At 41.2% G+C, this 288,358-nt stretch overlaps 9 protein-coding genes, 4 long non-coding RNA genes and 2 pseudogenes across 16 annotated transcripts; 10 read left to right on the top strand and 5 right to left on the bottom strand.

Moving 5' to 3' along the window:
* The window catches only part of LOC125883942 (NACHT, LRR and PYD domains-containing protein 12-like), a 169,867-nt pseudogene extending 112,031 nt beyond the window's left edge, over positions 1–57,836 (bottom strand).
* LOC125883991 (uncharacterized) lies at positions 1,174–55,692 on the top strand. The gene is made up of 3 exons (XR_007448620.1): positions 1,174–1,293; positions 30,151–30,285; positions 55,616–55,692. It is a non-coding gene; the product is annotated as an uncharacterized LOC125883991 (long non-coding RNA).
* Positions 57,837–74,024: 16,188 nt separating the features above from the next.
* Positions 74,025–90,787, top strand: LOC125884273 (protein NLRC3-like). Its single transcript, XM_049569172.1, has 4 exons — positions 74,025–75,736; positions 84,034–84,207; positions 89,339–89,512; positions 89,773–90,787. The coding sequence occupies exons 1-4, from the start codon at positions 74,025–74,027 to the stop codon at positions 89,777–89,779; spliced, it is 2,067 nt and encodes a 688-aa protein (XP_049425129.1). The 3' UTR covers positions 89,780–90,787.
* A 698-nt stretch (positions 90,788–91,485) lies between these two features.
* On the bottom strand, positions 91,486–97,865 carry LOC125883959 (butyrophilin subfamily 1 member A1-like). Its single transcript, XM_049568642.1, has 6 exons — positions 97,842–97,865; positions 96,648–96,765; positions 96,138–96,479; positions 95,258–95,539; positions 95,038–95,160; positions 91,486–93,680 (listed from the first exon to the last, which is right to left on the bottom strand). Exons 2-6 carry the CDS (start codon positions 96,754–96,756, stop codon positions 93,133–93,135), a joined length of 1,404 nt encoding a protein of 467 aa, XP_049424599.1. The 5' UTR covers positions 96,757–96,765; positions 97,842–97,865; the 3' UTR covers positions 91,486–93,132.
* Positions 97,866–98,086: 221 nt separating this feature from the next.
* Positions 98,087–103,821, bottom strand: LOC125883992 (uncharacterized). The gene is made up of 4 exons (XR_007448621.1): positions 103,744–103,821; positions 102,954–103,035; positions 101,200–101,331; positions 98,087–100,513 (listed from the first exon to the last, which is right to left on the bottom strand). It is a non-coding gene; the product is annotated as an uncharacterized LOC125883992 (long non-coding RNA).
* Positions 103,822–113,942: 10,121 nt separating this feature from the next.
* LOC125883969 (uncharacterized) lies at positions 113,943–115,051 on the bottom strand. Of its 2 annotated transcripts, XM_049568657.1 has the most exons (3): positions 114,823–115,051; positions 114,601–114,714; positions 113,943–114,448 (listed from the first exon to the last, which is right to left on the bottom strand). In XM_049568657.1, exons 1-3 carry the CDS (start codon positions 115,049–115,051, stop codon positions 113,943–113,945), a joined length of 849 nt encoding a protein of 282 aa, XP_049424614.1. The 2 variants fall into 2 exon arrangements, with proteins under 2 accessions (XP_049424614.1, XP_049424613.1); XM_049568656.1 differs by having other exon boundaries at positions 114,601–115,051.
* Positions 115,052–118,238: 3,187 nt separating this feature from the next.
* Positions 118,239–128,961, top strand: LOC125883974 (low affinity immunoglobulin gamma Fc region receptor II-like). 2 transcript variants are annotated; one of them, XM_049568666.1, is made up of 8 exons: positions 118,239–118,243; positions 125,106–125,165; positions 125,551–125,817; positions 126,047–126,292; positions 126,578–126,706; positions 126,934–126,984; positions 127,777–127,816; positions 128,362–128,961. In XM_049568666.1, the coding sequence occupies exons 2-8, from the start codon at positions 125,108–125,110 to the stop codon at positions 128,387–128,389; spliced, it is 819 nt and encodes a 272-aa protein (XP_049424623.1). In that variant the 5' UTR covers positions 118,239–118,243; positions 125,106–125,107; the 3' UTR covers positions 128,390–128,961. The 2 variants fall into 2 exon arrangements, with proteins under 2 accessions (XP_049424623.1, XP_049424622.1); XM_049568665.1 differs by lacking the exon at positions 118,239–118,243 and adding an exon at positions 124,755–124,840.
* On the top strand, positions 119,961–121,989 carry LOC125884272 (uncharacterized). Its single transcript, XM_049569171.1, has 5 exons — positions 119,961–120,225; positions 120,326–120,590; positions 120,696–120,772; positions 120,901–120,942; positions 121,904–121,989. Exons 1-5 carry the CDS (start codon positions 119,961–119,963, stop codon positions 121,942–121,944), a joined length of 690 nt encoding a protein of 229 aa, XP_049425128.1. The 3' UTR covers positions 121,945–121,989.
* A 3,264-nt stretch (positions 128,962–132,225) lies between the features above and the next one.
* Positions 132,226–135,731, top strand: LOC125883965 (butyrophilin-like protein 10). The gene is made up of 6 exons (XM_049568649.1): positions 132,226–132,472; positions 133,018–133,117; positions 133,501–133,839; positions 134,190–134,471; positions 135,012–135,157; positions 135,334–135,731. Exons 1-6 carry the CDS (start codon positions 132,437–132,439, stop codon positions 135,457–135,459), a joined length of 1,029 nt encoding a protein of 342 aa, XP_049424606.1. The 5' UTR covers positions 132,226–132,436; the 3' UTR covers positions 135,460–135,731.
* A 3,119-nt stretch (positions 135,732–138,850) lies between these two features.
* On the top strand, positions 138,851–167,321 carry LOC125883973 (butyrophilin subfamily 1 member A1-like). 2 transcript variants are annotated; one of them, XM_049568664.1, is made up of 6 exons: positions 138,851–138,924; positions 144,619–144,770; positions 163,885–164,226; positions 165,593–165,862; positions 165,963–166,082; positions 166,381–167,321. In XM_049568664.1, exons 2-6 carry the CDS (start codon positions 144,698–144,700, stop codon positions 166,404–166,406), a joined length of 831 nt encoding a protein of 276 aa, XP_049424621.1. In that variant the 5' UTR covers positions 138,851–138,924; positions 144,619–144,697; the 3' UTR covers positions 166,407–167,321. The 2 variants fall into 2 exon arrangements, with proteins under 2 accessions (XP_049424621.1, XP_049424620.1); XM_049568663.1 differs by lacking the exons at positions 138,851–138,924; positions 144,619–144,770 and adding exons at positions 161,390–161,772; positions 162,064–162,181.
* LOC125883997 (uncharacterized) lies at positions 152,707–156,487 on the bottom strand. Its single transcript, XR_007448627.1, has 3 exons — positions 156,274–156,487; positions 156,032–156,106; positions 152,707–152,941 (listed from the first exon to the last, which is right to left on the bottom strand). It is a non-coding gene; the product is annotated as an uncharacterized LOC125883997 (long non-coding RNA).
* Positions 167,322–172,330: 5,009 nt separating the features above from the next.
* On the top strand, positions 172,331–174,754 carry LOC125883982 (low affinity immunoglobulin gamma Fc region receptor II-b-like). The gene is made up of 4 exons (XM_049568675.1): positions 172,331–172,558; positions 172,753–173,019; positions 173,154–173,399; positions 173,715–174,754. Exons 1-4 carry the CDS (start codon positions 172,531–172,533, stop codon positions 173,861–173,863), a joined length of 690 nt encoding a protein of 229 aa, XP_049424632.1. The 5' UTR covers positions 172,331–172,530; the 3' UTR covers positions 173,864–174,754.
* A 7,684-nt stretch (positions 174,755–182,438) lies between these two features.
* Positions 182,439–199,998, top strand: LOC125883949 (lamin-L(I)-like). The gene is made up of 20 exons (XM_049568612.1): positions 182,439–182,539; positions 186,462–186,564; positions 187,578–187,919; positions 190,161–190,454; positions 190,560–190,691; positions 190,995–191,134; positions 191,973–192,050; positions 192,397–192,471; positions 192,765–192,800; positions 193,173–193,286; positions 193,482–193,634; positions 194,036–194,119; positions 194,624–194,707; positions 196,552–196,662; positions 196,959–197,066; positions 197,564–197,683; positions 198,135–198,293; positions 198,822–198,929; positions 199,068–199,187; positions 199,840–199,998. The coding sequence occupies exons 2-20, from the start codon at positions 186,471–186,473 to the stop codon at positions 199,882–199,884; spliced, it is 2,397 nt and encodes a 798-aa protein (XP_049424569.1). The 5' UTR covers positions 182,439–182,539; positions 186,462–186,470; the 3' UTR covers positions 199,885–199,998.
* Positions 199,999–212,289: 12,291 nt separating this feature from the next.
* Positions 212,290–285,460, top strand: LOC125883951 (selection and upkeep of intraepithelial T-cells protein 5-like; annotated as a pseudogene).
* LOC125883998 (uncharacterized) lies at positions 228,504–233,305 on the top strand. The gene is made up of 3 exons (XR_007448628.1): positions 228,504–228,664; positions 229,531–229,617; positions 233,257–233,305. It is a non-coding gene; the product is annotated as an uncharacterized LOC125883998 (long non-coding RNA).
* Positions 285,461–288,358: the final 2,898 nt, after the last annotated feature.

The raw sequence follows: 288,358 nt of genomic DNA, 5'->3' as shown, positions 1-288,358 counted from the left end.
ATGTGCCTGGGATAAAGGAATGGTAGGCCAGATGCTGCAACCGGCCCCTGTAGACCGTGAGACTTGACCCTCACCTCTCCTCCACCTGCACGCTGAGCAACCTGTGAACTGGACAAGGAATGACCAGTGTGGGCTTGTGTGCTGAGTTATTTCTAACTTTACTCCTGTTTGTACTGCTTCTACACCCGCGGGTTGCTTGCAAACACACGATCACTATTGGCTGGTGTATTAGTAAACAAACAAATAACAGCAACCTCATCATTATTCAGTCTGGCATATTCTGCTGATCGTACTGTATCACAGTATGAAACTACTTCTGCAGCTGCAATCACTGCAGACAGGGGAGAGGCTCCCAGAGATTGTGTGTACGCTTGTAAAGGCAGCATTGGTGGGAAGATCATCGGCTGCCCTCTCCCACCCTGATGGACACTTAAACCTCCTGCTGAATAAACTCAGCAGAGACAAGAGACTGCTGATGAACCTAAAGACAGCTCCCACCCTGGCTTTGAACTGTTTTGACCTGTTGCCCTCAGGGAGATTACAGGTGCATCAGACAAAACTAGCCAGACTCTAAAAACAGTTTCTTTCCTAAAGCCATAACCACCCTGAACTCACATGCACTGACCTGACAGTCTACCTCCCAACCCCGGACTCTCTCTCTGTGCACACTTTATAATGTGCAATATCCCACTCCCACTTCTCTCAGGACTGTGCACAGCTATAAACACAACCAACTGAAACATCTACATGTTTTGCACTCACAGCATTTGAAACAGCTCAAGAACATCTGTGACAAATACAACAGACACATCATTTGAACATTTTATGAATAATGTGTATATTTGAAGAATTAAACTACTAATCTAATGTTAATCACATCTGGACTTACCGAGCCTTTCTGCAGTTCCTCACAGCTGGAATCAGTCTCTGTCGTCCGGCGTCTGTTGTGTTGTATTTCTCCACATCGAACTCATCCAGAACCTCCTCTGACATCTGCAGCATGTAGGCCAGAGCTGAGCAGTGGATCTCTGAGAGTCTCTTCCCTGATCTGTTCTCTGACTTCAGGAACTCTTGGATCTCCTGATGTACTGAGAGGTCGTTCATCTCCAGCAGACAGTGGAAGATGTTGATGCTTCTGTCAGGAGAGATATCGTACGTGTTCATCTTCTTCAGGTTGTTGATGGCTCTCTGGATGATTTCTGGACTGTTGTCTGTCCGACCCAAAAGGCCTCCTAACAGTCTCTGGTTGGACTCCAGAGAGAGGCCATGAAGGAAGCGGACAAACAGATCCAGGTGACCATTTTTACTTTGGAGGATTTCTCCATGGCTCTCTGTAAGAAGACATCCAGAGATCTGTAATTATCCTTGTCTGTCCCAAGGAAGTCCTCCAGTACCTTTGTGTTCCTGTTGGTGAAACAGTGGAACAGGTAGACTGCAGCCAGAAACTCCTGAACGCTCAGATGAACGAAGCAGTAGACTGTTTTCTGGAAGATCACAGATTCTCTTTTGAAGATCTCTGTACAAACTATTGAGTACACCGAGGCCTCTGTGACATCAAGACCACAGCGCTCCAGGTCTTCTTGGTAGAACATGATGTTTCCTTTCTCCAGATGTTCAAACGCCAGCCTCCCCAGCTTCAGAAGAACGTCCCTGTCAGCCTCCGTCAGCTCCTGTGGACTGGTCTCATGTCCTCATCATACTTGTGCTTCTTCCTCTTTGTCTGAACCAGCAGGAAGTGTGAGTACAGGTCAGTCAGGGTCTTGGGCAGCTCTCCTCTCTGCTCTGTAGTCAACATGTGATCCAGAACTGTAGCAGTGATCCAGCAGAAGACTGGGATTAGACACATGATGTGGAGGCTCCTGGATGTCTTCATGTGTGAGATGATTCTGCTGGACCGCTCTTCATCACTGACTCTCCTCCTGAAGTACTCCTCCTTCTGGGCGCCAGTGAAGCCTCGTACTTCTGTTACCCTGTCAACACATGCAGGAGGGATCTGATTGGCTGCTGCAGGTCGGGAAGTTATCCAGACCAGAGCCGAGGGAAGCAGCTTCCCCTCGATGAGGTTTGTCAACAGCACGTTGACTGATGACTTCTGTGTGACATCAGTCACAACCTCATTGTTGTGGAAATCCAGAGACAGTCTGCTTTCATCCAGGCCGTCAAAGATGAACAGAACTTTACAGACAGCGAGCTCCTCTGCTGTGACCTTCTGTAATGTTGGATGGAAAACACGGAGCAGAGTGAGAAGACTCAACTTCTCATCTCTGATCAAGTTCAGCTCCCTGAACGAAAGCAGAATCACCACACTGACATCTTGGTTTTCCAAACCCGCGGCCCAGTCCAGAGTGACCTTCTGCACTGTGAAGGTTTTTCCAACGCCAGCGACGTTGGTCAGAACCACTCTGATGTGTTTCTGTTGCTCAGGTAAGGCTTTAAAGATGTGCTGACACTTGAGTGGAGGTTCATGGAGGGGCTTCATCTTAGAAGCTCTCTCAAGCTGCTTCACCTCATGTTGGGTATTAACCTCTTCACTCTGTCCCTCTGTGATGTAGAGCTCAGTGTAGATCCTGTTGAGGAGGCTTTCACTTCCTGTTTCATCACTTCCTTCAGTCACACGTTCACATCTCCTCCTCACACTGATCTTATGTTCATCTAAAACCTCCTGCAGACCACTGTCTGCTGAAAGAGAAGGAAACATGTCAGACTAAAGAAATAAATCTGGACTCTGATTATTTTCATGACCAACATTAAAACAAGTAACACAAACAAATGAAGGTTTTATACATTAGTTTGATAAAATCTTTCATGTCTACACTTTACAACACAAATAAACCAAGAAGAATCCTGTTTTCAGACATGATGACATCAGCAGACAGATGTACAGTCTTACTTTGTACAGTGCTGCTCTGACTGGCTGTCTGCAGTCCAGCTCTTGTTCTGGATCTTTTTCCACACTGGGGACAGGAGGAGTCTCCTGATGAAGCAGACTGGTCCCAGTATGAGCTGATGCACTGTCTGCACAACCAGTGTCCACAGCTGGTAGAGACTGGATCCTTCAGGACGTCCTGACACAAACTACAGCAGGACAGCTGCTCCTCCACAGAAACATGACTCCTCTTCTTCCCTCTGTAGAGATGAACACATTATTTAGATCTCGTCCTGCAAACTGTGCTGAAAATTATTTGCTTTATTCACACACTCAGTCACAGGCAGTTCAAATATCTCATGGTGGAGCTTCATGAAAACCTCCTGAGTAATGTTGTGCTCCACTGTGAGACGACTTTCAAAAGGCAAAAAGCTCCCTCATGTTTTTCAACAGTCTCTTACTTTGTGTCTGAGGGTCCAGGTTCATTACTGAAGTTTAGAGGATAATCTTTGGACCAGTCACTCTTCATAGACAGACAGCTGGACACTGGAGACTCTGCTCTCTGTCTGTGGAAACAACAAATGTTTGACACATATTATTAGTGCTTGTAAAGACCAGGTTCAAACAGTGTCATCGTTGGCGCTGCCTGTGTTTTACCCACCAGCAACTACGTGTCTCCTTTATCTGAACACCCTTGTAAATATACAGGTAATTTAGTTTCCTTATTTCTTCTCTCAGTGCTGCTCTTATATACTGTGTTCTATTTAACTGCATATTTTATTGTTATATTCTATTTTCAGTAGATAGCCAAATTTAAAGGACTCTGATCCGGGCCAAATAACGTGATCAGGACCTCCCCGATGACTGAATAAAACACTACCTCATGTCATTATAACAACAGTGTTGTGGGGCAGAGTATCCGAGACTAAGAACAACAGAATCATCTTCAGGTCAGTTTACAGTAGAAACACTCTCTTACTTTGTGTCTGAGGGTCCAGCTTCATTACTGAAGTTTAGAGGATAATCTTTGGACCGGTCACTCTTCATAGACAGACAGCTGGACACTGGAGACTCTGATCTGTCCCCGTCTGCCTCCAAATCAGCCATCTTCCCAAATCTGAGAGAACTGTAACACACATACACAGTGTGATGAAGTCAGTAACTTCTTATTTATAGGACATGATTACATATTGGCTGGGTATTTTTATGACATACAGTAGGGGAGAGCGGGGTCAGTTGGGACACTTTTGTATTGACACTAAATAACCTTTGATTACTCACAGATAGGGATGGGAATCGAGAACCGGTTCCTGTTATGAACCGGTTCCAACTGGTTCAATTCATCGACATCATTAGCCTTTATACTTAACGATTCCCTTATTGATTCTTTTCATTACGCCGAATCTATGCTCGTCAGTCAGCAGCACGTTCAACAACAAAGAAGACGTAATGTCGGAGAGACAGAAGCTGTCAAAGCCATGGCTTCACTTCACGCTGTTGTTAGCCTCCCTGGAGCTGTTAGCAACTGTGGAGCCTCGGCGCGTCCCCGCTCCAGGTAGACTGTGGCCAGGACGCTGTTGTTGTTAGCCTCCCTGGAGCTGTTAGCCCGCTGTGGAGCCTCGGCGCGTCCCCGCTCCAGGTAGACGGTGGCCAGGACGCTGTTGTCGGATTTCATGGGAACACCAAGGATGGTAAGATGAGGGCAGTTGAGTTGACTTGCATGCCATTTGTTGTTATAATATGCTGGGCTAGTTGCGTTAGCTGCCTCACCTGAGTTAGCTGCACGAGCTGTGTGGTGATGACACACTCAGGCTGTGGGCAGGATTTATCTCTAGATCACCAGCTAGCAGTAACATTAATGACAACTCATTGTGGCTGTTGTTGTGACATAGATAACTGTATGCCAATGCTGGCTTATGACTGTGAAAGCTGCTGTTAGTTTTTTGTGTGGTTAGATGGCGTCTAAACATTTCTATGCGGAAGGAGGTGCGTCGTTAGGAGGCTCTGAGGGGAGAGGGACACGAGCTCAGAGGGGAGGGGTCATGGAGCACAGAGGGAGGGGGGTGTGTGTGTGTGTGGGGGGGGGGGGGGTTCAAATCTTTCTCATCGTCTTTCTAAACTACACCATGGCTTTAAGGTTCACAATAAAATGTTATGAAAGCAGATGTCTTGGGTTACAAACGACAGGAGATGATATCATTAATTCACAGGAGGAATCGATAAGGGAATCGATAAAGAATCAGATCAATAAGCAGAATCGATAATGGCATTGATATCAATAAAATCCCATCAATTCCCATCCCTATTCACAGACTCTCTGAACAGATGCAGACAGAGCTCAGGTGAAGCTACGTGCAGCAGAGCAGGAGGGCTACTTGCCCCACTAGCTGTCCCGGATGTTAGCGAGTGCTAGCACGTCTCTCTCACAGCAGCAGAACCGCAAAGTAAAAGAAATACAGTCCGAGTGAAGCGCTTGAGCCGCGGGCGGATACCCGGCCGTCACTGACAACTAAAGCCTCGACTGGTAACAAGTATGAGGGCCGTTGCGGTGAGCTAGCTCGATGCTAACTTCGGCTAGCGGTAGCGGTTAGCATCCGTCGTTAACACCCACTTCCCAGCTCACCGCAACGGCCCTCCTGCCCGTTGCAACAAAACGCTGCAGGCTCCCGTTGCTGGTGACAGCTGGGTATTGGCTTATGGCTCCAGCGCTTCACTCGGACTGTAATTCCTTTCCTTTACGGTCCTGACAAGCTAAACAAACCAAAAAAACCCACTGAGCTTCCTGTCTGTGACGGAAGCTGTCATCAGCAGAAAACCGAAAAGGCACCCATGTGGGGGGCTGGAAAATGACCAATCTTAAGAGAGCCGGGTCAGCCTTGATCTCCGTCCCAAAGTGTCAAAAGTCCTTGCTTCAAGCGAGCAGGGGCCTGCATCACGAAGCGAGATCAACCTTTCCTGGGTTACCCAGACCTATCCTGGGTTGACTAACCCTAACAATGGCAATCAGGATAATCGGTATCACGACGCTGGATATCAACTCGGTAACTCAACCCAGGGTTGCTTTATCAAGACCCGTGAACGCACACGCAGCGGACCAATCACAATCATGAGAGAAGCGTAGCGTCACGTAGCGTCACAGAGCGTCGCTGAGCGTCCTCACAGAGCGCCGTATGTGAGGGGAATAAGTATTTCTCATGAGGATCAGAGATTAATTCTACTAAAATATGAGGAGGAGAAAAACAACATTAGAGAAAAGGCCAACACCGTGGCAGCTGCAGGAGGAGGAAACATGCGTGGCAACACATAACGGGATGAATAATGTTTAGTTTTAGTTTAGATTAGTTTATTTGCACATAATGTTAAAAACAGACAGTATAACATTTACAAGATTAAAAAAGAAAAGTGCTGGAGAGGTTAGAAGCCACTAAAAGCTTATCAAAGAAATTCCCCTGTCAAAACATCAATGAAATCACATAATAGAGAAGAAAAGAAACGGGTGAGGAAAGAAGAAATAGAGGAGGAGAGAAGGAAAAATCAAGACAACACAAGGCAGCAAATAAAATGATGTGTAGGTTAAATGACTCATCACTGGTTCAAGTAGCTACAGTACCTGTACCTGTACACCTGACACTGATCACACCCATGAAATCAATGCTGCGCAGATGAATTGCGTGTATTACAATTATCGTCTAACATCATTGCGTCTGATAAACTGGTCTTCTTTGTCATAACGTTATATATGCTACAATAAAGCTTAAAGCTGACGCCACAATTAAATCATATCAACACCAAACTGATAGTCTGAATAAAATCATCCTGATATTGAGCTGTGTTAGAAATTAACAGCTGTGCAGAAATATACCTAGTGTCCTCTTTAAGAAACAGAAAGGAAAATCCTCAAACACCATGAAGTGTAGACATGATAGGCTACTTTCCACATTTCCAGCAGCAAAGCTGTCAGTTAGGCCCATTATCTTTAACAGGGATCATTTCCTCCAACAAAACAAAATGTTGGCACTAATTAATGGTGCTATTAAGTGTCCGCTAATGATCAGTTTCTTTCTTATGAAGGGGTGGGATGAAAGTTCCACTTCTTTCCACTCCTTTTTGAACAGTCTTTTCATTGTCTGTTGTTGTTGCTTTCTTTTCTTTTTTAATGTTCAAAATAAACTTTCAAATCAAAATCAATCAAATGAATTAAACTTCCCGTCATGACTGGGCTGCATTTCTGTCAGCCATCAACAGCTGATTGGCCAGTGGGTGGTGCTTTTTATAGGATCAGATTCAACCCTGAACTTACCCTGCTCCGGAGCAGGATAGCCGTTCAGAGTAAGTTACCATGGTGATCTACCCCGATAAGAACTGAACTGGCTTCGTGAGACCGAAAACCCAGGGTTAACTCTGAAGTTACCTCGCTAACACATTAATCCTGCTTCGTGATACAGGCCCCAGAGCTCCACCGCGAACGAGCACAGTGTTGTTGTGTGTGTCGCTGCTGTTTTTTACTCGCTCGCACCTGCCTCTGCTTCACTCTGTTGCTGAATATGTGCGCGAAGATCAAAGAAGTGCGCGCGGCAGTTGAAATCTGCGCGCATGACATGAAATAATTTACACGAGAGATCTGCGCGCGTGTAGATGTGTTATCCGCTCGCGCGACATATGACACAAATATAACGCCATAGTTTCTTTATTTTCTTATTACTACTCATGTTTCAAAACATGATATTTGCGCACATGATGCTGATGTTGAACAAATAAAGTTTTTTGAAAAAAAAAAAAAAAGTCTGACAGTTTCCTGACAGTTTCCTGACAGTTTCCAGCAGCCTTCAGTCTGTACAGGAAGTCACAGAAACACTCACATCCTGTCAGATATGATGATGATTTATTAAAATATAATCAGACTCATATATCAGTTTGTTCTCAGTCTCCAGTTGTTTTAATTCTGATAGATTGATTTATTAAAATCTAACCAAAACTCAGTGTAACAAAGAGCAGGGAGAGCTGACTGTACACTCAACATCTTCCTATCCAACAAAACTGCGCCACAATCCCTCGGCAGAGTCCCCCTTTTCTCTCTGTGTGTCTATAAAGTGCCGCTGCTCGTGGTCAGTGTTGCCAGATCTCGCGAGACAAATAAGCAACCGGGCCTGTGAAAACAAGCCCAAAACAAGCCATTTTTTTCTACGGAGCGCCCCTAGGTTCTGGTGAGAGAAAAATAAATAAACTGTGTGCACGGTTTTACAATCCGTGGGGACGGATTTTAAACTGTGGGTACAGATTGTCAATTTACATCCATGTGGACAGATGAGTAAACTGTGCGAGGAGGGTGTGTCTGCAGACCTGGAGACTGCAGATTCAGACCTGCAGATCTGGACCAGCAGTTCTAGACCCCTTGCATTTCGCGACAGCGCCCTCTATACTAGCGCCAAACATACTATTACAACTATTGAATATGACCGACGACGATCCGAGTGTGAGTATTGAATATGAATCATATTATTTGTTTAAACTATTTTGTTGACTTGAATTAGAGAGCGAACTTCATGTTTTACAGTGATACGTTTAAAATGATGTGACTGTCTTTACCAAGATAGTCTGAAAGGCACGTCAAATATGGGTTAAAGTAGTAGGTAATAGTTTAGCTTGTTAGCAATGAACTGTTTGACCTGCACATTTTGTTTCATGAAACCGAAGCGCGATGACGAATAATTTTAGCATGTGCTTTAAATTAAACATGAATAAATGATTAAAGCAATGATGTGGATGATATGAGAAAAACGTGTACAGGCTTACGTTTTCATACAAGCATGAAACTGTTCACATATTGGCAATTAGTGTACTTTATGCTAAAAGTTAATTTTGTATTCATGTATATCATGTAATACACCTACACACATTTTTCCTTTATTATTCATAATGTTATATATCACGTGTGTTTATATCACTACACTGATATTACTCTATAGCATATATTTAGAGATTTTGTGGACAGAAATTAAGCTCATCCATTTTTGTCTATTATTAGGTTTTGGCCTTGTTTACGTGTGTAAAACGGTTGAAAAATCTTAACTTTGAATAATTAGGGACTCTCTTTTTAAGGTGCACATAACAATCCAGAAAGGGGAAACCACAGTGAAGTGGAGGAGTTTTGTGGAGGATCGAAAGGCAGATGAGGAAGGAAGGGGCACTATTGTTAATATGTCGATATAATAATGTATTTGCTATGCTCCAGAATCTTCAGTATTTCAGTGTAGACTGTGATAGGCATTTAATTTTTTTTAAGAGTTTCTGTTTTCAATTTTGTGATATGTTTGATTTCTTTTTTTTCTCTGCAGATCTCCCTGATGTGTGATGTAACCACTGCACACAATAAAACATTTCAAACCATTCCAGTATTTCACAGCCTTTGTTTCAAATTCCCACAACAAAAGTGAGCACTGGACACCCAAGACCAGACATTTCCTATTATATGTTGTAGCGGGTTTGATCAATGCAGTGCAAGTTTTTGGCGTGCTAGTCAGAGCAGTCTGATGAATATTAAGAAATAAAGAACTAAAATAGTTGGATCATACCATACAGAACAACCAGCAAACAATAATGATGCAGAACAGCACCCAGGCATAAATCAACAATTAAATCTTGGTATTTTTATTCGGGTGTAATAAAATTTTAAAACTGTAAATTGTAGTAAAGCATTAAAAGTCCAACTTCTTTCAAACAGTGGTGTTTGGGTGAGATGCTGATTTAGTTGCAGTTATACAGCTGTCCAATAGGGGACAAAAAACAAGGGGTCTAGAACTGTGGGTCCAGAACTGCAGGTCTGAATCTGCAGTCTCCGGGTCTGCAGAGACATACTACTGGGCTGTGCGCAGTTTTGCAAAACTGTACCCACGGTACACAGTTTATTTATTTTTCTCCCCCCTGAGCTTTAGGATAATGACTACAAGAGGGAGTTAAACCACCTTTGAACATTATTTAACATTAGAAAACAGATGGGATATCAAATATAGACTGATGCACCAAGTACATTATACACACAGTAAACCTCTGATGATTAAAATTTGCACACACAAATGAATATCATCCTGAATTCACAAATTCTTTATTTATTATTGCTTTTTATGCACTCATCTAACTTTTTTCTTTTAGTTACAGGACTGATGTTTTCCTAACCTGCTCTGCCTCTGATTGGCTAATACTCGTTGCCATCAGGGTCAGAGCCAATTAGAAGCAGGATGCCGTCTCCTGTGTGTATGGGGGAAAGGAGGACAGAGGACAGGCAAGACAAACTATCCTGCGTTTAAATAACATATCAAAAATATCTGCTTGACAAGTTATTATGGAGCTGGGAACAAGCCCAAATAAGCAACTACGCTTTAGAGACAAGCCCAAAAAAAAAACGCGACCCGCGACTACCAATATTTGTAAGCGACTTTACAGAAAAACAAGCCCAAAGTCGCTTATAATAAGTGTGTGTATGATTTGTTTTCATAATTAGCGAATTAATTAAAATACGTGTTTTGCCAGATTGACCTTGGCCTTGTTATTATTTTTACCCGTGTGCTGGAGTTTCCCTTCAGACAGACACACAGTTGTTTGGAGCTCTGTCTGGATGAGCCTAAAGTTTAGGGAGTGTCCGTGCACTGATCTGATCTGAGGGCGGAAACCAAAACTCAGTGTAACAAAGAGCAGGAGAGCTGACTGTACACTCAACATCTTCCTATCCAACAAAACTGCGCCACAATCCCTCGGCAGAGTCCCCCTTTTCTCTCTGTGTGTCTATAAAGTGCCGCTGCTCGCGGTACTAGAGCTTTTCACTGTGACGCACATTCAAAGAGTTGACACAAGAGCGCGCCCGAAGCACCGGAGCGCGCAGATCCGTAGCTGCGCGCAGGCCTCGTGTTTAACAGGAAAAGCCTGGTTGTAAAAACAGCGTCAGATGATGGTGGTGGTAAAAGCAAGTGTGATGATGGAGCTGTGAAGATGTGGCACTGACCCAACCGACCCTACTCTCCCCTAGAACACACTAAACAATGAATAAACATCAACACTCACCGTGTCTCACACGACCTGTCTTCCTCTCACTGCTCTGTGCACTTTAAAATGGAGTCTGAACACACCACTGACTTTATACTTTCACTTTCGCTGTTCCTCTCTGTTGACACCTCCCCCCTTTGACTCATGTGAAGTTATTTATTGAGAGTAACACAGAGACTTAGAGTCGAGCTTTGGGACTCCTCAACAGTCTCTGTTATTAGGATTATTATTATTTTGGTGCATTAACGTCAGAAATCAACACAACAACAGCCAGGCTGCCTCTGTTCCCTTCTCTGTGACGCTGACTGTTTGCAGGGGGCGGGGCTGTGCTGCACACACACACACACACACACACACACACGCTCAGAACCAGGCTCAGGGAGTGGTTCGAGTGGGAGTCGTTACATTCTCTGTGTTCACCTCACAGTGGCAGGACTATCATACAGGTTGTAGACATGCACCAAGCAAGGCAAATATAAAAGAAGCAAAGGTCATGATGTCAGTGACAGCGTTCAATGAGCCAGACTTTGGGGTCAGTTCCACAGAGCCGGACCTGCAAATTAGGGGTGGTGGAAAATAATCTATACACCATAGTATGGCAGTATTCTGCGTGGCGATATTGTGTCTATACACAGATGCCAAGTATCCATCTTTTATTATGTGCATCATACATTTTTGCATAAACTCATTTTAATGCAACTTTTGGTGCTAGAATAATAAAGTCACTTGCTTTTTCGGGCCACTAGATGGTGCTGATGTTTTTTTCCTGGTGAGGTCAGCAGAGGTCACACAGGAATCAAACTGTCCCGTTACAGGGTTGAATTTAAACGATCTAAGTGACAAAGAAATTCCTAATAATGTTTGGGATTTCATGCCTAAGGTGGGAAAACATATTTTCTCAGAGGTTCAAATAGTCCTTCATCAGATGGAATGTTCAGAAACACAATTATTTGTGGTATTTTTTTCAGTAACCAGAGAACCCAGTGTGCACGAATTCAGAGAATCACCCAGTAGAGACAGAGCTGGCACCTTCATCTTGACCTGCTGCTGGGGGACAGACAGACAGACAGACAGGCAGGCAGGCAGGCAGGCAGGCAGGCAGTCTGACATGTAGCTTCCTCCTTAGTTTAATAAGCCCTGCACTGTTGCAGGAACCTGTTTGTACATTTTACTGAAGGATTGATGGGATTGTATAGTGATGCAGTTTGGCTGTCTGTATATGTGTGAATGTATTTGTACAGCATGATGTAGTTTGTCATAAGATCCCTGTAGTTCTGACTCACTATGCTGATGTTTATAGTATTTGCTTTTGTCTTGTTTCAGTGTTTTTACCAGTTTAAATCACCTGGTCCGTTTGTTTTGGAGAGGAAGAGACCTCTGTGGATAATATGGCTCACGGTAAAAACCTCATCAACAATGAACACTGAAGGAATTCTACCTGAGAGAAGTTTCAGCTGGTTGCAATCTGCAGTCATCATCGCTATAGACACATTTAAGTCTTTAACACTGAACCTTTAAGATTAAAACTCAAAGAAAAACTTCAAATGTCCTCACAAGTCTGTTGTGGTCTGGCTGTGTCACTGGACGAGGTGGCAGAAAATAAAACACAATGTGAATGGAAGTGAAGGAATAAAACCAGCAAACAAACTGAGCCTGACAAACTCAAATTGATCATCAAAGAGTAAATGAATGTAGTCAGTGAACATTATTCCTCACTATGATAAGAACACCACTAAACTTGTAGCCACACGTGGCAGCAGCTGTCTGGAGGACGGTGTTTTTAGTTTAACATGAGCAAATCCTTTGTTCCTTTTTTCTATGTGTGCTCACAATGTCCAAAAAAGCACAGAAGCAGAACATGTGAAGAGCGTCTGCACACTGCTCCCATTAACATATAGGTCTATTTCATAACATCAAGTGACGTTTCAAGTGTCAAACTCTTGAGACAAAGAATACACACACCTTCAAATACCTCGAGGCCAGCTCACCTGACTGCTCACCTGGTCCTGGTCTGGTGGGGAGTTATGAAGCACATGCACCCTCAGGTGTGGGGAGTCTGCTTCCTGGCGCCAGTAAGCCTGGAACAAACATTCAAATATTCAGTAATGCATTCATACAAGTCAAGTTTAGGAACTATCATCATTCATTTTTAGGCAACTGCATTTCAAATGTTGCCTCAAACTCACCTTTATCCACAACCTTGGTAAATTAATTCAGTATGAGAGTTACAATTCAAACATATGCAGTTTAATTATTTGGTGTGCTGCCTCTGATGGCCTTTGAACATGTAGGCTACAGTAGCTACAGGAAGTAGGAGGGACAGCACTTGTTATTAGCATTTAGCTCCACTAGATGGCGCCACAGAGCCATGAAACTGCAGCAGCATCTCAGACGGAGTTTTTCAACAGGTTGATAAACTGAACTACATCAACAGGGATCTTTATAACTATGTGACTACTGAATAAAAGATAGAAGTGACACCATCCAACCTGTTGTTCCTCATCAGTCTGTGAAGATACAGAAATGTTTCCAGTAATGGCCGTCTAGAAAAAACCCTCAACAAATAATACTTATAATTATCATAAATGTCTTTCATTATTTGTCTCTCTGTCACAATGTTCACATTCTGACCAACAACAGGAAGTCGCCATCTTAAATACCCATGACGCCGGCACAAGTCATGTGACATCATTAAATAAAAGTAAAGAATACATTAATATTACATGTATTCATCAATAACAGTGAGTTCATCAGAGATTACTAAAGAGACTGACACTAGAACCATCTGTGTGCACAGTTTTAGGAACTGTTTTACATGTTTTGCATTTTCTAATTGCATTTTTAACATCATTTTGGTTGCAGGTCTAATGGTACATGTATGTATTTGTCCAAAACTCTTTAGTTTTCTATCTTCTTTGGTTTTGTGTGCGGCAATAAAGCGTCATGTGATCCAAGTAATTACTGTTGAATTAGCCTAATACACTCCAATAAGGTCCACGTCTTAGCATGTGTGGAACGTAAGTAACAGAGACCAGAGAAAGTTCACAGGACAGAGAGTGGTGGATGGTGCAGACCGTGTTCATTTGAAGTTAGGTCAAGTTATTTCTCTGGAAACACAAACATTTTATTAGGGATGCATGATAATATGGGCACATCATCAGTACTGCTCCATATTGGCTTTAAAATGAACTATTTGAATCGGCCAACATGCTTTTTTATTTTGCACGATGAATGAATATCACATACGTTGAAGAGTACTGTATTTCATGTCTCCATCTGCTGGTGGGCCGTCACTATAAGAGCATGCATGTATAATATGATGTTAATTCCACCACAGAAGAGACTTGATGATCACTAAAATTAGCTGCTGAAGAGTGGATCGCTATCGGTTATCGGTTAAATGAGTTGTTACATATCGGCATATCCCATATCGGCAAAAAAATCCAATATGGTGCATCCCTATCTTGAATGCATATACAAGGCTTCAGCCCTGCTAAAATATTCATCTTGTTTTACAGTTTTGATGCCTCCTCATGGGCGATAGCCGCGGCCAGAGGCATTATGTTTTTGGGTTGTCCTTCCATACGTCTGTCTGTACCAGCGTGTGTCCGTGATTGTCCGTGAAATGATGATTTTTATATATCTCCAAAAGGTCAAAGGTCATGCCAGTGTAATGCAATCTGGGCAGTGAAGAAAACTCTCCCAGCAATCCGGGCTACCCTGCGTGACATCATCAGTCAGTCAAACCCGCACCGGAGGATGGAGGCAAGAGCTATCAGTGCAGTCATTGATGAGAAGTTTGTGCCACAATAGGACGTATTGTATCTATAGATGCATTATTAGTGTTGGGGCAGGAAGTGCGTTTGGCTTTAAACATGGGAACATCAGTGTCAGTAACAGGGCCTGTGTTCTTTGAATCCATTTAACCTGAATCTAAGATCCACTTTCAGGCCAAAACATTGATCCCACTGTTGGGCACAGAAGACAGCCCTTTAGACAGGAGGGATAATTCTATTTGGATGCAGCGTCTCCCCGTCTGCATTTCTTCGTCCTCTTCTGTCTGCTTTCCTGTGCTTGTATAAAGAGGGATTGCTCAGTGGGATTTCAGAGTCCAGTGTGAAGTCACTCTCCACAGAGGAGTCGTTGTGGCTGACCTGTTCTCTTCGATAGTGAGGCGTGTGTCGGTGCGCATTCCTGGTCCTTGGCGCACCCGTGCATAATAGTGTAGTTTCAGATGTCTGGGATGAACACACACGTTTCTTGAACTCCCAATGGTAAATCTCACTTCTGAAGTAATCCTCCATGTCGCGTTTGTCCTTTTTCGGTTTGATGCTGAGTAGCTTCTCTTCGTATTTGCACACAGTGTCCTTTATGGAGCGCTCAGTGGAAGGAAGAGTGGACGTGTGTGCTTGCTTCCATCGACACCTGATCGATAATGAGTAACATTAAATGGAGGAAGTCTTTATTGAAAAGCTCTCCTCATCATTTAATAAAGTTCTCATCTGATCTCCCTGTTGTTGTCTGATGCATAAACCCCGAGGGATTTCCTTGTCTCTCCAGTATTGGCTCAAAGTTGAGCCATGCATAAAGAGGCGTGTCTCTTTGCAGTCTCTCCAACGTTGCTTCTGCGTCTTGGGAAGCCTCAGCGCCTTCCATACGGACAGCAGGGAACAAAATCCTTTTGGCATCTTCACAGGAGACTCAGACGTCGCTGCGCAGTTATCTGTCAGTGTTGATCTCTTGAAAAGAGCTCGTGGTAAAGCGTGAGAAAAAAGGAATACTTGGCACATCTGTTTCCAAACAGGTGCGTAGGAGAGGGACGAGAAGAATACAACTTGTAGAAAAGGTGACTAGACCTTCATCAGGCAAACAGTTGTGTAACAAAGAGAAGCCATCTTAAGTAGGAGTGGCTGTGAGTTTGACATTAGTCACATGACCCACGTGCAGTGGAAAGGCGAAATACCAAACAGCAATTAGTGTAACAATCAACATTATACATAGAAAAAGAGGAATAAAGAAGTCAAATTAAAAACTGCTCAGTACAATCTTAAACACAGCCCAACAAGTTGACATTAGATAGGTACGTTCTTGAGAATAAATGCTTATGTCCTTACTGTTAACTTGCATTCTCTAAAAACATACATATCCAAATCTGGAAGGTACATTAAAAATGAAGCTATAGGGGTTGTTTACATCAAGAATAAGCATCAACACACAAATAGGAAACTTGATAATAAATGCAACAAGGCCTCCACAATGTCACAGAGTAAAGATGACGTCAGACAATAGTCACATTACACTCCGCCCTACCAAGGCTGTATCCTATAAACTAAGTGGGTTCTGATCAAAACATCTGACTTCAGTGCTGTTAACCCTTTGTTGAACAGAGAGCGCCATCTAGTGGGCTCAGAAGATAAAGACAAAGCTTCATGAGGCTTCATTTGCTCATCACTACTTGTCGCCTACTTTACTTGAGTATTTCCATTTTCTGATACTTTATAGGCCACTTTTTACTCCACTACATCTCAGAGGGAAATACTGCACTTTTTACTCCACTATATTTATTTGATAACTTCAGTTACTTTGTAGATTATTAATACAAAATACCATCAACTAATAAATGATATTATTATAGATTAAACTACGCAACAGTTTATAAAGTCATTAAAATGAGCTCCATCTTTACCAGCTGCAACATTAAAGTGATGAACACATGAATGCATGAATAATTATAATCCATAATATAAATGGAGCATTCTGCATAATGAGCACTTTAACTTTTGGTACTTTAAGTGTATTTTGATGCTGATACTTTTTGTACTTTCACTCTAGTAACATTTTGAATAAAGAACCAGTAATGGAGTATTTTTAAAGTAAAGATCTGAACACTTTCACCACTGGAAATAAGTAACAGTGTTCTGATGTCAAAATTTGGGTTCACCATCATGAAACCAAAATATTCTAATCATAGTGTAAACTGATATTGATTTCTTGAGGTGGCTTAAAAACATTTTGTCTCCGACCAGTCCACGTTGCATCCTTAGCTGTTGTGTCAGTACTCCTGCTGATTCTCCAAACTGGGAACGTGCCAACCGCCATCTACTCAAGGTAATACACTGACTGTGGAGAAGTAACTGATACAAACCCCACTTCCAAAAATCTGAACTATTCCTTTAACTGTCAAACTGTCACAGAACAATTAGGAGTCGGTGGAGAACTATTTGAAATAGAGTCAGTCTGTGAAGCTTTAAAAGGTTCATTTCATGGTCACATTTACTCACTGTGTAATTGTTTGGATGAAAGCTGCCTTCAGACTGTACAACAGAAACACTGACCTTTAGGTGAGCTCACTTAAACCTTATTAACTTGGCTCTTTATCATTGACACGGCCAGATGACCTGCAGCAGCTGACTGACTGTGAGCAGGTCTTCAGAGTCCTCTGGATTGAATCAACTGAAACATGTGGAATAATAAAACATTGTTATTCATCATTTCTCTTCATGACACAACAAAGAAGCATTTCACTTACAATTTCATGCAGGTGGAGGCTCTGACATTTTATTACAGCCCCCACTCACTGATTTATTGTGTCAACACACTGGTTTCTGCTGCAGTCAGTTACAGAATATAATGATTCATATGAAATAACCTGAACATACAGAAGAATAAAGAAGACGTTTACAGAAATATAATCTGACTCTGGCGAGAATGATTAAGCGTACATGCAGACTTGTGCACTCTGACATCAACCTCTGAGATACAGGAGAACAAGAAAATGAACATCAGTTCTCCATCTTTCCACTAGGGATGTCCACGATGCAAAAATTCAATAGTCCATGCTGATACCAGTAAAATTAGCTACATGATTCTCGAACGGTTAAAAAAAATATTTGCACATAAAATAACATTTCTATCAACAGATTGATATTCTTTTTCTCTTTTCATCTTTACCTATTTTTTGTTGTAAAAACATTGATCAACATCCGCAATGATCTCAATAAACTATTTAAATATTTACTATTTAAATCATCTGACAGCGTTTGAGCCGACCACAAGAATGTGTGGAATTTCGATTTCATTAATTGTTTGTTCTGTTTTTTAATGTCCATGGTCCAGTTGTGGAAAAATCAAACGTCCCAGTACAATAAATCAAACGCACCCCAACCGCTGTGTTTTGGAAGTAGACACGCATGCGCAGTCACGTCCCGCTGAGAGTGAAATCCCTGACTGTTAGCTCACATGCAGCATGAAGCTGTTCTCTGTGTTGTTGAAATTAAACAAAATAACACGGAACATATCTGCTTATTAGGCTACTGATTTTGATTGGGATATTTCTGATGAACTGAATGACATTTAACGGAGTGTTGCCCGTCTTGAAGGCTGGGCTCATAGGAGACCACCGGACTCTCTCCCAGGGGAGGGGCTGGGGGAGAGAGGGAGATGTCAGGAGTCCAGGCAAGGCTCCGCACGGAGCACGGACGGTTCAGAAGCAACTCAGAATGAGTTGAAAGCAATTTATAAACAGACAAAGTGGAGTTTTAAACTGCGTATATTGCTAACAGATCTATTCTCTGGCCTAAAGTGCAGCCGTGACTGGTTCTGAATGTGGGCTTTAGCAGGCAGCCGTTCACTCCTCGTCCTCGTCACCCCCTCACTCTGAATGTAGGCATGGACTGCAGCGCTATATGGCGTATGCTGCCCCATCAGTTCGGAAGAGTCATAGCACTGATTCTTACGCTGGTATCGGTTCTTCCGGTTTTCAAAAAATGAGTATTGCCAGTTTTTTTCATCATGGTATTGAAGGTATCGCGAGTATCAGTTCTCATGACATAACTACTTTCCGCAGTGTGGCAGTCTCACAGAGTCACAGCGCTGTGTCAGCACCAGAGAAAGGTCTGGGATCATCCATTACATTTGTGATATATGGGAGGAAAACACTCCGGATTGCTTTTGTTTTTTTAAACCAATCACAGTCGTCCTGGGCAGACCTAAGCCCAGGATGCAGCGACGATGGTGTTCTTGTAAAATAGTGCCAGGGTGAACTTGTTCTGGTGGAACAATTGTACGTGAGGAGGAAAGCTCTGTCATTAAAATGGCCCCACAAAAATAAAAACATTAATACAGTACAGGAATATTTTGCGTAGCAATATTGTCACATACACAGATGCCAAGTATCAATTTTTTTAATTATATAAATTATTAATACATAAACAGACTGAAAACCTTATCTTATTAGATCATTCTGGTGTTGACAGTTTGTCTTTGGGGACATAATTTGCAGTTGAAAAAACATTTAAAATGGCAATAATATTATATCTTGATCATATCATAACGTGGGGCCTCCGATCCTTATTAACAGTCGTCACTGTGTGATTCAACTTTCAGAATCAGAAATACAATATTGATCCCCAAGGAGAAATTGTGATTCGTTGCAGCCGCTCTGATGTAAAGACTAAAGAATTATAAGTAAAAATAGGAGTATGAAACAGAAGTATGTGAATATAAAGTAATACAATTCAATAAAGAGAAATAACAATGTTTAACACTAGTGCTTAAGATAGTAAGAATAAAATATCTTCAGTCTGTGAGTGTGTAAAATATACAGATATGGTCACTGTGCTACATTACACTGTATAAACTAATGTTACATTCAGAAATATAAAATACGTATTGTGCTATAATGGTTACTACAATATATACATCCATAGAATAAAGACAAGAATAAGAATAAGAGCTGTGGAGGTGAAGCCTGGCAATAATCAGCTCTGGAGGAGCTCAGCGGTTAAAACCACAGATGATTTGCTGTATGTGGCTCCAGCAGATCGTCATGACAACAGTAGTCACGGTGACTGGAGTATGCTGCTACCAGAGTTACAAGATGTGACATATCAACTCTGACTGGCCGAGACAGAAAACAGTTGTTAGAAAGTACAGCCGTTGTTTGATTTGTTGTAGATTTTTAAAACAATTCCCTGAAACAACAAAGCAGACACGCCTTATTGCATGATCCAAAACTTTGACACAACTCAACATCTTCAGTGTGTAAGTTGTTAGCTCGCAGGTTGTTGTTGTTTCCTGTAGTGAGGGGGATGTGGAAACGCTAACACGCAGACAGTTAAAGGTAGGGAGAATGACGGCTGTAATCAGCGGCCCCATGGCAGGCTTGTAGTCAGGCTTTCTGGATGTAGACTGTGGCTAACAGTGTGGAGGCAGGCTCAGACTGGTAATCTGGCAATTCTGGCAAATGCCAAATGGACTGGACCACCAGCAAAGTGGGGAAAAACACTGTGGTGAAAAAATGGACGTGCTGGCCTCGGTCAACCTGCTGTTGGAACAGCTCATCTGATTAGAGGTTACATGGCCCCAAAATTGTCAGAAGGCTACCTATTCTGAAAGGCAGGTGCAGTGGTACGCACTGTTGTCATCTCCCCCACCCTTTCAAGTGGTTCTGTCCATGTGGTGTCAGAGGTCAAGGAGAAAGAAACAAATGAAATAAAGACAGAAAGAGCAGAGTTGAATCTAAAATACAAATTAAATGGATAAAGGAGAAAACTGCAAGCGGTGGAAATTGCCAGGGCGAATTTTGTTCCCAGTCCGACCCCATGTCGTCATTAAGAGTAAAAATCTGCAGTCAGATTCAGGTGACGTCCAGGTGGAGGGTGGAGGAGGTGGCTGAGTGCAGAGCAGGAGGAGTTTCAGTGTAGGAGGACAGAGCAGTCACTGACACACTGATGATGATACTGTCAGATCCAGAGGAACACACAGGGATGATGGTGGACTTCACATTGTGTCTGACAGTGGAGCTGATCTCAGAGCAGTTCAGGCTGCAGCACTGAGAGTCATCTCCACCTGTGATTCCTGTCAGTCACTGCTGGATGAAGCTCTCCTCTCCACTCTACCTCCCAGTAACATGGTCCAGTCAGAGTCTCCCTCTGGATCATCAGGACACAGCTGATCCTCTCAACACATCCACCGTCCTGTTTATCAAACTGCAGTTTACTTCCATCTGATGAGAGAAGAAGACAAGAGAAGTTATAAAGCAGCTGTCAGTCAGTGATGCAGCACATCCAGTATAAAGACCAGTAGGACTTCCTGTTCAGAGCAGAGTGGAGCGGCTGTGTAGCGTAGTCGGCTTCCTTCCAGCTCTCATGTTAACGTGTTGGAGTGACTCTGCAGATTTCACTCAAGTACACAGTGTAAATAAACTGCTGAGAGTCCTGAACGCATCATGGCTGCACAAACAGAGGGATTCACTTTAATGATGGATTTACTGAGTCTGTTAGAACAAATGACTGATGGACAGATATATCATGTTAAATGTTCTACATGTTCATTCAACATCCTTCATTGTAACACTCTAGGCTATATAAAACACACACACACACACACACACACACACACACACACACACACACACAGAAACAGGAAAGCATAACAGGTCCCCTGTTATCAAGGTCAGATTTGATGGTGTGACAGTTTGATGAAGGAGGACAGCTGTCTCTATACATGTTGTGATGCTGTCAGCTGTAATCCAGCTTCACTTCCTGTAGACATGAACACAACAACAGTCGTCTTCACATCAACTTAAACACATGATCTCAACAAGCTTCTTTCTGATCTGATTGGCTGACTGTTCTCTCTCTTCATTTTGTCATCACAACTTTGAGCCACTGAGAAGGTCTGAGGTTTACAGGAAGTACTGGATCTTTGCTCTGATACTAACTGTGTTTAATATAATACTGCTGAAACCAACATGGACCCACTCCAACCCTCTACTGACCTCAGAGTCTCCAGTTTACTGTGTGGACTCTCCTTCAGATCACACAGCAGCTTCACATCTGAATCCTGCAGCTTGTTGCCACTCAGGTGCAGCTCTTTCCAGACTGGAGGGGTTGGACTTCAGAGCTGAGGCCAGAGAAACACAGCTGATCGCTGACAAACTGCAGCTCCACAGTCTGAATGAAGAATAAATGATGTAGATAAAAATCATTAATAAAACAATCAGATGTGTTCAGGTGTTAAATGTGTAGCTTAACATTACTATGTCGATCAATGAGCTTTGCCCTAAACTGAGTAGAGTGACTTTGTTATTGTGTTATTTTGGATCATCGTAATATCAGCCCTCTACAGATAATCCAGTCATTTTTTTGCTGAAATCAAAGTCATGTCATGCAGGATTGTTGGTTACCATTTGTAAACATGTTCAACAGCTCAGGTGAAGGTAAAAGCCAACCCCAGATTCATTCTTGTTTGGCATTTCTTCTTGCTAAATTTGCATTTCTTTCAGTGTTGTATCTCTTTGATTCCTGCTGCTTACAGTCTGGCATCTGGTCCCCACCTTTTTATAAAGCCCTGAGCTCACCTGAGCGCTGTGGGGGTACACGCCCAGAAACTTCCCAAACACAGAAAATAAGAAGAAAGTAAGAAAACACAGGCAGAGGCAGAGTCTCTGCAGATAAATACACCAGCACACACTGAGAGTGGCTCATAAGTGATGATTGAGAGGGATTATTTCTGTATGAGTCTATACACTGTTTTAAGGAAGATCCTGCAGAGTTTATCTTTAAGGTTTTAGCTTCACATTGCTCTGCCACAGTCAATGGATTAAACCACTGAACAAGACAAATAGACTTCATTGTGGATCAGTATAATATCAGCCTGATGTCTGCAGTTTAGTGTCAGCACAACTTTCACATCATAATAATCTCAGCACAGGAGTAAAAAATGGTGTCTGACCTCAGAGTCTCCAGTTTACAGTGTGGACTCTCCAGAAAATCACACAGCTGCTTCACTCCTGAATCTTGCAGCGTGTTGAGACTCAGGTCCAGCTCTCTCAGATGGGAGGGGTTGGACTTCAGAGCTGAGGCCAGAGAAACACAGCTGATCTCTGACAAACTGCAGTTCCTCAGTCTGAATAAAGAATAAATGATGTAGATAAAAATCATTAATAAAACAGTCAGATGTGTTCAGGTGTTAAATGTGTAGCTCAACATTACTATGTCCTGAGCAATGAGCTTTGCCTAAACTGAGTAGAGTGACTTTGTCATTGTGTTATTGTGGATCATCATGATGTCAGCCTTCTACAGACATCATCCAAATGTCACCACAACATTCATTCACCTATTCATATCAACACAGATTAACAACATGCTGCTGATCTCAGTCAAGTCTGTATTTAGAGGATCAATATCAAATCAGACACGTTGGACTAAAAACTGTTCATTCATTCATTTCTTACATGACCTTCATACTGTATTTGTATATGGAATAAAAAGGAGAGGGACACATTTGTTCAAGTTTGTTCAACAGCCACATGCACATTAAAAGAGTTACTGGTGGCAGTAAATATTCCTCCTGTCCACACTGAGTGTGAAGTGGTCTCTTCTTAACTCAGCTACACTGTAAGAAATGTCTTCATAAGTTCAGATGAAACTAATATGAAGCTTCAGCAGTCTGAGTTATCCAAACTCCCTCTTTGAGTTACTGTTCCTCCTCTGCAGCTCAACAAGAAAAACACTGTCAAACACTAAATACTGACTGTAACTCAGATGTCTGAAGCCTCATATTAGTTTAAACTGAACTTTGACACAGAACAAGACTGTGGATTTTGTCCTCCATCTGGTAACACTGGAGTCAGGTTATAAAGGGACTAGACTCACAAGTCAGTTTAGACGCTTTGCTTAACTAAAGACTGATGACTTTCTCCCTGATTTTGTGTTTAGATGGGTGGATACAATTTCAGAGTTTAAAAAAACTCCCTATGTTGCAGAACCAATAGTAAATCTGCAGGGCGGTCCTTCGGTGGCTCGCTGAACTCTTGTGCTTGTAAACATACACCCACTAGAAACACGTGTAATGGTACAAAATGTCTCAGCCGCGCTCGCAGAAAACGCCGTCAAAATTAGTGGATGTTTCTTGCGTTGCGGCGACACATTCTGTACTATAGCGGGAATCGCCTTGTTGTTAACAAATACTTCCGGGTAGAACACCAGCAGAGCTTTTAGCTATATAAATATATATATATACATACATACATTCATATATATATATATATATAGCTATATCACATTTTTCACATCATTGTATCACCGTTTAGACTAATCCGATGTTTGTAAAGTCTATAAACACAATGAGTGAACAAACATTACTACTTCTTAGCCGTTAGCGGTGTCTGTAATAGGTAATAACTCATTAAACGATCCGCGAAAAAAATATTTTTTTCCAGTGGATATCTCAGTTATAACATGATTGAGCTAGCAAAGCAGTTTTGTGTTGCTGTCTGTGGCATTTATTCAGAAATCAAGATGTCTAGAAAGCATCAGTGGCTGCAGCTGACAGGGACAGTGAACGGCAGCAGCGCAGCAAAGCAAAGCTAACATCTGTTAAAAGCCTCCCGTTGTCGGATATGACATGAAACTACTCCAGTTAGCTCAATCGTGTTGTAACTAAGACATCTGCTGGAAAAAATATTTTCTTCACGGATGAGCACGCGTTTGATAAAGCACAGTTAAATCTCTCGGCATCCATTTTCAAGCTCTCTGTGTGTTTGTTTCCTTGTGGGCGAGAAAAGAGAACACACATTTCAAGAAAGCGTGTCCTTTTCAAAAATGCAAGAGGTGTTGCTTTGTTGCTGGCGTTTCCGGTGTGTTAAACACACTTTAGAAAGGAGTGTCCCCAGATTATCAGAAGGCGGAGATCTCTGATTGTCTGGTGGCGAGACCATAAAGGACTGCTTCACAGACAGTATGGACAGAAGGAATGATTACAGACATCAACTACAAAGGGCACTCAGTAGAGTGCAGACCTCTGCCAGGCAACTGCATTACAGCTGTGATGACCAAATGTCTCCCCTTCTGTTCCTGAGATATGACGTTTAATAATGACCAGAGAAGTGTCTCATGCAGAACATTATGATGTCACAGTGAAGTTGACCTTTGACCTTTGGGATATAAAATCTCATCATTCATTATTTTATCCTGTTAGACATTAGTGTGAAGATTTGTCATAATTAGCATATGAATTCTTGAGTTAAAAACATATATTTGTGAGGTCACAGTGACCTTGATCTTTAATCTTTGACCACCAAAATTGATGAGTCAAGGCCTCAACACACGCTTGTTGGAGGGGGCGGAGCCTGTCAGCTTCAGCTCCACTAGTTTGGAGTCCACATGTGTCTGTCTTTGGTTTTAGGTGGATTACAATAAGAAATGACACGTTTGGAAGATTTTATTCCACTTACAGTGATGTAACCAGAGGCTGTTAACTCAAGTAACGTCACCTGTGTGGGTCGAGGAGGAGGGAGAGAAACGCAGCCCAGCGACAGGAAAACACAGTAAAGACTCTCACACTGAGCTCAAATCAAAGCAGTGCACATAAACAAGGTCAATAACATCAATAAAATATTTGCTTTCTTTCAGGGGTGGGGATCCACTGATAGAGGAAACACTTGATAGCAACTGGGATTGTTCCACAGCACATCAGTCAACACATGGATGCATAGGGAAACAGGAGCCAGTGAATGCTTGTCATTTAGAAATGAGATCACATAGAGGTATGAATCCAGATCATTAATGGTGCAGTCCTAATGGGCGTGTGAGTGTGAAAGAATATCAACCTGTCCTTAAAGTCCAAGATGTTTCCAGTGCAGACTATTTATTTGCTTATTGTTGCAGTCTAAAGGTCTGTGACTTCAAATGATTATGTGACCTTAATATGAAAACAAAGAAACCTCAGAACCTCAGGAATCTTAAATTCTCTTTGGATAAATCTCAAACTTGATGGTGTCTAAATGTTCTAAACCATCATTTCTCTGCCTTTCATAACCAACTGTTCAGCCATTTGGAAAGACACAACATTTCTGAAAACACTGAAAGCTTTATAACCTCAGTCAAGGATTTATATTATATATATATCCAAAAACAAACAAACAAACACCTACATAAGCAAGTGAACTGACCTCAGAGTCTCCAGTCTACAGTTTGGACTCTCCAGTCCAGCACACAGCTGCTTCACTGCTGAATCCGCGCAGGTTGTTGTTACTCAGGTCCAGCTTTCTCAGATGGAAGGGGTTGGACTTCAGAGCTGAGGCCAGATAAACACAGCTGAATTCTGACAATGTGTAGTTCCTCAGTCTGAATAAAGAATAAATGATGTAGATAAAACTCATTAATAAAACAATCAGATGTGTTCAGGTGTTAAATGTGTAGCTCAACATTACTATGTCCTGATCAATGAGCTTTGCCCTAAACTGAGTAGAGTGACTTTGTCATTGTGTTATTGTGGATCATCATGATGTCAGCTTTCTACAGACATCATCCAAATGTCACCACAACATTCATTCACCTATTCATATCAACACAGATTAACAACATGCTGCTGATCTCAGTCAAGTCTGTATTTAGAGGATCAATATCAAATCAGACACGTTGGACTAAAAACTGTTCATTCATTCATTTCTTACATGACCTTCATACTGTATTTGTATATGGAATAAAAAGGAGAGGGACACATTTGTTCAAGTTTGTTCAACAGCCACATGCACATTAAAAGAGTTACTGGTGGCAGTAAATATTCCTCCTGTCCATACTGAGTGTGAAGTGGTCTCTTCTTAACTCAGCTACACTGTAAGAAATGTCTTCATAAGTTCAGATGAAACTAATATGAAGCTTCAGCAGTCTGAGTTATCCAAATCAAGAGGGTGTGGACCAAAGTTACAGACTGTTTAGCACCAAACTCCCTCTTTGAGTTACTGTTCCTCCTCTGCAGCTCAACAAGAAAAACACTGTCAAACACTAAATACTGACTGTAACTCAGACGTCTGAAGCCTCATATTAGTTTAAACTGAACTTTGACACAGAACAAGACTGTGGATTTTGTCCTCCATCTGGTAACACTGGAGTCAGGTTATAAAGGGACTGCTTCACAGACAGTATGGACAGAAGGAATGATTACAGACATCAACTACAAAGTGCACTCAGTAGAGTGCAGACCTCTGCCAGGCGACTGCATTACAGCTGTGACTCTAGACAACAACACATGCTGCTCAGCTGTGACCGCTGGAGTTGTCCCTCCTGACTTCCTTACAGGCAAGATGGCAGCTAAGATAACAAAACGTCTGAGATGCTTGCTGTCTACACAGGGCTTTAAACAGATGACATTAACATAGGACATATCAACGTGCTGGACGTAATCTTCAGAGTCTGTTATAATAACATGTATGCCTCTGTGCACCAGTCAAGTTTCTCATTACATCCATGTCTGTAAAAACATGGACGCTTCACATCCATTGTCCCCCGACAGCACAGAAGATCTATACAATCAACATCATTTCAAGGTGGACACCCAAGATCAGTGTCACCAACTCAGTCTCTGACCAAATGTCTCCCCTTCTGTTCCTGAGATATGACGTTTAATAATGACCAGAGAAGTGTTTTATGCAGAACATGATGATGTCACAGTGAAGTTGACCTTTGACCTTTTGGATATAAAATCTCATCACTTCATTATTTTATCCTGTTAGACATTAGTGTGAAGATTTGTCATAATTAGTGAATGAATTCTTGAGTTATGGCCAAAAACATATATTTGTGAGGTCACAGTGACCTTGACCTTTAATCTTTGACCACCAAAATCTAGTAATTTGATTTTTGAGTCCAGGTGGACGTTTGTGCCAAATTTGAAGACATTCCTTTGAGGCATTCTTGAGATACCACTTTCACTAAAATGGGACGGACAGACGGACGGACAACCTGAAAACATAATGTCTCCAGTCACGGCTATCTCCGGCACAGAGCTCAAATCAAAGCAGTGCACATAAACAAGGTCAATAACATCAATAAAATATTTGCTTTCTTTCAGGGGGGTGGGGGATCCCACTGATAGAGGAAACACTTGATAGCAACTGGGATTGTTCCACAGCACATCAGTCAACACATGGATGCATAGGGAAACAGGAGCCAGTGAATGCTTGTCATTTAGAAATGAGATCACATAGACGTATGAATCCAGATCATTAATGGTGCAGTCCTAATGGGCGTGTGAGTGTGAAAGAATATCAACCTGTCCTTAAAGTCCAAGATGTTTCCAGTGCAGACTATTTATTTGCTTATTGTTGCAGTCTAAAGGTCTGTGACTTCAAATGATTATGTGACGTTAACATGAAAACAAAGAAACCTCAGAACCTCAGGAATCTTAAATTCTCTTTGGATAAATCTCAAACTTGATGGTGTCTAAATGTTCTAAATCGTCATTTCTCTGCCTTTCATAACCAACTGTTCAGCCATTTGGAAAGACACAACATTTCTGAAAACACTGAAAGCTTTATAACCTCAGTCAAGGATTTATATTATATATATCCAAAAACAAACAAACAAACAAACACCTACATAAGCAAGTGAACTGACCTCAGAGTCTCCAGTCTACAGTTTGGACTCTCCAGTCCAGCACACAGCCGCTTCACTGCTGAATCCTGCAGGGAGATGTTATCACTCAGGTGCAGCTCTCTTAGATGGGAGGGGTTGGACTTCAGAGCTGAAGCCACGACTTCACAGTCAGTCTCTGAGAGTTCACACCCAATAAATCTGACATGACACATATATGAGAAAATCTGTTATTGTCAAAGAGACATTTTATATTTACTTTATGGATTTGATGATAAAACAGTTTGAAATATCCTGTTTTGATGGACTGAAAATAGTTAAGAATAAAAAAAGAACACAAAGAATTCAAACTAATTAAAAGCTGATTCATGACCAGAATTACTGCCTCGTGGTCGTATGCTTCACCAGTCAAGTTACACTTACAGTTTACATCCATGTCTGTCCAGACTCATATGTGTCCATGACAGTAGACAATGATTCAAATATGGATGTTGCTGCAAAGAAGCTACTTATTCTAAAACACAGACGCTTCACACACATCTTCAACCCGACAGCACAGAAGATCTATACAATCAGCACAGTTTCAAGATCAGTGTCACCAACTCAGTCTCTGACCAAATGTCTCCCCTTCTGTTCCTGAGATATGACGTTTAATAATGACCAGAGAAGTGTTTTATGCAGAACATGATGATGTCACAGTGAAGTTGACCTTTGACCTTTTGGATATAAAATCTCATCACTTCATTATTTTATCCTGTTAGACATTAGTGTGAAGTTTTGTCATAATTACTGAATGAATTCTTGAGTTATGGCCAAAAACACATTTTGTGAGGTCACAGTGATCTTGACATGATGCCTCTGGCCACGACTGTCGCCGGCGCCGAGGCATGAAAAAAGAGATAGCAACAACTGGATAAAAGCAGTTTTTAGGACTTCAGAAATCTCCTTTGGCAAATGATACAGATCTTATTTTGAATGTTTAAGCATAGTGGTGAATAAACTCAGGTATTATCTGCATGTCTGATTCTATAAAACACCTTACACAATCTGTTTATGGAGTAATAACTTTACTGCTTTCACTCAGAACCATCAAATACTGCCATACTGTGATGAAATGCTGCTGTGATAAAACCTCAACAACAACCTCTGAAGTCCATCATTTGTTTTATCAGGTTCACATGGCGCCTCCATCACATAAAGGTGAAAAACTGTCAACTGGAACAATGATTAGAAATCAATACAAAAACTGTGTTCATTAACTCAACAGCTATAAACACAACCAACTGAAACATCTACATGTTTTGCACTCACAGCATTTGAAACAGCTCAAGAACATCTGTGACAAAATACAACAGACACATCATTTCAACATTTTATGAATAATAAGAATTTCATAGTGTGTATATTTGAAGAATTAAACTACTAATCTACAATGATTTATAATGTTAATCTCATCTGGACTTACCGAGCCTTTCTGCAGTTCGTCACAGCTGGAATCAGTCTCTGTCGTCCGGCGTCTGTTGTGTTGTATTTCTCCACATCGAACTCATCCAGAACCTCCTCTGACATCTGCAGCATGTAGGCCAGAGCTGAGCAGTGGATCTCTGAGAGTCTCTTCCCTGATCTGTTCTCTGACTTCAGGAACTCTTGGATCTCCTGATGTACTGAGAGGTCGTTCATCTCCAGCAGACAGTGGAAGATGTTGATGCTTCTGTCAGGAGAGATATAAATGCGTGTTCATCTTCTTCAGGTTGTTGATGGCTCTCTGGATGATTTCTGGACTGTTGTCTGTCCGACCAAAAGGCCTCCTAACAGTCTCTGGTTGGACTCCAGAGAGAGGCCATGAAGGAAGCGGACAAACAGATCCAGGTGACCATTTTTACTTTGGAGGGATTTCTCCATGGCTCTCTGTAAGAAGACATCCAGAGATCTGTAATTATCCTTGTCTGTCCCAAGGAAGTCCTCCAGTACCTTTGTGTTCCTGTTGGTGAAACAGTGGAACAGGTAGACTGCAGCCAGAAACTCCTGAACGCTCAGATGAGCAAGCAGTAGACTGTTTTCTGGAAGATCACAGATTCTCTTTTGAAGATCTCTGTACAAACTATTGAGTACACCGAGGCCTCTGTGACATCAAGACCACAGCGCTCCAGGTCTTCTTGGTAGAACATGATGTTTCCTTTCTCCAGATGTTCAAACGCCAGCCTCCCCAGCTTCAGAAGAACGTCCCTGTCAGCCTCCGTCAGCTCCTGTGGACTGGTCTCATGTCCCTCATCATACTTGTGCTTCTTCCTCTTTGTCTGAACCAGCAGGAAGTGTGAGTACAGGTCAGTCAGGGTCTTGGGCAGCTCTCCTCTCTGCTCTGTAGTCAACATGTGATCCAGAACTGTAGCAGTGATCCAGCAGAAGACTGGGATTAGACACATGATGTGGAGGCTCCTGGATGTCTTCATGTGTGAGATGATTCTGCTGGACCGCTCTTCATCACTGACTCTCCTCCTGAAGTACTCCTCCTTCTGGGCGTCAGTGAAGCCTCGTACTTCTGTTACCCTGTCAACACATGCAGGAGGGATCTGATTGGCTGCTGCAGGTCGGGAAGTTATCCAGACCAGAGCCGAGGGAAGCAGCTTCCCCTCGATGAGGTTTGTCAACAGCACGTTGACTGATGACTTCTGTGTGACATCAGTCACAACCTCATTGTTGTGGAAATCCAGAGACAGTCTGCTTTCATCCAGGCCATCAAAGATGAACAGAACTTTACAGACAGCGAGCTCCTCTGCTGTGACCTTCTGTAATGTTGGATGGAAAACACGGAGCAGAGTGAGAAGACTCAACTTCTCATCTCTGATCAAGTTCAGCTCCTGAACGAAAGCAGAATCACCACACTGACATCTTGGTTTTCCAAACCCTCGGCCCAGTCCAGAGTGAACTTCTGCACTGTGAAGGTTTTTCCAACGCCAGCGACGCCGTTGGTCAGAACCACTCTGATGTGTTTCTGTTGCTCAGGTAAGGCTTTAAAGATGTGCTGACACTTGATTGGAGTTTCATGGAGGGTCTTCATCTTAGAAGCTCTCTCAAGCTGCTTCACCTCATGTTGGGTATTAACCTCTTCACTCTGTCCCTCTGTGATGTAGAGCTCAGTGTAGATCCTGTTGAGGAGGCTTTCACTTCCTGTTTCATCACTTCCTTCAGTCACACGTTCACATCTCCTCCTCACACTGATCTTATGTTCATCTAAAACCTCCTGCAGACCACTGTCTGCTGAAAGAGAAGGAAACATGTCAGACTAAAGAAATAAATCTGGACTCTGATTATTTTCATGACCAACATTAAAACAAGTAACACAAACAAATGAAGGTTTTATACATTAGTTTGATAAAATCTTTCATGTCTACACTTTACAACACAAATAAACCAAGAAGAATCCTGTTTTCAGACATGATGACATCAGCAGACAGATGTACAGTCTTACTTTGTACAGTGCTGCTCTGACTGGCTGTCTGCAGTCCAGCTCTTGTTCTGGATCTTTTTCCACACTGGGGACAGGAGGAGTCTCCTGATGAAGCAGACTGGTCCCAGTATGAGCTGATGCACTGTCTGCACAACCAGTGTCCACAGCTGGTAGAGACTGGATCCTTCAGGACGTCCTGACACAAACTACAGCAGGACAGCTGCTCCTCCACAGAAACATGACTCCTCTTCTTCTCTCTGTGGAGATGAACACATTATTTAGATCTCGTCCTGCAAACTGTGCTGAAAATTATTTGCTTTATTCACACACTCAGTCACAGGCAGTTCAAATATCTCATGGTGGAGCTTCATGAAAACCTCCTGAGTAATGTTGTGCTCCACTGTGAGACGACTTTCAAAAGGCAAAAAGCTCCCTCATGTTTTTCAACAGTCTCTTACTTTGTGTCTGAGGGTCCAGGTTCATTACTGAAGTTTAGAGGATAATCTTTGGACCAATCACTCTTCATAGACAGACAGCTGGACACTGGAGACTCTGCTCTCTGTCTGTGGAAACAACAAATGTTTGACACATATTATTAGTGCTTGTAAAGACCAGGTTCAAACAGTGTCATCGTTGGCGCTGCCTGTGTTTTACCCACCAGCAACTACGTGTCTCCTTTATCTGAACACCCTTGTAAATATACAGGTAATTTAGTTTCCTTCTTATTTCTTCTCTCAGTGCTGCTCTTATATACTGTGTTCTATTTAACTGCATATTTTATTGTTATATTCTATTTTCAGTAGATAGCCAAATTTAAAGGACTCTGATCAGGGCCAAATAACTTGATCAGGACATCCCCGATGACTGAATAAAACAATACCTCATGTCATTATAAAAACAGTGTTGTGGTGCAGATTATCAGATAATAATAAAAACAGAATCATCTTCAGGTCAGTTTACAGTAGAAACACTCTCTTACTTTGTGTCTGAGGGTCCAGCTTCATTACTGAAGTTTAGAGGATAATCTTTGGACCGGTCACTCTTCATAGACAGACAGCTGGACACTGGAGACTCTGATCTGTCCCCGTCTGCCTCCAAATCAGCCATCTTCCCAAATCTGAGAGAACTGTAACACACATACACAGTGTGATGAAGTCAGTAACTTCTTATTTATAGGACATGATTACATATTGGCTGGGTATTTTTATGACATACAGTAGGGGAGAGCGGGGTCAGTTGGGACACTTTTGTATTGACACTAAATAACCTTTGATTACTCACAGATAGGGATGGGAATCGAGAACCGGTTCCTGGTAAGAACCGGTTCCCACTGGTTCAATTCCTCGACATCATTAGCCTTTATACTTAATTGATTCCCTTATTGATTCTTTTCATTCGCGAATCTATGCTCGTCAGTCAGCAGCACGTTCAACAACAAAGAAGACGTAATGTCGGAGAGACAGAAGCTGTCAAAGCCATGGCTTCACTTCACGCTGTTGTTAGCCTCCCTGGAGCTGTTAGCAACTGTGGAGCCTCGTCCCGCTCCAGGTAGACTGTGGCCAGGGCGCTGTTGTTGTTAGCCTCCCTGGAGCTGTTACACCAAGGATGGTAAGATGAGGGCAGTTGAGTTGACTTGCATGCCATTTGTTGTTATAATATGCTGGGCTAGCTGCGTTAGCTGCCTCACCTGAGTTAGCTGCACGAGCTGCGTGGTGATGACACACTCAGGCTGTGGGCCGGGATTTATCTCTAGATCACCAGCTAGCAGTAACATTAATGACAACTCATTGTGGCTGTTGTTGTGACATAGATAACTGTATGCCAATGCTGGCTTATGACTGTGAAAGCTGCTGTTAGTTTTTTGTGTGGTTAGATGGTGTCTAAACATTTCTATGCGGAAGGAGGTGCGTCGTTAGGAGGCTCTGAGGGGAGAGGGACACGAGCTCAGAGGGGAGGGGTCATGGAGCACAGAGGGAGGGGGGTGTGTGTGTGTGTGGGGGGGGGGGGTTCAAATCTTTCTCATCGTCTTTCTAAACTACACCATGGCTTTAAGGTTCACAATAAAATGTTATGAAAGCAGATGTCTTGGGTTACAAAGCGAGATGATATCATTAATTCACAGGAGGAATCGATAAGGGAATCGATAAAGAATCAGATCAATAAGCAGAATCGATAATGGCATTGATATCAATAAAATCCCATCAATTCCCATCCCTATTCACAGACTCTCTGAACAGATGCAGACAGAGCTCAGGTGAAGCTACGTGCAGCAGAGCAGGAGGGCTACTTGCCCCACTAGCTGTCCCGGATGTTAGCGAGTGCTAGCACGTCTCTCTCACAGCAGCAGAACCGCAAAGTAAAAGAAATACAGTCCGAGTGAAGCGCTTGAGCCGCGGGCGGATACCCGGCCGTCACTGACAACTAAAGCCTCGACTGGTAACAAGTATGAGGGCCATTGCGGTGAGCTAGCTCGATGCTAACTTCGGCTAGCAGTAGCGGTTAGCATCCGTCGTTAACACCCACTTCCCAGCTCACCGCAACGGCCCTCCTGCCCGTTGCAACAAAACGCTGCAGGCTCCCGTTGCTGGTGACAGCTGGGTATTGGCTTATGGCTCCAGCGCTTCACTCGGACTGTAATTCCTTTCCTTTACGGTCCTGACAAGCTAAACAAACCAAAAAAACCCACTGAGCTTCCTGTCTGTGACGGAAGCTGTCATCAGCAGAAAACCGAAAAGGCACCCATGTGGGGGGCTGGAAAATGACCAATCTTAAGAGAGCCGGGGTCAGCCTTGATCTCCGTCCCCAAAGTGTCAAAAGTCCTTGCTTCAAGCGAGCAGGGGCCTGCATCACGAAGCGAGATCAACCTTTCCTGGGTTACCCAGACCTATCCTGGGTTGACTAACCCTAACAATGGCAATCAGGATAATCGGTATCACGACGCTGGATATCAACTCGGTAACTCAACCCAGGGTTGCTTTATCAAGACCCGTGAACGCACACGCAGCGGACCAATCACAATCATGAGAGAAGCGTAGCGTCACGTAGCGTCACAGAGCGTCGCTGAGCGTCCTCACAGAGCGCCGTATGTGAGGGGAATAAGTATTTCTCATGAGGATCAGAGATTAATTCTACTAAAATATGAGGAGGAGAAAAACAACATTAGAGAAAAGGCCACCGTGGCAGCTGCAGGAGGAGGAAACATGCGTGGCAACACATAACGGGATGAATAATGTTTAGTTTTAGTTTAGATTAGTTTATTTGCACATAATGTTAAAAACAGACAGTATAACATTTACAAGATTAAAAAAAGAAAAGTGCCGGAGAGGTTAGAAGCCACTAAAAGCTTATCAAAGAAATTCCCCTGTCAAAACATCAATGAAATCACATAATAGAGAAGAAAAGAAAGCGGGTGAGGAAAGAAGAAATAGAGGACGAGAGAGGCAAAAATCAAGACAACACAAGGCAGCAAATAAAATGATGTGTAGGTTAAATGACTCATCACTGGTTCAAGTAGCTACAGTACCTGTACCTGTACATCTGACACTGATCACACCCATGAATCCCATGAAATCAATGCTGCGCAGATGAATTGCGTGTATTACAATTATCGTCTAACATCATTGCGTCTGATAAACTGGTCTTCTTTGTCATAACGTTATATATGCTACAATAAAGCTTAAAGCTGACGCCACAATTAAATCATATCAACACCAAACTGATAGTCTGAATAAAATCATCCTGATATTGAGCTGTGTTAGAAATTAACAGCTGTGCAGAAATATACCTAGTGTCCCTCTTTAAGAAACAGAAAGGAAAATCCCTCAAACTCCATGAAGTGTAGACATGATAGGCTACTTTCCACATTTCCAGCAGCAAAGCTGTCAGTTAGGCCCATTATCTTTAACAGGATCATTTCCTCCAACAAAACAAAATGTTGGCACTAATTAATGGTGCTATTAAGTGTCCGCTAATGATCAGTTTCTTTCTTATGAAGGGTGGGATGAAAGTTCCACTTCTTTCCACTCCTTTTTGAACAGTCTTTTCATTGTCTGTTGTTGTTGCTTTCTTTTCTTTTTTAATGTTCAAAATAAACTTTCAAATTAAAATCAATCAAATGAATTAAACTTCCCGTCATGGCTGGGCTGCGTTTCTGTCAGCCATCAACAGCTGATTGGCCAGTGGGTGGTGCTTTTTATAGGATCAGATTCAACCCTGAACTTACCCTGCTCCGGAGCAGGATAGCCGTTCAGAGTAAGTTACCATGGTGATCTACCCCGATAAGAACTGAACTGGCTTTGTGAGACCGAAAACCCAGGGTTAACTCTGAAGTTACCTCGCTAACACATTAATCCTGCTTCGTGATACAGGCCCCAGAGCTCCACCGCGAACGAGCACAGTGTTGTTGTGTGTGTCGCTGCTGTTTTTTACTCGCTCGCACCTGCCTCTGCTTCACTCTGTTGCTGAATATGTGCGCGAAGATCAAAGAAGTGCGCGCGGCAGTTGAAATCTGCGCGCATGACATGAAATAATTTACACGAGATCTGCGGCGTGTAGATGTGTTATCCGCTCGCGCGACATATGACACAAATATAACGCCATAGTTTCTTTATTTTCTTATTACTACTCATGTTTCAAAACATGATATTTGCGCACATGATGCTGATGTTGAACAAATAAAGTTTTTTGAAAAAAAAAAAAAAAAGTCTGACAGTTTCCTGACAGTTTCCAGCAGCCTTCAGTCTGTACAGGAAGTCACAGAAACACTCACATCCTGTCAGATATGATGATGATTTATTAAAATATAATCAGACTCATATATCAGTTTGTTCTCAGTCTCCAGTTGTTTTAATTCTGATAGATTGATTTATTAAAATCTAACCAAAACTCAGTGTAACAAAGAGCAGGGAGAGCTGACTGTACACTCAACATCTTCCTATCCAACAAAACTGCGCCACAATCCCTCGGCAGAGTCCCCCTTTTCTCTCTGTGTGTCTATAAAGTGCGCTGCTCGTGGTCAGTGTTGCCAGATCTCATGAGACAAATAAGCAACCGGGCCTGTGAAAACAAGCCCAAAACAAGCCATTTTTTCTCACGGAGCGCCCCTAGGTTCTGGTGAGAGAAAAATAAATAAACTGTGTGCAGTTTTACAATCCGTGGGGACGGATTTTAAACTGTGGGTACAGATTGTCAATTTACATCCATGTGGACAGATGAGTAAACTGTGCGAGGAGGGTGTGTCTGCAGACCTGGAGACTGCAGATTCAGACCTGCAGATCTGGACCAGCAGTTCTAGACCCCTTGCATTTCGCGACAGCGCCCTCTATACTAGCGCCAAACATACTATTACAACTATTGAATATGACCGACGACGATCCGAGTGTGAGTATTGAATATGAATCATATTATTTGTTTAAACTATTTTGTTGACTTGAATTAGAGAGCGAACTTCATGTTTTACAGTGATACGTTTAAAATGATGTGACTGTCTTTACCAAGATAGTCTGAAAGGCACGTCAAATATGGGTTAAAGTAGTAGGTAATAGTTTAGCTTGTTAGCAATGAACTGTTTGACCTGCACATTTTGTTTCATGAAACCAAAGCATGTGCTTTAAATTAAACATGAATAAATGATTAAAGCAATGATGTGGATGATATGAGAAAACGTGTACAGGCTTACGTTTTCATACAAGCATGAAACTGTTCACATATTGGCAATTAGTGTACTTTATGCTAAAAGTTAATTTTGTATTCATGTATATCATGTAATACACCTACACACATTTTTCCTTTATTATTCATAATGTTATATATCACGTGTGTTTATATCACTACACTGATATTACTCTATAGCATATATTTAGAGATTTTGTGGACAGAAATTAAGCTCATCCATTTTTGTCTATTATTAGGTTTTGGCCTTGTTTACGTGTGTAAACGGTTGAAAAATCTTAACTTTGAATAATTAGGACTCTCTTTTAAGGTGCACATAACAATCCAGAAAGGAAACCACAGTGAAGTGGAGGAGTTTTGTGGAGGATCGAAAGGCAGATGAGGAAGGAAGGGGCACTATTGTTAATATGTCGATATAATAATGTATTTGCTATGCTCCAGAATCTTCAGTATTTCAGTGTAGACTGTGATAGGCATTTAATTTTTTTTAAGAGTTTCTGTTTTCAATTTTGTGATATGTTTGATTTCTTTTTTCTCTGCAGATCTCCTGATGTGTGATGTAACCACTGCACACAATAAAACATTTCAAACCATTCCAGTATTTCACAGTCTTTGTTTCAAATTCCCACAACAAAAGTGAGCACTGGACACCAAGACCAGACATTTCCTATTATATGTTGTAGCGGGTTTGATCAATGCAGTGCAAGTTTTTGGCGTGCTAGTCAGAGCAGTCTGATGAATATTAAGAAATAAAGAACTAAAATAGTTGGATCATACCATACAGAACAACCAGCAAACAATAATGATGCAGAACAGCACCCAGGCATAAATCAACAATTAAATCTTGGTATTTTTATTCGGGTGTAATAAAATTTTAAAACTGTAAATTGTAGTAAAGCATTAAAAGTCCAACTTCTTTCAAACAGTGGTGTTTGGGTGAGATGCTGATTTAGTTGCAGTTATACAGCTGTCCAATAAGGGACAAAAAACAAGGGGTCTAGAACTGTGGGTCCAGAACTGCAGGTCTGAATCTGCAGTCTCCGGGTCTGCAGAGACATACTACTGGGCTGTGCGCAGTTTTGCAAAACTGTACCCACGGTACACAGTTTATTTATTTTTCTCCCCCCTGAGCTTTAGGATAATGACTACAAGAGGGAGTTAAACCACCTTTGAACATTATTTAACATTAGAAAACAGATGGGATATCAAATATAGACTGATGCACCAAGTACATTATACACACAGTAAACCTCTGATGATTAAAATTTGCACACACAAATGAATATCATCCTGAATTCACAAATTCTTTATTTATTATTGCTTTATGCACTCATCTAACTTTTTTCTTTTAGTTACAGGACTGATGTTTTCCTAACCTGCTCTGCCTCTGATTGGCTAATACTCGTTGCCATCAGGGTCAGAGCCAATTAGAAGCAGGATGCTGTCTCCTGTGTGTATGGGGAAAGGGGAGGGACAGAGGGAACAGGCAAGACAAACTATCCTGCGTTTAAATAACATATCAAAAATATCTGCTTGACAAGTTATTATGGAGCTGGGAACAAGCCCAAATAAGCAACTACGCTTTAGAGACAAGCCCAAAAAAAAAAACGCGACCCGCGACTACCAATATTTGTAAGCGACTTTACAGAAAAACAAGCCCAAAGTCGCTTATAATAAGTGTGTGTATGATTTGTTTTCATAATTAGCGAATTAATTCAAAAACGTGTTTTGCCAGATTGACCTTGGCCTTGTTATTATTTTTACCCCGTGTGCTGGAGTTTCCCCTTCAGACAGACACACAGTTGTTTGGAACTCTGTCTGGATGAGCCTAAAGTTTAGGGAGTGTCCGTGCACTGATCTGATCTGAGGGCGGAAACCAAAACTCAGTGTAACAAAGAGCAGGAGAGCTGACTGTACACTCAACATCTTCCTATCCAACAAAACTGCACCACAATCCCTCGGCAGAGTCCCCCTTTTCTCTCTGTGTGTCTATAAAGTGCCGCTGCTCGCGGTACTAGAGCTTTTCACTGTGACGCACATTCAAAGAGTTGACACAAGAGCGCGCCTGAAGCACCGGAGCGCGCAGATCCGTAGCTGCGCGCAGGCCTCGTGTTTAACAGGAAAAGCCTGGTTGTAAAAACAGCGTCAGATGATGGTGGTGGTAAAAGCAAGTGTGATGATGAAGCTGTGAAGATGTGGCACTGACCCAACCGACCCTACTCTCCCCTAGAACACACTAAACAATGAATAAACATCAACACTCACCGTGTCTCACACGACCTGTCTTCCTCTCACTGCTCTGTGCACTTTAAAATGGAGTCTGAACACACCACTGACTTTACACTTTCACTTTCGCTCTTCCTCTCTGTTGACACCTCCCCCCTTTGACTCATGTGAAGTTATTTATTGAGAGTAACACAGAGACTTAGAGTCGAGCTTTGGGACTCCTCAACAGTCTCTGTTATTAGGATTATTATTATTTTGATGCATTAACATCAGAAATCAACACAACAACAACCAGGCTGCCTCTGTTCCCTTCTCTGTGACGCTGACTGTTTGCAGGGGGGCGGGGCTGTGCTGCACACACACACACACACACACACACACACACACACACACACACACACACACACACGCTCAGAACCAGGCTCAGGGAGTGGTTCGAGTGGGAGTCGTTACATTCTCTGTGTTCAGCTCACAGTGGCAGGACTATCATACAGGTTGTAGACATGCACCAAGCAAGGCAAATATAAAAGAAGCAAAGGTCATGATGTCAGTGACAGCGTTCAATGAGCCAGACTTTGGGGTCAGTTCCACAGAGCCGGACCTGCAAATTAGGGGTGGTGGAAAATAATCTATACACCATAGTATGGCAGTATTCTGCGTGGCGATATTGTGTCTATACACAGATGCCAAGTATCCATCTTTTATTATGTGCATCATACATTTTGCATAAACTCATTTTAATGCAACTTTTGGTGCTAGAATAATAAAGTCACTTGCTTTTTCGGGCCACTAGATGGTGCTGATGTTTTTTTCCTGGTGAGGTCAGCAGAGGTCACACAGGAATCAAACTGTCCCGTTACAGGGTTGAATTTAAAACGATCTAAGTGACAAAGAAATTCCTAATAATGTTTGGGATTTCATGCCTAAGGTGGGAAAACATATTTTCTCAGAGGTTCAAATAGTCCTTCATCAGATGGAATGTTCAGAAACACAATTATTTGTGGTATTTTTTTCAGTAACCAGAGAACCCAGTGTGCACCGAATTCAGAGAATCACCCAGTAGAGACAGAGCTGGCACCTTCATCTTGACCTGCTGCTGGGGGACAGACAGACAGACAGGCAGGCAGGCAGGCAGGCAGGCAGGCAGGCAGTCTGACATGTAGCTTCCTCCTTAGTTTAATAAGCCCTGCACTGTTGCAGGAACCTGTTTGTACATTTTACTGAAGGATTGATGGGATTGTATAGTGATGCAGTTTGGCTGTCTGTATATGTGTGAATGTATTTGTACAGCATGATGTAGTTTGTCATAAGATCCCTGTAGTTCTGACTCACTACGCTGATGTTTATAGTATTTGCTTTTGTCTTGTTTCAGTGTTTTTACCAGTTTAAATCACCTGGTCCGTTTGTTTTGGAGAGGAAGAGACCTCTGTGGATAATATGGCTCACGGTAAAAACCTCATCAACAATGAACACTGAAGGAATTCTACCTGAGAGAAGTTTCAGCTGGTTGCAATCTGCAGTCATCATCGCTATAGATGCATTTAAGTCTTTAACACTGAACCTTTAAGATTAAAACTCAAAGAAAAACTTCAAATGTAGTCACAAGTCTGTTGTGGTCTGGCTGTGTCACAGGACGCTGTGCAAGAAAATAAAACACAATGTGAATGGAAGTGAAGGAATAAAACCAGCAAACAAACTGAGCCTGACAAACTCAAATTGATCATCAAAGAGTAAATGAATGTAGTCAGTGAACATTATTCCTCACTATGATAAGAACACCACTAAACTTGTAGCCACACGTGGCAGCAGCTGTCTGGAGGACGGTGTTTTTAGTTTAACATGAGCAAATCCTTTGTTCCTTTTTTCTGTGTGCTCACAATGTCCAAAAAAGCACAGAAGCAGAACATGTGAAGAGCGTCTGCACACTGCTCCCATTAACATATAGGTCTATTTCATAACATCAAGTGACGTTTCAAGTGTCAAACTCTTGAGACAAAGAATACACACACCTTCAAATACCTACGAGGCCAGCTCACCTGACTGCTCACCTGGTCCTGGTCTGGTGGGGAGTTATGAAGCACATGCACCCTCAGGTGTGGGGAGTCTGCTTCCTGGCGCCAGTAAGCCTGGAACAAACATTCAAATATTCAGTAATGCATTCATACAAGTCAAGTTTAGGAACTATCATCATTCATTTTTAGGCAACTGCATTTCAAATGTTGCCTCAAACTCACCTTATCCACAACCTTGGTAAATTAATTCAGTGTGAGAGTTACAATTCAAACATATGCAGTTTAATTATTTGGTGTGCTGCCTCTGATGGCCTTTGAACATGTAGGCTACAGTAGCTACAGGAAGTAGGAGGGACAGCACTTGTTATTAGCATTTAGCTCCACTAGATGGCGCCACAGAGCCATGAAACTGCAGCAGCATCTCAGACGGAGTTTTTCAACAGGTTGATAAACTGAACTACATCAACAGGGATCTTTATAACTATGTGACTACTGAATAAAAGATAGAAGTGACACCATCCAACCTGTTGTTCCTCATCAGTCTGTGAAGATACAGAAATGTTTCCAGTAATGGCCGTCTAAAAAACCCTCAACAAATAATACTTATAATTATCATAAATGTCTTTTATTATTTGTCTCTCTGTCACAATGTTCACATTCTGACCAACAACAGGAAGTCGCCTTTTTAAATACCCATGACGCCGGCACAAGTCATGTGACATCATTAAATAAAAGTAAAGAATACATTATATATTACATGTATTCATCAATAACAGTGAGTTCATCAGAGATTACTAAAGAGACTGACACTAGAACCATCTGTGTGCACAGTTTTAGGAACTGTTTTTACATGTTTTGCATTTTCTAATTGCATTTTTAACATCATTTTGGTTGCAGGTCTAATGGTACATGTATGTATTTGTCTAAAACTCTTTAGTTTTTCTGTCTTCTTTGGTTTAGTGTGCCAGCATTAATGAAGCGCCACTATCATGTGATCCAAGTAATTACTGTTGAATTAGCCTAATACACTCCAATAAGGTCCACGTCTTAGCATGTGTGGAACGTAAGTAACAGAGACAAGAGAAAGTTCACAGGACAGAGAGTGGTGGATGGTGCAGACCGTGTTCATTTGAAGTTAGGTCAAGTTATTTCTCTGGAAACACAAACATTTTATTAGGGATGCATGATAATATGGGCACATCATCAGTACTGCTCCATATTGGCTTTAAAATGAACTATTTGAATCGACCAACATGCTTTTTTTATTTTGCACGATGAATGAATATCACATACGTTGAAGAGTACTGTATTTCATGTCTCCATCTGCTGGTGGGCCGTCACTATAAGAGCATGCATGTATAATATGATGTTAATTCCACCACAGAAGAGACTTGATGATCACTAAAATTAGCTGCTGAAGAGTGGATCGCTATCGGTTATCGGTCAAATGAGTTGTTACATATCAGCATATCCGATATCGGCAAAAAAACCTCCAATATGGTGCATCCCTATCTTGAATGCATATACAAGGCTTCAGCCCTGCTAAAATATTCGTCTTGTTTTACAGTTTTGATGCCTCCTCATGGGCGATAGCCGCGGCCAGAGGCATTATGTTTTTGGGTTGTCCTTCCATACGTCTGTCTGTACCAGCGTGTGTCCGTGATTGTCCGTGAAATGATGATTTTTATATATCTCCAAAAGGTCAAAGGTCATGCCAGTGTAATGCAATCTGGGCAGTGAAGAAAACTCTCCCAGCAATCCGGGCTACCCTGCGTGACATCATCAGTCAGTCAAACCCGCACCGGAGGATGGAGGCAAGAGCTATCAGTGCAGTCATTGATGAGAAGTTTGTGCCACAATAGGACGTATTGTATCTATAGATGCATTATTAGTGTTGGGGCAGGAAGTGCGTTTGGCTTTAAACATGGGAACATCAGTGTCAGTAACAGGGCCTGTGTTCTTTGAATCCATTTAACCTGAATCTAAGATCCACTTTCAGGCCAAAAACATTGATCCCACTGTTGGGCACAGAAGACAGCCCTTTAGACAGGAGGGATAATTCTTCTTTTTTTACATGATTCCTGAGAGGAAATATTAATGACCGTGTCCTTGAGTTGCTGCGTGTCCACGGCCGGTGTCCGCTATTTGGATGCGCGTCTCCCCCGTCTGCATTTCTTTGTCCTCTTCTGTCTGCTTTCCTGTGCTTGTATAAAAAAGAGGGATTGCTCGGTGGGATTTCAGAGTCCAGTGTGATGTCACTCTCCACAGAGGAGTCGTTGTGGCTGACCTGTTCTCTTCGATAGTTAGGCGTGTGTCGGTGCGCATTCCTGGACGTGTGTGCTTGCTTCCATCGACACCTGATCGATAATGAGTAACATTAAATTGAGGAAGTCTTTATTGAAAAGCTCTCCTCATCATTTAATAAAGTTCTCATCTGATCTCCCTGTTGTTGTCTGATGCGTAAACCCCGAGGGATTTCCTTGTCTCTCCAGTATTGGCTCAAAGTTGAGCCATGCATAAAGAGGCGTGTCTCTTTGCAGTCTCTCCAACGTTGCTTCTGCGTCTTGGGAAGCCTCAGCGCCTTCCATACGGACAGCAGGGAACAAAATCCTTTTGGCATCTTCACAGGAGACTCAGACGTCGCTGCGCAGTTATCTGTCAGTGTTGATCTCTTGAAAAGAGCTCGTGGTAAAGCGTGAGAAAAAAAGGAATACTTGGCACATCTGTTTCCAAACAGGTGCGTAGGAGAGGGACGAGAAGAATACAACTTGCAGAAAAGACTCCCGCACACTTTCTCACTTGCAAAAATAATGATTTCAATGCTGCAACGTTTCGGTGACTAGACCTTCATCAGGCAAACAGTTGTGTAACAAAGAGAAGCCATCTTAAGTAGGAGTGGCTGTGAGTTTGACATTAGTCACATGACCCACGTGCAGTGGAAAGGCTAAATACCAAACATCAATTAGTGTAACAATCAACATTATACATAGAAAAAGAGGAATAAAGAAGTCAAATTAAAAACTGCTCAGTGACAATCTTAAACACAGCCCAACAAGTTGACATTAGATAGGTACGTTCTTGAGAATAAATGCTTAAGTCCTTATTGTTAACGTGCATTCTCTAAAAACATACATATCCAAATCTGGAAGGTGCATTAAAAAATGAAGCTATAGGGGTTGTTTACATCAAGAATGAGCATCAACACACAAATAGGAAACTTGATAATAAATGCAACAAGGCCTCCACAATGTCACAGAGTAAAGATGACGTCAGACAATAGTCACATTACACTCCGCCCTACCAAGGCTGTATCCTATAAACTAAGTGGGTTCTGATCAAAACATCTGACTTCAGTGCTGTTAACCCTTTGTTGAACAGAGAGCGCCATCTAGTGGGCTCAGAAGATAAAGACAAAGCTTCATGAGGCTTCATTTGCTCATCACTACTTGTCGCCTACTTTACTTGAGTATTTCCATTTTCTGATACTTTATAGGCCACTTTTTATTCCACTACATCTCAGAGGGAAATATTGGACTTTTTACTCCACTATATTTATTTGATAACTTCAGTTACTTTGTAGATTATTAATACAAAATACCATCAACTAATAAATGATATTATTATAGATTAAACTACGCAGCAGTTTATAAAGTCATTAAAATGAGCTCCATCTTTACCAGCTGCAACATTAAAGTGATGAACACATGAATGCATGAATAATTATAATCCATAATATAAATGGACCATTCTGCATAATGAGCACTTTAACTTTTGGTACTTTAAGTGTATTTTGATGCTGATACTTTTGTACTTTTACTCTAGTAACATTCTGAATAAAGAACCAGTAATGGAGTATTTTTATAGTGTGGACATACTATTTTCACTTACAGTAAAAGATGTGAATACTGTGACCACTGGAAATATGGAACAGTATTCTGATGATTTAATGCTGAAATGTGGGTGCACCGTCATGAAACCAAAAAATATAAAGTTCTTCCTTTTGGATTGGAACGTCAATTAATGTTTAAGGAGGATCAAATTATCTCCATCTACTGGTGACTAAAAGTAACTACAACAACACTGTGTTTAAAACACACAATAACAACAAAGTACAACAGTTGACAAAAGTCCGATTGTAGCATTTATTTGAATCAGCTCACTATTATACAGTTGTACCGCAAGCCACGTGGACATAAAACCCTCACCTGTCAAATTTGTTAAGAGTGAAATAAGAGTAAAATAACCCGACTGCTTACTTCTACAAAATAACAGAAAACACCACAAATCAAGTTGATTAATTAAGGGTCGTTATATTCATTCATAATTCAATCAAGCAGAATCAAATAACTCAAAAATGTCTCAATTCATCAATGTCACTGCAATAAACAGGAATCAAATTCAACTTAAATAGTCAACCACAGGAAAACACAAAATTCAAATACAAATTATAGCTGCTGTGCAGCAATGGTCGGGGCCGGGCAATTTTAGGCAAAATTAGGCAATTCTGAGCAACACACACACTAAAACAAAGCATATCACAACATAGAAGTTACATCATATAATTATGGCATGTCCTTCAAATTGTGGATGAGTGGCTGAAGTGATCAGACTCATAATATACTAAGGAAAGAAAAAACTCAAGAGCAAGAAAGTAAGAATAACATTAACTGCTAGCAATTATGAACAAACTGGCCTGATCTAGCTTAAAGCTAAACATTATCCATGGTGACAAAGATGAAAACATTTTTGAAAATGTGAAAGTAGCTATTGGATAGACTCTGCATATTGACTGATAGCTAAGCCAAATAAACAGGGAAAAGAGACGAGGGATAACAGGGAAAAGTGTTGATAAAGAGTATTTGTCTCTCTGTGAAACTGCCTGGATCATAATTATTATAGTCTCTAATCCACATAGCATGATGCCTGAACAAAGGACTTTCACATTAGAATGTCCATTCTGCCTTAGCTGAGGCTTGAACTCACAACTTCTGAGACTGAGGTCCCTCTTCTATCTCACTGAGCTAACTGGCAAGTGACAGTTCATGTGTGGCTTCACAAATTGACTAAGCCAAGCATCAGGGTGCCAGACAGTAGCCATCCATGCCATGGAAAAGCACATTTCAAAATGAAAGTTCCAAAGCTATAGCACATATGGTTGATTTGTTATGAATTTTCAAAGTCTTGAAATTTAGAGGCTTGCTGTAGCGCCACCATCAGGACTATTGTCTTGTGTTTCCAGTTGAGGACATCTGACATGGGACCGGACCTTTGTGCAAAGTTTAGTAATTTTTCGCGCATGGGAAGTATGATTTCCTCGGAAGAAGAAGAAGAAGAAGAAGAAGAAGAAGAAGAAGAAGAAGATGCAGGATAACAATAGGGTCCTGGCAGCTTAGGCTGCCTGGACCCTAATAATATTCACTTAGCTTATAAAAAAAATACAAGGAAATTATGTGTGCGTGTGTGTGTGTGTAGGTGAGAGAGAGGTTTACAGTTCAGTTCATTTAGTTCAGATAGGTGAGAAGTGTGTGTTGGGAGTGTGAGTGAGGGGGGAGGGAAGGACCCAGGTTAGCTTGAAGCTCGAGTTTGGAGAAGCCAGGAGATTGTGGGGAAAAAAGGAACTTATCTGCTGGTAGTGAGTCCTCCACCTCAGCTCAGCCACTGAATCCAAGCAGGAAAACACAGTCTGTTTCCACCTGCTCCAGAGATCAGCTTTTCTTTGAGGTCGTTGTTTCCTCACTGTTCATTTCCAGCCAGTCCTTGTAACACTTTGTCACTAGCTTTAATTCACTGTTGTCTTTTCATTTAATCCAGTGCCGGGTTCACCCTTTTCCTTATTTCCTCTTTTTTCCCCCTTTCTCACTTCTCCTTTCCATCCTCCTTCAAGTCTCCTTTGTTAGGTTTTCCCTCTCTCTGCTCACAGGTGTTTCCTAATTTATTACCTTCCCTTCTTCCTCTTCTGCTCAGGTGGACAAGGTTGTGATATCACTTCCTTTTGCCTTCCTGCTACACACACACACACACACACACACACACACACACACACACACACACACACACAGCACACAAAACACACAAAATGATGCTGCTGCTTCAACATCTTTGGATCATTAGGACACAGCTGATCCTCTCTACACATCCACCATCTTGTTTAAAACATCCAAGTTGGCCTCCATCTGATGAGAGAAGAAGACAAGAGAAGTTATAAAGCAGCTGTCAGTCAGTGATGCAGCACATCCAGTATAAAGACCAGTAGGGACTTCCTGTTCAGAGCAGAGTGGAGCGGCTGTGTAGCGTAGTCGGCTTCCTTCCAGCTCTCATGTTAACGTGTTGCAGTGAACACACTGAGCTGGAAGCTCACAGACCTGCAGAGACTTTGGGCATCAAGTCTGTTTACTCTGCAGATTTCACTCAAGTACACAGTGGAAATAAACTGCTGAGAGTCCTGAACGCATCATGGCTGCACAAACAGAGGGATTCACTTTAATGATGGATTTACTGAGTCTGTTAGAACAAATGACTGATGGACAGATATATCATGTTAAATGTTCTACATGTTCATCCAAAGACTGAACAGCAACACATCAGCTGTGATTACTGGACTTCAGCAGAGCTTCTGCTCTGTATAAAGAACACATGGTTACTAAATGTAATGATGGTTCTATAAAATAAGAGCCAGTGATTTGTAGGCTTCAGTCAGACTGATCTCAGAGCTGTGACAAAGATGAAGACAACAAACACTTTAAAGAGGACATATTATGCTCATTAACAGCTTCATATTTGGATTCTGGGTTTCTACTAGAACCTGTTTACATGCTTTAATGTTCAAACTAGAATTACCGCCTCATAGTTGTATGCCTTATAAAGAAATCTTAGCTTCAGTAGAAAAGCCGTTGAACACAGGGTATTCACAACAGTCTGAAGTCTGAGGTTTTTGTTCACAGGGATTACTTTTACATACATTTACCTCATTATCTGAAACTTTGGCCACATTTAATACCAACATCCTTCATTGTAACACTATAGACTATATAAAACACACACACACACACACACACACACACACACACACACACACACACACACAGAAACAGGAAAGCATAACAGGTCCCCTGTTATCAAGGTCAGATTTGATGGTGTGACAGTTTGATGAAGGAGGACAGCTGTCTCTATACATGTTGTGATGCTGTCAGCTGTAATCCAGCTTCACTTCCTGTAGACATGAACATAACAACAGTCGTCTTCACATCAACTTAAACACATGATCTCAACAAGCTTCTTTCTGATCTGATTGGCTGACTGTTCTCTCTGTCTGTCTTTCTGTCCTCTCCTGAAGACTGTCACCATTCCCCTCTTTGAGCCACTGAGAAGGTCTGAGGTTTACAGGAAGTACTGGATCTTTGCTCTGATATCAACTGTGTTTAATATAATACTGCTGAAACCAGCATGGACCCACTCCAACCCTCTACTGACCTCAGAGTCTCCAGTTTACAGTGTGGACTCTCCTTCAGATCACACAGCAGCTTTACATCTAAATCCTGCAGGCTGTTGTTGAAGCTCAGGTCCAGCTCTCTCAGATGGGAGGGGTTGGACTTCAGAGCTGAGGCCAGATAAACACAGCTGATCTCTGACAAACTGCAACGACTCAGTCTGAATAAAGAATAAATGATGTAGATAAAAATCATTAATAAAACAATCACATGTGTTCAGGTGTTAAATGTGCCCTAAACTGAGTAGAGTGACTTTGTCATTGTGTTATTGTGCTGATCCCAACAGGAGGCAGGTTAAAGACTGGAAAATACAAAAAGTGAAAAACAGCTCTCATAAATATCATTGACAACGTGCTGCTACTTCAATAAAGATGTAGTGACTTCACCTCTTAAACTCTGCCAGCTCCACCAGTGGCTCCATCATCACTAGCTCATGTTGTGCAGCCAAACACAAATCACTTATTTAAAGAATCATGAGGGTAAATTTAAGTTGAAATCAAGTGTTTAAAGCAGGACTGTTAATATACTTTGATGCAGTAGAGATGCTTGATTATCAGGAATGGTGTCCTGAAATGTCCTGAACACAAGTATTTCAGATATTGTCAGGAATTATAGAGCAACATTTGTCAGACATGTCCTCAACATCAGGAATAATCTTTTTCATTTTCATTTCCAACACAAAAATCAAAGAATAAAGACTTTTCCCTCACAAGTTAGTGATATTTACTTTTTAATTCGTAAGGGACACTGGTAATTAATTTGACTCTTATTCTGAATATAATTCAATTCATTGTATTTCTATAATGTTATGTATTATATAACACCTTAATTTGAAAATCAAAAGTCATCATTCTGCTAACTTTGCTAAGTCTGTCACTAGCTCCCCCCATCAGCTCCATCTGGGCTGTTTGAAGGCATTATTCAATGTAACACATATTAATGTCAGCACATGGATGCACTACAGTTGTAGCATTAGCTGATGTCACCATGGAGATTAGAGTGACTGCCAGCTTGACTGTAGTTCACTCTGCTACATTACTAACTGTACTGACTAGCTGTAGCTGGGTAGCTACCTCGCTAACACTGCAAACAGACATGATTAACGTGAGTAACATGACAGCTGTCAGCGGCAGGATTATATTTGACTTTTAATAAAACTTAACCAGTGTTTCACTTTTCAGCAATGTACCTCATAGTTTGCAACTATTACTGTGAGCACACCGCCTGACTCTGCTCCACCTTTTTAACTGTGATGCCTACCTTGGTGCCAGTGCTGAGAGTCTAGAAACAATGGGAGAGCCCTGATTTCCCATCATGCCTGTCTAGTGCTGATCTAGTGTTTATTTACAAGTATTGTGTTTTCGGTTCGGCCTATATGCTCCAGAATGCAAATGTGACTGTGTATTAATACAAAGTCACAGTGTTTATAATGTGTCTGTTCAGAACATGGTGGCTTATGTTGCTAATTGTCATTTTTGTGCTGGTTTAGAGTTTCAACCAATAGAGAGGTGGCTGTTACATTTCTTGAGACCAGCTGTACTTTCTAACATAATCTGAACAAATGTAATGTTGGGACTTATAAAGAGCAACTATTGCATTAAGTATCAAATAAAACCCTGTAAGAATATTATGATGGGATATAAACACCTGTTGACATTAGCTGACAAGAATATTGAAGGTATGATTGTCTCTTTCATTCAGACAGCTGGAGAACCAGGTGAGCTCCTCTGGTGTTGGTTTCAGCCCACGGGCAATATGTTTGACACCCCTGGTTTACAGGTTAGGAGTGAATAATCCAGTCACTTTTCTGCTGAAATTAAAGTTATGTTATGCAGGATTGTTGGTTACTGTTTGTAAACACATTCAACAGCTCAGGTGAAGGTAAAAGCCAACCCCAGATTCATTCTTGTTTGGCATTTCTTCTTGCTAAATTTGCATTTCTTTCAGTGTTGTATCTCTTTGATTCCTGCTGCTTACAGTCTGGCATCTGGTCCCCACCTTTTTATAAAGCCCTGAGCTCACCTGAGCGCTGTGGGGGTACACGCCCAGAAACTTCCCAAACACAGAAAATAAAAAGAAAGTAAGAAAACACAGGCAGAGGGCAGAGTCTCTGCAGATGAATACACCAGCACACACTGAGAGTGGCTCATAAGTGATGATTGAGAGGGATTATTTCTGTATGAGTCTATACACTGTTTTTAAGGAAGATCCTGCAGAGTTTATCTTTAAGGTTTTAGCTCCACATTGCTCTGCCACAGTCAATGGATTAAACCACTGAACAAGACAAATAGACTTCATTGTGGATCAGTATAATATCAGCCTGATGTCTGCAGTTTAGTGTCAACACAACTTTCACATCATAATAATCTCAGCACAGGAGTAAAAAATGGTGTCTGACCTCAGAGTCTCCAGTTTACAGTGTGGACTCTCCAGCAAATCACACAGCTGCTTCACTCCTGAATCCTGCAGCTTGTTTTCAGTCAGCTCCAGCTCTCTCAGATGGGAGGGGTTGGACTTCAGAGCTGAGGCCAGATAAACACAGCTGATCTCTGACAAACTGCAGTTCCTCAGTCTGAATAAAGAATAAATGATGTAGATAAAAATCATTAATAAAACAATCAGATGTGTTCAGATGTGTTAAATGTGTAGCTCAACATTACTATGTCCTGATCAATGAGCTTTGCCCTAAACTGAGTAGAGTGACTTTGTCATTGTGTTATTGTGGATCATCATGATGTCAGCCTTCTACAGACATCATCCAAATGTCACCACAACATTCATTCACCTATTCATATCAACACAGATTAACAACATGCTGCTGATCTCAGTCAAGTCTGTATTTAGAGGATCAATATCAAATCACACGTTGGACTAAAAACTGTTCATTCATTCATTTCTTACATGACCTTCATACTGTATTTGTATATGGAATAAAAAGGAGAGGGACACATTTGTTCAAGTTTGTTCAACAGCCACATGCACATTAAAAGAGTTATTGGTGGCAGTAAATATTTCTCCTGTCCATACTGAGTGTGAAGTGGTCTCTTCTTAACTCAGCTACACTGTAAGAAATGTCTTCATCAGTTCAGATGAAACTAATATGAAGCTTCAGCAGTCTGAGTTATCCAAATCAAGAGGGTGTGGACCAAAGTTACAGACTGTTTAGCACCAAACTCCCTCTTTGAGTTACTGTTCCTCCTCTGCAGCTCAACAAGAAAAACACTGTCAAACACTAAATACTGACTGTAACTCAGACAGCTGAAGCCTCATATTAGTTTAAACTGAACTTTGACACAGAACAAGACTGTGGATTTTGTCCTCCATCTGGTAACACTGGAGTCAGGTTATAAAGGGACTGCTTCACAGACAGTATGGACAGAAGGAATGATTACAGACATCAACTACAAAGTGCACTCAGTAGAGTGCAGACCTCTGCCAGGCGACTGCATTACAGCTGTGACTCTAGACAACAACACATGCTGCTCAGCTGTGACCGCTGGAGTTGTCCCTCCTGACTTCCTTACAGTCAAGATGGCGGCTAAGATAACTAAACGTCTGAGATGCTTGCTGTCTACACAGGGCTTTAAACAGATGACATTAACATAGGACATATCAAAGTGCTTGACTTATATAGAACATTTACTAAAGTGCTGGACGTAATCTTCAGAGTCTGTTATAATAACATGTATGCCTCTGTGCACCAGTCAAGTTTCTCATTACATCCATGTCTGTAAAAACATGGACGCTTCACATCCATTGTCCCCCGACAGCACAGAAGATCTATACAATCAACATCATTTCAAGGTGGACACCCAAGATCAGTGTCACCAACTCAGTCTCTGACCAAATGTCTCCCCTTCTTTTTCCCACTGATAGAGGAAACACTTGATAGCAACTGGGATTGCTCCACAGCACATCAGTCAACACATGGATGCATAGGGAAACAGGAGCCAGTCAATGCTTGTCATTTAGAAATGAGATCACATAGACGTATGAATCCAGATCATTAATGGTGCAGTCCTAATGGGCGTGTGAGTGTGAAAGAATATCAACCTGTCCTTAAAGTCCAAGATGTTTCCAGTGCAGACTATTTATTTGCTTATTGTTGCAGTCTAAAGGTCTGTGACTTCAAATGATTATGTGACGTTAACATGAAAACAAAGAAACCTCAGAACCTCAGGAATCTTAAATTCTCTTTGGATAAATCTCAAACTTGATGGTGTCTACATGTTCTAAATCATCATTTCTCTGCCTTTCATAACCAACTGTTCAGCCATTTGGAAAGACACAACATTTCTGAAAACACTGAAAGCTTTATAACCTCAGTCAAGGATTTATATTATATATATCCAAAAACAAACAAACAAACACCTACATAAGCAAGTGAACTGACCTCAGAGTCTCCAGTCTACAGTTTGGACTCTCCAGTCCAGCACACAGCCGCTTCACTGCTGAATCCCGCAGGTTGTTGTCACTCAGGTGCAGCTCTCTCAGATGGGAGGGGTTGGACTTCAGAGCTGAGGCCACGACTTTACAGTGAGTCTTTGAGAGTCTACACTTGGTAAATCTGACATGACACATATATGAGAAAATCTGTTATTGTCAAAGAGACACTTTATATTTACTTTATGGATTTGATGATAAAATAGTTTGAAATATCCTGTTTTGATGGACTGAAAATAGTTAAGAATAAAAAAAAGAACACAAAGAATTCAAAGTAATTAAAAGCTGATTCATGACCAGAATTACTGCCTCGAGGTCGTATGCTTCACCAGTCAAGTTACACTTACAGTTTACATCCATGTCTGTCCAGACTCATATGTGTCCATGACAGTAGACAATGATTCAAATATGGATGCTGCTGCAAAGAAGCTACTTATTCTAAAACACAGACGCTTCACACACATCTTCAACCCGACAGCACAGAAGATCTATACAATCAGCACAGTTTCAAGATCAGTGTCACCAACTCAGTCTCTGACCAAATGTCTCCCCTTCTGTTCCTGAGATATGACGTTTAATAATGACCAGAGAAGAGTTTTATGCAGAACATGATGATGTCACAGTGAAGTTGACCTTTGACCTTTTGGATATAAAATCTCATCACTTAATTATTTTATCCTGTTAGACATTAGTGTGAAGTTTTGTCATAATTAGTGAATGAATTCTTGAGTTATGGCCAAAAACACATTTTGTGAGGTCACAGTGATCTTGACCTTTGACCACCGAAATCTAATCAGTTCATTCTTAAGTCCAACTGGACGTTTGTGCCAAATTTAAAGAAATCCTCTCAAGGTGTTCTTGAGATGTCGTGGACAGACTGACAACCCAAAAACATGATGCCTCTGGCCACGACTGTCGCCGGCGCCGAGGCATGAAAAAAGAGATAGCAACAACTGGATAAAAGCAGTTTTTAGGACTTCAGAAATCTCCTTTGGCAAATGATACAGATCTTATTTTAAATGTTTAAGCATAGTGGTGAATAAACTCAGGTATTATCTGCATGTCTGATTCTATAAAACACCTTACACAATCTGTTTATGGAGTAATAACTTTACTGCTTTCACTCAGAACCATCAAATACTGCCATACTGTGATGAAATGCTGCTGTGATAAAACCTCAACAACAACCTCTGAAGTCCATCATTTGTTTTATCAGGTTCACATGGCGCCTCCATCACATAAAGGTGAAAAACTGTAAACTGGAACAATGATTAGAAATCAATAGAAAAACTGTGTTCATGAACTCAACAGCTATAAACACAACCAACTGAAACATCTACATGTTTTGCACTCACAGCATTTGAAACAGCTCAAGAACATCTGTGACAAAATACAACAGACACATCATTTCAACATTTTATGAATAATAAGAATTTCATAGTGTGTATATTTGAAGAATTAAACGACTAATCTACAATGATTTATGATGTTAATCACATCTGGACTTACCCAGCCTTTCTGCAGTTCCTCACAGCTGGAATCAGTCTCCATCGTCCTGCGTGTGATGTGTTGTATTCTTTCACATCCAACTCATCCAGAACCTCCTCTGACATCTGCAGCATGTAGGCCAGAGCTGAGCAGTGGATCTCTGAGAGTTTCTTCTCTGATCTGTTCTCTGACTTCAGGAACTCTTGGATCTCCTGATGTACTGAGAGGTCGTTCATCTCCAGCAGACAGTGGAAGATGTTGATGCTTCTGTCAGGAGAGATCTTGTTTGTGTTCATCTTCTTCAGGTTGTTGATGGCTCTCTGGATGATTTCTGGACTGTTGTCTGTCCGACCCAAAAGGCCTCCTAACAGTCTCTGGTTGGACTCCAGAGAGAGGCCATGAAGGAAGCGGACAAACAGATCCAGGTGACCATTTTTACTTTGGAGGGATTTCTTCATGGCTCTCTGTAAGAAGACATCCAGGGATCTGTAATTATCCTGGTCTGTCCCAAGGAAGTCCTCCAGTACCTTTGTGTTCCTGTTGGTGAAACAGTGGAACAGGTAGACTGCAGCCAGAAACTCCTGAACGCTCAGATGAACGAAGCAGTAGACTGTTTTCTGGAAGATCACAGACTCTCTTTTGAAGATCTCTGTACAAACTCCTGCGTACACCGAGGCCTCTGTGACATCAAGACCACAGCGCTCCAGGTCTTCTTGGTAGAACATGATGTTTCCTTTCTCCAGATGTTCAAACGCCAGCTTCCCCAGCTTCAGAAGAACGTCCCTGTCAGCCTCCATCAGCTCCTGTGGACTGGTCTCATGTCCCTCATCATACTTGTGCTTCTTCCTCTTTGTCTGAACCAGCAGGAAGTGTGAGTACAGCTCAGTCAGGGTCTTGGGCAGCTCTCCTCTCTGCTCTGTAGTCAACATGTGATCCAGAACTGTAGCAGTGATCCAGCAGAAGACTGGGATTAGACACATGATGTGGAGGCTCCTGGATGTCTTCATGTGTGAGATGATTCTGCTGGACCGCTCTTTATCACTGACTCTCCTCCTGAAGTACTCCTCCTTCTGGGCGTCAGTGAAGCCTCGTACTTCTGTTACCCTGTCAACACAAGCAGGAGGGATCTGATTGGCTGCTGCAGGTCGGGAAGTTATCCAGACCAGAGCCGAGGGAAGCAGCTTCCTCGATGAGGTTTGTCAACAACACGTTGACTGATGACTTCTGTGTGACATCAGTCACAACCTCATTGTTGTGGAAATCCAGAGCCAGTCTGCTTTCATCCAGGCCGTCAAAGATGAACAGAACTTTACAGACAGCTCCTCTGCTGTGACCTTCTGTAATGTTGGATGGAAAACACGGAGCAGAGTGAGAAGACTCAACTTCTCATCTCTGATCAAGTTCAGCTCCCTGAACGAAAGCAGAATCACCACACTGACATCTTGGTTTTCCAAACCCTCGGCCCAGTCCAGAGCGAACTTCTGCACTGTGAAGGTTTTTCCAACGCCAGCGACGCCGTTGGTCAGAACCACTCTGATGTGTTTCTGTTGCTCAGGTAAGGCTTTAAAGATGTGCTGACACTTGATTGGAGTTTCATGGAGGGTCTTCATCTTAGAAGCTCTCTCAAGCTGCTTCACCTCATGTTGGGTATTAACCTCTTCACTCTGTCCCTCTGTGATGTAGAGCTCAGTGTAGATCCTGTTGAGGAGGCTTTCACTTCCTGTTTCATCACTTCCTTCAGTCACACGTTCACATCTCCTCCTCACACTGATCTTATGTTCATCTAAAACCTCCTGCAGACCACTGTCTGCTGAAAGAGAAGGAAACATGTCAGACTAAAGAAATAAATCTGGACTCTGATTATTTTCATGACCAACATTAAAACAAGTAACACAAACAAATGAAGGTTTTATACATTAGTTTGATAAAATCTTTCATGTCTACACTTTACAACACAAATAAACCAAGAAGAATCCTGTTTTCAGACATGATGACATCAGCAGACAGATGCACAGTCTTACTTTGTACAGTGCTGGTCTGACTGGCTGTCTGCAGTCCAGCTCTTGTTCTGGATCCTTCTCCACACTGGGGACAGGAGGAGTCTCCTGATGAAGCAGACTGGTCCCAGTATGAGCTGATGCACTGTCTGCAGAACCAGTGTCCACAGCTGGTAGAGACTGGATCCTTCAGGACGTCCTGACACAAACTACAGCAGGACAGCTGCTCCTCCACAGAAACATGACTCCTCTTCTTCTCTCTGTGGAGATGAACACATTATTTAGATCTCGTCCTGCAAACTGTGCTGAAAATTATTTGCTTTATTCACACACTCAGTCACAGGCAGTTCAAATATCTCATGGTGGAGCTTCATGAAAACCTCCTGAGTAATGTTGTGCTCCACTGTGAGACGACTTTCAAAAGGCAAAAAGCTGCCTCATGTTTTTCAACAGTCTCTTACTTTGTGTCTGAGGGTCCAGCTTCATTACTGAAGGTTAGAGGTTGATCTTTACTGCGGTCACTCTTCAAAGACAGCTGACAGCTGGACACTGGAGACTCTGATCTGTCCCCGTCTGCCTCCAAATCAGCCATCTTCCCAAATCTGAGAGAACTGTAACACACATACACAGTGTGATGAAGTCAGTAACTTCTTATTTATAGGACATGATTACATATTGGCTGGGTATTTTTATGACATACAGTAGGGGAGAGCGGGGTCAGTTGTGACATTTTGTATTGACACTAAATAACCTTTGATTACTCACAGATAGGGATGGGAATCGAGAACCGGTTCCTGTTAAGAACCGGTTCCAACTGGTTCAATTCATCGACATCATTAGCCTTTATACTTAACGATTCCCTTATCGATTCTTTTCATTACGCCGAATCTATGCTCGTCAGTCAGCAGCACGTTCAACAACAAAGAAGACGTAATGTCGGAGAGACAGAAGCTGTCAAAGCCATGGCTTCACTTCACGCTGTTGTTAGCCTCCCTGGAGCTGTTAGCCCGCTGTGGAGCCTCGGCGCGTCCCCGCTCCAGGTAGACTGTGGCCAGGACGCTGTTGTTGTTAGCCTCCCTGGAGCTGTTAGCCCGCTGTGGAGCCTCGGCGCGTCCCCGCTCCAGGTAGACGGTGGCCAGGACGCTGTTGTCGGATTTCATGGGAACACCAAGGATGGTAAGATGAGGGCAGTTGAGTTGACTTGCATGCCATTTGTTGTTATAATATGCTGGGCTAGCTGCGTTAGCTGCCTCACCTGAGTTAGCTGCACGAGCTGCGTGGTGATGACACACTCAGGCTGTGGGCCGGGATTTATCTCTAGATCACCAGCTAGCAGTAACATTAATGACAACTCATTGTGGCTGTTGTTGTGACATAGATAACTGTATGCCAATGCTGGCTTATGACTGTGAAAGCTGCTGTTAGTTTTTTGTGTGGTTAGATGGCGTCTAAACATTTCTATGCGGAAGGAGGTGCATCGTTAGGAGGCTCTGAGGGGAGAGGGACACGAGCTCAGAGGGGAGGGGTCATGGAGATCTCTGAACAGATACAGGCGTCTGCTAACTATTTATCAGGTTTTTAGAGCCCAACCCAAACGTGAAAGGCACAGTTTGTTAAATGTACAAGGAGTGCATTTTCCCAAAGTTCTGACTCCCTGGGACAGTTGGGACACCGTGTTCTGGGCTGGGCTTTAAATATATATAAGCTGGACTTACAGTTTACATCCATGTCAGTGAAAACATGGAAGCTTCACACACAGAAGATCTATACAATCAGCACAGTTTCAAGATCAGTGTCACCAACTCAGTCTCTGACCAAATGTCTCCCCTTCTGTTCCTGAGATATGACGTTTAATAACGACCAGAGAAGTGTTTGATGCAGAACATGATGATGTCACAGTGAAGCTGACCTTTGACCTCTTGGATATAAGATGTCTTGAGGAAACTGTCAGACTTGACCGCAGCTTTTGTCAATAGGCTCGTTGGAGATGAAGTGCGCCTCGCCTGGAGAGTTGACGAGATCAGAGCTGCAGCAGGAGGCGGTGACAAAAAGCTGCGGTCAAGTCTGACTGTGCTCCAAATTTAATGTACTGTTATAATTTTAATATATATTTTTTTAATATTCTGTGCACCATTTTTATTTCATATTTGTGTTTTGTTTGTAACCCCTGGCGTTGTATATCTGCTTGTTTCTTTATTTTCTTATTACTACTCATGTTTCAAAACATGATATTTGTGTACATGATGCCGATGTTGAACAAATAGTTTATTGAAAAAAAAAAAAAGTCTGACAAGTTTCCAGCAGCCTTCAGTCTGTACAGGAAGTCACAGACACACTCACGTCCTGTCAGATATGATGATGATTTATTCAAATATAATCAGACTCATATATCAGTTTGTTCTCAGTCTCCAGTTGTTTTAATTCTGATAGATTGATTTATTAAAATCTAACCAAAACTCAGTGTAACAAAGAGCAGGGAGAGCCGACTGTACACTCAACATCTTCCTATCCAACAAAACTGCGCCACAATCCCTCGGCACAGTCCCCCTTTTCTCTCTGTGTGTCTATAAAGTGCCGCTGCTCGCGGTACTAGAGCTTTTCACTGTGACGCACATTCAAAGAGTTGACACAAGAGTGCGCCCGAAGCACCGGAGAAGCACCACATGATGGTGGTGGTAAAAGCAAGTGTGATGATGAAGCTGTGAAGATGTGGCACTGACCCAACCGACCCTACTCTCCCCTAGAACACACTAAACAATGAATAAACATCAACACTCACCGTGTCTCACAGTCTGAGTCTGAACACACCACTGACTTTACACTTTCACTTTCGCTCTTCCTCTCTGTTGGCACCTCCCCCCCTTTGACTCGTGAAGTTATTTATTGAGAGTAACACAGAGACTTAGAGTCGAGCTTTGGGACTCCTCAACAGTCTCTGTTATTAGGATTATTATTATTTTGGTGCATTAACGTCAGAAATCAACACAACAACAGCCAGGCTGCCTCTGTTCTCTTCTCTGTGACGCTGACTGTTTGCAGGGGGGCGGGGCTATGCTGCACACTGTTACAACTCCGGCTCTTGGGAAGCAACATACAGGAGTCAGACAACGTGTGTAGCAATTAAAGTAACATTTATTGCACAAAAGGAAACAAAGAATAACCAAAAGCTGAAAATGGAGGCTGGTGACAATGCAGCTGGCCCAGGCTGCATGGTGGAAGACAGAGTGGGTGGAGCTTGGTTGGGCTTTTAAAGACCTCCCAGCAGGTGCCAGAGATTAAGAGGGAAACTATAGGGGAGGAGTTTGATTACCTGAAAAACAAAAAAGAATCAGATTTGGACATAACACCCCCTCCCATAAGCAGGTTGCTCAAATGCAACCTTACAGTTAGACTACCACATAGGCCGCAAAATGTGCAAACTAATGTGAATACACTTACGACCTTGAAAGGGCATCTGCGAGAACATTATCCTTCCCACACACATGCTGGATGTCCAGGTTAAACCCCTGCAAGATCAAGCTCCATCGCATTAAACGGTTGTTGGAGTTTTTCATCCTGTTAAGGAAAACCAAGGGGTTATGATTGGTGTAGACCACTAGGGTCTGGCTGGAAGAAACATAAACACCAAAATGAACCAGAACTAGAATAAGGGCTAACGCCTCCTTCTCTATAGTGGAGTAGTGTTTTTGATGCAAGTTAAACTTTTTCAAAAAGTAGCACACAGGATGTTCTACCCCTGATGGATCCTCGTGGAGGAGAACAGCCCCAACACCAGCATCACTTGCATCCATAGCTAGTTTAAAGGGCCTGTTAAAGGCAGGGGCAGCGAGAACAGGAGCACTAGCCAACAGTGCTTTCAGACTCTGGAAAGCAAACTGACACGTCTGTCCAAACAAAAGGGACTTTTAGGCTAACCAGATTAGTCAAGGGGGCAGCAACAGTTGCAAAATTCTTGCAAAAACTCCTATAATAACCTGCCATACCAAGGAAACGTTTCGAATCACGCCGAGAACTGGGCACACCAAAGTTCACAATGGCCTCCACTTTGGCCTCAATGGGACAGACCTTTCCACGTCCAACCGTTTTTCCCAAGTACGTTACCGTGGCCTGTCCAAATTCACACTTGGCAAGATTCAAAGTCAAATTGGCAACAGCAAGCCTGTGAAACACTTCTTCCAGCTGAGCTACATGCTGAGACCAGGAGGAACTGTAAATCACCACATCGTCAAGATAGGCTTCACAATCTACAACTCCCTTCAGTACCTTATTTACCAGACACTGAAAAGTAGCCGGTGCATTCCGCATTCCAAAAGCCATAACAGTGTACTGACAGAAATCGTCTGGTGTCACAAAAGCAGAGATTTCACGGGCTCGCTGAGTAAGAGGGACTTGCCAGTAACCTTTTAAGAGGTCTAACTTGGTGACAAAAACTGCTGATCCCACCCTATCAATACAATCATCCAATCGGGGAAGAGGGTAGCAATCAGGCTTGGTGACAGAATTGACCTTGCGAAGGTCAGTACAAAAACGGGGAGTATGATCTGACTTCTCAACAAGCAGGCATGGGGAACTCCATGAGCTAGCACTAGGTTCAGCAATACCATGTTGCAGCATATAATCTACTTCATTATGCAGAAGCTGTCGCTTAACAGGATTTGCTCTGTAAGGATGCTGCTTAATGGGAGCAGCATCACCTACATCAGTGTCATGCTGAAGAACGGTTGTGCGTGTCGGCACATCAGAGAACAGGGCAGGATGTTTATTAACCAACTCAATGATGTCAGAGCGTTTGGGAGAATCCAAGAAAGAAAGATGGACATCCAAGTTAGCCAGGATTTTAGAATTTGGCAACCTACCCTGAGAGGTTTCTGGATGAACGAAAGCGTCCTCTGGAACATCACTGTTCTCTGAAACAACAACATCACTGTCTTTTGGAACATCCACAACATCAGTATCCTCATGTACATGGATTGAAGTGTTCAACACAGCAATAGTCTTCACATCTGAGAGCACGGGCTGGTTCAACACGTTCACATGACATAAGCGTGTTTTTCGCTTACAATCTGGAGTCTTAACCAAGTAATCACACTCACCAACCTGATGGTCAATCACATATGGTCCGCTATATTGAGCTTGCAAAGCAGACCCGGTGAGTGGCAAAAGCACCAAAACTTTATCCCCTGGTGAGAACACTCGATGCCTCACCTTCTTATCGTACCATCCCTTCATCTTTTCTTGAGCTTCCCCCAAGTTTTGCCTAGCTAGTTCACATGCCCTATTAAGCTTAGACCGGAAGTTACACACAAAGTCCAGGAGGTTGGTAGGAGGAGACTGATTTACCAGCCACTTCTCTTTCAACATTTTCAAAGGACCCCGCGCAGTATGGCCGAACACTAGCTCGGCTGGACTGAAACCAAGTGATTCTTGGGTCACTTCCCTTGCTGCAAAGAGAAGTAAAGGGGTTCCATCATCCCAATCTTTCTCAAACTCTCTGCAGTAGGCCCGCAACATTGACTTGAGAGTCTGGTGAAACCTCTCCAGGGCTCCCTGGGATTCTGGGTGATAAGCAGACGAAGTACAATGCTGGATAGACAACTGCTTGAGCACTTGAGAGAAAACACGGGACATGAAATTTGACCCTTGGTCAGTCTGAACAACCCTGGGGAGGCCGAACACAGTGAAGAACTTGATTAGAGCCTTAGAAACCGCTGAAGCTGTAATTCTGCGCAGGGGAATGGCTTCAGGGAACCGAGTAGCCGTACACATGATAGTCAATAAGTACTGGTTACCTGACTTGGTGCGAGGGAGTGGACCAACACAATCAATCAGGATTCGCTCAAAAGGCTCTCCAATAGCTGGAATAGGATGTAAGGGCGCAGGTGGGATTTTCTGGTTAGGTTTACCAACAGTTTGGCACACATGACATGTTCTACAGTGTTGAGCAACATCCTTTTTCACACCAGGCCAAAAAAAATGCCTCAACATACGGTCCAAAGTCTTTCGAACTCCCATATGTCCCGCAAGACAATGATCATGAGCCAAATGCAAGATATCAGGACGATAAGCACTCGGAACAACAACTTGAAACACACTGCTCCAGTCATCCTGACAAGACATCTTAGGAGACGTCCACTTTCTCATCAACACTCCATCATTCACAAAATACCCACATGAAACAGCTGTAATTTCATCCTCGGAAATAGCTTCACCAAACAGGGAAGACAAAGTTGCATCTTTTCCCTGTTCGAGCTTGAGTTCTTCCCGAGAGGGGAACACTTTACCAAACCCTGGTGTCTCATCCTTTAGTAGGAAGGTGTCTGAAAGGACAATCTCAGGATCAGAGGTTTTGCCTTGGTCTTTCCTTGACATGGCACGGGTAGCAACACATACAGGGAAAGTGTCTGGAAATTGCTTCTCCAATTCATCTGGGCTTTTAATAGCTACAGGGGACGGAACTACTTCAGGGGCAACAAGTACTCTACCTCCGGCCAGGTCATTCCCTAAGATGAAGGACACACCTTCAATTGGGAGATATGGACAAATAGCCACAGCTACCTCTCCAGAGACCAGAGCTGTTTGAAGGTTAAGATTATGTAAAGGACAGGACAAATAACCCCCACCGAACCCCTCGACAAGAACACTAGAACCCAGAGCAGATTCATCAGTAAACTTGAGAAAGTCCTCGAGGATCAAAGACTGAAAAGCTCCAGAATCTCTCCAGATCTTAATAGGCCGCTCGCTTGCAGGATCAGAACCAAGGGAAACAGAACCATCCATAAGAAAAGCTGACAGCTAACTCACTCTTTTGAGTTGAATGCTCCATAGCTGGGGCTACAGCAGACTCTTTTACAGTTTTTATCAAAGCTACTGGCTTACAGGACTTTTGTTTCTTACACAAGACAGGGCAATCAGCAATAAGATGGCCCGGTTTCTTACAGTAGAAACAGGCCTTTTCTGAAGAAGCGCTTCCAACGGCTGATTTACCAGTGAAGGAAGCAGAAGACATGGACACAGGCTTTGGAGAACGAGGTCTGTGAAACAAAGCTCTTCCCTTTTGCTCGGCCTGTCTTTTGTCAAAATCAATCTTATGGGTCAAGAGGAACTCATCTGCCAAAACAACAGCTTTATCCAAAGTGGACACTTTTTGCTCATTTAAATATGTACAAATGATGTCAGGCAGACAGTTTTTAAATTCTTCAAGCAAGATCAATTGTATGAGATCTTCTTTTGTTTCTGCTCTCTGAGACTTGCACCATCTGCTAAAGAGGGAGTCTTTTTCTCTTGCAAACTCAACATAAGTTTGTTTATCAAGTTTCTCAAGCCGCTCGCAGTCTCCGCCCTCACAGACTTTACGTGACGACAGTAGATACGTCACACAACTGAAGTGGGCGAGGGCTCAGTCCGCAGGTCCGGAGGGCAGACATGTGGATTCAGCCTCCGACTTCACCCTAACTTTTGGTCACCGCCTCCTGCTGCAGCCGCCTGCTCTCGTCCACTTTACAGGTGAGGCGGGTTCACCTGGAACGATTCACCTGATGACGTGATTCTCGTGGTTAACTAGCTCCCACTCCTGGACTTTCCCTCTCCCACACACTGGCCCACACTGGCGGTCTCACTCCACTGTTAGACAACATGAAAAAAAGCCGGCACATTTGCGGGTCGCAAACCAGCGGGTAGTTGTAAAATATACCTGCACTGACTCAGTCTGGAGCCCTGATAATATCATCAAATGATTCAGAGGACCTGGAGAAATTCCTCCATGTCAGGGGCAAGGCTGGAAACCAACACTGAAGGCCTGTGACCTTTGACCTTCCATACCATTAATTTATCTTTAGTATTTATTCAGGGCAGTTTGGCTGCATGTTCTTTCACAGCAAAGCTCCAGAAACACAAACACACAGAATCAATACAACAAACAAGATGCAGTTATTATAGGCAGGTTTTTACCTTGGCTTTTATTTCTTCATGTGTTATTTATCATCTGTGTTTCATCTGCTTTACTTGTGACATAAAATTGGCCATTTTCAACATCAGTAAGTTTCACTCAAACGGCTAAAAATGTTTAGCATTTGATGTGATATGATGAAGCAAAGTGACATTTCAGTGACATGGTTCTTTTTGTTTGGAACAAAATAAAGCCCCGTTTATCACCTCTGTAAAAAACACATCAAATCCACTCTGACCTCAAAACTCAAAAAACAAAACTTTCTTCCTGACAAGTCGACATTTTGGACATTTCAAATGGGACTGGGCGAACTGTCAGTGTGACAGAAATACAGGAGGGATGTTAAATGTTTTGTCAAAACACGGATTGACAAACAACACGGCGACAAACCTCTCTGTATGTACAACATATTAATTTACATCCTATGTACACGGCTGACGACACACAAATTAATACTACAGTCAACTCTAAAGCTCTGAAGGTACTGTGGATTCTCCGCTGGGTGTCGTCAGATGAATTCAGGGGGTTTTATAATCATTAAAAAATGTTTGTGTCCTTGAAGTCAACTTCATGGTGTTGGCTATAAAGCTCTGTGGTGGGTTTTTTTATGTGTGTGTGAGTTTCTGCTGATGCTGTAGACGACGGTGGAGCTCTGATGTTTCCCCCAGGCTCCGAAAGGGACAACGATGATGGTGGCGTTGTCCTCTGAGCCGTACTGCAACGCCTGAAAAGAATAAAATCCTCTCTGGTTCTTCCGTGCTCAGCCTTATTTTTTTCTTCTTATTTGTTTATTAGTGCCATTTGGATTCGGTTACGGCAGACGGACGGCAATCTGAAATGGAATGAAGCCCACAGACGGCAGACAGTAGCTACAAAACAGTAGTGGAACGTGCTCCATCCGCCCACAGCACAATGCTCTTAAAGCTCTACGCTATCAAAAGCTGGCAAAATACATTGATTTTATTTCATGGCCTTGACATTAACCTGTCATATTGTTGAGTTATCAAGGACACTTTCATGTTTTTGTGTGTGTACAGGAATATTAAAGATATCACTGAGGAAAACCAGGTTGACGTGACGTTCTTGAATCAGGGAATCCGTGTGGATCCTAATGAACTTCACACTGGCATTGTTTCCGTGGTACCAGCACATAATTTCAACCCATTGCGTGCTGCCACCACGGAATGTGGTGTTAAGAGGTCGTGGTCATTTCACGTATTTCTGTGGCATCAGGTTGAGATAACAGGATAGAAACTAAACCCAGGATCATGACACTGTTTGGTCCAAGATAGCTAAATGCTACCTGCTGTTAGCGGCTACATGTATTTGCTTATCAATAACTAACTAAACTTTAAACTGTTAATGATATTTAATAATATTCAGGAGGGCTGACGTTAGATAATGTTTCCTAATATTGTCAGGAGGTGGCGCTAATCGCCAAATTATTATAAATCTGTACATAAATATTGTATTATGCATATATATGTGTTGTAAACTCAACAATCTGAGTTTGACCTGTAGTTAGTGCAGCTGTTCTCACCTCTTGCTCTGTCTCTGTAAATGAGTCCCAGTAAGATGGTGGACAGCAGGTAAGGAGCTCCAGCCACCAGGTGGCGCAGCAGAGCGGAGACAGACAGCAGAGGAGGTGGAGGATCACGGCCTGCAGGAGGCGCTGCAGAGAGAAACTGAATCTGAGAGACTTCCTGGTGCTCGTCAGCAGTCACAGCTTTTTGGACTCGACTTTAAATCCCCTGAAAACTTGGGTATTTCTCTAGAACAGTAAATATTCATGACTAAAACAACAGAGTTACGTTTTATGAAACATTCTCAAGTTTTCTGCAGTGGTGAAAGAAGTACTCAGATTCTTTGACTTGAGTAAAAGTAGAAATACTACACTGTACAAAGTGTTATTTATGAGACATCTATGTCAAAGTGTTACTTTATTTCACAGTTACCAGGAAAACTTTTCTAAAATACTGAAAACAGACTTAAATATTCTTCATTCAAAGATAAAAGTTGTAAAGTAAACTAGACTCAACTTAAAAAACAATCACACACATTTTCTCCTCTGGACTTCAAATTTGAATTTCTTCTTCTTTGTGTTTTCGTCACACTGCACTGCTGGTTTTATGCATGAAGAGCTGAAGACAAATGTAACTTGAGTGAAACCGAGAGTCCAGAGTGCTGCTCAGGAAAGTCTCAGGAACGTACACAGAACACAACAAGACAACAAGGATCTGACATGAACTTATTAAACTCACTGAGTGCTCATGGAAATATCTGCTTTATTAAATATTGATCAACTCCATGCAAACATTCAAAATCAGACTCAAATGATCAGATGACTCAAGATGAGGGAACAAAGCACTGCTAGATTTAAATATTAAAGTAAAGCTCATCAAAAACCTGAGAAGATGTACAGATGGTGAAAGGTATGTGGAATAAAAGTATAAAGTCAATGGAAAGTACAAGGAGCTCAAAATGTAGCTCAAGTACAGCACTTAGTTACATCCCACCACTGCTGTGTGAGGATGTCCACATACTTTTGTCCAGATAGAGAAGTTATGAGTTTTTGAAATGTAATGATTTATTTTCTCTCTTGGTTTAAAGAAAACAGCTCAAGGACAGTCCAGTGTGCCTGGAGCCCTTTGTTGAACAGAGCACGCCATCTAGTGGGCTCAGAAGATAAAGACAAATATTATTATTTTGATGCTGATACTTTTGCACTTTTACTCTAGTAACATTTTGAATAAAGAACCAGTAATGGAGTATTTTTATAGTGTGGATATACTATTTTCACTTACAGTAAAAGATGTGAATACTGTGAGCACTGGAAATATGGAACAGTATTCTGATGATTTAATGCTAAAATGTGGGTGCACCGTCATGAAACCAGAAAATATAAAGTTCTTCCTTTTGGATTGGAACGTCAATTAATGTTTAAGGAGCATAAAATTATCTCCATCTACTGGTGACTAAAAGTAACTACAACAACACTGTGTTTAAAACACACAATAACAACAAAGTACAACAGTTGGCAAAAGTCCTTTTGTAGCATTTATTTGAATCACCTCACTATTATACAGTATACACACACACACACACACACACACACACACACACACACACACACACACACACACACACACTATCTGATAACTGCCAGCTACCATGAGAGAGTGTTATTTGTGTAAAGGCTCAGTAGATAACCAGGTTTGAACCCAGATGACACGAGCAGGTTGGCTTCACATTTGTCGTCAAAAGCCTGCAAAAGTAAAACCAGGCAGACAGACAGAAGCTGTTAAACTTATCCAAAAAGAATTTATGCACAGAGGCAGGAGTCTAAGAGTCAGGCAGGACGTCATGCAGTTTAGGCCAGGTGGAGGGAACTAAAGGCTGGAAAGATAAGGTGTAAGCAAAGTGAACAACCTGGCAGAGAATGGTGGAAATGGGCTGGTAAATATACTACAGGGCTGATAAGGGCAAATGAGGACGTGTGACTGTAACTGGACTGCATGTTGCACTCTTTGGTGTGATTTACTGGTATGTGGGAGTTTCTACATTTCATTTTTGTTTTTACTTGGAAGTTTTTTTGTACAAGGTTTATGAATCATTTCTTGAACAAAAGGTGGTCTGTCAGTCACAACTACTTTGTTCACACTTCATATTCATACGTTATTCTATTATATTCAAAGTGCAACTAGTAAGAATGCAAAAATTCATATATTCTCTGCACCAAGTTATTGATTACAGTTGTCATGAAATAAAAGAGGAGCTAGGCTGCAAAATCTCCCTATCAGCCATATCTAGACCGCCATCTTTATTTGGCTGCTGGCATAATGTGTGTTTCTGCAGCCGTCTGCCTGATGTGTGGAAATGAGATGTAATAATAAGAGACAGATTCAGTCTTTCTCTTTTTCCTTTTTGGGAAATGAATCACCTTAAGGTGCTGGAACACCCACCTGTTTACGGGGCAAACAAACTGTGCCTTTTTAATGTCCTCTTCAATAGGCAAAAAATAAAGAAGCTGAAGTTAAAACATGACATGCAGACGTGGTTCAATGACTGCATCATTGAAAAGATGACTTCTTATGGTACAAAAACATGCCTGTATTTACCTTAAAGGATAACTTTGGTATTTTTCAACCTGGGCTCTATTTCCCCATGTGTATGTGTGCGTATGATTCATAGGTACAACTCGTTCTAAAATTGGTTCAGTATTGAGGGAGGATGATGCAGCCGGCAGCCGCGAAACGAGCTAAAACTGTAACGGGGGCAAATGCGTCCCGTATAAGTTTGTGCATTAAAAGTGCTTTTTTCGCCACTGACCGGTTCAGATCACCAGTGCTATCTCTGTAGATAGCATACTGAGCCTTTCCCTCACCTCTGGGCTGTGTGATGTCACGAGCTTTGCTCCACTGTGTCTGTAGCTCTCTCTACTCGTGGGACAGCCGTTTTCTTGAGGAAGAGGTGTTTCGGGATTGGATGTCTTCTTTTCTTCGGCTGGCAGAAGTCATCTTGGGAGAAGTGAGCACTGCAGACCCGATGGTCCGCAAGGCGCAGTGTCTGGACAGGAATGTTAGCATCCATTTGTAGCACAGCTAGCCACAACTTCAGCATCTCGCCGTCCGACAAAGGCAGCCTATGAAAGCTGTACGGGGTGTTGCGCCACATCCTGTTCTTGCAATTCGGATAAGCACAAACACGAACCATTGTTTTCAATCGATGCAGTAAAACTCTCAGCTGTACTCCGGGACAACCAGCGCCACTCTGAGTGGCGCTCTGCATGGCTCCTCTGTTTTCTTCCGGCAACAAGCAAAGCTCTCGCGAGATGACGTCACAGCCCAGAGGTACGGGAAAGGCTCAGTATGCTATTTACAGAGATAGCACTGGCGATCTGAACCGGTCAGTGGCGAAAAAAAGCACTTTTAATGCGCAAACTTATACGGGACGCATTTGCCCCCGTTACTGTTTTAGCTCGTTTCGCGGCTCCCAGTTGCAACCACCTCCCTCAATACTGAACCAATTTTAGAACGAGTTGTACCTATGAATCATACACACACTTACACATGGGGAAATAGGGCCCAGGTTGAAAAAAGTTATCCTTTAACTGAGACTAAGGTAAACCAGTGAGAGATGACAGGTTATTTGGTGCTAAAAGACAGTTAAAATTACAAGTGTTCTGCTTCAGATTTGGCTATAAATGTATTTCTGTTTTGTGTTTTATTGTTTCAGATGATTTGTAGACCTGTAGAGATCTTCTCCTTGTGCTGTTGTTGGCTCATACAATACAAATGATTTGATTTGTAATAATTTGTGTCAATAATGGAGGAAACTGCTACTACTGCTATCTATCTCCAGGGAAATACTGTACATATACAGAGATCTACTGTAGATACAGTTTTCAGTGCACAGCACTGGATATAAATATCAGTGGTCCTGCATTTTGTGTCTATCTTATCAGATTATCATCATGTTCCTGTCAAGATCTTTTCCTACAACTGTCAGTGTCAGCATCATTGCAGAAACTGTCTTTACATGGACATGAAAACGTCAGGAAATCAGTAAGTTCATTAATTTATTCCATCTAATATGGATAATCTATTCTTGTAGGCTTTTGATGTGAGGGGCCAGTCCGCTAAATCGGTGCCTTGTTTGTCCCCAGGACAATACATAAATAAATATCCAAGTCTGTACGATATAATAAATCTAACTGAGCAGATCACTGAGCTGCTGCTCTGCTGCAGAGTCGATTGGTTCATGTGTGAGGTGAAGCAGAGCAAATATTCAGATATAACCTACACTTACACTGATAGTGATTCTTTAAAGTGGCCCCGTCCACATCAGCACATTGTTGAGCTTCTGTGCCGGTAGATTTGGTTTATTAAAGATGAAAGCAAAGCAACAGAGTCCATAAAATAAGCAGAGCAGGAACTCTCAGCAGTCTCAAGTCTCTGTGTTACTCTCAATAAATAACTTCACATGAGTCAAAGGGGGGGAGGTGTCAACAGAGAGGAAGCGCGAAAGTGAAAGTATAAAGTCAGTGGTGTGTTCAGACTCCATTTTAAAGTGCACAGAGCAGTGAGAGGAAGACAGGTCGTGTGAGACACGGTGAGTGTTGATGTTTATTCATTGTTTAGTGTGTTCTAGGGGAGAGTAGGGTCGGTTGGGTCAGTGCCACATCTTCACAGCTTCATCATCACACTTGCTTTTACCACCACCATCATCTGACGCTGTTTTTACAACCAGGCTTTTCCTGTTAAACACGAGGCCTGCGCGCAGCTACGGATCTGCGCGCTCCGGTGCTTCGGGCGCGCTCTTGTGTCAACTCTTTGAATGTGCGTCACAGTGAAAAGCTCTAGTACCGCGAGCAGCGGCACTTTATAGACACACAGAGAGAAAAGGGGGACTCTGCCGAGGGATTGTGGCGCAGTTTTGTTGGATAGGAAGATGTTGAGTGTACAGTCAGCTCTCCTGCTCTTTGTTACACTGAGTTTTGGTTAGATTTTAATAAATCAATCTATCAGAATTAAAACAACTGGAGACTGAGAACAAACTGATATATGAGTCTGATTATATTTGAATAAATCACCATCATATCTGACAGGATGTGAGTGTTTCTGTGACTTCCTGTACAGACTGAAGGCTGCTGAAACTGTCAGGAAACTGTCAGACTTGACTGCAGCTTTGTCACCGCCTCCTGCTGCAGCTCTTGAACGAGCCTATTGACAAAAGCTGCGGTCAAGTCTGACAGTTTCCTGAAGACATTTAATATCCAAAAGGTCAAAGGTCAGCTTCACTGTGACATCATCATGTTCTGCATCAAACACTTCACTGGTCGTTATTAAACGTCATATCTCAGGAACAGAAGGGGAGACATTTGGTCAGAGACTGAGTTGGTGACACTGATCTTGAAACTGTGCTGATTGTATAGATCTTCTGTGTGTGAAGCTTCCATGTTTTCACTGACATGGATGTAAACTGTAAGTCCAGCTTATATATATTTAAAGCCCAGCCCAGAACACGGTGTCCCAACTGTCCCAGGGAGTCAGAACTTTGGGAAAATGCACTCCTTGTACATTTAACAAAACTGTGCCTTTCACGTTTGGGTTGGGCTCTAAAAACCTGATAAATAGTTAGCAGACGCCTGTATCTGTTCAGAGATCAAATTATTTTCATTACTGTTCAAGTAGTCTGTGAGTAGGGATGGGAATTGATAGGATTTTATTAAATATCAATGCCATTATTGATTCTGCTTATCGATCTGATTCTTTATCGATCTGATTCTTTATCGATTCCCTTATCGATTCCTCCTGTGAATTAATGATATCACCTCCTGTTGTTTGTAACCCAAGACATCTGCTTTTATAGTGTTTTATTATGGAAAGCCATGGTCACACACACACCCCCCTCCCTCTGTGCTCCATGACCCCTCCCCTCTGAGCTCGTGTCCCTCTCCCCTCAGAGCCTCCTAACGACGCACCTCCTTCCGCATAGAAATGTTTAGACACCATCTAACCACACAAAAAACTAACAGCAGCTTTCACAGTCATAAGCCAGCATTGGCATACAGTTATCTATGTCACAACAACAGCCACAATGAGTTGTCATTAATGTTACTGCTAGCTGGTGATCTAGAGATAAATCCCGGCCCACAGCCTGAGTGTGTCACCACCACGCAGCTCGTGCAGCTAACTCAGGTGAGGCAGCTAACGCAGCTAGCCCAGCATATTATAACAACAAATGGCATGCAAGTCAACTCAACTGCCCTCATCTTACCATCCTTGGTGTTCCCATGAAATCCGACAACAGCGTCCTGGCCACCGTCTACCTGGAGCGGGGACGCGCCGAGGCTCCACAGCGGGCTAACAGCTCCAGGGAGGCTAACAACAACAGCGTCCTGGCCACAGTCTACCTGGAGCGGGGACGCGCCGAGGCTCCACAGCGGGCTAACAGCTCCAGGGAGGCTAACAACAACAGCGTCCTGGCCACAGTCTACCTGGAGCGGGGACGCGCCGAGGCTCCACAGTTGCTAGCAGCTCCAGGGAGGCTAACAACAGCGTGAAGTGAAGCCATGGCTTTGACAGCTTCTGTCTCTCCGACATTACGTCTTCTTTGTTGTTGAACGTGCTGCTGACTGACGAGCATAGATTCGGCGTAATGAAAAGAATCGATAAGGGAATCGTTAAGTATAAAGGCTAATGATGTCGATGAATTGAACCAGTTGGAACCGGTTCTTAACAGGAACCGGTTCTCGATTCCCATCCCTATCTGTGAGTAATCAAAGGTTATTTAGTGTCAATACAAAAGTGTCCCAACTGACCCCGCTCTCCCCTACTGTATGTCATAAAAATACCCAGCCAATATGTAATCATGTCCTATAAATAAGAAGTTACTGACTTCATCACACTGTGTATGTGTGTTACAGTTCTCTCAGATTTGGGAAGATGGCTGATTTGGAGCCAGACGGGGACAGAGCAGAGTCTCCAGTGTCCAGCTGTCTGTCTATGAAGAGTGACCGGTCCAAAGATTATCCTCTAAACTTCAGTAATGAACCTGGACCCTCAGACACAAAGTAAGAGAGTGTTTCTACTGTAAACTGACCTGAAGATGATTCTGTTTTTATTATTATCTGATAATCTACACCACAACACTGTTTTTATAATGACATGAGGTATTGTTTTATTCAGTCAAGAGCTGACTGCAGACAGCCAGTCAGAGCAGCACTGTACAAAGTAAGACTGTACATCTGTCTGCTGATGTCATCATGTCTGAAAACAGGATTCTTCTTGGTTTATTTGTGTTGTAAAGTGTAGACATGAAAGATTTTATCAAACTAATGTATAAAACCTTCATTTGTTTGTGTTACTTGTTTTAATGTTGGTCATGAAAATAATCAGAGTCCAGATTTATTTCTTTAGTCTGACATGTTTCCTTCTCTTTCAGCAGACAGTGGTCTGCAGGAGGTTTTAGATGAACATAAGATCAGTCTGAGGAGGAGATGTGAACGTGTGACTGAAGGAAGTGATGAAACAGGAAGTGAAACCTCTCAACAGGATCTACACTGAGCTCTACATCACAGAGGGACAGAGTGAAGAGGTTAATACCCAACATGAGGTGAAGCAGCTTGAGAGAGCTTCTAAGATGAAGACCCTCCATGAAACTCCAATCAAGTGTCAGCACATCTTTAAAGCCTTACCTGAGCAACAGAAACACATCAGAGTGGTTCTGACCAACGGCGTCGCTGGCATTGGAAAAACCTTCACAGTGCAGAAGTTCACTCTGGACTGGGCCGAGGGTTTGGAAAACCAAGATGTCAGTGTGGTGATTCTGCTTTCGTTCAGGGAGCTGAACTTGATCAGAGATGAGAAGTTGAGTCTTCTCACTCTGCTCCGTGTTTTCCATCCAACATTACAGAAGGTCACAGCAGAGGAGCTCGCTGTCTGTAAAGTTCTGTTCATCTTTGATGGCCTGGATGAAAGCAGACTGTCTCTGGATTTCCACAACAATGAGGTTGTGACTGATGTCACACAGAAGTCATCAGTCAACGTGCTGTTGACAAACCTCATCAAGGGGAAGCTGCTTCCCTCGGCTCTGGTCTGGATAACTTCCCGACCTGCAGCAGCCAATCAGATCCCTCCTGCTTGTGTTGCCAGGGTAACAGAAGTACGAGGCTTCACTGACGCCCAGAAGGAGGAGTACTTCAGGAGGAGAGTCAGTGATGAAGAGCGGTCCAGCAGAATCATCTCACACATGAAGACATCCAGGAGCCTCCACATCATGTGTCTAATCCCAGTCTTCTGCTGGATCACTGCTACAGTTCTGGATCACATGTTGACTACAGAGCAGAGAGGAGAGCTGCCCAAGACCCTGACTGACCTGTACTCACACTTCCTGCTGGTTCAGACAAAGAGGAAGAAGCACAAGTATGATGAGGGACATGAGACCAGTCCACAGGAGCTGACGGAGGCTGACAGGGACGTTCTTCTGAAGCTGGGGAGGCTGGCGTTTGAACATCTGGAGAAAGGAAACATCATGTTCTACCAAGAAGACCTGGAGCGCTGTGGTCTTGATGTCACAGAGGCCTCGGTGTACTCAGGAGTTTGTACAGAGATCTTCAAAAGAGAGTGTGTGATCTTCCAGAAAACAGTCTACTGCTTCGTTCATCTGAGCGTTCAGGAGTTTCTGGCTGCAGTCTACCTGTTCCACTGTTTCACCAACAGGAACACAAAGGTACTGGAGGACTTCCTGGGGACAGACAAGGATAATTACAGATCCCTGGATGTCTTCTTACAGAGAGCCATGAAGAAATCCCTTCAAAGTAAAAATGGTCACCTGGATCTGTTTGTCCGCTTCCTTCATGGCCTCTCTCTGGAGTCCAACCAGAGACTGTTAGGAGGCCTTTTGGGTCGGACAGACAACAGTCCAGAAATCATCCAGAGAGCCATCAACAACCTGAAGAAGATGAACACAAACAAGATCTCTCCTGACAGAAGCATCAACATCTTCCACTGTCTGCTGGAGATGAACGACCTCTCAGTACATCAGGAGATCCAAGAGTTCCTGAAGTCAGAGAACAGATCAAAGAAAGAACTCTCAGAGATCCACTGCTCAGCTCTGGCCTACATGCTGCAGATGTCAGAGGAGGTTCTGGATGAGTTGGACCTGAAGAAATACAACACATCACACGCAGGACGACGGAGACTGATTCCAGCTGTGAGGAACTGCAGAAAGGCTCGGTAAGTCCAGATGTGATTAACATCATAAATCATTGTAGATTAGTAGTTTAATTCTTCAAATATACACACTATGAAATTCTTATTATTCATAAAATGTTCAAATGATGTGTCTGTTGTATTTTGTCACAGATGTTCTTGAGCTGTTTCAAATGCTGTGAGTGCAAAACATGTAGATGTTTCAGTGATAAAACAAATGATGGACTTCAGAGGTTGTTGTTGAGGTTTTATCACAGCAGCATTTCATCACAGTATGGCAGTATTTGATGGTTCTGAGTGAAAGCAGTAAAGTTATTACTCCATAAACAGATTGTGTAAGGTGTTTTATAGAATCAGACATGCAGATAATACCTGAGTTTATTCACCACTATGCTTAAAAATGTAAAATAAAATCTGTATCATTTGCCAAAGGAGATTTCTGAAGTCCTAAAAACTGCTTTTATCCAGTTGTTGCTATCTCTTTTTTCATGCCTCGGCGCCGGCGACAGTCGTGGCCAGAGGCATCATGTTTTTGGGTTGTCAGTCTGTCCACGACATCTCAAGAACACCTTGAGAGGATTTCTTTAAATTTGGCACAAACGTCCAGTTGGACTTAAGAATGAACTGATTAGATTTCGGTGGTCAAAGGTCAAGATCACTGTGACCTCACAAAATATGTTTTTGGCCATAACTCAAGAATTCATTCACTAATTATGACAAAACTTCACACTAATGTCTAACAGGATAAAATAATGAAGTGATGAGATTTTATATCCAAAAGGTCAAAGGTTAACTTCACTGTGACATCATCATGTTCTGCATAAAACACTTCTCTGGTCATTATTAAACGTCATATCTCAGGAACAGAAGGGGAGACATTTGGTCAGAGACTGAGTTGGTGACACTGATCTTGAAACTGTGCTGATTGTATAGATCTTCTGTGCTGTCGGGTTGAAGATGTGTGTGAAGCGTCTGTGTTTTAGAATAAGTAGCTTCTTTGCAGCAACATCCATATTTTCAAGTTTCAAAAGCCTTCCGGCCTGGTTTATTTTTTGTTTTTCATCCCACATAGAACATTCACATGACAACCCACAAGAACGTAACAAAGTAAAAAAAATCAAATCAAAAAATCAATCAAAAAAAAAAAAAAAGCTATTTATAAAAATAACCACAGTGTTACCTATACATCATTACTTTACTATGGGTCATTCATTCATTTGTAAGAGTAGAACCATACATTTTACATGGTAGGAAGTAATTGAAAAAAGGCAATAAGTGTTAGTGGGCTACCCAGCAACTAGCTCTATAAAGGATCGCCAAGTCTTGTGGAAACTCTCTTCAGAGCCTCAAAGGGTAAATCTGAGCTTTTCCAATGCAAGGTGTTGCATAGCATCTCTCCTCCACATTGTGTAAGATGGTGTGTTTGCCTGTTTCCAGTTTAACATAATCAGCCTACGGGCTAATAAGGTTGTAAATCTGGCCACAATTAGATTAGACCCCCTGAGGGGACTGTTCTCCCCTGCCACTCCAAAGATAGCCAACACCGGGTCCGGGTCTAGCACATGACCAAAGCAGTCCGAAAAGATCTTGAAAACTGAGGTCCAGAATTGTGACAGCTTTGGGCATGACCAAAACATGTGTGCCAATGTGGCTGGGTGGACCTTGCATTGGTTGCATAGTGGATCTGTATCGGGGTACATTTTACTAATTTTTACTTTGGAGAGATGGGCTCTATACTGTATAAGGCCATGTCTAGCACATATGGAGAAGGTATGGACATTCCTCTGTCTTCCATTGGTCGTTTGACAATTCTAAACCCAAATCTTCCTCCCAAGCAGTTTTTAGATGGTCTAAAGTGATCTCTGCCTGTGCAGATAATTGGTTATAAATGAACGATATCACTCCTCTCGTGGTGGGGTCAACAGAAAACAATACATCCAATTGAATAGGATCAGGAATATTTGGGAATGTGACTGTGTTGGACTAGATGTAGCTCCGGATCTGAAGATAAGCAAAGAAATGTGATGGTGATAGGTTAAATCTTTTACATAACTGATCAAAGGTGGGAAATAAACCATCCATGTACAAGTCCCTCATTCTACTGATCCCATTACCAGACCATCGTTGGAACATGTTACTTTCCAGCGATGGGATAAAGTGATGGTTTGGAGACAGGGGAGCCAAAAGGGATCCCTCCCGCCAACCAAGACTGTGTCTCATCTTGGTCCAGATCTGCAGCAACTGAGCCACTACGGGGTTCTGTTGGGTATAGTCGTGAGGTATAGGGAGGGGGGAGAACAACAGGGCACCCAACGATGTGGGTCGACATGAGTCCTCCTCAATAAGGAGCCAAGCGGGCCTGTCATCTAACTCTCTGGACCTGTTCCAGAACGAGAGGGTTCTTATGTTACAAGCCCAGTAATAATATTGAAAGTGTAGGGGAAATAGCTCTTTTAGAATATTTGCACTTGTAATAATAAATTTTGGGGCACCACCCTCCTAACGCGGGAAGCAACTAATCAAATTAATAACTTTGTAAGCATGCTGATCAATAATGAATCAATCTCAGTATCTGGGTTACTGGATTCTCTATCTCTGTTCACAAGATATACACAGACAATGACTTGGCGATAAATGAAGATTTATTTGACTAAATAGGTAACACTGAATAAATGAATAGCAAATGATGATTATATGACACAACACAAAATGAACAGTATATATATGAATGAAATGAGAAGTAACACTCGTGTGATTTACTTAGTTTGGCGATAGTGGGAGAGTATTAGGACAGCCTATATGATAAACGGGGACCGCTGGAATGCGCAAAACCATTCACTTAGACCTAATGAAACCTAAATTAAATCAGGATAATTAACTAAGCCTCCTGTTCGACCTCCCTCTTCACCGCACAGCAGCTAACTCAAGTTATGGAAGTTCTGGCCTACTTTGAACAGTGGGGATCACAGGTGAAGCTCCTTGAGGGCCCCTGGACTGACGCTCCACTGCTCCTGGGTTTTCCAGCAGACTGGCACGGCTGTTTCACAGCAGGGAGAGCGGTTGAATATTCGATGTCCTGTGGGTACCCACTGGGCCGGTTCACGCTGCAGAAGGCCTGTTTGCTGGCAGGAGGACCACTGTGGCAAGTAAAGAGTAGAGGGCGAGCCGCGTCAAGCACACGGGTATTTGACTGGCCCAAAAAGTGGGCGGCGGCCCTGATAAGGGGGTTTCCCTCGTGATGAAAAATATATCCCCATGAGATCTAATCAGAGGAAACTTTAATTCTTTCCTGATACGAGGTCGTATACTTTAATATGTTACACACGAGTGACGCATACTCTTCCCACTATGGTCAACATTGTTTCTTAACATCCAATTAAACATACAGATTAACATTAAATCAGAATACACTTATTATGCCGTGATATCAGCTAGCCTACGTCAAATACACACACTCTGATTAATTCAATGACAATGTATAATGAGAAACAGAATGAAGGAGCGCATATTCATGCAACAAGTTGATTAATAATCCCTAATTATATCTTCACTAAAAATATATAAAGTTGACTTCCTTATGGTAACTCTTCTTAACTCCGCCACAAGATGGCAGTATGGCTCCATGTTAGAGAGTTGAAATTAACATTTAATTCTGCCACATATCAAAACTTTAACGTTTAACAGGGTTGAAGCAAAGTACCATTCATATAAAAACATGATCATGTGCATGTACAAGTCAGGACATGTCAAACGGTCAACAAAGAGGGACAGTAAGAATAATCACTTGCAACATACATTTCAGTCTTATTACAATGAAACATTTGTTCAGCGAGCGGCAGTGTTGTGGCCCCCTGGGGTCACATGAAGTGACAGGATGCGGTGATCAAAGGGTGCATTGTTTTTCAAAGCAGAGCTGGTAGTCAAAGCGTTACCTCCGGGTGTAAAAGGGGACCCCCTTCTTAAGTTAATGACTTACAAAGTCATTTGAATTATCTTACATTATCTTCTTGGAGACAGACAGGCTGCATATCCTGACCAGGGTCAGTCCGGGGGCAGGGCAATAAACATCTGGCCTTGCTGAGGATGGATTTATCAATATGCCCCTACAAAAGTTAGGGAGGCCCAACCCACCAACACATTTTGGGTGCTGCAGGAAAGCCTTCCTGATCCTCGGCTTTCTTTTGTTCCACACAAACTTAGAGATTTCACTGTCCAATTGTCCAAAGAAAAAGTTGTTTAGCACAATGGGAATACATTGGAACAGAAACATAAACCTTGGAAGGACATTCATTTTTACAATATTCACTTTTCCTTCCAGGGTCAGTGGGAGGTGAGACCATCTCCCAAGGTCTCTAACTGTACGTTCCAAGAGTGTCTTAAAGTTCAGGTTGAACAGGTCTGAGTATGTTCTGTCAACTGTTGCCCCCAGGTGTTTAAATGAGCCCTGTACCACCTTGAATGGAAACTGGGAGTAGGATATTCTCTGAGCAGGCATGTTGATTGGAAATAGCTCACTCTTAGAGAGGTTGAGCTTATATCCAGAAACTCTACCAATTTCCTTCAGTAGGGACAAGATGTGTGGGATTGACTCAACTGGACTTTGAACATATAAGAGCAGATCATCTGCGTATAGGGAATCCCTGTGTTCTCTACCTCCCCTGTGTACACCCTGAAATTGACCAGAAGATCGTAATGCAATTGCTAGGGGTTCAGTAAATAGGGTGAACAGCAGGGGGGAAAGTGGGCAGCCCTGCCTAGTCCCTCTGTGAAGAGGAAAAGGGTCTGAACGGATGTTGTTAGTCAGGACATATGCTTGGAGAGCCTTATACAGGAGTTTGACCCAGGAAATGAATCGTTCACCAAAACCAAACTTTTTCATTGCAGTAAACAAAAAAACCCACTCAACCCTATCAAAAGCCTTCTCGGCATCCATTGATATCATTATCTCTGGGATTGTTGAGTCTGGGCTAGGGGAGTGAATGATATTGAAAAGTCTACGGATATTTGAAAATAAAAACCTGTTTTTAATAAATCCGGTTTGTCTCTTGTGAGATCACTGACGAGAGAACTCTCTCCAGCCTGAGGGCCAGTGTCTTTGCCAATAGCTTGGAGTCAACATTGAGAAGGCTGATGGGTCTGTATGAACCTGGTTTGAGTGGGTCTTTGTCCTGCTTGAGTATCAAAGAAATGGAGGCCATATAGAAGGTGGGGGGGGAGTGTCTTATCAGCCCCTGAAAATGATTCATTGAAAACGTCCAACAATAGGGCAGAGATCTGGTCAAGAAAAGCTCTGTAGAACTCCAAAGTGAACCCATCTGGACCTGGGGCTTTAGAGCTCTGTATGCATGAAAATGAATGATTTAATTCTTCCATGCTAAAGGGTTCATCCAGCATGGCCTTATTTCTGTTTGAGACTTGTGGGATAGGTAATTTGCTAAGAAAAGATTCCGCCTGAGTGGTGTCTACCACAGATTATGAAAAATATAATTGAGAGTAATATTGTTTAAATACAGTGTTTATTTCCCTTGGGTCTAAAGTGGTTGTTCCATTGCTGGTTTTAATTTCAGTTATCATTTTAGAAGCGGCGGACTGTCATATCTGCAAAGCCAGGAGTTTCCCTGTCTTGTCGTCATATTCATACGATTCATGACGGGAGCGCAACAGCTGCTGGGCAGTGACTCTTGTGGAGAGAAGGTCGAACTCAGTTTGGAGTACAAGCCTTTGCTCAGCAAGATCTGAGCTGGGCATAATTGAATAGCGGCTGTCAAGTTCAATAATTTGGTCTGTAATGTTAGAAATGCGCTCCTGTCTACGTTTGTTATCCGTGGAAGAACAATGTATTATCTGACCACATATAAAACATTTTAAACATTCCCACAGTACACTGCTTGAGACTCCACCCACATCATTGTCAACATAAAATATTCTATTTGTGTTTTAATAAACTCAGAAAATGAGTTATCTGATAACAGGAGATTACCAAAGCGCCATTTTCTGGTTCTATTGAAATTGGTGAACGCCGTTTTCATCACATGGGGAGCATGATCCGAGATGACAATGGCCTCATATTTGCATTCCTGAATTAGAGGAAGCAGTTTACAATCAACCAAAAAGTAATCTATACGGCTAAATGATTGGTGGACTGGGGAAAAAAATGAGTCGGTTCGGTCTGAAGGGTTTTTAAACCGCCAAGGGTCCATGATTTTGTAAGTAGAGAGAAATGCCTTAATGCATTTGGCCAACCTCGTCAGAGGCTGGGTAGAGGTAGCTGATCTATCCAGGCTGGAATTCAAAACACAATTAAAGTCCCCGCCTACGATGAGATAATATTTATTCAAGTCTGGTAGAGATGAGAAAAATGTGGTAAAGAATTTCTCATCATCAAAGTTAGGAGCATATAAACTTGCCAAAATCACTGGGATGTCGTACAAATGACCAGCAACCACTACATATCTGCCAAAGGGGTCTGCATTGATGTATAAAGGGCTAAACTGGAGTTTTTTATTGATTAAAATAACTGCCCCTCGTGATTTCTGTGTAAAGTTCGAGTGAAATATTTGTCCTATCCAGTCTTTCCGAATGCAAAAATGGTCCTTATCAACCAGATGCGATTCCGAAATAAATGCAGTGTCAACCTGTAAATGTTTGAGATGTGATAAAACACAGGCCCTTTTTTTAGGCTTATACAGCCCCTTTACGTTACAAGATGCACAGCATACTGAATGCCCTTCTGATAAGTTAAGACTAGTCATGGTACATTATATGTTTCAGACAACACATGGAGAGAATGACCATAAAGTATGAAGCTCAGTGGTTGTGAAACATAAAAATATACAAATACACTTAAACATGTACCCCCCCTCCCTCTCCCCACATCACACGGGGCAACCAAAAAACCTTCATAGCTCCCAGTGCAGGCCTTTGAGCCGTTATTGCTCCTAATTATGGTCTATAGCAACCAGTAGGCTGGGCCCAGGAGGAGATGACAGAATAGCGGTGGAGTTAGACCTTACTCTAGGATACACCTGCTTTCTCCCTGATGAATTTCTTCACCTCTCCAGGGGTGTTAAATGTGTGGGGCTCTTCTTCAAAAATCACACGCAGTTTCCCTGGTTCTGGGTGAAAGAATTTAATATTCTTTTCACAGAGGAGATGTTTCACCTCCTTGTAGGCGGCTCGACTCTTGGCCTTACTTCTCGTCAGATCCTGGACAAATCTGAGCCAGCGCCCGGAGAACTGGAGGTCTTTACCCTTGGCCCACTTCTCAAAGTGGGTCTTGTCCTGGTACCGCAAGAACTTCATTATGAAGGCACGAGGTCCCCTGTCCTCCAGCCTGTCGCCGACACGATGCACTCTCTCCAGCTCTGGTTCCATCTCGAACAACTCGGTGCCAGACAAGTCCCTCAGTAGCTTGGACATGAAAGCCACCGGGCCCATGTGGGTCTCAGCTCCCTCCAGTATGCCAAACACTCTCAGGTTAGCGCGTCTGGAGAAAACCTCCAATTGTTCCTCCATCTTCTCTATCTTTCCTTGCAGTTTTGTCACTTTGGGCATTACATCATTGATTTTGGTGAAGTTTTCCCCCACCTTTGCCTCATTGTTCGCCACTCGTATCTCCAGAGCTGCAGCCTTGCTGGCGGCGTTCTCAGCCACACGTCTCACCGGCGCGACACACTCCTCCACTTTAGTATTAAGTTCCTCTAAAATAGCGTCGCGAATAGAGTCTTTGATGGTTTGGGTTAGAGTGTATGTTAAGGTGGCAAGCCGAGCATCCAGGGCTGCCATGGTTATTGGATCTTCGTCCATGCTGAGTGATTCTGTCTCAGTGTCACCGCACTTGCCTGCTGCTGCTCTAGTAAAGTATTGTTTATTCGAGGGTTGATTTGTTTTTTCCTGCGCGGCGGCATCAAGCTCCTGTTTCAAAATGCGGCGCATCAGGCTATTTCCCCACTATTAAACAGCCCAGTGGCTTACTGGTTCAGGGAAATGATTTAGTTTGGCGGAGTTCTGGCTCACGGCGTCCTCCTCACGCCGCCATGTTTGAATCATTGTCTACTGTCATGGACACATGTGAGTCTGGACAGACATGGATGTAAACTGTAAGTGTAACTTGACTGGTGAAGCATACGACCACGAGGCAGTAATTCTGGTCATGAATCAGCTTTTAATTAGTTTGAATTCTTTGTGTTCTTTTTTTATTCTTAACTATTTTCAGTCCATCAAAACAGGATATTTCAAACTGTTTTATCATCAAATCCATAAAGTAAATATAAAGTGTCTCTTTGACAATAACAGATTTTCTAATATATGTGTCATGTCAGATTTACTTGGTGTGGACTCTCAGAGACTCACTGTGAAGTCGTGGCCTCAGCTCTGAAGTCCAACCCCTCCCATCTGAGAGAGCTGGACCTGAGTGGAAACAACCTGAAGGATTCAGGAGTGAAGCAGCTGTGTGCTGGACTGGAGAGTCCAAACTGTAGACTGGAGACTCTGAGGTTAGTTCACTTGCTTATGTAGGTGTTTGTTTGTTTGTTTTTGGATATATATAATATAAATCCTTGACTGAGGTTATAAAGCTTTCAGTGTTTTCAGAAATGTTGTGTCTTTCCAAATGGCTGAACAGTTGGTTATGAAAGGCAGAGAAATGATGATTTAGAACATTTAGACACCATCAAGTTTGAGATTTATCCAAAGAGAATTTAAGATTCCTGAGGTTCTGAGGTTTCTTTGTTTTCATGTTAACGTCACATAATCATTTGAAGTCACAGACCTTTAGACTGCAACAATAAGCAAATAAATAGTCTGCACTGGAAACATCTTGGACTTTAAGGACAGGTTGATATTCTTTCACACTCACACGCCCATTAGGACTGCACCATTAATGATCTGGATTCATATGTCTATGTGATCTCATTTCTAAATGACAAGCATTCACTGGCTCCTGTTTCCCTATGCATTCATGTGTTGACTGATGTGCTGTGGATCAATCCCAGTTGCTATCAAGTGTTTCCTCTATCAGTGGGAAAAAGAAGGGGAGACATTTGGTCAGAGACTGAGTTGGTGACACTGATCTTGGGTGTCCACCTTGAAATGATGTTGATTGTATAGATCTTCTGTGCTGTCGGGGGACAATGGATGTGAAGTGTCCATGTTTTTACAGACATGGATGTAATGAGAAACTTGACTGGTGCACAGAGGCATACATGTTATTATAACAGACTCTGAAGATTACGTCCAGCACTTTAGTAAATGTTATATATAAGTCAAGCACTTTGATATGTCCTATGTTAATGTCATCTGTTTAAAGCCCTGTGTAGACAGCAAGCATCTCAGACGTTTTGTTATCTTAGCCGTCATCTTGCCTGTAAGGAAGTCAGGAGGGACAACTCCAGCGGTCACAGCTGAGCAACATGTGTTGTTGTCTAGAGTCACAGCTGTAATGCAGTCGCCTGGCAGAGGTCTGCACTCTACTGAGTGCACTTTGTAGTTGATGTCTGTAATCATTCCTTCTGTCCATACTGTCTGTGAAGCAGTCCCTTTTAGGGATGTTAACGGTTAACCGTTAGTCGGTTAGCCACAGAGAATGTTTTTGACTGGTTATGTATGTGGGCTAATTGCATACAGACACACTGCGCTTGTGTTGCAGTAATAGCCTAACCTGCTTTATTTAAACTTAAAATCAGTTCATTGTCCATAAGAAATTGGACAATTCTCTATCAAATGCTGCAAAGTGTCATGAATTCCCGAATCGAAATGCTAAATTTAAGTGTTCTGTTATGAAGTAATGTTTCATAAAAATAAGAAATGTTTCATATAGCCTGTTGTCAAATCTAAATGTTAGTGTTTTGTTTTGAGCCTAATGTTTAATAAATGAATTAAATAAAGGCACAAATTGTGTCAAACATGCTCTTCATTGTTCAATAGCAGTTGAACAAGTAAATCTTCATCAAAGACATTAAGTTTGTATCGCGCTTGTTCTCCCTCTTCTTTCCCTCTATTTCCTTTCATATTGTAACAGTGAATTTTACAGAACAGTGGTGCACATGTGGAGGTCTATACTGTATTTCTTTAGCCTGGTAATTAGCTGCACTGTGTAGAAAAAAAATGAAGTTCACAGTTTGAGGATTTTTTTAACCTGTTTTGTCACGCTTTGAGCACTGATCAGCTGAGCCAGCCCGTGCGCGCGGCGATACATCCTCAACGGATGTTGCAGTGAGTGAGAGAGAGAGAGAGAGAGAGAGATCGGTGTATTATAGGGAGGGAGTAACCCTGCGTTCTCAGAGCGCAGTGTTCTGGTGGGATAATAAGGCACTATGAGCTCTCTAAGATATGACGGAGCTTGACCATTTAGAGCTTTATAAGTTAACAGTAGGATTTTAAATTCAATTCTGGATTTTACAGGGAGCCAGTGCAGAGAAGCTAAAACAGGAGAAATATGATCTGATTTCTTAGTTCCTGTTAGAGAGAGAACATTTCCAACACAAAACATTAAAGGACAGCACTTCAAAATGCGGTAGAGCTCACTGAGATAAGGGAGTGCCGGACTAGAGCGTATTTCACGTCATTTTGCATTTTTTTTAACCGATTAGTTGTCAGTTAATGGGTGTCGGTTACCGAAAGCAAAATTAGCCAAAACTGACATCCCTAGTTGACACTAAACTGCAGACATCAGATATTATACCGATCCACAATGAAGTCTGTTTGTGTTGTTCAGTGGTTTAATCCATTGACTGTGGCAGAGCAATGTGGAGCTAAAACCTTTAAGATAAACTCTGCAGGATCTTCCTTAAAAGGAACCCCGACTAGTTAGACACGTAGGCCTCAATAAGCCACAGTTTTTCTATTGTATTAAAATATGTTGTTAGAAAGACATGAAATGTTGTCATTGCTTTAAAATTCTTCAATGTTTACAATGTATTTTTACCTACGGAGGCCGCCATTATTTTACTCGTGCAATGCATGCTGGGGTGATGACGTAGAATGGTTGCTCTTTATGAGGAAGTGAGTTGTTTACCTGCCGGCTGCTGCTACCTGACGCTATCACCAGAGAAAATGCCACATTGCGCTGCATTCGGATGTACTTTCCAGTCGAAAGGCAACAAGGAAACTGATGTAAGTTTACAGCCATGCATCCACCACGTAAACTGATGATATGCAGCATATCTACAAGACCTGCAGGCAGAAATTCCACATTCATTTACTCTCTTCACAACATATGGAAATAGTTTGTGGTGTTTGATGTTTGGACTTAATGTTACCTATTGGTGACCCGGTTCTGATTTGGTAGTCCAGTACTCTCCCGGTCATGGAGACTGACGAGGGCAGCCCATAGCACGTCTCGGTTAAGACAAACTGCCTCAAAGTTGTCGTGTGCTGTGATGCACGGGATATCTTCAACAATGATCAAACTCGTAAGCATCTTGTCAGTGCGTTTTACTGTGTATCACAGCATATAAAGCATACGGCAGTGGTGGATGCTAATCTCTGAGATCATTGATATTGGATGACGTGTTACGGTACCTTCAAGAGCTGCTGACAAAAACTGAAACTCCTGACAACACACGCTCTCTCGCTCGGTTGTCATGGAGATGCAGTTTCCGCACTGACACCAGCTGTTTTGTCCCACTCGCACCTCATGTCTCTGTTCGTCTACTACGTCTTCGTGTTCTTCGTGTATATTTTCTGTGTTGTCCTCCTCGCTAGCTTGTCGCTCGGGTTCAAATTGAAACGGCTGAATAGCTGACATTTTTCGCGCAGTTACCAAGAATTTGTCAGAAACAGTGGATGCAACCATTTGGCGTCACTACAACAATGGGGACCTATGAGTGAAATTATATTTTCTTTTTTTAAAAAAACAAAGACTTCTATGATGTTATTTATATCAAAATAATATAACGGACACTAATATTGATGATATAAGGCCGACAAGTCTTCATAGTCGGGGTTCCTTTGAAAAACAGTGTATAGACTGATACAGAAATAATCCCTCTCAATCATCACTTATGAGCCACTCTCAGTGTGTGCTGGTGTATTTATCTACAGAGACTCTGCCCTCTGCCTGTGTTTTCTTACTTTCTTCTTATTGTCTGTGTTTGGGAAGTTTCTGGGCGTGTACCCCCACAGCGCTCAGGTGAGCTCAGGACTTTATAAAAAGGTGGGGACCAGATGCCAGACTGTAAGCAGCAGGAATCAAAGAGATACAACACCTGAAAACACAAATATAGTGAGAAGAAATGCCAAACAAGAATGAATCTGGGGTTGGCTTTTACTTTCACTTTCACTGGCAAGTGTGTTTACAAACTGTAAGCAACAATCCTGCATCGTATAACTTTAATTTAAATGACTTGAAAATTCACTCCTAACCTTTACAGCAGGCCTATTCAGTTGGCGGCCTGCAGGCTATATCAGGACCAGAAGCAACCTCAGAGTGGCTGGGTAGGGATTGGTGTGGAGACTCTGTATTAAACAGCCCGGGACAAAATGAATCAAGACTGTAGTACTAATAAGCTCCGCTGTTATCGTCTCTTTCATTGTTACTTTGTAAAGTTTTGGTTTCATGTATCATCATGCTGCAGACTCAATAAAACCTTGAGCAGTAAAAAGCCAGTGCTTTATCAATACACATGTTCAGCATGTAGAAAGACATATTTCAATCTGCTCTGTCCCTCATTCACCGCCGTTGTGGTTTACAATCACATTTTACACAAGCACATCACACTAGTGGGACCAATAGCAAATAGTTAAAGCAAACTAAAATGAAAGCTGTGTGTATGTAGTCTGTTTAACTTAGTTTGTCACTTATCTTAAAATGTACCTGAGACAGCCTACCTGTGGACAGTGAGTGTCCTCAGTAGAGGTGGGACAGAGAGCAGGATGAATGACTGATACTGATGTCTGTTCTTCATGCTTATATAACGTAACTCAGTGTTGTGATGTCAGGAGTAATATTTATTTTATTGACATGTTTGGTTTGTTTCCAGTGAGATATTATTGAGTTTATATCGTGACTGTGTGATGTTCCTCTGTCCGATATGTGACTACTTTTTGTTTATTTCTAATGTGACACTAAAAACATTGCTACTTTTACTACAGTAATTTGCACCTGTGTAGAAATGTGTCATCACCAATAGCTAAAACATAAAAAAGTTTCCAATAGGTTGCCTGCTGCTGAAAATGTCTGGGCCATCAACACTTTCTGGTTTAAAATCCGGCCCAGTTGAATTTGTAATTGAACGTCCCTGCTTTACACACTTGATTTCAACTTAAATTTACCCTCATGATTCTTTAAATAAGTGATTTGTGTTTGGCTGCACAACATGAGTTAGTGATGATGGAGCCACTGGTGGAGCTGGCAGTTTAAGAGGTGAAGTCACCACATCTTTATTGAAGTAGCAGCACGTTGTCAATGATATTTATGAGAGCTGTTTTTCACTTTTTGTATTTTCCAGTCTTTAACCTGCATCCTGTTGGGATCAGTACAATAACACAATGACAAAGTCACTCTACTCAGTTTAGGGCAAAGCTCATTGATCAGGACATAGTAATGTTGAGCTACACATTTAACACCTGAACACATCTGATTGTTTTATTAATGATTTTTATCTACATCATTTATTCTTTATTCAGACTGTGGTGGTGCGGTTTGTCAGAGATCAGCTGTGTTTATCTGGCCTCAGCTCTGAAGTCCAACCCCTCCCATCTGAGAGAGCTGGACCTGAGTCAAAACAAGCTGCAGGATTCAGATGTGAAGCTGCTGTGTGAGCTGAAGGAGAGTCCACACTGTGAACTGGAGACTCTGAGGTCAGTAGAGGGTTGGAGTGGGTCCATGCTGGTTTCATCGGTATTATATTAAACACAGTTAGTATCAGAGCAAAGATCCATTACTTCCTGTAAACCTCACACCCTCTCAGTGGCTCAAAGAGGGGAATGGTGACAGTCTTCAGGAGAGGACAGAGAGACAGACAGAGAGAACAGTCAGCCAATCAGATCAGAAAGAAGCTTGTTGAGATCATGTGTTTAAGTTGATGTGAAGACAACTGTTGTTGTGTTCATGTCTACAGGAAGTGAAGCTGGATTACAGCTGACAGCATCACAACATGTATAGAGACAGCTGTCCTCCTTCATCAAACTGTCACACCATCAAATCTGACCTTGATAACAGGGGACCTGTTATGCTTTCCTGTGTGTGTGTGTGTGTGTGTGTGTGTGTGTGTGTGTGTGTGTGTGTGTGTGTGTTTTATATAGTCTATAGTGTTACAATGAAGGATGTTGGTATTAAATGTGGCCAAAGTTTCAGATAATGAGGTAAATGTATGTAAAAGTAATCCCTGTGAACAAAAACCTCAGACTTCAGACTGTTGTGAATACCCTGTGTTCAACGGCTTTTTCTACTGAAGCTAAGATTTCTTTATAAGGCATACAACTATGAGGTGGTAATTCTAGTTTGAACATTAAAGCATGTAAACAGGTTCTAGTAGAAACCCAGAATCCAAATATGAAGCTGTTAATGAGCATAATATGTCCTCTTTAAAGTGTTTGTTGTCTTCATCTTTGTCACAGCTCTGAGATCAGTCTGACTGAAGCCTACAAATCACTGGCTCTTATTTTATAGAACCATCATTACATTTAGTAACCATGTGTTCTTTATACAGAGCAGAAGCTCTGCTGAAGTCCAGTAATCACAGCTGATGTGTTGCTGTTCAGTCTTTGGATGAACATGTAGAACATTTAACATGATATATCTGTCCATCAGTCATTTGTTCTAACAGACTCAGTAAATCCATCATTAAAGTGAATCCCTCTGTTTGTGCAGCCATGATGCGTTCAGGACTCTCAGCAGTTTATTTACACTGTGTACTTGAGTGAAATCTGCAGAGTAAACAGACTTGATGCCCAAAGTCTCTGCAGGTCTGTGAGCTTCCAGCTCAGTGTGTTCACTGCAACACGTTAACATGAGAGCTGGAAGGAAGCCGACTACGCTACACAGCCGCTCCACTCTGCTCTGAACAGGAAGTCCCTACTGGTCTTTATACTGGATGTGCTGCATCACTGACTGACAGCTGCTTTATAACTTCTCTTGTCTTCTTCTCTCATCAGATGGAGGTAAACTTTCATGGATCTGTAGAGAGGATCAGCTGTGTCCTGATGATCCAGAGACATTGAAGCAGCAGCATCAGTTTGTGTGTCTGTCTGTGTGTGTGTGTGTGTGTGTGTGTGTGTGTGTGTGTGTGTGTGTGTTTTCAAGTCTCAAGTGTTAAGCACATGTTAGATTTCCAATGAAGAAGGGCAATTGTGTTTGCATGTCAGTTAACCTTGAGCCCTGTTTATATCTAAAAGTTGTATCTTTATAAGTATATATTTATAAATATATTTAAACACAGCATTTTAACCCTTTGACCTCTGCAATGGAAATGGTCCAGCAGTGGTATTTTTTGGTGTTTTCAGATGCTTCATATTCCTAACACACTAAAGTAAAAAAAACCAAACACAATGATCCAAAATATTTTTAAATGTAGAAACAGAAACTAAATATTTCTTCACACTTCCTAAGTTATTTGATCCATGTACAGTATGTAGCGTTCATTCATTCCTCTGGCACCATGTGTGCGTGTGGTGCAGTGATGTTATTATGAACATACGTATTGAAGACACACAAGACACAAGCCTGAGTTTTCTACTGCAGAAAAAAGAAAGTCGTAGCTGTTATGATTCTTTTGTTAGATTGATTTAAATGGTATCATTCAAACAACAAGCCCTGTGGCCCTCTGCAGGAAGTCAGTGTTTAAAGGGTTAATGCTCATATTGTGAGTCACTTTGGATAAAAGCATCAGTTAAGTAAATGTAATCTTATCAGTAACAAAGTCTTTTGCTTTGATGCTTTAACCCACCGTGTGACGCTATAACTTCCCTCTAAACCCACTTTTTTATCACCTCAGTCATTTCCACTCTGAATAAAGGAAGAACTCCAAAGTGAAAGAATTTCAAGTTTATTCCGTTTCTGGACATCCCGCATGAAAAACTGTTCATTTTAACATTTATGGTACATCACACGTAAAATAAAGAGCTGAACATTTCTGTATAGTCTCAACCAAAAAAGCAACAGTTATACAAGTGTATAAACAAGCACACACACACACACACACACACACACAGGCAGGCCCGGCGCCACGAGGGGGCGAGGGGGGGCACTGCCCCCTCAGTTTGATTTTTTTGCTCACTCAGTTTAAGTTTTGTGTGCCATAGTAAATCTGCAAAAAAATACTGATCCAACCAACCAGTATTTTTGTTGTTTTATTTAACATAGGGTTACGGTGTTTGAGAGGAGATTGAAACACCATAACCCCCTGTTATTTGCAGTAATTTCAGAACCATGGACAGCGCGTTTGTTGTGTGTTGTATTAGGTTTGGCCTCACGGCGCACCATAGTATATAATTTAAGCTAGCTTGCTTGCGAAATAGTTTGGTCAACTTACTTTGCCATCACGTTAGTGTGTTCCAAAAAGCAGTTCAAGCCAAAGATGGATATAGGAACGTGGTTTTGGAAAAAAAAAACAAAAAAAAAACCAACACTACAGAAGAGACTGCAGCCGAGGCCAGTGGCTCCTCGCTTACTCAGAAAGTTTAACAAACAAACATGAAGGCTGCGACTCTACTGAGGAAAGGTATGACAGAATCTAGCTGGTTTATTTTTCTATGTTCTATGTCACACACATTTTTTTCTGCTGGATATGTCTGACATGCATCCAGACAGCAGGATGACTGATGATGAATGAGTTTTGAAGTCGGGGACATACAGCTTTGGATGACAGATTAGGCCAGTGGATAAACTGTGTAGATTCATGACATGATAAAAATGTGTACGCAGAAAGGCAGAAATATAGCCTACACATCGACATATTTGTAAAGCTTCTGAATTAATGTAGGAACTTGGTGCGCATGCATGAGCGTTTCCACTCCATATTTATTCGTAAATGGACGAATATGCCCTGAACCAGCTTTCATACCAATTTGCCGCTTGCTCCACCTGTCTGTCTGTCTGTCTGTCAGCTCCATCTGTCATGAGACAAACATGAAAGAAGACGTGCAGTTTATTGTGTTTCACCGGCGACGAGCTGTCATTACGTGCAACAATTACGCACGGCTGCCCCCTCTTTATAATTCACTGTGTGAACCTATGTTGCATAATAAATATTTGCCCCCTCATAATTTTTAACTGCCCCCTCAGTAACTTCATGGCACCGGGCCTGGATCCAGGCAAAAGTCATGTAAAAGTTGTTCTGCATCATTAATGACAGCTCTCAGATGATGATTCACAAATAAAGATGGGTTTTTAGTGCATTCTTATTACTGCTATAAACAAATCTGTATCAACACCAGAATAAGACTTTGATTAGCTGATGTCTTTTGATCATCTAAATACATCAAGGTCCTTGTCTCTGCTCTGACTGAAGTTTCCTCTGAATCTCCTCTTGTTGTTTCTCTATCTCCTCCAGCTGCTCACTGATTTTCTCCTTGTAGTTTTCCGCTGCCTTCTTCCTGTCTGTCATTCTATTTATCACACTTTGTGTTTTAGTCAGTAGTGTCTGTGTTTCCACGTGAAGTTTTTGATCTTCTTGTTTCCTACCCTTCAACTGATTTTTGGCCGTTAACACAATGCTCTTCATCTCATGGTATCGGTCACTCTCTGCCATCTTCTCCACTGACTGAAGCTTGTTCTCAATATCTGTAATGTTTGTCTCCATGTCATCCTTTTGATGCTCTGCTTGATCTCTCTGTTCTTTCAGTACTTCCTCCTGTTCCATCAGTGTTTTAACCACCCGCTCCAAGTCTTTCTCTTCTTCTTCATTCTTCTGTAACATTTCTTCAAGTTTTGCCTTTTTCTCCTCCAAATCCTCCATTTTCTTGCGTTCTGCCATGAGCTGCTCTCTCTCTGTCTTTGCTCTCTCAGCATCACAGTTCATCTTTGTGTCTGTGTGAACATAAAAATGTGTTAAATTTAGTTTCAACTTGTTTATGTAGTGTTGCATTTTGGTTGTTTACTATACGGTGCTTTAATCTCAGAAATGATGAAAAGTCACAGTGGCATATGTTTTTAGATACAATATATGAATAAAATGAGATATATGCTATTTAAAACAGTGAATGCATATTTTTTAATTTAATCAAAATTGTGAATTTATTTTCTTATTTAACCATTCATGGCTTTAGACAGTTAAAAAAAATCATACTTATTATTTTCAGCATTTATATAATGGATAATGTTAATGATGATGCTGAGCCTCACTACCTTTTCTATAAAAGGACAAATGAACCCTTTGGCCGAGCCTGTTTTTAAAAAAATATTTGACCCTCATCAGATTAAATTTTTTTTGTATGATGCTATATAAATCTGAGACCTCTGAAACTATAACATGTCAGATAAACATGTCTACCTGAAAATCTTACTGAGTCATCATGTGTGGAGTGACTTTTTTTGTTACTAACTTCCTGAAGGAGGCAAACTGAAAATGCAGACACAGCAACATCTAGTGTTTTTTTGTTGTTGTTGTTGTTTTTTAGCGTAACATTCCTAAACCAAGTGGTGAGCTCAGTCAGGTTAAGTTCAACTTGTTTTTCATTAAGATGGTAACTAAAATGTGCTCTCATGTTTGAGCAGGATGTCAAAGGGTAAAAAAAAAGGTTAAAAAGCATATGCAGTAATTCATTATAAAATTTTACATAATATATTTGTAACAGAAATTCATTTCTCAGAAACTGACTAAAGTCCAGTTGACCTTTGTATTCACTTTAAACTTTCATCCGTCCCTCCAGAGTCGCAGGGGGCTGGAACCAATCACAGCGCAGGTCACCAGCGTTTATTTTAACCCCTGTGTCTGTCGTTGATGTACCAGGACACGCTACCAACGCCGGAAAGTCAACAAAAGCACGTTATTTGGGTTTAGGCAAGAAAAACACTCGTTAGATTTAGAAAAAAAACATCTTGGCTTCACATTTGGGACACAAACACTGGGCTCCCGGGTGAAAGTTCAGGGTTTGTTGGATGCATCCAGCACCCCTCCTGCTAGCTCTATAGGGCTTTTCCAGCTCCTTACATCACGTCAGTACTGGAAGAGTTTCAACCTGACACTGTCCAGCGGCGTATCATCCCACTATACCAACAGGTGCTATCCCAGCCAACCAGCAGCATATTACTGACACTGCCTGGCTGCCAATCACTCTGCAAAAGGTAACTTTTGGTGTCAGGCATCTGACAACAAAATCACTGACAAAGCGGCAGTGTTTTACGACTTTGGAATGAGTATGATCACAGAGCTGCACTATTTTACCTTTGGTTTTGTGTTGTCTCCATTTCCACACGACAAAGGCCGCTGCAAAAATAAAAGTGAGGAACACAACCACGAGAATGCTGACACGAGCAGCAGAACAAGATGGAGCCTCGAAGCAATCAGCTGAAATCATAAAACACACAACAGAATATGAGTTACATAAAACTGTCCATCAGCTGTTAGAAGAAACAAAAGTGATCTTAGAGGGGATAAAAATTACCTGAAACTTGAATCTCTGTCTCTGTGGTCTGGTTGATGTTCCTCTGTTGGACTCTACAGGTGAAGCTGTTGCTGTGTCTCTTCTCCACAGTCACTCTGCTGCTGACAGTATAGAGGTCATCAGGACCTCTGACTGTCTCTGTAGGTCCAGCAGAGAGGAGCTTTCCCTCACCGTCCAGCCACAACACCTCAGGCTCTGGATGCCAGCCTGCAGACTCACACTGTAACACCACTGCGCTGCTGTTTAAGTAAATTCCAGCTATGACCGCTGAGGAGACAGAACCTGATGATGGGAGAGAGGAGAAATGTGCATGACATCATACTAAAGGTCTTGACAGAATAAAATGATGAAGGTTAGCTGGTTGCGTTGGTTGTTGACACTCTTGGATGTCATGACAGCTTCAGCCTGTTACATGCATTGTCTGTTTTTAAAATACACTTCTGTTTTTGCAGGAAATTTACAGTTTGTCTCTTTCAAATTAAAAGCACTATGTGCATGTACTGTATTGTGTTTGTGTCGTGTGTTATGCCAACACTAATGGACAGCTTTTTTCATCGGTGTCTGGTGCCACAAGTCACAGCACAAGCGCTGGATTTTGGCGACTTTGGAGTGAGACCAGGTTGCACGGATATAGGTTTAGAGAAAAACATCATGGTTTGGCTCTACATTCATACGGGAAGGGAGCACCGACCTCCTAGGTCAAAGTCCAGGGTTCGTTAGAACCACTTATGACTGTAGAGATTGATGGAGATCTTAACAGTGACACAGTGGCATACAGTGTCAAAAGAATAAATAAAAAAACAAGACATCAAGCCGCTAAAAATCTGAAGATATGTAGGAGTATGATGCAAAATGTGCATTAAATCTCATGCCTACTCACCAACAATAAGCTCAACAGTAGATTCTTTACTCTGTGAGGGAAAGTAGCATCTATAGATTCCATTATCAGAGAGTTTGGCTGCAGACAGTGTCAGTGAAAGGTCTCCATGCTTCAGTTTCTCAATGGACACTGATGTTCTTCCTTTGTAAGACGGGTTTTGGTTACTGAGAATGTTTTGACCCTCATGCCACACATGGACAAATCTTGGTTCCAGGTCAAGTCTCCCCCACTCCACACTCTGAGAAACAACATCCAGGGCAGGTTCCAGGTGGCACGGCAGGATAACGTCTTCACCAACTAATGTCACTATTGTTCGAGAAGGTCTAGCCCCCTGAGACTGGCCTGCAGAGACACACAACACATTTTAATCCTGCAGTTGGAACTGTTGCACAGAATTACTGCTTGCTTTGATCGGTGATATTTTAATTTAACAAAAACACCATGCTTTTATTATTTAGAGTTATCCCCTTTCATACTGGCTCTCTATGCTGCTGTTTGTGTGTCAGTTACCTCTAAAGGAGTCTGCCAGTAGAAGAACGATCACAGTGTGCTGGAAGACCAACGCACTGACGTATCCAAGGTTAAGTTTAAAGAGCAGTTCATCATTCAGGCAAAGCATCCTGGAGCTCTGGGGAAATAAAACACTTCTGAAATGTAAGTTGCCAGAAAGAAAAGGCTGTATGGATGTAAAAAGGACACATCTGCAAAAAGAAGTAATTCATAATTCATTCAAATGTATTATCACTTAATAGAGACGATGCAAAACACTGTATAGGCAAAGGCAACAACAGTCTATATGGATTTTCGTTATTTTGATGCTCAAAACTAATGCCAGAGAGTTGCAAGGACACTCCTGTCTGAAATATTCTTATGTGCTGAATCATAAAGATTTTCCTTCACTGGGATCAAGAGGCTAAACCAGGAAAACAGCAGCAAACCACTGTTCCTCCTTCAGTAAACGTTACAGTTTGTATAGCTGGAAGTTTGGTATTCACTAAGCCACATTTCTAGATAGCAAAGCATGATTCATCACTGCTCCAAAGCCCGATGGCAGCCATATTCTGTATCTGTCAGAAACTCATTTTCTAGACACATTTTGAAGTTATACATGTTTGATTATAAAGGCTTCACAAATATTTGACATGTTAGCAAAGAAACAAAAAACATGAAGTAGAAATGATGGTTTGAGATTCTGACTTTGAGGAGAAAAATAGTCAAAAGATTTTACACCTTGCAAAGCTTGATCAAAGGCTGACTGTCAAATAAACAATGATGTGTAAATAATAACAACATGAAAACCATCTCTTCAGCCACTTGTACTTGCTTCAGTTTCACGCCCTTGTCACTGTGTGTTGGTGAACTGAAAATGCTGCAAATTAAGAGAGCTGGTTTCACTTACAGAGCAACAGCCACAATTCGGACAGTAGAACAGTTAGTTGTAAAGTCCGACTGCAGTCCAGCTTTTTTATGTAGATCATTTGGGCAATAAAGCAAACAGAGATTAATTGAATTTACTTTACAGCATATAGTAGAAGAAACTGACGGCGTGTAATTTAACCATGAATGAATAAAATATGTGAAAAACATCCAAGCTTGAAAACATAACAAATAAAGGAGCCAACCTACTGGAAGAAATAACTGACAGTTGACAGTGAAAGCACCAATACAATTAAAATATAAATATTAACAAAAGACAATACATACCTGTTGTACGTCTGAGTCAGTTCTCCCCTGAGACTGAAAAAGCTGTGTGGGCAAGGTCCTTTGAAAATGTCGTTGGTTCCCATTCTAATGTCAATAATCAGCCTGCTGTGTTGGTGAGTTAATGAGTAACTGGGGAAAATTCAAGTGTTTGATATCAGAACATCCTCATATGTACAGACTTCACAGTAATGCCAAAAACATGATTTGTAATCACTTTATTGGAAGTTTAATAAAGAGGACAGACAGTTAGGCTACTTTGATTTACTTTCCATAGTTGTTAATAGAGTCTATAATTTTACATCGACTGTCATTTTTCCTTTTACTGTTTTCATAAAATACAAAAATAAAAGCCTAAATTGGATTTACTGCTTTAATTCTGATGGAAAAAAGTATTCCGGACAGATAAAATCAGAGATTGAGATCACATTAATCTCACACACACACACACACACACACACACACACACACACACACACAATCATGTGATTTTGAATTTATTTTTTTTACAGAGGAATAAAGCAAATCACCATAGTATTACATTAATTCATTTTCCGTAACCGCTTATCCTCTTGAGCATTGCAGGGGGCTGGAGCCTGTCCCAGCTGACACTGGGCAAGAGGCAGGGTTCACCCTGGACAGGTCACCAGACTGTCACAGGGCTGACACATAGAGTAATAAGTAATATTCTCATTTACATGCAGCCATTCATAATCTGATTAACATGACCTAACATTGTTTATCATGTCAAAATATAAATGGGTAAAATGTCTGGAGCTGCTTGTGCCATTTTGCTTCTTTGCCTCAGGATTTTAAAAGGTTTTCCACTGATGGTGGCCTTGTTTGACCATGGGAACATAAGGCCCGATTCCACCACAGGAACTTCGGGGTAATTTTACGGGGCCGGGGCTGTTGGTGCGTGTCTCCACCGCAGGAACCACCCCCGAAGGACAGAGTTCTTGAACTTTTACAGGGGCAAAACAAGTCCCTGCGTCGGAGTAGGTACTCAGAACGGCCCCGAAAGACTCCTGGCTGGGGTTTGGGGTTTACTTGGTGCTGACTGGATATACTCAAGGAGGGATGTGACGTTTTGTAAATAACAACATGGTTATCGTAGATTAGCTGGGCTAACCGTTAGCTGTTTGCGGTGTCTGTAATAACTCAATAAATGGTCCGTGAAAAAAATATTTTTTTCCAGCAGATATCTTAGTTACAACATGATTGAGCTAGCAAAGCAGTTTTGTGTTGCTATGTGTGGTATTTATTCAGTTATGGGAAATCACGATGTCTAGAAAGCATCAGCTGACAGGGACAGCTAAGAGCAGCAGCAAAGCTAACATCAGGACGTCATCCGTTAAAAGCCTCCCGTTGTCGGATACGACATGAAACTACTCCAGTTAGCTCAATCATGTTGTAACTAAGACATCCGCTGGAAAAAATATTTTTTTCACGGACCGTGACCGGAGTTATTACAGACACCGCTAACGGCTAACGGCGTCCCTACGCCCCTACGTTGCCCCGGTCAAAATGGTTGCGGAACAATTACGTCACATACAGAGCCCGGTAACTTTACAGGAACCTTCCTCCTACTCCGCTCTCTCAGTGGAGACACGGCGGTTGAGAGGGCCGAGCGAGAGGACGTTCCTGTAGTAGTTCCTGCCCCCCAAATAGTACCAGGAACTTCTTCAGTGGAAACTGACCTATAGCCTATTTCTTTCATTCCTTCAACCAACCAGATATGTGAGTGTTTCTTTTAGGCATGTGTCATTACCTCAGCCTTGCTAGCTAGCTGGTTTGTATGCAATGCACAGAGCTGACTACAAACAGGCAAGAGGCCATGTATTGCAAACTTCAAACTAGCTGGAGACAAGTCCACAAAACAGAAATGTTAAATTCAGACTAAGGCCCAAAAGCAATATGCGGTATACATGACCCATATCAAAATTATGATACAGGCGTATTTAATCTTATTCGTATTTGTTTTAGGACTGAGTCAAAATTTACGTACATCTTTAAAGTGGGACCATTTTTACTTACAACTACTACAGTTTTTTTTTGTATAAACAAAAATGTCTGTGAGGGTCACTTAGTATTAAAAGTGTTAATAATGACCCAGCAGAAAGGAAACAGTATTGACTGTACAGGTATACATGATAAACTTTCTGACTACTCTATATTTAGATGAGCTTTATCATCCTGACTTTCTACCTCTTCCAGGTGCAAGTTAATCAGCTCCATGTGGTTCTCCACTTTCCTCTGTCTCTCTGTTATTGTTGCTATGGTACCCTCTGTTTTCTGCAGCAGTTTCTCCATGTTCAGTTGCTGGTTCTCCAGTTCTTCTTTTCTCTTCTCCAGTTTCCACTGAGCCTTCAACAGGCTTTGTTTTTCTCTCAAGTACCCTTCTGTTTTGTCGGTTGCCTTTTCTTTCTCACTCTCTGCTATTGCCTCTTCCACTAACTGAAGCTTTTCCTTGCTCTCCTCCCTCTCTTTGTTGATCTCGTCTAGCTGCAGTCTGAATTCTTCCCTTTGACCCCACAGTCCCCTCTTCAGATCCATCAATGGAGTTAATACCACCGCCCATGCAGCCAGTTCTTCTTGTGTCTTCTGGGATTGTTTCTGCAGCTGAGCCTTTTTTTCACTCAGATCTTCCCTTTTTGCAGAGGAATTATATGACCCTGAACACATGGTAGAGGGAAACAATATGCATTAAAATAATACTAAATGAAAAATGTACCAGCTCTGAAAAAAGGGAGCTAAAAGGAGTCCTTCTTTAATAAGATAATAACAGTTTGAAAGAGCACAACCCAATCACCAAAATAAATGTTTGTATTGTAGGTTTCTGCAAACCATGGCTAGGTAACACTTGTATGTTATCATGTGGCAAATATGTTGAAACTTTATGTTTCTTTATATTTTAACAACACCGGTGAACTTGTGGTTATCTTTCGGTACGAAAAACAATTGGTTATGGTTGGGAAAAGATCACATTTTGGCTTAAAATGCCTAGTTTTGGCGGCACAATCAGGGTTAGAAACGCTGCCCATGTCACACTAAAGAACACTCACTCTTGCTGCCACAATCGCACTGGTAATACAATGATGACTCACAAGCAGCCATCATGCCATTTACTTTGGAAACATTGATTATATGTATGAAATGCACAAATGTACTAAAGCATGAAATGTATGAACAAATGGTTTGCAGAAATGAACAATGTCAACATTTTCCTCTGCTCACTGGGCTTAAATGCAAAGCTAGGATTTTGACATTAGCTGTGTTTAGCAAGGAATTCCTTGATATTAGCATCAGAACTACGTTTTGGTAGAAATAATATCAAATATATGTATTTTTTTTAACTTACTGATTGTTGAATTTTTGCATCTCAAGACAATAAGGACACTTATAATCAATGGCAGGCCACAAGCCAAGCCACCGATCAAGCCAACAAGGAAACAGTCAGACCAATAAGACGTAGCTGTGCAGGACTCAGTGGCTGTAATGATAAAACACAGAACAAAGTCAATTAATATAGAAATAATGAAATTAAATTAATACAAGACTATATAAAGCCTTGGTAAAAACATCTAATAATAATTCAAATGATCATTTTATATTTCTATTCTATTATTTCCTGATTATGTGTTTTGTTTTGTTTTTTTTTGCTTCAATTAATTTTGATACTGACAAGCTCCATAAAATAGTAGTAATAGTAGAATATCATAAAAGCAATAAAGACTAGAGTAAGTATTCCTCAGAAAGGGCTCTGTCTTTGCTATGAGTTATCCGTCTAAATGTTCTGGGAAGCCATCTGAATTGTGTCTCTTCAAAACATCAAAAGGAAATGTACTGGTTTCATACAGTCTCTGTCAAAATAAATGTAATAAACTACATCAGTACACCACCAATAGACGTCTTTTTTTCCTTCAGCGCACAAGGTTACGTTTGGGCAAAAAAAGCACTTGGTAAGGTTTAGAAAAAAATGACAGGGTTTGGAATGAGACCAGGCTGTCAGAACAATGTCTCATGCCAAAGTCAATTTGACGTTGAATACTGATGAGAGATGACATTGATATTTTGTTGGTTTTAAGTTGTGTTGTAGTAACCAAAATCCAACATCTTCCAAACGTGTCATGCCAACGCCATCCTAACACGGAATGACGTCATATCGTCATAAGGTATGGTGAACAAAACCCAATGTCTGCTACACCTCACAAAGTTAACATCAACATGTTAACAAAAATGAAATTCTAATGTCATTAAACATTTAAAATGTAGTCAACCTGATTTTCATTCAATAGTTTAACGTCTAGTTTAGTTTAAAAAGTCTTTCTGATGTCATACTGACGTCTAGTGCCAGCTGGGGAGGGACCAAAAGCTCTTTGATCAAGCTAAGGTGAAGACTGTGGTTCGGTTGTCGTTTTTAGTGCCATGCATCTGCTTTTAATGGGTGAAGATTTCTTGTACCTTGGTTTTGCCTGTTTGCATGCATTTTCTGAGTTCCAGAAAATAGAGCCTCTGTCTTCAGACATTATAATTTCTCGAAATTGCATGAACATACTATATGCTTGTGTTATCGATGTAGGGTATGTAGCACAGTGAGGCACTTACGACAGATGCCAAAGTGATATTCAGTGAGGTAAAACATGCGCGAGGGGAAGAAGGGATAGAAACACAATAATTAAGGAGGATTTAAATTGTGTAGGTTTCATGTAGGCCTTCATATGAATATACAGTTGATACGGTGACAAGTTTTAGTAGGCAAGAGTGTGATTGGGAACTAACCTATTACCTGCATTATATTTTTGATTAAATAAACTTAAGAACTGCAGAAAAAGTAATGTCATTCTGCTACAGATAAAATGAGTTTTGCAGCAGTAAAATAAATCAATATGAAAGGTAGTGATAGTGTATATGACATACATGTTGCATGATTTAAATACTGGGAGCAATTAGCAAGATGCAGATATTTAAACTAAAATTTACACTTAAAAATAGCCTTGTCATTTAAAACACTGCAGACAAACAAAACATATTCTCAGAAACACATTATAGATGTTTCAAGTAGCCCACCGGTGAGAACTTTTAAATGTTTTCGTATCTTATTGTGTTTGTTACCTGTACATGAGTCTAGGAGCAATATGCAAAGTAAAAGTAACCACATCGTATGGGTCTGTCTGTCCTTCCTCATCCTGGAGTTCTGAAAACACAAACAAAGTTGTTGAAATTAGGGAAACACAAAAGTTTCTGAAAAGGTATGTATGCAACACTGATACAACATTATTCATCATTAACGTTGTAATCACATCCATCAGCCACTCAATAATGACACTATGACCTAACATGCAATATTTTAACATTTGAGTGAATCACCACCAGGGTGAATCAAGTTTACTATCTTACTATATAATGACGAAGACTCTGTCTGTGTGTCTGTTCCACGTTTTTCTCCTCACTGACTTGGTCAATCCATGTGAAATTTTGCAACAACAACATATAAACACTTTAACTATCTGCCTTTCAACGTGCTACCTAATGTACAGTTTCAGCCCACTAACTATCCCACTATTGGCAATGGTACTACTGTACTTTCAATAAAGAAAACATACTATCAAATTCACAAACACTCTGTCTGAATACATTGCTCTTCTTAATGGGTTCAGTTGACTATTTAATCTGCAGTTTCCTATGACCTGTATCCCAAACACACACCATGTGAAACTGTACGTCGGCAACTGTGCACTCAGTGGGTATGGACTAGTGTAAGTATATTGTGTCTTTGGCGTTTTAAAGCTAATGATGGTGACACAACTGTCAACAACTGTCTCCTCACAAATTTCTCATTTACTTTTGACACAAAAAAAGAAACTCAAAAACAGGTATTTACTTTTTTCCAAAGCTCACATACCTCAGTGGAGTGCGTCAACAGGTCAGTTCATCTCAGCAGAAAGTCGGCTTCCTGCTCAGCGCCCTCCTGGAAAGTCTGCGTTCACGTGTTTGTTCACCTTATTTGTTTTTCTTTGTATTTGCTGCAGCCACGATTAATGATTAATTAATCAACTAAGAATTATCCGAGAGGAACAAGGTTTTAGCTCATAATCTCAATGCAAAGGGAATGTGCATGCCTCTGTTAACTGCATGAGTGTCTTTTTACTTTTATGCTTTGACCTATTGCACTCTGAAATGTTCAAATAAAACCCAAAGTGAATTATTGTCAGCTGCTTGGATAGACAGAAAGCACAACTGAAAAAGAAAATGTGCAAAGAAAATCACATTTCATGAAAGCATTTTACAGACTGTTGGTGTTTCTATCCCATGAGAGTAAAAATGTTAATATTTATTCCGAGTATCAGCCAGATATGCTGCAACAACATGTTTCTTTCACTTTCACCAAAATGTCCTTACACCCTTTGTATCTCACTCAAAAGCTGCTCGGTCAAAGTCCTTAAATAAAATGTTTATTCATCCAGTCTGTAGATAAGGTCTGTTCACACTGTGTCTTCTTTCCTTTCCATTAGAGCGTTGATGTGCAGTGCCAGACTGTCGTGGTGAAGAGGGAGCTGAGTCAGAAGGCAAAGTTTTTGAATTTACTGGTCCATCCACGTCCCAACCTTCACCCTGTGGCCACGAGCTCTGGATAGTGACTGAAAAAATAAGCTTTAGAGATGAGGTGAGGTGCTCGGACATCCAGTGGGAGCTTGGAGAAGAGTTGCTCCTCAGTTGCTGCGTTGAAAGGGACCAGTTGAGGTCATTCAGGTATCTGATCAGGATGCGTCCTGGGCGCCTTCCATTAGACGTGCTCTGGGCACATCCCACTGATAGGAAGCCCAAGACCAGGCCCAGAACACGCTGGAGGGATTACATATCTCATCTGGCCTTGGAATGCCTTGGGATCCCCCAGGACGAGCTGGAAAACATCGCTGTGGAGCGGGACGTCTGGAGTACTTTGCTCAGCCTGATGTGCCTACGACCCCTCCCCTGGTAAGTGGATGAAAATAGATAGATGGACAACTGAACTATTTCATCTACATTATTTTAAGAAATATTAGATCTAATTTATTCATTTATTTATTTATTTAAGAAAATATGGGTGGCAATAGCTTTTTCTTTTTATCTTGTCAATGACAGGGGGGAAATGTTTTAGATGTGTAATGAATGGCTGATTGACAGCAGAGGGCAGACTAGCACCATGTCTACATGTACATGTCTACAAGTGTGAGGAAGAGAAGAGGATAGGATGGCAAAAACCATGGACACTCCTGTCTTTGTGTCTGAGGAAGTCCCTGCAGCCAAGGTCGAACATCTGGTGAAAGGCCTGAAAGAAGAAGAGTGGAGGATGTTGTCGCAGAACATTAAGACTAGATCTTGCAATGACCTTTTCAGCAGACAGTGGTGTCCACATACTTTTAGCCACATATGTATTTAGTGAATTTGTCTGGTTTTCAATGAAGAGACAGTTCAATAACCAGAAGGGTCATCATGTGCCTTCATGGTCAATGTATTGCAGAGGAATCAGAGAAACTTCAAGTGTCTGTCTATCCTTTAAATCCTATAACACATTTTATGTGTTTACATACAATAAACAACAATAATGTTGACTTTCAATCAATGGTTTCAAGTGCGGACGTTAGCCCAAAACCTGCCAGCTGCATGTGTTTCACACTTGCCAGAGTGGGGAGCTGGTGAATATAACATTTGCTACAAGATAAAATTAAATACAACTTAAAGGGCCAAACCAGCAATCTAGTAGTGCACCTCCATTAAGTACGCAGACTAAGGAAAGTGCAATACTATATTAAAAAAAATACAATACAATAATAATGATAATAATATCTGAAATTAATAGATTTAGACTCAGGTATCCTCAATACACTGAATACTACATTTCCCATCATGCATCTCCCTGCCTTGAAAATGTTTTACAACTACATGGCCTCAGTCTGTAATGCTCATTCTCTACAAAAGAAGATGGTAGTCTACGAGCAAAAACCAACATAACCCTGATGACTTCATAATGACATCATCAGGGTTAATTTCTCAGACCTGACAAAGCTTTTCCAGACCTACAGGGAAAAGCTGTAACACTTTAGTGTCATTTTAGAATGATTTTATTAAATCAAAGATGAATAATTAACTTTGCCTCTGTCACTCAGGCACGTGCTAAGAAACACAGCGGCTCTGACAGTTTACCATCTTCTCAAACATATTTTTATCCCTGAGAGCTACTGAGACCTTAAAGACGTTTCTAATGCTATAAACTGCTGTGGGCTCCACGCTGCACAGGAAAAGGAAGTCTTACACTGTCACCTAAATCACACATAGCTGTTCAGTACAATGCTCAGAAGATCTCCGGCAAGACAACATGGAGGTCGCAGCTCTCTGCATCAGACTGTGTGAGTCTATCTTCATGTTTTATTCTGAAATTGAATCAGATCTAAAAAAGATATATTGATATTATCAGATGATAATGATCTTGATATTGAAATAAGGCAGTGTTTTGCAGATACACAGCTAACTGCTTATTTACATTTTGAACATCTGATCAGAGTGCAGAACAACATGATAAGAATTACACAATATGTATTCTTGTATTTGGTAGCAGAGAGTATCTGTACACATTAAAACATGTGTATCTGATACACTGCTCTCTTCTGTTGTCTCGCCAGTGGTGACTGTACTGTTGCTGCTCACTGCTCAGAGAGCTGGTGAGTTGAGGTTTGTTAAGCCACAGTGTAAACACAGAGATAGAAGAAGTAACATTTATGTTTGTTACCTATGGGCTACACAATGTTAGAAAATGCAACACGTTTTCTTAAAGACTGGGTATCGAACTGGGGAAGACACCTCATTTACTTATTTTCTGTCACAGATGCAGCTCTTCTTCACATTAATCCAAACAGACTGCAGTTCTTTGAATATGAATCCATCTCATTAAACTGTGCTGGGTGTAATGGCTCAACTGATTGGAGAGTGATGAAAAAGATTCCCTCAAATACTACTCAGTGGGAGACTTCGAAAGAGTCTTTGGTTATTCAACTAACCTTTGTAACACACAGTGGAGAATACTGGTGTGAAAATGCAGGGGGGGAGAGAAGCAACACTCTCAACATCACCGTCACTGGTAAGTTTAACAAAAACTTATCATTTCTATTGTTCAAAAATGGCAATGTGACTGAAAAAGTGGAGCTCTTTGTTGTCAAACGTCTTCTAGATTGATGCACTTTGTGGCCCAGTGCAATTGGCTCGGAACTTTACGTATAACTTGTGAATGTAAATTACATCTTGTTGTTAAATCTTTTGGGCAGGAAAACAGTTTCAAGGCATCAGTCAGGCAGAGCTGCCTGTAAGCACAGCTCCACAGCCTGTCTCGATAGTGCATCCTGGTGGTTCAATTTGGTAAAAGTTTCCCGAGTGTTCATGGTCTTCCTGCATTTTTAATAAGTGCAACTTGCTCCTGTCCAGTTGGTGATGTGATCCTGGAGAGTCCCGCTCTCCCTGTGATGGAACGACAAAGAGTCACTCTGCGCTGTAGAAAAAAGGGAACAACCTCCAACTTCCCAGCTGATTTCTATAAAGATGGCCTCTTCAGTGAGACTGGATATGCAGGCGAGGTGACCTTTCAAAATGTCTCCGTGTCCAGTGCAGGACTCTACAAGTGCAAAATCTCTGGAGCTGGAGAATCACCAGAGAGCTGGATGGCTGTCAGAGGTGAGACATAAAAGTATTTTAAAACAGTCAATATATTACTTACGTCTGTTATTATCAAATGTTTCATCAAAAAGGAAAGCACCATATGTTGCTGCATTTAATTCAGTATTCTTCTTATATATGTGAGGCTGAACAACAGACTTGAGGTTAGTGGATCCTTGAGGCTGCAGTGTTCATTACAGCCCATAATACAAAATAGTTGGACAAAAGGAACAACATGCACATTTACTAATTGCAACAGATCCCAAAGTTTAGCTGAGGCTGAGGGGAAAGTCTTTTGCTTACTTTGCATTCAACCCTGTCCTCTAGAAATAGCATGTGTATCTTTCTAAACTGCTTTCTTAATGGCGTCATGGCCTTGTAATTATTGACTGGCTTTAGAAGGAGGTGGCAGCCATACAAAGTGCAAAACCTTGACACCAGAGCTCTGTGCTCACGTCCAGACTCCCCTTACATTTAGGCAACAACATCACTTTGGTTTAAGTTTAGGAAGGAACATTTTATAAAAATGTAGACAAAGACTCAAATACACTTCAAAAAGTTGTGATTGCAGTTAAATGTTAAAAAAGGTAATAAAAATAATGCTGTTGTCACTTTCAGTAAATGTTTTGCTGATTTGCTCAGTATGAACATTTTTGCAACTTGCCTAACGTGGTCTCACTCCAAAGTTGTCGAAATCCATCGTGTGTGACTGGTCAGCATTATTGTTTAATGATGCCCAGCTGCATCAGGGAGAACACAGCGAAGCAACAATGCAAGTTAAGGTGTTGGAAGTCCGAGAAGCGTGAGCAAGAGGGGTAGTGGATGGGTCCAAAAACCACTGACTTTCACCCAGGAGGCCGGTGTTCACTTCCCATAAGACTGTAGAGCCAAACCCTGCTCTTTTCTCCTTAACCCAACCATGTGCTTTTGTTGCTGAAGGAAAAAAGACATCAGTTTGCGGTATTGTACCGACATACAGTAGTGCTTTTATTCTGAAAGAGGCTGTATGCAAACTCCTGTGAAAACAGAAGTGTATTTTGAAAACAGACAATGCATGTAACAGGCTGAAGTTGACACGGCGTCCCAGAATGTCAACAACCAACACACCCAGGGTACCTTGGACGTCATATGTGGACGTGGAAAGTCCATGACCAAATGTCGATTTGTGACAAGGTCAGAGTGAGAATGCATTGACTTGCTAGGCACATTAATTAGCAACAGCCCCTCATTATGTTAATTCAAAAAAAAATTTGCTCAGCATTATATTTTCAAAATGTATTTTCTGTTTTTTAGTATAGTTGTGCATGAACATAATCTCTAGGAGAAAGGGCTGCAGTATTGGTCAAATAAACAAATGGCCTGATGAGTGTGCCAGATGAAAGGTCAGGCGGTCAAAGTTATTAAAATTATACTTCTGGGAACTTTAAATGTTTTTAGCAAATTTAATAGCATCCAGTAGCCAGAGGATCTCCAAAGTTTTACGGATTCAACCTCTGGGGACAACGAATTTCAGAACCAAATTTCATGGCAACCCATCTGATAGCTGTCAGTTCATATCAGTCTGGACCAGAGACATCCTCAGAGCTATGCCACTTGCATGGGTGGAAGTAAGGTTGTAGTCACTAGGACTTAGTTCTTACGAGGTAAAATTTATCTTTGAAGAGAATTTTAGAAAATCTAAAACATTATACTGTGAAATGCTCTAGTCAAACTATCTTTTCTCATTGTGTCAGCAGATTATATTGCTCCCGCCCCTGAAGCCACAACACCCCAAGAAGTTTACAAGTCCACTCCTCATCCTCCCTACCATGGCTCCATTCAGCTCTCCACCCTGTTACTGGTTGTCTTCACCATTTAGTGTGTGGCTGTGCTGCTGTCAGTAGTGGGACTGCTTCAGTGTAGGAAACGCAAAGGTACATTAAAAGTACTTGAGAGGAATATATACCATGCATTTAAGTTTAGTCTCTTATATAGAATGTTTTCCGAAAAAAAAAAGAATAGAAACCTAGCTGTCATTTTATGTCTATCGAGTGCTATTTTTCCCCTGTTTGTAATAAGGAATCCTGAAATACTTCAAATATTTCAGGCTGTCAAGAGGCAAATGCAGTGGATCACACAACAGATGTCACGTACGCTGTTGTCACAACAAAGAGAAAGGAGAAAGGTACTTTGGTGACATTATATTTTTACTTTACACAAATCACATCAAATCATGTTGCAAGTTATGTTTAGGTTGTTTAAATTTAAATTAAGTGCATCAATTACATTTCAGTAATCCATTCAAGTTGGATTATTAAACGCAAATTTATTTTTATTACAGCCAGTCACTCGCCTTCATGTAGGAGCTTCATCTCGCTTGTAGTGTCAGTGTCTATTCTTAAGAGTGAGCGGTTTAAACAGTTAAACCACATTATGCTCCACTTGGTCATACGTCTGCAGACCCTGTTTGCGTGTAAAGAGCTGTTGCATCTTTTAAATACACTCATTGTGGTCAACTCCTGACACTATCATTTGTGTGCAGATCGGTGTGACTTGAAGAAGACACAGAGTAGAGTAGATCTTAGATTTTATATTAGTAGGATGTTGGGGCAAAATTATATATGACACAAATATCAGTTTTGTAGTTAAGTTTTATTTTATCTAACTCTAAAGACCAGCCATAGAAATATATAAAGCAAAAAAAGATTTTGGGGTTAACAGTAAAATAAAGCTGTGTGGTCCACACACAGTATTTACAACTAAAGTTGCGGATATGCATTGTATAATTTTACCTTTGTTTATGCATTACTTGTCTATCAACAACAAGCTACTGCTCTGCCTACCTACTACTTGATTGCAATAATTTGCATATGTCTTTTTGTTTTGTTTTTCTGTTGAAATATTTGTATAAACCTGTCTTTTTTTCTAAGCATCTGCAGAGACAGATGTAGCTGATTCAGGCAATGTAACATATGCCACTGTGAAAAAAAGGTAAGTATTTCTTTTTTGTTGATGTTGTTGAGTCAGTTTCAATGAGTCAGTTTGGTTTGGCAGAAATAGAAATTAGAGTGTCATCTGCAAAGTTGTTGATACAAAATGCTCTTAAGAATATATATAGTAATTGGTTCACATTGCAATTAAATATATATATATATATATATATGTTTTGATATTTTTGTCCTTCAGATTGCTGGCAGCAGAATCACCAAATGATTCTACAGAGGAGGAAAGCCACTAATTTACATGCATATATACAAATTTAAGAAATCATCTACTATAAAGGTGTAATATAACATGGTAAACAAAAGCAACATAAGACAATAAATAAAACTTCCAGTTTATGAAGCTTATGAAGCTGACATATCATATCATGTATCATGCATCAAGCTGACATTTCCATCAGGGAGATATTTTGGTACTTACTCCATATATGTGACTGTGCACATGATGCCTGCAGTGTAATAACTTAAAGTCACCAACTCCAATTGATTCACAGAGTCTTGTTATGCCAGCCACGCGAACCAGACTCATGCTCCTTTGGTACAGGGACTGGATGGCCCTTAGCAAGGGGCCACCAACCCCATACTCCCGGAGCACCCCCCACAGGATGCCCCTGAGGACACGGTCGTAAGCCTTCTCCAAATCCACAAAACACTCGAACAAAGCTCCATCAAACAGTCACCTCCAGCTCTCGCTGAGACGGTTCGCAGCCGAGTGTGAAGCGGCTGGGATGAGAATCAGCACCTCCAAGTCTGAGGCCATGGTCCTCAGCCGGAAAAGGGTGGATTGCCCACTCCAGGTCAGGGGGGAGGTCCTTCCTCAGGTGGAGGAGTTTAAGTATCTCGGGATCTTGTTCACGAGTGAGGGTAGGATGGAGCGGGAGATTGACAGGCGGATTGGGGCGCTGTCAGCAGTGATGAAGGCACTTAACCGGTCCATTGTGGTGAAGAGGGAGCTTAGCCAGAAAGCGAAGCTCTCGATTTACCGGTCGATCTACATTCCAACCCTCACCTATGGTCACGAGCTCTGGGTAGTGACCGAAAGAATGAGATCGCAAGTACAAGCGGCCGAAATGAGTTTCCTCCGCAGGGTGGCTGGGCTCAGCCTTAGGGATAGGGTGAGGAGCTCAGACATCCGGGAGGGACTCGGAGTAGAGCCGCTGCTCCTCCACATCGAGAGGAGCCAGTTGAGGTGGTTCGGGCATCTGGTAAAGATGCCTTTCGGACGCCTCCCTTGGGAGGTGTTGCGGGCATGTCCTAACGGGAGGAGACCTCGGGGCCGCCCCAGAACAAGCTGGAGGGCCTGGGAACGCCTCGGGGTTCCCGCGGAAGAGCTGACGGAAGTGGCTGGGGAGAGGACTGTCTGGGCTTCTTTGCTGAATCTGCTGCCCCCGCGACCTGGATAAGCGGAGGACGACGAGTACGAGTACGAGTACGAGTCTTGTTATGAATTAAGTAATTATTCAATTGATTCATTCCTCAGTAAAATTAACAAAAACATTCTTGTTAGAGTCAAACAAGTGTACAGTTTTTAACTTCTCTTGTTTTTCAAGAAAAATAAAATTGTGAAATATATGTAAATAGTGGTGATTTTGTACATATCTGAACAGTTAACATCACGAAGCTTCATAACTAAAGAAAATGTACAATGTGGGAACAATTTAAAAATGCCTCATTAATAGTTTTAAGTCAATTGGCTGTTAAAAGCATTTTATGGACAAGCAAGACTGACATGGTTCTAAGTCAGGGTTAGCTCATCATTAGCCTTCATGTGAGAGCTTCGACTCACCCACAACCTCAGAGTTTATTTTTAAGAACTGTTTAGTGTAGTGTAGCAGTTAAACCAAATTGTTCTATCTGCTCTGCCTGTTCACGTGTCTGAGACGCTGCTTATGAAGCTGCTGCAGCTTTAAAAATATCTTTGTGGTCGACTACCAACATAAGTTTAAACTAACGAGTCTAAACACTCTGACTTGACTTTAAGTTCAGCACAGGTCATTCACAATTACTCTGCATCACACTTTGTCTTGGCCCACTTTCTATACTTATATCCAGGGGTCCATTTAATTCCTCTGCCTGTATGTGGGTTTTCTATAAAAATGAAGGTTATCTTTTTTTAATCCTGTTCTGACATCTAACGACACAACAAGACATTTTTCATTCCAGGTATCTCAACTGTTTCCCCCTGGTTTCTGCATGTTTTTCTGCCACTGTGATGCGCACACAACTGCTGGGACTTAACTGTGACGTCCACTCCTAATGGGTCTATATGTCCTCAAGCATGGGGACATTTGTAGCTCAATGCTGCCCTCCAGAGACCAAACATTGTAAAAAATATATATATATATATATATATTTGACAAACTGTATTATAAGACACAAATCAAAGAACAGCAGCTAATCCAACTGCAAATTATCACCTTCCTTAAGTTCAGTTCAGACATGGATATTGAATTGTAATTTTCTTTCTGGCATTAAAAATTGATGTTTAGACACTACTACTACTTAGAAACTGCTTCACACACAAAAATCTGATGTTGTCCCACTTAACACAACATATAATAGACTGTAGATTTATCCTTTGTTGTCCTTTTCTCACTCATCATTGTACAATGTATAATGCACTTAAATGGCAGTCTCTAAATGTAAGAGAACACATTCACCAGCTTCCACTTTTTTTCATATGTATTTATTTCAATTATTACCACTATATAAAACAGTATCTTGTGCATTTTACCTCATACCATCAGGTCTGTTCTGAGTGTTCAGATTTGGTAAAAGAGCTTTTACATTAACAGCCCCAGCAGACTGGAATAACTTAGCGGTCAATATTAGGTCAATTTCATCACTTGGTATATTTAAGCATGCCCTATCTTCCTACTTGGAGATGGTCTGCTCCTGTAATCACCTGATAAACAAATCTGAACAAACATGTTGATGCTAATGGTATACTGAAACACTGACTGTCTTACAAAAATCAAGAGTGCAGATTCTCTCTTAGGAAATACAAAACTTTATTCTCACATTTTGAGCAATATTACACAGTTGAAAAAGACAGAAGTGTTAACATACTTGGTTATTACAAAATTAAAATCTGAGTAAAAATCGAATTAACAATATATTCTGACAAGTTACTTACTGAAACCGAGAGATTTTGTCTGATCTGAAAAGAAGAAATTAAAAAGCTGCTTTAACCTGTTTACAATGTATCTAAACAAATCACACATTTGAATAGCCTTCTCCTGGTTTTGGTTTGCTTTTGTATGCCTTTAAACAGTTTAATTTTTAGTTGTAGATCAAGAAATACAAAACCAATATTTGTACCTGATGAATGACCTTTTTGGTCTGTCTGTTGCTTTTTTGTTTGACTGCTCAGCCTTAATTATTTCCTCAATGTAAATTTGTCTGTTTCTCCTTCAGATGTTTATTTATTCGTTACTTATCCTTCTCTAGTTTTTCCTTTATTTGTTTTCACTTTAGTAATTATCTCCTTTGTTGTCTCCAGTAGAGTCTCCATGGTCTGTAGCAGTTCGTCATGTTCTTGTTTTCTCTTCTCTAGTTCCCTTTTAGCTGCTTCACGCTTCTGCTGTTTTCTCTCTCTGTCAAATGAGGCAGGATTCTCAAGCTTCTTCTCGCTCTCCCATATCCGTTTCAGCACCTCCAGCTGTCCTGACTTGAGTTTATCTATCTGTTTTTCCAGAGCCGTCTTCTGGTCCTCCAAGTTCCTCATTACCTGGTCTAAATGTGCCCCCAGTAAGCCTCCCTTGAGGTCTGTGTCCGTCTCGTCCAGACCATCAGCTTTCTCATTCCCTTCTCCCATGAGTTTCTCTCTGTTTGTTCCTTCAGTCATGGACAGATGCTCCGTGGTGGTTCTGGATGTTGGGATCTTCTCTCTTTTTCCAAGTTCAGTCTGTATGCTATCATCCCAGTGGTGAGCACTGGTCTCTGTATACATAAAAGCATGCATCAAATTCTCTTTTTTAAAATGTATTTGTTAATTTTTTTTACAGATTATAATTTTAGCATTAACATCATTCAATAGTGGTGACAGTCAGTTGTCATTAAAATCAAAATTAATAAAGAAAACAGTGACTTACTGTTCAGTCCACATTTCTTCACAATGAAGATGACTGTGAGGACAGAAATGAAGCAAGCGGCCAAGCTAATGCTGACATGAACAATGAAGCAAGATGGGACCACGAGGACATTATCTGGAATGATTAAAAAGGCAAAACACAACACTTGTTGGTTCATACTAAGCTTCAACAGTTTGACATTAGGCCAGTAATCAAATCCTGATTTTATTATTATTTGTCTACCTGCAACATGAATGTGTGTGTATCTTGTCAGGCTGATGTTCCTCTGTTGGACTCTACAGGTGAAGCTGTTGCCGTGTCTCTTCTCCACAGTCACTCTGCTGCTGACAGTATAGAGGTCATCAGGACCTCTGACTGTCTCTGTAGGTCCAGCAGAGAGGAGCTTTCCCTCACCGTCCAGCCACAACACCTCAGGCTCTGGATACCAGCCTGCAGACTCACAGTCTAACATCACTGCAGCTCCGCTATCTCTGGCAATGCTGATGCTTGGGGAAGAGAAAACACCTAGAAGGGAAACAGAAGATGTGAAGTTTCCACATAAATCCACATAACAAAACGGCTTCAGTAAAATCAATGATGTCAATATTTAATCAAATATTGTGCACAAAAAATATTCAAAATAAACAGCCATTACCATTAGACCTACATTAAGGATTTTGTAAAAAAATGTCCAGAGGTAGTCCAAAATGATCAGTGCCCACTTACCAACAATAAGCTGAACAGTAGAGCCTTTATTCAGCTCTGGAATGTAACATCTGTATGTTCCATTATCAGACAGTTTCAGCTTAGAGAGTTTCAACGACACGTCTCCATACTTCAGTTTGTGGACTGAGATCGATGTCCTCCCCAAGTAGGACGGATTCTGGTCAATCAAAAGCTCCGCACCGTCTCGTCTCACATGGACAAACCTTGGGTTCAGGTCGAGTCTTGCCCACTCCACAGCCCTAGATACCACATCCACGGCAGGTTCCAGACGACATGGCAAAATTATGTCATCACCAACCGTTGCCACTATTGGCTGAGACAGACTAATCATCCCAGACTGACCTGAGGAAGAAACACCTCTGTCTTATAATGTCCTGCTCATTGTCTGTCAATGTGTGTTTTTGTTAGGTTGAACAACAATTTATTGTTTGTTGTGACAAAACACAAACAATGCTGCAAAAATGCTGAGTTTTGTTTAGCTGTGTATTTTTACCACTGTTCTGCTTCATATAAAAAGATGGCTACAGAAATTGAGTCTTTTGTCCTCACATGACTGTGATGTCACTGTATGACTATTATTTTACACCAAGGCTTCTGTGTGTAACATACCAACACATGAGTGCGTCATGAGAAGGTAGGCAACAGCATAATGAACAGCCAAAGCACTAAACTCAGTGAGCTGTGACCTGAGGGACAGTCCGTCTTTCAGGTGAATCATCTTCATTTTCCTCAGACTGTAACTGTAAGACAAAAGAGTAGATCAGTCAAAATTGACATATGTATTCAGACTGAAGCTATAAAAACTGAAGGCAGTCTACTTGCTCAAACTGTTTTGTCTTTAAGTGACCACATGCATTTCTAGTCCGTTCCCACTCCAAAATACCATCTTGGCAATGATTTCAGCATCAGATACCATCATACAGAGCACCAGCTATTTCTGATGCCAATAGCAAGTGCTGTAGGATAAAGAGCCTGAACGACACTTAACAATTGAGACGCCGTCCGTGAACACCCAAAACCAAAGCAGGAGGCAACCTAGCACATTATTTCTTGATGTTTAGGTCCACTGACAAAGTGGCACTATTTGACGATCTGGGATGAGACCATGTTGGTATTTCTGGCACATTTAATGCAAGTAGCATATTCTTCCCATCCCTGATTACCATTCTCTTGATGTTACTGTGGTTCTAACAAGATTAACACTGTGTTTACACAGTTGGCTTGGAATGAGCAGCAGCTTTAGTGCACCATATGTGTCTACACAGGATGAGTTCAGGCACAGTATAGAATGGAGGTCATCTGCATTTTGGCAGCAGCAAGAGCCGAAAACACAATCATCATAGTTATGCATGTAAAATGGAGAAAAAATAGACTTAAAATCTAAAAAAGAAACACTTCAGGTCACATTTACATATAAAACAGGAGTGAAACGCGAGCTGTCACAGCATGTGTCAAGTACTGAATTAATTAAAATATAAGCTTATCTGTTCCATCAGATATGTGTGAGATGGACGACTGAAAAACATGGCTGAAACACTTTCTGTGGACTGTTATAAGGTAGCAGCAACCCCCACCTTCATACTCCTCTGCAGCTCATTTCTGTTTTTATTTTTATGTCCATGTTCACACACAGATGTGAAGACTTGTTTATTTCATTTAATATACGATTGCATTGTGAAAATAACAGCACTTTGGATGATCTGTGTCCAGTTTTACTCTTTACTGTATATATGTAACGTCCCTGTTCTTTATCTATGCAGTCTCCTCCATAAATGTAACTACATGTTGACTGCAATCACTGAAAGCTCAGAAGCAAAAGACTTCATAATAAACTGGTTAACACACAGTGACTTACATGATTGTTTAAATTCCAACGCTGTTGAATTTTTCAAAGTTACAGTATTTTTAGGATTAATGCACCATTAGCTCGCTGTTATTTACTGTCTATTCCTATGAGTCACCATTATTCACAAAAAGATCCTTCAAAGGGAATCAGCGATGGCCGATTGGTTTATTCTGGAAACACGCCACATGACACATCTGAGAACTTAAACCCTGAAAATGATATGTATAACATACCTGTTGTAAGTGGAAGTCACCTCATCTTAGTGGAAAACACAGCCGAAGTCCACCAATAAAATCTTGTGTACTTTAACCTCTCATGTTAGCGTGAGAGACGGAGTGAAATCTGATAATATTCTAAAGCAAGCACTGGCTGGATACACTGGGACAGCACACTTTAGTTTCTGTATTACTGAAGTAATAAAATTAAAGTACAATACTTCCAGCTGCACTTATGTTTTATGAAATAAGGAAGCTGTGGCGCTAAAATAATGTTTGTTGAGCCGAATGGGGAAAATAGTTAAAAGAGAAGCCTGTGACAATGGTGTGTTAAGTGGCTGATTTACTGCAGAGGGCAGAGTGGGACTGATCACGAGTGAGTTCAGCACAGTGTGGACAGTAGGAGACTGTCTTCAACAGCACACATGGCGACAAAGAGGAGCCCAGTTTACTCCTGCTGCAAGAGGTAAAGAGTGGACATGATGGTTCTGCTGCAGAGTGAGACAAACTGGACCTATAAAGTACCATGTCCCAAAGACTCTCCTCACAGAGGCTGCTGGTGACAAAAGTGAAAAAAAACCCAGTTTGATAAAGAAAATCTGCTTTTGTAGATCCTAGCTAGTTTCCCAGATGATGTCAGCATGGCCATGAAAGTTTAGAAACCAAAGCGATTACTGGAATATTAACAATGACGAGTGCTTCAGACTGTCACACACAGCCACTCTCTTGCAGAAACCACAAACCAGCTGCTGCGTCTGTCACCAGAAATAAGCTGCAGAGAAAGAGAGTTCTCACCTACATCACATTCCAGCTGCTCTTTGGTCTGTCAGTCAGCATCAAGACACCATGAAGGTCACAGCTCTCTGCATCAGACTGTGTGAGTACTGGGACGGTCTCCAAATGCTATATGATTAATACAGTTGTACTTCTCTCTGCAGTATGTGCTGTCAGATTGGGAAAGAGAATGCAACAATGATCAGTGAGCACAATTAGTATATCTGTGGTTGTTTAGATAAGTTGGGTTAAAGTTAGCATTTTGGTTGAATATGAAAAATTGAAGCACGAGACTGCTCATATTTACCTTCATGAGGCTCAATCCAAACTACCACTTTGCCAAACCAGTGTGTTTTGTTGCCTGAACGTGAGGCAGGGTTGAGATATTGAGCTACTGTTGAGATATTACAAAACATGATAATATGGAGTACAAAATAAATGATAAGAATCTGAATAGATAAGCATCTGTTTACTGCTGTATGTCGACTCACTTCTTTTGTGTCTTTAGTGATAAATGTGTTGCTGCTGGCTGTTGCTCAGATTCACCTTTGTTTTTCTCAGAAAGCTCGTAAGTAGTAATTAATTACTTAGTGATTTACCCTGTGAAAGACACTGCAAAGAAAGGTGTTTCTTCAGATATGACCATCCAAATGGCAGATGACATTTATCCCACTCACCTCCATTATAACTGCAAACAAAATGTAACATATGTTATCACATGTCAAGCTGCCTGTTCGGACAAAGGCCTGTGAACCACTGAAAACTGCTATTGCTTCTCATCTTGTCAGTCTACTGCATACTGCTGTTGGTGCCATAACATTATTCCAATGGCTCACAATTACCAAGCCCCAACAGTCTGAAAAATGTCCCAGTGAACCGAAGGCCGTTTGTCCAACAGACCAGTATCAAAAACAAATGCTCATTGCGCCGATGGTATGACCCAACCTTACTCTGGCTCCGTTGTGAATGGCTCCAACAAACCCTGGACTTTTACCCTGGATGCCAGTGTTTGTTTCCTGTATGAATGTAGAGCCAAACCATAATGTTTTTTTTTTTTTTTTTTTTTTTTTTAATAAGCCTAACCACATGGTTTTGCTGCCTTATCCTTACCTAACCATGTGTTTTTTGTTAGCATTCAACAGCTGACGGAGAAAGGATACATAGCATGTAATATGTAGATGTCAAAGGCCACAGACAAAGTGGCAATAGTGTCATGTCGCATAATAATAGCCATGTGCTTCTGTTTTGGGAGAGTGTATAGCCTTCGGAGCAATGCACGTTTGTTTTCAGAATACCAGGTTGTCAGACAACTGTGCTTCGGGTCCAGTGGGCCATTTTTCAGACGACTGGTGCCATGGAAATATGATCTGTCAGAACAATGACCCGTCCCCCTATTACTGCTACAAACACATACAAAGCCCTGGCAATCATGCAGCACTCTCTCATCCAAAACACCCTAGGAACAACCTGGCAACCACCCTTAACAACAGAGCAACCATCAAGCAACCATGTACTAACTTCCTATCATGAGCCTGTGAAAGCCATAGCTACTATCGACACCACCGTCAGCTCACTTGTCCAGTGTACACTGGCATACTGGCTGGCGGCTGGACAAGCAGCCGTTCCTCTCCAGTAGGGGCATGTTATCCTGTTCTGTGGCTACATCCAGTGGACACTTAACAATTAGCAATTTCTCAACATGCAATGTCCTCGGCAGTGTTTTAACTTTGTACTAAAATCATTTTGTTGGACTAGAACATATTTTTTTAATGTTAAAAGATACTTGTAATTGACTACATCTCATTCTTTGTGTCTCTGCCATGGATGCAGTTTTCCCTCGTGTTAATCCAAACAGACAGCAGCACTATCAATATGATTCCTTTGTTGTCAACTGTGAGGGGCTGGATGGGGTGAATGGATGGAGAGTGATGAGGAAGATCAAGGGAAACATCACAATATGTGCTGCTCCAGAGAAGCCGTCAACAGGATCCTGCAAAATTAACCCTGCCTTTTCATTAGACAGTGGAGTGTACTGGTGTGAGGCTGGAGAAAAGAAAAGCAACACTGTCAACATCACCGTCACTGGTATGATTAGGAACTCATATTGTATTTATGGTTATATTCTGAGAATGCACAAAACATATTTGGGACATTTAATAATATCTTTTTCATCTGTGTTGTTCAGCTGGTTCTGTGATCTTGGAGAGTCCTGTCACCCCTGTGACGGTGGGAGATGCTGTGACTCTGCACTGTAGAAATAAGAAGACCTCTATCCTTAGAGCTTATTTCTATAAAGATGGCGACCTTATCGAGGGTAATTCTGCAGGACACCTGACTCTCCGGAGTGTTTTTAAGTCAGATGAAGGATTCTACAAGTGCAGAATCTCTCAAACTGAAGAATCAGCAGAAAGCTGGCTTGCTGTCAGAAGTGAGACAATGTCACAAACATAGCCAAAGATTCTTCTTAATATGCGGCTTCCTGTGTCAGTGATAACGATTTTTCTTCCAGGGTTCCACAAAGACCTACCCTCAAATGATAAATGCTGCTCTAAAAGCACCATTCTACAGATTGTTGGTATCATTTCATTTGTGCTTCTGGTGTTGGTGTTGGGACTGCTTCACTGGAAGAAAGGTACTGAGGAAAAATAAATAAATTAGTTGTTATGTTCTCAGTAGATTTCAGAGAGCTGTTCTGATGTTACCTTTTGGACCATGACCTTCTTAAGTCACATAACGTTTTTGTTTTGGCAATTCTGGCAGCTACCCTGACCTCTTTTTGGCGATCTCTTCTTGCACAAGCAGGTGAGGAACACATTTTGCTATACAGTCAGCTTTTTCATCCTGGTCTCACTCTGAAGTCATTGAAATTCGGTGCTTGGGCAGTGACTTCCCGTATCGGACAATGATGAAAAAAGCTGTCCTTAACAGTATGATGCACGGCTGGTCACCACAACAAAAGCCTGTGGTTAGGTTTAGGAAAAAAGAACAGGGTCTGGCTTTAGAATCTTGCAGGATGTGAACGCCTCTCTAGCAGGTGAAGGTTGGTGTTTGTTGGACTCATTCCACAACCCCTCCTGCCCCACTTGGACTTTCGCCACCTTAACTTCTGTTCTTGTCCTGTCGTGTTTCCCTCTGTGTATCATGCTGACATTAAAGGAGGCCTTTTTCGTTGCTTTCTGACACTGTAAGTCACTGCCCAAGAGCCTGATTTTGACGACTTCTGAGTGTGACCGTGCTAAATTTTGACATTTATTTATTCCTACCACTTCTAAATATTGAAGGATCTGACAACCAGTCATTTTACTGAAATCATATTTATGATTTCATGTAACAAATAAATTGAATTGAACTTAAGTACTCCAGCTTGGACCAACATCTTTCTCTATCATGTATTCTGTATCATAGCAACCAGACACAACCAAAGCATCCCAGCTAAAGAAAACAACAACACAGTGTCCCCAAAGCGTTCTCAAATGCTCCAAGCTCGGCATTTTCAGCTGGGGAAAAAATTGCTTTGGTAGACACAGGGCCAAAGCTTCTCTATGAGCAGCGTGTCAGACTGTCTCCATGCAGATACTGCAATGACATAATACTTACTTTGCAGGACTCTTGTTGGACTAAGTTATTTCGCATTGTGCCAGTGAAATACCACAGTACTTTATCCAGACAACAGAAAGTTACATATTTAATTTTAAGGGATTTCTTTAAATAGGCTTATTTTATCACTGTATTGACATAAATTTCCAACCTGTATGTCTTCCAGGTCGGCTGGCGTTTGCATGTGACAGATGGAGGAGATACTGATTAAGGGAGGAACAACACTTGCAACAGAAGTGTTTGTAGTATTTCACTTCAAGTATTTCATTATGTTACAAATTACCTCTCTTTTAAAATGTTAAACTTTATTAGTTGAAATATTCTGTATATTCTTGACACCTCTGTAGAAAACATTCAAAAAACAAAAAAAAAAAACAAAAGAAAGTCAATAAACCAAATAACACGGTGTGAGTTTCTTGATTTATGATAATGCGCTGTATGGCTCACAGGTAGTTGTTAAACAGCTGTACAGTCTGCACAGTTTTGAGTACTGCAGGCTATTAAAGTATTATAACCTATCTGCATCTTCAGCTAACTCACAGCATCGAGGTATATTTTTAAGGGGGAGCGTGTTGTTACTGTGTATCGGTTAAACCACATTGTTCTCGCTGCTCTGCCTGTTCACACGTCTAACGATGCTGTTTATGAGGAAAGAGCTGCTGCACATGTTAAATACACTCACTGTGGTTTGCTGCAATGATTATTTTATAGTACGTCCGTTTGACTTGAAGCAGACACAGAGTTTACAACCGCAGGGCCTAAAAAATGTTAACGCTCTTACTTGAACTGTCACATGGATGTATTAAACCGTTAATTGGCTTACAGTTAATATTTAATAGAATAGAATAAAATAGAATAGAATGAAAGAACTTTATTTATCCCCAAAGGGAAATTCAGCTGTCCAGCAGCTTATAAAAACAACAACCACACTTCCCCTCATCAACGGCAACGCAGAAGTATTAAAATAGACATGAAATAAATTAATTATAATAAGTGCACAAATAGAAATGAAATTAAAATGAAAATTGTTCGCTCCACAACCCAGTCCAGTTGTGGCTAATGTGACGTGTGTGAGTGTGTGTGACTGGATTCAGGTGGTGTTAAACAGTCTTACTGCCGTGGGGACGAAGGATCTCCTGAAACTCTCTGTTCTGAAACCCAGTGAGATGAGCCGACTGCTGCAGCTTTACTAATAAAGATTATTAATTTTCCATGTCGATTATCCCAGATGGGGATAATTCGCATAGTTATGATATAACTGCTGGATGGGGAAATAACCTCCTCACTTAGAGAACCAAGGTTACAATGTAACCAAACAATATTCGTTGTAGGTAGTGAAGTGCAATGAGCTAAATGCTAAAAACCTCCACATAGCAACATGCTAACAATGACAGTATCAACACACTGATGAATAAATAATATGGTCAGATTTCACATGAAAACGAGGGTTTAAAACAAACAAACAAACAAAAAATCTGTTATTAATAAAGGTTTACTGTTAGTTTTGTCAGAGCAGCTCTGTCTCACAGAGAGGCTCATGCACCAGAAATAAGCTGCACAGGAAGAGGAAGAGCTCACCAACGTTGAACTGTATGTGAACTGTAATGCAGTCTGACGTTCAGACAGTCAGCAGCAAGCCAACATGGAGGTCACAGCTCTCTGCATCACACTGTGTGAGTTCTGAGTCTGTGTAGCATTGTAACAATAACTGTCATAACATTATTGTTTTATTATTATTTTAATGACAGGCATACATTTACATTAAAACAGTGTTAGTATCTGAAACGTTTGTCTTTCCAGTGATAGATGTTCTGCTGCTGCTTGTACAAGTCAACGACAGCTATTCTCACAATGCTGGTAAGTCAACATGATTTGGGATTGGAGGTCTCCCATAGATGCAAGCATGGTGCAAAAATACTGGACTTTAAATGTTATAACTCATCATTATTATCTTATATGCAGTTATGGAAAAAAAGCAATGAAATAGTGTATACTCAATCAATCAATCAATCAATCAATCAATCAATCAATCAATCAATTTTATTTATAAAGCCCAATATCACAAATCACAATTTGCCTCACAGGGCTTTACAGCATACGACATCCCTCTGTCCTTATGACCCTCACAGCTGATCAGGAAAAACTCCCCCAAAAAAACCCTTTAACGGGAAAAAAAAAACTGTGGTGTATCATTTAGTATCTTTAAAATCTGGAAGGTCTGGCCTATAAAACTTACATTTTGCTCTGAGAGACAAGACAAAAGTTACATGTTGCTGTTACTGCTGTGTTGTAATCATGTCATTTTACGACAGTGAGATATGTCATTTAATAATTATCAATTTTGCTTTAAATTAAATTTTACTTTCGTTTCCTTTCAGTCTGTTAATTTATGACCTGTTTTTACGGTTGAAACTGAACTCTGGACCTGTTATCTGCAGTCGTTGGCAGCTGTATCAAATACTACAGTAACAGGTGAGTGGAACAGGGACGTGTTGTCAGTGTACATTTTTATATGGTGTAATATGAGACTGATTTACTGCAGGGGGCAGAGTGAGACTATTTGACTTCACAAATGTGTGTGTGTGTGTGTGAGGGACAGAGAAAACAAAATACAGCAAAAATGAGAAAAGACGGTACCTTTACAGCATGTTTTTTGTTAGTGTTTTATCATCTGTTTCCTTTCATATGTTTTTTTTAATACAGTACTAAAAAATACTGATGTTCAATAAAATATTTTGAATTAAACTGTGCTTCAAATTACATTACTGTAATAATAACAATAATTGTTATTTTTGATGTTATTATTATTATTATTATTATTATTATTATTATCATTTCTATTATTTATCTATTTTTTTCTGTTCAGTCCTTTCCTTGACATTCCTGTTTGCCAAATTATGTTCTCTTCACACTGGGTTCTCTGGCGCCATCTGGTGAGATTATAGATGTACTTTTTTTCAAACTCAAAGCTGTTTCCTCAGCAGCAGAGCGACAGGAAGAGGAAGAGGAGGTTCTGACTTACATTACATCTTAAATCCACTCTGATGTGCAGACAGTCAGCAGTGAGACATCATGGCGGTCACAGCGCTCTGCATCAGACTGTGTGAGTACTGGGAAATCACTCTGGGAGAAATATCTTATGTGCAACTGAATCATTTCTTGGGCTCAAAGGCAAAAAGATATTAAGCATCCAAAATGCGTTGATGCGTATTCTTTCAGGAAGCTGGCAGATTTAAAGCCCAGGGAATAAAGAGAATTGTAGTCTGCTCACTGATGATGGATCAAATATTACAGACATTTACATGTTAGTTATGTAATACATGTTATAGGTTATATTGGATACAGTAACAGCTGTCTTGTCTCTTCAGTGATGACTGTTTTGTTGCTGCTGGTTGCACATGTTGAATGCAGTTACTCTGAAAATGTTGGTAAGTTGCAGTTTGATCGTCAGACAAACCTTACAATGTATACCAACATCTTAAATAAGCGCCCGATGAATCATATCACCCCGTCTTGATAGTCAAGGGCTGCAAGTTTAACAACTAACATGTTGAAACTTTAAACGTCAACTGTATAAGTGATAACACCTTAAAACTAGTACGTGTGAAATGACATACTAGTTATACAGCAAAGGAAACATACATTTGTATCTTCATGTTTTACTTAAACATGAGCCAACACTCTTACCACTTGTCAAAAGTCAAGTCTGTTGGCACAACACGCCTGTACTGTGCATATGTATTCAGTATTGCATGTGTGTATAAACTGTGCTGAATTTCAAATGATTCTTCATCCTTTGTGTCTCTGTGTCAGATGCAGGTTTCCCTCAGGTTGTTCCAAACCGACAGCAGTTCTTTGAATATGAGCCCATTACTGTCACCTGTGAGGGTCTGGAGGGACTGACTGGATGGAGAGTGGTGAGGAGGATCGCAGGTGCTGTCAAAACTTGTGCTGCTTCCTGGTCAACGTCAACAGGACCCTGTAAAATAAAGAATGCCTTAGCGGCAGTTGACAGTGGAGAATACTGGTGTGAAATGGGAGAGGCAAAGAAAAGCAACACTGTCAACATCACTGTCACTGGTATGCAAATACTAAAAGACCAAGTACACAATGTCGTCACAGTTTTAGTCTGTGGACATCTCAGTTTGAACATTAATTAATTTATTTGTTAACTGACTTAATATGCTCAATAAAACATCACTTATTAAGATATTAAAACACAGGAAACATCTGCCGTGCTGGCCAGCTTTGTTCCCTCAATAGGCCGTCAAACTGCTTAATTAACATATTTTTCAAAACATATGTTCAGGTGGCTCTGTGATCCTGGAGAGTCCTGCCCTTCCTGTGATGGTGGGAGATGATGTAACTCTGCACTGCAGAAACAAGCAGATGTCCTCCAACCTCATAGCTGCATTTTTTAAAGACGGCCACTTAATGGAGAACAGCTCTATGGGAAACCTGACTCTCAACAGTGTTTCCAAGTCTGATGAAGGACTCTACACGTGCAGCATCACTGAAGATGGACGATCATCAGCGAGCTGGCTGATTGTCAGAGGTAAGACATACTAGTGTTTAAAATAAATCTGACAATGCTTTGCTTTTCACGGTATCTGGCCACATTTCGTCTGAACCTTTGGTCTGAAAATTATGGTGTCTGACTGATGTCAAAGAACTGAAGCTGAGGTCTGAGGTTGTCCTGAACATTTTCAGAGAAGTGCTGAATTAAGGAATGAACAGTGTAATTGCATGGACTATGTTTTAAGTATTACATTCATACCTAACATATATTTACAGCATTAGGATCATGTCTCATGTGCAGAACATACCATTTTATTTCCAGCAGCTGACAAGGTGCCTCATCGTGGCCTTCAGCTCCTTCTGCTGCTCTGCACTGCTGTCAGTGTTTTCTTGGTGGCTCTGCTGTTGGTGGGATTACTGCAATGTGGGCAACATCAGACAATCACCACAGGTACAGAGAATAAAGATACCACTGTAATTACTGTTACAAAATACTAAAAATGGGATCTTCATTGTAGAATGTGACAACTGTGACACAATACAATACAATTATTCTGCATGTGTTTGAAACTAGTAGCATAGCCGACAGTAAGAACCAAAGCTGCTCTGGTGGTTCCTGATAGCCATCACACTGTTCACTCAGTTTGTTTTGATGGTTTTTCTTATTCATTCAAACAGATACCCCGACCTCTCCTTTCTGCTTCCAGTCTTTTATCTCTATACAATCAGGTGAGAAACACCAACCTCCTTTCAGCACAACTACTGTATAAACGTGTATTTGGTCACCATTGAAATTATCAATGCATTCTCATCCCAAATCGTCACGTGTTGCCGCTTTGTCTTTCATGTCTACCTATTGCGTGGTAGGTATTCTTATGTATTCACTGCTGATGTTATGGGATGACGACACATGGTTAGGTTTTGAAAAAACGCCATAGTTTGGCTCTGCATTCATACAGGAAGTGACCACTGGGCTCCAGGGTGAAAGTCCAGGTTTGTTGGACCCATCCGCCACCTCTCACGCCTGCCCTATAGAAACTGTCCTGCTCCTTATATTTTGTTGTTACCAGTAGCGTTTCAACCTGACGCTGTCTAGATGTGTATCATACCACTGTGACAGGTGCCATCCAGCTGCATCATGAGCCACCTGTATGAAGGGTATCATACTGTGGCAGCAGGTGCTGTACGGCCGACCGGTAACGTATCATAACACCACAAAAGGTTGAGTCCATCCGCGTTACCAGCTGACGTTGCCCAGTGGCCTTTCTTACTGCCGCAAAAGGTGGCTGTCACTGACAAAGCGGCAGTATTTGACGACTTTGGAATATCATGTTTTAAACTCTACATCGATGAACCATGAACACAAAATTGGGCTAAAAACAGTGCATCCATTTGCTGATATAACAGCATATGAAAATAGATATCTATGTTCCATGTATCCATTTCGTCAAAAAATGCCTGCCTATACCTGCCTGCTACTGACTGTTTGAAGTGTTGTATTTTTATACTTTTATGTTTCAGTGACAACGTACGCTGTCGTCAAAACCCAGCAGGAAGAGCAGTAAGTAACTCGACACTGAAAAACACAGAATGCAACATGTAATACCTTTGAAAACGTTAAGGGAAATATGTATAAAATATGTAGTTTGAAGCAGTGCTTCTGCAGAAAATTGTGAGAGCCAGTGAATTATTAATCTGACGTGTTTTTGAAACTTAATTCATTTGTAACCTGTTTGACACTGTGTGCCTCAGCAGCTTCAGGCCCGTGTGACAGTTGGGCCTTCTTCTTTAGCATCTCAGATAAAAACCACACGACAAACCCACAGACAGAAAAAGGTCGATGGGCCTCTCAGTTTACCGTGCGGCACCTTGTGTTGGCTGATCTTAGACTGATGGTCTATACCATAAAAATACTTCACGACGATGCACGTGTTAGATTATTTTTATCAGGACACAGACACCTTGCAGCCGCATGTCTTGTGTGGGTGATCAGTACTATATAAATAAACAGTGGGGCCAGTAATGAGAAGACTCATGAACTGATGTTAATCTAGAGCCTTGTTTTCTCACAGTTACACTGGGTGTCTGTCCTTGGGTGTTTTACAGGTTGCTGAGAGCAGAGACACCTGACTGAAGAAGGGATGAGATATGTTGTTTCTCTCAACACAACAATTTTGTAATGATATGCATTTCAGAGCATTGGTGAAGGAGTTGTGTATATTCATGACAAGAGACAATGATGGATTTGTGTTCATAAGAAAATATTGCAGGTTGTGTGTATTTGTAAAATATGTACAGGTTTTAATTCTTGATAAATGACCTAAAAAGACATCATCATCATCATCATCATCATCATCAGCAGCAGCAGCAGCAGCAGCAGCAGCAGCAGCAAGACATCAGATAACTCACAGCATAACTGCCTATCTTAAAAGTTATCAGTCTGTGACAGTTAAACCACATTGTTCTATTTGTTCTGTTCACACCTCTACATTTAAAGTCAGTTTACAAGAAGAGAGTTGCTGCAGCTTTTAAATATACACACTGCGACTATACTTCCCTTGCTGTATAATCTTGCAGTAATCTTTTGCAAAGATAGACAGCTTGTTAACATCCAAAAAGTCCTCCAATGCCTATCCTGTATTTTACCAAAGTCTTGATTTGGTATTTTGTTTTGTAAAACTGAAAAAATTATAAAATAAATCAGTATACAAGCACTGTTTTATACTACTGTATTTATACTATGACTGCGTGAATGTAAATTTTTTACCAACATATAAAGCTGTGATATACTGTATAAGACCAAAAATGCTCTTAACGTATTGCTTAATTTCATTTTCAAATACTAAAAATAAAGGATTGCAATACTTTGGATTCATGAATAATTTACTTTGCTAGGATGATCATCAAAGTGGTTATATATAGTTCGTTAAGTGTTATTGTTACTGTAAAAACCAAAAGAGAAAATCCAGAGTCACTGAAATCAATCAGGACACGTCTTTCAAAAATTGCTTGGTGTAGAGACATTGCCAAAACAGCTGCAGCATTGTTACTGAATACATTTCACAAACATTTTGAAGGAAACCTTCTTTTAACTTTATTGTAAAGGAGACATTTGTGTGGAAGATTCCAACTATTTTTTTCCAGTTCAAGTTATCAACTAATCTAATAACTAAGTACTAATAACATGTTTTTGAAACAATTCTTGGCTGTCAGTGATCAACATTAGACAAGCGGCTAAGCTGGCAAAGAAAACTGAGGAAACACAGATAGGCTGACACAGCACAGAGAAGTGGGAGCACTCACTCTGTCGTTATCTCTGAAAACCAACAAGAGCCTGATGTGAACCTTTGTGGTCACCCTGTGTTACATATGTTAATACTGATCTGAAAGTTGCTTTAATGTTATAAACCATCAACATGCTGGATATTAACACGTGAGAGTGCAACGATATTGTGCAAATGCTGCATTTGAACATGACTACAAAAACATTTCAAACAAAAGCTGGCAATAATCTTAGCTTTTAAGAGAGCAACATGTAAACTACTTTCTGTGTTACAACAAAAACACATTCTTGCTATAATACTTGGATTGATTTCTAATAAGAGACTGGTTAATGACAACAAAAATGAAACGTAAAAATTGAACAAAATCAGTACTTTCTCAGCACTACTCTTTATGTTTAATTAAATGTGAGTTCATTTGATCTCCCACATGCATCCGCTCTACATAAGTGTTTTTACGTCAAACTGTAAAATCCGTCTCTTGTCTCCCCCAAACTTTATAAGAACTGAAATATGATTTTTTTTAACAATAAACTCAATTTACTTCTTTTGCTTCTCATTTTACACTTTTCTGCCCCAATAAACTTGTGTCATCGCATAACCTTTTTCATTCAGATTGTTTCCACAGTTACATTCCTGCTGGATGGGTACCCTGTTCTTGTCAAATATACATTTCCAAATGGTAAAGCTTCATTTTGTAAACAATATCTCTATCTATGGTGGCCCCAAACTGTCAACAGCTGAAGCAAAAGCATGCATACAGAGTATTCTAGCCGTGGCCCAGCATGATGCCAACTTGCTTAAACCATCGAGGACCCTTGGCTAATTAATCACATTGGGTACAATTTCAGATCTCAATCAAGAGGAACCACTGATCTGTAATGTGGTGAAACTTTGCTGCATCATATAACATGATGAGATTTGATTAAGTCAGGTATTCTCAATATTATCCAGCCGGAACTGCAACTGAATAACAGTCAGGTGAAAATACTTTTATTTTAAACTGACTCTATGCCATGCATCAAATGTAGAGCTTTTACTCTTAAACATATTTGGGTCTCACCTCTGACAGCCAGCCAGGTTCCCAGTGGTTCTCCAGCTCCAGAGATGTTACACTGCTGCAGGCCTTCCTGAGACTTGTAGACACTATGGATTGTCTTGTTTCCTGTAGAAGTGAGGAGGCCATCTTTATATATGACAGCTGGAAAATTGGTGGTTGACATCTTGCCTCTGCAGCTCAGAGTCACAGAGTCTCCCCATGTGCATTGATGATTTGTTTTGCTGTTGCATGTAAACCAAAAGTGGCATAAATTAGCTACATTAATCAGGTTCAGTTAGGTAGTATTTCCATACATGTCACAGAGAAAAGTTTTACATGGAGGTTTACCTAGAAAATATGTTTTGGAATAAGGCTGACACAAAACAAACAGTTAGGTGGGTAGATCAGCAATGAAAGCAGTGCATGGATGTGTGTGGAGGTGTTGTGATGCAAAACCAGCAGACGATGATGCAGATTAGATGCCAGCTGTAGGAAGGGAGAGATGAGGGAGCACATGGAACAGCTTTGATAACCTCAACGGCCCAGGTGAGAAAGGTCAAGCTGCTGACGCTCCTCGGCAGCCCAATCAGGCAAACTTATTTCAAAAGGGTTAGGCCAAAAAAGTCATCAATCTCAGACAGGAGGAGGAGGCCAGGCAGTCGAGTACAGGTTCCAGGTAACAGGGTAGAGAGTACAGGATACTGGATGCAGGAAATCAGAGGCTCAACAGCAATTGCAAGAAACAACAAAGCATGCAAGGTCATGTGACTGGTACTTGAGGTAAAGTCTGAGGACATCTGGTGGATCAATAAGGAATCGCAAGTCCAGAGAGTTATGGTGCCTGGGGGAAGTGAGAAATAGCTGGAGAGAGACAGTTTGCTGCCTGAGCAGTGATTGTTCCTGGAGTCCACCTCTGACCTATTGTAAACATGTCTTGTATTAAAAAGATATACAATTTTATACATCTGCACTGGTAATTGCTGTGGCTGGAGACATTTTGTTTTCGAGTTGTCAGTCCATCTGTCCGTACATCCTTCAGAACACAATATCTCAGGAATAACTTAATAATAAACTAATAAACTAATTGGATTTTTGGTGGTCAAAGGTCAAGGTCAGTGTGACTTTGCATCGGTCTCATTCATGTAAAAACGATATCTCAAGTCTAACAGGATGAAGGAATGAAGTGATGACACTTCCTAGCCAAAAAGTCAAAGGTCATCAACCGCTGGGACATCATAATGTTCTGCATAAAACACTTTCCTGTCCATTACTCGGCATGATATCTCAGAAATAAACCGGGTAATATTGGGTCATTTACTTAATTGGTGGTAATTCCATGTTTTTACAAACAAGGATGTGAACTATGAGAAAAACTTGAGTGGTGCGTGGAGGCATACAACCATCGGGCGGTCCTAGTTAAATAAGGCAGGAATTTTAATCTTTTAAAAAGCCTTGATAAGGCAGGTTTATCATATGATTTGTAATATACAGGTGAAGGTCTATTCGCTGCAAAAATTTGCAATACGTGACAAAATGGAGTTACCTATCTGTCACCACTGCAAGTGCATTAGGGGGCGGAGCAGTCCTCCACATTCTGTGTGTAGTCCACATCCTCCTCCTCCTCATTATCATCCGTCTGAACATTACTATCTGGCCTGTTAAATGTAACTATCTCAGTTATGAAATGATTCTGTGCGACCTGTTCCTCTGTCGTGTTGCAGCTGTGTCCTGTGGCCGCCACAATTTCTTCACTTATTCTTGGTCAAACGTCTCTAAACGCTCTGATGGACACGAAAAATGCAAGTAATCAAACCATGAGAGATTGCATGGAAATATTTAGTGATACACAAACTGCCAGTTGATGATGGAGTCCACACCTGAGCTGGAGGACGGGCAGGTATGTTGTTTGAGCTTATGGCTCTCAGAACTGAGCTTTAGTAGATGCACATAATTTTAAATATCTGATTTGGACATTTAATCCTACAATGGTTTGCAGGTTATTTTAAAGTTTGTTGCTGAGCTGTAAACAGATGGTGCTTGTTACTGTCTAATAAAAGATGCTGGGCACAGAGAGTTGGTTATATTGCATTTCATTCTGAATGTAATGTTCATATTTCCCATTATATTTCAAAATTAAGTTAACGTGAACATGTTCTACGCTCTGTTGTCATAAGGGAACACTTTAATAACAAACACTACAGTTTTTGACGCAGCACCTTGCAGTCAAGAAAATTAAATATTTAAGTTTAACCTGGCACTTTTTCACAAATTCATTTCCAAATAAAACCATTGCCTTGTTTTAACCTTAAGTTCTGAATGTCTTTTTAATAAGTAATGTATTTTTTTTAGACTGGGTGACATTTAATATTTCTTTATTTTGTGATTTACGCTGTTATCCTATCGTATTCCTATTTGTAAATTAACATTTGACAAATTATTCAGTTTTCAGAAGTCCAGTATTTCCTTGTGAAAGATGGTCCATATCATAAATCTCTTTCACTGTTGCTGTTTGTCCTCCTTTTCCGAGCATCATGTCTTGAAGGTAACTTACTGTACACACAGATCAATTAGTAACAGCTTCATGAATGTAAAAGTACATGTAATGTCTAACAAGAGTTGAAAAACATGCTTTCATATCACAGTAATGTGCTTTTTAGACCAACTCTGTCTTGCACAAGTGACAAAATGTCTGATATACAAATTTTAACTGCTGATAAAACATGCGAATTTGAATAGTTTACTGTCTCACACTGCAGTTAGAATGAACGGCCCATTATGTTACTGCCTACCTGTTTTTTACTGAGCCTCAGCCACTGAGCTTTAAATGAGATCCTCAGCGAGGTTGTCAGTTGAGTCAAAGAAAATGCAAAAACCACAACCACACTTATTCTTGCTGAAGCTAAAACAGATTTGTTTTGTCCTCAGTACACCCTCAGGTGGTTGGTCCATCTCAGCCAGTAGTGGTAACAGTTGGTGATGACATCATTTTACCATGCCATCTGAGACCTGCCAAGAATGTTTCAGACATGACAGTAGAGTGGGCGAGACCTGACCTGAACCCCAGGTTTGTTCATGTGTGGCGTGACGGTGTGGAACTGGAGAGTAAGAAACATCCGTCCTACAAAGGAAGAACATCAGTGTCCATTGACAAACTGAAGCACGGAGACATGTCACTGACACTCTCCAGAGTGACACTCTCTGATGGGGGACAATATAAATGCTTCATTCCAGGACTGGGTCACTCTTTAATTCAGCTTGTAGTTGGTAAGAGGATATATGGATCATTTTACATCCAGTTTTTGCTGGGCCTGGACGAATAAGATATATTTAAGTGCCAAAGATATGAAAAAAATGTGTAATGACTCTTAACGTACTACTGCAGGTGCTGCCTGAAATGAACTGAAACTAAATCTACAAGCTGAGGGAATAAAAAAGAAGTTCCCACTATGCATGACTAAGATAACAGGAAAATGATTTCTGACAAGGAGAATTTGCAAAAGTACCATGATTGTACCTTGTCGTATGAGTTTCATCAGCAGGTCTGTTAAATGTGCATCAGTAACTATGTGTGTGTGCTCATTTAATTCTCAGGTTCTCCTTTCTTCCCTCTTCAGGTGCTGTTTCCTCACCTTTCATCGTGAGTATTAACATAACCAGCAGAGGAGTGGCTCTACAGTGTGAGTCTGCAGGCTGGTATCCAGAGCCTGAGGTGTTGTGGCTGGACGGTGAGGGAAAGCTCCTCTCTGCTGGACCTACAGAGACAGTCAGAGGTCCTGATGACCTCTATACTGTCAGCAGCAGAGTGACTGTGGAGAAGAGACACAGCAACAGCTTCACCTGTAGAGTCCAACAGAGGAGCATCAACCAGACCACAGAGACAACTACTCACATATCAGGTAAATAAACCAATGGCCTATGGTCCCATTAGCAGGCCCCCTTTATTCTATGGACTGCAAATTACATTTTGATTGAGCTATTCTTAAATCTTGACCAGTCGTGGGACTGCGAAAGGTGGCTATTTGGTGTCGGATGTCAAACTCACTGACAAAGGGGCTGGGGGCCATACATCTTAAAAAGAAATTCTGGCAACTTAGCCTGTAGTGTCAGAAATGTGTCAGGATCACCCTCCAAGGAGCATTAATGTTCTCATTAAAAGAACTTGGCAGCCTTCAACTTCTTGTTTGTGAGAAATTTTAATTAGATGGTGGCACGTGAGAACTGGTCAAAGGATCATCATGGATGAATCCTCTGGGGGGCATGAATATCTACACTAGACCGTACTGTATACGTTATCCTGCTCTGGTTAAAAATACTGACTTTGTAAACTGCTAATGACACAAATATGGTCTAACTGAATAAAATTCTGTCTTTGTTTGTTACAAAGCATTGAGGTATAGTCTGACATTAATGTCATGTTCTGTGTTTTGTCATTTCAGCTGATTTCTTTACGACTCCACCAAGTTCATCTACAAACAACAACAAATCATCATGTATCAACAAATGTGTCACTGCTTTGGTTGTTGTCTTTTTGTGCAGTCTCATAGCTGCTTTCGCTTGGTGCTACTGGAAACAAAGCAAATCAGTGAGTCATAAATTAATTCATTAACACACACACACACACACATATACAGTATATAAATGTGTGTGTGTGTGTGTGTGTGTGTATATGTATGCATTATGAACTGAACAATGCGGTGAACTGTGCTTTTACCACTTGGAAAATAAAATGTACGACTTCAACTGTGTTTATGTTCTCAGTGCTACTGCGCTCAACAAGGCAGCCCACATGATGAAACAGGCCACATGCTGTCTGCCCATCCAACCCCGAAACCAGAACATTCTACTCCAGCGAGACTCACTGGGAGGCACATTATACTAAGCTAGCTCATCGTAAGATGTCAGTGGCCAATATTTTTTCTGTTGTTCAAACAATGACTTAAATTAAGAAAGCCAACAAACTCTCTACAGAGAGTTAGTCGGCTTTCTTCTTGTGATTTTGAATTGTAATAGCTTCCAAAAAGCCCTTATTCTGCAGTGATTTTGTCAAGGTTAAATGCAGACAAGCATAATGAGACAACAAAGCATAATAAGACAACGTAATGGATATTGTATTTACACTGAATTTAAATAAAGACAACCACATACAGACTGTGAGGTATAAAAACATCAATTGTCTTTATTTGACTTTTGAGAACTGTCACAAAGCTGCTCATAGACGTGCGTCATCCATCAGTGAGGAACACAAAATAGATGTTTATTGATGAGATCAAATGAAACTCTTTGCACCATTCCCTTCTACACAGAAGACAATACAATACATACAAAAACAGTCACCAAAAGCAAGTATAGTTATGAAGATGGATAAAGTCATGAACAGGATTCCATGGGTCAGGTTTGTAATACTGATGAATACGTTTTGTACAACTGACCTTTTACTACAACAGCCTGTGCATCGTGGCCTCTGCCCAGGAACAGATGGAAATGAGGTGAACACAGCAGTCACTGGGAAAAGGATGGTTATCAGCTGTTTGCACTGTAAGAGAAAAGTAACTTAATTTACACCCTTTTGGCCTCCATAGATAAAAACCGTACAAATGTGAGAAAGGCAACATGAGTGTTTGTAGATAAGCCAGATGAGTTTTTGTGTCTCTCGATGTGTATTGCTGGCCAATCAGCAGTCAAACAGTTTGTTACAATCTAGCACGGATGCTTTGCCATTAGTACGTCTCACAAGCCTTTTTTTGTGTGTGTGTACTTGTGTGTCAAGGGACTAGCTCTGTGTTAGAGCATTGGACTACAGCTCAAGAGCTCCCTGGCTCAAAGCTGACAATCCCCTACACTCATGTTTGCCAGAAAACTTTTACTTCATGAAAATGGTTGTCTTTGATCCCCACCTTCAAGCGCTGGTGTCTGGTTAAGTTGTTTTGAGTTTGAGTAGGTGAGACAAAACTGCTTAGTTTTTAAAGCCACTGAAATAGATCATTTTCACATCAGACATTTTGACTTCCCTTGATAGAGAAAGTACAGGTGAAAGAAATGTTGTTTATGGTGGCTAAGTTTCACCAAAGGTTCCAGTAACAGGGGATTTATTGTTGTGCGCAGACCCTAAGCAACGACGGGCGGAGATTTCCTCTGCTCATATGAAGCCAGGATAAATCCCTAAAGGATAAATCACACACTTATTGACTTATATAGAGACTTAGAGACTTATAATGCTAGTTAAGTGGAGGCCTCACTGTCTTGACACTTTATTGTTTCTTATCTGTGAAATACAAGTAAATACAAGCTTCGTTTCCACTGAGGGAAATGGTGTCAGTATACAGAAACAGACAGGAGGTCTGCGTCACCACGACACGTAGTTACAATTCTGGGGAGGTGCACGTCAGGCTACAGCGTTGGTTACAGCATAGGCTCTACGTCGACTTGAAGCCTACGCTGTAGCTACGGCGTCCATTCAACGCAAAAATATAAATTAGCTTCAAGCCATGGCAGTGAGTCAGTATGCACAATACCGTGACCCTGAAACTGACCCACCTCATGAAATGCAGTGGTTTGAAATGTGTTCAGTGACTTTTAGAGTGAGTATCCTTTTGCAATGATGCATTTGCAGCCCAAAATCTCTAGCAAACCACGCCATAAAATCTGAGCATTGCTATTGCCAAACCTGAAGCTATTAAAGTGAAGTAGAGCAAATTATCCAGATTCAACCAATAGATGGAGCCACAGACCATGAAATCAAAGGCTGGGGCCTGAAATCTTTGGTGTCAGGTCACTACAACTACTACTACGACTCTATCAATGATGGATATTTATATAATTTACACTACCATAATATTTATACACACATACCGCCCACATATATTATACATATATAAATACCTATATACACACACACACACACACACACACACACATATGTATATATACATATATATATATATATACATACATACATACATACATCCATACACATCCACACAATAATTATATATAATTATACCTTTACCATATTACATATACCACATGTCATACTAATGGTTCACCGTGAGCATGAACAAAGGGCATCTATATATTAATATACATTTATAATATATAAAAATATCATTTACAATATGTATAACGACACCAACATAATATGTAATAATAATAATAGTAATAATAATAATAATGATATAGTTCTTATTATCAATATATTTTGATATGTTCATATTAACATATCTTAACCTCACCCCTCTTCATCCATGTACCTTCTCAATATACGCCTTTTGTATATGTTCTTGAAGTGAATTATGTTTGCGGATTGCTTTAATTTATCATCTAAGCCATTCCATATGATGCACATGCTTTTCAATGTTAGGCGGTCATATTGTGTTTTGAAGTCAAGTTCACCTCTCAAACCACAATGACCATCTCTGTTCCCAAAAAGTTTTTGCAGGGTGCCTGGTAAGGTGTTATTTCCAGCTCTGAACATGATAAGTGCTGTTACATAATCATTTAGATCAAAGAATTTTATGGCATGTGATTTTATGAACAAAGGGTTTGTGTGCTCAAGGTAAACAACATTATTGATTATGCTAATAGCTTTTTTCTGAAGAGTGTGTGTTACTTCTGTGTGTGTTAGCCCAGATTTCTGCACAGTAATTGGGAACAGTTAGGACGATTCCAATGGCCTCTGGCTGACAGGGGTCCCAAAAAGAGGTAACAATTAATATTTTTTTTTATACCATCATTAATAAGACAATTAAGATTTTTTTTAGAATATAGTAATACAATTAATGATCTCTGTTTTTACTTGTGTTCGGCAGCAAAAGTTAAATATCCCCATTGACCAAAAAGTAATCATCCATATTGACTGAGCACCCCCCTGTATCTGCATGAAATGGTTTGGTCCTGCTTTCGCGCGCTGACGGTGACGGTGCATATAGCAGTCAGCAGCTGCGCTCGAGCGCTACAGTCATCGTCGTGCCAGCTAATGTTAGCACTAAAAGAAAATCCGGTTTTCCAAAAAGGAAAGAGAGAAAGAAGAGAAAGGAGAGGCAAAAGAAAGGGTGTCAATATGTGAGCCAGTTTTTCTCCAAGAAAGGTGGGTAGCCTATAGTGTGTGAGTGGTAGAAATTAACACGTTAGCTTAATGTCCATAGTGAAATAAGCTAGCTAACGTTACAGGCTAGTGTTAGCCTACGTTTCACTCCTTTTAACCTATATTTAATCAGTGCAGGTAAATGTTTAGCAGGATATTCATATTAAATCAGTTGTCCCTGCCCCCTTTACCAGACTCAACAACAGATGAGTCAGAAGCAGCAGCCCTGTCTCCCCATAACTTCACCCCTCCCCGTCCCAGTGAAGAAGGTGAGCAACACGTGCCAGTTAGCATCACTGCAGGGAGTCTGTGGGGATTTAAACAAATTATTTTTCCACATAATGAGTATTATGAAACAAAAACAGCCTCCAACTGTCTGTACTGGGTGCTGGACAGTTGGAAACATTAAGTGGCTTAACTCAGCCTGTATTAAAGGTACAGGCAAAAATAATATAAAAGAAAAAAAAAATTAAAATTATCCAGTTAGATGCTTTAATTTATAGTGAATTATGGCTGTTAAATGACATCCATAGTTAACAGACTTTATTAATCCCATTAAGTGCATTTGAGCATCTTGCACACACACACACACACACACACACACACACACACACACACATGTATCTAATGTGTGTAATCTAGTGGTGGTGATACAGAACTGTAGGTAATTTGGGTCAATGTTCTGTTGCATTTAGTGTTGTTCATTTATTGGTATATGACATAATTTAATATACTATAGGCTATATCACATGCATCGTGTACATCGTACAGAGCCAGCATCAAATAGTGAATTGCATACTGTATGCCAGGGGTGGCCAACCAGTCTGAGACCAAGAGCCACAAATATTACCGTGGTAGTACAAAGAGCCACATCATACACATGTGTGCTTACAAACACACTCGCTCTCTCACACAAACACAAAATGACATAAAATCAAAATCCAAACATTTCCAGTTTTCAAAGCCAGATTTATTGATCTCACACAAAAATGAATAACCGTGAACAGAGATACACACAAACACAGTCTCTCCCTCTCATACTGTCTGTCTCCACACACAGATTCTCCCTCTGTCATACTCTCTCCACACGCACACACACACACACACACACACAGACACACAAAGACATGCATTTCTTCCCTGCCATTTTTTGTTGTGCGATAACACCACTGTGCTGTCGTTCAGCCTTCCTCCCGAACTCCACACCCTCTCACCTGCCTATGCACACTCCTCTCTCTCTCTCACTCACTCCACTTACGCCTGTTACATTTCTTAAAGGGCTATACGCACTCAAAACAATGAATTAAGTTTTTATGAAAGATGGAAGAGCCGCACGCCAATGGTTTTAATTAAAGGAGCAATAAGTGAAATTCATCATTTCTAGATTGAAGGAATTAAAAAATTGCTATGTGAAGAACTAGAGGTGTAATTTCATCTGGAGTATAGCATGACCTCACACACCCTCTCTCTGTGTTGATCTCCAGCCCCTTGTTTACAAACCGGTCCAGCTGCGCCACACGTACGCCACATGTACGCCACATGTACGTTCATGTGAATGCCCCCCCCCGAGCCCTTGGCCCTCCCTCCCTATAAAAGGCTACAGCCAGTGAGCAATGGCAGCGCATATTTTCGAAGTGAAATGGTGGAGTCAAATGTCTGTTTTAATTATTGTTACAGTAACGTTGGGCACATGTCGCTATGTCGATTCAATTAAATTTAATATTACAATCGTAGCATGGGTTAATGTCCGCAGCTTGAGTCAGCCTCCGCTAACCTCCCAGTTAGCGGGGGCTAACCGGTGCCTCCTCCTCAGGCTCCACTTCACTCAGCTGCCAGCACAGCCAGTTACCCTCTGCTAGCTTCCTAGCTAACATTAGCCCCGGCTCTCCGTTTGGATCCAACTGGAGCACCAAGTCCTGGTTTGTTAATCAGGTTAATGTGGGAAGAAGCAGCGGGTATATCGGGCAGCTGAGTGAAGTGGAGCCTGTGGAAGAAACACCGGGACCGTCTGGATGTAATAGTCCGTGGAGGTGCTGCGGTGCTCGGCTGCACAGACGAGGCGAGTGGGGTGGAGGTGGAGAGCAGAGGTAGAGGGAGGTGTGGCTCATGACACACTTTGTTTTGGTCTACAGGCAGTGCACAACAGCAAACCTAGCGGTGAAACGATTTCGCTTTTTGCCCCTTTAATGGATCGAAGAGCCGCACACTGACAGGCAAAGAGCCGCGGGTTGGCCACTCCTGGGCTAAATCAATATCCTTTGTATTCTTTGTAAAGATTGTTCCAGTTGTGAGTCAGTAGTCCATCTTTAAAGGCAGGTATGCGTCCATCCGATTTAATTCTCCTATATTTTATTATATGATTGTCCTCTCTCCCACACACACAGTTATGGATCACAAATACAGACAGGTGGTCATTGATATCACATGTGAGCAGTCCACTCACTAAACTCTTTTCCATACACTTGGTGCATATGTTATCAATTAAGGTGGCACTGTGAGTTGTTATCCTACTGGGTTTTGTTATCAAAGGGAAGAGACTCAAACTATACATTGTATTGATGAAGTCATCTGGTGCACTGTGTTGGTTGGGGTTGAGTAGATCTATATTGTAGTCACCACAAAGGAATGTGACTCTGTTGTTGATATTGACTAATAGCTTCTCTATTTTCAGGAAGTGTTGAGTTTGAAATGACGGCGCGATGTGTTAACTTTATGAAGACAACGGGAGTGGATAAAAAGTAAAAATATAAAAACACAGAGGGAATAATAAATAATGGACCGTCTAGTAGGGTTGTCACGATACTAAAATTTCAAACTCGATATCGATACCCAGGAAAAATTCAGTACTCGATACCATTTAAGATACGGCAGCAAAAAATTAAGAGGCATGTCATTTTTTAAATAAAGATCATAACAGTAACATCAATGATAAGAACAAAAAATCCCCCCAAAATAAATATCAACCAGAAACAAGATCTGTCCATACAAAAGTATTTATCTACAGCCCTGTTTATTTTCTGTGCTTCTGGTGAACTGACACCATATTTTCATTGCTGATCAAATAGAGTTGGTGGTTTAGGCTCAGGATGCTCCTGTTTCTACCTCACCACGTGATCAGAGAACCAGGGGTTACGGGAGAAACCAAACGTTTTTTCAGCTTCAATCTGTGACTTTACAGTTAACATAACTTTTCAGACACACATAATTGTGTTGTCCTGTTAAACTAACATTGTCTATTAATGTTACAGACAGGCATGGCTGATAAAGTTTTCTGCTTAGCTCCCACATTAACGTTAGAAGTTATATTTTAGTTTGATGCTGGCGACACCAGCTGCTCAGCTGCTAGTGAGGGGAGGGGCTGTACCTGCCGTCTGCAGCGTGCTGTGTTCACTTCACTAAATATTTCCAAAGAGCGCTTTTTCCTTTATCATTTTTGACCAAAACTGGCTGCTCTGATCATCCCGCAGCCGCGCTGGCCATATTACAGCAACAGAAATGTGTGCATGCATGCACAGCGATGACAACAAGCCGGGTTGCAGCGAGGGCTCTGTGCCTGCTAGACGCTGCCTGCACAGCGCGTGTCCGTCGGACCCGTTGTGTGCACCCGACAGGCGCTGAGGTGGCGTGCACTGTTAGTATCGATACTTTTTTAAATTAGTATTATGTCCGTTTACAGCGTTTGAGTATCGATACTTTTCAGAGTATTGATACTTTTGACAACCCTACCGTCTAGAATGTAGTCTTTTTCAAATGAAGCTGGTAGCCTCTGCAGTTGTGGTGAGTAAAAGCTCCGCCACTATTTTTTAATTTTCTTACTTTATGTCCATCGGCATTATGATGAAATAACATTGCTTGCTACCTTCATGCTAATGGCAGTACCCAAAAGTGCCTCTGCTGTTTCACACCATCATTTTCCCCTTTTACTTTGTGGGAACATCCCTAGAGGAAATATTAAAAAGGCTAGGGTGTCGTTGCCGTACAGTTGTCTATGGCAGCAGCTAACTCTGTGTGCCTATTGGTCAAAGTGACGGCTGTGATGGGAGTTATCATGAACGACAAAAAGAAAATCAAACATGCTAGACTTTCTGTGAGACAGAAAGTACATTGTGCTCTTTATTTTATTTGTTTTTTGAAATAAAGCTTGGTTAAATGATTTCAGTGTGTGTAAAAGTACTTTTTGAAAATTTTGAGCACATTTCAACAATACCGCGATAATAATGATAACTGTGATAATTTTGGTCACAGTAAGCATGATATGAAATTTTCATACCGTTACATCTCTACTCATGGTGTATTCTCTTTACAGTATTGAACCATGTTTCTGATACTGCTATAATGCTGAACAGATTACTGAACTGGTTTAAATATTCTCAGATGCTTTGGTAGTTTGCATAAAGGCTCCTGCTGTTGAAGGGAACAATGGACAGACCGTGGTTTAGATTTACATTCAACTTAAACTGTTCTTCAGTGTAGTATTCACACGTGTTGTTCAGGTGGTCAAAAAAAATATTGTCAGGGTCAATGTCTTGTTCTATTTCATGCATAGGTGAGTAGAGTATGTGTGAAATATTTTACCATAACATATAGAATTTCTATAATATATGATAAGATATAGAACAATAATAGTGTAATACTAAATTAATAAATCCCCTTATGTACAATAGCCCATTCTTCTAGCCTCTATCAAACCTCTCGAGTTGATCTATGTTCCTGATCCACAGACCCTTAGCATTCTCTGGTGCACCCTTAGGTTTAATAAATACCTTGCAACTGACGGTCCAAGTGAATTCAATCTTGCACCGTTTTCTAAGTAGCCTTGCCTAGCCCTAACCTTTGTTAGGTGCCCATTAATGAAAACATTTGAACCCTTCAGTTTCCTACCCTGCCTAAGTAGATCAACTTTGTGCTTATGGTAGGCTAGTCTCCGCAGCCCTATGCTGTTCTCCGTTGGTTCCCCTGGATCCTGGCTAAAGGCGGGCCACACCAGGGTGGTAGGTAGCCACTACGGTGCAGAGGGTTCAGGCTCTGGGCTCAGAGGCTTCCTGCTCTAACACCCGTGTTGTTGTGGCTCTCGTATCTTCACGTAGCTAAGCCTAGCTGGTCTCTGCTCCCCTTGCCGCCTTTTCGTTCTGGTCCTCCACACAAAAACCCACTCTGCTGTTGGCTCCGGTCTCCCTGGGCTCCCCCAGGCTCCTCCTGTCCTCCTTTGGCCCATGAAAATCTCTTCGTTAGTCATATTATTTCACCTTTGGCCAATCAGCAGGCTCCATCATGTCTCCAAGATAAGCTATTGCCATTTTGTTTGCGCTTCTGTCAAAGTATTGGAGTACAGATTAGTAGCCCTTTGGAACAACTCGACCAACTTTTGACTACAAGCACAGCAAAGGTAGGACACAATTTGCAGTCTTATGTACGATGAGAGGATTGTTTCTCATTGCTTCGACAGTTTATGCAATGAGTTTTGGTCGTACACTGATAGCTGTTGCACTGCTGGGATCGGCGGATTCTCAGGATTCATCTGAGGTGTGGATTTCCGAGATGGCATAAATGAGAGATAGCCAGGGCGCTGCTATGCTGGCATGCACTATGCACAGATAGAGAATGCTTTTGCTGCCCGCTTAGTCAGTTCGTTGGTGTTTGATTTCAGTTTTGCTCAGATAGACATAGTTACGCTAGTTCGCCACTCAAGCCTCTTCAGCTCAAAGCAGTTTACAACCTGACTGTGTCTTCATGAGTTAAAATACCCTGTGGTGCATTTGCCTACAAGAACCCTTGCTTACAAGGCTTCGTGATCCTCCTCAGTGACCAAGGGAACAACTTACAGAGCCCCTAGAACCTCCCAAAGGACCTTTTTTACCTCCTCAGTGACTACCAAAGTAACGCCAGAACCACCAAAGAATGTCTAGAACAGTCTCAGAGAACACCAGGACATGTTTTGGAAATTAAACTTTGTTTCTTTGAAGGCTGATGAAGGTGAAGCTGATGTAGCTTCAGTCTGATCTTCCTGCTCTCTGTGGTTTGCTGAATTGCTCAGCGCCAGCGATGGTCCAGAGTGGAAGGATGCCGACCGCCAACGTAGAGAGCTGCCAACAGGCGGGTTCAAACCCTGCCCGAGGTATGTTACACAGGAGAGTGTGTTGAGTGTGATTGTGGGAGTCAAATTTCAAACCTTGCGTTCAAAAATGTCGTTTGTTGCGATTGTGTGTCAATTTCATTTCCGAATTTCCACCGCTGACCCACAAGGAAGGTAAGTCCATGAGAGCCCTCGGGGTAGAGCTAGCTAGATTAGCTAGGCAAAACCTTTTGGATTAAAACAAAACAACAGGTAACTACACTTTCATTTGTATGTTTCTGTCATTTTTGATAGGTAGATTATAATTTTGAGAAAAGAGGAACACCGGACATCAACAAACAACATAACTTTACAAGACAGAATTGCCTTCAAACAGAGCATACATGAAATCCTAAGAGGTCCCTTAACTCATGTGTACTGTCACATTCTGATTGTAACCAAATCCTCTTCATATCAGTTGAACTAATGACTGATTTCTCTGGCACTCTTTCTCTTTTGGTACACTGGCTTGTTATCGCTGTTTTATGTGTGTCGTTGCATGTGCATGTGTTTGCATATGTGGGTGGCTGTGGGAGTTGCTGCCCTCCTAATGCGGTCAGGTCCTTTTTCCTCTTTGGTGTCAGATGTTATGAGATGCTGAAGGAGGTGAAAAGTCAAACAGTACTCTGGCTCCCATCAATCCTTTTGGTCTGTCTTCTTCTTTCTGTCAACAGCCATGAAATGCTGCAGAGTCCTTACCTGCTCTGGTGACAGAAATGTTGGAATGTTTTTTTACTTTTTTGATGATGCAAATATGCTTTGACGTGTAACAGCAAAAACTCATGCAACGTCTGAGTTTTGGTACATTGTAACTTTTCCAACAAAAACGTATGGTGGAAAGACAAGACTTGTGTTCTTGTGGGTATAGCTCAGTGGTAGAGCAGTTGATTGCAGATCCCAAGGTCTTGGTTTCAAATCTTGGTGCGCCTCCACAGGCACCGAGTTGTAATGGTCCTTATGCTGATTTTAAAGCACCCCCTGCGATCCCCCTACACAAGATTGAGTCTTTCATCAGAGTGATTGGATTGTGTTTATATGATGAGACCAGTGTACATGAACATACTCCACATGCAGAGAAGTGCTGTATGGTCCCACGGTACTTTGAGAGGGTCACAGACCTGAATCAACTGGTATAAGCTTTGCTCAGAGGGAGAAAGGCAACATGAGTGTTTGTAGATAAGCCAGGTGAGTTTTTTTGTGTCTCCATGTGTATTGCTGGCTAATCAGCAGTCAAACAGTTTGTTACAATCTAGCACGGATGCTTTGCCATTGGTACGTCTCACAGGCCTTTAATGTGTGTGTGTACTTGTGTGTCAAGGGACTAGCTCTGTGTTAGAGCATTGGACTACAGCTCAAGAGGTCCCTGGCTCAAAGCTGACAATCCCCTACACTCATGTTTGCCAGAAAACTTTTACTTCATGAAAATGGTTGTCTTTGATCCCCACCTTCAAGCGTTGGTGTCTGGTTAAGTTGTTTTGAGTTAAAGTAGGTGAGACAAAACTGCTTAGTTTTTAAAGCCACTGAAATAGATCATTTTCACATCAGACATTTTGACTTCCCTTGACAGAGAAAGTACAGGTGAAAGAAATGTTGTTCACAGTGGCTAAGTTTCACCAAAGGTTCCAGTAAGCCATGGCAGTGAGTCAGTATGCACAATACCGTGACCCTGAAACTGACTCAGCTCATGAAATGCAGTGGTTTTAAATGTGTTCAGTGACTTTTAGAGTGAGTATCCTTTTGCAATGATGCATTTGCAGCCCAAAATCTCTAGCAAACCACGCCATAACATCTGAGCATTGCTATTGCCAAGCCTGAAGCTATTAAAGTGAAGTAGAGCAAATTATCCAGATTCAGCCAATAGATGGAGCCACAGACCATGAAATCAAAGGCTGGGGATTGAAATCTTTGGTGTCAGGTCACTACAAAACCTAGCCCTCACCATCCAAATGAAGACAGACCATGTCAATGGCTGCAATCTACTCAAATGACCTGAAGGCATTGGAGTACACATCAGTGGCCCTTTGGTACGACTCGACCAACTTTTGACAACAAGCACAGCAAAGGTAGGACACAATTTGCAGTCTTATATGTATGATGGAAGGATTGTTCCTCATTGACAGTTTATGCAATAAGTTTTGGTCGTACACTGATAGGTGTTACACTGCTGAGATCGGTGGATTCTGAGGATTCATCTGAGGTGTGGATTTCGTAGATGGCACAACATGAGAGATAGCCAGGGCACTGTTATGCTGGCATGCACTATGCACAGATAGAGAATGCTTTTGCTGCTCGCTCAGTCAGTTTGTTTGTGTTTGATTTCAGTTTTGCTCAGGTAGACATGGTTACGCTAGCTCGCCACTCAAGCCTCTTCAGCTCAAAACAGTTTGCAACCTGACTATGTCTTCATGAGCTAAAATACCTTGTGGTGCATTTGCTTGAGGGTGGCCCCTCCCCCGCAACTGGGGACCTTCCAGCTCTAGAGGTTGACACACTCAATAGTACTTAAGCCAACTCACAATTTTCACCTTAACTGAAAATGGATTAAAACAGACACAAATCAGTCTAATCCTTGATGAGTTCTGTGTCGTTGTGAAACAGAGCATCCACAATAACATACATCTTGATGAAATGGTTCCCTGAGAGTTGACAGAAGAAAAACACAAAGAGAACAAGTGGGATTTGAACCCACAACCCCCATACAATGAAACTGGATTGTTACCTGCTGAGCTGTGAAGACCACAACATGGCAAGTGAGTCTCCCACAAACAAGAAGTAAGGTTTCTTAGTTGTCCATTTGAATCTGTTTGTGTTAAAAGGCTTTGTGAACCTCCTCGGTGACCAAGGGAACATCTTACAGAGCCGCTAGAACCTCCCAAAGGACCTTTGTTACCTCCTCAGTGACTACCAAAGTAACGCCAGAACCACCAAAGAATGTCTAGAACAGTCTCAGAGAACACCAGGACATGTTTCGGAAAGTAAACTTTGTTTCTCTGAAGGCTGATGAAGGTGAAGCTGATGTAGCTTCAGTCTGATCTTCCTGCTCTCTGCGGTTTGCTGAATTGCTCAGCGCCAGCGATGGTCCAGAGTGGAAGGATGCCGACCGCCAACGTAGAGAGCTGCCAACAGGCGGGTTCAAACCCTGCCCGAGGTATGTTACACAGGAGAGTGTGTTGAGTGTGATTGTGGGAGTCAAATTTCAAACCTTGCGTTCAACAACGTCGTTCGTTGCGATTGTGTGTCAATTTCATTTCCGAATTTCCACCGCTGACCCACAAGGAAGGTAAGTCCATGAGAGCCCTCGGGGTAGAGCTAGCTAGATTAGCTAGCTTGACGGGCAAAACCTTTTGGATTAAAACAAAACAACAGGTAACTACACTTTCATTTGTATGTTTCTGTCATTTTTGATAGGTAGATTATAATTTTGAGAAAAGAGGAACACCGGACATCAACAAACAACATAACTTTACAAGACAGAATTGCCTTCAAACAGAGCATACATGAAATCCTAAGAGGTCCCTTAACTCATGTGTACTGTCACATTCTGATTGTAACCAAATCCTCTTCATATCAGTTGAACTAATGACTGATTCCTCTGGCACTCTTTCTCTTTTGGTACACTGGCTTGTTATCGCTGTTTTATGTGTGTCGTTGCATGTGCATGTGTTTGCATATGTGGGTGGCTGTGGGAGTTGCTGCCCTCCTAATGCAGTCAGGTCCTTTTTCCTCTTTGGTGTCAGATGTTATGAGATGCTGAAGGAGGTGAAAAGTCAAACAGTACTCTGGCTCCCATCAATCCTTTTGGTCTGTCTTCTTCTTTCTGTCAACAGCCATGAAATGCTGCAGAGTCCTTACCTGCTCTGGTGACAGGAATGTTGGAATGTTTTTTTACTTTTTTAGATGATGCAAATATGCTTTGACATGCAACAGCAAAAACTCATGCAACGTCTGAATTTTGGTACACTGTAACTTTTCAACAAAAACGTATGATGGAAAGACAAGACTTGTGTTCTTGTGGGTATAGCTCAGTGGTAGAGCAGTTGATTGCAGATTCCAAGGTCTTGATTTCAAATCTTGGTGCCCCTCCACAGGCATTGAGTTGTAATGGTCCTTTTGCTGATTTTAAAGCACCCCCTGCGATCCCCCTACACAAGATTGAGTCTTTCATCAGAGTGATTGGATTGTGTTTATATGATGAGACCAGTGTACATGAACATACTCCACATGCAGAGAAGTGCTGTATGGTCCCACGGTACTTTGAGAGGGTCACAGACCTGAATCAACTGGTGTAAGCTTTTGCTCAGAGGGAGAAAGGCAACATGAGTGTTTGTAGATAAGCCAGGTGAGTTTTTTTGTGTCTCCATGTGTATTGCTGGCTAATCAGCAGTCAAACAGTTTGTTACAATCTAGCACGGATGCTTTGCCATTGGTACGTCTCACAGGCCTTTAATGTGTGTGTACATGTGTGTCAAGGGACTAGCTCTGTGTTAGAGCATTGGACTACAGCTCAAGAGGTCCCTGGCTCAAAGCTGACAATCCCCTACACTCATGTTTGTAGAAAGCTTTTACTTCATGAAAATGGTTGTCTTTGATCCCCACCTTCAAGCGTTGGTGTCTGGTTAAGTTGTTTTAAGTTTAAGTAGGTGAGACAAAACTGCTTAGTTTTTAAAGCCACTGAAATAGATCATTTTCACATCAGACATTTTGACTTCCCTTGACAGAGAAAGTACAGGTGAAAGAAATGTTGTTCACAGTGGCTAAGTTTCACCAAAGGTTCCAGTAAGCCATGGCAGTGAGTCAGTATGCACAATACCGTGACCCTGAAACTGACTCAGCTCATGAAATGCAGTGGTTTTAAATGTGTTCAGTGACTTTTAGAGTGAGTATCCTTTTGCAATGATGCATTTGCAGCCCAAAATCTCTAGCAAACCACGCCATAACATCTGAGCATTGCCATTGCCAAGCCTGAAGCTATTAAAGTGAAGTAGAGCAAATTATCCAGATTCAGCCAATAGATGGAGCCACAGACCATGAAATGAAAGGCTGGGGACTGAAATCTTTGGTGTCAGGTCACGACAAAACCTCGCCCTCACCATCCAAATGAAGACAGACCATGTCAACGGCTGCAATCCACTCAAATGACCTGAAGGCATTGGAGTACACATCAGTGGCCCTTTGGTACGACTCGACCAACTTTTGACAACAAGCACAGCAAAGGTAGGACACAATTTGCAGTCTTATATGTATGATGGAAGGATTGTTCCTCATTGCTTCGACAGTTTATGCAATAAGTTTTGGTCGTACACTGATAGGTGTTACACTGCTGAGATCGGTGGATTCTGAGGATTCATCTGAGGTGTGGATTTCGTAGATGGCACAACATGAGAGATAGCCAGGGCACTGTTATGCTGGCATGCACTATGCACAGATAGAGAATGCTTTGCTGCTCGCTCAGTCAGTTTGTTTGTGTTTGATTTCAGTTTTGCTCAGGTAGACATGGTTACGCTAGCTCGCCACTCAAGCCTCTTCAGCTCAAAACAGTTTGCAACCTGACTATGTCTTCATGAGCTAAAATACCTTGTGGTGCATTTGCTTACAAGAGGGTGGCCCCTCCCCCGCAACTGGGGACCTTCCAGCTCTAGAGGTTGACACACTCAATAGTACTTAAGCCAACTCACAATTTTCACCTTAACTGAAAATGGATTAAAACAGACACAAATCAGTCTAATCCTTGATGAGTTCTGTGTCGTTGTGAAACAGAGCATCCACAATAACATACATCTTGATGAAATGGTTCCCTGAGAGTTGACAGAAGAAAAACACAAAGAGAACAAGTGGGATTTGAACCCACAACCCCCATACAATGAAACTGGATTGTTACCTGCTGAGCTGTGAAGACCACAACATGGCAAGTGAGTCTCCCACAAACAAGAAGTAAGGTTTCTTAGTTGTCCATTTGAATCTGTTTGTGTTAAAAGGCTTTGTGAACCTCCTCGGTGACCAAGGGAACATCTTACAGAGCCGCTAGAACCTCCCAAAGGACCTTTGTTACCTCCTCAGTGACTACCAAAGTAACGCCAGAACCACCAAAGAATGTCTAGAACAGTCTCAGAGAACACCAGGACATGTTTCGGAAAGTAAACTTTGTTTCTCTGAAGGCTGATGAAGGTGAAGCTGATGTAGCTTCTGTCTGATCTTCCTGCTCTCTGTGGTTTGCTGCATTGCTCAGCGCCGGAGATGGTCCAGAGTGGAAGGATGCCGACCGCCAACGTAGAGAGCTGCCAACAGGCAGGTTCAAACCCCGCCCGAGGTATGTTACACAGGAGAGTGTGTTGAGTGTGATTGTGGGAGTCAAATTTCAAACCTTGCGTTCAAAAACGTCATTCGTTGCGTCAATTTCATTTCTAAATTGCCATCGCTGACCCACAAGGAAGGTAAGTCCATGTGAGCCCTAGGGGTAGAGCTAGCTTGATGGGCAAAACCTTTTGGATTAAAAGGACAGGTAACTACACTTTCATTTGTATGTTTCTGTCATTTTTGATAGGTAGATTATAATTTTGAGAAAAGAGGAACACCGGACATCAAAAAACAACATAACTTTATAAGACAGAATTGCCTTCAAACAGAGCATACATGAAATCCTAAGAGGTCCCTTAACTCATGTGTACTGTCACATTCTGATTGTAACCAAATCCTCTTCATATCAGTTGAACTAATGACTGATTCCTCTGGCACTCTTTCTCTTTTGGTACACTGGCTTGTTATCACTGTTTTATGTGTGTTGTTGTATGTGTGTCTGATTGATTTTTTACTCAGGCCTGTGAAGACACCGTTACAATAGTCCAGCCTGCTGAAAATGAAAGCATGAACAAGTTTTTCTGTATCTGGTTTAGACAGAAATTCTTTTATTCTTGCTATGTTTTTAAGGTGGTAGTAGGCTGATTTAGTAATTGTCTTAATGTGACTATTGAAATTTAGGTCTGAGTCCAGAACTACACCAAGATTTCTGGCTTGATTTGTAGGTTTTAGTGTCATGGCGTCAAGGTGAGTACTGAGTACTGACTATTGATCTTTGTTCTTTGGGGCCAAAAACAACTATCTCAGTTTTTTCTGTGTTTAGTTGTGGGGCGCTTGGTCGCTTTAAATATTGCCGCTGCAAGGACTTGTGGGACGGAATTATCTCCTTTCCTTTTGTAAAGGATAGTCCAGTGTACCCTATGTTAAAAGAGAAAAGAGAGGAAGCATTGAAGCACCTTTCCTTAAAATTTAGAGAATTCGACCAGTGCTTATCAAAAAAGACTATTCGACCGCAGCCTCAGTTTAAAGATAAAGGCTGAAGGACTGGCAGTGAAATGTGCTTTCAAACCTTTGTTGAGCAGACACTGCCATCTAGTGGCTTCAGAAAATGAAGACAGTGGTTCACAAGGCCTCATTTGGCCATCACTACCTGTAACATGTGGTTAATGTTATGAAATGGTTACAGTAAGGTCTATGCATCGAAAACACTTGATTAGGTTTGGAAGAAAGATTATGTTTTCGGTTCAAATAAGCATGTCTGTTACGTAACATCGATGCAGCGTGAAGGAAGTACATGCTGTGAGTGACATCTGTACACAATAACCATACGTAAATTACAGCAACAGCATGGATTTTGGTTTCACACAGGACACGAACTGCGGTCTCCTTTGTGAAAGTCTTGTTTTGTTTGATCCATCCACCTCTCCTCCTCTCCACCCTACACAGACTTTATCTCTCTTTAAACTACATCAGCTGCTCTTGGTGTCAGTCATTGCTGCAGATGAGTTTACATGAGAGCTGGTTGAAAGCCTGATAAGATGGGGCTTAACAATCCATTGTCCCACATTGCTTATCTTATTTCTTTATTCATTTCTTTACTTAATTTATCACTTATAAATGACAATATTGTTACATGTTGCTGTTTCCTTTGCTATTATTTTTACAAATAGTGACTAGAAGATTTATTATAAAAAAACCTGTATAATATTCAACCAAGCATATGTTGCATATGTACCAGTTGCAGCCCTAAATACTTAAGTTATTTCAAGCAAAGTTCATTTTAAAGACTTTTTCTAAAAGTCTTTAAAGTTCCTTGTACATATAGCATGGTGTAAGCAGTCCTTCCAGCTCCTTCAGTGAAGTGTTTCTTCCTCAGTGATCTAAAAGACATAGGAAACACAGAGATAAAAGGTGTAAATGCACAAGACTATATTTTACATGTGAAGTGTAAGATTTTTGGGGATTTGGTGGCATCTAGCAGTGTATTGCACATTACAACCAGCTAAAAAATCTCTGAGTCGGAATTCCTTCAGTGTTTTTTGTTTCGGAGGTTTTTATTGGGAGCCGAAGTATCCACAGAGGTCTCTTCCTCTCCAAAATAAATGGACCAGGGGCCTCATTTATAAAAGAGTGCTTAGGATTCATACTAAAAGTTGACGTGCGCCCAAAAGCTGAAAATGGCGTTCGCCAAAAAATAATCTGATTTATAAAACTGTACGCACGCACACTTGCACACAGTGTTCTCTTTATAAATCACAGACCTCCTGGAGTTGTGCGCACCCAGATCCGCCTCATATTCCGCCCTCTACACGCCCTAGTTCAACCATAAATGGTCATGCAAATCACCTCATGAATGCGATCTGCATATAAATAAGCCGGCATGCGAGCGTTCTCTCGTTGTGAGTCATGGCGACAGGTGTGAGAAACGAACCAAAAAGCGGATTTTCTCCGAGACTGAACTAGAGACACTTTAACGGGAGGTAGAGGACTGAAGAAAGATTTTATTTGGTGGCCACAGCAGCGGGATCACTAATAAAAGAAAGCAAAAAAGTGGCAATACATCAACGCTGCTGATGCTGTCAGCTGTGTCTGTGGGACTGCACGGACAGTAACAGCGAAAAAAAAAAAAGTGGTCTGATCTAAAGGTAGACCAAATATTTCTACTCCTTTACCAACATGTAGTTAATGTGTTGCTTTTAAATTTGAGGATGTTTGACATTGATGTGCGACATAAAGAATCACATTTATTAAAGGTGGAGGCAAAAAGGAGTATGTACCATCTTGCGCAATTACGCACGAGGGTCACCGCAGTATTTATATGTTTATGGCAATTAGTCTGATCAGACACCCGGCCTGAATTACAGCATGAACCAGTGGTATCCCTGTCCCAAAATACAACGTGTAATTTGAAATACAATTCAAAGATGAAAGTGGAATAGGCAAACACGTTTCTTCATGCCGGTTTTGTCGTAAACAGCACATGTCTAAGAAGGGCTGATGAAATGAGTGTAACGGTTGTGCTTAATGGCTGTATTTCAAGACATGATAAATGCACTGGAAATATTTAGCTAAATAAATAAATATATTCCATGCAGTCGCACCGTTCTCTCCCCCTCCTGCGCTCAGAGTGGACAATGAGACGTTAGAGGCAGTGCAGATTAAATACGTACTTAGAAAGAATTTCAATTCAGGATTTGAGTTGGATTTTACAACATTTTATGAAACAATTATCACTCACTCCAAGCGCAAAATAAGGCTGCTGGATTTAATTTCAATGATAACGTGGATCCAAGGTGGATATAGCATGACATTAAATTTGTGTGAGACATCAATAAAAATCTGACTCCACTTCTCCACCTCGCCATCTGCGTCGCCACTTCCCAGTGTCTCCAAAATGTGCGCACGCATGACTCAGAGTTTTCTTACAGGTGCGCACATTCTCCAGCCAAGTTTATTTTTATAAATCACAACCTTGGCGTGGGAAGTGGCGTACACCACTTTCAAGCCCTGTTTTGTGCATAAGCAAGCTTTATAAATGAGGCCCCAGGTGATTATTTCCACTAAATGAATAAAGCAGTTTCACACGACAACATGCCATTGTGTTTACCCTTTATGATTCAGACGTTCAGGAGGTTTTTTACAATGAGCCGAATTATGCTCAGAGGTCTCTTCCTTTCCGAAACAAACAGACACGGTGATTTAAACCAGAAAAAAAAGGACAACATATTTTCCCGTTACAAATCCATGTATGTCCGACACTGTTAAGCCAGTTGCTGTTGGCGTCTCGTCCAACACATGCTTATGCATAGTCACATTTTTTTCTCTGTTAGAAATGGAATATAATATAAGTATGTTTTCTTTAGTGTATAATCACTAGAAAATATGAATTGTTGTGTTCTCCTTATTTTAGAATGAGGCATTTATATCTGCATAGGAGGCGGGTCTCTGTTTATATAGATTGCTATGTTGTGCTGCTATGTTTCTACAGTAGCCCAGACCAGTCAAACCAAACACTACCTCTGGATAGGGCCATCTGTGTTTTTGCATCAGCCACTGTAGTAAGAAGCCAAACTGCAATGAGCAGCACTGGAGTTACACTGATTTGTAACATGAAACTACTTTATTCTGTGTTGCTAGTGGTTTAAATCAACTGCTCATTTGGTTCTGGGGAGGAAGGGACCTCTATGGATAATACAGCTTGCAGTGAAAATTCCTGAATGTCTGGCTCTTTTGTTAATGGCCAACATATTCCCCTAAATACCACACACTGGACCCTAAAGAGCAATTACGCCCAGGATATTAATGATGCATTTGCTGCCATCTGGTGGTTGCTACATGCTCTGACCACACTTTACTCAGTGCACAATAGTGCATTGCTACATCTCAGCTGGTCACAAGTAGAAGAGTGTTTAGTAGTTTACCACTAGGGGAAGGCAACGTGGAAGGAAAGTGAGATAAAGTGTCTTTGATATCCCACTGGGCATCAACTTCCAGATTTTGATGACAAATATAAAAGACCAGAGTTACTCTCATTCCTTGCTGTGAAGCTGGATCCCCTTTGTCACCTGTTTCCAATGCCCCTAATTAGCACTGTCAGTATGCCAGCCACTTGCCCCAAGTCAGTTACCAGTTTTATGAATGCTGCTGATGCCTTTGCTTTCAAGTCAACAGATCCTGAACCTTATCTGGATTTGATTTTATTTTTTGACTTTTTGGTCTGCCTTTCCTTTAATCCTACCTGCTGGCCTTGTCTGTTGTGTGGGTCCTCCTCCCTTCGTTGCCTGTACTCACCAAATGTGTCACATAAGAGTGGTCTCTAACCTGAAACCTCTGTGGTAAGGCTATGACCAAGTTTAGGCAACTAGAGGTGCATGGTTAAGGTAAAAAAAGTCTGCTGTACTGCAGGTACTGTCTTAAAACATTAATGAAATCTACTGCATGGTTCTAAATGACTAAAATGTTATACTTACCACAATGGAGAGCTTGCAAAGTGCCATCACAGGTCAAAGTGGAATGAAAAGATTAAGGCAAAGATTCACCCTCATCTGTAAAAGAGACACAAAGTCATGAAGGGTAATTTACAGTCAGCATTACAATACACTGTAGCATGCTGAAACTTCATATAAACACAGTGTGGTTTTGACATGATATCAGAAAGCTACTTTGGTCGTGTGGAAGACTGCAGACTGAGGGGGTTGAGGGGCCCTATTACCTTTTTCCGTCTCTGGTTTTGCACAGTGGTTGAGGCTCACATTATCTGCAGCGTCTAAAATAAAGGCATGCTTAGCAGATGTGAATTTATCAAATAGAAGTTCTCAAACTTTCCTGGTTACAACTGCCAGCATCTACCTAGTTACTGTTATTGATTACATTTATTCTCCTTCTTGTCTTCTTGTCTTTTTTGATGACAGTCTGCAGGTCCTGTGTCATACATCTTTGCTTCCAGTAAGACTGAAACATAAAGCAAAATGTTTCACCCTGTAGGCTATTTCAGCAGTATGATTTTATAAAATAATTAAAGTGAGGTAGGTAGGTAGACATACACAGGTACAGTAGGAGAAAACTTATTTCTACATATTGATCATTTAAAAAAGTGTGAGCCAAGATAATGTATTGTTTAAAAATAGCAGGGTAGGGGTGTCAGTAGCTTAGTGGATAGTGCCGGCGCCCCTCTCTCCCCATTTCCCACTGCCCTGTCCATTAAAGGCAAAAAGCCCCAAAAAAATGATCTTTAAAAACAGCAGGGTACAGTCCCCGGCTTCAGAGAGCACATAAACCCGACAACAACCAAGTTTTGGCCTTTTGTCAAGTTACTCACACAGTTAATAGAACTTAGTGGCAGGTGATGTGACCTTCAGAGCTCAGAGTCAATCACTAGAATCACATTGTTTAAAGGAGAATTTTTAGCACCTAGCTGTTTCTTCCAGTAGAGTAGTCCCATCACCAGCAGGTGCAGGAACAATATGACAGCGACAGCAACCCACAGCAGGATGTAGTAGAGGCGGGAAAAATTAATCTCTGTGTCAGATGTTGGAAAGATCACAGAAAATAGTTTCTTAAACAAAAGGCTCTGTTTTTGTGAAACAAGGTGCTGAAGCCAATATTGTGCACATATTTAACAATATATGGCAAAAAAACTTTGAAGACTTTTATTTCAAAATCCAATCATGTTTTCTTCCTGTGAAACAAAATATGACGTACACACAAGCAGTTTCAACCAATAACATCAATACATCCATACATCAATTAATCTGCAGCTTTTAGCCATACAGGGCTGAGATTAAGTTAGCTTGCTAGGAACATCTTGGTATGTCAGTGTGTCTTTGGGTATTCGTTACCTCAAAAGTTAGTCCATTTCCCCAAAACACCATGGTTACAGGTCTGCTGGTTACAATATATGTACTTTGAGGAAAGTGTCTGTGACTGCTCCAGATTGCTCCAGAAGGCATTTTACAATGCTTTAGCAACTGCATGGGGCATACCAAGGGCACTGTCTTTCTCTCTGACAGATCCTGCTATCCCCTCTCAGTGTACACCACCTGGGCCTCTCAATGTCTGCTTTGATACGTCTACTTTTTAATGGTCAAATCAAATTTCTTCCAGTCATTTCTTGCCTGCTTCTCCCATTTTACTTGATAATACATCATTAAACTGAAGCTAAATACTGTGAAAATGCTATTTTAAAGCTTTAAAAACATCTTATTCTACACTGTGAATGTCACATTTAATTATACTTCATTTATATAATTTGATCCAATGGATTTCTGCATCTTTGTTACTCTGTTATTTTTCCCCTAGCCAGAAACAAGTATATAGTATACAACATGTTGTTTGACCATGTCGTAAGAAATTGGATTTTTGCCTTCACCTCCAGAATTTAAAATAGAGTTTTGTGAGTTCAGTGTTTGAATTAAATGAGTTTGTACTGACTGACCCTCTTGCCTGTATAGCATTCTAGGATATTTTAGCCCTACTAACACCTTGGCTGCAGTGAAATACTAACTCAGTAAAGTATGTTCTCACCTCTGACAGCCAGCCGGCTTGCCGCTGATTCTCCAGCTCCAGACATTCTGCACTTGTAGAGTCCTTCATCAGACTTGGAAACACTGTGAATGGTAATCTCTCCTGTAGAGCTACTCCTGATGAGGACGCCATCTTTATAGAAACCAGCTCTGAGGTCAGAGGGAGTTTTCTTGTTTCTACAGCGCAGAGTCACAGCTTCTCCCTCAGTCACAGGAAGAGCAGGACTCTCCAGGATCACATCACCACCTAACCAACACCATAACAATATTTATGTTAAATACTAACACATATTCAGTTGTTCATTTTTTTAATTTTTCTGTTTCCTGTTTAGTGTTGCCTGTCCTTGCACAGCAAACACTTTGCTCACTGTATTGTTGAACAATTCAGCAGTTTGTTCTTGTGTGCAGTACACTGAATGCTTTGCCCAGAAGCCTGAATGTTTTTTGCCTGTAGGGTTCTATCTATCTATCTATCTATACATATAGATATCTCTCTCTCTATATATATACATATATATATATATATGTACGTGTGTGTATATAATCTTTACATTTAGCTCTGACAGCCATCCAGCTCTCTGGTGATACAGCTCCAGAGATGTGACACTTGTAGAGTCCTTCATCAGACTTGTAGACACTGTGGATGGTCATGTTTCCTGTAGAGCTGTGCCCAATGTAGCTGCCGTTTTTATAGAAGAAGACAGTCGGAAGGTTGGTGGATGGTATCTTGTTTCTGCAGTGCAGAGTGACCGACTCTCCCTCCATCACAGGATGAACAGGACTCTGCAGGATCACTGAACCAGCTGGACAACATGACCAAATGTTCAACAGCAGAAGTGGAACAAGTTGAGTAGTTTAGAAATCGAAAATGATGGTCTATATTTTATAGTTCACATTCAGTCAGCCTACCAGTGACAGTGATGTTGACACTGTTGCTTCTCCCTCCTCCACCTTCACACCAGTATTCTCCACTGTCTGATGTAAATGCAAAGTCAATGGTGCAGGTCACTGTTGATGTTTGTGTGCCATTTGAACGTTCCTCGCTTTGCCTCCAGCTGAGACATTAAACCCCTCACAGGTAAAATGCACAGACTCGTATTCAAAGAACTGCAGTCTGGTTGGAACAATACGAAAAGCTGCATCTGAGACACACAAAACACAACATAAATAAACTTGGTTCACAAAGTGCATACTATATTAAAAAGGAAAATCCAAAAACACATTTGCAGAAATGTGTTTTATGAAGGCATTTGTATTTTATGTTGAAGAACAATCAGGTAAGGTGTTGCAAAGCCAGGGAACCCTGATAACAAAGTCTCTTTCACCTCTGGTTGATCCATTGGACTGACGAAAAGGGAGGAGATTCTGAATCGCTGAACCCAGGTTGTGAAGTTCAGAGATGTATTATGGGGCCAGATACTGGTTAGTCATGAACAAAAATTTTAAGCCACTTAAGAAAAGAAAAGGAAGGGGTGTTGTGTTTTCTTGAGCCAGGTCTCACTCCAAAGTCATTAAAATCTGGCGCTTGGGCAGTGACTTGTGATGTCAGAAACCAATGAAATAAGGCGTCCTTAACATTGGAATAATGCATGGCCGGTTGCCATTATAGTTAAACTTCATCAGACTATATACTATATACTATAAACTATATACAGCAACTTAAATGTTGCTGTATATATATGACACTGGGAAAAAAAGACAAATGTAGTACTCACACAGTCTGATGCAGAGTGCTCTAACCTCCATGGTGTCTTGCTGACTGTCTGAGCGTCAGGCTGATACAAGGCTAAATACAGTATAATACAGTTGAGAACTTCCTCTTCCTGTGCACATTGTGGCTTTTGTACTAGTGAGGCAGATGTATTCTAGAATAATAAATTATCTCAAAAGGGGCGTAACAAATCGTGTAGTGTGCACTTCCATTCCCTTTAGGTTCTGCAACACTCTGCAGCTACAGCTTGGGTTACTAATATAGTCCAAAAAGAGACAGGCATTCAGCCAAGCAGAGGATAGTATTTAAAAAAAATCCCCATTGTGGGAGGTACAAACGCATCATAGTGCTGTTAGTTAGTTTCTAGGACTGACTGAATTTCCAACAAACTAAAATTTGTGCCATCAGGACAATGTGACATGGTGCGGACATTTATGATTACCTCTCTGTCACTTCAGGAAAGTCTTTGCTACATTTAGAGCCTTGGTCTGTTTTACAAGTTGTGGTGGGGCTTTTTGTGGTTGGCTTTGGACAGTGGTGGCGTGTGGCTGCGAGTCACTAATTGGGATGAGGAAGTCAACTCACCGGTCTATAAACTCTCCTCCTGATGACCTTTGCTAGCTAGCTCCTAGCTAGTCAGGTTGAGGTTTTCAGGTGTAAACATCGGTAAACATCGAGGAGAAGATGGAGAGGAAATGGACACCGGTTGAACTAGTTTCCTGCTAGCTATTATACAGACATTGGGAAAAAACTGGACAACCTCTGTACGTCATCCGTTACCAGTGGGATACCAGAAACAGTTATATTCTTTGATTCATCGAAACTTGTCTAAATCCTGAACAGGCTTTTATCTGACAGAACAGAGAACTCTGTTCAGAAAAAGAGAGGAGCATGAGTTATTTTTTGCTGCACAGCATCATCTGCATATTGGGTTGCTTTCTGAGTCCATCTTAGACCAGCATGCAGCTGGTAATTTAAAGTATCAGTACATTTATTTTATATTGACTGATGTATGGTACATATGGCCAGTCCACTCAGTAGGTGTTGAGGTATTTCAGTCTGGGCCACAGTGGTGTACTGACAGACACTGGCAACCACAGAGCCATGCTGCTCGTGTGCCTAAAACATGGGACAAAAAAGTGGCAACATTGGGCATTCTGATTGGATGATTCAAACCAAATGTTTCACTGATTGGACAGTAAAGGAAAGAGGGAAGAGCAAAGAGCTAGAGCGTAACTTTGCACAGGAGTTGGTGGAAAAAGAGTCAGATATATTCCTGTTTAAACTTCTGCAGCATTTATCTAAGACAGATGGTGTGACATAAATAAAAGGTCCTACTCTGCCCCCTGTAGACCTGTCATTCATCTCATGCTTCATATTAAGTTGCCAAAGCAATAAAGAAACTAATACTGTTCCTCTTGCTTCATATTTCACTATGTGTAGTATTATATTGCTGGTGATCATCTACCTGGCAACCGGATCAAAGTACAGCCTCCTGTTTATATGTAACATATTAAGTAAAAGACACTAAAAACAAGTTAGCAAGCTAAATACTGCAACACAAATATAATACTGACAAATACAGTATGGGTCGTCATCAATCACTGGTTTGACAATTTAATATAGCAGGTTGAAATCTTATGTTTAACCTGTGCAGTAATTACATCTGTAGGTTATACTGCTAACCCTGAAGAGACAACATTTATTGGATTAATTGCTGTTTTAGAGGCTTCCCCATCCTGAGAACAAGCAAAGTAAAGTGTTTTCTTGAATACTTGGAAGTCTTGTTGTAAAAACCGTGAATGCTGATGTGCATTAAGCCGTTTAACAACAGGTCATACAGACTGGAGTCTAATAGGCAGAGTGTAGGGGCGGCAGTAAATAAGACAGAGCAGGCACAGTAGAGCATTTGTTTGATTGAAGGAAGGACCTTGCCCAGTGTGTGAAGCTGCTGGCTGACTAAGAAAACACACTAAAGGTAAGCCATTCCTTTCGAATTAAACTTTTCCTGGTGAGATTTGATTTTTAATTCAGAGGAAACCATAATTTTTTGGTTCTATCAAGCACAGGGCAGATGTAGCATTTAAAACTGTAGCGAAAATGTCTTCCATGTCTTGTTCATCATCTATATATCTCAAAAGGAAGAAGTTAATTAGTAACCTTTTATAAGTGTTTGAAGGATAACATTTTTGACTGGAGATATCAATATGTTTATTTTCTGTACATGATCGTTTTATGAATTTATTTTGTGGTTTATTTTAATTTCCAGCACATCATGATGCCTCAGCAGGTGCACAGACTGTTCCATAAATCTCAACTCAGTGTATTCAGTGCTTTGATTCTCCATCTTGCTGTTGCCTTCCTTCTCCTAACACACCTTCATGGAGGTAACGCATACCTGAATATGATGATTAAGGCCAATGCTGCAGAATTAAATTGTGGATTTCAGATTTATTGCTTCTACCTCCCTCATGTATGTACTAAATATGGTGGTCTTTTAATAAAATGCAGCCCAGCAGGTTTTGTAAAGATGGGTAACAACTGTTATAATTTACAGTGCAATACATAAACAAAGCAGATGATCATATCTGAGGCCATTTGGATTTTAATTGATACCAGTTCTGACCTTTTAATTTAAATGTTATCATGACACTGTGATTGGCAATGTATGCAGGCATCAAAATCCCTATTATTGCTTATGGTGAATACAAAATGGTAAATGTAAGTGCTGTTATATTTATCAATACCAGCACTGCTTTTTGACTCTGTAGGGATGATACTTTGGAACTTTCTTATATTATTTACAACGTTAAACACATAGTGCTGTGCTCCATGCACTCTGTGTAACAACTGTTGCACAATATTGCCGTTTTATTGGCACAAAAAGACATTTCTCCGAACTTAAACTCAGACACAATCGCATCTGTTGCAGTTCAGCCACACTGGAGGGCACCACATTATCACTGAAGCTCAGTGGTGAAAATGAAAGTGAAAATATCTTGTGTGTTTGACTGCTATGGCTTGTTTGACTTTGGCAGGTCAGTTAGATAAGTTAACCCTAGAATGACTGGATTATGGTGTACAAGTTTATCACTGACTTTTTTCAGTGTGGAGTGGAGAGCTGTTGCTCCTGTCCACCACTTTGATCTAATCTGAAATACTTCAACCTCTATGGGATGGATAACCATGACATTTGTTTAGATATCCAAGCTTCCCAAAGGATGATTCTTAATGACTTTGGCGAGTCTCTAACTCAGGGGTCAGCAGCCTTAACTATCAAAGTTAAACCAGTTAATGTAGGTAGCACAGCTTAAGTCTAAAATAGCTTATCCACATTACTAACTGGTCTAAATGAGCCTTCATTATGTTTTACACCCGATGGCTCCATTGCAGTGGACCAGTTGTGATATTTTGAAACTTTAACTTTGCAGAGTTGGCAGTGAAAGCAAATAAATCTGTCTGCACACTTTTGAATTCTAAAGATGATGTTTGATGCACATTTTAGATGTATGATGATGATGATGATGGACATTTTAGTACAAATTAGTTCATGAAATGTCCAAACATATTTTTTGGGGCAGTGCATAGATACATAATTCCTTCAGACTTACAACAACCTTAAATGAAAAATAAAATGAAAATGTAAATAAAAAATAAAAAAAATGCTGTTATTTATTTCTGTATGAGGTTTTTTTTTTTTTTTTTTTTTTTTGTCCAAGCCACCAGGAGCCCCTAAAAAAGGGGCACCATCATTCATTCATTCATTCATCATTCTTCATCCTCTTGAGGGTCGCGGGGGGGCTATCCCAGCTGACATCGGGCGAGAGGCAGGGTACACCCTGGACAGGTCGCCAGACTATCGCAGGGCTGACACATAGAGACAAACAACCATTCACACTAACATTCACACCTATGGACAAGGGGCACCATCATTACATCAAAATTTTAATTTGTCCAATACTTTCTTTTATGATCAAATGCCTGCAAGATGCAGATTAGCAGATGTTAGCATGCTAACACTGTGACATCCTAAAAAGTTTAGTCATCTGTTACTACTATAGGAATTTTAACAAACACGTTTCTTCCTCAGGTCAGTCTCAGGCCATTGGTCAACCTCAGCCAGTAGTGGCAATAATCGGTAATGGCATCACTTTGCCATGCCATGTGAAAGCTGCCACGGATGTCGTTAACGAGATGCTGGAGTGGTCGAGACCTGACCTGAACCCAAGATTTGTCCATGTGAGGCGGTCTGGTGATGACCATTTGCATGATCAGAATCCAGCCTACATAGGAAGAACATCAGTGTCCTCTGATGGACTGAAATATGGAGATGTTTCACTGATGCTCTCCCACGTCAAAATCTCTGATGAGGGACAGTACAGATGCTTTGTTCCAAATTTAAACACAGAATGTCATCTTCAGCTTGTTGCTGGTAAGTGAACATACATGTTGATGGAGAACCTTTTTTTAAAATGAATTCTTATCACCCAGTTGTCAAATACCACTGCTTGGTAAGCGATTTCCATGTTAGACACAGACGAGAAAAGCCTGACAGTTTATAATGTCACCAGATGCTGTCAGTTTGAAATGCCACTGGAAACAAGAAACTTAAAGGGATAGTGCACCCAAAAATGAAAATTCAGCCATTATCTACTCACCCTCATGCCGAGGGAGGCTCAGGTGACGTTTTAGAGTCCTCACATCCCTTGCGGAGATCGGCGGGTGGAGCGGCTAGCACGCCTAATGGCTGACGATGCCCCAGACTAACGTCCAAGAACACAAAATTGAAACCACAAAATATCTTCAACATGCTCATCCGTAGTGATCCAAGTGTGCTGAAGCCCCGGCATAAAAAGTTGTTTCGAAAAACATCATTTGAACTAGCCTGTAGCTCTGACTGCATCTCTGTGCTCTGTGCTCATGTTTGCGCGCTTGCGCAAGACCAGCGAAAGCACAAGCTTTGCTTACCTATGTTTACATCAAGTGACATGTGCACCGCAGGGAGAGACAACACACATGAACGCAGAGCACAGAGAGGCAGTCAGAGCTACAGGCTACAGTTCATATGACGTTTTTCCAAACAACTTTTTATGTCGGGGCTTCAGCACACTTGGATCACTACGGATGAGCATAATGGAGATATTTTGTGGTTTCAATTTTGTGTTCTTGGACATTTGTCTGGGGCGCCGTCAGCCATTAGGTGTGCTAGCCGCTCCCCCTGCCGATCTCCGCAAGGGATGTGAGGACTCTAAAACTTCACCAGAGCCTCCCTCGGCATGAGGGTGAGTAGATAATAGCTGAATTTTCATTTTTGGGTGCACTATCCCTTTAAGGTGCTAGAAATGCCTTCAGGTACCCTTCAGCATCTCCTGTTGACATTGCAGGATGGGACGTCAACAAAGCACATGTTGAGGTTTTGGCAATAAAAGTATACTATATATATATATCATATCACCAGGTAGCTTTTGGCGTGGGTGTCTGTCTGACGCCATATCACTGCAAAAGTGCCAGTATTTGATGACTTAGTATTGAGCTAGGGCTGGTTTTGAAAAGACACAATACATGTAACAAGCACAAATTGACACGGCATTGCAAACATCAACAACAGATGCACCTATGATATCGAGTGCATCATATGTAGATGTCAAAATTCTACTTAACAAGTGGCAATATGTGACGAGCTGGGAGTAAAAATATGTTGTCCAAGGAGGGTTTGTCATATGCAGCACAGTTGTAATCACTACAAAATGACCATAATGAATGTGTGCTAATTATTTTCTGACTTTTCTCTTTCTCAGTATCAGATTCTGTAGTGGAGATAATCAAAGTCAGCAAAGGAGTGTTACAGTGTGAGTCTGCAGGCTGGTATCCAGAGCCTGAGGTGTTGTGGCTGGACGGTGAGGGAAAGCTCCTCTCTGCTGGACCTACAGAGACAGTCAGAGGTCCTGATGACCTCTATACTGTCAGCAGCGGAGTGACTGTGGAGAAGAGACACAGCAACAGCTTCACCTGTAGAGTCCAACAGAAGGACACCAATCAGACCAGAGAGATGCACATCCAGGTTCCGGGTAAATATGAATTAGTTATTTATCATGTGTTCACTGTTTTTGTTTCAAACAGCTGATGTGCAGTTTAAATCAATTTCTGGCTGTTATTTTTCCCTCTCAGATGATTTCTTCGTGGACTCATCTCATTCATCTGCTTCTACCATCATTGGATTGGTTGTTGGCATGATGTTTATTTTTGCAGTTCTCTTCGTTGTTTGGAAATTGAGACAGAACACAATCAGTAAGTCAGTAATCTGCTATTGTAACTCTGACATGGTTATTTTGACATATTGAAGAGGTTTTACACCAATGTTTTTTACACAACATTTTACATTTTTGTACACTGTTTAAAATTTCAATCTATATTTTATTTACTTATTTAACTCTTCTATATAAGTAGTAATTATTTTAGCCATTTTAAGGCGGAATATATTTTAGCTTCTCTCTCATGCTCTGTGCAATATGTTAACTATAATTTTATTTACATCTTTACAGCAACATGCACGTTTATTTTTACTGTTTATTGTTTCTGCACACAGAGAGTGGGAAATATTCCTGTGGATGAAGAAACTCAGAGAGTGGATACAGGATCAGCCTCAGAGCAGGAGAGTCTGATGGAGGGAGAAACAGACAGAGAGAAGCTCACAGCAGAGAACGGGACAAAACAGAATCAGAACAAGATGGAAAAAGAAAATAACATTGAATGTTCATTTGAAAAAACAGGACTTTCATGTCAGGTAGAAGAGGAAACACACCAAGAGAAGACAGAGGCAACAAAGCCTGTAAATTCTGAAACACCAGCTCAGGGTCTGCTGGATGGAGATGGACAACAACAGATCATGGCAGGAGGGCAGGCGAGGAATGATACTAATGAGGAAAAAAATGAAGAGCAAACACAAACTACAAATAATAATTCATCAGATCAGGTGCCAACTGATGAAGAAACACCACACAATGATCCCCCAGCAGGACAAGGGACAAATAGTGATTCAAAGAAGAGAGAGGAGCCCAAGAGAGAAGAGAGGTGGAGAGAAGAGAGCAGTAACAGAGGAGATGAAGCGGAGAACACAACAACTACAAAAGAAGACACAGCATCTCTGTCTCGGGGGAATGAACAAACAATTTGGCTCCCAGAAGCTCCTGCACATAGTGATTTATACAAGAAAGATGCAGGCAAAGAAACAGACTCTACAAATAACGAAACAGAGGGTGAGTGTTCAGCTGATAAAGACCCAAAGCAAAGTCATCCTACAGCAGTAGCAGAAACCAATCATGATTTGAAGGACACTAAAGAAAATGTCACTCCAGGCCCAACAATGAGTGAAACCCACCAAGAACAACCAGATGAAAATGGGGACAAGAAAAATCAAGAAGAGGGTCCAAACTCACTTGATACAGAAAAACAAGTCAAGAGTCAGATGGATGGAGATGGATGTCAGGAGGTCAAGGCAAGAGAAGAAAGAAACAGTGATACAGACAAACAAGAAAACAGAGACCAAACTGCAAATAACAATCCACCAGGTCAGATTCCAGCCGATGAAGCAACACAACACAAATATCTCCCAGCAGGAGGAGGGAAAAAGAATGAGGAGGAGACTGAGAAAAAAATTATAACTGAGGAAAAGAACACTCCACATCAAGCAGAGGAAGAGGGACACCAAATACAGAACAGTAATGGAAGAGATGAAGTGGAGGACACAACAAAACCCACAAAAAACAAAACAGATGGTGAAGGTCCAACTGATGAAGAACCAAAACGAAGTCATTTGACAGCAACTGATGAAGCAACAGCAGCAGGAGGAGGGACAGAGAATAATTCAGAGAAGACAGAAAACGATGAGAACAATCTTATAGAAAAAGAAACTCAGGGTCCAGCAGAGGGAGAACAACCCCAAGGACAGAATCATAACAGGGGAGAAGGAGGGGAGGACACAACACATGTAAAAGTAAACACTGATGGACAAACAGGTCAGCCCTCAGAAGCAGAGGTACAGAATAATTTGAACCAGAAAAATGGAGGCAAGGACACAAAATCTACAAACAGCAAAACAGCTGATCAGGCTCCAACTGAGGGAAAACCAAAACAAGATGAACCACAGGCAGCAGGAGGGAGACTCAAGCACTCCGTCAGTTAAGGATGAAATAAGAAAACCAGACCAGCCGCCAGCAGATGTATAGAGTGATGTGAGGAAGATACAAGAAGAGAGTGACAAAACAGGACCCCCCTGTCAAATGGAGCAAGAAACATGAAAAACAGCTCATTAACGGACAGCCAGTACAGCAGGCGATGGGTAATAGAGAGGAAGAAACAAGTTTAGGAGCAAAAAAAAAAAAAAAATCATAAAGAACAGATAGACCAACTTAAACTGCAGCTGTAGAAGGTCAGGAGTCAGTGAGAGGACAATAAGAAGACACTTCAGTAAGAGAAGGTGGATGAAGACAAGATGGACCTAAAAACACAAGAGGTTGTCTTTGAGTTGACCAGTTTATTCAGCAACAGATACATCCTGCATTTTATATGACCCAGGCAATAATGAAATTAGGCCAGTGACCTCAGCTGAGGATCATCTGAAGTTGGCCTCTCCCTAATAGACACTTGTCTATCAAAAAAGCATTAATAACAAACATAGTTTTGTAGAATTTAAATATAGAAATTTCCACCTTTTTTCAAAATAAATTAAACCAGTCAGTTGATTTTTTCCCAAATTTTTGAATGTTTGATGTTTATGGTATATTTTTTCCTTTTCTGTCATACTAACATTTCTGAGCTGTTCTTTAAGATGTTTTTTTATTATTATTATTTTCTATTAATCTATGATTCTTTTCTGCCATTATCTGCCAGTAAATCCTTATCTGTACAATAAATCCTACATGAAATAAACCCAAAGATCCCTGTCTGCCCTGCAGTCTTTTCTTGGATATTAAAACCAGCTAATATTCAGCATGCTATAAATGTTGATACCAATTACTCCATAAAAGTTTAACACTTTTAACACTAATAATAGTGAGTAACTTGACAATAATCTTCAAGATAATGTGCTCATAAAAAGATAAATAATGACTACTTTCTTCATGAGTCTTTCCTTCAACATTACCATTTGTGTGCTCCCTCAGTTGTGGTAAAATATAATACTGAGAAGTTACTGCATGGTCCCACATTACTTTATGATCGTAAAAAATTATTTCCTTTATTTATGAAAAATGTTGCTTAATAAAAACAGACAGCAGGATTCTTACAGAAGGTTTTGATATTATATTAAAATCACATACACACCACAGTCACACTATGCAAACCAGCTAACCCAGTGAGCTCATGATGTAGTACTGTCATACAGAAATTTCATCCTCCTCAACATTCAGTTTAAGAGCATTCAAACATAATACCACTGGGCAAATTAACTTGACCCCAAGTTACTTTTCTTTGCCAGGTGCACTGTTCTTGAACTGTAAAGTAAGTCCTCAACAGTCTGGAAAAACTTGCACCTGAAACTGGATCTTGTAAAAGGCAGTAACAACACTCTTTCTCTGTGACAGAAAGTATAGGTCAGTGCAACCACGTGTAAATTATTAACCATTATAACCATGTATTCATGACAGCAATATGTGAAGGGAGTTAGGGTACGAAAGCTGAGCAATAGCATTTGCCACTGGCATTTTTAATCAGACATCAAATTGGAATCAAATTCTCTGTAGTTTAATTCAAAAGAAACTGATGACTATCAGTCAGTTAATAAGGTTATTGGGAAAGTATGTTTAACATGCTACATACAAGCAGCGATTGTAAATAGTATTTGTGGTAGTGGGGTGTAGTTGGGGCTTAGCTGCAAGGGACGATGGGTGGGAGTGGCTTGTGGGAGCAGTGCCAAGGTTTTGATTGGTGCAAGTCTTACCTGTTGGCTAATTACATTCTCTCTTCATATGCAGTGGCATGCTGGACCAAAGGTAGGCACACACATGCTGGAGCTTGAGGAGAATGGGAAAGCTGTACTTTGAGTTTGTGTTATTAACTGTACTATAGACCCTGCGGGAATCACCCAGCAAGGTGGCAGAGGAGCGAAGAGTTAGAAGAGTTAGAAGAATGTTTGTGTTGTGAAAGCAAGTTTATGAGCAAAGAAAATCTAAACTGATAGAAAAGTGTGCCTCTGTTTGTGCTGAGTAGAACCCGTGGTAATACTGACCCCTGCTACAGTGGTTTATATCATTATACCCAGCAATGACCCGATCTCTTTTGCTGGTTGGTAATTTCCTTGGAACCAGCATGCCAGTGCTCTACGTGGATTAGAATAAAAAAATAAATAATTAAAAAATTACCTTTGTGCTTTGCACCCATCTTTTCCTCTCAGAGTAAAAACACAACTCAAATCTGAACACACAGACCTGATACACTCCTGAAATCACTGTGACTACAGTGCACAAATAGGGATTGCTACTAACCAATGCAGCATGACTTTTCATGGTCCTAATTCACACCAAAAAAAGATTATGGATGGTTTTAAAGGCACTGATTGAAATAACTAAAGAGCTTGGTTACTGGTGGAATTTGTGGATCTAAATACAAAGGTTATGGTTAATAAAGTTGAAAAAAATTGGTGGTATCCACCACTAAACCTCTGATGGTTAATAATGTGTCCTGAGGGCAAAACTATGCCAAAAAAGCAGATGACCGAGGATTGGCCCTTGTGGAACGCCAAATACCACAGAAAGCAGTTTGTTGTCTCAGGTGTTACTTTGTTTCCTTTCTTTTTATCGACTTGCTTGATTGATATTAAACTTAAATTTGACCTTTACCTTTACAAATTTTACCTCCACAAGAGTCAATTCATAGAAGAAAGACAACAAAACACTGACCCCACTGATATGAGTCAACAATAGACAGTTGTAAAATGTTACGTCCCCTATTGACCTTATTTTTCATGGAAACACAGAGGCAAAACAGAACGCAACCAGACGTTTTTTTGTGCGACACATCCGGTCCAACACTCCTGACCACTGTGTAAATATATATATATATATATATATATATATATATATATGTCACATTTTTCATGTCACTATATCACCGTTTAGACTAATCTGATGTTTGTAAAGTCTATAAACACAATGATTGAACAAACATTACTATTTCTGTGTGCACGTTTTGTAATTAATAACATGGTTATCGTAGATTAGCTGGGCTAACCGTTAGCTGTTAGCCATTAGCCATTAGCCATTAGCGGTGTCTGTAATAACTCAATAACTCAATAAATGGTCCGTGAAAAAAATATTTTTTCCAGCAGATGTCTTAGTTACAACATGATTGAGCTAACTGGAGCAGTATGGGAGGAGTGTATGTCGCTGACAGAAAGAAAGAAAGACAGAAAAGAAAAGGAAAAAAGAGATGGAAAAGCAGTGTACACCTCACATATTTATTTCTCACAGTTGCGCACACGTTTGGCTGGCATGCAGAAGCACTGTCTGCGTGTCTGTGTGTCGAGGGTGTGAGCCGCAGCTTCAGCTGCTCAGCTAGAGAGGCAGTGTAGCCCGGTGTGTTTTTTCGCTGATTCGGTTCTGCAGGTTCTCTGCTGGTACACTGGAGACGGGGATCAAGCAGTTTGTCTCACTCGGGATAGACTGTGCTTTTTTGATTCATAGTTTTTGTTTGACATGCGATTTATTCGCGTTTAGAGGGAATTATTTTTACCGGCAATTACCGGATAACGGAAACGTGGGCATAGTTATCTATATAAAATACACAGACTAACTAACTAACTAAGTGATTGACTAACATAAACAATTGAAAAAAATTAGCTTGCACCATCAGCTCTGGTAAGGGAAAGCATGAGGGAAAGCGGCTGACCGGAAGTCACGCACAAAAACACGGAAGTTGATCACTATTTACTTCCGTGTTTGAAAATAAGGTGGATAGGTCACTTACAAGAAAAAGACATTCTAAAGAAGCATCATTAGTGGAAAATACAAATCACTCATAGGATCCAAATATATATGTTGTATGTCTCAATTAATGTATGTATGTATTGCAGTATGAATACTCACATAGACTGTTCACAAGATTTATTCTGAATTTAGCTCATCAACTGCTACCCAGATTTCATTATCTGACTGTGTGCTTCATAGTACCAACATTCAGCTGTACATACAGCCATCCCCAAACCCAATCTTTCAAGGTCATTGTTCTTTTGTAACAAGCAGTAAGACTGATAGCTTGATATTGTCCTTCAGAACTCTGAGGTAATCTTCACATTTTGTTATTCTGTACACTTTCCATCACGCAACAACTCCACTAGCAGCAAAACAGCCCCAGAGCATTATTATCACCATGCTTTATGGTAGGAAGCCAAGAGAATTTCCCTCCCTCACATACCTTTTTGTTTAGCATCAGAAAACCTTTGCCTCTGTTTGTAACATTAAAGGTCAAACCTACTCATATTAGCACCAGAATACACTACACAGGAAGAGGAAGTTCTAACTTACATCGTAAGTCTACGTGCTTCTCAGACAGTCAGCAGCAAGGCAACATGGAGGTCACAACTCTCTGCTTCAGACTGTGTAAGTACTGAGTCTCACTCTGTTTTCTGTAATTTTCCAAAAAGTAGTTGGAAATTAGAAACTCAATCTACCAGCCATAATAACAGCTCTAACAAAAGTATTTTTTGCTGTCTTCCATTTCCTCTTCAGCAACAAATGTGTTGATGCTGCTGGTGGCGCAACTTCATGCAAGTAATGCTCGGAAACACGTTTTTTTTCTGGATCTTTCCTACAAAATCAAATTCAGAAAGATTTCTTTGAGATTTGTTGTGTGGCCTTGTAGCAGCATGATTAAAGATTAATTTTAGAACAACAGCCCACTAACAAATATAATTTCAAAATACAAACACCTTGCAAAATCTTTGTTTCTTCTGTTTCTGTCTCAGATACAGCTTTTTCTCGTATTGTTCCATCCAGACTGCAGCTCTTTGAATATGAGTCTGTCTCTTTTAATTGTGAGAGTGTTAATGGCTCAGCTGGATGGGAAGTTGTAAGAAAGGTGAAGGGAGAATTTACCACATGTGCTGCCAAGTGGAGGATGTACTCAGGATCCCTCTGTGCCATTAGAAATGCCTATTCATCAGATAGTGGAGAGTACTGGTGTCAGACTAAAGAAGGAGGGAGAAGTAACAGTGTCAACATCACTGTCACTGGTATGTTTAAATCTCTGTAAAACATCTAAATCTATCAGATTGTCTTTCAGTAAAGTCTTACCAGAGAGATAAGGCTTATACTGATCTTCACACAGTATTCTTTCAGTATAAGATAGCATGCCTTTGTTGTTCAGCTGGTTCAGTGATCCTGGAGAGTCCTATCCTTCCTGTGATGGAGGGAGACGCTGTCACTCTGCACTGCAGAACCAAAGAAGCTTCCTCCAATCTCACAGCTGATTTCTATAAAGATGGCAGCCTCACAGAGAGCAGCTCTACAGGAGAGATGACCATCCACAGTGTCTCCAAGTCTGATGAAGGACTCTACAAATGTAATATCTTTGATGTCGGAGAATCACCAGTCAGCTGGATGGCTGTCAGAGGTGAGACATACATATGTTTATTTATTTTCTCCCCACAGCGTGACATCTGCCCAGGTGGAATATGGTGTTGTATGTCTTGCTTGTCTCTTTATCTATTTTTAAAAAAATAACCCCTAACACCCTACAGTTTCCTACGTAAAAGCTGTTGTTTTGGTTTTGCAGTTACAAAGCTCTGGATGATGTAATTTACTTTTATTGGTGACAGAATATTTGGGGGCACAAGTAATTTGTCCTTTGCACAATCCATCAGGGACACATTGACAAACATTGCATATGTTTTAGTTTTATGGCACATACTCTTTGTTGTCTTTGCAGAACTTGACAGAGAGCCTCGTCCCTCCTCAGATGACTCCTGTCACAGTTACCTCTTCTCAAGGATGGTGTTCACCATTGTGGTGGTGGCTCTGTTGCTACTGCTGCTGGGACTACTTCACTGTTGGAACCCAGGAAGCACATATAAATAATACACACAAACTTAAATGTAAAGGTGTGAACACTTTACAGTTGATCTCATGGAGAATTAAAGTTGTCTTTTTTTTCTAATTTTATGTTATTTTTTCTCCAACCCTCTGCCCATGGAGAGTTCCTTTTTGGTCACATTGTCTGAGCTACAGTAGTGGGGAATCACTTATTTTATATTTTAATATAAGTTTAATCTAAATTTTATATTGTGTAACTTCTACTGCTGTTGAAGTGGGATATAACATGTTATTCTTTCAGCCACTGTTAGACTGTGTCACCAGCAGAAAAGGTTACAGTTAAAACCACAGAGGTACTGACTGACGCATGAACTATTTTCAAAAAGGCGATCCGTCAGTACAGCATACTGTGTTTTGTATTTTATTTAGACACAACTTGCACTGGTGAATTTGAGCTTGTCAAACACAAACCACAAGAGTAAGTAACAGGTGGAAAAATGTGTGTCATGAAGCTCAAGTATCAAGAAAAAAACAAAAGTTTGACAGAGAGACTTACAGCGTACCTTTTGTATCAGGAATCTACAGGCAATTTAAGAGTAGTTTACTCATATAGCACAACAGGGTTGTTTTAACAACAATAAAAAAAAGGATCAGGGATTAAAATAAATGAACTACAGATATCGCCTTTTTATTCTACATTGTTCTCCACTGGCAAAGCATGCATAACTTGCAGTGTAATTTGACCAGTCTGAGATTTAAATGTGTTTTGCTGGTAACAGCTAAGGAAGCCTCAAACCACTAGGCTCAAGCAGAGATGAGAAATGTACCGCAGAGGTCTGGTAAGATGACTTACTAAACTAAACTCAATATGCCTAGATTTTTTTCAAGATGATTTTTCAAGACTTCAGCCCCAACTGGTGCTGACTCAAGTGACATCAGTTAAGGCAACTGTAGACTTTTTACTACTTTTTCATATACGCAGCAGAACTCCCCATCATCTTTCAAACAGACCCCGAAAGGCAAAGCAAATTCAAAGTACTTTATTCAATACAATTAAAAGCACTGAATATGAACTGTGAACTATAAAAATATAAAAAATGAGTTGTAGTCATTTCAGCACAGAAGCTGTCGGTGGACTCAAGTGTCATCTGCATATAATAGTTACTTTTATAGTTTTATGTAAATGATGTTTAAAAAAAGAAGCCCAAGGTTTGAGTCTTTGCAGAATCCTCAAATCATGTTGGTTTGCTCAAGGGACCTCTTACCTACAGGCTGAGACAGGTCAGTTGTGTTTCCTGATCCAGTGCCGTCATCATCAGGGTGACATTTATCACTGTATTCCAAAACCATAAAAATGACAGGAGGTTTTGTGACACTTCAGTAGCATCATGTTACTGTAACAACAGTCATAATTTGCATGGCTATTGCTACTTTGTCAGTTAAACATAAACATAGCTTGTTTCAGGTGTTTCAACAAACAACTTACACTGTAATTTTTCTGGTTAACACAACATCTTCCTATCAACTACTGTTGACACTGTCGGTCTTAATCAAAGTGTATATTTTAGCACAGAGGTCATAGTAAGTGATTGTGTTTTACTGGTTTGCTTTATATTCAGTGGTGTTTCCACTAATTAGAAACAATTATCAATACAGTGCAGGCTCAACGTCACCTTTTAACTGTTCCAAAAAGTAAATGTTATAAGCTTGGTTACGTTAGGTTTGGACTGTTATACTGTATTTTATTCACTTGCGGACCCAATAGTGTAAACACAATGCATCATTAATGATTGAATGTGTGTTCCTGCAGGTCTGCTGGAGAGAAAGGAAACTGTGATGAACTGTTATTACCCATCCCCTAATATTCTTTTCAAAATTTGTTGCAATAGGAGGACTTTTTCTGAAGACATATTCATCTTTACTGTTTCACAAGAGCAGCTTTTATAGTTTTGAAAACAAACAATAGTTTTTTGTTAAAGAAACAAAAAGTTTTGTATAAATAGTATATCTGGGGCGTCGGTGGCTTGGTGGTAGAGCAGGTGGCCCGGGTTCGAATCCAGCCCGTGGCCCTTTGCTGCATGTCACTCCCTCTCTCTCTCTCCCCCTTTCACACTTGTCTGTCCTATCAATTAAAGGCTTAAAAACGCCCAAAAAATATCTTTAAAAAAATAAATAAATAGTATATCTGACTTTGGTAGTGACATGTTGCTCTCTGTCATTTTATGATCAAAGATTTATTGTGATGAGTTTCCCATTGCCTGGTTGATTTGATTTATTTAAGAGCAAGCCACTCGGTCATGTGCTACTGTTGCGCCCCAGTCTAGGGCTGTTAGAGTGTAACATAAAAAATGAAACAGCATATGTATGAGCAACAGTGAGCCATTTACTGCTAATACACTAGATCTGAGAGTTGATTGCAGAAAATAGTTTTCTGCTAAACGGGAACTGCCCATTGTTCCGACATCCCATTGTTCCGACCATATTAAACTCATTGTTCCGACGTCCGTTCCGAAATCATCATGATGCCCTGTGGTTAAGGTCTGGTTAGGTTTAGGCACAAAAACCACTTGGTTAGGGTCAGGAAAAGATCATGGTGTGGGTTAAAAAGAAAGTGACAAACACATAAGCCGTGAGCCTGCTCAGCCTCAAGCCAGTCGTGGTGCACCATACGCCCGCTGCAAGCCGTTCAGCACCGCGGACAGTCGGACTAATGGGTTGTCGAACCAATGACATGGACCCCTGCTAAACACAGGCGATACAAGAAACTCAGGCACAGTATGAAGCAAGGACTTAAGTGTGAACCACGGCCAAAATAACAAAGAAAACCCAAGAAGCTCAAAAGAAGCAAACACAAATACATTAATAATGCCAAGGGCCACTGACCAAGTGTCAGTATTTGACCAGTTGGGATTGAGACAGGAATGATCACACACTCTCTGAAAGCATCAGATTTGTTAATGGTTACATTCATTTTGCATGTATTCAGTCATGAGATAAAGTAAGGACCACATTAGAATAAAAATGCATTTTATTTAAAAGGTGCTTTTCAAATACAGAACAAGATATATGAATTGGGCAGACATTTTGTTGCTGGGATAAATCAAGTGGTAGGGGTTGTACTCTTGGCAAAGGTCAGAGAGATAGGTGGGGGCTAGGTTGTGGAGGGCTTTGAAGGTGATCCACGCAGAAGGTTTTTGTAGTCAATCCGGTACTGGACCTTGGAACTGGAAGTCAGTGTATATGGATGATAATGTGAGTGAAGTAGTCACATGATTTGGTGCACGTAATGATCCGGGCAGGTGAGTTTTGAATGATATGAAGCCTGTTAATGAGTCCGATGGGGAGGCAGGAGAAAACGACATTACAGTAGTTAATGCAGGATGTAACAATTGCATGGAACAAGACTTCACTGCTGGACTGGGACAGTGATGGGCGGAGTATGGAAATGTTGCAGAGATGGAAGAAAGCAGTCATGTTTTATTTATGTGGGGTGGGGTGGGGTGGTAAATTAATGAATATATGTTTACATTTGTGTGAAAAAGAATCCAAACAAGCATCACAGAGATTAAGGGTCTGTGTCCACATGGCATTATTTCTCCAGCAGAAAGGTGGTGACAGGGTGCTTCATCCCAGCACTTTACAAAAAATTCTCCCAGTGCGTTTTGTAATGATGTGTTTCGAATGGGGATGTTTTATCTGACAAAATGTTGACACTGATGTTAGCTAGGTAGCTAATGCAACACGACATCAACAGAGGGTTGACTACACAGTCACATTCAAGCCTACAAAGTCAACTGTAATGAAAGCACAACAGTCACCAGCAACATCCAGTGTCCATTCAGCTGATCTGCTCCCAAAAGATTTCTGTCTTTGCTGTGACAGTAGACAGTAGCCCTGCGAATGGAGCAGCAATGACATCACAGCAACGAAGTGCTATATCATGAGAAACTGGACTTGCTTGAGTTTTTTGGAGATGTTTCACCTCTTAACTTAAGTTTCGTCAGCTCTGAAGAAGCCTCTTGAATGAGAGGTGAAGGGCTTTAAGAAACTCAAGCAAGTCCAGTTGCCTGCAATATAAGTCACTGAAAGCATAAACAAGTCCTTACATGTTATACCACACTTCAACAGCAGTAGAAGTTACACATTAGAAAACATAAAACCTAGGAGTACCATAACATAGCAAAAGGTGGGTATCTAAATAAATGTAAATGCAAATAGGGTGTAAATATCTAAAGAAAATGCAAATCCAAATTTTGCAAGGTTAACATAACCAGCAACTGAAGCCAACATAACCAGCAACTGAAGCCAACATAATATAACCAGCAACAGTCCAGCGCCTGAAGACAGGTGAGCAGGTGAGTATTCAGTCAGTTCAGTTCAGTCCATTCTAACCTGCCATTGCTAAGATATGTTGAATAGCCTTATGGCCTGGGGGACAAAAGACTAAATGTATGCACATGCACATTATAGTCTGCATTAAACCATCCAGGGAGAAAATAACAGTCTATGTTAGAATACGAATGTAATATAAGCTTTCATTTAGTTTGAAAAGGAGTTCACTGTTCCTTCCCCCTGAACCCCTGACCTTATCATTGAAACCAAATTAATGCATGCATGTGGCTTCAAGCTCATTCTGGTTGCTCAGGGTCAAACTGATGTAACTGCATCATGTTGGTGGTTGACCACAGCCAGTTTACATGCTGCAGCAGCTCTTTTTTTACCCCTTTATATACAGTATCTTGAAGCATGTGACTAAAGCAGAGAGAACAATGTGGCTTAACTGCTCCACTCTCATAAAAATAGATGCTGATGCTTCTCCTTACAGTGTGACTAGATCATCCAGCCAAACTTGCACTATTCGAAAGGTTAGACTAAAAAATGCACATTAACTAACAATCCAGTCACACTCCGAAGTCAAATACTAGCACTTGACCAAATGTTGATATGTGACAAGGTTGGAGTGAGAATGTATCGCATTTAACTATATTTTAAATCCAGACTGAGTTTGAAACTTAAAAAGTATGTGTTTACAAGTGTCTTTATCTGTTTTGTTCCAGAGTAAACATAAAATGCAAATACATAACATTTTGAAATATTAAAGGTCTGATGTAGCTTTAGAGTAATACTGAATAACCTATAATAAAATGAAATGACAGTATTTGTGATTTGTTTTTTCTTCCTTTCCACATGGAGTCTTCCTCAGTCAGGCATCTCTGCTCTTGACCTATAAGACAGAATACAAAAAAGATAAATGTGTGGTAAATATCATAAACTCAAGGGTCACTTACTCAGCTTTTTTCAGGAGTGTTAGACAAAAGTAATGACCTGATGAAAGTCATGACCTGCATTTAGAAATGAACCCTTATATCCATTATATTCTGTGTTCTTGACTGACTTGTGGCCACTTGGTTTCACATTTAGAGGAAGACACATGCCATGCAGCTTTAGTGTGAGGAGTTCAAGATCACTTATGAAAAGTAATTAGGCAAATTAAAGGCCCACACACATTCAACCAACATCAAAGAACTGGAGGAGACAAAGACTGTTGTGCTGCCTCACGTTGCCCGTGTCTCGACCAAAAAGTACACCGCAAAGACGACAGCCTACAGTCAATTAGCACATACATTCTGCACCTACATGAGAGGAAGAAAGCTCTCCATAGCAGCAGGTGGCTACAGTCTGTATTCATCATTCAAAAAGGGAAACACAAACTGTTGAAAGAACAATGATATTTACTGTGTGCCAACAAACCATAACACAAACTGTTATGTGTCTTATTTTTGCTTCAAACTTCTAACACCTATTTGACCTCAGTCCTGTGTTTGCCTCCTGTACTTGGGTTTCGCTTCACATCAACTGAGTTGAAATGCCAATCAGAATGATTTCACTCACCGACGGGCTGTGACGCTGATTTAACATGCTCAATATTCACCGAAACATTGCTGAAAAGGGCTGACTAGTGCCAGCAGTGCGGGACACAGGGCAACAACTATAGGGCAACAGATGCTCACTAACAGACTGACATTGACTGATGGCTTTTGGCTGGTTGACCTGGTGTGCCTTAAGAGGAAGTAGCTGTTGTAAGTCTTACCTTCTGGACAGTTGTTTCGATAGGTTTCTGCTCTGTTGTACTTGGGTCTTTGGCTGCTGTGGGACTCAGGCTCACTGTGGAACTGGATAATCTTGATTCTGCTTTACAAACAGGGGAAGACATAAGATCATCTTAACAACAATTTTAATGAAATTACCTAAACACTCATGTAATTGTCAGGGCAATCCCTTGTTTCTGCAAAAATCATCCTGATCTTTCATCTGGACAAACACCTTAAAGTCAAACTTTCCATGTGCAGCTCAACCACCTCCTTGTTTCACAGAATATTATAAAAGAATATTTTTCTTTTTTCCTTTCCCAAAATCTTGATTTTTTTCACAGTGCTATCTGCATAGTTTTTGAATCTTCCATGTATTTATTTATTTATTCATTTATGTTTTACAATTATTGCAAATACTTTGAATTTACTATAATGTATATGACCATCAGTGGGGTAAGTGACAGCAGAGGTGTCTCTGTTGGGGTCAAAATAACCATAGATCACTATTTAAGTCTACATGGTGATCTTATACCAGATCGAGATATACTGTTGAAATGTTTGTAGATGTGAGGATATTTTGGAAGCATCAATAAGTATGTGAGCACTTTCTTAGAAAATGCACAAAATTGTCCAAATACATTGTAATAACATACGCACCATGTTGGAGAGCTTTTGGAGTCTGACTTATAGTCAACGTAGAATAAACCGATTGAAATGAAGACTCATCCTTATCTGATGGGAACAAATATCAGTTAGTAACAGACACTCAGATGACCTGAAAAGGGCATGTTATAAATACTAACACTGACAGATTGAAGGGGTCATTGCCACTCACATTTTTCAGCCCGTGGTTTTCTGGTGTGGTTTGACCCGAGGCTCAAATTATCAGCAGCGTCTGCAGCGTCTAAAACAAAACACCATGTGTGACACACTGAGAGGATGCAAAAATAATTCACGTCAGTCCTGTGGTTCAGCACGTCTCAACCAACATGTCAACTGCCACTTTCAACATGAGACAGCAACAAACAGACGCTTTTATTGTTACTCCTATTTTCTCTCTACATGTAAAGTGAATCAAACCTTTGTCTTCTCTTGGTTTTATGAAAACGACTGTATACATCACATCGTCTGCATCATCTGAATCATCTGAAGCATTGTCCCTACAGACTGAAACATAGAACACATTAAGTGTGATATTTTAGCTCAATTCTTTAGTCACTTAGTTAAAAGAAAAGACAAAGAAAAAGCATTCAAAAAATTGCATGAAGCAATAAAATCTGATGCATATTGAAAATATTAATAAAAAACTACAAGGACAAGCTTGCACTCACATGTTTGGTTGTCCTTAACTGTGTGTGGTGCTGCTGTTCTGTTCTTTGAGGAAACTGATGGAAAGAAAAGCAAAACTAGAGATACGGAAAAGAACAATTTAAAATGTCCTCGTTCAAAAACAGTGGATAATATTCCTTAACAACTCTGATGACTGTTTCCTTAGCACCATAGCCAATCAGACAATACAACATATAACAGCTTTAAGATGGAGAGTAAAGGAGGGAGCAGTGCTTACAAATGAAACATCAATATTAAGTAATTGTCCACCAGGTAAAACAATAAAAACATTTTTGCTCAGAGCTGAGTCTCGCAGAGAAAAGGAGGACCTTCCTCTTAACAAAGCTCCTCTTGTATGACTTTCATGTTAGTATAATAAGTATAGGAATTATTAGATAAACACCAAACCCAATGTCTAAAAGGATGCTATGTGCTTTTTAACTTAAATGGCTAGAGTTATTTTTCTCACTTTAGTGTTTCTTTGGGAGTTATTTTACATTCAATGTGTTGAAAGTAGTTTATTTTCTTTACCTCTGTGTTTCCTAATATAAAGACATCCCACCACCACCAGCACCAGGGCCAATATTAAAATGGTGATAGCAATCCACAGCAGGATGAAGACTGGGTGGTGTGGGGCGTCGGAGTTATTGGACAGATGGTCTTTATGAGGTGGTGATGAGATGGTAGACTTGGTATTTGCTGTAACATTACAAATCACACTATGTATGGAACTGTAATTTCAGATAAAAAAATGTAAACATGCGAAGCTGCAAAATATTCATATCTAAACATGCATAAACAGATGTGAATACGAAAGATTTGCAACAGGAAGCTGTCACATGTTAGCCCAGATGGATGTAGAGTTTTTAGCAATTATTTAAGCAGCTGAGGGTTTAAATTTTTATAACACAAACACCTGTCTTTTTTTTTTTTTTTTTAAAAATAACTGTCATAAAAGAACCCAGCATCAAATAACTTAAGTTTTTAAACATAGCAGTGTCATCATCACATGTATGTTGTTTTGCAACACTGATATTTCTCACCTCTGACAGCCATCCAGCTCTCTGGTGACTCTCCAGCTCCAAAGATGTGACACTTGTAGAGTCCTTCATCAGACTTGGAGACATTGTTAATGGTCATCTTTGCTGCAGCATTGGTCTCCCTAAAAACGCCATCTTTGTAGAAACCAGCAGAGGGGTTGGAGGAAGTCGTCTTGTTTCGGCAGCGCAGAGTCACAGTGTCTCCCTCCATCACAGGAAGAGCAGGACTCTCCAGGATCACTGAACCAGCTAAACAACAGGTTGTAAATATGAACCGTTAGACATGTATGCTATATACAATACTGCAGTTAAACACAATGGAAAATTGAAGATAGTTTCAACAAGCAAGAGGAAAAATGCACTGTGAAAATACAGACATGACCATAGACACACATAAGAATGGACAGCTGAACAAAAAAAAGAAAGAAAAGAGAAGCCACGAATAAAGAAGAAATAAAATACTAATAGCCTATATAATAGTGTATTATCTGCAAAGTGACAGATATTTACTAAATGTCCCCCAATATATCCCAGTGGCATTATTAAAAGTTAACTCACATGCATAGTTTGTTAGAAGGGATCTTTACAAGATATGTGAATATTAATCACTTTAAAGCAGATGTAAATGTAAGTAAGTAACTAAACACTAACAAATATATCAGCAATTATCTTAAGTGTATGCAAATGTACATCAGCTGACAATGAAAGCTAGATGATATTTTTTGGAATATTGAATATAAACATTTATATTATTATTTAATATATATTTAGACCTTACTTGCAACAACAAATATGTTTTAATGCTCAATGGAAACGTAATGCCAGCTGGATTGCATTTTCTATTTATGTGATGCGGAAATTATTTCATGAATTTATCTGGGAAGTTGCAAAAACGTTGATGCTGAACATATCAATAAACGTATTTCATCTGTTTTCACCCAAAATATCTGATACCACAACACAGTATATACTTGTAGTGACTGAATGTTTGACATTTACAACACTTGAGTATTAAGACAAGGGAAAAATCATGGTCTTGTATTTAAACAGGAAAAAGTCCCCTCACCCTGACAAAAGTGCTTATCCAAATGTAACCACACACAGGACTCAGGATGCTAACCTGTGTCTCTGGTATCAAAGTCTTGCTCCATGTGTCATCCACTCCGACCACCTCACTGCGACTTGTGTGGTACATAAATGTAATGTTTAATAATTTATTTTTAAAAAAAGCTGTTTGAGAATAGAAAAAAAAACATACCAGTGACAGAGATGTTGACACTGTTGCTTCTCTCTCCTCCTTCAGTCTCACACCAGTATTCTCCACTGTCTTCTTGATAGATGTTATTAGCAGTGCAGGAGGACCCTGTTGGCGTCCTCTTAATATCACATACTGGAATAAATTCCTGAGTATTCCTTACTCCTCTTAAGGGAGTGGGACCAGAAATCCCCTCACAGTTAAAAGACATAGATTCATATTCAAAGTGTTGCAGTCTGTCTGGAGTGACATGAAGAAAAGATGCATCTGAAAGTGAGAAATGCCGTTGTTTTTTTTTTTTTTGTTTGTTTTAAAGATACATTCTGGTATTTACTAGCAATTGAGCGATATCATAGACATAGACGTATAATTATCAGGTTGAGGTCTCCCAGGTTGACTCACCAATTTGAATGAATTCCAGCATCACTGGATAAACAAAGGAGCAAAATTGAACATCAAATCCATATCTGATTTGTTTTACAAGATAAAAAACTCAGAAAAAGAATCGGAGACTCAGTACTCACACAGTCTGAAGCAGAGAGCTGTGACCTCCATGGTGTCTTGCTGCTGACTGACTGAGCATCACACTGAAATACAACTTGTATGTGGGCGAGAACTTCCCCTTCCTGTGCAGTTACTTTCAGATGCTGATGCAAAAGCTGGAGCCAAAGTGACAGGCTCACAATTTCTCAAGTTTGTATTGATGCATTGCTCATATCTCCTTTACACTGAAACAGCTTTTACTAAGTTATTTGCTATTATTTTGTTATTCATTTTATTTTTCCTAATAGCTATGAAAAAAAATCCTAATGTACTTTTAATGTTAGAGATGGTGAGAAAGTCTGTAGACCTGGTTGTATGGCTCCTGTGGCTCTGGAAACACTGTCTAAGACAATAACGTCAGATTTGGTGTGACACTTTTACACTATTTTATCACATAAATATCAGTACAATTCAAAAGCAGGATGTGAGGTTGTGGATGTGAAGGTGGTGGATGGCCGTCTAGAAGTCATAGTTTCCCTTTTCACACTTGCAACTTACATTTGCCTTTTTATTAAACATATTCATCACCCTTTATCAGATTACAGAGAGCAACATTTTTAGAATTGTTAGCATTGGATGTAAAAGAATTGTCTTTGAACGTGGTGTTTTTGCTGAATCGCCTAATATGAATGTACATGGCTGACAATAGGGTTGTGTCTGTTTAATTTTAAAGACTGGCTTAACATTTATTCCTCAGAGTGAAAGCAAAGCCTCACCCTCTACCTGTCTGCAGAGCAGTTGTCAAAGAATTATTCAAATCGTTTGGTATAAGTGGCAATACTTGCAAACAAATGTGGAGGAGGACAATATCTGTTGCTGGACTAATGTACTGTCTGGAGTTGAAATGTACTTAAGTATAGCACTTGAGTAAATGTAGTCAGTCATGTGCTGCAGAGAAAGACTATATACAAAATACTATGAAGCTCTCAGAAAAGAAAAACTACATAATACACAGCGCACTGCTACCTGTTCAGCATTTTGCACAAATGTGGAAAATGTACATAACACAATATCACTTTTCATCGCTTTCATTCACTGACTTTCAAGAAAGGCCTGATATTGTTATTGTCACTGATGACTTTGATTGTGTGATTATACTGCGGATCAGTTACCATGGCACCAGGCTCAAAGTTCAGTTGTTTTACGATACTCAGATTATTCAGAAAGCCAAACAAAGTCATAGTCATACTGTTTGGAGTTCCACTCATTTACTGATGTTATGTTACATACATACTAGTTTCTATATCTACATTTTAATTCTGTTAGCACATTACATTTTAAATTGAATAGCAGAATGCATTTGTCTTCTGCTGCTAAACCTGGAGGTTTTCTTAAGAACGTGTTTATGTTGGCTTTGTTGTTTTATTGCCACACTCAAAAAAAAGAAGAAAAAAAAAAAACACTGGCAAAACACTGTAATTGTGTAATAAGATGTTTTGAAATTCTACATCATTTGCAATTGAAAGCTAAATCTAATGCAGCACACTGCAGTGATAAGCACAGTGAGTTATCTCACAGCCTATCAGTGATTTACAAACTTTATGCCCTGCATTCTGAAGAGGAACTAAGCGACACTGTGCAGCAGGTACGTCGTTCTAAAAAAATATTTTTGCTTATTTTACATGTTTCAGCTTCTATTTTAAAAGACATTATTGCATTCTGGAGTAAGACGCTCTGAATGTTGACAAGTACATTGTCTATAATAGAGTATTAAGTACATTTTAAAGCCTTCTTGTCTGTGGAAATGTACCTATATGTGAGTGTTTTTTTATCAGTCATCAGAAAGTTTTTTTTGAAGAGGCCTGCTAGTTTGTCACCAAACCATCAGACATTGAGAGTCTTTATCATCCTGCATAAATTACTACGGACGTGGACTTAGATTTAACGCTTCTAGTGTAGGATAAAATACATATGGAACAATTCTGGCAGCATGAAAACACTTTTTTTAAGTTCTTTAAGGAATGGTCTTAGCTGAAACATACAGCCTTACACAATTTCAGAACTCTCTTTCAGTCAGTCTTGACAAAAGTGAAAGTATAACTATATGAACATGTTTTAGTATTTTTGCAAAAGTCAGGAAACTGCAAGTGAAACGTTCTCACAGCTGTATGACTGTTTAAATTAACACAAAGAAAATTATATGTTTTAATATCTATCCTATTTAAAATGATAACTAACAGAGGTCCACACATGTGAGTACTCTATCAATATCAGTGGAGAAGTGCATGGTAAAATCAGCCACCGAACAAGTTATGGAAAATTAGGATTTGGATTTAGGAATGAGTTTATATACTTGACTTCTTGTTTTGCTTTAACACCTGTTCAAAAGTGTCTTCTACATATAGTAATGGTTTCCATGTATTATGATTTCTGGTCATTTTCAGAGATGCAGGATGCTTCCCCAGATGGCTGTACCAGCCCATCAGTCTCTGCTCAGTACCATCAGTGTTTTGGCTGTCCTTCTTTCCCTAGCACACTCTGCTGGAGGTAACTTACACACAAACATAATTAAAGGTCATAATAAGGCTTTGGATGAAATAAGATTAACAAATAACATTGAAATATGTGTTTAAATACTAGGTTAAAGCTACTTAGTGTAAAATCAAGTGATGCTTTTGTTTTGGTTTTTGATCCTACAATTTCAGAGAAGAAGCTGTAAGAACACACTGTAAACCACTTGTTCAGCACCACACAGCAGACAGACACAGTAAGATGAACATGGTGGAGCATTTAGCAGCTAACGTGACAGATATTTCATTCAGGAGTCGGTGGAGACTAAAAATAGAGCAAAAAAGGAAATGAATACTGGACTTAGTAAGCAACAGAAACATCACTCCAAATGAATTATCATGTTCTTTGTCTGCCAGATGCATAAATAAGCAACTGATTGCTAAGAAGTTTGCTATATTAACTTAAAATCTAGTCAATGTCACATTATAGCTTGCTTCTGTTGCCCTATTCAAGTGGCAAAAAACCAAACAAACAAAAAAAGTTTTTGGAAGTTTAAAGACTCCCGCTTACTGTTTTGAGTCACTGGCAACTTTAGTAATGGAAACTGTGGAAACAAAAAACAAAACAAACAAACAAACAAACAAAAAAGAAAGAAAAAAGTTATGAGATATATACCACATTCAAAAACATTTGGTTCCATTGCAAATAAGACTATAAGCTGAAATCACACTTTTCTGGCCTGCACATAAGCAAACATACACCGGCACTGGTATTGTTCAGACATATGTATGTGTGCGGAAATGCGGCATGTGGCAAACTCAGAAAGAAAATATGAGGAAAACTTAATTGATGAAGGTATTAGCTTGCTTGACACATAGGTCTACATTATGCATTGGTGAGATTTGGGTGGAGTGTTTGTTGGGTTGCCCATTTCGCTGTTCTCAGATGGGTTCACAGATACATTTATGTATACCCTGCTTTTTTACAGCTGACCTAATTAATCTAGTTCTCATTGCAAAAACTAATAAACAAATTTATTTTCTTTCCAGGTCAGTCTCAGTTAATGGGTCCACCTCAGCCAATAGTGGCAACAGTTGGTGGTGACATCATTTTGCCCTGTCATCTGGAACCTGCAGTGGATGTTGCTGCCAAGACTTTGGAGTGGACGAGACGTGACCTGAACCCTAGACTTGTCTTTGTGTGGCGTGCCGGTCAGGACCATGAGAATGTAAAAAATCCATCTTACAAAAGACGAACATCTCTGTTCACTGATAAACTGAAGAGAGGAAACATTTCACTGAAACTCTCTGATGTGAGACCTTCTGATGCAGGAAGATACAGATGCTTCATTCCAGATCTGAAAACAGACTCTTTCGTTGAGCTTGTCGTTGGTAAGTAGATACATATTGTATTGTACATATTGCACTTTGGTCTGTGCAGTGGATTAAGTGAAGAATTTTTGTTAACTTTTAGCCATTGATGTTGGTAGCTGAAGAGTATAAGGAGGGTCTTCCAACACTGATGTAAATGTGGGATAAAGGCTTTTTTCAGGAAAACTGTTTGGTTGTATATTCTGAGAGGAAACATTCTACCAGTTGGTTATTCAGTATTGATAAGTAGGCTACAAAACAGAGCTTAAAATAGACAGAAATTGATATGCCCTAATTCATGACAGACTTTTATTCACTCTTAAATCCATTCTTTCTTTATTTGTTATTTCTATAGCGACAGTGGAATAAACATGTTCATGCTGTAAATATGGAGTGTATCCATGCTCCCAGGTTTCTATGGTCTCCAGCTCTTATTATGGCATAGCAAGAAGACCTTTCAAAGACTTCATGTTCTCAGCAAAGTTTTTTCCCTACATCAAATATTGAAAGTATGTTTTCGTGGGTCAACATGTTAAAATCACCAACCTCCTCCTCAGGTCTGGCAGTGACCTAAAGCAGGCAAGCGCAATAAAAACAAGCAACAGGAGAAAAGATCCTAAAATGAAAATTAGGACAAAAAAGAAGGGATCAGGCAAACACAAACAGGCAACAAAAAACTAATAGAACTGAAATTAATATATATGAAATAAATAGCACGAAATTCTCCCCGTCACAGCTGTCCTGACCAAGCCTGGCGTGTCCAGACCCAATTCACAAAACGCGAATGGGTCTGGACACGGAGTGTACATTTCCTTTATTCCAGAGGGATGGTATCAACAGTCTTTGCAGATTTCCTCCTCACTGTGGACTCCAAGTTGCATGGCTGTGATTCCCAGCTTGGTCGTTTTCCTGACCTGCTCCTCCATGAGAGCAACTAGCGGAGAAACAACAATAGCCAGTGGGTTTTTGACTGAGTCCCATCTTTTTACCAAACCCCATAGTAAGGATGGCAAACACAGCTTTCAGTGCAGCTGTTTGTTCTGCTTTCAAAGAAAATGTACATTCCAGTTCGTTCAACACATTTACCATCGCAGTTTCAAAATCAGTAGCCATGTTGGTTGTTTATGAAATGCATTCACTCCGCTCCTTGTCCCTCCTGTTCTGATGACGTGATTTCAAATAACCTGCGTCAAAGTAATAAACAGTTGTGATTGGCCCGGTAAGCTTTAACCGATGCCAGAATGCGCCTTTATGATTTCATGGCCAGACTGATCTGCAGAGCGAAATAGAATACGAGCTCGCGAGATTAGGATGGTTTCACCAGGCTGGTCCTGACCAGCCGCGGATCCACCCTATACCTCCTGTACCATGGTACCCTACCAGAGATGCCCCCCAAAAGCAAAAGAGTTTAATTTTGTTTTACTTTGTTCTGCTTTATTTTGTTTGTTTTACATTTCAGCGGTCCCTCTCTCACTTCCTTTCACTTCCTTCCATCTTTCTTTTTATCTTTCTTTTGTCAGGAATTCCTATAGTTGGTATTGTCTCCCAATTTCACTTCGTTTCATCTGGATATATGTGATACAGATAATCTATTCACACACACACACACACACACACACACACACACACACTTAACAGTTAAAAGCCCACTGGTGTCATATTAAACATACACTACACATTTGAGGGTAAGACAGTGTTCTTGACTCAAGACACTGATATCTCCAGAGTGGCCAAACAAGCCAATTGCCAGAAAAAAAATATTGGCATTGTATGTTTTGAAGAGTCATGGACAAATTACATCCGGACAGTTTTACGTAGCTGATAAGTTGAAACACAGCATTTCAACACAACGTGATTAACATTTTGTTAGGTTTAGGCACAAAAAACACCTGGTTATAGTTGGGAAGAGATTACATTTTGACTTAAAATAGCCATTTTGGGGGTACAATCCCTGCTGGAAAGGGCAGCAGTCTAAAAAAAAAAGCTTTGCTGTGGCATTAACCTCTGCAAAAATAGCAATGGACCATCAAAACCCCACCATGTTTTTTGGCTGCCACAGGAAACACAGCCGTGACTTGCTAAACCAAAATTTGTTCACTGGTCTCAAACAATTGTCTGCTGCTTGGTGACAGGTTGTCCATCATCACCTCCACCTCCAGATGGCAAAGTCAGCTCATATACTATGTCACTTTACAAACATTGATACTGTATGATGCACATGACAGGATTTGCTGAATACTTCTTTTTTTCCCTTTTGCTCAGCATCAGGTGCCGTCTCCTCACCTGTCATCAGTTTAGCAGGGATTGATAAAACCAGCAGTGGAGTGGTATTACAGTGTGAGTCTGCAGGCTGGCATCCAGAGCCTGAGGTGTTGTGGCTGGACGGTGAGGGAAAGCTCCTCTCTGCTGGACCTACAGAGACAGTCAGAGGTCCTGATGACCTCTATACTGTCAGCAGCAGAGTGACTGTGGAGAAGAGACACAGCAACAGCTTCACCTGTAGAGTCCAACAGAGCAACATCAACCAGACCACAGAGACACACATCTCTGTTTCAGGTAGGAAATGTTCAAGTTTTTATGGTGAGATCATTGTTTTAGTTTTTAATAGCTGAGCTCCAGTTTTATCTAAACTCTTTGTTATTCTGTGTTTTATCATTTCAGATGATTTCTTTAAGGCCCAGTACAGTTCTGCTGCTCCAGTTGTTATTGGCTTGACTGTTAGTCTGGCTCTTTGCATCCTGCTTCTTTTTGCAGTTGTCCTTTTTGTGTGGAAACAGAGACGAAACAAAATCAGTGAGTCACAAATTAATTTCAGAGGTTTGTGAACCTTAAATTATTCTGCCTTTTTTAGGGGAAGTAATGATTTAAATTGTGTTTTGTAGATTAAATTTGATTCAATCCTAAAGTCAGTATTTCACAGGTTATGGTGTCGATAAATAATGTGGTGGAATGTTTACTTTTATTTTCACTTAGATTGTTTGGTGTTTTATTTTGATAGACCATTTTGTACCTCATTTTACTGAAATGTCTCGTACACTGAAATAATAAAATTAAATATATTTTAAATTTTAATTCTACTGCCTTTTGTTAACACAGAGACCAAGAGAAGCCACAGGGATGAAACTGACAAAGGAGAAAAGAAGAATGGCTCTGAAACTCACAGAACAGAAGATCAGTTTGTCACTGAAGAAGAAATGAAGGCTTTGAAGGGAAAAGAGGAAGAAAAGAGCAAACATGTAAGGAAACAAACTGGACATTACTTCCAGTAAAGGAGGAGGAAAAACAAGAGCAGTAAAAGTAAAGTTTGATCTGAGCAAGACGGAAAGAAAAAATGTACATTAAAAAATCAGGACCTGCGTTTCCAAGAGAATTAACATGACAACAAGATCAGCGTTGATGGAGGGTAAAGCAAAGACTGAAAGAATGTGGAGAAATGGAAAACACAGAGTAAGACCAAGTGTCGTCACCTGGAGAATTTGTAATTCTCAAAAGTTTTTATTGACAGAAACAAACATTTAGTGTTTACATGTCTTGAAATGATAAAGATAAAGTTTGATCTGAGCAAGATGGAAAGAAAAACATTTACATCAAGAGACAGGATCTGTGTTTCCAAGAGAATTAAAATGACAACAAGAGCAGCGATGATAGAGAGTTAAGCAAAGACTGAAAGAATCTGTAAAAGATTAAGACCAAATATTTTCACCAGGAGAATCAAAGGTTTTTATTTGACGGTGACAAAATTTTGGTGTTGCGATATCTTGAAATGGCAGCAGAAGACAAAACTGGGTCATGAAATGGGAGGAATGATTTACTGAAACCAGTATAAACCACTGCAGACTTAAGATGTATTGAACTCAAACTCAACATTTAATTTCTGAATAATTCTGTTAAATATTTATATATACATTAGTAGCTGACATTTCTCAACTGCAGTTACATTCAAATGCAGTAAAATGCAACTAGAGGTAAGTGTATTTATTTGTCTTGTTGCTTGGTATCTCCATTAACCTGCTCTGATAAAAAAATTACATCCTACAACTGGTCTCTGTTTGTCTCAATCTCTCTGACAATCAGGAGGAGCAGCAGAGGAGGGAGGAGGCAGAGAGGGAAGTTCAGACCCTGAAAGAGGAGCTGCAGACCAAGAAGACTGAGGTTCATCTTTACATTTAACACACTGATGTCAGTTTGACGTCACGTCCTTTATGTCATCTGTAGTGTAGACACCATCAAACAGTAGATTGTGGAGACTGATTTGCAAAAAAAAAAATAATTCTGAGAGTCCAGATTCAGACCAGATTGATTAAAGTCCTTTTGCACATTAAAACCAAAAAACAAACAAACAGCACATTTAAATATGACCACAAGTGAATGCTGATTAACTCATGTTAATCACTTTTACTATAGCAGCTGTGACTGCTGCCTTTAGTTTTCTTGTAGTATTAATATATTTTATTAATGTTCATTTTTTTATTTCCCCTCATCTTCTTTCTCCTCCCAGTTTGAAAGTAAACTAGCTGAAGTCCAGCAACAACTGCAGAGCCTGAAGGAGGAGCTGGAGACCAAAAACAGGGAGGTTTGTCACTTTAAATTAATCCTAATCTATTTTACTTTACCTTATTTTTAACATCCAATTCATCCACATGTCCTAAGGCATGTGTTTCCTAATGCAGTGTTCTTTAGGGAAATGTGTAAAACTCTCAGTGGGTTCAAGGCAAAGCTCTTAGACATCAATTTGGACCTTTAAAATTGTTTGTTGAGGTAAAGCAGGATGCAGATCTGAAGTACGTTTGAGTCTTTTTCAGTGTTGTAAATTTACTTACATGTATTAATAAAAGAACATATTTCTCTCTGTCTCCTTCATACCAGCTGGAGGAAAACAAATCTGCCCAGTCCAAGTCTTTGGTAAGTATTCATGGTATAAATGCAATAACACACTCTGATGAGTCTTGCTGAAAGCAATAATCTCAGCATAGCAGAGTAATTCTGTTATTCTAATGTAACCATTATTTTGTGTATCAGGATGCCTCATTATGTATTTTAAAATAAACACAAACCCTCCAGTAGATGATTGTGATTCAGAACAAATGATGACACAAAGAAGACTCTTTTACACTGAATGTTCAAACAAGACAACTGATGATTTATAACTCACATGAATGTCTGGCCTCAGTATGTGATCATAATTATATTGTGAAGATGGCCCTAGTTGTTTTATACTTTTATACAATAAACATGCCTCTTACGGTGTTGTTTTGTATATCTCTCATCTCTCAGTTTCCCTGGAAGATAACCACCAAGCAGACATTTGAGAACGAGCAGCAGCGGAGAGAGCAAGCTGAGAAACAAGTCCAGGACCTGAGACAGAAGCTGTATGACAAGACTAAAGAGGTTCATAATTTGATTTGTACATTGTTAACACAGTGAGTTTTTCCTATTATCATATAATCTGTGTATATATATATATATATATATATATATATATATATATATATGTATATGTATATATATATATTTAAGTATTGCCCTATTTAAAACCATGTCTTTCATCTTATTTCTGTTGGTCTCTCTCCTCTGTCGGAGCAGCTCCAGGAGGAGCAGCAGAGGAGGGAGGAGGCTGACAAAAGAGTGAAGACCCTGGAAGAGGAGCTGAAGATCAAAGATGATGAGGTCCAGATGCACCGTGTGCTCCATGCTGGACAGCAAAACACCACACTTTCAGGCAAACTCAGTTTTAAGGTCAGGAAAATATTTATCCTTTATGTTCACCAGAAGAGTGTGTTTAAATTGGCAATGTAGTCAAAGTCATGACAGGGCAGGAGAGGTGGAAGGTTTGGGTTACTGCAGGCAGGATGAATCACAGCTGACGAAGAGCTGATTAAACTCAACTTAAAGTCAGACTTCAGCTTGAAAATAATTTGTTTAAAAATCTGTTTATATTTTCTAATGGCTACTGGTCAAACTGGGGAACCGGTAGTCATATATAACTTAGATTTTTCAATTTTATTTAAACCTTGAATTATATTTTATTTTGTCATAATGTGTAAGTCATTGCACATTTGCAGTGTCTTCACTCACATGCCTGAATAAACTTCTGACTTGTATCTTCTCTCTGTTCTGTCCTACTGGTAAATACGCAGCTCAAGCAGCCATTCCAGAAGCACCAAAGCAGGGAGGAAGCTGAGGGGAAAGTTCAGACCCTGAGGAGAAAATCAAGTTTTAAGGTCAAGAAAATCTTTAAATACCAAACATTTGGAGTACTGATTGCACTGGCCATTGTGCCGTCAAGAAAAGAGTAGTAATAATTGTCAGTGTGTTTTGATGCCAAGAAGCATTTACAACTCAATCAAGTTGAGACCACTGAAGTCATGACTGAGCCCAGAATAAATGCTGTCAGTACTGTCAGTCCTGTTTCATACCAAGACCCAAAAACCAGCAAAATCTGTAGTTCCCAAACAAAACAAAACAAAACATATAAGATAAGATAAGATAAGTTAAGATAAGATGCATTTATTCCTCATACAGCAACTAACAGCTCCAGGTGCTGAAGTGCTGAGTGGAGGGCAATCGTGATGGCGTCTTCAGCGGACCTTTTTTCTCTGTAGGCTATGTAGAAATGAGCCCTTTTACAGAATCGTCTTTGTGTCTTTGTCACCAGTGCAATGTTGTAGTTTGGTTAAATATGTCTTACTAATAAAACATGTCTGTCATCTTTTCTGTCTTCCCAGACTGAAGACAATCAAGCTGAAGTCCAGCAGCTCCAGGATGAGAATCAGAGGATGGAGAACAACCAGCAGACCCTGAACCAAAAGGTGGAGATCAACAAAAAAAAATCTATTTACCTGTAAATGTAGTTTCAGACTAGTTTACTACCATCAGATAATAAATCCAGGAAAAAAAATGCTGTGTAAGCATGAGAAGACATTTCCATCTCATCATGACACATCTGTAGTTCTTTCACTGTTCAACAACACTTTTCCAAAGTCTCCTCAGTCTCTGGCCAACAACACGATAACATGATTTAATTGATGTATTTCTAATTCACACAGGACACAATTGTTTGTTTTACTTACTCCCCTTCAGATGTGTCAGTCCAACTCTAAAACAATCAAAGTAGTAATTCAATTAGGAGAGACTTATTCTGAGTGAGCAGAATATTTCTTTACATGTATACAATAGTATGAGACATGTGAACAGTCTTTTGGTGAGTAGACCCCATGGTGATGCCATCTATTTAAGGAGGGTGTTGAAGCCATAGTAGAATAGGGAAATCTCATGGAGTCTAGACACTGATGGTGGTGATGAGATGAAGAGGGACCTGTGTCAAGCCTGTCACTTCCTGCAGTAAAGAGGTGAAGATTTTGTTCATACAAGGTCTGACTTCTATTTAGATCTCATCAAACTCTTAAAACTACAATGAGAGGAATTCAGATAAACTCATCTGGGATCCAGGATGTTGTTCAACACAGACCCGTCAACACCATTCACAGATACAAAACTGGTGAAATACATTTTATTGTCATGATGTCAAATACATTGTTTTTCACCAGTGTAACAAAAGTACTGATTTTTTTTCTTTTTTTTCCATAGCAGACTACTGAAACATGTTATAATTTCAAAGAACATTAGGATTAAAATACATCTGTCTGTCTTTTAGTCCCAGAACAACAGACAATGTACCACTGGTGACAACAAGGAGTGGGCTGTTATCTGCTAGTTTTACCTTCCCCTCATAGTTCCCCCCGTCTTTCCCTTCCTCTTCTTCTCCCACTGTTTTCATTGTATTTTTTTCCACTGCTATGCTGACGACATCCAAATCTACATCTCCACAAAATCCATCATCCTGGCCACCCGCTCTACCCTCACCAACTGTCTGACTGAACTCCAATCATGGCTGCAAACCAATTTCCTCAAACTGAACTGTGACAAATCTGAAATAATACTCATCGGCCCAAAATCCCTCTCTACATCAACACAAAACTTCACCCTCAGCATCGACAATACCACCCTCTCTCCCTCCCCATTCATCCGCAACCATGGTATCATCTTCGACAATAACCTCACATTTGAACATCACATCAGCCGCCACACCCAAACTGCCTTCTTTCACCCCGTCTCCATCCATTACTCTCCTTCTCTGCCGCTGAAACTCTCATCCATGCTTTCATCACCTCAAGACTCGACTACTGCAACAGCATCCTCTACGGCTCATCATCCAAAGTCCTCAACAAACTTCAGTCCATCCAAAACTCTGCCGCCCGCCTCCTCACCCACACCAGCTCCCGTGAATGTATAACCCCTGTCCTGCAAAACCTTCACTGGCTCCCTGTCCCGTACAGAATCAACTTCAAGACCCTCCTCATCACCCACAAAGCCCTCCACAGCCAGGCCCCCTCCTACCTCACGGACATGCTCCACCACCACACTCCCTCCCGCAACCTTCGATCATCCGACAAAAACCTCCTCTCTCCTCCACACAGAACCAAGCACCGAACCTGGGGTGACAGAGCCTTCTCCATAGCCGCCCCCTCCCTCTGGAACACCCTCCCTATACCCATCATCTATACAGAAACACATAGTCACTTTGTCTATGTTGTGTTGTCTCAGGAGCACAAACCACTGTATGTTACACATGTGATGTTCTTTGTTGTCTCAGGATCACAACCTGACCAGTCCAGCCAATCAGGACTCAGCCAAGAGTCACATCACTGTGGGTGAGGTCAACGTGCGTGGCAAATATGTTCGTCTCAGCAACAACTCTGAAAAGGTAATTTTGTTTTGTGTGGGTAAACACTCTGTGAGTTTTATATGAGCATGCACAAAATGCTTCATAGCTACAAAATAATCAAGTGTAACCAGGGATCTTCTCATGGGCCATTCCAACAGACAGTGATGCTGCCATGGTCCAATAGAACCACAAAGACTTGTGGCAAACTGAGTCATACACTGTCCGCACTGCTGTATGTTACAATCAAGATGTTTTGTGAAGACGTGTAAAATATGAATTTAATTAGTGTATCTTTGTCTCATCCTTTCACTCCCACCCATGTTTCCCTCCTGCAGGACCAACCAATGGGAGACTGGGAATTACACATACAAGTCAACAAAAGAAAACCCATCAAATACCAGTTTAAGCACTCATTCAAATTCAAGGCCAGAAACACTGTCACTGTGAGTTTTTCATGACTGTGACGTTGATGTTTTTTTTCTCTGTTTCTTTTCTTTCTTTGTCATTTATTCAACTCTCACTCTAACCCAATCACAATGTTTGATGGGTTAAACACAAGACTTTCAGCCAGGAGACCTGAGTCTGTGTCCCATGTGAAACCAAAAGGCAATGTTCAGTTATTTTAGATATGTTACGTATGTTGGTATTTGTGTGACGTGACATAAGTCCTTTTTTATATTAAACCAAACCATGATGTTTTTTCTAAACCTAACCACATAGTCTTTGCATCTAAAGCAAACAAAAGTGAAGGTGAAACCTAACGACACTGCTCCTGATGCTAACAGGCATTTATTGCAGTGATAACAGTATTCTGAACATCTTAACTCATATCTTTGACACTCCTAAGCACTAACAGTTCCTATCTAATGGAGTGACATGATTTGAAGTTGATGGCAAGTATCTTCTTGTATGGTGAATCTGTGAAGTTTCATCTTTTCAGATCTGGGCTTCAGATTGTGGTGTCAGCTGTGAGACCTCTACTGACCTGGTGTGGTTTGGCCAGAAGTCCTGGGGCACTGGAGAGGAACTGCTGGTCACCATCTACAGCAACACTGGAGAGGTCTGACATCACATCACATCACATTTGTTGACTAACACATTATATGACCAACAGTATGTGAACACACACACCTGTCCACATATGTGGTGTATGTTTGCTCTAGGTCTGTTTTGTGGGGGTTGGTCAAGGCCCCTTAGTTCCCTTTCAGAGACACCTGAATGCCATAGCATACAATGATATTATAGATAATGACATTCTTTCAAGTTTGTAGAAACACTCCAGAAGAGAAGAAGAGAAGAGTTGAGACTGTTTGAGCAGCAGCAGATTAATGATCATGGTTTTTAGACTTACATTTAAATCAGGGTTGGTCCACTGTAAAGGCCTATGATCTCTGACCTCTACTGTTACATCTGTTTTGTTGCTGTTATTTGATTGTATCCACTGCTTAACACACTTAACACCCATTTGTGTGTGTGTGTGTGTGTGTGTGTGTGTGTTGTCTCTCTCTCAGCTAGAAGTAAGGCGAATGCTAGTGCTTCCGAGCTCTCAGAGCAATCCCCAGCAGCAGCAGACTCACCTGGTCAGTCAGGATTCAGCCATGGGAAACATCACTGTGAGTGACATCGACCTGAAGGGCAGTTATGTTCGTCTCAGCAACACGTCCAATAAGGTAATGCTGTACACACACTGTGCAGACTACTGTAAGTTACACTGAAAGGGGAACCACACCCATATTTAAAATTCATACATAGTCCTATGGTCTAAGACAGAAATATTAGTAAAGAGAAACCACTTTTTCCCAAATCCTCAAAACTAGATTAGACTTAATAGTGATGCCATCAAGGGGATGTGGATGAGGTTGACCTACAGGGCAACTGTGTATGATATAAATGCATACATAAAGTTAATAACCCAGTGCATTCAGGGATATTCTAAAGGATCATTTAAACCCAAACAATGATGTTGCCAGGACTCAATCACAAACATTTTAACAAACTGAGTTAATAGCCCAGTGCATTCATGGTCATTCAGACCCAGACAGTGATGCTGTCATGACTCAATAAACCACAAACTGAGTCACACACTGTAAAAACTACTGTATGTTACACTCAAGATGTTTTGTGAAGATGTCCCATGTAAATGTAACTAGTATGTCTTTGTCTCATCCTTTCTCTCCTGCTCCATGTTCCTTTGTCAGGACCAACAACTGGAAGGTTGGGAATTACACATACAGGTCAACGACAGAAAACCCATTGTGTACAAATTTTCCCACTCATTCAAACTCAAGGCAAAAAACTGTGTCACTGTGAGTGTTTCATAATTGCATTTATGTTTAAATCTAAATATTATACAAATAACATATATATATATATATATATATATATATATATATATATATATATATATATATATATATATATATGTATAATTTTTTTTTTTTCAGATCTGGTCTTCAGATGATCCTGGCAGAAACAATCCTCCCACTGATCTGGTGTGGCAGAACCAGAAGTCCTGGGGCACTGGAGAAGAACTGCTGTTCACCATCTACAGCAACACTGGAGAGGTCTGACATTATCCCACATTGAAAACATAAACAAATACAGTATATGGCCAAAAGTATGTGGACACAAACACACACACACACACACACACACACCTGTCCACATAAAATCATTCTACATTTTACATTCATGAAATATTTTATAGCCAACTGGGCAACAGGGAGAAGATAATCATTTTAATTGTGATATTCCACATGAACACAGCTGATACTAAGTAAACACAGATCATTTTAATCTGCATTGATAAAAGAGAAGTTTACACACAGACCTAAGAACTGAGGCAGGAAAAAAAGACAAGTATAATTTCAACCAGATATGATTTGGGTCCCAGCTCTGAAACTGTGAAGACCTCTCATGCTGACTGTGAGCCAGGATTTATCACCTACATTCGTTGCCAGCCTCACTATTTTTTAAGTCTGAATGGAAGCCAATCACTGCAGCAGGTTCAACATCTGATGGAAAGACTAGAACCAAAAGAGTGGAGACTGTTAGAGCAGCACATCAATAAATAACGTCCCTGTGTCCACACGCTCTGTTCTGTTGTCCACATAGTTTTGGCCATAAATTGCAGTCATTAACTCAGCTGTTATACAGTGTTATTTTCTCTTAGTACAACAACATTAACACCACTTTTCTTTTCTCTATCATGAACAGGAAATGGCCAGGAAGTTGGAAACACCAAGTATTACTGCCATGTAATCAAGGAAACTTTGAAACACCAAGTCATCTGAAAAATGTATCAAAATATATTTTTATTTTGTTTGGTGAGTGAGATACAACTTTACACTGTATAAATAAAGAAATAATTTTGTATTTAGAGTGATATCTTCGCATTGTTTGATGATTTGCAAAATGTGATATCCCATCAGACTTTTAGTACCTTAAACCTCTCAAACTTTTTTAAATTGATCTTTTTAATAATCACACATTTTCTATTCAAGTACACAAAGAAGAAACAAGCACAAGAAGAAAAATATCATCAGAGACATTGAAATGACACTTTGGAAAACAAAAAACACAAAAGAGATTACGGACATGGGTCAGGGCCGAGCATTTTGACGAGCAAGAAGAAGAACGTTGACTGAGAGTGAGCTAGCTGAGCTTTCTGTGCTGGAAAAACCACTGTGGATAAACAAACTGTGTGTAAAGCCAAATAGGTCAGCTAAACATACCTTCAGTATGGAGAAGTGTTCAGAAAGGGAATAAGAACAATAAAAAGAAAAGGAGGGAGAGGAAGAAGAGGAGGAAGACAAAAAATAAATCCTTGAGGAGCCATCAGTAGAACTTTTTAGGCTAAAAATGTCATTCATTTTTAAAATATCTTGAATAAAAATCAGTATTTGACATGAAACTCTGAAATCAAACACACTTCATCCACCCTGGCAGCAAAATATTTTCATTTTTTTTCATGAACATTGCAGCTTTATTTAGTGAGAATTTGCAGCAGCTATTTACAGTGACACATTTTGATGCATTGTGGGCTCAATTTTTGATCATACTTGTTCTTTATCATGTATCATCACTATCAGCTAGGGTTGGAACAGTATAAAAGCTTCAAGGTATACAGTGATTTGAATATTGATGGTTATACTGTGTGCATTAGCTTGTCTATGATATTGTGTCTATGATATTGAAAAAAAGGAACTGGACGAGAATCTCACTTTAATTTTAGACATTTTTAAAAGGAGGACTTTTTACACTTACTTCCATCAAAAAATGATTTCAAGTTTCAATTATAGTAATAAAATACTATCATAAGCATCACTGCATACCCTACTGTCATATCCACCTACCTCATGTGTATAAAGCAACCTATGACTCTAATAAGTCCATATTTATTCCAGAGCCCCCTGCACTCTGCTCCATAACACTACTGTTTACATGATTGTGTTGTTTTTTTTGTACAGTTGTGCTCATAAATGTAGGTACCCCTGGCAGAATTTTTGGAAAATTGGCCATTTGGTCAGAAATATGATGCATCATTGTTGGGACGAGGAGGAGCTAAATATGATCATTGGCAATAATTCATAATTATTAATATTAATTATGGATTATTAAAATATTTGATTAATTAATTAATAATTAATTAATTATTACATAAGCATAATAATCAAATTAGCTTACAGCGGGGCACCACCGGGAAAACCGGACCAATGATCAGACGGAAATTCAGTCTCAAGAGTGTTCACTTAGGAAGCTAATTCTAGGGAGATATCAGCAACTATAAGATGAACAGGAAGGAGTGGAGCTCAGGCACTGACTTTGTCAACCAGCTTCATCACAGTATACAATGAAAAACCAAGCAACTTCTCTTTGCAGTATAACAGGGTTTATTCACACTGATGACATTAATTTACAACCAACATCAACATTGCTCTATAAACCCTATCAACTATAAAACATTACCAAACCAACCAGCAAGCATCAAGAAGGGTGTGTGTGTGTGTGTGTGTGTGTGTGTGAGAAAGTGGGTGAGTGAGTGAGAATGTGTGTGTGTGTGTGTGTGTGTGTGTGTGTGTGTGAGAGAGATGCGTGTGGCGTAGCAAGATGGCGGCTGTGACGCTGCGAGCTCACGCAATGGCGGCTTGCCAAGAAAGCACGCACTCAGAAAAAGGAGGAGCCGGTAGAGAGGGAAGTTCGAATTGCTCGGCTCCAAGTGTAGGTTAGTGGAAGAGAGGAAGAGAGAAAGGGAAGCACTCAGAGGTGTGGTCACGCAGGCGGTATTGAGATGCAGTAACCCGTCTGTGTTACTCAGAGACGCGCGCGGCTCAGCTGGTGAGCGGCGTGAATCTGGACATTGAACCAACACAGCCGAAGTACTGATCAATCCCGCGTGGGCGACACAATAAGCGGTCCGACGAGGTCGGATCACTACGTATTACAAGCAGACACAAACGGGCAGGAGAATAACAGACAGCAGCAACACAGGCAATATTTTTTTACAATATCAAAGCAGCCAAAATCGGACGCGGCGGTCCGTATCAACAAGCCCTTACAAACTTAAAAAGAAAACACACACTAACTACTATCTGCCCAGAGCTAAAGCCTCTTACTGTTGCAGAAGGTGGAGTGATGTGTCTGTCGTACCTCGTCGTCCTTTGTTACGGCAGAGGTGAAGTGGTTAGCGGCTCACAGCGGCTAACGGGTCCTCGGCGAGGGGCAAGTCTCTGGCGGCGAGTTAATTCCGGCTCGTAGCGGGAATCACTCGGGAAAGAAGGGGCCCTTGTCCTTCTTCTTGAAGCAGGCAGTCCTTGTTATCTACCAAACTTCGCATCCGCGGGCATCCGGTGAGAGGGTCAATCCGTGGTCTCGTGACTGGCTGCTCTGTGTTCCTCGGCGCACAGAGTGAGGGAGAGGAGAGGAGATCAGCTCGACCAGCGAGGGAAATCCGTAGGCCTAAACGCGTCTAACTGTGCACAGTAACTCTTTCTAAAGCGTTCGCCACGTGGGACGAGTTGCTAAGCTTTAGGAACAGTTGTGGGTACTTCTATTAGCTATGAGGATCACAGCCAGAAGCGTTTCCCTCAGGTACGCTCTGTGATGATATACCCCGGCGTGACGTCACCGGTGCGTGGTTGGCCGTGGCGGATTTCACCCAATGGGAGCTGTGTATTTCAGGGGACCTCTGCTGGTCAGCTGGGGTGCTGTGTTGGGGTTGAATCAGCTGATTCACACAGAGAAAGGGGGTTGACTGATTCCTTTGTTCTTTTGGGCGCCAACATGTGGTCTCAGGCTTTGATTGTTACATGTAGGCCCAAAAGTTTATGGATAAAGTGTAGGCCTTTGTTATAAATCCTTGTACGGCACAACATCATGCAGAAAACTGTTCTTTTGTTTGAGGATATTACAATATTGTGTGCACTTACTTTAAATCATAATAATAACTGGAATCACCCTAAAGGGTCAGAGGAGTCAAATGTTTACAGAGTCTTCAATGTCTGGCCTGATAATATAAACACAAGTTGACACACACAAGTTTAAATGGCTATTAAGTGGAAGTGTCCACACCTGTGACCTGTTTGATTATAATTAGTGCTATGTGTATAAACAGTCAAATAACGTCTTAGCTCTTAAAGGGCCAGTGTGTAATATTTGGTATGTTTTATTGTCAATCTGAATCTGAATCTGAATATTCTACCCATTAATATGTTTATATAAGTGTATAATCGCTATGAAATAAAATTTGTTTGGTTTTCGTAGCCTTATAATTATGCTTTTATATATATATATATATATATAGCAAGGGCCTTGCTTTAGAGAGGTCGCCATCTTGCGCCGCCATGTATGTACGGCAGACCGAGCAGACAATCCAGCCAGCCAGAGAAAGCGTTTCACGTGTATAAATAAACCAACGAAGACAGCAGAAGGAAGGAAGAAGGAGGAGGAAACAGCAGAGAGTGTTAATAGTTCATAGATAGAGAGTAGTGAAAAGTTTTTTTAGTTATAAAGTTTGCGAATGGACCACACTTACCACGCAACAGGAGAGAATGAACCCGAACTGTCATCTGCGAGGAAAAGAAGACGCAACTTCACTCCTTGTGATGCACTCTCTGCGGCGCTTTTCCTCCTGGTGATATATCTCCCCAACGATGGTAGCAGTAGCACCGAATCCCATTCTGTGCATTCAGCCTCTCTTCTCGCCCGCTCAGCATCAAACACATGGAGTTCCTCATCTGTATGCTCCGGCTCAAACAGGTATGGCTCTGGGTCTGTGTCCGCTACAAGAAACTCTTCAAAGTCGCGTTCAAAGTCGTCCATTGCAGCTACTATAGTCCGGAGATATTGCTAGGCTAAATAAACAGCTGAGCTCTGTTTACAGGCTACGCTGTCAGTCAGTGTGCGGGCTGGAGATTGGTGGAGCAGAGAGGGGAGGGGAGTCCCCGCTCAGGATGGTAAACGAGTATGTGTGTATGAAGTGTGTGTGTTACGCTAGAAGAGTCAGAGTTTGGGACGGAGTCTTTTACCCCCTGGAGTGTTACCGGAGTTTTTGGAGTGCTCAAATTAACTGGCCTTTTTCCCGAACGCTCCTCTGGTCTCCTGCTCGTGAGGGATTCATTACAATATCGTAACATTTCAGCCAGGGCTGCACTGACTTTGCTGGATACTTAGAAGGTGTGACAGAAGGTAGTTGAACTTTACAAATCAGGAAAAGTTAAAAAAAAATGTCAACCAGTAGTGCTCAAACTCTGGTAAAGAAGTGGAAATTTAGGGGCTCTGTTGATATTGAGACCAGGTCAGGTAGACCAAGAATTACAGCCACAACTGCAAGGAAGGTTTTTGGCATACAACGAAAGATCTTAGGGTCAAAACTGTTCAGTGTTTTAATGTAAGCAGCAGCCATGTTTTTGATTAAGGATTTTTAACTTAATTCGAGTGCATTTGTCCCTGTTCCATGCATGAGAGCCTGATGTTCCTTTTTTCTTCTCATATGCTGACCCTTTTCTTCAAGAGCACCTGCATTTTCTCTTGGGTCTCAAATGATGAAGACAGCACACCACTAACTCGTTCTCCAAAGGAATTTGGAGTGATGAAACCAAACTGAACTTTCTGGTCACAACCAGAAACAGACATTTGCAGAGGAGTCAAGAGGGCCTATGATGAAAAGTACACCATCTTTACTGTGAAGCATGGAGGTTGACCTCTGTTGTTTTAGGGGTGTGTGAGCTGCAGCAGCTCAGTGGGCATTTAGTCTTTATTCTTAGCAGCATGAGTGCAACATGTTATCAGAAATTTGAATTTATCAGCCCGGAAGCTGCGCACGGGACGCACTTGGACATTGCAAAATGACAATGATCCAAAACAGGCCAAGTTGACCTCTCAGTGTCGACAGCAGAAAGAAATGAAGGCTGAAATGGCCATTACAATCATGCAACCTCAATATAATTGAGCCACTTTGGGGGGATTGTAAACGTGCAGTTCATGCAAGACAACCCTAGACTTTACAAGACCTGGAGGCTTTAAGCCATGAAGAATGGGCAGCTTTACCACCTGAGGAAATGAAGGGCTTCATTCACAGCTATCACAGAAGACTGCAAGCTGTCATTGATACTGAAGGGAGCGTCAAACAGTATTGACAACTAAGGGTATATTAACTTTTGAAATGGGATCATGTCAGTATTTATTGCTATGTTTAATTTATTGACTGAAATTATGTGATGTATTATAGTTTAATTTGAAGCCCATTTAATAAAGAGCACAACTATAAGCACAACTGTGTGTATGTGTGTATAGATAGATAGATAGATAGATAGATAGATAGATAGATTAGAAATAACAAACTGTGACTCCCCACTCTTCCCACTCCCAAGAAAGGCAAGTTACACAGGATAAGAAAACAGTTTATTTGAATCAGAGGTGAGCAGTGCCCAAAACAACAAACAAAAATATCCCTCATGTTACCTGGCAAAACAAATGTAAAACAAAAGGCAAATTTCGAAGCTACACTCCTACCAAAAAGATCATGGCAATGCCAGACAAAAAGGGCCTCTCACTCTTACTAAATGTATTCAAAGTGCTATATTTACAGTGCTCAACAAAAGAATACAAGAAAACCTACTAATAACTCTAAAAAGTAAACCGTTGAACAAAACTCAACTCACCTACTCAAAACTGACCAAATAACTTTCCTAAATGACAAGGTTATCAGAATATACACACTAGTTTATCAGAATCAGAGGTTTTTGCCTGCAGGTGCTCACAGACAATTTCACAATCACAGTCTTAGTTCTGGCTCTGTTGGAGGTGGAAGAGTGAAAAGGAGGGAAGAGCTTCTGTCAGCTGGTGTTTTAAAAATCTTCTGTCTTGCAGTGGACCGATCCAGTGACAGAAAGCTTCTCTAATAGCCCAATCAGCACACACCACCAACATCCAATCACACTCCACCACATGCATCCACTCTGAGGGAAGGTAGCCTTGGGTCACCAGGCTCTTCACGTACGGTGAAAAACGTGGTTTCCATTCACTCTGAATTTTGTCTGGATTCTGATTCTGGTCTAGAGAGCAGATCCGGAATTCACCAGATTTACCAAAGTAAAAGTGTTCACCAAAGTAAAACTTTAAATTCTGGCGCACCATCATCTCATTGCATCCCCTTTCACCGTTTTGACAGGTGTAACATTATCAGGCAGCGATGTTGGCCATGTCATGTTGTTGTTGTTGTTGTTGTTGTTGTGGTTGATAGAGCATGCTACATGGCAAGCATCACGCAGTTTTCCTCTCTCTTCCGCCCCCACCGCCCCAAACTTTATAGAAAAAATGCATTTACAAACTACAGGTATAATGTACTAAACTAGGATCGCGTGCCTATTAAATAAAACCGACAACTGAAATAGACAATAACTTGTAATACAATTAAATACAGTATAAGGAAAAGGTTAACATAATGGCTTGGGGCTTTTCTTGTAAATTATATTCTTTAAATTAAAAAGTTTCACCGCATTTTTATTAGCTTGGTGCTTTTATTTTGATGGAAAGGCGCATCCATCGAATTCCGGATCCTGTCTCTCTCGCCCTGGTTCCGGTTGCTTACCAAAACGGCCACCAAATGGCCCCAGACTAGAGGGAAGGAGAGAGAACATCTGACAGATCACTGCAGACTAATACAACACATCAATACCAAAAGATAATGACCTGGGTTGTGACAATATACGTGTCCTCGTGTGGTTTGTGTCTAAGAAGCTGAAATCATCACCAGCATCTGTCGAGTCTAAAATAAAACATAGAACTACACATGCTGAGAAACCTTTCAGCTCTTCAAAAGGCTGTCTGTGGTTTTGAACCTTGTTCTGTGTGAGAAAGTCTCACAGCTGCTGCAAGTATCAACATGTGATGAAGAGGAGTTTGACACCTCACAGCTGAACATGACTTCTTAAACAGAGGAGGTAAAAACAGATGGAAATACAATGTTAAACAATCTCAGTGATCACAAAGCATGATGGGAGCTTCTCTGCTTCATTACTTTGACATGTTACCTTTATACATGAGTATCAGTTATGTTTGTGCAACTGTAACTGTGAGTTTGCCACAGTGCAGCAGTCCCACCAGCAGCAGCAGCAGAGGCACCATCACTATGGTGAACACCGTCCTTAAGACGAGGACGACATGTATGAAGAGGTCTGAACAGGGACAAGTCTCTCTGTGATGAGCTGCAGAGACAAGAGAACATATCTGCTGTAACATCATGACAGTATTAACAGTATGTAACAGGTTGTCTCTGAGAGCTGCTGGAGCACAAGTTGAACACTGACACATTTTAAACAGTGTCATGTCTCACCTCTGACAGCCATCCAGCTCTCTGGTGACTCTCCAGCTCCAGAGATGTGACACTTGTAGAGTCCTTGATCACACTTGGACACACTGTGGATGGTCATCTCTCCTGTAGAGCTGCTCCTGATGAGGACGCCATCTTTGTAGAAACCAGCTGTCAGATGTGAGGAAGACATCTTCTTCCTGCAGGTCAGAGTCACGTTGTTGCCTTCTTCCACAGGGAGGACAGGACTCTCCAGGATCACTGAACCAGCTGAACAACAAAGGTTTGATATTTTTATTCACTGTTTTTTTCCTGAATGCATTTTAGATAGTAAGATTTTAGTAAAAATCCATGCTTTTGTGAGGTACTAAGCATATGACTGGATAAAAGAGACTGGCATTATACTGCATGAGTTGTGTGAGAGTTTGTAAACAGATGTTTTGATATAGTTTTGCTGTTGTTAAATGCAGATCCCAATCAGTCAATAAATGAAATTGTTTACTGTTTTCCATGGAGCATGTTACGAAAAAAAAAAAAATTTGTGAATAATTTTAAGGTAACATGGCATTACAAATTCATATACAAATAATAATTTTGTGAGCGAGGTATTCCTTTAATTTTAAGTTATCCATATGTGTGAACCATTGTTTTTTCTACGGAACCCCTGAACATGTCCTCTACATGCACTCACTTGCTCATGTGGTTTGTGTCTGAGAGACTCAAATTATCACCAGCATCTGAAGAGTCTCAAACACAGACCAACACACACTATCAACTCTGACAACAGGTCTTTTGAAAATAGTTCATACATCAATGTCTCTGTGGTTTTTGACCATTTGTGTACGTGAGAAAGTCTGACAGTCTGGACAAAAATGAACACAGAGAGGTTTGACACCTTACATCTTAGTCAGCAACAGAGCCACCATTAAAATAGTAAAAACAGTCATTAAGAAGAAGTGTTTCAAAGATGAGAATATATTTGCTCTAACAATACAGCAGTATAAACAACATGTTACACGTTGTCTCTAGGTGCTTGCTTTAGCTTTACGTTGACACAAATTGAAAATCTGTTGTGTTGGTGTTATGCTTTACCATCAGTAGATCTTATAATAAGAAAACTACAACAATAAATAACACTGAAGATAAATAATCTATTATAATTTTAGTAAGTTTTATTTTAAACAATGCTTTATTTTACCTCTGACAGCCATCCAGCTCTCTGGTGACTCTCCAGCTCCAGAGATGTGACACTTGTAGAGTCCTTCATCAGACTTGGACACACTGTGGATGGTCATCTCTCCTGTAGAGCTGCTCCTGATGAGGAGGCCATCTTTGTAGAAACCAGCTGTCATGTTTGAGGAAGTCGTTTTGTTTCTGCAGGTCAGAGTCAGGTTGTTGCCTTCTTCCACAGGGAGGACAGGACTCTCCAGGATCACTGAACCAGCTGAACAACAAGTATTTATAAGGTTAGTTTCTGAATTTGATGAAATACACTTGTTTGCTCACTTTGTGGGACTTTGATGGAAAAAAGTGATGTCAGTTTGTCTCTTCTTTAAAGGATTACTTCAACCACAAAGTGATCATTGGTGCATTATTTAGTCACTCAGTGTTACCTTCAATTTCTCAAGGAAGTTTTGGTTTTCTTGCATGCCTTCATGGTGAGCCAAGAAAACAAAAGTGGAGGAAATTCTTCATGAATTGAAGTCATAGGGGTTCACCTTTAACAACAGCAAAACCATATCAAAACATCCATTTTAAAAACTCTCAAAATACCCATCCAGTATAATCCAAGTCTTGTTCATCCAGTCATTTTATCAGTACTTCCAAAACATGTGAATTTACGCTAAAAAAAAGGGGAAAAAATAGTATTTGAGTCTGGTTTTGATGAGAGCACAGATAAGTTTGATTAGTAAGAGTTTTGAATAGTAGAGACTTGTATTATACTGCATGAGTTGTGTGAGAGTTTGTAAACAGATGTTTTGATATAGTTTTGCTGTTGTTAAATGTGGCTCCCAGTCAATCAATAAATCAATATGTTTACTGTTTTCCATGGAGGCATGTTAGAAAAAAAAAAACAATTTTGTGAATAATTTTAAGGTAACATGGCATTACAAATTCATATACAAATAATAATTTATCCTGTGTGAACCATTGTTGTTTCTACGGAGCCCCCTGAACATGTCCTCTACATGCACTCACTTGCTCATGTGGTTTGTGTCTGAGAGACTCAAATTATCACCAGCATCTGAAGAGTCTCAAACACAGACCAACACACACTATAAACTCTGACAACAGGTCTTTTGAAAATAGTTCATACATCAGTGTCTCTGTGGTTTTTGACCATTTGTGTACGTGAGAAAGTCTGACAGTCTGGACAAAAATGAACACAGGGAGGTTTGACCCCTTACATCTTAGTCCCACCAACAGTAGCAACAGAGCCATATAGATGTAATCCACAGTCTCTAGAATAGAAAAAAAACATACCAGTGACAGAGATGTTGACACTGTTGCTTCTCTCTCCTCCTTCAGTCTCACACCAGTATTCTCCACTGTCTTCTTGATAGATGTTATTAACAGTGCAGGAGGACCCTGTTGGCGTCCACTTAATATGACATACTGGAATAAATTCCTGAGTATTCCTTACTCCTCTTAAGCGAGTGGGACCAGACATCCCCGCACAGTTAAAAGACACAGACTCATATTCAAAGTGTTGCAGTCTGTCTGGGGTGATATGAAGAGAAGATGCAGCTGAAACCAAGACAAAATTGTAGTGTCACAAAAGGAACATTCAGAACTGGACAGAAAAAGAAAAAGAAAAATTGATTTCTATGATATAACAAAATCACCAAATCATTATCAGTGCCTCTACCTGGTGACAGATTCAACTTGGACCTTTTGCAAGATTAGTATCATTTGCAAAACTTGACATTTCTTTTAAACTCAACCTGTCAGGAACTACAATATTTATGAAAACTGTACGAACCTAAATTAGCAACAGAGACAGATTTAAGTCAATATAAAATTGTGCTTCTTTCAATGGAGAAAATAAGGAGGAAAAAAATGTGAAAGAGTTCTTTAGAAACATGTCTTTGTCACTCACCACTTTTCTGAGTATTTAGCAGGGTCAATTTAAGCATCACTGGATGAACAAAGGAGCAAAGTTGAATGTTAGACATACATGGTTCAATGTACAGAATATAAAACAGAAAAAAAGGAGGAAACCTGAGACTCAGTACTCACACAGTGTGAAGCAGAGAGCTGTGACCTCCATGGTGTCTTGCTGCTGACTGACTGAGCATCACACTGAAACACAGCTCAAGTACGTAGGCGACAACTTCCTCTTCCTGTGCAGTTTGATCCGGATGTTGATGCAAGAAGTGGAGCCAGAGTCACACTGAGCGTCTATATAAGTATAATGTATTATTATTATTATTACATTGGTTCAACATACAGTTTGTCAGTCCATCTCTGCCACTCTGGTTGGCTCAGGTACATAGCTGGTATAAGTGAGGAAAACATTATAAGACTGTAGCTGCTGGTTGTGAACATTAATCACTGTTCTAAATTGTGTCAACAAAAGTTCGTCATAGATCTCAATGACTTTCAGTTAATTACATGTTGAAAAAAAATTCAAGTATAGAAATCATGGTGATCAGCTAAAATATTTGGGAAAAAAAATGCTGTGATCAGCCCAAAGTTGTGTTTAGCATTCCCAGAACATCAATGAGCTCCATCATCAGCTGCTGTGGTTACTGCTGTCTCTCCCTGCGGTGCACACGTCACATGATGTAAACACGGGTAAGCAAAGCTCATGCTTTCGCTGGTCTCGCGGAAGCGTGCACACGTGAGTGCGGAGCACAGAGAAGCAGTCAGAGCTACAGGCTACAGTGAGGCTAAAAACAGAGTTGATATGACGTTTTTCCAAACAACTTTTTGTGTCGGGGCTTCAGGACACTTGGATCACTATGGATGAGCATGTTGGAGATATTTTGTGGTTTCAATTTTGTGTTCTTGGACGTTAGTCTGGGGCACCGTCAGCCATTAGGTATGCTAGCCGCTCCCCCTGCCGATCTCCGCAAGGGATGCGAGGACTCTAAAACTTCACCAGGGCCTCCGTCGGCATGAGGGTGAGTAGATAATGGCTGAATTTTCATTTTTGGGTGCACTATCCCTTTAATATGCACATTCAGCACATCCAATGCATCAAAACATTGTTTTCTAGTTGGAGCCGCGCCTCGTTTTCAAACTGTATGCTTTGACTAAAATGAACAATGACAGCAATATAGTCCACGATGAGCAGCGCTAAAATCAACCTGCGTAGTTGTCCCTCCATTGTGACATTAGAAAGTGTCACATTTATCTTGCAAGTGTACTCTTCTTCAACGTTTGCTTTACTTCCTGGATTTTTCCCACATGGAAATTCTGACCAATCAAGAGCAGCTTTCTCACACAAAAGCAGCCTCAGCTCAGCTTTAAAAAACAGATACATTGATGACAATTGTGTGTCTACATTTGAACTAAACGTTAATTTTTTTCCAGCTTTATTTTATTTTATTGTATTTTTTGTTAGTCTGTGCATCATCATCCAATCATGTCTGGTGTGATCATCCTTCTTCTTCTTCTTCTTCTTCTGATTATTATTATTATTATGTCTGTGTATTAATATGGTTTTAATGGTGAGTTTGTTGCTGGTGGAATGCTGCAACACCAAGGCACATTTACACTGACAACATTACTGCACAACATTTATTGAGCTGTTAGGACATCAGCAACACAAACCACACGGAGCTGTTAATAAAACAAACTAAGTAAAGGTTGGGAGCCTATCAATGATTTACAGACTTTAGCCACGTTGTCAGATGAGCTGACTGAGACACACAACATTCAGCAGGTATGTGGTCTTTGTCTCACATTTATTCTAAAATAAAGTAGAAACTTTTAGAAAAAAAAGTGTCTGTACGATGAGTTATGATCTCTTAACCAGAACTTAATATTAGAACAGATAAAATCTATTTCACAGCCTTTGTGTGGGAAAAATTCATGCAGATGCAAAATGGATTTCAAATGTAGGTCATTATAATAGAAGTCTTTTCTAATTAAAACAGCCCTGAAATGTTTTTTTGAATGTCGAGCATGTTATCAAGTCACCTGTTTGTTTAACACCAAACTGTGACAGAGAGTCTGTATTGTGATGAATGTACCGGAGGTTCTGAATTTTGTAACATAGAAAGGGCTTAAGTGCAACTAAACTATTTAACAAGCTTCAAGCTTCAAAACATTTTTTAATTCACTATGGGATGTTTAAAAGTCTTAAGCTACAAAAGTGAAATGTGTCGTAAAATTTCAGTTTAATTGAATCAAGTGTAGACAGACTCACCGTCATGACTCTGTAAATATTTGGAAAAGAGTTGTCACCACAGAGCATGAAGGAAAGGTGAATGTCAGTCTCACAGGTGTTGAGTTTGTGGGAATCTGAAGAGTATGATATATGATATGATAAAATATAATATGTGTAACTTACTGGTAGAAGACAGCAGATGGCAGTTAAGATTTTTTAATTTGTTGGAGCCTCCTGCATGAGTACAAAAAAGTTCAGATGTGATATTCAGTGTATAATTCAGCTCTTTAGATTGACTGCATTCTTTTCAGGGGATACTTTGCCACTTTTCAACCAGCTTCGTATCATAATTATGTGGCTAGTGTATGTAAATGACCTGTGGTAAACTTCTCTCCATCTAATCAGAGCCTAGATCTCCCGGCTCCCCCTCTGAGTAAAACTCTGCCAAATGAAGTGTCATCCGGCGGAGTTTCGCTGGCTCTCATGGCTGTTACAACAGGCTGTATTTCCACATTGCTGTGCTGCCCACTCTCTATGATGAGACCACGGACACACAGAAGTGGACCAACAGACAGATCCGCCCGTCTCTCTCTCTTAAACTTTGTCCAGCCTCTGTAAAACTAGACAGTGTTGATCAAATATAAATCAAGATTGCATTGCTTATTTCTCACCTCAAATTTTTGCAGAAAAATGTTTTAGCTACTGTTTAACTATAATACAAGCTTGCTGTGTCATTGTGTCAAACATACGAGTTTGCATTTTGTCACCCACCAGCGGGAGTGTTAATTGGTCCATTGAGCTGCACTGCATTCTGGTAGTTGTAGGTTTTCTAACTCTTGAGTGAAAAAAATGCCACAGCCCTTTTCTCTGTTTTCATTGATGATGTAGAACCATTTCCAAAAGTATTTGTGTCTTTCTGCTGCAGAGACAGCCCAGGTTTATGAGAAGACCATCTTTCCTGCAGTGAAATACTTCTTTCAGCATGTTTAGATATAATTTTGGCCCAAGTTTTACATTAAGAATGACTTGAAAGCCTTTTCCCCTGAAGCTTAACACCATCGTCACTGTTTGCTGTTCATCTTCAGCACTCCATGATGCTCTTCCACGCAGACAAAAGGGCCCTTAAATCTCATCTCAGACCCCTCAGTGTTCTGGTTTTCCATCTCCTCCTAACACACTCCTGTAGAGGTAACTCACACACAGATACATCCTCATAGGTCACTATTATGTCACTGATAAGTCAAAGCTATGGGCTGACCACCAGAACTGCATGTTTCCTGTCTGCCTTCAATCAATGAAGGCTAAAGTGCTGACAAGAAAGAGTCCCAGTTATGTTTTCATACAGACGTCACTGCTGTGTGAAGACAATATTCTGTGTTACTAATGCTGTGTCTTATAGAAGTGGGTGAGGCCTCACAGAGTTGAGCAAATGCACTTCCTCTGTGAACATTAAAACACACATTTGTCTTCCAGGTCAGTCTCAGCTGATTGGCTCCTCTCAGCCAATAGTAGCAACACTTGGGGATGACATCATTTTGCCATGTCGTCTGGAGCCTGCGGAAGATGTTACTGGCTTGACGTTGGAGTGGACGACCTGAACCCCAGATTTGTCGTGTGGCGTTCTCAACAGGAACTTGTGGGTAAAAAACACAAGTCCTTTGAGGGAAGAACATCACTGTTCGTCGATGAGCTGAAGTTTGGAAACATTTCACTGAGACTGTCCAAAGTCAAACTCTCTGATCACGGAACATACAGATGTTTTATTCCAGAAGGGGAAAGACAAACTTTTGTTCAACTAGTTGTTGGTAAGTTCATAATGTATGTGTTCATGGTGCATGTTTAGCTCAGTGTCTCCACCTCCAGAAAAAAGATGAACATATCTTAAATACTAAAAGTCAGGAAGGAGTATATGCATTAGATAGACACCTTTCAAGAGGCTAAACTAATTTTGATAATATCTTAATGCACTATGCGCAAGCTGTCACTTCCAATAATCGCACTGTCAATCATGTTTCCTTTCGCTCATCATCAGGTGCCGTCTCCTCACCAGTCATAACTTTAGCAGGGATTGATAAAGCCACTAGAGGAGTGGTGTTACAGTGTGAGTCTGCAGGCTGGCATCCAGAGCCTGAGGTGTTGTGGCTGGACGGTGAGGGAAAGCTCCTCTCTGCTGGACCTACAGAGACAGTCAGAGGTCCTGATGACCTCTATACTGTCAGCAGCAGAGTGACTGTGGAGAAGAGACACAGCAACAGCTTCACCTGTAGAGTCCAACAGAGGAACATCAACCAGACCACAGAGACACACATCCAGGTTCCAGGTTAACTCAATTTACCTTTATGATGTGTTCACCGTTTTAGCTTTAAGTAGCTGAGGTTCCATTTTATACAGATGCCATTTCATTTTGTATTTTATCATTTCAGATGATTTCTTTAAGGTCCAGTCCAGTTCTGCTGTCCCCGTCATCACTGGTTTGGCTGTTGGTTTGGCTGTTTGCATCGTCATGTTTATTGTCTTACTCCTCATTTTATTGTGGAAATGGAGGCAAAACATAATCAGTAAGTCTCAAATTAATTTGCAGTGCTTTGTGAATGTGAAGTTATTCTCACAGGGTTTGTGGGGAGCAGTGATATAAACCGTGTACATTACATTTCATCAGATCAAAATATAGTATTTTTGTGGTTATGGTGTTGATTAAAAAATGTGGTGAAATATCTACTTTTATTTCCAATTGGTCAAACTGTCCGGAGTCAGGATATTTATAGCTCGTTTTAGACTGAAATGTCTTTATGCTGTGAAACCTTCCTAAAACTGTACTGCCTATGCTTTTACACAGAGACCAAGAAAAGCCACTGTGATGAAACTGAGAAAGGTCAAAAGAAGAACAGCTCTAAAACCAACAAAACTGAAGATCAGTCTGTTCCTGTTGAAGAAAGAGAGCACCTCATGACAACTGAAACAGTGAAAATGAAGGAATTAAAGGGAAAAGGGGGAAAGAAAAGCAAACATGTAAGTAGAGAAACAGAGTCTGTGTTAAGAAAGGAATTAAGAAGACAAGAGCAGCTGTGACAGAGAGCTAACTATTACTGATGTTGGGACAATCAGAGGTTCAAGAAAAATGGGACAGATGAGGCACAGCTGAGACAGACAGAGGGATGAAGATGAAAGCAAATATCAGTGGAGACTGAGATAACAGCAAAAGAGAGATAAGCCATAAATGCATATCAGTATTTGGTATTGTCAGTAATAAAGTTACGTCTCACATCTGGTCTTTGTTCATTTCTCTCCTCTGTCAGATTAAGAAGCAGAGATCTCAGCAGCAGCTCCTGGAGGAGCAGCAGAGGAGGGAGGAAGCTGAGAAGGAAGTTCAGACTCTGAAAGAAGAGCTGGAGACCAAGAGGAAGGAGGTCCATCTTTACTTTCATAATATAACACATTGATTTCAGTGTGAAGTCACATTCCTGGTGTCATCCATAGTGTAGATGAGGTCAAACTCACAGGAGTTTGTTTGGGACAGTTACAAAATAAATTTTAATTTTAAGAAATTTTAATTTTTCAACATTTAAAGACCAGTCCAAATACAGACAGACTTTATTTTTTAAATGTTAGTACAATGAACATGTCTGTTATTGTCATCACCTTCTCTCTGTCCTACCAGGTTGAAACTAAACAATGTGAGCTGCAGCAGCTCCATGAAGAGAAGCAGAGGAACGAGGACGAGCTGCAGACAGTGAAGGAAGAGCTGGAGAAGAAAAATAAAGAGGTTCATGTCTTCATCTTTCTGTAGAGAGAGAGAGAGTCAGCTGTCATGACTCAACATTTTCAGCCCATTCTCATTCAGAAGTCGCCAAATACCATCGCTTTGTCAGTGATTTTGGTGTTTGACACTGATACCAAAGGCTACCTTTTGTGGCGTCAGTTCATAATTGGCTGGGCGCCACTGGTTGCATTGGTATGACATGCCACCAGACAGCATCAGTTGGAAAAGCTACCGGTAACAGTGTAATATAAAGAGCTGGAAAGCCCCTATAGGGCAGGCGGTGTGATGGCTGAATCCAACAAACCCTGGACTTTCACCTGGAAACCTGGTGTTCACTTTCCATATGAATGTAGAGCCAAATTAGGATGTTGTTTTGTAAACCTAACCATGTTCCACCGTTGTTTGCCAACTGTGACACCCCTCCCACTGTCTGTCCTCCCCTCCAGGCTATAAAAGCTGCCTCGTGTTCACTTGCTCTCTCTCTCTCTTCCTGCAGCAGTCATCCACCCTGCATCACTGCTTTTTGGTTTGTAACTTCAGCACCTCCACAGCACACCAGACACACATCCATACATGGCTTTCAGTACTGACTTTGCTAACAAACATACTCCATTGGTTATATAAGTTAATCTTAGTTTGATAAATTATGTTGTTTTCTCTAAATCGTGTGTGTGTGTGGACTCCCTACTTGTGACATTCATTGAGCCAGTTTGTCAACAGCAGATGCGGAAAGCGCTCGACATGTAGCTGCGAATGTCCACTGACAAAGCGATGATATGTGACGACTTGGGATGAGAATGTGTTGGCATTTCTGCAGCTTGAGGCACACGAATTTGATCAACGTACACCATGTTTACCTCCACTCAGTAACATGTAGCAGATGAAATACACTTGAATATGGATGAAGCAAATGTTTTATTTTGTACCCAGTGTAACTGTCCCCTCAGGCTGGGTAATTGCTCAGATGCTTTAATATGGTCCTCATGTGTCTCTGTATGTCCTTCCATTTCCTCAGCTGGAGACAGAAAGACAAGTCCTCTTCTTTTCTCCTTGGGTAAGTAGTCATGATATCAGTACAATACATACTAAACATGAATAAAATATAAAACAAGCATCTGGTTTCCTAATATTAAAAAATCCACACAAAGTGCATCTATTACATTGATATGTCCATTTATATAATGTACAGATTGTGGCTCGTGAATGAAAACACAGATAAGCATTAAGGGTTCATTAACAGATAAACTGTGCAGCCCCCCAACAATGAATAAAAGCAGAAGAGCAGCAGGGACATTCTGTATCTGTATGGTGCATGAATTTGCAAATCCTATCATGGTAAAGGAATAACCCGCCTTACTCTCACTCCGCCTCTGACTGCTTTACCCTGACATTCTTACTCTAACCTGAACCAATCCCACTCCTCTTGCCTAAACCTGACTAATCCAACCAGTGAAGGCAATGAGTACTAGCCAGTCATAGGGAGAGATTAGCAGGTCATTCCTTCACCTTTCTAGGATTTGCAAATTTGTGTTCAGTATAGCGAGGGTAAACCATGTTACCACCCACACCCCTGAGATAAAGCTACACAGGAAACTTTGCTGCTGAAATGCAGAATTTCTGCAATGTGGAGAGCTGAGCTTTCTCAGAAAAAGAAAAAAATATAATGATGCTTAATTTTCTTTGTATCTTTCTTTCTTAATTTAGAAGAGGAAAGAAGCTGAGAAGGAAGTGGAGACACTGAAGATCAAGCTGGAGACCCAACAGATGGATTTAGACACCAAAATCAAAAAGGTTTCTATTTGTTTCCTTTCCTCTTGAGATTATTTTTTTCACTTACCTACCTGTTTGTTTTCAGTTTAGCTTCTCTGTGTGGGTCCAAGTCCCTTACGGAACCAAGTCAGGTAAAGAACAGATCTAAGAGAGCTTGAGACTAGAATGATTTGAGTCCTTGTCAGACAATAACCCAAAGTTTCTAGTTTTAAAGAATATGACTGTAGAGGCTGTATTTACATGTATTGATGGTGGAGAGAGACACAAACAGCAGGTTTCATTCAAATGAGGCAACATGAGGAGAGTTGTTGGTAATTTGGTTGAAACTGGATCTTAAACGTTGCACTGACAGTCGACAGATCTGTTCCTGACACACCTCTGCACAGATCAGACTGGTCAGGTATAATTCTTGGGGCAGCTGTGGATCAGGAGGCAGAGCAGGTTGTCCAGTGATCACAGAGTTGGCTGTTTGATCCCTCGCTTTGTTTTGTCTGGGGAAACTGTAGCTGTCTCTCATATTAAAGTCTAATGTGTTGTTGATCAGTCCATCCCAACCTGCTCTTCCTGCAGACTTTGTCGCTCTATAACAACTTCACCTGACTTCCTCCTTTGCTCCCGTCTTAATTACGACGGCCTCTACAGAGCGGTGTCACTTGAACATTAACATTATTTTGGGACACTTGCTGAAATGACAGATGCTGATGTTGGGGAACAGTTTATGTTTTTGACTGGTTGTTGCAGTTGTGCCAGTGAAACAGGACCTAAGGATGAAAAGGAGTTATTATAAAAACACCTTCAGAAATGTTTATCTGTTCACAGCAGCTTAAATTAGACGTATAGATACAACCATTACATAGACTTGAATGATTCTCTTTTGTTGTTTCATGTTGTATCACATAAATTCAAATATGCATCAATATTAAAACATGTGTCTCGTCTTCTCTTTCCTGCCAGATTGATGCGAAACAAGCTGAAGTCCAGCAGCTCCAGAATCAGATTCAGAGGATGGAGTCCAACCTGCAGACGCTGATGGAGACTCTGTCCAAAAACATGGAGGTCCATCTCTCTTTCTAAACTCTGCTGTGTCTAATATGTCAGTCTAGTTCTAGTAAGGAGGGTCCACTGTCAACATGTGTGCCGGTTCACTGTAGAGGTGGGAATCATAAATGACTTTGTTGAATTGTTAGTTCAGTTCAAGGATTCATAGTCACTGACTGTGCAGTTTGTTTACTTTGTTTCCCAAGCTAAGCAGTCACATTTTCATTTTTAATAGGTTTTAACCAGAGTACCATACTAACAGTGTAACCAATTTAAATACATTATTTGTGTATGCACAGATAATGCACTCTGCCAGGATATGAAAAACAGCCAAATATTTGCGGTAACATTTATTAATTTCAATTTCAGGACATTCAGCAACACCTATCCTCTATAACTTCTCATCACAGATTACAGATCATCATGACTCATTCCAGTTGCCAGAAGAAAGTGTTAGCGTTATACATTCCTTCAAACCATGAACATGTTAAATTTGTATGTTTCATATCAATGTTTCTAAAGTGACGTAAAGTATGAGCTGACTTTGTCATCTGGAGGTGGAGGGAATGGTGGATGGTGTGACACCTGCCAAGTTGCAGACCACTGTCCGACACCAGCAAACAACAAACTGATTGTTCTGGTGTTTTATCATTTGCTGTTTACGCTCTGAACATGAGTGTATTGTCGCAACCCGTTGGTGTGTTTATGTCAGCTTTTAAGGCTCAAATCATTGGTGTTAAGTAGCAACTTGTCGATGTAATTCCATTTGCTTTTTAGGGTCCAGTCTATAGTTTATAGCAGTGTTGGGCACGTTAATCTAAAAATGTAATAAACTCTTTTCAAAAGTAATATTATTTTACTTATTACACTCTGCCAACAGTAATTCCTTACATTAGTAAGTATATTATTTTTATGTTACATCACATAGAATTGATAATTGTGTATCTCTAGAAAAATCAGATGTGTGCCTCTGTGTGAAGGTCAGGGTAATCGTCGCTAGGTGTAGCTAAAGCTAGATCACTTGCCAATGATTCCCGTGGCTCTGTCTGAAAGACAGAGAGTCACTCATGGAGCAACATTTCATCCTCAAAATATCCAACCACAAGCTTCATCACTTCTTTGTATCCTGCAGCTGTCCATGATGAAAAACCAGTTTTGGTTGTTTAGTCAGTGCCGGGCTACAGTCGACCTTGGCGGCCGAGGAGGGCTCACTTTTGGTGGGGTTTATTTCCTGGAGCTTCACGTTTTTGTGCTGTTGGTTGGAGTTGTTGTTTCAGACTGGAGGTTTGAGGATGTGTTTTTTGCAGTGCATCGTTCAGCTTTTTAGTCTCAAATCATTTGGGTTTTTAGTGATGAGTTTAGCAGCCTGTCTGTTTCTCCATCTGCCTTTTAGACTCCAGTGATAGATATTTTGTAGCAGCCCAGGTATTTGGCTTTTTAGGTTTCAAATACAGGTATTTTCTATTAACCCATAGGTGCTGATAGGGCCACGAAAAGCTTCTTTTTTTTCTGGAGATTGGACTGCTTTGTGTATTGAACAAAATTCAGACCTTGAACTTAAAGCTGCTTGTGGAGGCTCATAGTTATTTTTAGTTCACTTTTACTCATGAAATAGAGTGTATTCTTGAGGTTTTACAAACCTGTGCATTTTCTTTACCATAAAACATTTGCAGAGCTGGTTTTCTAAGTATTTTAAGTTTGTCTTTATTGGTTTACATCATAAACCACTAATAAATCTTGAATGAAAGAACATGGCTATCTTAATCTTCCTCTTTCTCCCCAGTTGGAAAGAAGCAGAGTCACTCCAGCCTCCTCTTCCTCCTCTGCTGTAAGTGGCCAGGTACAATTGATACATGTTAATGTGTCCTGGTAAACATAAAGCTTACTTTAGAATCACTGGCAGTGGAAGAAGTTTGACCTTACTGAGAGTAATTTCGTTAAAGATTAGCTTTACTGGTCAAACTGTGGAATGCAGAGTTTCTGACACAAGAATATCCAAGTGCTCTCATCTGAACATAAAATACAAAATCTAAAACAATCTGACCTTGAGACGTGCTTGATATTTGTCATGTTGTGTTACCTTCATTCTCATTCTCTTACAAGAAACATGACTCGAATCTGTCTCCTCTCTCTTGCTTTTGGTCAAAGTGGCCGATAGTTTCCAGACAGAAGTTCCAGGAGGAGCAGCAGAGGAGGGAGGGAGCTGAGAACAAGGTTCAGATTCTGGAGGAGAAGCTGCAGAGTCAGATCAAGCAGGTTTGTATTTGTATTCACCACCCAACCTGATCTCACAGAAATACGTGAAATGACCACGACCTCTTAAAACCACATTCCGTGGTGGCAGCACGTAATGGGCTAAAATTACGTGCCAGTACCACGGAAACAATGCCAATGTAAAGTCAGTTAGGATCCATTGTCGTGTGGACACATGAATTCCCTGATTCAACAACCTCACGTCAACCTGGTTTTCCTCAGTGATGTCTTTAACATTCCTGTACACACACAAAAACATGAAAGTGTCCTTGATAACTCAACAATATGACAGGTTAATGTCAAGGCCATGAAATAAAATCAATGTATTTTGCCAGCTTTTGATAGCGTAGGGCTTTAAGAGCATTGTGCTGTGGGCGGATGGGGTGCGTTCCACTACTGTTTTGTAGCTACTGTCTGCCGTCTGTGGGCTTCATTCCATTTCAAATTGGCGCTGGTCTCCTGCAACCCGAATCCAAACGCCACTGTCTGTGTATGTGTGTGTGTGTGTGTGTGTGTGTGCATCAAATCTTGTACCACTGCAATATAAACAGGATGAAGACGGGATGATCAAACTGGACTTTACATTTCACATCCCTCATTTAATCTCTGCACTTGGACTTAAGTGTGTGCATTGCATTCAACTTCCACTGTTACATAAACTAAATTTGTTGACTCCTGGTTGTGATTTTGCTTGATAATTGTTGTTTTGCTTGTTGATTGTTGCTTCTTTTAATTGTTTGTAACAGTTGTTTTGAAAGGTGCTATAAATAAAGTTATTATAAATGGCATTTTAGGGATAGGAGTTCTTCCGGATGTAGAGTTTTCAAATAATGTTGTAAAAAAGTAAATCTACTCAATATGTCAAATATCTAGTACAGCCGAACTATCATGTTATTATTATTATTATTATTATTATTATTATTATTGTTGAGGGGAAATTATAAAAGAGGAATATATTTGCCATTTTAATAACGTAAGGGGAACAATTTATCCTCTATAAACTATAATCTAACTACTTCATCACATCAAAATGACAGTTATATCACACACAATTCAATGTTTTTAGAGAACAAACAATCATAACTAATGCACTATAATGAATTCAGTCAAATGATGATAAAAATAGCAATAAGAAAGTTTTCTAAACTAGATAACATTAACCATCGGCCATTGTGTGACATTGTTGAACCAGGGAATTTGTGTGTCCACCACGACAAAGGATCCATTGGCATTGTTTCCGTGGTGGTGGCACGTAATTTTAACCCATTTCATGCCACCACGACAGAATGCGGTGTTAAGAGGTCGTGGTCATTTCACGTATTTCTGTGAGATCAGGTTGTCTCCACCATAAATTTCTTTCTTTCCAGCCACCCACTTCTGTCTTTCCAGTTTTCCTTCAAAGAGGTTCATCTTTTCTTGATATTGATATTTGTTTCCACCTCTTTGTTTGTTTGTAGTTTTAAGCTTGCTTAAACTGTACAGCAACACAAACCACACAAAGACTCAAAATATTTTAAAATTGAAGCCGCAAAGTTTTGGTGACTTTGGCTTTACTTTTTCATTGTTTGGACTTCCACAGACCTCGACTGTTGGACGTGCAGAAATTATATGAATAATTGAATAATTGCAAAATCAACATTTTTATTCTTTACAATGACCTCAAAATACCTAAGAAAATGACCTAAAATAGAAAAGTGTTGAAGTGGCAAACATCCTGTTTGCCTCAAACTGAACATATGAAGAAGATTACAAATTACAGAAATGTACATAAGGCATTTTTATTTCACTAAATGTTTACGTTTTATATGTATCAGTTCCATGCATGATTGGATATGTATTCCTTTGGCTGAAGTTTTCTATCCTACACAGTGATGTAACATATGATTGGGGTCAGTTAGAGGTCAAACTCCCTGTTCGACATCTCTGAAACAAACTGTTGAGAAACTCCAATAAGAGAAATTGAAGCAGACATAAATGGGATGAAGGACGTCATACTGCTTAAAACGTTATCACCATTCACAGAAACAAAGCTGATGATGATCAATTTGTTTAAACGGGTTTATGGAAACATTAATGTGACGACTAAAACTTATCATCAGTGCAATTTTAATAAAATAAGGAAAAGTCATTTAGTGTTAAGGTAATGGAACGTGTTATGAAGTAGGTTTTTGAGCTGTTAAAGAGCTCAGGGTCTGCAGGACGTTATACAGAACATCTAGGTAAAAGACTTGTTATAATACAAGTAAAACTGACAGCTAAATGTGTATTTGTTGTACCTCTGTGTTTGACTGTGATGTGTATTCAGCCAATCAGCTCTGAGAACACAACATTAGATTCAATTAGATTAGATTAGATTAGATTGATTGATTAGATTGTGTCAGAATGTCACTTCCTGCAGATAATTGACATCCATCTGTCTGTCCGTCTGTCTGTCTGTCTGTTAGCTGGAGGACAAAGAGCAAGCAGCTGAAATGAAGTGGAAGAAGAACTATGAAGAGCTGATGAAGAACAATAATGAAGAGATCAACCAGACCAAGAGACATGTACACACACACACACACACACACACACACACACACACACACACACACACACAGAGAGGCAGAGGTTAACACTCACAACAAACACATTAAAATGTATGAAACAATGATTTAAAGAGGTAATAATTGATATTTTGTAATGACAATGTAAAAAAAATTGACAATGTGTGTGAACCTTGAGTGGATGATCAGCTCCCCTCTGCTTTACAGTGCTTTATGATGAGTTTCAGCTCATTGTTTCTCTGTCTGAGAGAAGCCTCTGTTCTCTACCTGCTCTGCAGCAAACAGCAGACAGACACAGTCAGAGTCCAGCAGGTGAACACAGTGGAGCATTTGAAGTTGTCTAAAGAGACAGATATTTCCCTCAAGAGTTGGAGGAGACCAAAAACAGAGCTAAAAGAGAGAGATTATCGTACTGATATTCATCAGGTGACACAGACACAAAGACTTCTAATAAATCATCATGTTGCTCTGTGACAGATGTGGAAATAAGCAACTGTACAATTCAACATATTGACATAAACGGTCATGATGTGTTGACGCTGTGTCCATAACTTGTCTGTGCTGCCCGCCAGAGGCCTAAAACAGATCAGCTGTTTCAGCTTTAAGAACTGGCTCCTCTCTTTGTCAGTGTCCATGTTATCAGAACCATAACAGACTGTCACATGTGATGGTGGAGAACATTAGTGACCTGCTGGGTAAAGAGTCAAAACACGGACTAAATAATCAGTAAACTTCATCATGTACTGGCACTTACAGAAAGTCTTTAACCAGCTGATTGTAAATGAAGAAACACAGACAGGCAGACAGACAGACAGACAGATAGACAGACAGACAGACAGACAGACAGACAGACAGATTCTCTGCTGGTCATTCAGTCATTCTCTCCACTGACTTATTCACAAAAACACAACTGTTGCTTTGTTTCATCTCAAGGTCCAACTGGAAACCTGCTGGGGTCTTTAACATGAAGAGTTCATCTCTCATTAGACTTTAATTAAAATACTGAACTAGTCAGACCATGAAATGCCTTCCTGTCATGTTACACTTTAATAAGAGAACAGTTCACTCATCTTCTGTCTTTATCTTCTCTCTCCTCTCAGGAATTTGAACTAATGGCTGATGTCAAGAAGCTCACAGATGAGAAACAGAGGATCCAAAACGAGCGGCAGCAGCTGCAAAAAGAGGTTCAGCTTTTATTGATATTTTTGTTTTCACCTATTTAATTGTTTTTAGTTGTTAATCTCACAAGCTCTGCTTCATTTTATCTTTAGCTTGTTCAAATGTGAAAAATGACTAAACAAGTATTTAAAGATTGTAAATTAAATTGAAGCTACTGGGTTTTATTGAGTTTAGCTTTACTTCCTCATTATTTGGGATCACAGACCTAAACAGCTGCATGTGTAAAATAATATGAATTATTCTTAGAAGAAAAAAAAGTTCCCTATGTAGATATAAACTGTTTATTCTAAGGTAACCAAAACACATGTATTCATGTTTTCGGGGGATTATACACTAAAGAAAACATACTTCTTATACTGTATTATATTCCATTTCTGCCAGTATAGCCATGTAAATCCTACTCACTGGACCTTTAATTGATATACCACACTATGGTCCTTTGATTGTCTAAGTCAGTCAGAAGTCAGTCACAGACAGAGTATCCTGTATTGCACAGTGACGTTACTTTGTGTTAGTTAGAGGTCAAAGTCCCTGTTAGACCTTTTTCAAACAAACTGTTAGAAAACTCAGATAAGAGAAACTGAAACATTATTCTTATTGGATGAAGGAGAAGTCGCTGCTGAAAAGTCAACACCATTCACAGAAACAGAGTAGCTAACAATCTATTATATTTAAGCAGGTTTAACTCAAATGTGACGACTGAAACACATCATGGTCAAAAGTATGTCTGTAAACAATTTTAATAAAATGATGAAAAGTCACCAATTATCAAGATGATAAAACACTTCAGTGTTTCTTTCAGCTGTTAAAGAGCCCAGAGTCTCCAGGCCCATCAGGCTCAAAGACTTCTTATAATACAAGGGAAACTAACAGCTGAATGTTTAGAGCATCTGTGTCTGATTATGATTTATAACTGAAGAACAAGGATACAGAAAACAGCAAGCTAAAGAGAGATGTACACACACACACACACACACACACACACACACACACACACACATACAATGTGCAACAGCCAGTTTTAATTCACATAGCCTAAACTGAGCAACCTCTGTTGTCTTTATAGATGTTTATTGCAGGAGGGAAAAAACACTGAAAGCACATTTTAATTTATGTTTTAGAACAGACATCGTGAGAGCAGATTTCTCTTTCTCCATTAAAGTAGAGTCCACAGTAGAATCTAACAGTAAATATACAGTATATCAGCATCAGCTCAGTCTGAACTAACAGCACAGTAACATTCTCCCAGCAGGTAGTAAATATGGTAAACAGCTACATACAGCACACAGTCATCAACATATATTTGACACAGTATCATATTTTGTAAATGTAAAGCAGAAGCATCAGTGTCTGGAGTGTTTTTGGTGTGGCAGATGAAAACTGTGTTAGTGTTTCCAGTATAAATCCACTCAGGGAGATGAAACCTGAGCCAAACTGTGCATGAACAGATTCTTATCACATCATCCAGCAGAATTCATTCAGATATTAATGTAATGTGAACATTTAGGGCCAGATCCTCAAAAGGATTGCACTGCTTTTGCAACCGCTAAACCTGTGCAAATGAGAGAAAAAAATAGCGTGCAATCCACAAAGCACACGCAAAGGGTGAAATGCACACAAACTGAACACAAACTGCACTGCCACTCCTAGCTGCGCCGGTCCAATTTGCATGCATGTAAATTAGGGAATATTCATAAATTCTGCGCAAAATTGCCCCCTTCTTATGCAAATAAGCCTCATTGCAAATACCACCTAATCCACAAAGACCAGCGCTAATTGCCACAGGCAGTAAAGCGGTGCTATTTAACGCCAGTGAGACCCGTGTATTAAATCCGCGCAATTTCTCTTTCTCCCTCTCTCACTCTCTCTCTCACGCAAAATGATTGCAAATTTCACTCAGTTGGTGGTAACTGTGGAGCATAGCCTATATAAGGGCTGTCATGCCAGGACTCCAGTGATCATGGCAGCAGTGATTGTAGCCAGGCGAAGGCACACCAGAAAGGATTTATCGGAAGAGAGTATCACTTTTTGATTTAAGTGACAATGAAATCATTTGCAGATACCGGTTGCCAGGCCGCATGATCCTTGCGCTACTAGATGACATCAAGGATGACACTGAACCTGCCACCCAGAGATCCCATGCTTTACCTGGCATTGTCAAATTAGTGTCTACTGGTGATGCGCGGATGGGCTCTGACGGCACCCGAATCCGCATCTATCCATCAATCATCCATCCACCACCCATCCGAGCAAATTTATTTTCTGTAATTACAGACCCGCATCCACCCGCACCCGCATGTTTATATTATCAGGAAAGATTAGATCCTGACCGATCCCGTCAGCTGACTGACATTAAAATAATCAATAAAATGGCGCTGTTACTCTGTGCGTAAAGGCGCACATTGGCACTCTTAATGAGGAGACACTCATTTCTGCTGCTGCGGGGATCACTGTGTTAAATAAACCCTTCCACGTGACACATTTAAAGAATATGCTTGCCCAGTCAATGATACATTATTTATCAGCGGGATATAAGCATGATAATATAGAGGGCCTATTGTATTGCACACGACACAAGTAGGCTCATTTCACATTTTAGAGCATGCAATACATTTTTCCCTCACTAATGTTTGTCAAAGCAATTTGTAAACTTTGTTTTTAAAAGGTGCGATTTAAATAAAAGTTATTATTAGGCTATTATTTTCACCCGCCCATAACCCATCCACCATTAATCAGATTGTTCATCTTTATCACCTGATCGACCTGGCGGTTATAACTGCCATCCGCGCATCTCTAGTGTCTACACTACAGGTTCTTGCATCTGGCTCTTTCCAGAACCCCATTGCAAGCGTCTCAGGGCTCTCACAGTCATCCATCAGCAGGGCCATGTGCCGCAAATTGCGCTCAGCTGCCGAACTTTGTGGGCGTGTTAGCACTGGCATATGATTAGAGCAAATTCTTTTGAGGATAAGGCGCTAAAACAGGGCAGATTGCGTGAGCTAATTCTGTGCAAATAATGGCGCTATTAGCAGGAGCAATCCATTCTTTGTGGATCTGGCCCTTACTTTATTAAATCATGTCTGTCTTCATCTCACAGATGCAGAAGCAGCTCCAGCTGAAAGAGCAGGAAGTAGAGAAAGTTGAGAGAGGCATGAAGGAACTGGCTGACAAAAACATTGAGGTTCATGTTTTCACTTTAATCCTTTTTTCAATCTCCTCCATATGAAACTGATTTGTTGCTGAGACCGAGAAGATCAAACAATCCACGAGAGCAAATCTGAGACTCCAGATAACTGAAACTGGGATAAAGTGACACAGAGGAGTGTAACAGTAAACCTGTTTATTGTCCTGTGAGAGGAAATATGATGAAATTATATTTTACTGATGAACTTCTTTAAACTTTAAGACATTCAGTTTGTTTAGTTCAGTTTGATATTCTTATTCAGAAGTCATCAAATACTGCAGCTTTGTCAGTGATTTTGGCGTCAGCAAAAGCCACCTTTCGCGGCAGTATCAGTTTGTAACACAGCCAGATGAAAGCTTTCACGGTGTTATGATATGCTGCCAGTCAGCTGGACCACACCTGTCGTGGCAGTATGATACGTGGACAGATGCTGTCACTTAATAACATGGCTGGACCAGACCTGTTGTGGCGCTATGATACGCTGGTGGACGGCAGAAACACTGCTGGTAACAATGTCATATAAGGAGCTGGAGGTCTGTATAGGGTAGGTGGGAGGGATGATGGATGGGTCCAACAATCCCTGGACTATCTTCAATGGTCGCTTCCTGCATGGATGTAGAGCCAAACCATGATGTTTTTTTCTGACCACGTGCTTTTCTTGACATCCTGGTGTTGGTTGCAGCATCCCAGAGCATCAACAGCAGATGCAGAAGGATTCCTAGCACATAGGAGTGAAAGGCGGCTGACAAAGCAGTGATATGTGATGACTTCACAGAATGACAACAGGCTGTCTCATCACTAACTACATGTGAAGGTTGTCAGTCAAGTGGTGTGCTGACATCACTTGACTGACAGTCTCAATGTGCTCAGAGTAAACAGGTTAACGTTGAGCCAAACTATGTGCACATTAACATGTAATGAGCTCCAGCCAATCAGAAACTAGTTTCCATTCAGACCAGAATATTATGTGCAGTAAATAAAGTAGTGCTAAATACAACTAAATGTCTCTCTCTCTCTTTCCTTCCCTCTCAGTGGCAGAAGAAGCTCAGTGATGAGAGGATCAGAAGGGAGGCAGCTGAGAGAGAAGTTGAGGCCTTAAAGAAGGAGCTGACGACTAAGGTTATTATTATTGTTATATTTTACCTGAAGCACTGTTTATTCATTTATCAGTGTTTTTAACTCAGTCTGTTATAAATCTTCTTCATAAATTATTGATGTTTGTCAAAATGAGACATGAGAGCAAATTTAACGTGTAAATTGCGTGTGCAACCATCACCGTGTACTTGCTTCGCGTGCAATGTGCGTGCAATGCCTGCACATGCCCAGACGTGTGGTTATTTGACGTGCGTGCGTAGACACATCATGTAATCAGAGGGGTCAAAAGTGTCAGCTGTTGAAGCAACAACGCATCGTGTTACGGACGTGTGACACGTAGCATCGCTATGCTAGCTCTGCTAATCCCACGTGCGTGCGTAGACACGCTGATGTAGTGTATGTGTAGCTTTTGTAACGCGCTGTGCACGCGTACTGATAAGACGTGTGAGAGCGTCGTGTGAGTGGAGCGCACAACACCTGCGCGTCATGTAGCGGCCGTGTGTGTAACACTCGTGTCTACATAGTAACCCAATGTAAAATGTAGGCGTGCACTCACGCGGTTTGATTAGATCTGATGTGTCCTAAGTAGGCGTAAGTGATGCGTTGTAGTGTGGTTGGGTGAAACGTTTGACCCCTCATACACACACACACACACACACACACACTTGATTAGCCTTAAATGACAGTGTGTGTTGTCTCCCTCTCAGCCAAAGACAAATGAATCTGTGTCAGTGCAGCACGGAGCCAGCTCACCCACAGGACCTGTTACTGTGCCTGACATCAACTCATTGCCAAATACATCCGTCTTATAAACACATCCAATGAGGTAATGTTGTTTTGGTGTGGATCAACACTGTATGAGTATTTTTATACCCCCCAAAATGAGTGTGTGTATGCAGGTTTTTTAAACACAGGAAGGCCTGATAAAATAGGCAACAGACTGCTTTATCATTGAAGTAGACCAGAGCTGTGCTCCCTGCTGCACACAAGGACGCCTTTGTGTGTGTTTTTTCAAACTCAGTGTAAATTAAATTTGTAACGATGTCTGACTGCTGCTTGGATGGAGACAAAAATGTATTGTGCTGGCAAAGGATTTCAATCTGTTTGTACACCTGTGTATTGTATTCCCATCACTGCCAGTTGGAGCTGGAGCTGTTAAAACTTGTGACTCCGGCAGAGTAGTTTGACCCGGATAACTTTTCCCATGAAATGAAAAAGCCAGATGTTAGTTTATTTTATTTTATTTATTTATCTTTTGGGGGGGTTTAGTGCAATATGTCATGCAAGTTAACCAAATGTATAAAGAGATATTCTAAAACTAAGCTAATGACCTGCTGTTTACTGTTATTGTTGTTGTTATTATTGATGTCAATAATAATAACTAGTCCATACCCATTGAGTGCACAGTTGCCCATGTACACGTTTGGAAAAAGTAGCTTTGTCACCTTCTACCTATGCCAGTCCTCAATGCCTATGTGCAGTTTCACATAGATTGACCACGTCAGTGAGTAGAAAAACGTGGGACAGACAGAATGACTGACTGACAGAATGACACACTGACAGTTTCCGTGATTATGTACAGCATACCATACCATGACTTAGTCATACCAAACATTAGAAACACCACCAACACTGGTCCACAGGGGGAGCCACAGCGATCGGTCGCATTTTAGCCATTTTGAAGCATTTTTCTGTTGTTATAGCGCCACCCAGTTGCCGATTAGAGTTAAATTTCTCCAGTCACCTTGAGGCGTCCTGTTCTACATATCTACCAAGTTTAGTAAAAATCCATATGGCGGTTAGGCCTAGATAAGAAATGAGCTCTCTAGCGCCCCCATTTTGTTTGATGGGCTCAATAATGGAGGGGTCCCCTCAGATTATGTGTGGTCATATGCCTACAAAGTTGCGTGGTGATGGGTGAAACCCTTGAGATGTTCTACACCTTTATGTGATGAGCCACGCCCTCCGCAATATTCATTGCCTTATAGAAGCTCAGTTTTAGTAAGTTTTCCAACTTTTGCCAAGAGGGAACTTTAGATATTGGTCCCTAGATTATGTTCACCCAGTTTCATGCAGATCGCTCAAACTTCCTAACCTTAATAATAGAGCTGTTTTTACAACGAGGCCTTGAATATTATGAGAAAAGAAGAAAAAAAGGGGGGGGAAACATTCATAGGTCACAGTGTTACTGTTACTATAATCAGGAGGCCATGAAATTAGTAGTGGATTATTTTTCTACAAATACCCAGCATTGATATCTCTATGCAGTTTCTTCACTTACACTGCTCTGTGCTGTCTAGTGTTCAGATATCCTGAATTAATTGAACTAAATCTATTTTCAAAATGCACATGAGAAAAAGTTTAACATCTACAGAGGATAATATGCATTCAACGTGAAGATTAAAAGGAGTATTAAATAATCCACTACTAATTTCATGGCCTCCTGATTATAGTGACAGTGACACTGTGACCTATGAATGTTTCCCCCCTTTTTTTCTTCTTTTCTCATAATATTCAAGGCCTCGCTGTAAAAACAGCTCTATTATTAAGGTTCCACATTGCTGCAGACAGCTGCACTAGTTAGATATCATATGTTCAAACTGTTCCAGTGTACTTGTTAAGTATGTACCTATGCCCATGAAACTGAGCTGCACCAATCACATCGGTGTGTCTGATATAGGCGGGCCAGAGGCGAGCTAAACAGATGACGACAGCGCTGTGACGACGAAGTCCAGAATCAGTCAGTAAACATTGCAAGATGGCTACGGATGAACACCAGCTGTTTTAAACGGCTTTGGCCGCTACAATGAACGAGTTAGACTTGGCTTTTTCTCTAAACGAGGAACAGAAGACGGCGCTCGAGTCTTTCCTTTGCAAGAACGACGTTTTTGCTGTTTTGCCGACTGGATACAGCAAGAGTCTAATCTATTGTTCTGATTGGTTGTAGTGTTATCCAATTGCGTGCAGTGGTATTTTCAAATGCAAACTTGGTGCCGCCCCTTGAGATTTGAGTCTGGATTTCCAGGCTAGTGGAGGGATGTAACACATGCCAACTTAGAATACATTAAATTTTGGTGTTGATCCAACTCAGGGGGCGTGTCCACGGGCCACCCACACGTGGCCGCCCATTCACTTCCATTCATTTTTTGGATGAAGATTACGTGAAAACTGTCCAACCGATTATCACAAAACTTTGTGGAGGCATGTTGCATGGTCCAACTTAGAAGCCATTACATTTTGGAGTGGATCCAATAAACGGGACGGGTCCATGGGCAGGTAGGAGTCTATTGCCTGCTCTGGCCACCAGGGGGCGAGTTTCTCTTGCCCCAATATCCAGATTTGTTTTAAATATATTTGTCAACACATCTGCCAAATTTGGTGCTTTTATCACAAAAATGAACTATTTTATAGCTATGCCACCACACTATCTGAATAAACTGTGTGCCAATGTCCACGACTTCATTCACTAAAGGACACGCCATGTTTCTCCTACCTGCAACACGCTCAGCCCGTGAGCCAGCAGGTTTGCTTCACGGAGTGAGTTACCATAGTAACTGACTCAGGGTGTCGCTGAGCTAGCTTCCTGAAACTGAAAACTCCGAGTTTCCCTCATCTTAGGCTCAACATACTCAAAGTTTTTACTAATCCTGCTCTCTGAAATAGGGCCCTGAAGTCCTGGAGCCTTAGACACCAACTGCAGATCACTGTCATCAGCACTCTGGAGAGACTCAACATCAACTCAGTTTACAACCTCTGACAGATGATATTTAGCCTGCTGTCCAAGATTTTTTTTCCTCTTATCTTAACTTTTTGCTTCCATTAACCACAATAGCCTCCTCATTGTGGTTAGGGTTAGCAAACATTTAATCACATAGCTTCCTGATCTGGGATCAACAAAATCTTTGTCATGAATATCAATTCAAATGTCATTATGTTTTTCTTCTTGCTGTATATTTAGCTATTTGTTTGAAGTGTGGTGAATATCTGCATTTATTTTTTTGTTACTATTTATATATTTTACTGAGAGGAAACAGCCTGAAATAATCATTGAATACAGATACACTGAAATCTCATTTATTGAACTGTTGCACAGACAAAGGGTGAAATAAACTCAGACTCAAAGTGTGAGTCACCCAGGAACTTTTATTTTGTGTGTTTGCTAGATGGAATATTTACATCAGAACTTCACAGCTCTTTGTTATTCTATATTTTATATAGTTTGTAATAAAGAGATATAAAGATAAATATATATTATTATTATAATTATTATTATTATTCTGAGATAAGACTTTGTAAAATATAAATAAAAACACCTTTTTTTATTTACAGAGTGCTTTTTGTACATTTTTGATGTTTTGCTAAATCACTTGTGCTGAAAAAAGGCTTCAATGTTAACTTAAACCACACAATGTTTTTTAGTTATATGTTTTCTCTTTAAATCAACAAGTGAGATAATTCTGTGCATCTCCCAAAATACAAAATGTTTCTGTCATTTGATGGTAAAACAAGTAGAAAAATAAGGTCAGATGCATTTTATGTGTCCCTTTAATAAAATATTACTACTACTTATAATAATAATGTGCAATTTTCAGTTTCATGTATGTATCTTTATGATTTTTATTTAAACATTTACTGATTTTACACCACTTTAAATGCAGTTTACAAACAAACAAAAAAAGCAAACAAAGAAACAAATCTGATGTGTCTCCATTTCCCTAGCAGAGCCCAATATTTGGCTTTGGTCAGCATTTTAGAACTTGCTTTGAAAGATATGATCCATAATAATTAAATTTACTTTGTCATAGTCATTAAACATGTAGATGAAGCGGGGCTTCTCACATGTGGACTTGTGCCTCTTACACTGAGACAAAGACCCGCCATCAGGGGACACATATACGTCTACCAGCTGGGACCAGTTCAACTAAAAATTACTTTTTCTCCTTTTGCTGTTTGTGTTAAATCCAGCAAGTGTTTGATCTGTATGATAGATCTGATAATATCTCAGCTGCCAATCTTTAACCTGGATGTTTATTATTCATGTGAGACTGATACGTGGATGAAATACAATAACAACTGTGTTTACTCAGCAGATTTATGAACTAAATCTGTCCGTTTCTTTATCAAAACAGCCAGGTCAGAAATTTCATTGGAAATCTGTCTGTTTAACAAAAAGTCTTTCTTTTTCTGTTTACAAAAATAATATGGATAGTCATAACTGTAATTACATCTAATGTACAATTTCCACTGAAAATGCAGGAAAATCTGAAAAGATTCACAAGTGTCTGTGATAGAATGTTTTTATTTCCTGCTGTTGCTTCCTGTTAATCATCTGGTGAGCTCTTGTTGGGAGCCACTGATCTGCAGTCATATGCTAACAGCCATGTGAGGCTGCACAGCTGTGCTTTGAGCTAAAGACTAAAGTCAAAATGCTAACACACCCATACTGACAATGCTAACATGCTACCAGGTATAATCATGCTCACTATTCACTATACTATTTTTATTATATTGTTATGAATTTGAGTGTGTTCTGCTATTTTTGGACACACTGAACAAAATGTGATGCAGTAACACAGTTTAACAGGTGCTAATGTGAACACGTCAGGTTGACTCTGTCACCATCTACTGCTGGATGTTTCCACAGAGCCTCCTGAGTGCCCACAAACTGACATCCTTGTTCTCATGTGGCCTATATGTGAGAATCTCAAATTATCACCAGTATCTATAAAGTCTAAAATAAAACAGACCAAAAAATCAACATCAACACGTCCACTTTTAAAAAATAGATCAGACAGTGTAGAGAGTTTTGACACCTACCTACGTACATTTATCGGTCAGCTATCTTTATGCACAAGTATCAGTTGTTTGTAACTCTGAGTTTGCCACAGTGCAGCAGTCCCACCAGCAGCAGCAGCAGAGGCACCATCACTATGGTGAACACCGTCCTTAAGACGAGGACGACATGTATGAAGAGGTCTGAACAGGGACAAGTCTCTCTGTGATGAGCTGCAGAGACAAGAGAACATATCTGCTGTAACATCATGACAGTATTAACAGTATGTAACAGGTTGTCTCTGAGAGCTGCTGGAGCACAAGTTGAACACTGACACATTTTAAACAGTGTCATGTCTCACCTCTGACAGCCATCCAGCTCTCTGGTGACTCTCCAGCTCCAGAGATGTGACACTTGTAGAGTCCTTCATCAGACTTGGACACACTGTGGATGGTCATCTCTCCTGTAGAGCTGCTCCTGATGAGGACGCCATCTTTATAGAAACCAGCTGCCAGCTGTAAAGAAGACATCTTGTTTCTGCAGGTCAGAGTCACGTTGTTGCCTTCTTCCACAGGGAGGACAGGACTCTCCAGGATCACTGAACCAGCTGAAGAACCAAAAAGAAAAAAACAAACAAACAAACAAACACAAAAACACTTATTTGCTCACTTTGTGGGAGTTAGATGGTGAAAGTTATATTAGTTGAACCCCTTCTTGAAGCTAATACATCAAATTGAATTCATGAAGAAAATGAAACTTTGTTTTTCTTGCTTGGTGAACAAAGAATCAAAAATAGATGGAGGTCACACACTTGCCCAGGCTTGCTACATGTATGAGGAAGTTTTAAGCTTTAGGATTTTTTTTTTTTTCACACCGTTATCCCGCCTCGCCGTTCTGTATAAAAGGTATGATCGCAGAATGGGGGGACAGGTTTGTCTCACTTTAAACAGCGCTAAATTGACATATATGTAAAAGGGACAGCTGGCAGGACAGGACCATGGATAGGACAGAGGGTGACATTTTGACTTTGTGTCATGTGTGCACATGCAGGAGATTTAAAATGCAGCGAGCAGCAGCAAAGAAGAAGTTCAGTGGCTGAAACTGTCTGCAAATTGGGAAAACAAAAAGGTCCAGGTGCTTGTTACCCTCTGAGCAGAGGACAGTGTTTTTTGAGAGGACACGTTATGTTGTTGTTATTTTTATGACGTACTGCCAAAGGGTCTGTTACATGTCAGAATAGAAGCTGATGCTGTTGCATTTAACCTCATCTAAGTCACGCCTCTTTTGCTTCTGGGAGAACACAGTCTCACTCCGAAGTAATCGAATTCCAGCCCTTGTGCACTGACAGTTAAGGCAGCGAAAGTCCATATGAGGCAGGCGGGAACAGTGGTGGATGGGTCCAACAAACACTGACCTTAACCCCAAAGAGCAGTGTTTGCGTCCCATAAGATTCGAAAGCCAAACCCTGTTCTTTTTTCCTAAACCTAACCACGTGCTTGTTGTTGAAGGAAAAAAACGTATATTTGCGGTGTTATAACCCGGTTGTGCGTTTATTTTGAAAGAGACTGTAGGTAAATGTTAAATTTCCTGTGAAAACAGAAGTGTATTTTGAAAGAAGACAATGCATGTAACAGACTGAAGTTCCCAGGACGTCAACAACCAACACACCGAGGAAACCTTGCATGTTGTATGTGGGCGTGGAGAGTCCATGACCAAACATCAATATGTGACGAGGTGGGAGTGAGAATGTGTTGTCCAGCATGCCAATCACACACTGGAGCGACATGATGCTGCTGTCCATTGGTTCTGTATAGCAATGCAACGGTGGCATAAAGAAGGGACTTCGTAGTGGCCCGATAGCGTGATCTCTGTGAATAAAGGGCTATAGAAAGTGAGACTTATACCAAAGTAACATGTTAAATAAATTGTGTGAATTATTCAGTCAGTTCTGCATTAGACTGTCAGTGCAAACACTGGTCAACAGTTCAGGAAATTTGAGCTTGCTTTCCTGGAAATATGGACAGTAACAGACATTATTTTTCCTTGATTGAGATGAAAGAGCAGTTGCACCTAAACCAAACTGTACAAACCATTGTTGTTTCTACAGAGTCTCTTGAACGCCTCTTCAACAGACAAACACTTCCTCATGTAGTTTGTGTCTGAGAGGCTCAAATTATCACCAGCATCTGTCGAGTCTAAAACAAAACATAGAACAACATATACTGAGAAAACAGAGCTCGCCTTTAAATATAGTTGATGCACAAGTGCCTCTGTGGTTAAACCTTTTCTGTGTGAGAAAAAGTCTAAGTTACTGCAAGTATGACCATGTAACACAGAGAGGTTTGATGCCTCACACCATAGCACGACAAGCAGCAGCAGCAGAGCCACTATTAAAAATAGTACAACAGTCCTTCAGAGTGGCAGACGAAGTGCTTCAAAAACTGAAGAATATATCTGCTGTAACACCATGACTATCTTGACAGAATGTTACAGGTTGTCTCTAGAGGTTTGCTTGAGCATTACTCGGGCATGAATTACAAATATTTTAGGTTGGTGTTCTGCTATTTGAAGAAACATTAGAAACATTCACTGTCTCACCTCTGACAGCCATCCAGCTCTCTGGTGACTCTCCAGCTCCAGAGATGTGACACTTGTAGAGTCCTTCATCAGACTTGGAAACACTGTGGATGGTCATCTCTCCTGTAGAGCTGCTCCTGATGAGGAGGCCATCTTTGTAGAAACCAGCTATCAAGTTTGAGGAAGTCGTCTTGTTTCTGCAGCTCAGACTCACATCGTCTCCCTCCGTCACAGGGAGGACAGGACTCTCCAGGAGCACAGATCCAGCTACAACAAAGGTTTGACACTTTTTCTGAATTTCATGAAACTCAATTGTTTGCTCACTTTGTGAGAGTAAGGCTTTGATTACACCAAAGACTCTTTGCTACAGGCACAGCCACTTCAAAAACTTAATGGCATAGCGCATCGGGCCAAACACCAAGGTGTGCCTTAAGTTTGGCTGTGTGTGCAATGAATTGAGTAAATATTGTTAATTAAAAATCATACAGCACATCTCCAGAGAGATTCACCTGGCTGCATGTGTAACTTCATGTGTGTTCACCAATTAGTGTAAAAGTGACCTTCATCATACTTTAATACTGAATATCAACATTTCTTCTGCATCTGTCATTGTCCCACTGTTCCTACCACATGTACCAGCATCTACACAGTGCTTGATTTAATCGGCTGCCTGAGCCAAGTGAGATATTATGAGCGGTCTTTGAAGTCTCTCTCACATTTCTTTCTCAGGTGAAAATCTCATGGACTCTAAGCAAGGACTTTTTACAGAAACTTACCAGTGATGACAGAGATGTTGACTGTGGTTCTTCCCTGTCCTTCAGTCTCACACCAGTATTCTCCACTGTCTGCTGGATAGATTTTATCAATGGTGCAGGAGGACCCTGTTGGCGTCATCTCATCACATACCGGTTCAATTTCCACATTATTCCTGATCACTCTCAATCGAGTCGAGCCATCAGATCCCTCACAGTGAAAAGACACAGACTCATATTGAAAGTGCTGCAGTCTGTCTGGAGTGATGCGAAGAAAAGCTGCATCTGAAACCCAGAAAGAAATCGTAGTGTCCCAAAAGAAACATTCAGAACTGGAACAATATGTTTATGTCATGATAAAATCAACAAAATCATTGTCAGCGCCTTCACCTGGTGACAGATAACATCAGGGTTTTTTAAAAGATGTATATCAGTGTTACCGAGCAACATGGACGTAAATTCATCCAAGGGAACATTTCACAAACTAAAACACTGACCAAAACTGCAGGTATCTAAATAACATTACAGAGATTTTCAGAGAGATTCATCAAAGGATTTTCTATTGGTCACTCACCACTTTTCTGAGTATAGCTGTTGAGCAGAGTGAATCCAAGCATCACTAGAAAAAGAAATTAGCAAAGTTAAATATCAGACTGAGATGGTCTTAAAGTACAGAATGCAAAATTTAGAAAAATAAGATGGAAAACTGAGTTGCTGTACTCACATAGTTTAAAGCAGAGAGCTGTAGCCTCCATGGTGTCTTGCTGCGGACTGACTGAACATCAGACTGAATACAACTTAAGCATGTAGACGAGAACTTCCTCTTCCTGTTCAGTTTACCTCTTAACCAAAGCGTCCTCTGTCTCTCACTGCCTCTAAATGTAGCATATGAAATAACAAAAAGCAGTCTTTGATGAAGTTTATGTACTTGCATGGTCATTGCACTTTTGTTGCTGTACACTGATGGTTGAATGCAATTGATGTAAGTTGCTTTGGGTAAAATCATCAGCTAAATAAATGTAATGTCATGCTGATGAAAGAGTTGAAGCCAGAGTCACTGTAGCTTGTAGACGGTGAATTGAAAGCAGATTGTAAAAGCTGAATCTGAGAGGCGTCATTATAAGTGTGATGATGTCTCTCACACATTTAATTTCACTTCATATCACGTGTTATTTGTAGATCCAATCCATCATAATTTTCAAACCAGCAGTGAGCCATAACTATAATAAAATAAATAAGACAGCCCAAATCTCATATCAAATTCCACTGTGGTTGCCATACACATTTATTTACTTGAGTCGGCTATGGAGGCTAATTGACTTTCCAAAGGTGACAGCCCCCACCCTAGATCTCACTCCTTTTTGTTATTTCAGGTACTGTCGTGATTGATAAACTCATTACTATTTAGGACTAGGTGATGTAATCCCTTGTTTGAGTCACATTGGGCACTTTTCACCTGCCATAAACACCATCCTCTCAGCTCACTTGGTAATATTCCATTCACCGGACCTTACCACCGCACCTACCTGCCAGCCTATAACCTGTGTATACCTGTGTAACCTTTGTATACACAATCTGAATCTGCAAAGTAATTAATGTTGTCACATTATTGTAGTGGAGTAATAACTATCACAGTTACTACTGAGATGTAATGGAGTAGAAGTGTAAAGTAACAGGAGATGCAAACACACAATAATAAGGCACAAATACCTGAAAATTGTACTTGAGTAACTGTACTCAATTATGTTCCACCACTGTAATCATAATACTTTAGTGATAGTAGCTGCGAAGTGTTCTATTTCTTCGCAATACTAATTATTTATGACAACTACTTATATTTTTAACATCACGATTTTGAAGTAATCTCAGAAAGCAGGCAAAAGGAGACTTTTTAAGGTATACTTTTCGGTTATACAATGATTAAGTTGTGTACTGTGATTGCAAATCGGGCACCAGAGTGCATAAAAAAGCATGAAAATACAGTTTGTTTATAAAAAATGCTCCCGGGAGAGGACCCCGTACAGAGGTCCAGGCACAGCCCCAAATGTCCTCAAGTGCAGGAAACGCCCGTGCAAACAACTACTGTTCCCCTTTTCCTAAATTACTATGGCAACAAAGAAACACTGTTTTCTTTCCTGATGACGGCAACTGTAATATTTTAGTTCAAAGTTCAGATCATAACTAAGATGCTCAAAGTAAAAACTGAGTGTAGGGAAGCAGAACCAATCAAGGTTTCAATATGTATTTTGTTATGTTTATAATAATGACAAACATTGTTATAAAGTCAAGTGGTCTGAGCTGAGGCAGAATCTAATGCACTCTGTGGTTGATTAAACAGGGCATGTTAAGCTCAACAGCCTATCAATGATTTACAGACTTTGGCTGTGCAGTCTGAGGACCGGACACACATTGCAGCAGGTACGTCGTCTTCTAAGTCTATGTTTGCCTATTTTACATGTTTCAATTAAATTTTATTCCAATTTTATTCCAAGACAGTATCACTTTACCACCTGTAAAAGTGGGTCTGCTTTCAGAGTTTTGGATTTCATAGTAAAACTCTTGTTGGGAACAACATTAGGTCTCACATGGCGGCACCATGAACGTAGTAAACTACAATATTAAAGGTCTCACATGGCGGCACCATGAACATAGTAAACTACAATATTAAAGGTCTCACATGGCGGCACCATAATGTGGGAAACTACAATATTAGGCCTCACCAAGGGGCACCATTTATGTAGGGAACAATTCCAGGACTCAAGGGAGTGGGGGGGGGGGGGGGGGGGAGCGCGGAGCACAGAGAAGCAGTCAGAGCTACAGGCTACAGTGCGGCTAAAAACAGAGTTCATATGACGTTTTTCCAAACAACTTTTTATGTCGGGGCTGCAGGACACTTGGATCACTGCGGATGAGCATGTTGGAGATATTTCGTGGTTTCAATTTTGTGTTCTTGGATGTTAGTCTGGGGTGCCGTCAGCCATTAGGTGTGCTAGCTGCTCCCCCCGCCGATCTCTGCAAGGGTAGCTCAGTCCATAGGGACTTGGGTTGGGAACCGGAGGGTCGCCTGTTCGAGTCCCCGTCCAGATTAAAAATATGGAGCGTAGACTGGTCGCTGGAGAGGTGCCAGTTCACCTCCTGGGCACTGCCGAGGTGCCCCTGAGCAAGGCACCAAACCCCCCAACTGCTCAGAGCGCCTGTCATGGGCAGCCCACTCTGACATCTCTCCACTTAGTGCATGTATAGGTCCTGTTTGTGCATGTGTGTGTTTGGACCTGTGTGTAATTGACAACAGAATGAAAAACTGAATTTCCCCTCGGGATTAATAAAGTATATAACATTTTAAAAAATTAAAATTAAAAATGTGAAGACTCTAAAACTTCACCAGAGCGTTCCCCGGTGTAAGGGTGAGTAGATAGTGGCTGAATTTTCATTTTTGGGTGCACTGTCCCTTTAAGCCTTAAGGCGTGCCTGGCCATGTAATAGATCTCCAATTAAAGTATCAGATTGGCTATCTGAAATAATTAATAAAGTATTAAACGTAATTATGTTAAATAATGTTCCTTATTTTGCATTAAATCACCTCGTGGGGCACCATTCTCGAAAAGGGAAAAATGATAGCCAGTTAATGATATCAGTCTTATAAAGTTTATGAAACCATCAATTTGGAATTGTGATTAATAATTAAAGTATTAAATTCAGACAAAGAACGGTTCAAAAGACCCTTCATGATGGATAAAAACAAGGATCTGTGTACCCGGCCCGGAGGGTTACCGGGGCCCCGCCCTGGAGCCAGGCCTGGGGCTGGGGCCCGTGGGTGAGCGCCTGGTGGTCGGGCTTTCGCCCATGGGGTCCAGCCGGGCCCAGCCCAAACCAGCTACATGGGCTCGTCCCCCTGCAGGCCCACCACCCGTAGAGGGATCCAGAAGGGTTCGGTGCTATGTGGATTGGGCAGCAGACCAAGGCGGGGGCCTTGGCGTCCGATCCTCGGTTACAGAACTTTGCTCTTGGGACATGGAATGTCACCTCTCTGGCGGGGAAGGAGCCGGAGCTTGTGGAAGAGGTTGAGCTTTACCGGCTAGATATAGTCGGCCTCACCTCGACACATAGTTCCGGCTCTGGAACCCAAGTCCTTGAGAGGGGTTGGACTCTCTCCTTTGCTGGAGTTGCACCGGGTGAGAGGCGGAGGGCTGGGGTGGGCTTTCTGATAGCCCCCAGACTCTCTGCCTGTACGTTGGGGTTTACCCCGGTAGACGAAAGGGTTGCTTCCCTGCGCCTTTGGGTTGGGGAACGGGTCCTGACTGTTGTCTGCGCTTATGCGCCGAACAACAGTTCAGAGTACCCGCCGTTTTTGGAGTCCCTGGGACGGGTGCTGGACAGTGCCCCAACCGGGGACTCCATTGTTCTGCTGGGGGACTTCAACGCTCACGTGGGCAATGACAGCGGGACCTGGCGGGGCGTGATTGGGAGGAACGGCCTGCCCAATCTGAACCCGAGTGGTGTTCAGTTATTGGACTTCTGTGCGGGTCGCAGTTTGGCCATAACTAACACCATGTTCAAACATAAGGATGTCCATCAGTGCACGTTGTACCAGGACAGCCTAGGTCGCAGGTCAATGATCGACTTTGTAGTCGTATCATCTGACCTGCGGCCACATGTTCTGGACACTCGGGTGAAGAGAGGAGCAGAGCTGTCAACTGATCACCACCTGCTGAAGAGGGAGCCTACCGCCAGTATTAGCAAACAGTATTAGCAAACTCAACTCTTAGCTTTGGCAAAGCCAACTAATCAATGACCTAACTGCAATCTATCACAACAATACTCAGTAAATAGCATTAAATCTCATACAACAAGTTAAACAGTCTTGCTCTGCCTGTAAAGCTGTGATAAGCTATGCCCAGTTGTTACATTACCAATCCTTGAATGGATGGGAGAAAGAGTCACTTGGTGGTGTACTGCTCTGTTAGCCAGCAGAAGAAGGCTGGGAAGATGGTTCCAGCTGCAGTCTTTTGTTGAGTCCTTGTTCCAAAGTTGCAGATCCGAGGAAGCTGGTTGCACAGAGTCTTTGCAGAGTTAGACGCTGTGTGCTAACTCAACTTGGTTCTCCTTGTTGCTTGAAAGTTAGTTGCAAATGTTATGTTTGCACAGTAATTTTTCTTGTTTCTAAGTTTTGGCTTTGCTGTGGGCATGCAGGTCATGATCCAGGAGACAGAGAGTCTGTGAGCAATTAATTTTGGGAAATTGCTAAATCAAGTCCGAGAGTCACATACACCACAAAACATGTTCAGGAATGACTTTATATTTGTCTGCACTATTTATTGTTGCTGACATCAATTCAAAAGCATATTTTTCCATAAAATGTATCACTGCTTTTTCAGAATTTTAAGATGCTTCGTCAGAGGAATGGACGGTCCCTTCAGTCTCAGCTCAGACCCCTCAGTGTGTTGGCTTTCCATCTTCTCCTGACACACTCTGTTAGAGGTAACTCACACACTCATACAACCTCAAGGCCACAGTGAGGCCTTGAATCAAGTATAATTACAAAATCATATCAATTCAGTATATGTCATTAAATGAAAGGTTAAAGACTGTTTTTCTGTGCTTTCTGGACACTGGCACTTCAGTTATTCAAGCACTTTCTCTGAAGTAAAAAAATGCCGCCACTGGTTGAGTTGAAGCACAGAGGGCAGAGCCTGAAAATTCTAACAGAATCCATGCATTCATGTTGATGTTAGTATGTATATTTACAAATTGCCATACTGTCTTTGGTAAAAATTTTCACCTATCAAGTCTTGTTCAGTGTTTAGTTGTACTAACAGACCTTCTAAGGAGTCTGATGGTCAGTTTTTCTGAAGTGGGTTTAAAGGTCCAGTTTGTAGAATTTAGAGGCAATGGTATATAATAGGTATTCAGACAGGGCCATTTGTGTTTTCATGTAATTGCCTCATCCACCATAGTTTTCTGACACACTTGGCACACAGGGGAAGATTCGGGTCTGCAACCTCACTGCTAGACATCACTAAATCCTACACATTAGACCAGTGATTATCAACTGGAGGTCTGTAGGCCATATCTGGCCTGCCAAAGCTTTCCATCCAGCCCTCAGAATATTGATAAATTAAAAAAAATGTGAGGACAAAAAAAAAAAAAAAAACATTAAACTGTTTTGGATATCTAGCCTTTTTTTTATTTCCTACATTGACGCAACCCCATAACCAATTGAGATGGGAATGATTTTATTAGGAATGATTTACCAACCTCCAATATGACCTTTTCAGCCTCAGGTACTAAATAGATTTAAATCCATCTTTCACCTTATTACTGATCAGGTTCCGGTAAGCGTACCTTACAAATGTAGTTGTTGACCTTGCACTCGACTTTCAAGCACAAGGGTATCATAGATAACCATCGCTGTAAATAAACTGTTTCAATAAAGCAGCTAGTATTAAAATGATCTCCACCCTCTCATTCAAATATGTTGACTTCTGGTTCCAAATACCTAGATGGCGACAGCCAAAATACCAACCTCCAGGTTTCAGAAAGGGAGTCAACACACCAATGGGTGTTCTCATGGTACTACATCTATTATTTCATACAGTCTTTGGGAGACTCCGATGCTTGGGCAGCAGAGCATGTGAGCGGAGCGGGGAGCGGAAGGATTTTATGTTGAGCAAGGAGCGGATATTTTTTTTAAAAAGTGGAGTGGAGCCTTATCTCTCCCTCCAATTTCGCTCCGGTCGCTCATGCCCCACCCAGAATGCATCTTTGCACCTGCGCACACCCACACTATTTTCTTTCAAAACTATGGAGTTTACTGTGTACTTCAGAAAAGAAACTGAGAAGAGAAGCAGCGGTACCTTGGAGAACAGTCCCTAACTGCGGGGAGAGGCGAGAGGGCTTTCCCGGAGGTCGGCCGCTTAACCCTGTCCGTTTGCTCTACACTTTGATTTATTTCCACCCTGCCAGCGGTACCATGTAGAACGGTCCATAACTGCGGGGAGAGGGCTTCCCCAGAGAATCTACCAAGCTCATGTTTTATTTGTGAATAGAAGATTACAGGTTAGGGTAGTGCGGCGCAGTTTTTTGAGCGGAGTGGTGAGCGAGTGGAGCGGGATAAAATTTATGATGGAGCGGAGCGAAGAATGCGCAGAACCAAGCGGAGCGGACGAGCGGCGCAAAGTGACAGGTCTGCGAGCGAGGAGCGGAGATTTTCACCCGCTCTGCTCTGCTCACATGCTCTGTTGGGCAGTGACTTGCAGTATGAGAAACCAATGAAAAAAGGTGTCCTTCAGGGTCGGCATGATACGCGCTGTCATAATTTAACAGCGCATCAGGGAGATATCCAGCACATCAGGGTGAGCGGGAGCGGAGGTGGATTGGTCCAACAAACAAAGACATTAACCTGAGAGAGCAGTGTTTGCATCCGGTAAGATTATAAAGCCAAACGCTGCTCTTGTTTTTTCCTAAATCCAACTACATGCGTGAGTTGTTGAAGGAAAAAAAAAGTCAATTTGCGATGTTGTACCGAGGGAGTGTGTTTTATTTAAAGAGACAGTATGTTAACATAAAATTTCCTGTGAAAACAGAAGTATATTTTGAAAACAGACAATGCATGTAACAGGCAGAACTTGACACAGTGTCCCAGAACATCAACAACACACCCACGTTGTATGTGGACGTGGAAAGTCCATGACCAACATGTGACGAGGTCAGAGTGAGAATGTGTTGTCTTTGGTGTATGTATAAAGTACTGGCCACATTAAAATGTCAGTCTGATGATGATGCTGGTGATATGGCTAAAATAAATCATTTCCTGAAAAACTTATAGATGTGACATCAAAGATGTTTCATGGTCAGCAAAGCTCTCTCCCTCCTTCAGGTTTCTGTAACTTATGACAAACATTTGGTTTACTCAGATTAAAGGTCTATATGAGCACAGTATCATTAGGCGGTGGGCCGAAGGTCGCTATCTGCTTTTGTTTTTGAAATGAACGATCCTCAGCGATAGAGTAGCTGCTTTTTTAACATTAACTTAATATATTTTTTCTGAACAAGTTTCCGTTTGTTGGCAGTCTCAATTCGATCATATTTTTATGAAAACTAAACTTATGTTTGATAAACTAATCAGGCAAACGCTATGGCGTACTATACCGCAAACCAATCAAAAACAAGTTCCAGCGTCACCTGACTTGAAGTGTGCCAATGATATTCGTCCAAATAGGAAGTAAACACGGCTCAGAGGAGTTGACCAGAGTTCACCGTAAAAAGTATGTAGTCAGGCTTTATTCATGGTCTGTATGCTATCTAACCGACAGTATTCACCTGGACATTTTCTGCAAATCTTCCGTGAGAAACTGAAGAAATTTCTAACGTTAACTTAGTTGAAGTGTTTTGAACAGTTATTCACGTTGTGTATTAGCTCATTAGCCACCGATGTGTTGTTAGCATTCATCTCTAGCAAAGTGAATGGACTTTTAGCCGCAGTACAGCTAACTCAGCTTACTAATGAGGCTGCAGTTCATAGTTTCCGATGAGGAGAACCTGAGGAATAAACGGACTGTGCTGTGAGTAACCCAGCTAACGCTCAGAGTATCCTGACTGCACTGCTCGGGCCCCGCTGTCATGGACGACATCGACGGGCCGTCTTCATCTCCGCCACTGACTGAATGACTGAAAGGCTGTTACACATCGTCTGGACACACGTATGACATCTTGATCCTCGCCTGCTGGTTCGAGAGACCATGGAGTTGACAGGAAATCAGACGCAAACTATCTAACTATCAAACTATGTGATGACTATGGTATTAGTACTTTTACTGAACAAAAGGATCTGAATACTTCACCATTGTATGATATATGAATATTTATGATATGAAAATTGAAATTGAATGTACTGTCCAAAGTCAAAACCACAATGTTGTACAAACCAATCTGCTGTATTGCCCTCTCTTTATTCTTGCGAGCTCTCTCAATGTTTCTTCTGTTGGCATATTGCATATAACATTCTCGGTGGTCGCCAGCATTAGCTGGCACACTTGGAGAGACATTTTCCTTTAAAGCATATTTTTCTACAGCTTGGTAGCAACTTGGCTTTCTTTAGTATCAAAACTGACCCACTCAGAGAACTTCTTACAAATGCTGAAAACCGTATGATATTAGGAGTTGTGCATACAACACTCCATATTTTCCAGGATGCATCCTTAGCTGCAGATGTGCTAGCTAAGGTAAACATGTGTTTGGGTTGATGCAAATGAGATGACATTAAAAAAAAAAAAAAAATCAAATCAAGTGGAGAAAACGACTCAGACTCATCACTTGTTGTATATTGTAGTTTATTAGGTCATTCATTAGACTCTAGAAGCTTATAAACTAGTCAGTTTAGGGTCTATTATTAAGAAATATATACATATATATTAAAATTACTCTTTTGTATAGTATTAGAATAATATGAGAAGCAGATGTAACATATGCCTCTTGCATGTTACATTAAATACATGAGTTGAGCTTTAAATGGTCACTATGTCGAATAGCAACATCTTGTAATATAGAATATAATTTTGCCAGTAATTTTACCTTTATTTAATAGTTGTAAGGTGTACATATTTGTGTTGTTTTCATATTTTTATGCTGTTATCTTATATTTCAAATTTAATACTTGGCTACACAGTATCCAAGGTAACGATGCAGCTATAAAGCCCATCACCGGGGGAACAAGTCAGACAGGGCTTGTATCCCCCACGTGAGTGTGTGACTGTTAAATGGAAACCTGTAAATATTAATGTATAGCTGATCTGAGAGAGACTTTATTACTAATTATAACTATATTGACATTCAGAGTGATTATCAATGTGTACTGGTTCATCGGTATCAATAGTGTCTTTTATGTAATTTGTAATATAATAAGTCTTTGACATAGCTGTCAGTCTCCCGTTTTGGCCAGGAAACTACCGTATTTTACCCCTCTTTCCCGCTGTCCTCCCGTATTAGTTTTTCCCCGTAAATCTCCCATATTATAATAACATAATAACCCTGTATTATAACGTAGGAATGTTCACAGCATTTCAATGTCAACAAAGGTAGGCCTATCAGATTCTGATCACCTAATTGTAGTTAGTAAGTGGTTGACAAGTGGTTATTTTAGATTTCCTGTACACCTGTCTTAAAATGTAAGGGATACTGGAGCTTGGTTGGGGTGGTGGGACGGTTTGCGGCGGGCGCCGGAAAATTTCCCTTATTTTCAGATCCAAAACTTGACAGGTATGATCTTTGATCCTGGTCAAGGTTAGACTGTTGACCATGTAATTTATTATTTAACGGTTATTAAGCCCCTTCATGATGGTTATGATCAAGGATCTGTGTACCCGGCCCGGAGGGTTACCGGGCCCCTCCCTGGAGCCAGGCCTGGGGTTGGGGTCCGTGGGTGAGCGCCTGGTGGTCGGGCCTTCGCCCATGGGGTCCGGCCGGGCCCAGCCCAAACCGGCTACATGGGTTCGTCCCCCTGCAGGCCCACCACCTGCAGAGGGATCCAGAAGGGTTCGGTGCAATGTGGATTGGGCAGCAGACCAAGGCGGGGGCTTTGGCGGTCTGATCCCCGGTTACAGAAGTTGGCTCTTGGGACATGGAATGTCACCTCTCTGGCGGGGAAGGAGCCGGAGCTTGTGGAAGAGGCTGAGCGTTACCGGCTAGATATAGTCGGCCTCACCTCAACACATAGTTCCGGCTCTGGAGCCCTAGTCCTTGAGAGGGGTTGGACTCTCTCCTTCGCTGGAGTTGCTCCGGGTGAGAGGCGGAGGGCCGGGGTGGGCTTTCTGATAGCCTCTCTGCCTGTACGTTGGGGTTTACCCCAGTAGACGAAAGGGTTGCTTCCCTGCACCTTCGGGTCGGGGAACGGGTCCTGACTGTTGTCTGTGCTTATGCGCCGAACAACAGTTCAGAGTACCCACCCTTTTTGGAGTCCCTGGGATGGGTGCTGGACAGTGCCCCAACCGGGGACTCCATTGTTCTGCTGGGGGACTTCAACGCTCACGTGGGCAATGACAGCGGGACCTGGAGGGGTGTGATTGGGAGGAACGGCCTGCCCGATCTGAACCCGAGTGGTGTTCAGTTATTGGACTTCTGTGTGGGTCGCAGTTTGGCCATAACTAACACCATGTTCAGACATAAGGATGTCCATCGGTGCACGTGGCACCAGGACAGCCTAGGTCACAGGTCAATGATCGACTTTGTAGTCGTATCATTTGACCTACGGCCATATGTTCTGGACACTCGGGTGAAGAGAGGAGCAGAGCTGTCAACTGATCACCACCTGGTGGTGAGTTGGATCAGATGGTGGGGGAAGACGCCGCGCAGACCTGGCAGGCCCAAACAAACAGTGAGGGTCTGCTGGGAACGCCTGGCAGAAGAACCTGTCCAGATGATCTTCAACTCCCACCTCCGGGAGAGCTTCGACCGCGTCCCGAGGGCGGAGGGGGACATTGAGTCTGAATGGGCCTTGTTCCGCTCTGCCATTGTTGAGGCGGCGGTTGCGAGCTGTGGCCACAAGGCCGCTGGTGTCAGTCGCGGCGGTAATCCCCGAACCTGCTGGTGGACACCAGAGGTGAGGGGAGCCGTCAGGCTGCAGAAGGAGGCCTACAGGGCATGGTTGGTCTGTGGGTCTCCGGAAGCAGCTGACGGGTACCGGCGGGCCAAGCAGAGCGCGGCGGCAGCAGTCGTGGAGGCAAAAACTCGGGCATGGGAGGAGTTCGGTGAGGCCATGGAGGAAGACTATCGATCAGCTCCAAAGAGGTTCTGGCAAACCGTCCGGCGCCTCAGGGGGGGAAGGCGGCAACTTGCTCACACTGTTTACAGTGGGGGCGGGGAGCTGCTGACGTCAACTGGGGACATTGTCGGGCGGTGGAAGGAATACTTTGAGGAGCTCCTCAATCCCACCAACACGTATTCCAGTGAGGAAACAGAGACGGGGTCTCGGGGGCGGGTCGTCCAATTTCTGGGGCAGAAGTCGCCGAGGTGGTGAAACAACTCCGAGGCGGCGGAGCCCCGGGGGTGGATGAGATTCGTCCCGGATATCTCAAGGCTCTGGACGTTGTAGGGCTGTCTTGGCTGACACGCCTCTGCAGCATTGCCTGGACATCGGGGGCAGTGCCTCTGGAGTGGCAGACCGGGGTGGTGGTCCCCTTTTTCAAGAAAGGGGACCAGAGGATGTGTTCCAACTACAGGGGGATCACACTCCTCAGCCTACCCGGTAAGGTCTACTCCAGGGTGCTGGAGAAGAGGGTCCGGTCGATAGTTGAACCTCGGATCGAGGAGGAGCAATGTGTTTTTCGTCCCGGACGTGGAACCGTGGACCAGCTCTTTACCCTCGCCAGGGTGCTGGAGGGGGCATGGGAGTTCGCCCAACCAGTCCACATGTGTTTTGTGGATTTGGAGAAGGCTTACGACCGTGTCCCCAGGGGCATCCTGTGGGGGGTGCACCTGGATTATGTGGTGGGTGGCCTTGCTAAGGGCCATCCAGTCCCTGTACCGAAGGAGCATGAGTCTGGTTCGCGTGGCTGGCAGTAAGTCGGACCTGTTCCCGGTGAGGTTGGACTCCGCCAGGGCTGCCCTTTGTCACCGGTTCTGTTCATAACTTTTATGGACAGAATTTCTAGGCGCAGCCGAGTGGTGGAGGGTGATGGGAGAATCTCGTCCCTGCTTTTTGCGGATGACGTGGTCCTCCTAGCTCCATCGAACAGTGACCTCCAGCTCTCACTGGGGCGGTTCGCAGCCGAGTGTGAAGTGGCTGGGATGAGAATCAGCACCTCCAAGTCCGAGGCCATGGTCCTCAGCCGGAAAAGGGTGGATTGCCCACTCCAGGTCAGGGGGGAGGTCCTTCCTCAGGTGGAGGAGTTTAAGTATCTCGGGATCTTGTTCACGAGTGAGGGTAGGATGGAGCGGGAGATTGACAGGCGGATTGGGGCAGTGTCAGCAGTGATGCGGGCGCTTAACCGGTCCGTTGTGGTGAAAAGGGAGCTTAGCCAGAAAGCGAAGCTCTCGATTTACCGGTCGATCTTCATTCCAACCCTCACCTATGGTCACGAGCTCTGGGTAGTGACCGAAAGAATGAGATCGCGAATACAAGTGGCCGAAATGAGTTTCCTCCGCAGGGTGGCTGGGCTCAGCCTTAGGGATAGGGTGAGCCGCTGCTCCTCCACATCGAGAGGAGCCAGTTGAGGTGGTTCGGGCATCTGGTAAGGATGCCTTCCGGACGCCTCCCTTGGGAGGTGTTTCGGGCATGTCCAACCGGGAGGAGACCTCGGGGCCGCCCCAGGACACGCTGGAGGGACTACATCACCCGGCTGGCCTGGGAACGCCTCGGGGTTCCCTCAGAAGAGCTGATGGAAGTGGCTGGGGAGAGGACTGTCTGGGTTTCCTTGCTGAGGCTGCTGCCCCCGCGACCCGGACCCGGATAAGCGGAGGACGATGAGTACGAGTACGAGTACGAGGATTATTAAGCTTCGTCATGTTGACGTCATTTATTAGTATTGTAAGTTTCCTTTGATTATGATTTTATTTATATTAAATAGTTTTACTGAGACCGGGCTTGTATCCCCCAGACCCCGAAGTGCTTGTAAGCAATAAACAGTGATCACTGAATCGACATCGGAGCATCTGTGTGTCTTTGTTGGAGTCAACTGACGTTACTAACTGTTAGCCGTTAGTCCACCATCATTATCACAACACAACGCAGAGACTGTAGGCTGTCACTATTATCAGCAATATAAAAGAAACTTAACGGGGGCATACATAGAAAAATAAATCACAACACTGGCCATTTTTAGCACCTGCAAAGGGATTTGTGTAAACTCTAAGATTATACAATCATGTTACATACATATATTAATGATGATGGTGATTATATACCATATATTTACATTAAATTGTTCATTTTGACACAAGAATAAGTCAAAAAAAGACGGAGCTGTCAGTTTTCCCTGTTTACATTTTTGGGTCCTAAGGCCGTCTGCCATTGGTTGATATTCTCTAAACTACAATCTGATTGGTTCATCAGCTAGAGTTATCCTGCAAGTTGCCTGAGCAGAGTGACAATTAAAATACAAGTTTGTGAAAATATATGATCAAACCAGAGCTGCCAACAAATTCTCCCGGACTCTATCCACCTTATTTTCAAACACGGAAGTAAATAGTAATCAACTTCCGTTTTTTTTTGTGCTTGACTTCCCGTCAGCCGCTTTCCCTTACCGGAGCTAACGGTGCAAGCTATTTTTTTTTTTCAATTTTCAGTTGTTTATGTTAGTCAATCAGTTAGTTAGTTAGTCTGTGTATTTTGTATAGATAACTGTGCCCACGTTTCCGTTATAACGGAAATTTATTCCCTCTAAACGCGAATAAATCGCACGTCAATCATAAACTATGAACCAGAAAAGCACAGTCTATCCTGAGTGAGACAAACTGCTTGATCCCCGTCTCCAGTGTACCAGCAGAGAACCTGCAGAACCGAATCAGCGAAAAAACACACCGGGCTACACTGCCTCTCTGAGCAGCTGAAGCTGCGGCTCACACCCTCGACACACAGACACACAGACGGCGCTTCTGCATGCCAGCCAAACGTGTGCGCAACTGTGAGAAATAAATATGTGAGGTGTACACTGGTTTTCTATCTTTTTTCCCTTTTCTTTCTTTCTTTCTTTCTTTCTGTCAGCGACATGCACTCCTAACACAGGACGGGTTGTTTTAATTGACTGAGTTGATCATTAAGCCATAGTGATGCGCGGATCGGCTCTGATAGCACCTGAATCAGCATGTACGCATCAACCATCCAGCCGTTACAACATGATTGAGCTAGCAAAGCAGTTTTGTGTTGCTATGTGTGGTATTTATTCAGTTTTGGGAAATCACGATGTCTAGAAAGCATCAGTGGCTGCAGCTGACAGGGACAGCTAACAGCAGCAGCAAAGCTAACATCAGGATCGTCATCCGTTAAAAGCCTCCCGTTGGCGGATACGACATGAAACTACTCCAGTTAGCTCAGTCATGTTGTAACTAAGACATCCGCTGGAGAAAATATTTTTTCTCGGGCCACTTTGTGAGTTTAGTGAGTTATTACCATGCAGACACGGCTAACGGCTAACAGCTAACGGTTAGCCCAGCTAATCTACGATAACCATGTTATTAATTACAAAATGGGCACACAGAAATAGTAATGTTTGTTCAGTCATTGTGTTTATAGACTTTAGAAACATCAGATTAGTCTAAACGGTGATATAGTGACGTGAAAAATGTGATATATACATATATATAGCTAAACTCAGCAAGGTAAACAACAAGGCGATTCCCATTTACACAGTGGTAAGAGTGCTGGACCGGAAGTGTCGCACAAAAAAATGGAAGCTGGCTGCGTTCTGTTTTGCCTCCGTGTTTCCGTGAAAAATAAGGTGGATAGAATTGTATGACACACAAAAAACTGTGTACTCTATCGATGGAGATCGATCAACAACACAAAAAACGCGTTCTGCCCACCGTCTACATGGTGTATCAGGAGCCTTGTAGAGATGAACAGATTTAAGTGGTTCCTACTACAGGAATTGATAAACAGATTTATTTCTTTCCAGGTCAGTCTCAGTTAATGGGTCCATCTCAGCCAGTAGTAGCAACAGTTGGTGATGACATCATCTTGCCATGTCATCTGGAACCTGCAGTGGACGTTGCTGCCATGACGTTGGAGTGGACGAGACGTGACTTGAATCCTATATTTGTCCTTGTGTGGCGTGCTGGTCAGGACTATTTATATAGTAAAGATCCATCCTACAGAGGAAGAACATCACTGTTCACTGATGAACTGAAGAGAGGAAACATTTCACTGAAGCTCTCTGATGTGAGACCTTCTGATGCAGGAAGATACAGATGCTTCATTCCAAGACTGAATATAGACTCTTTTGTTGAGCTTGTTGTTGGTAAGTGGACACATAGTGTACAAAGAATTAGGTCAACAGAGCTTTCTTCTGGTGTAGGGAGATAAAGAGTACAGCCACAGTCATCAAACATCAGTGTAAATGATGATTTAACACTTTTCCTGAGAACATTTCACTTATAAATATTATGGAAAGAAATATTTCCTCAGTAGGCTGATGTAATAGAATACCTAAAAGAGTTTAACATCCACATTATGTGACATTCAGATATTCAGAACCAACATTCAGATGTGAATTAGTTTGGAATTTCCAACTCTGCTCTTGGTGACAGTAAATATGTGACCCCACTGACTTAAAGCAGCCCCGTCATGAGTTCAGGGACCATCTGTGTTGACATAGAAACTACTGTTACAAGTAAAAGGCTAATCTTCTGTTGTAAATGACAAACTGAGGGAGTGGCCTACACCAAATAATTCCAAAGGCTGCACGAATGCAGAGGATATATTCATGTTCATATATTTCTGAACAATAGTGCTTCCTTTTAATTGTTAATGTGGTGTTTTGAATTTATTTTTTGTTGCCCGTCATCAGGTGCCGTCTCCTCACCTGTCATCAGTTTAGCAGGGATTGATAAAACCACCAGTGGAGTGGTGTTACAGTGTGAGTCTGCAGGCTGGTATCCAGAGCCTGAGGTGTTGTGGCTGGACGGTGAGGGAAAGCTCCTCTCTGCTGGACCTACAGAGACAGTCAGAGGTCCTGATGACCTCTATACTGTCAGCAGCAGAGTGACTGTGGAGAAGAGACACAGCAACAGCTTCACCTGTAGAGTCCAACAGAGGAACATCAACCAGACCACAGAGACACACATCCAGGTTCCAGGTAGAAATATTCAGGTCATTGTTTTAGTTTTTGATAGCTGAGCTCCAGTTTTATCTAAACTTTCTGTTATTTTGTATTTTATCATTTCAGATGATTTCTTTAAGGTCCAGTCCAATTATTCCATCATTACTGGTTTGGCTGTTGGTTTGGCTGTTTGCATCGTCATGTTTATTGTCTTACTCCTCCTTTTATTGTGGAAATGGAGGCAAAACATAATCAGTAAGTCTCAAATTAATTTTCAATGCTTTGTGAATGTCAAGTTATTCTCACAGGGTTTACAGGGAGCAGTGATATAAACTGCGTACATTAAATTTGAGATCAAAATGTGAGTTTTTTGGTGGTTATGGTGTTGATTAAAAATGTGTTGAAAGATCTACTTTTATTTCCAGTCAGTCAAACTGTCAGGAGTCAGGATATTTATAGCTCATCTTATACCGCGATTTAGACTGAAATGTCTTTATGCTGTGATACCTTCCTAAAACTCTACTGCCTATACTTTTACACAGAGACCAAGAGAAGATACTGTGGTGAAACTGACAGAGGAAGCAAGAAGAACAGCTCTAAAACCAACAAAACTGAAGATCAGTCTGTTTCTGATGAAGAAAGTGAGCAACTCATGACAACTGAAACAGTGCAAATGAAGGAATTAAAGGGAAAAGGGGGAAAGAAAAGCAAACATGTAAGTAGAGAAACAGAATCTGTGTTTAGAAAGGAATTAAGGAGACAAGAGCAGCTGTGACAGAGAGCTAACTATTACTGATGTGTGGACAATCAGAGGTTCAAGAAAAATGGGACCAACCAGATCTCACAGAAATACGTGAAATGACCACAACCTCTTAACACTGCATTCCATGGTCGCAGCACGTAATGGGTTGAAATTATGTGCCGGCACCATGGAAACAATGCCAATGTAAAATCAATTCGGATCCTTTGTCGTGGTGAACACACGGATTCCCTGATTCAATAACGTCCTGTATACACACAAAAACACGAAAGTGTACTTGATATTAAAACGGCAAATATATTCCTCTGTCATAATTTTCCACCAACAATAATAATAATAACTACTATTACTTTTTTACGACACTATTTGACAACTCTACAACCGGAGTCCCAAAACGCTGTTTCTAGAGCATCAGCTAAAATATCTGAAATTAGCCGATATCCTTACTTTTTCTTAACACAGTTCATCTAGGTGCAGTGTAATAACTAGTTCAGCTTTACTAGATATAAGATATATTGGGTATATATATCTTTTTACAACCCTCTTTAGAGCCCTACTTTGCAAATCAGACGAACTGCAACTATGTTGCTGATATGTATCAAACTGCATGGCGCGGTCCCAGGGAATTGTAGTTTTTAAAAAATCTAAGTGTTTTTCCCAGATTTGGAAGTTGTAAATACTGAATTGAGAGTACACTGTGGACTTTAAGGGGATGGTAAACACACTTGTGTAAAACTTGTGATTTTAAATATCTAATTTCTAAATGGGTGAAAATTCATTTTATCCATATTTTAGCCATATCTGACAGCACCCTCAGTTGTTGACTACACTCACATGATAGCTGAGGTCAAGAGCTCTCTATAACAGTTGGTCCCATGTCTGTACCCCCTTTCGTTGCTGAGTTATAAGCCCTCAAACATGCACTGAGGTCAAGGTTCAAAGGTCAATGGCTGAAAGCAGGAGCCATGTAGAATCTTCATACTGACATGTGTTACTCTCCAGGTTGAGACCTTTCCAATGATGTATTTGGTTTAGCTCTATGACAAAGTTTAGATTTTTTCATTTTTTGGACACAAGCCATGCCAGGTGTAGTTTCAGAGAGCACTTTGAAGGCCCCGTGTATAAAATGAGTTTTGTTTGTTTCTTTGCTTGTTTTTTCCTTTTTTACTGTAGATAGTTACTAACATGAGTCATCCTCAGACAATACAATACTACTAAAAAGTAAAACCAATAATAACAATAATGAAATAAGCAAAGATAATATTAAAATCATATTGAAATTTTAAAATCTATTTACAGAGTGGAATGGTAGCCTAATAGATAACTTAGATAATATTTATTATTGTTTAGACACTTTATTATTGCTTAGATACTATTTAGCCTATTATTGTATTTACTTTTACCATGTTCTACTTTTATCTACTGTGGGCTATATGTTTTAATTTATTTAATAACGAATTTATTTTATGTTAGGCCTACATCTTAATATTTTAGGTCATTTATCATAGTTTAGTTCTTAACTCCAGTGTTTCCTCAGTGGGAGCCGGCTGCCTCGCGGCCGCTGGTTCTGGCTGAGGTGGCGCAGGACTGGGGTCCACTCTCCCCTAGTGGGGTGGAGGGTGGCTGGGTTGCCGGCGGTGGATGGCTCCCTGTGATGGTGTTTCCTCTCTGGTTCTTCCGTGCTCAGCCTTATTTTTTTTCTTTTTATTTATTTATTCATTTATTTATTTATTTTTTCTTTTATTTCTCTTCTATTTTTTAATCACATCGGAATGGGTGTGAGGGAGGTGAGGGGGTATGTGGGGGATCTGTTGGGGATGGGGGGGCTCTGCCTTTAACATGTAAAGTATTGTATGAAAAGTGCTCTATGAATATATTATATTGCCATGGTACAAGATTTGATGCACACACACACACACACACACACACACACACTTTTCTTAACAGAGATAGTGGCGTTTGGATTCGGTTACAGCAGACGGACGGCAATCTGAAATGGACTGAAGCCCACAGTCGGCAGACAGTAGCTTTTATGGCCTTGACATTAACCTGTCATATTGCTGAGTTATCAAGGACACTTTCATGTTTTTGTGTGTGTACAGGAATGTTAAAGATATCACTGAGGAAAACCAGGTTGACGTGACGTTGTTGAATCAGGGAATTCATGTGTCCACCACGACAATGGATCCTAACTGACTTTACCTTGGCATTGTTTCCGTGGTACCGGCACATAATTTTAACCCATTACGTGCTGCCACCACGGAATGTGGTTTTAAGAGGTCGTGGTCATTTCACGTATTTCTGTGAGATCTGGTTGAATGGAACAGATGAGGCACAGCTGAGACAGACAGAGAGATGAAGATGAAGACAAATATCAGTGGAGACTGAGATAACAGCAAAAGAGAGATAAGCCATAAATGCATATCAATATTTGGTACTGTCAGTAATAAAGTTACGTCTCACATCTGGTCTTTGTTCATTTCTCTCCTCTGTCAGATTAAGAAGCAGAGATCTCAGCAGCAGCTCCTGGAGGAGCAGCAGAGGAGGGAGGAAGCTGGGAAGGGAGTTCAGACTCTGAAAGAAGAGCTGGAGACCAAGAGGAAGGAGGTCCATCTTTACTTTCATAATATAACACATTGATTTCAGTGTGAAGACACATTCCTGGTGTCATCCATAGTGTAGATGAGGTCAAACTCACAGTAGTTTGTTCAGGGCAGTTCCAAAATGAAGTCATTCTAAGACCAGTCCAAATACAGACAGACTTTATGTTTAGATGTTTTGAGTTTAAATGTTAATACAGTGAACATGTCTCTCATTGTCATCACCTTCTCTCTGTCCTTCCAGGTTGAAACTAAACAATGTGAGCTGCAGCAGCTCCATGAAGAGAAGCAGAGGAACGAGGACGAGCTGCAGACAGTGAAGGAAGAGCTGGAGAACAAAAACAAAGAGGTTCATGTTTCATCTTCATCTTTCTCTAGATAGAGAGAGAGTCAGCTGTCATGACTCAACATTTTCAGCCTGTTCTCATTCAGAAGTCGTCAAATACCATCGCTTTGTCAGTGATTTTGGTGTTTGACACTGATGCCAAAAGCTACGCTTTGCAGTGGTATGATACGTTGCTGGGCGGCGTCGGTTCATAATTGGCTGAACGCCACAGGTTGCATTGGTATGATATGCCGCTGGACCGCATCAGTTGGAAATACTGCTAATAACAACGTAATATAAGGAGCTGGAAAGCCCTTATGGGGCGGGCAGGAGGGGTGGTAGATGAATCCAACAAATCCTGGACTTTCACCGGGAAACCATGTGTTCACTTCACATATGAATTTAGGGCAAAACTATAATGTTTTTTTTTCTAAACCTAAGCATGTGCTTTTGTTGACGTTCCATCATTGGCTTTTTGGTTTGTAACTTCAGCACCTCCACAGCACACCTGACACACATTACTGACTTTGCTGACCTACACATTGCATTGGTTATTTAAGTTCATCTTAGTTTGATAAATTATGTTGTTTTCTCTAAATCGTGTGTGTGTGTGGACTCCCTACTTGTGACATTCATTGAGCCAGTTTGTCAACAGCGGATGCGGAAAGCGCTCGACATGTAGCTGCGAATGTCCACTGACAAAGCGATGATATGTGACGACTTGGGATGAGAATGTGTTGGCATTTCTGCAGCTTGAGGCACATGAATTTGATCAACGTACACCATGTTTACCTCCACTCAGTAACATGTAGCAGATGAAATACACTTGAATATGGATGAAGCAAATGTTTTATTTTGTACCCAGTGTAACTGTCCCCTCAGGCTGGGTAATTGCTCAGATGCTTTAATATGGTCCTCATGTGTCTCTGTATGTCCTTCCATTTCCTCAGCTGGAGACAGAAAGACAAGTCCTCTTCTTTTCTCCTTGGGTAAGTAGTCATGATATCAGTACAATACATACTAAACATGAATAAAATATAAAACAAGCATCTGGTTTCCTAATATTAAAAAATCCACACAAAGTGCATCTATTACATTGATATGTCCATTTATATAATGTACAGATTGTGGCTCGTGAATGAAAACACAGATAAGCATTAAGGGTTCATTAACAGATAAACTGTGCAGCCCCCCAACAATGAATAAAAGCAGAAGAGCAGCAGGGACATTCTGTATCTGTATGGTGCCTGAATTTGCAAATCCTATCATGGTAAAGGAATAACCCGCCTTACTCTCACTCCGCCTCTGACTGCTTTACCCTGACATTCTTACTCTAACCTGAACCAATCCCACTCCTCTTGCCTAAACCTGACTAATCCAACCAGTGAAGGCAATGAGTACTAGCCAGTCATAGGGAGAGATTAGCAGGTCATTCCTTCACCTTTCTAGGATTTGCAAATTTGTGTTCAGTATAGCGAGGGTAAACCATGTTACCACCCACACCCCTGAGATAAAGCTACACAGGAAACTTTGCTGCTGAAATGCAGAAATTCTGCAATGTGGAGAGCTGAGCTTTCTCAGAAAAAGAAAAAAATATAATGATGCTTAATTTTCTTTGTATCTTTGTTTCTTAATTTAGAAGAGGGAAGAAGCTGAGAAGGAAGTGGAGACACTAACAAAGCAGCTGGAGACCCAACAGATGGATTTAGACTCCAAAATCAAAAAGGTTTCTATTTGTTTCCTTTCCTCTTGAGATTATTTTCAGCCACCTACCTGTTTGTTTTCAGTTTAGCTTCTCTGTGTGGGTCCAAGTCCCTTACGGAACCAAGTCAGGTAAAGACCAGGGGCGTACGCTTAAATCCAGAAAACGGCGTATGCACAAAAACATCCATATGTATGAATCTGTGCGTATGTATGAATCCAAGCACATTTCCTTTGTACATCCCCAATCAACGTGGAATTGAGTGCACATGTTGCAGTACCCGACCCCTCCCCGTCCTCACCCCCATTTAAATATGCAAATCATATTTTAATTGGTCCTGCACCTGAGATTCCCCTCTCTGCACAATCAGAAAACTAAAACAAAAGAATGAGTAAGACAGGAAAAAAGAAAAACTTCACAGAATGCAAATTGGAGACGCTGCTCACTAAAGTGGAGGCGCGCAAAAATGTACTTTTTGGCACGCTGTCCGCCGGCATCAATACTTAATGCAAGAGGAGTGAGTGGGAGAGTGTGTGTGAGGCTGTCAATGCTGTGGAAAAGCAGAAAAGCGTACACACGTAGAATTAAAAAAGAAGTGATCCGACATAAACTGACATAAACAAATTCATCCTGTGATGGCGCTTTTATAGCAATGTGTGTGCAGTCGATAGCTCTGATTACATTAGGAAAGCTGGCTCTCGCTGCAACTTTTAATTGGGTTGAATCAAGTACTTTGTTAAGTCTGGGGAATTTTGGTTGAAATGACCACTTAATAGAGGTTACAGGCCTCATGGCTTTAGCCTTATGGCTTATGGAACGATCATGGTCAAGCATTAAGAAAAGAAAAACACTGTTAGTTTAAAATTGTCTCTGGTATTAAAGTCTAATGTGTTGTTGATCAGTCCATCCCAACCTGCTCTTCCTGCAGACTTTGTCGCTCTATAACAACTTCACCTGACTTCCTCCTTTGCTCCCGTCTTAATTACGACGGCCTCTACAGAGCGGTGTCACTTGAACATTAACATTGTTTTGGGACACTTGCTGAAATGACTGATGCTGATGTTGGGGAACAGTTTATGTTTTTGACGTGTTGTTGCAGTTGCGCCAGTGAAAACGGACCCAAGGAGAAAAAGGAGTTATTAAAAAAACACCTCCAGAAATGTTTATCTGTTTACAGCAGCTTCAATTAGACATATAGATACAACCATTACATAGGCCTGAAGGATTCTATGTTGCTGTTTCATGTTGTATCACATAAATTCAAATTTGCATCGATATTAAAACATGTGTCTCATCTTCTCTTTCCTGCCAGATTGGTGAGAAACAAGCTGAAGTCCAGCAGCTCCAGAATCAGATGATTCAGAGGATGGAGTCCAACCTGCAGATGCTGATGGAGACTCTGTCCAAAAACATGGAGGTCCATCTCTCTTTCTTAACTCTGCTGTGTCTAATACATTTTCCAGTCTAGTTCTAGTAAGGAGGGTCCACTGTCAACATGTGTGCCGGTTCACTGTAGAGGTGGGAATCATAAATGACTTTGTTGAATTGTTAGTTCAGTTCAAGGATTCATAGTCACTGACTGTGCAGTTTGTTTACTTTGTTTCCCAAGCTAAGCAGTCACATTTTCATTTTTAATAGGTTTTAACCAGAGTACCATACTAACAGTGTAACCAATTTAAATACATTATTTGTGTATGCACAGATAACGCACTCTGCCAGGATATGAAAAACAGCCAAATATTTGCAGCAACATTTAGTACTGAGTTCAATTTCTGGACATTCAGCAACACCTATCCTCTATAACTTCTCATCACAGATTACAGATCATCATGACTCTGTGCTGCCAAGTTGCCAGTAGAAAATGTTAGCGTTATACATTTATTCAAACTATGAACATGTTAAACTGGTACGTTTCATATGTATCGTGTCAATGATTCTAAAGTGACGTAAAGTATGGGCTGACTTTGTCATGAGGAGATGGAGGGATAGGTGGATGCTGTAACACTTGCCAAGCTGCAGACCACTGTCAGAGACGAGCAAATGACAAAACTAGTTCTGTTTTTTTTTTCCATTTCCTATAAGCTCTGAACATGAGTGTATTGTAGCAACACGTCGGTGTATTTATATTGAATCTTAAGGCTCTAATCGTGGGTGTTTAGTAGTGACTTATCGATTTCATTCCATCAGCTTTTCAGGGTCCAATCACGGCTGTTAATAAGGGCCCATTTTTAAGGCTCCAATCGTTTGGGTTTGGGTTGAAATGTTAGGTTAGAGTGTATCCGCTACATAATAATGTGCAAAAGTAACATATCCATGGTTTGCAGAAATGTTCAGTACCAACATTTTTCTGGTGCCTGGGTTGCTTTCTGCGTTGAATAATTCAGACTTTAATCCTAAACTATTTGTGGCGGTTCATAGTTATATGTAGTTCAGTTTTACTCAGGAAATAGTGTGTGTTCCTCAGTTCTAACAAACCTGTGAATGTTCTTCCCCACAGAACATTGCAGAGCTGATTTTAAAAGTGTTTTAAGTATCTCTTTCTTGGTTTATGTGAAAGAAAGATGACAAGAAAGATGTGCAGAAATTATTATTTTGACCTCAAAATATGAATTAAAGTGTTAAAGTGGCAAACAATCTGTTTGCCTCAAACTGAACATTTGATGAAGGTTACAAATTACAGTAATGTACATAAGCCATTGTTATTTCACCAGATCAGAAGTTTCATGTTTATGTATCAGGTCCATGCATGATTTAATATGTATTACTTTGGTTGTCTAAAAGTCATTCACAGATAATGTTGTCTATCCTATACAGTGATGTCACTTATGATTAGGGTCAGTTAGAGGTCAAATTCCCTGTTAGACCTCTCTTAAACAAACTATCATAAAGCTTCAATAAAAAAAACTTATTTGGGATGAAGGACATCATGCTGTTTAAAAAGTCATCACCATTCACAGAAACAAAGCCAATGATAATTCACTGTATTAAAACAGGCTCTACAGAAACAGTAATGTAACGACTAAAACTTATTATCAGTGGAATTTTATATAAACAAAGGAAAAGTCATTTAGTGTTAAGGTAATGGAACGTGTTATGAAGTAGGTTTTTGAGCTGTTAAAGAGCTCAGGGTCTGCAGGACATTACACAGAACATCTAGGTAAAAGACTTGTTATAATACAAGTAAAACTGACAGCTAAATGTGTATTTGTTGTACGTCTGAGTTTGACTGTGATGTACAAACAGTTGTATTCAGCCAATCAGCTCTGAGAACACAACATTAGATTCAACAGTCCAGATAGTCTCAGGTTTTGTGTCAGAATGTCACTTCCTGCAGATAATTGACATCCATCTGTCTGTCTGTCTGTCTGTCTGTCTGTTAGGTTGAGGACAAGGAGCAAGCAGCTGAAATGGAGTGGAAGAAGAAGTATGACATGCTGATGGAGAGCAAGCATGAAGATATCCACATGTTTAAGAGACATGTACACAAACACACACACACATAGGTGTATAAAATTAAACAATGGTTTAAACTCACCACAAACACACATTAAAATGTATGAAACAATGATTTAAGGGGGTTATAATCAATAGTTTTGTATAAATGACATTTAACCATGGCGATGGAAGTAATCATCAGGGCTTCTAAGTGGATGGTAGGTGGGGAGAGACAGCAGAACAGAACTCACCTTCGTGAGTAAGAAGCCAGTACTGTATCAATACATGTGTTCAGCAAGCATGTAAACATGCAGACAGCGATATTCAATATGCTGCGTCCACAGTCTCTCATCCACCGACACTAACATTATGTCTTACACAAGGACAGCATGCTAGTTCAGCTGATAGTAAACTGATACTAATAAGGTCAAATGACAGCCGTCTGTACGTAGACTAACTTAGTTTGACACTTATCTTAAAATACTTTTAGCCTTTAGCTGCTGGCTGAGACAGACTGCCCCAACTCTCTACCAGCACTAATGTTACTATGTTACCAGCCAATAAGCTGGCAGAGCTAAATATAAACTGCAGTGGAAATGCAAACCACACAGATTACCAGAAATTCTTTTACCCAGGTAAATAAATTCCTGGTAATAAAAGTTCCTGGAAATGTTCGTGAAAAAGGGGCTAACGTGTCTGTGAACCTTGAGTGGATGATCAGCTCCCCTCTGCTTTACAGTGCTTTATAATGAGTTTCAGCTCATTGTTAATCTGTCTGAGAGAAGCCTCTGTTCTCTACCTGCTCTGCAGCAAGCAGCAGACAGACACAGTCAGAAGTAGTATAAGGGGACCAGCTTTGCGCGTGCATGTGAAATGCGCGTGCACGTGAGACGTGCGTGCGTGCGTGCACGTGAACCCCACACCTGCCCCTCCCCACCCCACCCCACACCCCTTCCGGTTCTCCCCCACACACACACACCGTCATATGAAATCCAGCTCTCATTGGTTAAACATAGCGCCTCCTTCTGGGGGGCTGGTTTCCAATGAAACCCTAACTATTGGCTAATCAAAAGCCCCTCCCGTCATATGAAATCCAGCTCTCATTGGTTAAACATAGCGCCTCCTTCTGGGGGGCTGGTTTCCAATGAAACCCTAACTATTGGCTAATCAAAAGCCCCTCCATGCGCCCCTGCACCGGAAAAAATGTCGACAGGTGTTGATTCGTCACCTCGCCGGAAAGTAGCGACAAGTGTTGATTCAACACCTCACCTAGCCCAGACCACTGCGCATGGCGCCGGGATGTCCGAGATCAGAGGAATTAAGAATGCGGATGTTTTACAACCCCTGCTGTGCAGCATCTGTTCGGTGTAATAAATGTTCAGACATGTCCAAAACACGAAGAAAGTACAGTAGCCAATCATACAGCAAGGCTAGACCAACAACCAATCAGGGTTTTTTGATGTGTGTCGTGTTTGTTTTATTGTTTTACCCAAATGTATAAAAATCCCAGTGAAACAAGCAGAGGATCTTTTTTAAAAAAAAAAAGTCTAGGTTGCGTGAAACACAGCGGACCCTTTTCTACAGCTTTTACTGCGGACAATGGCCTCAATTAACGGTAAGCGTGCCTAAACTATATTGGATACATTGCTCTCTAGATACTTAATTTTTCTCAGAAAACATTCTAAAACAACAACTACAAAAAAAAAAAGTATTTCTCATTAGGTACAGCTGCTGACGATTCGGAGTTGAAAACCGTGTTCTGCACCTCGCTGCAGCAGCCGTAAGTTAACATATCATTTCGTAGTGTGCGTGCTTGTGTGTGATTACTTATTTTCATTATTACTGTTATTAAATTCTAAATCTAACGAATGTATTTTCGTTTTAAATCTTGATCTAATGAATGTATTTTATTATTATTATTTTAAAGAGTGTGTTACTAAGCTAAATAAATGGTATTACTTTCCAGCTGCAGCACAAAGACGCCACTTTCGTTGAAAAGGCGCAGAACAGACCCTCCAGCCTGCTGCTGCTAGAGATTTTATACCGTAAGACTGTTTTATTTTTATATTTTATTTATCATTAATGGGGAATGCTTATGCATCATTGCAAACATCTGTTTTACCTCCTCTTTCTCCACAGTGCACAGCGCAGGCCACTGAGACCCCTCAATCAGTTTTCTAGCGGGTTTAACACGTAAGACACAATGTTTTAACGCTACTTTATATGAATATTATGTTAATATGTGTCGGATACAGAATACTGCTAACATATCGGTTTGTTTGTTTTTTGTTTTTTTCCATAACAGTGCCTGGGCGATTCACCAGGACTACCCGGCTGAAAATTTCCAGAGGGTTACACCGTCAGGACAAGGATTTCTCACGTAAGACACGTCGTTATTTAATAATAATAATAATAATAATAATAATAATAATAATAATAATAATAATAATAATAATGATAACGTTAATGTTGTATTTTTTTTAATAAACAGTGCTCAACCGCCTGAGCTGACGGCCACGCAAGAAACAAGCGCCGCGGTAGCTGCGTTACTGGTTGTCCAGGGATTATCTGCGGGTGAAGCGGGGAGCGCACTAGGATCGGGCGGTGTAGAATCGGCTCCAACGGCTGTTGAGGAGTGCTTCAACGGCACATTCGAGGAGGTCGGGGAGTCTGTGAACTCGTTTCCTAACGGTCGAGAGGAAGTCGGCGGAACAGCGGACGCCCAGCAGCGTGAGAGGGCATCGATCAGTGAGGAACACGGGCCATCTCCTCCTCCTCCTCCTCCGCACCGGCGGCTATTTAACGTGGGAATATCTACAGAGGCTTTGTGGAGTCAGCAGGAGTCGCTCTCCCCACCACAGAACACCAGCCTACAGCATCAGCACGAAGTAAGCAAAGATCTATTTTCTACGAGTACACCTGTGAAGGCTGGCGTTGCTGATACTGGTGCTGCTGCTCCCGCAGCGGGGAGAGGTGTGTGTGGGGAATCTCCCCACAATCCCCACATTATTAAGAGGTGCTGACTATATTCCAGATTTTGATGATCTGTTAGACAGTACTGGTGATTACAGACACAGTAACTTACCCGACTTACTGACATTATCACCTATACCCGCTTCATATCCTCCTCCCAGTGTTTTTGCTGACGTTGTTGTTGAAAACGGTGAGGAGGAGAGCATAGCATTTATTGATGCACATCCAGGCCAGGCCTCCAGCCCGCCTCAGCCTATCCCTTTCCCTGCCTCCTCCAGTAGGTGTTGTTGTTGATGTTGATGAGAGTGTAGTGTTTGTTGATGCGTATCCAAGCCATCCCTCCAGCCCTCCCGGCCTATCCTCACCCCTGTCTCATCCAGTAGGTGTAGGTGTAGTTGTTGATGCTGATGTTGAGAGTGTATTGAGCCATACGTCCCCGCCTCCACCCAGCAGCCGCCTACCCTCCTCAGCCTATTACCGACCCTGTCTCACCTCTGATTCTCCCACCCCAGTGGCTGTTCTAGCAAGAGAGAACGCATTGCTCAAAACCAGGTGCAGGCATCAGGCTAGGCTAATCAGGCGCGAACAGCGTCAGAAAAGATTTGCCGAGACGCGATACCTCCTCCTGGCAAGCGAGCGGCGAAACCTGATTAGGAGCACTAAAACTAACGAGCGACGCTACAGAGCCCTTAATACACAGGTACATTTGCTTAAACAGAGCGTCGGCACCTTAATTGAATTACAGCACACAATCACAACATCAATAAATAACCTAGTAGACGCACTGTATAGAAAAACAGGAGCACATTGTTAAGTAAACGAGATAATGGCACCACCGAGGAAAATGTTAAAACGAATGAGCACCCAGGTCGGGATGGTCGTTATGACACAGATGACGAAAGCACACATTTTACTGATAATGTCGATTCGTCCCAGTGCACTACAGAGGCGGCGTGCTTTGACAGGTACAGTTAGGGAACGTTTTAACACACCCTCTGGACCAGATGTACTGGCTAGCCACAGCAGTGTTATGCGCTGGTCCAGATACATTATAAAAGAATGGGGATAGAGAAGAGAACAGCACTGTTTTTAAGAGACAGAATTTTATGCCCATCATCATCAGCGTCATCACCATCACTCGCTTGCGGTTCAGGTTCTGGTGTTGCTGCTACTCCCGCTACATCTAATGCTGATGTTATTGTAGAAATCGGTGTTAATAATCGTGAATGAAAGTTGATGCCATCAGCATGCCGTGACCGCGAGACAACTTCGGTGTGAATGTGGTGATCGCTGGTGTCTTCTGTTGGAGTTGCCGTTATCGTTCTGACCATCAGTCTTCTGGTGTGAATGTAGCGTAGATCGCGGGTCCCTCGCGAAATACGGGTGCCGGTTATCAGTCTTCGTGACGCATCGTGAATGTGTGATCGCGTTTTTCTGCCGATACGCCGTTATCGCTTGGGATCGCGAGCAACTTCCGGTGGTGTGAATGATCGACGTCTTCTTCGCTGAGCATGCCGTTGCCCAGCCTTTGAAGTCGCGAGTAAACTTCCGGCGTGAAGGTGAGCGATCAGCTGAACAAAGCTGCCGTTAAAATGGTCTCTGTGAGTAATTTCCCATGGTTCGTCAACACGGCTAGGAAACCGCAGAAGCGAACACCTGCTGTTCCATCTTCCTCAGTACAGGCGTGCGCAGTTATGCGTCTGTGACATCACCCAGATCGTTGCCGACGGCTTCGGCCAGAGTGGTCGATTTCTTCAGACGCCGTTATCGATGATAACATCATCTGGCAATTGACGGTGTTAGAGAGAGGTTGTCATGCGTGATTGGTGCAGCCTTTTAGAGGACTCTCCTGCAGGTAGTGTATTAAATGTGGTTTTGAGAGGACCATCTCTAGCCAGCGATGTGCAAGCTGTTTTAAGCTCTGACAACGCATATAACGCTGACGAGTTTTTGGAGGTGGTCTCTCAAGTTGTGCAGAGTAATGACACGCCGCTGACAGATGATGATCTGAGTTTGCTGTGACCGTGGCACGGGTAGTAGTGGTGGTGGTTCTAGACTGAGGCTAGGAAGCGCCCTTATGATGAAATTTTATCTAAGAAGGGAAGGCACCTGTATAACCTGAAAACGACGGGTCTCAGAACAGTCTTTGTTTCTCTCTTTGTCTCGCCATTTTGTTAATGAAAGCTTGTCTGCCACTGATAAAATGCAGTATGCAAACAACTGCATAGCGCTGTAGGATTTGATGAAACCTACAAGGTGTCGCCTCTGATATCACAAAATTTGAACATCACTTAAACATAAAAATCGTAGTATTCCACCATGGTTCAGGCGAAACACTACAGTGTTACAAAACCCATGACGCTGTACACGCCAGCACTGTGTGGATGTACCTGCACAATGACCATTATTACCTGATTGTAAATAAAAACCGGTTTCTTTGGCGGGACCTATGTGTGTGATCACTGTTACGTTCATACACAGAACCGCTACACGCTTGTAAATACCTCTGCAATGTTTGTTATACACAGTGTCACATGCACACAGGCCACTGTAAAATGTACAGGGTGTAAACGAATCTGCAAGTCCAGACACTGCTATAATCAGCATACTCTAAACATGACGCAGCGCGCGTGCAGACAAAGTGAAATATTGTGAAGAGTGTGGTAAAACCTACACGCGTAAGAACGCAGCATAAATGCAAGCCACCAAAGTGTACACACTGCGGCGAGGCTCTCTAAATGAGAGCGAGTACACCAATGTTTTATCCAGCCGCTGAAAAACAAAACCCACACACAAAAATACATATTTTTTGATTTTGAGACACGTTATCACGAGGGCAAGCACGAAGCAAACTTTGTGTGTGCTATGGACACAGAGGGAACCAAATTTTGTTTCAACACCCTGAAATGCGTGGACTCGGTTGGTAAACGGTACCGGCCGCCAACATTGAAGGGGTACCCAGTTATTGCACACAACGCGTCGGGGTTTGTTAATTACATACTGCTGAATATTTGTGCAACAGGGATCCTCCCACAGTAACCATGCGTGGCAGTAGGTCATCCTGATGTATGACAAGGCGTTCCAGCAACGCTGGATCGATTCTTTCAGCCCTACCCATGCGCTTATCCAGGACACCGCTGCCATGTTTTGAGGACATGGAGAAGGGGTATTTTCCGCGACAAGTTCAACACCAGGGCGAACGAGTACTATGTGGGAAATACACCCTCTTATTACGGGTAGAACAGTCTGACAGCGACAAGCATAGGTTCATGATCTGCATGACACCGCCCGGAGAAAACCTTTGATTTCCAGACAGAAATTCCGCCACTACTGTGTTAATGATGGTAAAGTGCTTCGCAAGGCCTGTCTAATTTATCGTGAGACATTTATCAGGGTGCACAGACCTCGACCTCGCTCAAGGCTCACGACACTGGCGTCGAGTTGCATGGGGCTGCCAAAACGCTGCTTACCCAAAGACACCCTTGCCCTCACGCATGAAGATACACACGGCAGAATAAAACCTATTCTGAGGTGTTCATGCAGTGGCTGGAATATGTGGCCAGGTAGAAGGCCTGAGATTAGACACGCTTTGAACCACGGTGAGCAACAACTGGGCAGTTTTTTGTGGATGGTATAACAGGGCCACAAACACATGCTACGAAGTTTGGGATGCTTTTTCACGATGTGTCAAGTGTTGCGCCCAGACCGCGAAGTGAATCCTGTCACCAAAAACCCTATGGCAGTCTGTACCACTCATTCTGTGAAAAATATCAGCGTTGAAAAGTGTGCATGGTCTGCGCAGTGGTGGTGATGTGGGAATGTGAGTGGGAGGGCGCTAAAACGCTCAGGACCCATCTGTTCAGGCGCACTCTCAACACTTGCAGGCTCAAAGAACGCCACTCCATACAAGCCCTTTTTGGAGGGCGACAAACGCCATCAAGATGTACCACAAGGCTGATAACGCAGATGAGAAAATCAGATACTACGATTTCACAAGCCTGTATCCTACTGTACAGTCAAAAACAATACTGGTTGACACCTCAAATTATCCACCGAGATTTTGGTCCGGTAGAAAACTATTTCGGTTTGTAAAGTGTACGCTTCCTCCCAGAGGTCTGTACCACCCCGCACTGCCCTACAGGTGTCGCAAAAGGCTCATGTTTCCAGTGGCAGGTGTGTGCGGAGTTAAACCAGACCAGTGTCTGTGCGCATACTGACGCCGAGCAAGCTGGCCAGGTGTGTGGGTCTCGCTTGAACTTCAGAAAGCTGTCGAGAAGGGGTACCTGATTGTCTGCATTGATGAAGTGTGGCATTTCCTCAAACAAGACAGACACCTTGTTCAGCGAATATGTCAAGACGCTTTTGAAGTGTGTGCAGGAGGCGCCAGGCTACCCCTGGCATGTCATTACTCCTGCAGAGAAAGCCCAGTACATACGTGTGACTACCATGAAAAGGAGGGGATTTTACTCGATGCTGACAAAATCTGTGTCAACAAGGCAGTCAGGAATTGTAACAAGCTTCTCCTGAACTCATTGTGGGCAGATTCAGCATGCGGAGTAACATGCCCTCCTGCGAAGTTAATTACAGAACCGGAGAGATTCACGCAGCTCGTTCAGCGACCATTATGACGCGCCAGTTTGGGCTTATATTCGCACGCCCATTGTCCAGTGGTGTCACGCAGATGGTAAGCGCCCAGAGTGAATGATGTGAATGTGTTCATAGGGGCTATGACCACCGCCTATGCTAGGCTGATGCTGTATGACTTGTTGGACAGGCTGCAGGAGCGCAGTGCTGTACTGGGTGACACGGATAGCCGCCATTGATCTCGCTGCCGTCCGCCCAGGTGCATTGGTTCCTCAGAGGGGTGAAATCCCATCACCTGGGCCGACGTGAAAATGACGCTGTCCGTCCAACAGCACACGTGCAGGTCCAACAAGTCATACAGCATCAGCCTGCATAGGCGTGTGGTCATAGCCCCTATGCACATCTACATCATTCACGGACAGCCTTACCATGCAGCGTGACACCACTGACAATGGCCAGTCATCGATATAAACCCAAACTGACGCACGCCATAATGGTCGCTGAACATGAGCCGCGTGAATCTCTCCGGTTCTGTATTAACTCGCAGGAGGGCATGTTATCCGCATGCTGAAAAATCTGCCCCACAATGAGTTCAGGAGAAGCTTGTTACAATTCCTGACCGCCTTGTTGACACAGATTTTGTCAGCATCGAGTAAAATCCCCTCCTTTTCATGGTAGTCACGTATGTACTGGGCTTTCTCTGCAGGAGTAATGACATGCCCGGGGTAGCCTGACGCCCTGCTTACACTTCAAAAACGCCTCTGACATATTCCTTGAACAAGGTGTCTGTCTTGTTTGGGAAATGCCACACTTCATCAATGCAGACAATCAGGTACCCTTCTCGACAGCTTTCTGAAGTTCAAACGAGACCCACACACCTGACAGCTGTCGCCGCGCCAGTATGCGCACAGACACTGGTCTGGTTTAACTCCGCAGCACACCTGCCACACAACGGAAACATGAGCCTTTGTGACACCTGTAGGGCAGTACGGGGTGGTACAGACCTCTGGGAGGAAGCACGTACACTTTACAAACCCGAAATAGTTTTCTACGACCAAAATCTCGGTGGATAATTTGAGGGTGTCCAACCGGGTATTGTGTTTTTTGACTGTACAGTAGGATACAGGCTTGTGAAATCGTAGTATCTGATTTTCTCATCTGCGTTATCAGCCTTGTGGTACATCTTGATGGCGTTTGTACGCCCTCCAAAAAGGGCTTGTCGTGGGTCGAGGCGTTCTTTGAGCCTGTAAGTGTTGAGGTGCGCCTGAACAGATGGGTCTGAACGTTTAGCCTCCCACTCACATTCCCACATCACCACCACACGCAGACCATGCACACTTTTCAACGCTGATATTTTTCACAGAATGAGTGGTACAGACTGCCATAGGGTTTTTGGTGACAGGATTCACTTCGGTCTGACGCAACACTTGACACATCCGTGAAAAAAGCATCCCGCAAACTCGTAGCATGTGTTTGTGGCCCTGTTATACCCATCCACAAAAAACTGCCCAAATTGTTGCTCACCGTGGTTCAAAGCGTGTCTAATCTCGGAGCCTTCTACCCTGGCCACGTATTCCAGCCATTGCATAGACACCTCAGAATAGGTTTTATTCTGCCGTGTGTATGCGCCTTCATACGTGAGGGCAAGGGTGTCTTTGGGTAGAAAACGCGTTTTGAAAACGCCCATGCAACTCGACGCCAGTGTCGTGAACGCGAACGGGTCGAGGTCTGTGCACCTGATAAATGTCTCACGATAAATTAGACAGGCCTTGCAAGCACTTCTACATCATTAACACAGTAGTGGCGAATTTCTGTCTGGAAATCAAAGGTTTTCACGGACGGTGTCATACCAGATCATGAACCTATGCTTGTCACTGTCAGACATGGTGTTGTACCCGTAATAAGAGGGGTCGGGTATTTCCCACATAGTACTCGTCGCCTGGTGTTGAACTTGTGCGGAAAATACCCCTTCTCCATGTCCTCAAAACCCATGGCAGCCGGTGTCCTGGATAAACGCATGGGTAGAAAGCTGAAAGAATCGATCCAGCGTTGCTGAACGCTTGTCATACATCAGGATGACCCTACTGCCACGCATGGTTACTGTGGGAGGGATCCTGTTGCACAAAATATTCCAGCAGTATGTAATTATCAAACCCAGAGGCGTTGTGTGCAATAAATGTGTACCCCTTATATTTTGGCTGCCGGTACCGTTTAACAAACGTGTCAACGCATTTCAGGGTGTTGAAACAAAATTTGTTTCCCTCTGTGTCCATAGCACACACAAAGTTTGCTTCGTGCTTGCCCTCGTGATAACGTGTCTCAAAATCAAAAAATATGTATTTTGTGTGTGGTTTTGTTTTTTCAGCGGCTGGATAAAACATTGGTGTACAGCATCGCTCTCATTTAGGGCCTCGCCGCAGTGTGTACACTTTGGTGGCTTGCATTTATGCTGCGTTCTTGCCGCATTGTAGGTTTTACCACACTCTTCACAATATTTCACTTTGTCACACGGCGCTGCGTCGTGTTTAGAGTGAGGGTGTTTATGCTGATTATAGCAGTGTCTGGACTTGCAGATTCGTTTACACCCTGTACATTTTACAGTGGCCCCTGTGTGCATGTGACACTGTGTATAACAAACATTGCAGAGGTATTTACAAACGTGCTTAAACGGTTCTGTGTATGAACCGTAACAGTAGTCACACACATAGGTCCCGCCAAAGAAACCGGTTTTATTTACAATCAGGTAATAATGGTCATTGTGCAGGTACATCCACACAGTGCTGGCGTGTACAGCGTCATGGGTTTTGTAACACTGCAGGTGTTTACGCCCTGAACCATGGTGGAATACTACGATTTTTATGTTTAAGTGATGTTCAAATTTTGTGATATCAGAGAGCGACACCTTGTGGGTTTCATCAAATCCTACAGCGCTATGCAGTTGTTTAGCATACTGCATTTTATCAGTGGCAGACAAGCTTTCATTAACAAAATGGGCGAGACAAAGAGAGAAACAAAGACTGTTCTGAGACACGTCGTTTTCAGGGTTATACAGGTGCCTTCCTTCTTAGATAAAATTTCATCATAAGGGACGCTTCCTAGCCTCAGTCTAGAACCACCACCACTACTACCCGTGCCACGGTCACAACAAACTCAGATCATCATCTGTCAGCGACGTGTCATTACTCTGCACAACTTGAGAGACCACCTCCAAAACTCGTCAGCGTTATATGCGTTGTCAGAGCTTAAAACAGCCTGCACATCGCTGGCTAGAGATGGTCCTCTCAAAACCACATTTAATACACTACCTGCAGGAGAGTCCTCTAAGGCTGCACCAATCACGCATGACAACCTCTCTCTAACACCGTCAATTGCCTGGGTGATGTTATCCCGACAGCAGCATGTTACAGCGATCACTCACATTCACACCAGAGACACTCACGGTCCCAGAACTGATAGCAGCATGCTCAGCAGAGACCCCGCGATCACACACATTCACACCAGAGACACTCACGGTCCCAGAACTGATAGCAGCATGCTCAGCAGAGACCCCGCGATCACTCACATTCACACCAGAGACACTCACGGTCCCAGAACTGATAGCAGCATGCTCAGCAGATCAGCGATCACTCACATTCACACCAGAGACACTCACGGCCCCAGAACTGATAGCAGCATGCTCAGCACAGACCCCGCGATCACTCACATTCACACCAGAGACACTCACGGTCCCAGAACTGATAGCAGCATGCTCAGCAGAGACCCCGCGATCACACACATTCACACCAGAGACACTCACGGCCCCAGAACTGATAGCAGCATGCTCAGCAGAGGCTCCATTATCACGCACACATTCACACGAGAGACACTCACAGTCCCAGAACTGACAGCAGCGGCATGGTGATGCTATATTATCGTTGTCACTGTTGTTATTATTAACACCGATTTCTACAATAACATCAGCATTAGATGTAGCGGAGTAGCAGCAACACCAGAACCTGAACCGCAAGCGAGTGATGGTGATGACGCTGATGATGATGGGCATAAAATTCTGTCTCTTAAAAACAGTGCTGTTCTCTTCTCTATCCCCGCATTCTTTTATAATGTATCTGGACCAGCGCATAACACTGCTGTGGCTAGCCAGTACATCTGGTCCAGAGGGTGTGTTAAAACGTTCCCTAACTGTACCTGTCAAAGCACGCCGCCTCTGTAGTGCACTGGGACGAATCGACATTATCAGTAAAATGTGTGCTTTCATTATCTGTGTCATAACGACCATCCCGACCTGGGTGCTCATTCGTTTTTAACATTTTCCTCGGTGGTGCCATTATCTACGTTTACTTAACAATGTGCTCCTGTTTTTCTATACAGTGCGTCTACTAGGTTATTTATTGATGTTGTGATTGTGTGCTGTAATTCAATTAAGGTGCCGACGCTCTGTTTAAGCAAATGTACCTGTGTATTAAGGGCTCTGTAGCGTCGCTCGTTAGTTTTAGTGCTCCTAATCAGGTTTCGCTGCCGCTTGCCAGGAGGAGGTATCGCGTCTCGCAAATCTTTTCTGACGCTGTTCGCGCCTGATTAGCCTAGCCTGATGCCTGCACCTGATTTTGAGCAATGCGTTCTCTCTTGCTAGAACAGCCACTGGGGTGGGAGAATCAGAGGGTGAGACAGGGTCGGTAATAGGCTGAGGACGGGTAGGCAGCTGCTGGGTGGAGGGCGGGACGTATGGCTCAATACACTCTCAACATCAGCATCAACAACTACACCTACACCTACTGGATGAGACAGGGGTGAGTGATAGGCCGGGAGGGCTGGAGGGATGGCTTGGATACGCATCAACAAACACTACACTCTCATCAACATCAACAACAACACCTACTGGAGGAGGCAGGGAAAAGGGATAGGCTGAGGCGGGCTGGAGGCCTGGCCTGGATGTGCATCAATAAATGCTATGCTCTCCTCCTCACCGTTTTCAACAACAACGTCAGCAAAAACACTGGGAGGAGGATATGAAGCGGGTATAGGTGATAATGTCAGTAAGTCGGGTAAGTTACTGTGTCTGTAATCACCAGTACTGTCTAACAGATCATCAAAATCTGGAATATAGTCAGCACCTCTTAATAATGTGGGGATTGTGGGAGATTCCCACACACACACCTCTCCCGCTATGGGAGCAGAAGCAGCACCAGTATCAGCAACGCCAGCCTTCACAGGTGTACTCAGAGAAAATAGATCTTTGCTTACTGTGCTGATGCTGTAGGCTGGTGTTCTGTGGTGGGGAGAGCGACTCCTGCTGACTCCACAAAGCCTCTGTAGATATTCCCACGTTAAATAGCCGCCGGTGGAGGAGGAGGAGGAGGAGGAGATGGCCCGTGTTCCTCACTGATCGATGCCCTCTCACGCTGCTGGGCGTCCGCTGTTCCGCCGACTTCCTCTCGACCGTTAGGAAACGAGTTCACAGACTCCCGACCTCCTCGAATGTGCCGTTGAAGCACTCCTCAACAGCCGTTGGAGCCGATTCTACACCGCCCGATCCTAGTGCGCTCCCGCTTCACCCGCAGATAATCCCTGGACAACCAGTAACGCAGCTACCGCGCGCTTGTTTCTTGCGTGGCCGCCAGCTCAGGCGGTTGAGCACTGTTTATTAAAAAAATACAACATTATTAATATTATTATCATTATTAGGCTGCTATTATTATTATTATTAGTATTATTATTATTATTATTAAATAACGACGTGTCTTACGTGAGAAATCCTTGTCCTGACGGTGTAACCTCTGGAAATTTTCAGCCGGGTAGTCCTGGTGAATCGCCCAGGCACTGTTATGGAAAAAACAACAACAAACAAAACGATATGTTAGCAGTATTCTGTATCCGACACATATTAACATAATATTCATATAAAGTAGCGTTAAAACATTGTGTCTTACGTGTTAAACCCGCTAGAAAACTGATTGAGGGGTCTCAGTGGCCTGCGCTGTGCACTGTGGAGAAAGAGGAGGTAAAACAGATGTTTGCAATGATGCCGCAAGCATTCCCCCATTAATGATAAATAAAATATAAAAATAAAACAGTCTTACGGTATAAAATCTCTAGCAGCAGCGGCTGGAGGGTCTGTTCTGCGCCTTTTCAACGAAAGTGAGCGTCTTTGTGCTGCAGCTGGAAAGTAATACCATTTATTTAGCTTAGTAACACACTCTTTAAAATAATAATAATAAAATACATTCATTAGATCAAGATTTAAAACGAAAATACATTCGTTAGATTTAGAATTTAATAACAGTAATAATGAAAATAAGTAATCACACACAAGCACGCACACTATTAAAATGATATGTTAACTTACGGCTGCTGCAGCGGGGTGCAGGGGCACGGTTTTCAACTCCGGAATCGTCAGCAGCTGTACCTAATGAGAAATACTTTTTTTTTTTTTTTTTGTAGTTGTTGTTTTTAGAATGTTTTTTCTGAGAAAAATTAAGTATCTAGAGAGCAATGTATCCAATATAGTTTAGGCACGCTTAATTGAGGCCATTGTCCGCAGTAAAAGCTGTAGAAAAGGGTCCGCTGTGTTTCACGCAACCTAGACTTTTTTTAAAAAGATCCTCTGCTTGTTTCACTGGGATTTTTATACATTTGGGTAAAACAATAAAACAAACACGACACACATAAAACCCTGATTGGTTGTTGGTCTAGCCTTGCTGTATGATTGGCTACTGTACTTTCTTCTCGTGTTTTGCCCGGACATGTCTGAACATTTATTACACCGAACAGATGCTGCACAGCAGGGGTCGTTGTAAAACATCCGCATTCTTAATTCCTCTGATCTCGACATCCCGGCGCCATGCGCAGTGGTCTGGGCTAGGTGAGGTGTTGAATCAACACTTGTCGCTACTTTTCCGCGAGGTGACGAATCAACACCTGTCGACATTTTTTCCGGTGCAGGGGCGCATGGAGGGGCTTTTGATTAGCCAATAGTTAGGGTTTCATTGGAAACCAGCCCCCCAGAAGGAGGCGCTATGTTTAACCAATGAGAGCTGGATTTCATATGACGGGAGGGGCTTTTTGATTAGCCAATAGTTAGGGTTTCATTGGAAACCAGCCCCCCAGAAGGAGGCGCTATGTTTAACCAATGAGAGCTGGATTTCATATGACGGTGTGTGTGGAAGAACCGGAAGGGGGTGGGGTGGGGTGGGGAGGGGCGGTGTGGGGGGTTCACGTGCACGCACGCACGCACGTCTCACGTGCACGCGCATTTCACATGCACGCGCAAAGCTGGTCCCCTTATACTACTGTCAGAGTCCAGCAGGTGAACACAGTGGAGCATTTAAAGTTGTCTAAAGAGACAGATATTTCCCTATTTTATTTTGTTTCATCTCAAGGTCCAACTAGAAACCTGCTGGGGTCTTTAACATGAAGAGTTCATCTCTCATTAGACTTTAATTAAAATGCTGAACAAGTCAGACCATGAAATGCCTTCCTGTCATGTTACACTTTAATAAGAGAACAGTTCACTCATCTTCTGTCTTTATCTTCTCTCTCCTCTCAGATAGATCAGCTATTAGCTGATGTCAAGAAGCTCAAGGAGGAGAAACAGACGATCACAAACGAGCGGCAGCAGCTGCAAAAAGAGGTTCAGCTTTTATTGATATTGATTTTTGTCTCCACGTATTTGTTTGGTTTTCATTATAAATCTCACGAGCGCTGTTTTATTTTTATTTTAAATGTGAAATAAAATTAAAAAAAAACACACAAAAAGAGTCAAAATATTCAGATTGTAAATTAAGTTAAAGCTACTGGGTTTGTTGCCTTTGACTTTACTCCCTCATTATTTGGGATCACAGACGTCCACTGTTGTAAAACTTTGGATATTTATTTTATTCTGACCTTAAAGTCTAAAGAAAGTATTGAAGTGTTGAGAATTCTGTTCACTCACTGGACTGTACACTTAATGACGGTGTAGGAGCAATACCTTTTTGAGAATGTTTGCACTCGTAATAAAGTTTGTGGCACCACCCTCTTAATGTGGGAAGCGACTAACCAAATTAATAACTCAGTAAATCAATTATTAATCCGTCAGCACACTTATCAGTAATGAATCAATCTCAGTATCTGGGTTATGAATTCTCTACACAGGGATCTTAGTTCCTGCTCAAAAGAAATATACACAGACAACGACTTGGCGATAAATGAAGATTTATTTAAGCTAAATGTGTAACAACTGAATAAATGAATAGCAAATGATAATGATATGAAGTAACACAAAATCAACAGTATATATAAATGGATTAAAACAAGAAGTAACACTTGTGTCAGTTATTTCATTTGGCAATAGTGGAGAGTATGTTAAATTGGGAACGCAGGGATGTGCAAAACCATTTATCTAAGGAATCCTAAATTAAGATTAAGATAATTAAATCTCCTATTCAGCATCAGCTCTTACCACTGCCCAGCGGCTTCACCCTGAGGGAAATTCTTTGCCTCCTTTCTTAGCAGCGAATCATGCAGACGTTTCTCCTGGGGACGCAAACTGTCGCTTTGCAATTCCCAGACTTTCCAGCAGAATGAAACTGGCTGGCACACTGGTGGGGGGAGCAGTTGAGCCTGGGACGTCCTGTAGGTGGCCCCAACGTTGGTTTCCTTACACTGCGGAAAGTCTCTGGGTTTGGCACAAGAACCACTGTGACAAGTGGCTGGCAGCCGCTGGCTCTGATGAATCTGGGGCGAAGAGGCCGGTCGAACAGGCTCTTGTCTACTCTGTTATGATTACTCGCTTATAATAAAGTTGACAACAAACTCATTGGCCGTTGGATATTGCTATGAAAGTTATTACAAACACACATAAAAATGTTGAAGTCGTCTGGCTTCCTCACTTCAGGTATAATGTTACTGAAGGCGCTCGAGATAAAAGAAAAACTGGATAAGCAAAATTTAAAAGTTTAAAATAACTCTGATCGTAAGAAAATAAAAAGTTACGCAGGAACTGTGTATACGAGCGTAAGAAAAATGTAAGAACAAGAGAGACAAAAGAAAGAAAAAGAAGAGTAGAGAAGAGCGAGAGTGAGAAGAGAAGAGAAAAAAATAAGGAAGAGGAGAAGAGAGAAATGTGCCGAGCCCACTTGTTTTTATCCGGCCAAAGTGGGCGGATCTGATAAGGCGGTCTCTTAGTTGTAAAATAGGCTTATTACTTTATTTTAAAGGAAACTTAATGCTTTTTATTATACGAGATCATATACTTTGACATGTTACGTGCGATAAACACATACTCTTCTCATTATGGTCAAAATCGGTTCTTAACATCCAATTAAAATGAATACAATTATTATACCGCGTGTATCAGCAAAGTGCATGTATAAACTGATTCAAATACACACACCGTAGACTAACCTATAGTTGCAAAAAAAAAATGAAGAAGCACATATTCGTGACAACAAGTTGATTAATAAACCCCAAACTATATCTTAATTCTAAATATAATATGGAACTCTTCTTCACTCCGCCACAAGATGGCAGTGTGGCTCCATGTTAAATGAGGGATTAAAAGAAAATGAATTTGCAACTCATTAATCTTTTGTTTTACAGGATTAAAGGAAAATATCATTCAGAGAACAAACATGGATTATGCACATTTACAAGTTTAGAACATGGAAAAGAAAGCAAAAAGGAAACAAATGTATAATTTCACTGGTACTTGGTATTAACATCTGTTCAGTCTCCTCTTCACCCCATTGTGAATGAGATGGTGTGATTCCCTGTGGTGGTGTAAGGGGACATCATGGGATGTACTTAGAAAGCATTGTCTTAAGACTCTAGCTGGGTGTTAATCAAGTGAGTTGCCCCCAGGGTGGATACTTTTAAGATGACATCTGGAACTTTGGGGGATCTCAAGTGAACTTTTTTCCTCTTTTTGGCATAAGGATGGCCAAAAGGAGCATTTGTCAAGACTGGGGGTTGTACAGGGGTTGAGTCCTAAACATGTAACCCTCCGCTGGTCTCTCGTTGGTCTGTTCATTAATAATACTAGTTTGAGGGAAGTCCAGAAAGGGCTGTTCCTCTACAATGGTTACAAAATATAGGAATGAGCATATGTTACTATTTTATCAAATGAGAAATATTTCATTATTTTAACTGTTTAAAAGTCATTGAGAGTATTGTATCATCCACAGTGATGTTATGTTACGGGTCAGTTAGAGGTGGAACTTCCTGTTACATATCTCACAAACAGACTGTTATAAAACTCCAATAATAGAAATCGAAACAGACCTTTTGGGATGAAGGAGGCTGTGTTGTTTGAAAGTCAACACCATTCACATATATTTCAAATATATTGTATTTAACCACGTTTAACAGCAAAGGTAATGTGATTACTGAAACACAGCATTAGCTCAAAAGTAGTACTAAACACTTCAGTGTTTCTTTCAGCTGTTAAAGAGCCCAGAGTCTCCAGGCTCAAAGACTTCTTATAATACAAGGGAAACTAACAGCTGAATGTTTAGAGCATCTGTGTCTGATTATGATTTATAAACATTTAAATCAACATCCATCTGTCTGTCTGTCAGCTGGAGAGAAACAAACAAGCAGCTGAGAGAGACCTGAAGGAAGCACAGCGTCAACTGAAGAACAAGAATACAGAAATCAACAGATGGAAGAAAGATGTACACACACACACACACACACACACACACACACACACACACACACACACACACACACACACACAGTCAGTTGCCTCTTCAAAACTGAAATCTAATTTTTTAAATATATTTCTTTTAATTCACACTAATTGAACAACCTCTGTTCTCCTTTCAAATGTTTATTACAGGAGGAAAAATTCACTGAAAAGTATATTTCCATTCATGTTTCATAACAGACTCATATCAGACCTCGTGAGAGCAGATTTCTCTTTCTCCATTAAAGTAGAGTCCACAGTAGAATCTAACAGTAAATATACAGTATATCAGCATCAGCTCAGTCTGAACTAACAGCACAGTAACATTCTCCCAGCAGGTAGTAAATATGGTAAACAGCTACATACAGCACACAGTCATCAACATATATTTGACACAGTATCATATTTTGTAAATGTAAAGCAGAAGCATCAGTGTCTGGAGTGTTTTTGGTGTGGCAGATGAAAACTGTGTTAGTGTTTCCAGTATAAATCCACTCAGGGAGATGAAACCTGAGCCAAACTGTGCATGAACAGATTCTTATCACATCATCCAGCAGAATTCATTCAGATATTAATGTGATGTGAACATTTACTTTATTAAATCATGTCTGTCTTCATCTCTGCTCATCAGCTCCAGCATGGTGAGCGGGAGGTAGAGAAAGTTGAGAGACTCATGAAGGAACTGGCTGACAGAAACATCGAGGTACATCTTTTCACCCAAATCCTATTTGTTCATATGAAACTGATTTGTTGCTGAAACCAAGAAGATCAAACAATACATGAGAGCAAATCTGAGACTCCAAATAACTGAAACTGGGATGAAGTGACACAGGGGAGTGTAACAGTAAACCTGTTTATTGTCCTGTGAGAGAAAATATGATGAAATTATATTTTACTGATGAACTTCTTGAGATATTTACAGTCTCAGTGTGCTCAGAGTAAACAGGTTAAAGTTGAGCCAAACTATGTGCACATTAAAATGTAATGAGCTCCAGCCAATCAGAAACTAGTTTCCATTCAGACCAGAATATTATGTGCAGTAAATAAAGTAGTGCTAAATACAACTAAATGTCTCTTTTCTCTTTCCTTCCCTCTCAGTGGCAGAAGAAGCTCAGTGATGAGAGGATCAGAAGGGAGGCAGCTGAGAGACAAGTTGAGGCCTTAAAGAAGGAGCTGACGACTAAGGTTATTATTATTGTTATAATTTACCTGAAGCATTGTTTATTCATTTATCAGTGTTTTTAACTCAGTCTGTTATAAATCTTCATAAATCATTGATGTTCTGAAACCAAAAGGAGACATGAGAGCAAATTTAATGCACCAAATAACACACACACACACACACACACACACACACACACACACACACACTTGATTAGCCTTAAATGACAGTGTGTGTTGTCTCCCTCTCAGCCAAAGACAAATGAATCTGTGTCAGTGCAGCACGGAGCCAGCTCACCCACAGGACCTGTTACTGTGCCTGACATCAACTCATTGCCAAATACATCCGTCTTATAAACACATCCAATGAGGTAATGTTGTTTTGGTGTGGATGAACACTGTATGAGTATTTTTATACCCCCCAAAATGAGTGTGTGTGCAGGTTTTTTAAACACAGGAAGGCCTGATAAAATAGGCAACAGACTGCTTTATCATTGAAGTAGACCAGAGCTGTGCACACGGCTCTGCTGCAGACAAGGACGCCTTTGTGTGTGTTTTTATTGTTTCATTTATTTTTGTCTCCGATGTGTCAATGTCTCAGACAAGCCAGACAACAGGTTAGTAAACAACAGACAGCAGCAGGTGAAAATGTCACGGTCGTCACTTCTTTTTTATGTTTCTTACTTCTTCAGTCTGTCTTTCAAACTCAGTGTAAATTAAATTTGTAATTTGTGGTGACCCATTAATGTATTGTGCTGGTAAAGGATTTAAAGTAGTGTGTCCACCAGGGTTTTGTATTCCCATCACTGCCAGTTGGAGCTGGAGCTGGAGCTGTTAAAACGTGTGACTCCGGCAGAGTAGTTTGACCTGGATAACCTTTCCCTGGAATTATTGGTGTCAATAATAACAATAATACTGATAATAATAATAATAATAATAATACTTGATTATTTATTTTATTCTTTCGTTGACTGTGTCTGTAACCTTTGCTCTGTGATGCATACGTACAGATATGGTCCTCAGGTCATCAATACTGTCACCCTCATACTTCCACTGAATTGGACTGGAGAGAGCTGAAGTCCTGGAGCCCTACAGACAAACTGCAGATCACTGTCATCAGCAGCACTGGAGAGACTCAACATCAACTCAGTTTATAACCTCTGACAGATGATATTTAGCCTGCTGTCCAAGATTTTTTTCCTCTTATCTTAACTTGTTGCTCCTGTTAACCACAATAGCCTCCTCATTGTGGTTAGGGTTAGCAAACAGTAAATCACATAGCTTCCTGATCTGGGATCAACAAAATGTTTTTCATGAAAATTGATTCAAATGTCATTATATATATATATATATATATATATATATATATATATATATATATATATATATATATATATATATATATATATATTTTGTTGTATTTTTAGCTATTTGTTTTATTGTTAGTGTTTATATATTTTACTGAAAGGAAACAGCCTTAAATAATTGTTACAAAACTCAGACTCAAAGTGTGAGTCACCCAGGAACTTTTATTTTGTGTGTTTGCTGGATGGAATATTTATATTAGATCTTCACAGATCTTTGTTTTTCTATGTTTTGTTTAGTTTGTAATCAAATTTGCATTGTCTGTTTAGAACTACCTACTCCTTCTTCTTCTCTATAATTAAGACATGAAAAGTGAAATACATCTGATGATATTTTTTCTGAGATAAAAATATAAATAAAAACACCATTTTTTATTTGGAGTGCCATTTGTACATTTTTGATGTTTTGCTAAAATACTTGTACTGAAATTAAAAATATATTAAAGATTATTAAAAAATATATATTATTAGCAATATTCACTGTGTGCCTGCAGATGTGGAAAGTGAAAAATCTGATCACAAGTCTTAGTGAACCTCTGGATATTTTATGGCGCACAAGTTTACAGCTCATTTTGAATGTGAGGTTCACATTATATTATCACAAAGTACACACAAATAACATGTCGCCTGATTCTCTCCTGAAATATGGGAATATGTGACAGACTGAAGCTCAACAGCTCAACTCTAGCAACAATAATCATTATCATACACTGGTTAAAAAGCAAACAAACAGAAACAAACAAGCAAACAATGTCAGAGCCCAATATTTGGCCATGGTTGGCATGATCCACAGTATAAGTAAGGGATAATGTATAATGAGCTGGTGAATACTGGGAAAATAACTCCCGACAGGGGAATAGAACCCCGACGCGCAGGAATTTTCTCCCATTATGAGGTCCAGTGCTGATGTTGTGTGACAAGGTCTGGCATAAGTCAGTTTTCCACTTCATCCCAAAGGCGTTGGACAGGGTTGAGCTCAGGACTCCGCACAAAACTGGGAAAATCTTTCCTTGATTGACCTGACACTGTGCATGTTGACATTGTCATGCTGAAACAGCAGAGGGTGTCCCCACATTGGAAGCACACTATTGTCTAAAATAGAGACACACAGGCCTTGTGCATGCCACATATTGCAAACGTGTCCCTGATCAGCTTTCGAAAAGTAGCTTTTGGCAAGGAGCTGGTTTCAAACACTGTACTACTTGACTACTGTCTCACCTGCCTCCTATTTCCTTGATTGCCTCAGTAGTGTATAACCAGCCATCTTCCATGGGTCAGTTGCCAGACTGTCTTTGGTGTTACACTTGGCTCTTCAGCGCTGATTTCTGATCCTGCCTGTCTGAATCTCTGTCTTTGTGAACAATAACATAACAAGGCAATAACCACCATTTAGCATCTCTACTTGGAGAGTAAGGAGATCCCAAACCCCATTGTATCCTCAATTTGTGGACATTTTCGGTTACTGTAGTTCATTTTTGCATTAGCTGCTAACTCCTGCTAGCTGCTAGCTCTTGCACGATATCAAAACATCACACCCATCCCATCCATGGTCCCGTCCTGCTGCCTTCAGTGCTTTTACTACCTTCTCTGGATGCTTAAAGGAAAGACAGCTCTGTCCAACCAGTCCTTGATTGTACCTTTTATAAGGAACAGCGTGGCAGAATAACAGTGTGAATTTCTGTCTTAAACAAGCAGTGTAAATGTGACACCTCACATGCCCTTATGAGTAACTTTCAGCCTTGATAAACTTCTTTTACTGCAGTGTATTATTTTATAACCAGTAACCTGGCAACTGAGCTCAAAGTTCAGATGTCCATAAACTGAGACAGTCAGAGTGTAACTTAACTCACAGATAGCAATTGTGTTTACACTGGAACTGAAACTTAAACCTAATTTATTGACATGTATTTTTAGAAAGCGTATCATCAACCAGTCACATCTGGTTTGAATCTTCTTCAATTTGTGTGATTATTATAATTATTATAATTATCATTAGTAGTAGTAATACTAGTAATACTAATAGTAGTATTAGTAGTAATAGTAGTTTCATTTTGTGAAAGTGCTTATTCAGAAGGTGTTTTAATGTGGTTTAGTGTTTAATATGTTGCTGATCGAACATTCAACTGCAACAGACATTTGCACACAAAAAACAATACACAGCACAACATTTGGAAGGAGCAATTACTATTATTGCTCAATGAACTACATGGAGCTGTTGATGAAAATTATCTCAGTAAAGGGTCGGGAGCTTATCAATGATTTACAGACTTTGGCCGCACTCACACTCAGGTGAGTTGACTGAGACACACAGCATTCAACAGGTATGTGGTCTTTGTCTCACATTTAATCTGACATAAAGTAGAAACTTTAATAAAAAAGTGTCTGCATGCTGAGTTATGATCTCTGTCAACCACACCGTCAGATAAGAGCAGATAATTAGGTATATACTAAAGCTTTTGTGTGCGAGGGAAAATTGCATGCAGGTGTGAAATGTATTTCAAATTTAGGTCAAGTGTTAGTGAAATGTTTTCTATTTAAAACAACCTTGAAATAATTTGGAATGTTGAGCACTTTATCAAGACACCTGTTTCTTTTATGTATTCTGAGAATTTAGACTTTGTAACATAGAAAGGGCTTTTGTGTAACTAAAATATTAAATGAGCTTCAAGCTTCAAAACACCTTTTAACTTACTATGGGATGTTTAAATGTGCTACAAACGTGACATGTGTGGTAAAATGTGAGTTTTATTTATTGAAGCTCAGACAGACTTACACAAGAGAAAGAAAACTGTACGACAGAAGTGAAAGTATAATGTCATGGCACTGTGAGTATTTGTACAAGAATTGTCACCACAATGAATGAGAATGAAGGAAAAGTGAATGTGTTCTCACAGGTGCTGAGTTTGTGGGAATCAGTCAGATCATCTGTTATCATGACATATAACATGTGTAACTTACTTTAGAGCACAGGAGGTGGCAGTAAAGACATTTTCATTTGTTGGAGTCCCCAGGACAAGTAAAGAAAACAAAGTTCAAATGAAATATTCAGTGTATAACACAGCTCCTCTGATTGACTGCTTTCTCTTAAATGGACACTTAACTGCTTTTTAATCAGCTTTATATCATAGCAATGTGGGTAGTAAATGAACTTTGGTAAACCTAAGAGAGTTTGGATTTTCCGATTCCTGCTGAGCAAAAGTTTTGCTGGCTCTCCGGCTATTACTTGAACTACAGGTTGTTACTCCTCTCATGTGAGCCGTATCCACTTCTCCCTTGTTGCTCTTCCTCTTCTCTGCGGAGTGAATCCCAGACAAGCCCCCAGTGTTACCTCTCTATGACAGCTTACCT

The sequence above is a fragment of the Epinephelus fuscoguttatus genome, linkage group LG23 (assembly GCF_011397635.1).
Source record: "Epinephelus fuscoguttatus linkage group LG23, E.fuscoguttatus.final_Chr_v1".
NCBI lineage: Eukaryota > Metazoa > Chordata > Actinopteri > Perciformes > Serranidae > Epinephelus > Epinephelus fuscoguttatus.
Note: the sequence above shows the minus strand (reverse complement) of the source record. Positions and strands in the feature narration are given on the sequence as shown.

What these genes read in the sequence shown, in the direction of transcription:
- LOC125883969 (XM_049568656.1), bottom strand. Translation starts at nt 115,051, where the DNA reads ATGTTAGACTGTGAGTCTGCAGGCTGGTATCCAGAGCCTGAGGTGTTG. An exon ending in GAAGAAATGTGGACTGAACA is followed by an intron (nt 114,449 to 114,600) that starts GTAAGTCACTGT and finishes TTATGTATACAG; the next exon opens with AGACCAGTGCTCACCACTGG.
- LOC125883973 (XM_049568663.1), top strand. Translation starts at nt 162,070, where the DNA reads ATGATGCCTCAGCAGGTGCACAGACTGTTCCATAAATCTCAACTCAGT. An exon ending in CCTAACACACCTTCATGGAG is followed by an intron (nt 162,182 to 163,884) that starts GTAACGCATACC and finishes TTTCTTCCTCAG; the next exon opens with GTCAGTCTCAGGCCATTGGT. An exon ending in GATGCACATCCAGGTTCCGG is followed by an intron (nt 165,863 to 165,962) that starts GTAAATATGAAT and finishes TTTCCCTCTCAG; the next exon opens with ATGATTTCTTCGTGGACTCA.
- LOC125883949 (XM_049568612.1), top strand. Translation starts at nt 186,471, where the DNA reads ATGCTTCCCCAGATGGCTGTACCAGCCCATCAGTCTCTGCTCAGTACC. An exon ending in ACAGAGACGAAACAAAATCA is followed by an intron (nt 190,692 to 190,994) that starts GTGAGTCACAAA and finishes TTGTTAACACAG; the next exon opens with AGACCAAGAGAAGCCACAGG. An exon ending in TGCAGACCAAGAAGACTGAG is followed by an intron (nt 192,051 to 192,396) that starts GTTCATCTTTAC and finishes TTCTCCTCCCAG; the next exon opens with TTTGAAAGTAAACTAGCTGA.
- LOC125883965 (XM_049568649.1), top strand. Translation starts at nt 132,437, where the DNA reads ATGATGGAGTCCACACCTGAGCTGGAGGACGGGCAG. An exon ending in CTGAGCTGGAGGACGGGCAG is followed by an intron (nt 132,473 to 133,017) that starts GTATGTTGTTTG and finishes CAAATTATTCAG; the next exon opens with TTTTCAGAAGTCCAGTATTT. An exon ending in CCGAGCATCATGTCTTGAAG is followed by an intron (nt 133,118 to 133,500) that starts GTAACTTACTGT and finishes TTTTGTCCTCAG; the next exon opens with TACACCCTCAGGTGGTTGGT.
- LOC125884273 (XM_049569172.1), top strand. Translation starts at nt 74,025, where the DNA reads ATGAAACAGGAAGTGAAACCTCTCAACAGGATCTACACTGAGCTCTAC. An exon ending in AGGAACTGCAGAAAGGCTCG is followed by an intron (nt 75,737 to 84,033) that starts GTAAGTCCAGAT and finishes GTGTCATGTCAG; the next exon opens with ATTTACTTGGTGTGGACTCT. An exon ending in TGTAGACTGGAGACTCTGAG is followed by an intron (nt 84,208 to 89,338) that starts GTTAGTTCACTT and finishes TTCTTTATTCAG; the next exon opens with ACTGTGGTGGTGCGGTTTGT.
- LOC125883959 (XM_049568642.1), bottom strand. Translation starts at nt 96,756, where the DNA reads ATGCTTTGCCTGAATGATGAACTGCTCTTTAAACTTAACCTTGGATAC. An exon ending in ACTGGCAGACTCCTTTAGAG is followed by an intron (nt 96,480 to 96,647) that starts GTAACTGACACA and finishes GTGTCTCTGCAG; the next exon opens with GCCAGTCTCAGGGGGCTAGA. An exon ending in GAGACAACACAAAACCAAAG is followed by an intron (nt 93,681 to 95,037) that starts GTAAAATAGTGC and finishes ATGTTCACACAG; the next exon opens with ACACAAAGATGAACTGTGAT.
- LOC125884272 (XM_049569171.1), top strand. Translation starts at nt 119,961, where the DNA reads ATGGATGCAGTTTTCCCTCGTGTTAATCCAAACAGACAGCAGCACTAT. An exon ending in TGTCAACATCACCGTCACTG is followed by an intron (nt 120,226 to 120,325) that starts GTATGATTAGGA and finishes TGTGTTGTTCAG; the next exon opens with CTGGTTCTGTGATCTTGGAG. An exon ending in ACTGCTTCACTGGAAGAAAG is followed by an intron (nt 120,773 to 120,900) that starts GTACTGAGGAAA and finishes CAATTCTGGCAG; the next exon opens with CTACCCTGACCTCTTTTTGG.
- LOC125883974 (XM_049568665.1), top strand. Translation starts at nt 124,810, where the DNA reads ATGGCGGTCACAGCGCTCTGCATCAGACTGT. An exon ending in CAGTTACTCTGAAAATGTTG is followed by an intron (nt 125,166 to 125,550) that starts GTAAGTTGCAGT and finishes TCTCTGTGTCAG; the next exon opens with ATGCAGGTTTCCCTCAGGTT. An exon ending in GAGCTGGCTGATTGTCAGAG is followed by an intron (nt 126,293 to 126,577) that starts GTAAGACATACT and finishes TTTTATTTCCAG; the next exon opens with CAGCTGACAAGGTGCCTCAT.
- LOC125883982 (XM_049568675.1), top strand. Translation starts at nt 172,531, where the DNA reads ATGCTGCTGGTGGCGCAACTTCATGCAA. An exon ending in GGTGGCGCAACTTCATGCAA is followed by an intron (nt 172,559 to 172,752) that starts GTAATGCTCGGA and finishes TTTCTGTCTCAG; the next exon opens with ATACAGCTTTTTCTCGTATT. An exon ending in CAGCTGGATGGCTGTCAGAG is followed by an intron (nt 173,400 to 173,714) that starts GTGAGACATACA and finishes TTGTCTTTGCAG; the next exon opens with AACTTGACAGAGAGCCTCGT.